The sequence below is a fragment of the Balaenoptera acutorostrata genome, chromosome 16 (assembly GCF_949987535.1).
Source record: "Balaenoptera acutorostrata chromosome 16, mBalAcu1.1, whole genome shotgun sequence".
In the NCBI taxonomy this organism is placed as follows: Eukaryota; Metazoa; Chordata; class Mammalia; order Artiodactyla; family Balaenopteridae; genus Balaenoptera; species Balaenoptera acutorostrata.
The window spans coordinates 65,344,620-65,588,412 of NC_080079.1; the positions used below are offsets into that span (position 1 = coordinate 65,344,620).

General features: G+C 41.0%; 5 protein-coding genes across 7 annotated transcripts; all 5 read right to left on the reverse strand.

The window, feature by feature from the left end:
• Positions 1-83,839: 83,839 nt before the first annotated feature.
• KIFBP (kinesin family binding protein) lies at positions 83,840-121,899 on the reverse strand. 2 transcript variants are annotated; one of them, XM_007167774.2, is made up of 7 exons: positions 121,403-121,899; positions 114,502-114,600; positions 102,508-102,587; positions 102,006-102,189; positions 98,946-99,030; positions 89,081-89,196; positions 83,840-85,293 (listed from the first exon to the last, which is right to left on the reverse strand). In XM_007167774.2, exons 1-7 carry the CDS (start codon positions 121,826-121,828, stop codon positions 84,418-84,420), a joined length of 1,866 nt encoding a protein of 621 aa, XP_007167836.1. In that variant the 5' UTR covers positions 121,829-121,899; the 3' UTR covers positions 83,840-84,417. The 2 variants fall into 2 exon arrangements, with proteins under 2 accessions (XP_007167836.1, XP_028018780.1); XM_028162979.2 differs by having other exon boundaries at positions 98,934-99,030.
• Positions 121,900-123,215: 1,316 nt separating this feature from the next.
• DDX21 (DExD-box helicase 21) lies at positions 123,216-147,030 on the reverse strand. The gene is made up of 15 exons (XM_007167775.3): positions 146,844-147,030; positions 144,489-144,938; positions 143,230-143,305; positions 141,951-142,129; positions 140,561-140,678; positions 138,079-138,264; positions 136,024-136,169; positions 135,154-135,303; positions 134,611-134,772; positions 132,608-132,727; positions 131,372-131,445; positions 129,496-129,655; positions 128,576-128,710; positions 126,331-126,375; positions 123,216-125,754 (listed from the first exon to the last, which is right to left on the reverse strand). The coding sequence occupies exons 1-15, from the start codon at positions 146,928-146,930 to the stop codon at positions 125,515-125,517; spliced, it is 2,328 nt and encodes a 775-aa protein (XP_007167837.2). The 5' UTR covers positions 146,931-147,030; the 3' UTR covers positions 123,216-125,514.
• Positions 147,031-154,493: 7,463 nt separating this feature from the next.
• On the reverse strand, positions 154,494-183,120 carry DDX50 (DExD-box helicase 50). The gene is made up of 15 exons (XM_007167776.2): positions 182,913-183,120; positions 179,142-179,438; positions 176,743-176,818; positions 175,902-176,080; positions 173,707-173,824; positions 173,417-173,602; positions 172,776-172,921; positions 169,031-169,180; positions 163,617-163,778; positions 162,071-162,190; positions 161,244-161,317; positions 160,861-161,020; positions 159,052-159,186; positions 157,910-157,954; positions 154,494-154,962 (listed from the first exon to the last, which is right to left on the reverse strand). Exons 1-15 carry the CDS (start codon positions 183,000-183,002, stop codon positions 154,702-154,704), a joined length of 2,199 nt encoding a protein of 732 aa, XP_007167838.2. The 5' UTR covers positions 183,003-183,120; the 3' UTR covers positions 154,494-154,701.
• A 6,365-nt stretch (positions 183,121-189,485) lies between these two features.
• STOX1 (storkhead box 1) lies at positions 189,486-243,226 on the reverse strand. 2 transcript variants are annotated; one of them, XM_057531549.1, is made up of 4 exons: positions 242,812-243,226; positions 196,673-196,825; positions 192,988-195,346; positions 189,486-190,074 (listed from the first exon to the last, which is right to left on the reverse strand). In XM_057531549.1, exons 1-4 carry the CDS (start codon positions 243,119-243,121, stop codon positions 189,927-189,929), a joined length of 2,970 nt encoding a protein of 989 aa, XP_057387532.1. In that variant the 5' UTR covers positions 243,122-243,226; the 3' UTR covers positions 189,486-189,926. The 2 variants fall into 2 exon arrangements, with proteins under 2 accessions (XP_057387532.1, XP_057387533.1); XM_057531550.1 differs by lacking the exon at positions 192,988-195,346.
• On the reverse strand, positions 221,295-221,648 carry LOC103003629 (60S ribosomal protein L39). The gene has a single exon (XM_057531551.1). It carries the CDS (start codon positions 221,603-221,605, stop codon positions 221,450-221,452), a length of 156 nt encoding a protein of 51 aa, XP_057387534.1. The 5' UTR covers positions 221,606-221,648; the 3' UTR covers positions 221,295-221,449.
• Positions 243,227-243,793: the final 567 nt, after the last annotated feature.

Here is a 243,793-nt window from a genome sequence, read left to right on the forward strand (position 1 = left end):
AGTTGCTGCTGTATAACAAAGTGAATCAGCTATACGTATACATATATCCCCATATCTCCTCCCTCTTGCGTCTCCCTCCCTTCCACCCTCCCTATCCCACCCTCTAGGTGGACACAAAGCACAGAGCTGATCTCCCTGTGCTATGCGGCTGCTTACGACATGCTTTTTTTGTTTGCTTTTGGGCTGCTGTCTCCCCAGTGCCTGTGACAGTGCTGGACCCACAGCAGGCCCCCAGTGAACGTGAAGGGAATGAGTGAGCAGCCCATGCGGCCCCTGGCCAGCCAGCCCTGCCTGGCCCAGTGCCCGCCCCGCTCTTCTCTCCCAGCCTGGCTCGGCCCCTCCTCCTTCCAGGATCCCCCATGTGTCCCCGCTGACTTTGGCTGAATTCAGTAAACAATGCTGGGACAGCTGGGTGAACACTAACATAAATTCTAAGCAGTCAAGACCTAACCACAGAACATGGAAGCATGAAAGTGCTAGAAGGAAATACTGGATGATTTCTGATAATCGCAGGAAGGCCTTCTTCACTGGGGGACTTTGCTAAGCAAGGAAGAAAATCCAGATGCTCAAAAGACAAAACCAACAAATTTGACATAATAAAAAAGAATTCTGTAGAAAAAAATACCACATACAAAGTTTAAAAAAAGTGGGAAAAACACAGATATAATAATAGATATAATAGATATGATGTAGGCTAATTTTCTTAATATAGCAAAAGGCCAACATGCATTACAATGATAGTTCTCTACTTTGTTAAAAGGCTCTTTTTTGTTTAATAATTAAGGATACCAACAATAAATAAATTAATAATGAAAGAATATGTAAATAAGTAAAAGATGAACAGCCAAATAGAAAAAAGTGACTAAAGGTATGAATAGAGAGTCTACAGGAAAATAAATATAAGTAATCTTTTAATGTAGAAAATTATATGCAGACTCATTCAATAAGAAAATTGCAAATGGAAAAAAAAAAAAGAAGAGGCCAGAGAACTAGCTTGCTCTCCTTCCACCCTGTGAGGACGCAGGAAGAAGATAGCCATCTGCAACCTGGAAGAAGATTCTCACCAGAACCCAACCATGCTGACACCCTGATCTCGGAATTCCAGTCTCCAGAAGTATGAGAAATAAATTTCTGTTGCTTGTAAGCCAACATGTCTATGGTACTTTGTTACAGCACGCTGAACGGACTAAGATATCATCTAAAACATACCTTTCCAATGACGTCTAGACTGGTTTGACCAAACAACTGGGCAGCGTAGCCTAGCCAAGCTGACACATAAAATGAACCATCTCAGGCACTTACTGGATTGTGACTTGGGCCTCAGTGATGACATCCACTTCATAAAAGTGTTGGGAAGGTCAGACAAGGTGCACTCATGAGCGCTTTGCACAGTGTCTGGCACATGGTGAGCGCGGTCAAGTCTGGGTGGGACCCCTGGGAGCGGAGTATGGTGGGGAGGGTGTGGGGGTGGATCCAGGCCTCTGATGCGAGTGGCAGTGGCAGCTGAGCCACCTTTCCAGCCAGGTACATGCATTCTGCCAGGTTAGAGAGCAGCTTGGGGCAGGGACGCATATTCATGACCCATTCCTTCTGGAAACACAGAAGCCATAGGTGTCAGCTGCCTCTCTCTAGATGGCCTGACTTGGCTGGGCTTGGCTAGGCTACAATGCCAGTTGTTTGGTCAAACTCCAGTCTAGATGTCTTGGGAAGGTATTTAGTCCATTCATGGTCACTTTTGAGCTCCATCCTGAGGGCAGTGATGCCAGTGCACTAGCTGAAGAAAGACCAGGTTTCATCCTGAGGCGGGCCAGCTCCAGTGACCTGTCTCTGTGTCCCTTCTCACCTTAGAGGAAGGATCAGGCCGTCAGATACATCCATCCAAGAAAGTATCCCCAGGAGGCCCTCAGCAAAGAGTTCATCTTGTATGACAAAGTTAAGCCAGAAAACACACAGCTTATAGCAAACGCACATGTAAAAGGGAAATATTTCCCTAAGAATTAAAATCCAGAATCCAGATAGGTTCCCAGATTTCCATTATCCAGTCATTTTCAGCCATTGACACTGCCCTAAGACGCCTGAAATAAAATTTAAACTTAAGAATGACTTTTTAAAAATCATAATGACCTTAAAAATGTCCATTCCAGGTTTGATGGAAAAATAACGGGGCACACATCGGCTGCCTCCAAGACGATGGCGTGCATGCATGTTCTGGAAAAGGAGATCATTGGGCCAAGCTGGGGGTGGAGATGGAGGGCCCCCATCCCCGTACCCCGCGGCATATCCGGGGCAGGAGCAGACACAGATGGAGAAGAGACATGGAAGTGTGTCCTGCACCTCCTCTTTATTCTTCTGGGAGGAGGATTCACAGAAACACTAGAGTGTCAATGATCTTCTACTTTAAATCCCAACTTCAAGAATCACATGAAAACACACCTTCCCTCCCTCCTGCAATATGAAGTAAGACAGCTCAGGGGCAAGGTAACCGAAGTAAATGAGCGACTAAGTGTGAAGGGACACCTGGAGGGCCAGAGCACAGCCAAGACCCCTCGCTGACCTCTGTTTGTCTGGATCTGGAGCCGAGTTCAATAGTCCCAATTTAAAACGTGAGTGTCTCAACCAAAGCTTCAGGAAGGATCCCCTTGTTGATTGAAAGGAAATGCTTCCAGAGGAGAATGGCATCCCTGTTCGTCTCCAACATCAGAGCTGTTCCTTCCTCTCCGTAGCCCCAGGATTGGTTGTCCTTCCCTTTCCCTGGTTCATTTCCACCTCCAGTCCCGAGCAGTGGATTTCCCCCCAGAGAGCATTCAGCCGTATCACCAAACACTGACTTAGAGCTGCTTGGTGTGCAGCACTACTTTCAGAGCAGGGGCCCCCCTACACTGTTCCTGCCCTCACAGACCTGGCATTCTTGGCCTTCACATCTTCCATTTCCTCATGGGAATCTACCACTCACAAATCTTGACCTCCAGCTGGGACCTGACCCCAGAGCTCAAGCCCAGCTAGTGCAGCTGAATGGCCCAACTCACTAGGACTTGATCAAAGTTTTCTTACCCCCCCTAATCCCCACCTTTACATCCTTATTCCTGCCAATGACACCACTACTTACCCAGTCACCCCAGCCCCAAACTTCAGTAACAACAGAAATGGGTCATCTACTGAGGGCTAAATATGTTCCAGGCACATATATTTTCTAATTTAACCCTCCCAGAAACCCATGAGGTGAGCTCCATCACAGATGAGAAAAGGGAAGCTCAGAAAGGTCAAATAATTTGCTCAAGGTCACACAGCTAGAAAGAAGCATAACCAGAACTCAAACCCAGGTCTCTTTCCAATGAGTAGCAGGTTTATTCAGTGTGTTCAAGGATCCTTGGGGATCACTGAGACCTTTTCAGGGGTCTGTGAAGTCAAAACTCTTTTTTCACAATAAGTTATGTGCCTTTTTCACTCTCATTCTCTTATAAGGGTACAGTGGAGTTTCAGAAGCTGTGATACTTGGTATCACAATAGATTGAATGCAGAAACAGATATGAGAATCCAGCAAGTTGTCTTTTCCATAAGCTGAACATCAAAGAGATCTGAAAAAATGTAAACAACGCCTCCCTTCTCACTAGTTTTTTTCATGTTGGAATATATAATTATTTTTGTTTTGAAGTATAGTTGATTTACAATATTGTGTTAGTTTCAGGTGTACAGCAAAGTGATTCAGTTATTGGAATATATAACTATTAATCAGAAAATATGTTAACTAAGTTAACACAAAATGGGTTTATTATTGTTATTTGGATTTTTCTTGGTTTTAATTTCTATTACGGTAAACATCAATGGATATAACCCAGAGCAACAAAATTCAGTAATTAAAAAAAAATGTAAAGTGGTCTTAAAACCAAAAAGATTGAGAACCATTGATTTAAAGCTTTTCTTACCGTCTTTCCTTTCCATTTCCTCAACATCTCACATCTAAATTTTTTAAGAACCTTCAGATGTTTTCTGGCCTACAGGCTGCCTGCCCTTGATCCACTCTCTCTGGCAGCTGCTATTTGTAGATTTCTCTTGCGTTTACTACCTTACATTCCCTGTTCTTCTCTTTTTTTAATTTTTAAAATTTTTAAATGATAGTTTTATTTTATTTTAAACAAGTTAAGGCAAATACTTTATTTTTTTTTTTAAGGCAAATACTTTAATATGACACATGTGTTCCCATGTGTATTGCATATCACTTTATGCAATAATTTGTTATCCCCTGAAAATCCACGGTTAAGTCTATTTGTTCAAAGTGAATCATGTTTGAAATGCTCAGGAGAACAACAAAACAAAGAACCCTTAGAGACAGTGGTTCTCAAATCTGAGCTTGCAGCAGAGTCACCTGGAGGGCTAGTGAGCACCTCGGCAGCCTCACCCCAGAGTTCCTGATTCAGCAGCTCTGGGGTGGGTGGGGCCTGAGAGTTTGCATGTCCAACAGGTTTCCAGTTGATGCCGCTGCTGCTGCAGGGACCACACTTTGAGAACCACTATTTTAAGGAAATAACTCCCCTGTACATTTTCTATTAAAGTGAATCACTATACAGGGAATTTGCTTCGCGTGAGCTTCATTACGTAACAATATCACATCTTTTCATTCAAAATGGGCCCTGTGAACGGATAAGCTTAGAGAGAACACACAGGTAACTCCAATAAGGTGGGTGATTTTTTGACAGTTGCTATCTTCTTCCACCAGCAGGGCATGAGGAATTTTGTTGTGTTGTGTTGTGTTTCTTTAAGTCTGCACTCTTAACTACCAGTGACAGAGACTCAAACTGGGTCGATGTAAGCATAAGAGGTAATTCATTGTGCATGTCAGGGCTTCAGGCACGCCTGGGTCCAGGTGCCACCATCATCATCAGGAATCTGTTTCCACCTTCGGGCTCTGCTCTCAGCCAAGGTTCTGTCCCCACATGGTGGCAAGGTGGCCCCAGCAGTTTCAAACTAGGCTCACATCGCCTAGCGATCTCTGGAAAAACAAAGATCCTCTTTTCTAACAGGTCTAGCAAAACTCCAAAATTTGTGTGTGTGTGTGGTAAAATATACATGACATAAAATTTACCGTTGAAATCTTTTATTTTTTTCTTGGCTGGCCACGCGGCTTATAGGATCTTAGTTCCCCGACCAGGGAGCAAACCCCGGGCCCTTGGCAGTGAGAGCACGGAGTCCTAACCACTGGACCACCAGGGAATACCCTGTAAACCTTTTTTTTTTTAATTTTAATAATTTTTATTGGGGTATGGTTGATTTACAATGTTGTGTTAGTTTTAGGTGTACAGTAAAGTGAATCAGTTATACATATACATATATCCACTCATTTTTTAGATTCTTTTCCCATATAAGCCATTACAGAGTATTGAGTAGAGGTCCCTGTGCTATACAGTAGGTTCTTATCAGTTATCCATCTTATATATAGTAGTGTGTATATTGTCAATCCCAATCTTCTGATTTATCCCTCCCCCTTTACCTCCCGGTTACCATAAGTTTACTTTCTAAATCTGTAACTCTATTGTGTTTTGAAGATAGGTTCATTTGTAGCCTTTTTTTAGATTCCACATACAATGTCATATGTTTGTCTTTCTCTGTCTGACTTACTTCACTCAGTATGACAATCTCTAGGTCCATCCATGTTGCTGCAAATGGCATTATTTTGTTCTTTTTTATGGCTAAGTAACTTATATATCATTTTTAAGTACAGTTTCATGGCATGAAGTGCAACTCATATTGTGCAATTATGACCACTATTGCGCTTTTTGGGTAGCAGTCTACCAGTTTTCCTTTAAGGAACCACCCACCCCCAAGTCTCTGTCCATGGGGTTTGGTGGGGCTTCCCCTCTTTCAGCTCCAAGGGTGCATATGAAACTCATGCCTGGCCAATGAAAGTTGTCTCCCAGGCCAGAGTAGTTGGTCCAGGGACAGTCTTGGACGGAAGTTGGGTGAATCAGAGTCAATACTCATCATCCTGGGTTATGCTAAAGTACTGGGAGAAGGGACTGCCATGCTGCTAAGCTGGCAGGATGTAAGCCTGGTGATTCGGGGTCCTGCTCATAGAAGGAGATGCCTGAAAACCAAGAGAGGAAAGTAGATCCAAGAAGTGAAGAAAGACACTGAGGCCTCAGTTATTTAAGCCCATATATTTCTTTTCTTCTCCTTCTCCTCCTTCTCCCTCTGCTTCTCCTTTTTTGTTTTTGCTTTTGTTTTTTTTTGTTCTTGTTGTTTGCTTGCAAGGAGTTCCAACTAACTAACCCAGTATGGCAGGCAGAATAATGGCCCGCCAAAGATGTCTCTGTCCTAATCATCCTAATCCTTGGAACCTGTTACCTTACATGGCAAAGGGAAATTAAGGTTGCAGATGGAAGTAATGCTGCCAATCAGGTGATCTTAAAAGAGGGAGTGGCCTGGATTATCCAGGTGGGACCACTGTAATCACAAGCGTCTTTAAAAATGGAAGCCAGAGGCAGAAGGAAAGTTCATAGTGATGTGGTGTGAGAAGGGTTTGGTTTGCCTTTGCTAGCTTTGAAGATGGACTAAAGGGCCACAAGCCGAGGAATGCAGAAGCTGGAAAAGGTAAGGAAGCAGATTCTCCTCTGGAGTCTCCAGAAAGAAAGGCAGCCCTGCCAACCCCTTAGTTTGAGCCCAGTGAGACCCATGTCAGACTTTTAGCCTGTAGAACTATAAGGGGACACATTTGGGTCATTTTAAGCCACCAAGTTTTGGGTAGTTCATTACAGCAGCCACCAACTGTGTGGTAATTTGTTACAGTTAAGCTTAGAAAATTAGACACCGTGCGTTCTACCCGTTGCCTCCTAACACTGCCCTGTGAAAGCACAGCCGTTGGCTCCACACACGCCCTCAGGCCAAGCCCACACTCCTCACCGGGAATTGAGGGCTTTCGTGGGCCTCCTGGCCGGCCTCAGCCTATTTTTCCAGCCTCATGTCTCCATCAGTGCTTCTTTCAGTAGTTTCTTCAGCTGGGGTTACTCTTCTCACTTTCCTTTCCAGGCCCTTGGTGTTCAGGCTGACCCGCCCCTCCTTTCCAGCTCTCCCCCAACAGATGATGTCTTGCTCTCCTTTCTGCCATTGCAGCACCCTGACCCACCCCGTCCCTTCCTTCAGGGCTCAGCTCTCGTCGCACCTGCCCGCACAAAGCCTCATTTGGGCGTGGACACTCCTGCCTAAAGCTGTGACAGTTTCAGATGTGCGAGGACAATGGTTTGTCCACTTGGTGCTGTGTTGCTGGTCCTAGAGGGCTGCCTCCTGCCCAGGCTGGGCATCTGGTGCTCTCAGCACCTCCAAGCCCTTCTTCTTGGGAGAAAACGGGCTCTGAGAGGGCAAGTGATGCCCCCCAAAGCCTCCTAGCTTTCAGTCCACAGATCTTTCCTCTTTTCCCTGCGGCCTTCAGGCCCTCAGTAGAGATGTTGCACGTGTGATTGCTTGATTGTTTCCTCAACCCGGCTGGATGACTCACTCACCAACCTCCACAGACCAGCCATCCCTGCCTGCACTCAGCGGGGCTCCCTCCCTCAATGCCCCCAAGCTGAAACTGCAGAAATGCGTCTGGGGTTGGGGGAGCCTCCAAGAACCTCCAGTTTTTTATGTCTCAGGGCAGAAAGAATTCATCGAGAGGCAAAGTGATGGATAAGAAGTGATTTATTAGAATAGGACACTTGTGAGGCTTACAAGCAGGCGGGCAAGGGAGTGCAGTACCCTGAGAATTTACTGGGCTACAGTTTTACAATCAAAGGAAAATTGGGGAGGGGGAGAAGACCACCTTCTTCCTCATTCTTGAGTAGACTTCAGGCTTCCATCATCAGGTCCCCCTCCAGGTTGGGCGGGGGAGTTTTCTTGTCCCTACATGATCAAATGGGGACTGACATGGAGCAATGGAAATGAGCAAAAAGGCGGTAACACATACTAAAAACAGTAATCATCTCAGGTTTCAGTATCATGTCACCTTTTCCTTATGTTTTTGTCCTTAGTGTGCACAGAGGAGCACGTCCTAGGAATCATTAACTTACCAAGCTCCCTGGGCAGGATGTGGGTCTCATTCCACCGTTTGCTTATTGTTTGGGGGCATGTCTCATGTCTCTGTTGCATGGCTTTGTGGTTAAGCAAACCTGCTTTCCTGAGTGATCATTAACTTACAGGGGTCTCCCATACCTTTTTCTTTACTTACAATCCTCTAGTGGGATTAACTGTTTAATCCCCTACTTTGTCACTTTACTCCATCCCTATCAAAACCAGTCTTTGAGCCAAGTCTACAAGATCACAGAGGCTTTGTATGAGCAGAAGAGTGTTTGTCTCCCAGTCCTGCAGAGCAAAATGGGATGTGCGTGTGTCCTTCTTCTCCCCGCTTTCCTTGAGAGTTTGAATGAGGTGCGCTCAGGGAGCTTTACTAATGGGGGAGGGATCTGTGATTGCTTGCTGAGTCCCACAACGCTGCGCTAAGCACAGAAACAAAGCAGGTGTTAAGCTGACCTGGGCGACGTCAGTGCTCTGCTCTGAGCCTTGGTTTTCTCATCTGTAAGTGAAGGAATGTTTGCCATAGTGCTCACGGGCACCGGTCAGTCAGGAAACATGCAAAGTAGAACAACAGTGAGATACTAGTTTCACCCATCAGGTAAGCAAGGAGTTGTAAAAAGTGATATGTAATGTTACAGGGGAAACTGATACCTTTGCGCGTTACTTGTGGGAATGTGAATTCCTACAGCCATTGGGGAGAAGGGTGTGGCAATATCTTTACATGAAAAATGCGCACGCCGTCAGCGGTCAGGAGAGAGGGTACCCTTGGGAGTGGAGTATTGACTCACAGGCGTATGCGGTGGGCTCCTCAGGTGCTGGCGGTATTCTGTCTCTTGATCTGGGTACTGGTCACACTGCGTGTTGTATTTGTGAGAATTCATTTATGAACAACTGTACATTTATGATGCACTTTTTGGTACATATGTTATATTCTGATAGCTAAAATATTATATGCTTGTCCTTTGACCCAGTAATTTTGATTTTTCGAAATCTATCCTCCAAAAATAAAAGCACCAATATGTATCAATATGTCAGGATTCACAAGCATGTTTGTTGATTTGCAGTGACAGAAAAACAGAAAATAAACTGTTCATCATAGGAAATAGATGAATAAATAAGGTACATCCACACTGTGGAACCAGAAGCAGATTATTTAAAAACTTATTTCAATCTGTATTGAGCTGGAGAAAGGTTTATGATGAATCATTAAGTCTGGGGTGGCAGAAGCAAGTTGCACAGTAAGATGTAAAACATGATTCCATTTTTTAAAAGAACAGAAGGAACCCATATATGTGTTTATATGCTCGAGGATGTGTATTCGAGCATAGATGAAGGTGTAGAAGGGGACCCACCACACCTTTAACTTAGATTCCCTCAGAGGTGCAAAGTTGGAGGAGAATGAGGAGAGATTTTTCTATCTATATACTTGTTATAACAAGCATGTTATACTTTTTAAATTAGAAATCTTAATAAACCAAGAAAAAGGAAGACACAGGCTCCAGGAAAGAGTAGCTACACACTGGGAGAGCAGAGAAGCGGAGTCCCAGCCTGGTAGTGGAGCATCTGATCTGCAGAGCAAGCAGTGCAGATCGGAGCAGGAGGGAGGGCTCCTGGAGGGGGAGGTCTTTGAGGGGAGAAAGGACAAATAGATGACTACGATGGTGGATTTGACAGCCAGAATATAAGGGTAAATACTGAGGGGGGGGGCAGTTAGAAGCTCTAAGAATATAAATCTGTACAGGAAAGGAATATAATCATAATATATTCTTAATTCTGCAGTGGGTGATATTTATATGATCATTGTAATGTAAATACAGCTTATTCGTCATCAACTTTTAGAATCCCTCTACAAAGATACAGAAATTTGATTATGACAGCGTAAAATGTATACATAATAGAATGTGTATTTATCAACACTGCCAATGTATAAATGAAAACAGATGATTTGTGAGGTTGAGGAAAGTTAAAGGCAAGGGTTTGGACACTAATATCCTTATCTTAGTGGATGGTCAACAAATGGAACAATAGAAAAAAATAGAACAATATACACATGTATAAAATATATATATAATTTACATAAGTATACTTACATATTTATATATAAATTCATTACATACTATTATGTATATAACATATTTTTTAACCAAAACCAATTTTAATATTGGAGCTATATTGAAAGAAATGAGGAGGGGAGTAGGGTGTCGTGAGCTATATCCTTTACTATCACTGGAAAAAGTCAATAGATAATGTTTTAAATGGATAAATCAAGAAGTAGTGACGTGAGCATGTCGTTACCACATAACCAGGTAACCAGCAAAATGCAGGTCTGAACAGGTTCCCTCCTGGGAGTGGTTGCGAGGGTCGGGGGGAGATGTAGGGAAAGACAGTACTCGAAACTGCTACTTTTTATTTTATTTTTATTTTTATTTTTATTTTTATTTTTTTTTTGACCACAACAAAAGCAACAATGATTGCAATTACCAAACATGAAACACAGTTATACTATGTCATAATATTGACATTCAGTCCAGTAATCCTCCACTGTAACAGCTCCTTTACTTTGCAGTGAAAATTGATTTGTATATTCTTTTCCTCTGAGTCCTTGTGGGATTTTTTTTTTTTTAAATTCAGACAGAAAGTCACAAAAATTATACTCATCCTCATCAGTTCACTCAGTCCCATGTAATTAATTTCTTTTTTTTTTTCATCTTGATCTTTTGTTAGCACTACTTTTCATTTTAAACTCCTTGAAGCTATTTTTCTTTAATCAAGGGTATTTCTTAAAATTTTTTTAATATTTAAAATAAAAACTTTTTTTAAAGGAAATGAAGGCAATAATTGTGAGTGTAAGTAACAGTCAACAAATTCTACTAATTTGGGGGTAAGTGAACTGAAAGGATCAAGAACTACATATCAGTGGTTACCTACATCTTAAGAGTGGATGACATTGCCCCAGGGAGCCTGGAGAGACTAAGACACTAGGTCAGAATGCTAAGGATCACATATTTAAGTGATTTTAAAAGCCCTTAAAGGAAACACAAGAAGTTGCTGTCAAGGTAGAGTGGGAGAAGGCAGTGCTGTGGAAGGATGAGGGAAGAGGCGTTTCAAGGAGGGAGGCTCGGTCTGTCAAATGCCATGCTATCAAGAGGTCAGGAATGAATGAATGAATGAATGAGGACTGAAAAGTTTCCATTGGGCTGAGCAGCATGGAAGTCTGGACTTCTGGCCAGTGGTTAAGTCCACTATATGCCATGTGCACATACATTGGTATATCAGATTATATGCATTGTGTGCACAGTGTTGGTGTCTTGGACTGCCTAGCTACAGAACTATGAGGGGAGGGTTGCGTTTCTCTCATGCAGAGTTCCAAGCTCTCATCCACCTGGCACGTGACTCTCATCCCCTCCAAAGGAAGCGGGTTTTTTTGTTTTGTTTTGTTTTGTTTGGCTCTGTTGGGTCTTCGTTGCTGCACACGGGCTTTCTCTAGTTGCGGCGAGTGGGGGCTACTCGTCATTGTGGTGCACAGGCTTCTCATCAGGGTGGTCTCTCGTTGTGGAGCACGGGCTCTAGGCCTGTGGGCTCTAGAGCGCAGGCTCAGTAGTTGTGGCACATGGGTTTAGTTGCTCCGCGGCATGTGGTATCTTCCCAGCCCAGGGCTCGAACCCGTATGCCCTTCATTGGCAGGCAGATTCTTAACCACTGCGCCACCAGGGAAGTCCCAAGGAAGAGTAGCAATGGCAGGTCCAAGTTACAAACATGTCTCCGTTGTGCAATTTGGGGATTTCCCTAGGGAAGAGATGCTCTACTACAGGAGAAACGATTGCATCCCCTCAAGCAGGCACTCAATTTTCATTTTAACCAGATGTCACCAAAACACAGCCTTTCTTGGAATGTGAGAGTGGGGGAATCTGAGTATTTGCTCTACCCCAAATTTGTCCAGTTCCTGAGAGATGGTCCTGGCTCTCTACGCAGAGTAGTTAACACCACGCCACTGGGACAACAATTTGAGTATTTCCATTCAAATTCCCCAAGAATTGCTGCTTACCTAGTCTGTGTTCCTTGCAGAACAACCTCTTTCTTTTTCCTCACCTCCCTTGAGGTATTCTAGAACATTCTTCAGGGGTCACTAGGGACTCCTTAGCTTTCATCTAGGAGGGTTCCCCTTGGGCCCCGAAAGACCTAGTGTTGTGGTTACCAGTCTCAGGCCTCTTACTTGCGTGCATCCAGCAGAATTCTCCTCCTCGCACAGGAGGAGGTGCTTGGAGAACTAGGAGAGAGTTGTAGCTCCTTGGCTGCCTAAAGCTGCTGGGAATGCCCTGTCTCCAGCCTTGGTTCTCCCTGGGAACCAAAGGCACAGAGTAGCTTTGTGGTTCAGGACTCTTCTCCCTACAGAAGCTGCTCTAGCTTCCTTCTCTTCATTCTTACAGCAAAGCTTCTTTCACTTAATGTACATAAGAATCGCATGGGGTTCTACTCAAATGTAGATCCCTGGTTCCCACCCCGAGTTTCTGATTAGTTCTGGGCTGGAGGCTGGGAATCTGCATTTTAAGTGCCTTGTAATGATTCTGATGCAGGTGGGCCCTGGGACTCGACTCTAGGAAACAATGCCCTACAGCTTATGCTAACACAACTTATTAAAAACATGATCTTAAGTATAAGTATCCAAATTATTCAACAGTCATTGAGTATCATTAACTAATTTTATAAACCAATTCCTGCTGCTGATCCTGGAACAACAGAGTTGCCCCACATGAGAAGCAGCTTAATTGGCAGTCAGTACTTGAATCTGGAGTTCATTTTTTTTTTTTTTTTTTTTAAATGTGGAATCTTCCCGGACCAGGGCTCGAACCCGTGTCCCCTGCATTAGCAGGTGGATTCTTAACCACTGCGCCACCAGGGAAGCCCTGGAGTTCATATTTGAAAGCCCTTTGTATTCTGTCTGTGGCAGCTTAGTGCCACCTCTGCTGAACGTCACCAAAGCCTCTAATATCAGCTGCTCTGGAGGGTGCCTACCAAGTTCTGTAAGCACACCAAGCAATCTCAAAGTGACTTTCATTTCTAATGTGTAATCATACATCAAGTCCGATCATTGCAAACATACCCTCTGTATTAGTATACATGCTCTATTAAGTTTGTGTGATAAGATATATATTCCAATTAGAAAGGTAAAAGCAGGCCCATGGAATTGAATTAAATTACAGCTTGAGATACTCTGGCACCTCCTCAATAAGTGAAACTTAAGGTATTCTTCCAGAGGAGCTTGGGAATCATTTCTCCTTATTTTTAAGTGCAATGTAATTAGATTTTCTGGGCTCCAGGCGAGAAAAACAAATGAAAGTTTAAATATTCGGAAGCAAAGTTCAAAACCCCAGTCTAAAAGGACAATACATTTTTAACAGAAAGCCATTCTATAGTTTTGCATAATCAGCAGATTGGCAATTACTCTGCTTTCATTTTTTATAATTTCTTACATGATTGTACCATTTTCTTAGTGTCCAAGCAATAGCTTTGGGGTGAAAATTAAAAGCATAAACGTCATCTAAAGGAGATCACAGATGACTTTGGAGGGTGATGTGTCTCTTGATAACAAAACCTGACTTAGGGTGATAACAGGAAAGGCAAAGTGATTAAGATAACCGGCGGAAGAAAAGCGAGTGAGAGAATTCAGAAGGAAGAGGGGGTAAAGAGCTCTGTACTGACAGCCGGTGCACGACTGCTGCCGAGCATGTCAGATTCAGAAACACATTATCATCCAGCAGGTTTTCTGGTTGGTTTTTCTTAACTCTATTTTTGAACCCAATTTCATACAACGCATGTATAAGGCTTTCCTGGCACTTCCTATAGATGAAAAGTTAATACTGGGTTGTGACCTCCCTGAGAAGTTACTGGCTTCAAGAGTCTCTGATTGGGCTGTATGGGTGAGATTTTTTATGGGAGCTGTACTTTCTCTGGGATTTCTCCTTGACACATACTTCCTGCTTGCTTTCTTGAATTTTTTTCCTCTTTTAGGTTTTTTCCAAGTCCCAAAATAAGTAATGATGAAAACAACTTGAATGGATACTATGACCCCCACCTGATTTTTTTCCCCCAAAAAATATCACATCTCTCAAGTGCAAAATGACTAAAGGCCCAGTTGTGTACTGACACTTACCCTATAAAAATGCATCTGGGCCATTTAAAAAATGTGTTCTCCTAACATCTTTGAGCTTTCTCCCTTCATATCTCATGATTAGTAACTGACTGATTGTGATAATCAAGAACAGACCTGCAATGCAGGTAGCTATGAAAAGTTTAGAAATACTGCAACAGCTACTTAGCTACAAAATGGGTAATTTTTAACATCTATGTCTATATACATAGATATACCTACAATCATGATTTGGACCACATAATCTTAGGTACATCTTCCCTTATTATAGGAAGGGAATGGTTCAACGGCCTGGTTCAATGGCTTGTCAGCAATTTTACTTCAGGTGTAGTTGTCCCTTTAAAAAAATATTTTTATTGACATATAGCTGATATACAATATTAGTTTCAGGTGTAAAACATGATTTGACATTTATATACATTATGAAATGGTCACCCCAATAGGTCTAGTAACTCTCTGCCAACATACAAAGTTACTGTATGATAATACTATGTCTAGAATATTATTGACTATATTCCCTATGCCGTATGTTACATCCCTGTGACTTATTTTATAACTAAGTGTGTACCTCTTAATCTCCTTCACCTATTTTGCCCAACGCCTCACCCCCTCCTCCCCTCTGGCGACCACCAGTTTGTTCTCTGTATCCATGAGTCTGTTTGTTTTGTTTATTCGTGTTTTTGTTTTTTAGATTCCATATGTAAGTGAAATCATATGGTATTGTCTTTCTCTGTCTGACTTCACTTAGCCTAATGCCCTCTGGGTCCATCCATGTTGTTGCAAGTGGCAAGATTTTATCCTTTTCTTTTTTTGTTGTTGTTGTTTTTAACATCTTTATTGGAGTATAATTTCTTTCCAATGGTGTGTTAGTTTCTGCTTTATAACAAAGTGAATCAGCTATACATATGCATACATCCCCATATCTCTTCCCTCTTGCATCTCCCTCCCTCCCACCCTCCTATCCTTTTCTTATGGCTGAGTAATATTCTGTGTGTGTGTGTGTGTGTATGTATATATATATATATTTCACATCTTCTTTATTCATCTATCAATGGATGGTTGTCTTTTCTTATAGTCCATTTAAACTAAAATTAATAGAACCAGCAGCTTGTTAACTTTGTAAAAGATACTCATATTGACCTTGGTTCAAACAATAGCTCTGGGGAATTCCCTGGCGGTCTGGTGGTTAGGACTTGGAGCTTTCACTGCCTTGGGCCCAGGTTATTCTCTGGTAGGGGAGCTAAGATCCCATGAGCTGTGTGGTGTAGCCAAAAAAAAAAACCCCAAAACAAATAATAGCTCTGCCACTTCCTAGCTGCATGACCTTGAGCGAGTCACTGGAGCTCTCTAAGCCTCAGTTGCACATTCTGTACAAAAGAGGATGATAGTATCCATGTTAAAGTTTTCAAGACAATTATATGCAATAATGCACATAAAGTGCTTAGCAGAGTACCTGGAATAGACTAGGTAGTGCTCAATAACATTAGTTTTTATAAGTACATTTTATATATAAGGTAGAAAGAAATTCCAACAGTAAACCAGTAAGAGCAAGAGTTGGTAAACCAGTAAAAGCAGGAGTTGGCAAACCATGCCCCCAGGCCAAATCTGGCCTGCCACCTGTTGTCAAGAGTAAAGTTTTATTGTAACAGAGCCACATTCATTCATTTATATATTGTCTGCAGGTGCTTTCACAGCAGCATTGAATAGCTGCGATAGACTGCATGGCCCGAAAAGTCTAAAATATTTACCATCTGGCCCTTTACAGAGAGTTTGCCAACCCCCGAGTACAAGGAGAAGAAACTTAATTGGCCAAAACAAAAATAGCATTTGAAATGTGGATGTGGCTATTTTCTAGTCAAAAACAAAAACGAAAAAAGGAAAATACAAAATCTATCAAGCCCTCCCTCTCACGTGATTTGGGGAGAAACTAACAGCACTGGCTAAAACTGATCTGAGGAGCAGAGATGAACAAGGTGTAAATAACCCAGAAAACTCCACTGAATTATAGGCAGCTGCAAAAACTTTCCCCCAAGGCAATTGCAAGGGAAGAAGTCTCACCTGCACCCAGTGTAGGCCCCTGAGAATAACAGCCAAGAATTGAGAATGGCATTTAAATAAACCTATCCTTAATAACCAGGTTTTCCCCCCAAAGATAGCCTACACCATCTGAAAGACCCTAAAATTCATAGACAAATTTCAATGTTTTTCTCACATAACTGCTCAGAATTGACAGGTAAAATTCAGTCTTCTGATAGTAGGCATTCACTTGTTGAATAAGTGAATGAGTGAAGGAATGATGCCTTTAGCCTGTTAGTTGTCTAAATCTAGCAAGATTTCTTTTTTTGAGATTTTTTTTCTTCTAGTTTTATTGAGCTATAATCGACATACAGCACTATATAAATTTAAAGTGTACAGGGGACTTCCCTGGTGGTCCAGTGGTTAGGACTCCGTGCTTCTACTGCTGGGGGACCCGGGTTTGATCCCTGGTCAGGATCGAAGGTGGCCTGGTCTCAGCATGGCCAAAAAAACCCCAAAACATTGTTTGTAAAAAAAAAAAAAAAAAAAAAAAAAAAAAAAAAATTATAAGGTGTACAGCATAATGATTTGCTTTATGTACATCATGAAATGATAAGCACAATAAGTTTAGTGAACGTCCACCATCTCATAGAGACACAAAATAAAAGGAAACAATATTTTTTCCCTGTGATGAGAACTCTTAGGATGTCCTCTCTTAACAACTTTCATATTCGACGTGCAGCAGTGTTATTAATGCCATTGCTTTCTGATGCCTATTCAGGTCCCACTAGCCAAAAGTTATGCATAGATTGTCATTTGCCTAGCAGTTAAAGCATTCAATACCCTGGGATATTTCTTACTCTTTTCCCTGAACAGTTGTTTAAATTATATACTTATTTAATATATAATTATTTAAATTATATACTTTAATTTTCACAGACTTTTGCCTGGTCTCTACCTAAATGGTTAGTTCTTTGTTTTTTTTTAATTTTTATTTTATATTGGAGTATAGTTGATTTACAATGTTCTATTAGTTTCAGGTGTTCAGCAAAGTGAATCAGTTATACATATACATATATCCACTCTTTTTTAGATTCTTTTCCCATATAGGCCGTTACAGAGTATTGAGTAGAGTTCCCTGTGCTATACAGTAGGTCCTTGTTGATTATTTTATATATAGTAGTGTATATATGTTAATCCCAAACTCCTAATTTATCCCCCCCTCCCACCTTTCCCCTTTGGTAACCATAATTTTGTTCTCAAAGTCTGTGAGTCTGTTTCTGTTTTGTAAATAAGTTCATTTGTATCATTTTTTCAGATTCCACATACAAGTGATAATACATGATATTTGTCTGACTTACTCCGCTTAGTATGGTAATCTCTAGGACGATCCATGTTGCTACAAATGGCATTATTTCATTCTTTTTAATGGCTGTGTGATTGTCCATTGTATATATGTAAATCTAGCAAGACTGAAAGAAAATGGCAAAGGACTCTTGTATCAAAAAACCCCACTTTTTATTAGCTCAGTATATACTCTTTGCCTCAATAATTAGTTTTAGGAGTGAGCAAAAGAACAAAAGTCTATTTAACATAACCCTATGGCTCTAGCCCAAATTCTATCATGCTGCCAACACTTCTAAGGGTTCTGGGCATATGTATTTCATGTAAGTTTTTGCAAAACTATCCCAGAATAAAGAACCAACTGTCTAGGTAAGGGAGAACTTCTATTACCTTTCAGTGACTCTACAGTAATAGGGATGAAAACAACAATGAAACAGCTTTGACAGAGTTCAAGCAGATGAAACAGTATTAAAGAACCCAGCATTGCCTGTTCATTGCAGCGCTATTTACAATAGCCAGGACATGGAAGCAACCTAAGGGTCCATCGACAGATGAATGGATAAAGAAGAGGTGGCACATATATACAATGGAGTATTACTCAGCCATAATAAGAAACGAAATTGAGTTATTTGTAGAGAGGTGGATGGATCTAGAGTCTGTCATACAGAGTGAAGTAAGGCAGAAAGAGGAAAACAAATACCGTATGCTAACACACATATATGGAATCTAAGGAGAAAAAAAAAAGGGTTCTGAAGAACCTAGGGGCAGGACAGGAATAAAGACACGGACGTAGAGAATGGACTTGAGGACACGGGGAGGGGGAAGGGTAAGCTGGGACGAGTGAGAGAGTGGCATGGACATATATGCAGTACCAAATGTAAAACAGCTAGTGGGGGAAGCAGCCACGTAGCACAGGGAGATCAGCTCAGTGCTTTGTGACCACCTAGAGGGGTGGGATAGGGAGGGTGGGAGGAAGGGGAGACGCAAGAGGGAAGAGATATGGGAACATATGTATATGTATAACTGATTCACTTTGTTATAAAGCAGAAACTAACAAACCACTGTAAAGCAATTAAACTCCAATAAAGATGTTTAAAAAAAAAAAAAAAAGAACCTTCAGATGTTTTCTGGCCTACAGGCTGCCTGCCCTTGATCCACCCTCTCTGGCAGCTGCTATTTGTAGATTTCTCTTGCGTTTACTACCCTACATTCCCTGTTCTTCTTCTCTTTTTTTAATTTTTAAAATTTTGAAATGATAGTTTTATTTTAAACAAGTTAAGGCAAATACTTTAATATGACACATGTGTTCCCATGTGTATTGCATATCACTTTATGCAATAATTTGTTATCCCCTGAAAATCCACGGTTAAGTCTATTTGTTCAAAGTGAATCATGTTTGAAATGCTCAGGAGAACAACAAAACAAAGAACCCTTGGAGACAGTGGTTCTCAAACCTGAGCTTGCAGCAGAGTCACCTGGAGGGCTAGTGAGCACCTCGGCAGCCTCACCCCAGAGTTCCTGATTCAGCAGCTCTGGGGTGGGTGGGGCCTGAGAGTTTGCATGTCCAACAGGTTTCCAGTTGATGCCGCTGCTGCTGCAGGGACCACACTTTGAGAACCACTATTTTAAGGAAATAACTCCCCTGTACATTTTCTATTAAAGTGAATCACTATACAGGGAGTTTGCTTTGCGTGCGCTTCATTACGTAACAATATCACATCTTTTCATTCAAAATGGGCCCTGTGAACGGATAAGCTTAGAGAGAACACACAGGTAACTCCAATAAGGTGGGTGATTTTTTGACAGTTGCTATCTTCTTCCACCAGCAGGGCATGAGGAATTTTGTTGTGTTGTGTTGTGTTTTCTTAAGTCTGTACTCTTAACTACCAGTGACAGAGACTCAAACTGGGTCGATGTAAGCATAAGAGGTAATTCATTGTGCATGTCAGGGCTTCAGGCACGCCTGGGTCCAGGTGCCACCATCATCATCAGGAATCTGTTTCCACCTTCGGGCTCTGCTCTCAGCCAAGGTTCTGTCCCCACATGGTGGCAAGGTGGCCCCAGCAGTTTCAAACTAGGCTCACATCGCCTAGCGATCTCTGGAAAAACAAAGATCCTCTTTTCTAACAGGTCTAGCAAAACTCCAAAATTTGTGTGTGTGTGGTAAAATATACATGACATAAAATTTACCGTTGTAAATCTTTTTTTTTTTTCTTGGCTGGCCACGCGGTTTATAGGATCTTAGTTCCCCGACCAGGGAGCAAACCCCGGGCCCTTGGCAGTGAGAGCACGGAGTCCTAACCACTGGACCACCAGGGAATACCCTGTAAACCTTTTTTTTTTTAATTTTAATAATTTTTATTGGGGTATGGTTGATTTACAATGTTGTGTTAGTTTTAGGTGTACAGTAAAGTGAATCAGTTATACATATACATATATCCACTCATTTTTTAGATTCTTTTCCCATATAAGCCATTACAGAGTATTGAGTAGAGGTCCCTGTGCTATACAGTAGGTTCTTATCAGTTATCCATCTTATATATAGTAGTGTGTATATTGTCAATCCCAATCTTCTGATTTATCCCTCCCCCTTTACCTCCCGGTTACCATAAGTTTACTTTCTAAATCTGTAACTCTATTGTGTTTTGAAGATAGGTTCATTTGTAGCCTTTTTTTAGATTCCACATACAATGTCATATGTTTGTCTTTCTCTGTCTGACTTACTTCACTCAGTATGACAATCTCTAGGTCCATCCATGTTGCTGCAAATGGCATTATTTTGTTCTTTTTTATGGCTAAGTAACTTATATATCATTTTTAAGTACAGTTTCATGGCATGAAGTGCAACTCATATTGTGCAATTATGACCACTATTGCGCTTTTTGGGTAGCAGTCTACCAGTTTTCCTTTAAGGAACCACCCACCCCCAAGTCTCTGTCCATGGGGTTTGGTGGGGCTTCCCCTCTTTCAGCTCCAAGGGTGCATATGAAACTCATGCCTGGCCAATGAAAGTTGTCTCCCAGGCCAGAGTAGTTGGTCCAGGGACAGTCTTGGACGGAAGTTGGGTGAATCAGAGTCAATACTCATCATCCTGGGTTATGCTAAAGTACTGGGAGAAGGGACTGCCATGCTGCTAAGCTGGCAGGATGTAAGCCTGGTGATTCGGGGTCCTGCTCATAGAAGGAGATGCCTGAAAACCAAGAGAGGAAAGTAGATCCAAGAAGTGAAGAAAGACACTGAGGCCTCAGTTATTTAAGCCCATATATTTCTTTTCTTCTCCTTCTCCTCCTCCTCCCTCTGCTTCTCCTTTTTTGTTTTTGCTTTTGTTTTTTTTTGTTCTTGTTGTTTGCTTGCAAGGAGTTCCAACTAACTAACCCAGTATGGCAGGCAGAATAATGGCCCGCCAAAGATGTCTCTGTCCTAATCATCCTAATCCTTGGAACCTGTTACCTTACATGGCAAAGGGAAATTAAGGTTGCAGATGGAAGTAATGCTGCCAATCAGGTGATCTTAAAAGAGGGAGTGGCCTGGATTATCCAGGTGGGACCACTGTAATCACAAGCGTCTTTAAAAATGGAAGCCAGAGGCAGAAGGAAAGTTCATAGTGATGTGGTGTGAGAAGGGTTTGGTTTGCCTTTGCTAGCTTTGAAGATGGACTAAAGGGCCACAAGCCGAGGAATGCAGAAGCTGGAAAAGGTAAGGAAGCAGATTCTCCTCTGGAGTCTCCAGAAAGAAAGGCAGCCCTGCCAACCCCTTAGTTTGAGCCCAGTGAGACCCATGTCAGACTTTTAGCCTGTAGAACTATAAGGGGACACATTTGGGTCATTTTAAGCCACCAAGTTTTGGGTAGTTCATTACAGCAGCCACCAACTGTGTGGTAATTTGTTACAGTTAAGCTTAGAAAATTAGACACCGTGCGTTCTACCCGTTGCCTCCTAACACTGCCCTGTGAAAGCACAGCCGTTGGCTCCACACACGCCCTCAGGCCAAGCCCACACTCCTCACCGGGAATTGAGGGCTTTCGTGGGCCTCCTGGCCGGCCTCAGCCTATTTTTCCAGCCTCATGTCTCCATCAGTGCTTCTTTCAGTAGTTTCTTCAGCTGGGGTTACTCTTCTCACTTTCCTTTCCAGGCCCTTGGTGTTCAGGCTGACCCGCCCCTCCTTTCCAGCTCTCCCCCAACAGATGATGTCTTGCTCTCCTTTCTGCCATTGCAGCACCCTGGCCCACCCCGTCCCTTCCTTCAGGGCTCAGCTCTCGTCGCACCTGCCCGCACAAAGCCTCATTTGGGCGTGGACACTCCTGCCTAAAGCTGTGACAGTTTCAGATGTGCGAGGACAATGGTTTGTCCACTTGGTGCTGTGTTGCTGGTCCTAGAGGGCTGCCTCCTGCCCAGGCTGAGCATCTGGTGCTCTCAGCACCTCCAAGCCCTTCTTCTTGGGAGAAAACGGGCTCTGAGAGGGCAAGTGATGCCCCCCAAAGCCTCCTAGCTTTCAGTCCACAGATCTTTCCTCTTTTCCCTGCGGCCTTCAGGCCCTCAGTAGAGATGTTGCACGTGTGATTGCTTGATTGTTTCCTCAACCCGGCTGGATGACTCACTCACCAACCTCCACAGACCAGCCATCCCTGCCTGCACTCAGCGGGGCTCCCTCCCTCAATGCCCCCAAGCTGAAACTGCAGAAATGCGTCTGGGGTTGGGGGAGCCTCCAAGAACCTCCAGTTTTTTATGTCTCAGGGCAGAAAGAATTCATCGAGAGGCAAAGTGATGGATAAGAAGTGATTTATTAGAATAGGACACTTGTGAGGCTTACAAGCAGGCGGGCAAGGGAGTGCAGTACCCTGAGAACTTACTGGGCTACAGTTTTACAATCAAAGGAAAATTGGGGAGGGGGAGAAGACCACCTTCTTCCTCATTCTTGAGTAGACTTCAGGCTTCCATCATCAGGTCCCCCTCCAGGTGGGGCGGGGGAGTTTTCTTGTCCCTACATGATCAAATGGGGACTGACATGGAGCAATGGAAATGAGCAAAAAGGCAGTAACGCATACTAAAAACAGTAATCATCTCAGGTTTCAGTATAATGTCACCTTTTCCTTATGTTTTTGTCCTTAGTGTGCACAGAGGAGCACGTCCTAGGAATCATTAACTTACCGAGCTCCCTGGGCAGGATGTGGGTCTCATTCCACCATTTGCTTATTGTTTGGGGGCATGTCTCATGTCTCTGTTGCATGGCTTTGTGGTTAAGCAAACCTGCTTTCCTGAGTGATCATTAACTTACAGGGGTCTCCCATACCTTTTTCTTTACTTGCAATCCTCTAGTGGGATTAACTGTTTAATCACCTACTTTGTCACTTTACTCCATCCCTATCAAAACCAGTCTTTGAGCCAAGTCTACAAGATCACAGAGGCTTTGTATGAGCAGAAGAGTGTTTGTCTCCCAGTCCTACAGAGTAAAATGGGATGTGCGTGTGTCCTTCTTCTCCCCGCTTTCCTTGAGAGTTTGAATGAGGTGCGCTCAGGGAGCTTTACTAATGGGGGAGGGATCTGTGATTGCTTGCTGAGTCCCACAACGCTGTGCTAAGCACAGAAACAAAGCAGGTGTTAAGCTGACCTGGGCGACGTCAGTGCTCTGCTCTGAGCCTTGGTTTTCTCATCTGTAAGTGAAGGAATGTGTGTCATAGTGCTCACCGTCACCGGTCAGTCAGGAAACATGCAATTTAGAATAACAGTGAGATACTATTTTCACCCATCAGGTAAGCAAGAAGTTGTAAAAAGTGATATGTAATGTTACAGGGGAAACTGATACCTTTGCGCGTTACTTGTGGGAATGTGAATTCCTACAGCCATTGGGGAGAAGGGTGTGGCAATATCTTCACATGAAAAATGCGCACGCCTTCAGCGGTCAGGAGAGAGGGTACCCTGGGGAGGGGAGTATTGACTCACAGGCGTATGGGGTGGGCTCCTCAGGTGCTGGCGGTATTCTGTCTCTTGATCTGGGTACTGGTCACATTGCGTGTTGTATTTGTGAGAATTCATTTATGAACAACTACATTTATGATGCACTTTTTGGTACATATGTTACATTCTGAGTTAAAATATTATATGCTTGTCCTTTGACCCAGTAATTTTGATTTTTCGAAATCTATCCTACAGAAATAAAAGCACCAATATGTATCAATATGTCAGGATTCACTCACAAGCATGTTTATTGATTTGCAGTGACATAAAAACAGAAAATAAACTGTTCATTATAGGAAGTAGATGAATAAATAAGGTACATCCACACTGTGGAACCAGAAGCAGATTATTTAAAAACTTATGTCAATCGGTATTGAGCTGGAGAAAGGTTTATGATAAATCATTAAATCAGGGGTGGCAGAAGCAAGTTGCAGAGTAAGATGTATAACATGATTCCACTTTTTAAAAGAACAGAAGGAACCCATATATATGTTTATATGTTTGAGGATGTGTATTCGAGCATAGATGAAGGTGTAGAAGGGGACCCACCACACCTTTAACTTAGATTCCCTCAGAGGTGCAAAGTTGGAGGAGAATGAGGAGAGATTTTTCTATCTATATACTTGTTATAACAAGCATGTTATACTTTTTAAATTAGAAATCTTAATAAACCAAGAAAAAGGAAGACACAGGCTCCAGGAAAGAGTAGCTACACACTGGGAGAGCAGAGAAGCGGAGTCCCAGCCTGGTAGTGGAGCATCTGATCTGCAGAGCAAGCAGTGCAGATCGGAGCAGGAGGGAGGGCTCCTGGAGGGGGAGGTCTTTGAGGGGGGAAAGGACAAATAGATGACTATGATAGTGGATTTGACAGCCAGAATATAAGGGTAAATACTGAGGGCGGTGGGGGGGCAGTTAGAAGCTCTAAGAATATAAATCTGTACAGGAAAGGAATATAATCATAATATATTCTTAATTCTGCAGTGGGTGATATTTATATCATCATTGTAATGTAAATACAGCTTATTCGTCATCAACTTTTAGAATCCCTCTACAAAGATACAGAAATTTGATTATGACAGTGTAAAATGTATACATAATAGAATGTGTATTTATCAACACTGTTAATGTATAAATGAAAATTATAGATGATTTGTGAGGTTGAGGAGAGTTAAAGGCAAGGGTTTGGACACTAATATCCTTATCTTAGTGGATGGTCAAGATATGGAACAATAGAAAAAAATAGAACAATATACACATGTATAAAATATATGTTATTTACATAAGTGTACCTACATATTTATATATAAATTCATTACATACTATTATGTATATAACACATATTTTTTAACCAAAAACAATTTTAATATTGGAGGTATATTGAAAGAAATGAGGAGGGGAGTAGGGTGTCGTGAGCTATATCCTTTACTGTCACTGGAAAAAGTCAATAGATAATGTTTTTTGTTTGTTTGTTTTTAATTTATTTATTTTATTTTTGGCTGCATTGGGTCTTTATTGCAGTGCGCGGGCTTCTCACTGCGGTGGCCTCTCTTGTTGCGGAGCACGGGCTCTAGAGCGCAGGCTCAGCAGTTGTGGCGCACGGGCCCAGCTGCTCCGCGGCATGTGGGATCTTCCCGGACCAGGGCTCGAACCCGCGTCCCCTGCGTTGGCAGGCGGACTCTTAACCACTGCGCCACCAGGGAAGCCCCAGATAATGTTTTAAATTGATAAATCAAGAAGTAGTGACGTGAGCATGTCGTTACCACATAACCAGGTAACCAGCAAAACGCAGGTCTGAACAGGTTCCCTCCTGGGAGTGGTTGTGAGGGTCGGGGGAGGTGTAGGGAAAGACAGTACTCGAATCTGCTACTTTTCATTTTAAACTCCTTGAACCTATTTTTCTTTAATCAAGGATATTTCTTAATTTTTTTTTAATATTTAAAATGAAAACTCTTTTAAAGGAAATGAAGGCAATAATTGTGAGTGTAAGTAAGAGTCAACAAATTCTACTAATTTGGGGGTAAGTGAACTAAAAGGATCAAGAACTACATACCAGTGGTAACCTATATCTTAAGAGTGGATGACATTGCCCCAGGGAGCCTGGAGAGACTAAGACACTAGGTCAGAATGCTAAGGATCACATATTTAAGTGATTTTAAAAGCCCTTAAAGGAAACACAAGAAGTTGCTGGCAAGGTAGAGTGGGAGAAGGCAGTGCTGTGGAAGGATGAGGGAAGAGGCGTTTCAAGGAGGGAGCCTCGGTCTGTCAAATGCCATGCTATCAAGAGGTCAGGAATGAATGAATGAATGAGGACTGAAAAGTTTCCATTGGGCTGAGCAGCATGGAAGTCCCTGGACTTCTGGCCAGTGGTTAAGTCCACCATATGCCATGTGCACATACATTGGTATATCAGACTATGTGCATTGTATGCACAGTGTTGGTGTCTTGGGCTGCCTAGCTACAGAACTATGAGGGGAGGGTTGCGTTTCTCTCATGCAGAGTTCCAAGCTCCCATCCACCTGGCACGTGACTCTCATCCCCTCCAAAGGAAGAGTTGTTTTTTTTTTTTGGGGGGGGGGGGCTCTGTTGGGTCTTCGTTGCTGCAGTCAGGCTTTCTCTAGTTGCGGCAAGTGGGGGCTACTCTTCGTTGCGGTGCGCGGGTTTCTCACTGGGGTGGTCTCTCGTTGTGGAGCACGGGCTCTAGGCCTGTGGGCTCTAGAGCGCAGGCTCAGTAGTTGTGGCACATGAGTTTTGTTGCTCCACGGCATGTGGGATCTTCCCAGCCCAGGGCTCGAACCCGTGTCCCCTGCATTGGCAGGCGGATTCTTAACCACTGCGCCACCAGGGAAGTCCCAAGGAAGAGTAGCAATGGCAGGTCCAAGTTACAAACATGTCTCCGTTCTTCAATTTGGGGATTTCCCTAGGGAAGAGATGCTCTACTATAGGAGAAACGATTGCATCCCCTCAAGCAGGCACTCAATTTTCATTTTAACCAGATGTCACCAGAACACAGCCTTTCTTGGAATGTGAGAGTGGGGGAATCTGAGTATTTGCTCTACCCCAAATTTGTCCAGTTCCTGGGAGATGGTCCTGGCTCTCTACGCAGAGTACTTAACACCACGCCACTGGGACAACAATTTGAGTGTTTCCATTCAAATCCCCCAAGAATTGCTGCTTGCCTAGTCTGTGTTCCTTGCAGAGCAACCTCTTTCTTTTTCCTCACCTCCCTTGAGGTATTCTAGAACATTCTTCAGGGGTCACTAGGGACTCCTTAGCTTTCATCTAGGAGGGTTCCCCTTGGGCCCTGAAAGACCTAGTGTTGTGGTTACCAGTCTCAGGCCCCCTACTTGCGTGCACCCAGCAGAATTCTCCTCCTCGCACAGGAGGAGGTGCTTGGAGAACTAGGAGGAGAGAGTTGTAGCTCCTTGGCTGCCTAAAGCTGCTGGGAATGCCCTGTCCCCAGCCTTGGTTCTCCCTGGGAACCAAAGGCACAGAGTAGCTTTGTGGTTCAGGACTCTTCTCCCTACAGAAGCTGCTCTAGCTTCCTTCTCTTCATTCTTACAGCAGAGCTTCTTTCACTTAATGTACATAAGAATCACATGGGGTTCTACTCAAATGTAGATCCCTGGTTCCCACCCCAAGTTTCTGATTAGTTCTGGGCTGGAACCTGGGAATCTGCATTTTAAGTGCCTTGAAATGATTCTGATGCAGGTGGGCCCTGGGACTCGACTCTAGGAAACAATGCCCTACAGCTTATGCTAACACAACTTATTAAAAACATGATCTTAAGTATAAGTATCCAAATTATTCAACAGTCATTGAGTATCATTAACTAATTTTATAAACCAATTCCTGCTGCTGATCCTGGAACAACAGAGTTGCCCCACATGAGAAGCAGCTTAATTGGCAGTCAGTACTTGAATCTGGAGTTCATTTTTTTTTTTTTTTTTTTTAATGTGGAATCTTCCCGGACCAGGGCTCGAACCCGTGTCCCCTGCATTAGCAGGTGGATTCTTAACCACTGCGCCACCAGGGAAGCCCTGGAGTTCATATTTGAAAGCCCTTTGTATTCTGTCTGTGGCAGCTTAGTGCCACCTCTGCTGAACGTCACCAAAGCCTCTAATATCAGCTGCTCTGGAGGGTGCCTACCAAGTTCTGTAAGCACACCAAGCAATCTCAAAGTGACTTTCATTTCTAATGTGTAATCATACATCAAGTCCGATCATTGCAAACATACCCTCTGTATTAGTATACATGCTCTATTAAGTTTGTGTGATAAGATATATATTCCAATTAGAAAGGTAAAAGCAGGCCCATGGAATTGAATTAAATTACAGCTTGAGATACTCTGGCACCTCCTCAATAAGTGAAACTTAAGGTATTCTTCCAGAGGAGCTTGGGAATCATTTCTCCTTATTTTTAAGTGCAATGTAATTAGATTTTCTGGGCTCCAGGCGAGAAAAACAAATGAAAGTTTAAATATTCGGAAGCAAAGTTCAAAACCCCAGTCTAAAAGGACAATATATTTTTAACAGAAAGCCATTCTATAGTTTTGCATAATCAGCAGATTGGCAATTACTCTGCTTTCATTTTTTATAATTTCTTACATGATTGTACCATTTTCTTAGTGTCCAAGCAATAGCTTTGGGGTGAAAATTAAAAGCATAAACGTCATCTAAAGGAGATCACAGATGACTTTGGAGGGTGATGTGTCTCTTGATAACAAAACCTGACTTAGGGTGATAACAGGAAAGGCAAAGTGATTAAGATAACCGGCGGAAGAAAAGCGAGTGAGAGAATTCAGAAGGAAGAGGGGTTAAAGAGCTCTGTACTGACAGCCGGTGCACGACTGCTGCCGAGCATGTCAGATTCAGAAACACATTATCATCCAGCAGGTTTTCTGGTTGGTTTTTCTTAACTCTATTTTTGAACCCAATTTCATACAACGCATGTATAAGGCTTTCCTGGCACTTCCTATAGATGAAAAGTTAATACTGGGTTGTGACCTCCCTGAGAAGTTACTGGCTTCAAGAGTCTCTGATTGGGCTGTATGGGTGAGATTTTTTTATGGGAGCTGTACTTTCTCTGGGATTTCTCCTTGACACATACTTCCTGCTTGCTTTCTTGAATTTTTTTCCTCTTTTAGGTTTTTTCCAAGTCCCAAAATAAGTAATGATGAAAACAACTTGAATGGATACTATGACCCCCACCTGATTTTTTTCCCCCAAAAAATATCACATCTCTCAAGTGCAAAATGACTAAAGGCCCAGTTGTGTACTGACACTTACCCTATAAAAATGCATCTGGGGGGCTTCCCTGGTGGCGCAGTGGTTGAGAATCTGCCTGCTAATGCAGGAGACACGGGTTCGAGCCCTGGTCTGGGAAGATCCCACATGCCACGGAGCAGCTGGGCCCGTGAGCCACAGCTGCTGAGCCTGCGCGTCTGGAGCCTGTGCCCCGCAACGGGAGGGGCCGTGATAGTGAAAGGCCCGCGCACCGCGATGAAGAGCGGTCCCCGCACCGCGATGAAGAGTGGCCCCCACTTGCCGCAACTAGAGAAAGCCCTCGCACGAACCGAAGACCCAGCACAGCCAAAAATAAATAAATAAATAAATAAATAAATAAATAAAATTAAAAAAAAAAATGCATCTGGGCCATTTAAAAAATGTGTTCTCCTAACATCTTTGAGCTTTCTCCCTTCATATCTCATGGTTAGTAACTGACTGATTGTGATAATCAAGAACAGACCTGCAATGCAGGTAGCTATGAAAAGTTTAGAAATACTGCAACAGCTACTTAGCTACAAAATGGGTAATTTTTAACATCTATGTCTATATACATAGATATACCTACAATCATGATTTGGACCACATAATCTTAGGTACATCTTCCCTTATTATAGGAAGGGAATGGTTCAACGGCCTGGTTCAATGGCTTGTCAGCAATTTTACTTCAGGTGTAGTTGTCCCTTTAAAAAAATATTTTTATTGACATATAGCTGATATACAATATTAGTTTCAGGTGTAAAACATGATTTGACATTTATATACATTATGAAATGGTCACCCCAATAGGTCTAGTAACTCTCTGCCAACATACAAAGTTACTGTATGATAATACTATGTCTAGAATATTATTGACTATATTCCCTATGCCGTATGTTACATCCCTGTGACTTATTTTATAACTAAGTGTGTACCTCTTAATCTCCTTCACCTATTTTGCCCAACGCCTCACCCCCTCCTCCCCTCTGGCGACCACCAGTTTGTTCTCTGTATCCATGAGTCTGTTTGTTTTGTTTATTCGTGTTTTTGTTTTTTAGATTCCATATGTAAGTGAAATCGTATGGTATTGTCTTTCTCTGTCTGACTTCACTTAGCCTAATGCCCTCTGGGTCCATCCATGTTGTTGCAAGTGGCAAGATTTTATCCTTTTCTTTTTTTGTTGTTGTTGTTTTTAACATCTTTATTGGAGTATAATTTCTTTCCAATGGTGTGTTAGTTTCTGCTTTATAACAAAGTGAATCAGCTATACATATGCATACATCCCCATATCTCTTCCCTCTTGCATCTCCCTCCCTCCCACCCTCCTATCCTTTTCTTATGGCTGAGTAATATTCTGTGTGTGTGTGTGTGTGTATGTATATATATATATATTTCACATCTTCTTTATTCATCTATCAATGGATGGTTGTCTTTTCTTATAGTCCATTTAAACTAAAATTAATAGAACCAGCAGCTTGTTAACTTTGTAAAAGATACTCATATTGACCTTGGTTCAAACAATAGCTCTGGGGAATTCCCTGGCGGTCTGGTGGTTAGGACTTGGAGCTTTCACTGCCTTGGGCCCAGGTTATTCTCTGGTAGGGGAGCTAAGATCCCATGAGCTGTGTGGTGTAGCCAAAAAAAAAAACCCCAAAACAAATAATAGCTCTGCCACTTCCTAGCTGCATGACCTTGAGCGAGTCACTGGAGCTCTCTAAGCCTCAGTTGCACATTCTGTACAAAAGAGGATGATAGTATCCATGTTAAAGTTTTCAAGACAATTATATGCAATAATGCACATAAAGTGCTTAGCAGAGTACCTGGAATAGACTAGGTAGTGCTCAATAACATTAGTTTTTATAAGTACATTTTATATATAAGGTAGAAAGAAATTCCAACAGTAAACCAGTAAGAGCAAGAGTTGGTAAACCAGTAAAAGCAGGAGTTGGCAAACCATGCCCCCAGGCCAAATCTGGCCTGCCACCTGTTGTCAAGAGTAAAGTTTTATTGTAACAGAGCCACATTCATTCATTTATATATTGTCTGCAGGTGCTTTCACAGCAGCATTGAATAGCTGCGATAGACTGCATGGCACGAAAAGTCTAAAATATTTACCATCTGGCCCTTTACAGAGAGTTTGCCAACCCCCGAGTACAAGGAGAAGAAACTTAATTGGCCAAAACAAAAATAGCATTTGAAATGTGGATGTGGCTATTTTCTAGTCAAAAACAAAAACGAAAAAAGGAAAATACAAAATCTATCAAGCCCTCCCTCTCACGTGATTTGGGGAGAAACTAACAGCACTGGCTAAAACTGATCTGAGGAGCAGAGATGAACAAGGTGTAAATAACCCAGAAAACTCCACTGAATTATAGGCAGCTGCAAAAACTTTCCCCCAAGGCAATTGCAAGGGAAGAAGTCTCACCTGCACCCAGTGTAGGCCCCTGAGAATAACAGCCAAGAATTGAGAATGGCATTTAAATAAACCTATCCTTAATAACCAGGTTTTCCCCCCAAAGATAGCCTACACCATCTGAAAGACCCTAAAATTCATAGACAAATTTCAATGTTTTTCTCACATAACTGCTCAGAATTGACAGGTAAAATTCAGTCTTCTGATAGTAGGCATTCACTTGTTGAATAAGTGAATGAGTGAAGGAATGATGCCTTTAGCCTGTTAGTTGTCTAAATCTAGCAAGATTTCTTTTTTTGAGATTTTTTTTCTTCTAGTTTTATTGAGCTATAATCGACATACAGCACTATATAAATTTAAAGTGTACAGGGGACTTCCCTGGTGGTCCAGTGGTTAGGACTCCGTGCTTCTACTGCTGGGGGACCCGGGTTTGATCCCTGGTCAGGATCGAAGGTGGCCTGGTCTCAGCATGGCCAAAAAAACCCCAAAACATTGTTTGTAAAAAAAAAAAAAAAAAAAAAAAAAAAAAAAAAAAATTATAAGGTGTACAGCATAATGATTTGCTTTATGTACATCATGAAATGATAAGCACAATAAGTTTAGTGAACGTCCACCATCTCATAGAGACACAAAATAAAAGGAAACAATATTTTTTCCCTGTGATGAGAACTCTTAGGATGTCCTCTCTTAACAACTTTCATATTCGACGTGCAGCAGTGTTATTAATGCCATTGCTTTCTGATGCCTATTCAGGTCCCACTAGCCAAAAGTTATGCATAGATTGTCATTTGCCTAGCAGTTAAAGCATTCAATACCCTGGGATATTTCTTACTCTTTTCCCTGAACAGTTGTTTAAATTATATACTTATTTAATATATAATTATTTAAATTATATACTTTAATTTTCACAGACTTTTGCCTGGTCTCTACCTAAATGGTTAGTTCTTTGTTTTTTTTTAATTTTTATTTTATATTGGAGTATAGTTGATTTACAATGTTCTATTAGTTTCAGGTGTTCAGCAAAGTGAATCAGTTATACATATACATATATCCACTCTTTTTTAGATTCTTTTCCCATATAGGCCGTTACAGAGTATTGAGTAGAGTTCCCTGTGCTATACAGTAGGTCCTTGTTGATTATTTTATATATAGTAGTGTATATATGTTAATCCCAAACTCCTAATTTATCCCCCCCTCCCACCTTTCCCCTTTGGTAACCATAATTTTGTTCTCAAAGTCTGTGAGTCTGTTTCTGTTTTGTAAATAAGTTCATTTGTATCATTTTTTCAGATTCCACATACAAGTGATAATACATGATATTTGTCTGACTTACTCCGCTTAGTATGGTAATCTCTAGGACGATCCATGTTGCTACAAATGGCATTATTTCATTCTTTTTAATGGCTGTGTGATTGTCCATTGTATATATGTAAATCTAGCAAGACTGAAAGAAAATGGCAAAGGACTCTTGTATCAAAAAACCCCACTTTTTATTAGCTCAGTATATACTCTTTGCCTCAATAATTAGTTTTAGGAGTGAGCAAAAGAACAAAAGTCTATTTAACATAACCCTATGGCTCTAGCCCAAATTCTATCATGCTGCCAACACTTCTAAGGGTTCTGGGCATATGTATTTCATGTAAGTTTTTGCAAAACTATCCCAGAATAAAGAACCAACTGTCTAGGTAAGGGAGAACTTCTATTACCTTTCAGTGACTCTACAGTAATAGGGATGAAAACAACAATGAAACAGCTTTGACAGAGTTCAAGCAGATGAAACAGTATTAAAGAACCCAGCATTGCCTGTTCATTGCAGCGCTATTTACAATAGCCAGGACATGGAAGCAACCTAAGGGTCCATCGACAGATGAATGGATAAAGAAGAGGTGGCACATATATACAATGGAGTATTACTCAGCCATAATAAGAAACGAAATTGAGTTATTTGTAGAGAGGTGGATGGATCTAGAGTCTGTCATACAGAGTGAAGTAAGGCAGAAAGAGGAAAACAAATACCGTATGCTAACACACATATATGGAATCTAAGGAGAAAAAAAAAAGGGTTCTGAAGAACCTAGGGGCAGGACAGGAATAAAGACACGGACGTAGAGAATGGACTTGAGGACACGGGGAGGGGGAAGGGTAAGCTGGGACGAGTGAGAGAGTGGCATGGACATATATGCAGTACCAAATGTAAAACAGCTAGTGGGGGAAGCAGCCACGTAGCACAGGGAGATCAGCTCAGTGCTTTGTGACCACCTAGAGGGGTGGGATAGGGAGGGTGGGAGGAAGGGGAGACGCAAGAGGGAAGAGATATGGGAACATATGTATATGTATAACTGATTCACTTTGTTATAAAGCAGAAACTAACAAACCACTGTAAAGCAATTAAACTCCAATAAAGATGTTTAAAAAAAAAAAAAAAAGAACCTTCAGATGTTTTCTGGCCTACAGGCTGCCTGCCCTTGATCCACCCTCTCTGGCAGCTGCTATTTGTAGATTTCTCTTGCGTTTACTACCCTACATTCCCTGTTCTTCTTCTCTTTTTTTAATTTTTAAAATTTTGAAATGATAGTTTTATTTTAAACAAGTTAAGGCAAATACTTTAATATGACACATGTGTTCCCATGTGTATTGCATATCACTTTATGCAATAATTTGTTATCCCCTGAAAATCCACGGTTAAGTCTATTTGTTCAAAGTGAATCATGTTTGAAATGCTCAGGAGAACAACAAAACAAAGAACCCTTGGAGACAGTGGTTCTCAAACCTGAGCTTGCAGCAGAGTCACCTGGAGGGCTAGTGAGCACCTCGGCAGCCTCACCCCAGAGTTCCTGATTCAGCAGCTCTGGGGTGGGTGGGGCCTGAGAGTTTGCATGTCCAACAGGTTTCCAGTTGATGCCGCTGCTGCTGCAGGGACCACACTTTGAGAACCACTATTTTAAGGAAATAACTCCCCTGTACATTTTCTATTAAAGTGAATCACTATACAGGGAGTTTGCTTTGCGTGCGCTTCATTACGTAACAATATCACATCTTTTCATTCAAAATGGGCCCTGTGAACGGATAAGCTTAGAGAGAACACACAGGTAACTCCAATAAGGTGGGTGATTTTTTGACAGTTGCTATCTTCTTCCACCAGCAGGGCATGAGGAATTTTGTTGTGTTGTGTTGTGTTTTCTTAAGTCTGTACTCTTAACTACCAGTGACAGAGACTCAAACTGGGTCGATGTAAGCATAAGAGGTAATTCATTGTGCATGTCAGGGCTTCAGGCACGCCTGGGTCCAGGTGCCACCATCATCATCAGGAATCTGTTTCCACCTTCGGGCTCTGCTCTCAGCCAAGGTTCTGTCCCCACATGGTGGCAAGGTGGCCCCAGCAGTTTCAAACTAGGCTCACATCGCCTAGCGATCTCTGGAAAAACAAAGATCCTCTTTTCTAACAGGTCTAGCAAAACTCCAAAATTTGTGTGTGTGTGGTAAAATATACATGACATAAAATTTACCGTTGTAAATCTTTTTTTTTTTTCTTGGCTGGCCACGCGGTTTATAGGATCTTAGTTCCCCGACCAGGGAGCAAACCCCGGGCCCTTGGCAGTGAGAGCACGGAGTCCTAACCACTGGACCACCAGGGAATACCCTGTAAACCTTTTTTTTTTTAATTTTAATAATTTTTATTGGGGTATGGTTGATTTACAATGTTGTGTTAGTTTTAGGTGTACAGTAAAGTGAATCAGTTATACATATACATATATCCACTCTTTTTTTTAGCTTCTTTTCCCATATAAGCCATTACAGAGTATTGAGTAGAGGTCCCTGTGCTATACAGTAGGTTCTTATCAGTTATCCATCTTATATATAGTAGTGTGTATATTGTCAATCCCAATCTTCTGATTTATCCCTCCCCCTTTACCTCCCGGTTACCATAAGTTTACTTTCTAAATCTGTAACTCTATTGTGTTTTGAAGATAGGTTCATTTGTAGCCTTTTTTTAGATTCCACATACAATGTCATATGTTTGTCTTTCTCTGTCTGACTTACTTCACTCAGTATGACAATCTCTAGGTCCATCCATGTTGCTGCAAATGGCATTATTTTGTTCTTTTTTATGGCTAAGTAACTTATATATCATTTTTAAGTACAGTTTCATGGCATGAAGTGCAACTCATATTGTGCAATTATGACCACTATTGCGCTTTTTGGGTAGCAGTCTACCAGTTTTCCTTTAAGGAACCACCCACCCCCAAGTCTCTGTCCATGGGGTTTGGTGGGGCTTCCCCTCTTTCAGCTCCAAGGGTGCATATGAAACTCATGCCTGGCCAATGAAAGTTGTCTCCCAGGCCAGAGTAGTTGGTCCAGGGACAGTCTTGGACGGAAGTTGGGTGAATCAGAGTCAATACTCATCATCCTGGGTTATGCTAAAGTACTGGGAGAAGGGACTGCCATGCTGCTAAGCTGGCAGGATGTAAGCCTGGTGATTCGGGGTCCTGCTCATAGAAGGAGATGCCTGAAAACCAAGAGAGGAAAGTAGATCCAAGAAGTGAAGAAAGACACTGAGGCCTCAGTTATTTAAGCCCATATATTTCTTTTCTTCTCCTTCTCCTCCTTCTCCCTCTGCTTCTCCTTTTTTGTTTTTGCTTTTGTTTTTTTTTGTTCTTGTTGTTTGCTTGCAAGGAGTTCCAACTAACTAACCCAGTATGGCAGGCAGAATAATGGCCCGCCAAAGATGTCTCTGTCCTAATCATCCTAATCCTTGGAACCTGTTACCTTACATGGCAAAGGGAAATTAAGGTTGCAGATGGAAGTAATGCTGCCAATCAGGTGATCTTAAAAGAGGGAGTGGCCTGGATTATCCAGGTGGGACCACTGTAATCACAAGCGTCTTTAAAAATGGAAGCCAGAGGCAGAAGGAAAGTTCAGAGTGATGTGGTGTGAGAAGGGTTTGGTTTGCCTTTGCTAGCTTTGAAGATGGACTAAAGGGCCACAAGCCGAGGAATGCAGAAGCTGGAAAAGGTAAGGAAGCAGATTCTCCTCTGGAGTCTCCAGAAAGAAAGGCAGCCCTGCCAACCCCTTAGTTTGAGCCCAGTGAGACCCATGTCAGACTTTTAGCCTGTAGAACTATAAGGGGACACATTTGGGTCATTTTAAGCCACCAAGTTTTGGGTAGTTCATTACAGCAGCCACCAACTGTGTGGTAATTTGTTACAGTTAAGCTTAGAAAATTAGACACCGTGCGTTCTACCCGTTGCCTCCTAACACTGCCCTGTGAAAGCACAGCCGTTGGCTCCACACACGCCCTCAGGCCAAGCCCACACTCCTCACCGGGAATTGAGGGCTTTCGTGGGCCTCCTGGCCGGCCTCAGCCTATTTTTCCAGCCTCATGTCTCCATCAGTGCTTCTTTCAGTAGTTTCTTCAGCTGGGGTTACTCTTCTCACTTTCCTTTCCAGGCCCTTGGTGTTCAGGCTGACCCGCCCCTCCTTTCCAGCTCTCCCCCAACAGATGATGTCTTGCTCTCCTTTCTGCCATTGCAGCACCCTGGCCCACCCCGTCCCTTCCTTCAGGGCTCAGCTCTCGTCGCACCTGCCCGCACAAAGCCTCATTTGGGCGTGGACACTCCTGCCTAAAGCTGTGACAGTTTCAGATGTGCGAGGACAATGGTTTGTCCACTTGGTGCTGTGTTGCTGGTCCTAGAGGGCTGCCTCCTGCCCAGGCTGGGCATCTGGTGCTCTCAGCACCTCCAAGCCCTTCTTCTTGGGAGAAAACGGGCTCTGAGAGGGCAAGTGATGCCCCCCAAAGCCTCCTAGCTTTCAGTCCACAGATCTTTCCTCTTTTCCCTGCGGCCTTCAGGCCCTCAGTAGAGATGTTGCACGTGTGATTGCTTGATTGTTTCCTCAACCCGGCTGGATGACTCACTCACCAACCTCCACAGACCAGCCATCCCTGCCTGCACTCAGCGGGGCTCCCTCCCTCAATGCCCCCAAGCTGAAACTGCAGAAATGCGTCTGGGGTTGGGGGAGCCTCCAAGAACCTCCAGTTTTTTATGTCTCAGGGCAGAAAGAATTCATCGAGAGGCAAAGTGATGGATAAGAAGTGATTTATTAGAATAGGACACTTGTGAGGCTTACAAGCAGGCGGGCAAGGGAGTGCAGTACCCTGAGAACTTACTGGGCTACAGTTTTACAATCAAAGGAAAATTGGGGAGGGGGAGAAGACCACCTTCTTCCTCATTCTTGAGTAGACTTCAGGCTTCCATCATCAGGTCCCCCTCCAGGTGGGGCGGGGGAGTTTTCTTGTCCCTACATGATCAAATGGGGACTGACATGGAGCAATGGAAATGAGCAAAAAGGCAGTAACGCATACTAAAAACAGTAATCATCTCAGGTTTCAGTATAATGTCACCTTTTCCTTATGTTTTTGTCCTTAGTGTGCACAGAGGAGCACGTCCTAGGAATCATTAACTTACCGAGCTCCCTGGGCAGGATGTGGGTCTCATTCCACCATTTGCTTATTGTTTGGGGGCATGTCTCATGTCTCTGTTGCATGGCTTTGTGGTTAAGCAAACCTGCTTTCCTGAGTGATCATTAACTTACAGGGGTCTCCCATACCTTTTTCTTTACTTGCAATCCTCTAGTGGGATTAACTGTTTAATCACCTACTTTGTCACTTTACTCCATCCCTATCAAAACCAGTCTTTGAGCCAAGTCTACAAGATCACAGAGGCTTTGTATGAGCAGAAGAGTGTTTGTCTCCCAGTCCTACAGAGTAAAATGGGATGTGCGTGTGTCCTTCTTCTCCCCGCTTTCCTTGAGAGTTTGAATGAGGTGCGCTCAGGGAGCTTTACTAATGGGGGAGGGATCTGTGATTGCTTGCTGAGTCCCACAACGCTGTGCTAAGCACAGAAACAAAGCAGGTGTTAAGCTGACCTGGGCGACGTCAGTGCTCTGCTCTGAGCCTTGGTTTTCTCATCTGTAAGTGAAGGAATGTGTGTCATAGTGCTCACCGTCACCGGTCAGTCAGGAAACATGCAATTTAGAATAACAGTGAGATACTATTTTCACCCATCAGGTAAGCAAGAAGTTGTAAAAAGTGATATGTAATGTTACAGGGGAAACTGATACCTTTGCGCGTTACTTGTGGGAATGTGAATTCCTACAGCCATTGGGGAGAAGGGTGTGGCAATATCTTCACATGAAAAATGCGCACGCCTTCAGCGGTCAGGAGAGAGGGTACCCTGGGGAGGGGAGTATTGACTCACAGGCGTATGGGGTGGGCTCCTCAGGTGCTGGCGGTATTCTGTCTCTTGATCTGGGTACTGGTCACATTGCGTGTTGTATTTGTGAGAATTCATTTATGAACAACTACATTTATGATGCACTTTTTGGTACATATGTTACATTCTGAGTTAAAATATTATATGCTTGTCCTTTGACCCAGTAATTTTGATTTTTCGAAATCTATCCTACAGAAATAAAAGCACCAATATGTATCAATATGTCAGGATTCACTCACAAGCATGTTTATTGATTTGCAGTGACATAAAAACAGAAAATAAACTGTTCATTATAGGAAGTAGATGAATAAATAAGGTACATCCACACTGTGGAACCAGAAGCAGATTATTTAAAAACTTATGTCAATCGGTATTGAGCTGGAGAAAGGTTTATGATAAATCATTAAATCAGGGGTGGCAGAAGCAAGTTGCAGAGTAAGATGTATAACATGATTCCACTTTTTAAAAGAACAGAAGGAACCCATATATATGTTTATATGTTTGAGGATGTGTATTCGAGCATAGATGAAGGTGTAGAAGGGGACCCACCACACCTTTAACTTAGATTCCCTCAGAGGTGCAAAGTTGGAGGAGAATGAGGAGAGATTTTTCTATCTATATACTTGTTATAACAAGCATGTTATACTTTTTAAATTAGAAATCTTAATAAACCAAGAAAAAGGAAGACACAGGCTCCAGGAAAGAGTAGCTACACACTGGGAGAGCAGAGAAGCGGAGTCCCAGCCTGGTAGTGGAGCATCTGATCTGCAGAGCAAGCAGTGCAGATCGGAGCAGGAGGGAGGGCTCCTGGAGGGGGAGGTCTTTGAGGGGGGAAAGGACAAATAGATGACTATGATAGTGGATTTGACAGCCAGAATATAAGGGTAAATACTGAGGGCGGTGGGGGGGCAGTTAGAAGCTCTAAGAATATAAATCTGTACAGGAAAGGAATATAATCATAATATATTCTTAATTCTGCAGTGGGTGATATTTATATCATCATTGTAATGTAAATACAGCTTATTCGTCATCAACTTTTAGAATCCCTCTACAAAGATACAGAAATTTGATTATGACAGTGTAAAATGTATACATAATAGAATGTGTATTTATCAACACTGTTAATGTATAAATGAAAATTATAGATGATTTGTGAGGTTGAGGAGAGTTAAAGGCAAGGGTTTGGACACTAATATCCTTATCTTAGTGGATGGTCAAGATATGGAACAATAGAAAAAAATAGAACAATATACACATGTATAAAATATATGTTATTTACATAAGTGTACCTACATATTTATATATAAATTCATTACATACTATTATGTATATAACACATATTTTTTAACCAAAAACAATTTTAATATTGGAGGTATATTGAAAGAAATGAGGAGGGGAGTAGGGTGTCGTGAGCTATATCCTTTACTGTCACTGGAAAAAGTCAATAGATAATGTTTTTTGTTTGTTTGTTTTTAATTTATTTATTTTATTTTTGGCTGCATTGGGTCTTTATTGCAGTGCGCGGGCTTCTCACTGCGGTGGCCTCTCTTGTTGCGGAGCACGGGCTCTAGAGCGCAGGCTCAGCAGTTGTGGCGCACGGGCCCAGCTGCTCCGCGGCATGTGGGATCTTCCCGGACCAGGGCTCGAACCCGCGTCCCCTGCGTTGGCAGGCGGACTCTTAACCACTGCGCCACCAGGGAAGCCCCAGATAATGTTTTAAATTGATAAATCAAGAAGTAGTGACGTGAGCATGTCGTTACCACATAACCAGGTAACCAGCAAAACGCAGGTCTGAACAGGTTCCCTCCTGGGAGTGGTTGTGAGGGTCGGGGGAGGTGTAGGGAAAGACAGTACTCGAATCTGCTACTTTTCATTTTAAACTCCTTGAACCTATTTTTCTTTAATCAAGGATATTTCTTAATTTTTTTTAATATTTAAAATGAAAACTCTTTTAAAGGAAATGAAGGCAATAATTGTGAGTGTAAGTAAGAGTCAACAAATTCTACTAATTTGGGGGTAAGTGAACTAAAAGGATCAAGAACTACATACCAGTGGTAACCTATATCTTAAGAGTGGATGACATTGCCCCAGGGAGCCTGGAGAGACTAAGACACTAGGTCAGAATGCTAAGGATCACATATTTAAGTGATTTTAAAAGCCCTTAAAGGAAACACAAGAAGTTGCTGGCAAGGTAGAGTGGGAGAAGGCAGTGCTGTGGAAGGATGAGGGAAGAGGCGTTTCAAGGAGGGAGCCTCGGTCTGTCAAATGCCATGCTATCAAGAGGTCAGGAATGAATGAATGAATGAGGACTGAAAAGTTTCCATTGGGCTGAGCAGCATGGAAGTCCCTGGACTTCTGGCCAGTGGTTAAGTCCACCATATGCCATGTGCACATACATTGGTATATCAGACTATGTGCATTGTATGCACAGTGTTGGTGTCTTGGGCTGCCTAGCTACAGAACTATGAGGGGAGGGTTGCGTTTCTCTCATGCAGAGTTCCAAGCTCCCATCCACCTGGCACGTGACTCTCATCCCCTCCAAAGGAAGAGTTGTTTTTTTTTTTTTGGGGGGGGGGGCTCTGTTGGGTCTTCGTTGCTGCAGTCAGGCTTTCTCTAGTTGCGGCAAGTGGGGGCTACTCTTCGTTGCGGTGCGCGGGTTTCTCACTGGGGTGGTCTCTCGTTGTGGAGCACGGGCTCTAGGCCTGTGGGCTCTAGAGCGCAGGCTCAGTAGTTGTGGCACATGAGTTTTGTTGCTCCACGGCATGTGGGATCTTCCCAGCCCAGGGCTCGAACCCGTGTCCCCTGCATTGGCAGGCGGATTCTTAACCACTGCGCCACCAGGGAAGTCCCAAGGAAGAGTAGCAATGGCAGGTCCAAGTTACAAACATGTCTCCGTTCTTCAATTTGGGGATTTCCCTAGGGAAGAGATGCTCTACTATAGGAGAAACGATTGCATCCCCTCAAGCAGGCACTCAATTTTCATTTTAACCAGATGTCACCAGAACACAGCCTTTCTTGGAATGTGAGAGTGGGGGAATCTGAGTATTTGCTCTACCCCAAATTTGTCCAGTTCCTGGGAGATGGTCCTGGCTCTCTACGCAGAGTACTTAACACCACGCCACTGGGACAACAATTTGAGTGTTTCCATTCAAATCCCCCAAGAATTGCTGCTTGCCTAGTCTGTGTTCCTTGCAGAGCAACCTCTTTCTTTTTCCTCACCTCCCTTGAGGTATTCTAGAACATTCTTCAGGGGTCACTAGGGACTCCTTAGCTTTCATCTAGGAGGGTTCCCCTTGGGCCCTGAAAGACCTAGTGTTGTGGTTACCAGTCTCAGGCCCCCTACTTGCGTGCACCCAGCAGAATTCTCCTCCTCGCACAGGAGGAGGTGCTTGGAGAACTAGGAGGAGAGAGTTGTAGCTCCTTGGCTGCCTAAAGCTGCTGGGAATGCCCTGTCCCCAGCCTTGGTTCTCCCTGGGAACCAAAGGCACAGAGTAGCTTTGTGGTTCAGGACTCTTCTCCCTACAGAAGCTGCTCTAGCTTCCTTCTCTTCATTCTTACAGCAGAGCTTCTTTCACTTAATGTACATAAGAATCACATGGGGTTCTACTCAAATGTAGATCCCTGGTTCCCACCCCAAGTTTCTGATTAGTTCTGGGCTGGAACCTGGGAATCTGCATTTTAAGTGCCTTGAAATGATTCTGATGCAGGTGGGCCCTGGGACTCGACTCTAGGAAACAATGCCCTACAGCTTATGCTAACACAACTTATTAAAAACATGATCTTAAGTATAAGTATCCAAATTATTCAACAGTCATTGAGTATCATTAACTAATTTTATAAACCAATTCCTGCTGCTGATCCTGGAACAACAGAGTTGCCCCACATGAGAAGCAGCTTAATTGGCAGTCAGTACTTGAATCTGGAGTTCATTTTTTTTTTTTTTTTTTTTAATGTGGAATCTTCCCGGACCAGGGCTCGAACCCGTGTCCCCTGCATTAGCAGGTGGATTCTTAACCACTGCGCCACCAGGGAAGCCCTGGAGTTCATATTTGAAAGCCCTTTGTATTCTGTCTGTGGCAGCTTAGTGCCACCTCTGCTGAACGTCACCAAAGCCTCTAATATCAGCTGCTCTGGAGGGTGCCTACCAAGTTCTGTAAGCACACCAAGCAATCTCAAAGTGACTTTCATTTCTAATGTGTAATCATACATCAAGTCCGATCATTGCAAACATACCCTCTGTATTAGTATACATGCTCTATTAAGTTTGTGTGATAAGATATATATTCCAATTAGAAAGGTAAAAGCAGGCCCATGGAATTGAATTAAATTACAGCTTGAGATACTCTGGCACCTCCTCAATAAGTGAAACTTAAGGTATTCTTCCAGAGGAGCTTGGGAATCATTTCTCCTTATTTTTAAGTGCAATGTAATTAGATTTTCTGGGCTCCAGGCGAGAAAAACAAATGAAAGTTTAAATATTCGGAAGCAAAGTTCAAAACCCCAGTCTAAAAGGACAATACATTTTTAACAGAAAGCCATTCTATAGTTTTGCATAATCAGCAGATTGGCAATTACTCTGCTTTCATTTTTTATAATTTCTTACATGATTGTACCATTTTCTTAGTGTCCAAGCAATAGCTTTGGGGTGAAAATTAAAAGCATAAACGTCATCTAAAGGAGATCACAGATGACTTTGGAGGGTGATGTGTCTCTTGATAACAAAACCTGACTTAGGGTGATAACAGGAAAGGCAAAGTGATTAAGATAACCGGCGGTGGAAAAGCGAGTGAGAGAATTCAGAAGGAAGAGGGGGTAAAGAGCTCTGTACTGACAGCCGGTGCACGACTGCTGCCGAGCATGTCAGATTCAGAAACACATTATCATCCAGCAGGTTTTCTGGTTGGTTTTTCTTAACTCTATTTTTGAACCCAATTTCATACAACGCATGTATAAGGCTTTCCTGGCACTTCCTATAGATGAAAAGTTAATACTGGGTTGTGACCTCCCTGAGAAGTTACTGGCTTCAAGAGTCTCTGATTGGGCTGTATGGGTGAGATTTTTTATGGGAGCTGTACTTTCTCTGGGATTTCTCCTTGACACATACTTCCTGCTTGCTTTCTTGAATTTTTTCCTCTTTTAGGTTTTTTCCAAGTCCCAAAATAAGTAAGGATGAAAACAACTTGAATGGATACTATGACCCCCACCTGATTTTTTTCCCCCAAAAAATATCACATCTCTCAAGTGCAAAATGACTAAAGGCCCAGTTGTGTACTGACAGTTACCCTATAAAAATGCATCTGGGCCATTTAAAAAATGTGTTCTCCTAACATCTTTGAGCTTTCTCCCTTCATATCTCATGATTAGTAACTGACTGATTGTGATAATCAAGAACAGACCTGCAATGCAGGTAGCTATGAAAAGTTTAGAAATACTGCAACAGCTACTTAGCTACAAAATGGGTAATTTTTAACATCTATGTCTATATACATAGATATACCTACAATCATGATTTGGACCACATAATCTTAGGTACATCTTCCCTTATTATAGGAAGGGAATGGTTCAACGGCCTGGTTCAATGGCTTGTCAGCAATTTTACTTCAGGTGTAGTTGTCCCTTTAAAAAAATATTTTTATTGACATATAGCTGATATACAATATTAGTTTCAGGTGTAAAACATGATTTGACATTTATATACATTATGAAATGGTCACCCCAATAGGTCTAGTAACTCTCTGCCAACATACAAAGTTACTGTATGATAATACTATGTCTAGAATATTATTGACTATATTCCCTATGCCGTATGTTACATCCCTGTGACTTATTTTATAACTAAGTGTGTACCTCTTAATCTCCTTCACCTATTTTGCCCAACGCCTCACCCCCTCCTCCCCTCTGGCGACCACCAGTTTGTTCTCTGTATCCATGAGTCTGTTTGTTTTGTTTATTCGTGTTTTTGTTTTTTAGATTCCATATGTAAGTGAAATCGTATGGTATTGTCTTTCTCTGTCTGACTTCACTTAGCCTAATGCCCTCTGGGTCCATCCATGTTGTTGCAAGTGGCAAGATTTTATCCTTTTCTTTTTTTGTTGTTGTTGTTTTTAACATCTTTATTGGAGTATAATTTCTTTCCAATGGTGTGTTAGTTTCTGCTTTATAACAAAGTGAATCAGCTATACATATGCATACATCCCCATATCTCTTCCCTCTTGCATCTCCCTCCCTCCCACCCTCCTATCCTTTTCTTATGGCTGAGTAATATTCTGTGTGTGTGTGTGTGTGTATGTATATATATATATATTTCACATCTTCTTTATTCATCTATCAATGGATGGTTGTCTTTTCTTATAGTCCATTTAAACTAAAATTAATAGAACCAGCAGCTTGTTAACTTTGTAAAAGATACTCATATTGACCTTGGTTCAAACAATAGCTCTGGGGAATTCCCTGGCGGTCTGGTGGTTAGGACTTGGAGCTTTCACTGCCTTGGGCCCAGGTTATTCTCTGGTAGGGGAGCTAAGATCCCATGAGCTGTGTGGTGTAGCCAAAAAAAAAAACCCCAAAACAAATAATAGCTCTGCCACTTCCTAGCTGCATGACCTTGAGCGAGTCACTGGAGCTCTCTAAGCCTCAGTTGCACATTCTGTACAAAAGAGGATGATAGTATCCATGTTAAAGTTTTCAAGACAATTATATGCAATAATGCACATAAAGTGCTTAGCAGAGTACCTGGAATAGACTAGGTAGTGCTCAATAACATTAGTTTTTATAAGTACATTTTATATATAAGGTAGAAAGAAATTCCAACAGTAAACCAGTAAGAGCAAGAGTTGGTAAACCAGTAAAAGCAAGAGTTGGCAAACCATGCCCCCAGGCCAAATCTGGCCTGCCACCTGTTGTCAAGAGTAAAGTTTTATTGTAACAGAGCCACATTCATTCATTTATATATTGTCTGCAGGTGCTTTCACAGCAGCATTGAATAGCTGCGATAGACTGCATGGCACGAAAAGTCTAAAATATTTACCATCTGGCCCTTTACAGAGAGTTTGCCAACCCCCGAGTACAAGGAGAAGAAACTTAATTGGCCAAAACAAAAATAGCATTTGAAATGTGGATGTGGCTATTTTCTAGTCAAAAACAAAAACGAAAAAAGGAAAATACAAAATCTATCAAGCCCTCCCTCTCACGTGATTTGGGGAGAAACTAACAGCACTGGCTAAAACTGATCTGAGGAGCAGAGATGAACAAGGTGTAAATAACCCAGAAAACTCCACTGAATTATAGGCAGCTGCAAAAACTTTCCCCCAAGGCAATTGCAAGGGAAGAAGTCTCACCTGCACCCAGTGTAGGCCCCTGAGAATAACAGCCAAGAATTGAGAATGGCATTTAAATAAACCTATCCTTAATAACCAGGTTTTCCCCCCAAAGATAGCCTACACCATCTGAAAGACCCTAAAATTCATAGACAAATTTCAATGTTTTTCTCACATAACTGCTCAGAATTGACAGGTAAAATTCAGTCTTCTGATAGTAGGCATTCACTTGTTGAATAAGTGAATGAGTGAAGGAATGATGCCTTTAGCCTGTTAGTTGTCTAAATCTAGCAAGATTTCTTTTTTTGAGATTTTTTTTCTTCTAGTTTTATTGAGCTATAATCGACATACAGCACTATATAAATTTAAAGTGTACAGGGGACTTCCCTGGTGGTCCAGTGGTTAGGACTCCGTGCTTCTACTGCTGGGGGACCCGGGTTTGATCCCTGGTCAGGATCGAAGGTGGCCTGGTCTCAGCATGGCCAAAAAAACCCCAAAACATTGTTTGTAAAAAAAAAAAAAAAAAAAAAAAAAAAAAAAAAAAATTATAAGGTGTACAGCATAATGATTTGCTTTATGTACATCATGAAATGATAAGCACAATAAGTTTAGTGAACGTCCACCATCTCATAGAGACACAAAATAAAAGGAAACAATATTTTTTCCCTGTGATGAGAACTCTTAGGATGTCCTCTCTTAACAACTTTCATATTCGACGTGCAGCAGTGTTATTAATGCCATTGCTTTCTGATGCCTATTCAGGTCCCACTAGCCAAAAGTTATGCATAGATTGTCATTTGCCTAGCAGTTAAAGCATTCAATACCCTGGGATATTTCTTACTCTTTTCCCTGAACAGTTGTTTAAATTATATACTTATTTAATATATAATTATTTAAATTATATACTTTAATTTTCACAGACTTTTGCCTGGTCTCTACCTAAATGGTTAGTTCTTTGTTTTTTTTTAATTTTTATTTTATATTGGAGTATAGTTGATTTACAATGTTGTATTAGTTTCAGGTGTTCAGCAAAGTGAATCAGTTATACATATACATATATCCACTCTTTTTTAGATTCTTTTCCCATATAGGCCGTTACAGAGTATTGAGTAGAGTTCCCTGTGCTATACAGTAGGTCCTTGTTGATTATTTTATATATAGTAGTGTATATATGTTAATCCCAAACTCCTAATTTATCCCCCCCTCCCACCTTTCCCCTTTGGTAACCATAATTTTGTTCTCAAAGTCTGTGAGTCTGTTTCTGTTTTGTAAATAAGTTCATTTGTATCATTTTTTCAGATTCCACATACAAGTGATAATACATGATATTTGTCTGACTTACTCCGCTTAGTATGGTAATCTCTAGGACGATCCATGTTGCTACAAATGGCATTATTTCATTCTTTTTAATGGCTGTGTGATTGTCCATTGTATATATGTAAATCTAGCAAGACTGAAAGAAAATGGCAAAGGACTCTTGTATCAAAAAACCCCACTTTTTATTAGCTCAGTATATACTCTTTGCCTCAATAATTAGTTTTAGGAGTGAGCAAAAGAACAAAAGTCTATTTAACATAACCCTATGGCTCTAGCCCAAATTCTATCATGCTGCCAACACTTCTAAGGGTTCTGGGCATATGTATTTCATGTAAGTTTTTGCAAAACTATCCCAGAATAAAGAACCAACTGTCTAGGTAAGGGAGAACTTCTATTACCTTTCAGTGACTCTACAGTAATAGGGATGAAAACAACAATGAAACAGCTTTGACAGAGTTCAAGCAGATGAAACAGTATTAAAGAACCCAGCATTGCCTGTTCATTGCAGCGCTATTTACAATAGCCAGGACATGGAAGCAACCTAAGGGTCCATCGACAGATGAATGGATAAAGAAGAGGTGGCACATATATACAATGGAGTATTACTCAGCCATAATAAGAAACGAAATTGAGTTATTTGTAGAGAGGTGGATGGATCTAGAGTCTGTCATACAGAGTGAAGTAAGGCAGAAAGAGGAAAACAAATACCGTATGCTAACACACATATATGGAATCTAAGGAGAAAAAAAAAAGGGTTCTGAAGAACCTAGGGGCAGGACAGGAATAAAGACACGGACGTAGAGAATGGACTTGAGGACACGGGGAGGGGGAAGGGTAAGCTGGGACGAGTGAGAGAGTGGCATGGACATATATGCAGTACCAAATGTAAAACAGCTAGTGGGGGAAGCAGCCACGTAGCACAGGGAGATCAGCTCAGTGCTTTGTGACCACCTAGAGGGGTGGGATAGGGAGAGTGGGAGGAAGGGGAGACGCAAGAGGGAAGAGATATGGGAACATATGTATATGTATAACTGATTCACTTTGTTATAAAGCAGAAACTAACAAACCACTGTAAAGCAATTAAACTCCAATAAAGATGTTTAAAAAAAAAAAAAAAAGAACCTTCAGATGTTTTCTGGCCTACAGGCTGCCTGCCCTTGATCCACCCTCTCTGGCAGCTGCTATTTGTAGATTTCTCTTGCGTTTACTACCCTACATTCCCTGTTCTTCTTCTCTTTTTTTAATTTTTAAAATTTTGAAATGATAGTTTTATTTTAAACAAGTTAAGGCAAATACTTTAATATGACACATGTGTTCCCATGTGTATTGCATATCACTTTATGCAATAATTTGTTATCCCCTGAAAATCCACGGTTAAGTCTATTTGTTCAAAGTGAATCATGTTTGAAATGCTCAGGAGAACAACAAAACAAAGAACCCTTGGAGACAGTGGTTCTCAAACCTGAGCTTGCAGCAGAGTCACCTGGAGGGCTAGTGAGCACCTCGGCAGCCTCACCCCAGAGTTCCTGATTCAGCAGCTCTGGGGTGGGTGGGGCCTGAGAGTTTGCATGTCCAACAGGTTTCCAGTTGATGCCGCTGCTGCTGCAGGGACCACACTTTGAGAACCACTATTTTAAGGAAATAACTCCCCTGTACATTTTCTATTAAAGTGAATCACTATACAGGGAGTTTGCTTTGCGTGCGCTTCATTACGTAACAATATCACATCTTTTCATTCAAAATGGGCCCTGTGAACGGATAAGCTTAGAGAGAACACACAGGTAACTCCAATAAGGTGGGTGATTTTTTGACAGTTGCTATCTTCTTCCACCAGCAGGGCATGAGGAATTTTGTTGTGTTGTGTTGTGTTTTCTTAAGTCTGTACTCTTAACTACCAGTGACAGAGACTCAAACTGGGTCGATGTAAGCATAAGAGGTAATTCATTGTGCATGTCAGGGCTTCAGGCACGCCTGGGTCCAGGTGCCACCATCATCATCAGGAATCTGTTTCCACCTTCGGGCTCTGCTCTCAGCCAAGGTTCTGTCCCCACATGGTGGCAAGGTGGCCCCAGCAGTTTCAAACTAGGCTCACATCGCCTAGCGATCTCTGGAAAAACAAAGATCCTCTTTTCTAACAGGTCTAGCAAAACTCCAAAATTTGTGTGTGTGTGGTAAAATATACATGACATAAAATTTACCGTTGTAAATCTTTTTTTTTTTTCTTGGCTGGCCACGCGGTTTATAGGATCTTAGTTCCCCGACCAGGGAGCAAACCCCGGGCCCTTGGCAGTGAGAGCACGGAGTCCTAACCACTGGACCACCAGGGAATACCCTGTAAACCTTTTTTTTTTTAATTTTAATAATTTTTATTGGGGTATGGTTGATTTACAATGTTGTGTTAGTTTTAGGTGTACAGTAAAGTGAATCAGTTATACATATACATATATCCACTCATTTTTTAGATTCTTTTCCCATATAAGCCATTACAGAGTATTGAGTAGAGGTCCCTGTGCTATACAGTAGGTTCTTATCAGTTATCCATCTTATATATAGTAGTGTGTATATTGTCAATCCCAATCTTCTGATTTATCCCTCCCCCTTTACCTCCCGGTTACCATAAGTTTACTTTCTAAATCTGTAACTCTATTGTGTTTTGAAGATAGGTTCATTTGTAGCCTTTTTTTAGATTCCACATACAATGTCATATGTTTGTCTTTCTCTGTCTGACTTACTTCACTCAGTATGACAATCTCTAGGTCCATCCATGTTGCTGCAAATGGCATTATTTTGTTCTTTTTTATGGCTAAGTAACTTATATATCATTTTTAAGTACAGTTTCATGGCATGAAGTGCAACTCATATTGTGCAATTATGACCACTATTGCGCTTTTTGGGTAGCAGTCTACCAGTTTTCCTTTAAGGAACCACCCACCCCCAAGTCTCTGTCCATGGGGTTTGGTGGGGCTTCCCCTCTTTCAGCTCCAAGGGTGCATATGAAACTCATGCCTGGCCAATGAAAGTTGTCTCCCAGGCCAGAGTAGTTGGTCCAGGGACAGTCTTGGACGGAAGTTGGGTGAATCAGAGTCAATACTCATCATCCTGGGTTATGCTAAAGTACTGGGAGAAGGGACTGCCATGCTGCTAAGCTGGCAGGATGTAAGCCTGGTGATTCGGGGTCCTGCTCATAGAAGGAGATGCCTGAAAACCAAGAGAGGAAAGTAGATCCAAGAAGTGAAGAAAGACACTGAGGCCTCAGTTATTTAAGCCCATATATTTCTTTTCTTCTCCTTCTCCTCCTCCTCCCTCTGCTTCTCCTTTTTTGTTTTTGCTTTTGTTTTTTTTTGTTCTTGTTGTTTGCTTGCAAGGAGTTCCAACTAACTAACCCAGTATGGCAGGCAGAATAATGGCCCGCCAAAGATGTCTCTGTCCTAATCATCCTAATCCTTGGAACCTGTTACCTTACATGGCAAAGGGAAATTAAGGTTGCAGATGGAAGTAATGCTGCCAATCAGGTGATCTTAAAAGAGGGAGTGGCCTGGATTATCCAGGTGGGACCACTGTAATCACAAGCGTCTTTAAAAATGGAAGCCAGAGGCAGAAGGAAAGTTCATAGTGATGTGGTGTGAGAAGGGTTTGGTTTGCCTTTGCTAGCTTTGAAGATGGACTAAAGGGCCACAAGCCGAGGAATGCAGAAGCTGGAAAAGGTAAGGAAGCAGATTCTCCTCTGGAGTCTCCAGAAAGAAAGGCAGCCCTGCCAACCCCTTAGTTTGAGCCCAGTGAGACCCATGTCAGACTTTTAGCCTGTAGAACTATAAGGGGACACATTTGGGTCATTTTAAGCCACCAAGTTTTGGGTAGTTCATTACAGCAGCCACCAACTGTGTGGTAATTTGTTACAGTTAAGCTTAGAAAATTAGACACCGTGCGTTCTACCCGTTGCCTCCTAACACTGCCCTGTGAAAGCACAGCCGTTGGCTCCACACACGCCCTCAGGCCAAGCCCACACTCCTCACCGGGAATTGAGGGCTTTCGTGGGCCTCCTGGCCGGCCTCAGCCTATTTTTCCAGCCTCATGTCTCCATCAGTGCTTCTTTCAGTAGTTTCTTCAGCTGGGGTTACTCTTCTCACTTTCCTTTCCAGGCCCTTGGTGTTCAGGCTGACCCGCCCCTCCTTTCCAGCTCTCCCCCAACAGATGATGTCTTGCTCTCCTTTCTGCCATTGCAGCACCCTGGCCCACCCCGTCCCTTCCTTCAGGGCTCAGCTCTCGTCGCACCTGCCCGCACAAAGCCTCATTTGGGCGTGGACACTCCTGCCTAAAGCTGTGACAGTTTCAGATGTGCGAGGACAATGGTTTGTCCACTTGGTGCTGTGTTGCTGGTCCTAGAGGGCTGCCTCCTGCCCAGGCTGGGCATCTGGTGCTCTCAGCACCTCCAAGCCCTTCTTCTTGGGAGAAAACGGGCTCTGAGAGGGCAAGTGATGCCCCCCAAAGCCTCCTAGCTTTCAGTCCACAGATCTTTCCTCTTTTCCCTGCGGCCTTCAGGCCCTCAGTAGAGATGTTGCACGTGTGATTGCTTGATTGTTTCCTCAACCCGGCTGGATGACTCACTCACCAACCTCCACAGACCAGCCATCCCTGCCTGCACTCAGCGGGGCTCCCTCCCTCAATGCCCCCAAGCTGAAACTGCAGAAATGCGTCTGGGGTTGGGGGAGCCTCCAAGAACCTCCAGTTTTTTATGTCTCAGGGCAGAAAGAATTCATCGAGAGGCAAAGTGATGGATAAGAAGTGATTTATTAGAATAGGACACTTGTGAGGCTTACAAGCAGGCGGGCAAGGGAGTGCAGTACCCTGAGAACTTACTGGGCTACAGTTTTACAATCAAAGGAAAATTGGGGAGGGGGAGAAGACCACCTTCTTCCTCATTCTTGAGTAGACTTCAGGCTTCCATCATCAGGTCCCCCTCCAGGTGGGGCGGGGGAGTTTTCTTGTCCCTACATGATCAAATGGGGACTGACATGGAGCAATGGAAATGAGCAAAAAGGCAGTAACGCATACTAAAAACAGTAATCATCTCAGGTTTCAGTATAATGTCACCTTTTCCTTATGTTTTTGTCCTTAGTGTGCACAGAGGAGCACGTCCTAGGAATCATTAACTTACCGAGCTCCCTGGGCAGGATGTGGGTCTCATTCCACCATTTGCTTATTGTTTGGGGGCATGTCTCATGTCTCTGTTGCATGGCTTTGTGGTTAAGCAAACCTGCTTTCCTGAGTGATCATTAACTTACAGGGGTCTCCCATACCTTTTTCTTTACTTGCAATCCTCTAGTGGGATTAACTGTTTAATCACCTACTTTGTCACTTTACTCCATCCCTATCAAAACCAGTCTTTGAGCCAAGTCTACAAGATCACAGAGGCTTTGTATGAGCAGAAGAGTGTTTGTCTCCCAGTCCTACAGAGTAAAATGGGATGTGCGTGTGTCCTTCTTCTCCCCGCTTTCCTTGAGAGTTTGAATGAGGTGCGCTCAGGGAGCTTTACTAATGGGGGAGGGATCTGTGATTGCTTGCTGAGTCCCACAACGCTGTGCTAAGCACAGAAACAAAGCAGGTGTTAAGCTGACCTGGGCGACGTCAGTGCTCTGCTCTGAGCCTTGGTTTTCTCATCTGTAAGTGAAGGAATGTGTGTCATAGTGCTCACCGTCACCGGTCAGTCAGGAAACATGCAATTTAGAATAACAGTGAGATACTATTTTCACCCATCAGGTAAGCAAGAAGTTGTAAAAAGTGATATGTAATGTTACAGGGGAAACTGATACCTTTGCGCGTTACTTGTGGGAATGTGAATTCCTACAGCCATTGGGGAGAAGGGTGTGGCAATATCTTCACATGAAAAATGCGCACGCCTTCAGCGGTCAGGAGAGAGGGTACCCTGGGGAGGGGAGTATTGACTCACAGGCGTATGGGGTGGGCTCCTCAGGTGCTGGCGGTATTCTGTCTCTTGATCTGGGTACTGGTCACATTGCGTGTTGTATTTGTGAGAATTCATTTATGAACAACTACATTTATGATGCACTTTTTGGTACATATGTTACATTCTGAGTTAAAATATTATATGCTTGTCCTTTGACCCAGTAATTTTGATTTTTCGAAATCTATCCTACAGAAATAAAAGCACCAATATGTATCAATATGTCAGGATTCACTCACAAGCATGTTTATTGATTTGCAGTGACATAAAAACAGAAAATAAACTGTTCATTATAGGAAGTAGATGAATAAATAAGGTACATCCACACTGTGGAACCAGAAGCAGATTATTTAAAAACTTATGTCAATCGGTATTGAGCTGGAGAAAGGTTTATGATAAATCATTAAATCAGGGGTGGCAGAAGCAAGTTGCAGAGTAAGATGTATAACATGATTCCACTTTTTAAAAGAACAGAAGGAACCCATATATATGTTTATATGTTTGAGGATGTGTATTCGAGCATAGATGAAGGTGTAGAAGGGGACCCACCACACCTTTAACTTAGATTCCCTCAGAGGTGCAAAGTTGGAGGAGAATGAGGAGAGATTTTTATATCTATATACTTGTTATAACAAGCATGTTATACTTTTTAAATTAGAAATCTTAATAAACCAAGAAAAAGGAAGACACAGGCTCCAGGAAAGAGTAGCTACACACTGGGAGAGCAGAGAAGCGGAGTCCCAGCCTGGTAGTGGAGCATCTGATCTGCAGAGCAAGCAGTGCAGATCGGAGCAGGAGGGAGGGCTCCTGGAGGGGGAGGTCTTTGAGGGGGGAAAGGACAAATAGATGACTATGATAGTGGATTTGACAGCCAGAATATAAGGGTAAATACTGAGGGCGGTGGGGGGGCAGTTAGAAGCTCTAAGAATATAAATCTGTACAGGAAAGGAATATAATCATAATATATTCTTAATTCTGCAGTGGGTGATATTTATATCATCATTGTAATGTAAATACAGCTTATTCGTCATCAACTTTTAGAATCCCTCTACAAAGATACAGAAATTTGATTATGACAGTGTAAAATGTATACATAATAGAATGTGTATTTATCAACACTGTTAATGTATAAATGAAAATTATAGATGATTTGTGAGGTTGAGGAGAGTTAAAGGCAAGGGTTTGGACACTAATATCCTTATCTTAGTGGATGGTCAAGATATGGAACAATAGAAAAAAATAGAACAATATACACATGTATAAAATATGTTATTTACATAAGTGTACCTACATATTTATATATAAATTCATTACATACTATTATGTATATAACACATATTTTTTAACCAAAAACAATTTTAATATTGGAGGTATATTGAAAGAAATGAGGAGGGGAGTAGGGTGTCGTGAGCTATATCCTTTACTGTCACTGGAAAAAGTCAATAGATAATGTTTTTTGTTTGTTTGTTTTTAATTTATTTATTTTATTTTTGGCTGCATTGGGTCTTTATTGCAGTGCGCGGGCTTCTCACTGCGGTGGCCTCTCTTGTTGCGGAGCACGGGCTCTAGAGCGCAGGCTCAGCAGTTGTGGCGCACGGGCCCAGCTGCTCCGCGGCATGTGGGATCTTCCCGGACCAGGGCTCGAACCCGCGTCCCCTGCGTTGGCAGGCGGACTCTTAACCACTGCGCCACCAGGGAAGCCCCAGATAATGTTTTAAATTGATAAATCAAGAAGTAGTGACGTGAGCATGTCGTTACCACATAACCAGGTAACCAGCAAAACGCAGGTCTGAACAGGTTCCCTCCTGGGAGTGGTTGTGAGGGTCGGGGGAGGTGTAGGGAAAGACAGTACTCGAATCTGCTACTTTTCATTTTAAACTCCTTGAACCTATTTTTCTTTAATCAAGGATATTTCTTAATTTTTTTTTAATATTTAAAATGAAAACTCTTTTAAAGGAAATGAAGGCAATAATTGTGAGTGTAAGTAAGAGTCAACAAATTCTACTAATTTGGGGGTAAGTGAACTAAAAGGATCAAGAACTACATACCAGTGGTAACCTATATCTTAAGAGTGGATGACATTGCCCCAGGGAGCCTGGAGAGACTAAGACACTAGGTCAGAATGCTAAGGATCACATATTTAAGTGATTTTAAAAGCCCTTAAAGGAAACACAAGAAGTTGCTGGCAAGGTAGAGTGGGAGAAGGCAGTGCTGTGGAAGGATGAGGGAAGAGGCGTTTCAAGGAGGGAGCCTCGGTCTGTCAAATGCCATGCTATCAAGAGGTCAGGAATGAATGAATGAATGAGGACTGAAAAGTTTCCATTGGGCTGAGCAGCATGGAAGTCCCTGGACTTCTGGCCAGTGGTTAAGTCCACCATATGCCATGTGCACATACATTGGTATATCAGACTATGTGCATTGTATGCACAGTGTTGGTGTCTTGGGCTGCCTAGCTACAGAACTATGAGGGGAGGGTTGCGTTTCTCTCATGCAGAGTTCCAAGCTCCCATCCACCTGGCACGTGACTCTCATCCCCTCCAAAGGAAGAGTTGTTTTTTTTTTTTTGGGGGGGGGGGCTCTGTTGGGTCTTCGTTGCTGCAGTCAGGCTTTCTCTAGTTGCGGCAAGTGGGGGCTACTCTTCGTTGCGGTGCGCGGGTTTCTCACTGGGGTGGTCTCTCGTTGTGGAGCACGGGCTCTAGGCCTGTGGGCTCTAGAGCGCAGGCTCAGTAGTTGTGGCACATGAGTTTTGTTGCTCCACGGCATGTGGGATCTTCCCAGCCCAGGGCTCGAACCCGTGTCCCCTGCATTGGCAGGCGGATTCTTAACCACTGCGCCACCAGGGAAGTCCCAAGGAAGAGTAGCAATGGCAGGTCCAAGTTACAAACATGTCTCCGTTCTTCAATTTGGGGATTTCCCTAGGGAAGAGATGCTCTACTATAGGAGAAACGATTGCATCCCCTCAAGCAGGCACTCAATTTTCATTTTAACCAGATGTCACCAGAACACAGCCTTTCTTGGAATGTGAGAGTGGGGGAATCTGAGTATTTGCTCTACCCCAAATTTGTCCAGTTCCTGGGAGATGGTCCTGGCTCTCTACGCAGAGTACTTAACACCACGCCACTGGGACAACAATTTGAGTGTTTCCATTCAAATCCCCCAAGAATTGCTGCTTGCCTAGTCTGTGTTCCTTGCAGAGCAACCTCTTTCTTTTTCCTCACCTCCCTTGAGGTATTCTAGAACATTCTTCAGGGGTCACTAGGGACTCCTTAGCTTTCATCTAGGAGGGTTCCCCTTGGGCCCTGAAAGACCTAGTGTTGTGGTTACCAGTCTCAGGCCCCCTACTTGCGTGCACCCAGCAGAATTCTCCTCCTCGCACAGGAGGAGGTGCTTGGAGAACTAGGAGGAGAGAGTTGTAGCTCCTTGGCTGCCTAAAGCTGCTGGGAATGCCCTGTCCCCAGCCTTGGTTCTCCCTGGGAACCAAAGGCACAGAGTAGCTTTGTGGTTCAGGACTCTTCTCCCTACAGAAGCTGCTCTAGCTTCCTTCTCTTCATTCTTACAGCAGAGCTTCTTTCACTTAATGTACATAAGAATCACATGGGGTTCTACTCAAATGTAGATCCCTGGTTCCCACCCCAAGTTTCTGATTAGTTCTGGGCTGGAACCTGGGAATCTGCATTTTAAGTGCCTTGAAATGATTCTGATGCAGGTGGGCCCTGGGACTCGACTCTAGGAAACAATGCCCTACAGCTTATGCTAACACAACTTATTAAAAACATGATCTTAAGTATAAGTATCCAAATTATTCAACAGTCATTGAGTATCATTAACTAATTTTATAAACCAATTCCTGCTGCTGATCCTGGAACAACAGAGTTGCCCCACATGAGAAGCAGCTTAATTGGCAGTCAGTACTTGAATCTGGAGTTCATTTTTTTTTTTTTTTTTTTTAATGTGGAATCTTCCCGGACCAGGGCTCGAACCCGTGTCCCCTGCATTAGCAGGTGGATTCTTAACCACTGCGCCACCAGGGAAGCCCTGGAGTTCATATTTGAAAGCCCTTTGTATTCTGTCTGTGGCAGCTTAGTGCCACCTCTGCTGAACGTCACCAAAGCCTCTAATATCAGCTGCTCTGGAGGGTGCCTACCAAGTTCTGTAAGCACACCAAGCAATCTCAAAGTGACTTTCATTTCTAATGTGTAATCATACATCAAGTCCGATCATTGCAAACATACCCTCTGTATTAGTATACATGCTCTATTAAGTTTGTGTGATAAGATATATATTCCAATTAGAAAGGTAAAAGCAGGCCCATGGAATTGAATTAAATTACAGCTTGAGATACTCTGGCACCTCCTCAATAAGTGAAACTTAAGGTATTCTTCCAGAGGAGCTTGGGAATCATTTCTCCTTATTTTTAAGTGCAATGTAATTAGATTTTCTGGGCTCCAGGCGAGAAAAACAAATGAAAGTTTAAATATTCGGAAGCAAAGTTCAAAACCCCAGTCTAAAAGGACAATATATTTTTAACAGAAAGCCATTCTATAGTTTTGCATAATCAGCAGATTGGCAATTACTCTGCTTTCATTTTTTATAATTTCTTACATGATTGTACCATTTTCTTAGTGTCCAAGCAATAGCTTTGGGGTGAAAATTAAAAGCATAAACGTCATCTAAAGGAGATCACAGATGACTTTGGAGGGTGATGTGTCTCTTGATAACAAAACCTGACTTAGGGTGATAACAGGAAAGGCAAAGTGATTAAGATAACCGGCGGAAGAAAAGCGAGTGAGAGAATTCAGAAGGAAGAGGGGTTAAAGAGCTCTGTACTGACAGCCGGTGCACGACTGCTGCCGAGCATGTCAGATTCAGAAACACATTATCATCCAGCAGGTTTTCTGGTTGGTTTTTCTTAACTCTATTTTTGAACCCAATTTCATACAACGCATGTATAAGGCTTTCCTGGCACTTCCTATAGATGAAAAGTTAATACTGGGTTGTGACCTCCCTGAGAAGTTACTGGCTTCAAGAGTCTCTGATTGGGCTGTATGGGTGAGATTTTTTTATGGGAGCTGTACTTTCTCTGGGATTTCTCCTTGACACATACTTCCTGCTTGCTTTCTTGAATTTTTTTCCTCTTTTAGGTTTTTTCCAAGTCCCAAAATAAGTAATGATGAAAACAACTTGAATGGATACTATGACCCCCACCTGATTTTTTTCCCCCAAAAAATATCACATCTCTCAAGTGCAAAATGACTAAAGGCCCAGTTGTGTACTGACACTTACCCTATAAAAATGCATCTGGGGGGCTTCCCTGGTGGCGCAGTGGTTGAGAATCTGCCTGCTAATGCAGGAGACACGGGTTCGAGCCCTGGTCTGGGAAGATCCCACATGCCACGGAGCAGCTGGGCCCGTGAGCCACAGCTGCTGAGCCTGCGCGTCTGGAGCCTGTGCCCCGCAACGGGAGGGGCCGTGATAGTGAAAGGCCCGCGCACCGCGATGAAGAGCGGTCCCCGCACCGCGATGAAGAGTGGCCCCCACTTGCCGCAACTAGAGAAAGCCCTCGCACGAACCGAAGACCCAGCACAGCCAAAAATAAATAAATAAATAAATAAATAAATAAAATTAAAAAAAAAAAATGCATCTGGGCCATTTAAAAAATGTGTTCTCCTAACATCTTTGAGCTTTCTCCCTTCATATCTCATGGTTAGTAACTGACTGATTGTGATAATCAAGAACAGACCTGCAATGCAGGTAGCTATGAAAAGTTTAGAAATACTGCAACAGCTACTTAGCTACAAAATGGGTAATTTTTAACATCTATGTCTATATACATAGATATACCTACAATCATGATTTGGACCACATAATCTTAGGTACATCTTCCCTTATTATAGGAAGGGAATGGTTCAACGGCCTGGTTCAATGGCTTGTCAGCAATTTTACTTCAGGTGTAGTTGTCCCTTTAAAAAAATATTTTTATTGACATATAGCTGATATACAATATTAGTTTCAGGTGTAAAACATGATTTGACATTTATATACATTATGAAATGGTCACCCCAATAGGTCTAGTAACTCTCTGCCAACATACAAAGTTACTGTATGATAATACTATGTCTAGAATATTATTGACTATATTCCCTATGCCGTATGTTACATCCCTGTGACTTATTTTATAACTAAGTGTGTACCTCTTAATCTCCTTCACCTATTTTGCCCAACGCCTCACCCCCTCCTCCCCTCTGGCGACCACCAGTTTGTTCTCTGTATCCATGAGTCTGTTTGTTTTGTTTATTCGTGTTTTTGTTTTTTAGATTCCATATGTAAGTGAAATCGTATGGTATTGTCTTTCTCTGTCTGACTTCACTTAGCCTAATGCCCTCTGGGTCCATCCATGTTGTTGCAAGTGGCAAGATTTTATCCTTTTCTTTTTTTGTTGTTGTTGTTTTTAACATCTTTATTGGAGTATAATTTCTTTCCAATGGTGTGTTAGTTTCTGCTTTATAACAAAGTGAATCAGCTATACATATGCATACATCCCCATATCTCTTCCCTCTTGCATCTCCCTCCCTCCCACCCTCCTATCCTTTTCTTATGGCTGAGTAATATTCTGTGTGTGTGTGTGTGTGTATGTATATATATATATATTTCACATCTTCTTTATTCATCTATCAATGGATGGTTGTCTTTTCTTATAGTCCATTTAAACTAAAATTAATAGAACCAGCAGCTTGTTAACTTTGTAAAAGATACTCATATTGACCTTGGTTCAAACAATAGCTCTGGGGAATTCCCTGGCGGTCTGGTGGTTAGGACTTGGAGCTTTCACTGCCTTGGGCCCAGGTTATTCTCTGGTAGGGGAGCTAAGATCCCATGAGCTGTGTGGTGTAGCCAAAAAAAAAAACCCCAAAACAAATAATAGCTCTGCCACTTCCTAGCTGCATGACCTTGAGCGAGTCACTGGAGCTCTCTAAGCCTCAGTTGCACATTCTGTACAAAAGAGGATGATAGTATCCATGTTAAAGTTTTCAAGACAATTATATGCAATAATGCACATAAAGTGCTTAGCAGAGTACCTGGAATAGACTAGGTAGTGCTCAATAACATTAGTTTTTATAAGTACATTTTATATATAAGGTAGAAAGAAATTCCAACAGTAAACCAGTAAGAGCAAGAGTTGGTAAACCAGTAAAAGCAAGAGTTGGCAAACCATGCCCCCAGGCCAAATCTGGCCTGCCACCTGTTGTCAAGAGTAAAGTTTTATTGTAACAGAGCCACATTCATTCATTTATATATTGTCTGCAGGTGCTTTCACAGCAGCATTGAATAGCTGCGATAGACTGCATGGCACGAAAAGTCTAAAATATTTACCATCTGGCCCTTTACAGAGAGTTTGCCAACCCCCGAGTACAAGGAGAAGAAACTTAATTGGCCAAAACAAAAATAGCATTTGAAATGTGGATGTGGCTATTTTCTAGTCAAAAACAAAAACGAAAAAAGGAAAATACAAAATCTATCAAGCCCTCCCTCTCACGTGATTTGGGGAGAAACTAACAGCACTGGCTAAAACTGATCTGAGGAGCAGAGATGAACAAGGTGTAAATAACCCAGAAAACTCCACTGAATTATAGGCAGCTGCAAAAACTTTCCCCCAAGGCAATTGCAAGGGAAGAAGTCTCACCTGCACCCAGTGTAGGCCCCTGAGAATAACAGCCAAGAATTGAGAATGGCATTTAAATAAACCTATCCTTAATAACCAGGTTTTCCCCCCAAAGATAGCCTACACCATCTGAAAGACCCTAAAATTCATAGACAAATTTCAATGTTTTTCTCACATAACTGCTCAGAATTGACAGGTAAAATTCAGTCTTCTGATAGTAGGCATTCACTTGTTGAATAAGTGAATGAGTGAAGGAATGATGCCTTTAGCCTGTTAGTTGTCTAAATCTAGCAAGATTTCTTTTTTTGAGATTTTTTTTCTTCTAGTTTTATTGAGCTATAATCGACATACAGCACTATATAAATTTAAAGTGTACAGGGGACTTCCCTGGTGGTCCAGTGGTTAGGACTCCGTGCTTCTACTGCTGGGGGACCCGGGTTTGATCCCTGGTCAGGATCGAAGGTGGCCTGGTCTCAGCATGGCCAAAAAAACCCCAAAACATTGTTTGTAAAAAAAAAAAAAAAAAAAAAAAAAAAAAAAAAAAATTATAAGGTGTACAGCATAATGATTTGCTTTATGTACATCATGAAATGATAAGCACAATAAGTTTAGTGAACGTCCACCATCTCATAGAGACACAAAATAAAAGGAAACAATATTTTTTCCCTGTGATGAGAACTCTTAGGATGTCCTCTCTTAACAACTTTCATATTCGACGTGCAGCAGTGTTATTAATGCCATTGCTTTCTGATGCCTATTCAGGTCCCACTAGCCAAAAGTTATGCATAGATTGTCATTTGCCTAGCAGTTAAAGCATTCAATACCCTGGGATATTTCTTACTCTTTTCCCTGAACAGTTGTTTAAATTATATACTTATTTAATATATAATTATTTAAATTATATACTTTAATTTTCACAGACTTTTGCCTGGTCTCTACCTAAATGGTTAGTTCTTTGTTTTTTTTTAATTTTTATTTTATATTGGAGTATAGTTGATTTACAATGTTCTATTAGTTTCAGGTGTTCAGCAAAGTGAATCAGTTATACATATACATATATCCACTCTTTTTTAGATTCTTTTCCCATATAGGCCGTTACAGAGTATTGAGTAGAGTTCCCTGTGCTATACAGTAGGTCCTTGTTGATTATTTTATATATAGTAGTGTATATATGTTAATCCCAAACTCCTAATTTATCCCCCCCTCCCACCTTTCCCCTTTGGTAACCATAATTTTGTTCTCAAAGTCTGTGAGTCTGTTTCTGTTTTGTAAATAAGTTCATTTGTATCATTTTTTCAGATTCCACATACAAGTGATAATACATGATATTTGTCTGACTTACTCCGCTTAGTATGGTAATCTCTAGGACGATCCATGTTGCTACAAATGGCATTATTTCATTCTTTTTAATGGCTGTGTGATTGTCCATTGTATATATGTAAATCTAGCAAGACTGAAAGAAAATGGCAAAGGACTCTTGTATCAAAAAACCCCACTTTTTATTAGCTCAGTATATACTCTTTGCCTCAATAATTAGTTTTAGGAGTGAGCAAAAGAACAAAAGTCTATTTAACATAACCCTATGGCTCTAGCCCAAATTCTATCATGCTGCCAACACTTCTAAGGGTTCTGGGCATATGTATTTCATGTAAGTTTTTGCAAAACTATCCCAGAATAAAGAACCAACTGTCTAGGTAAGGGAGAACTTCTATTACCTTTCAGTGACTCTACAGTAATAGGGATGAAAACAACAATGAAACAGCTTTGACAGAGTTCAAGCAGATGAAACAGTATTAAAGAACCCAGCATTGCCTGTTCATTGCAGCGCTATTTACAATAGCCAGGACATGGAAGCAACCTAAGGGTCCATCGACAGATGAATGGATAAAGAAGAGGTGGCACATATATACAATGGAGTATTACTCAGCCATAATAAGAAACGAAATTGAGTTATTTGTAGAGAGGTGGATGGATCTAGAGTCTGTCATACAGAGTGAAGTAAGGCAGAAAGAGGAAAACAAATACCGTATGCTAACACACATATATGGAATCTAAGGAGAAAAAAAAAAGGGTTCTGAAGAACCTAGGGGCAGGACAGGAATAAAGACACGGACGTAGAGAATGGACTTGAGGACACGGGGAGGGGGAAGGGTAAGCTGGGACGAGTGAGAGAGTGGCATGGACATATATGCAGTACCAAATGTAAAACAGCTAGTGGGGGAAGCAGCCACGTAGCACAGGGAGATCAGCTCAGTGCTTTGTGACCACCTAGAGGGGTGGGATAGGGAGGGTGGGAGGAAGGGGAGACGCAAGAGGGAAGAGATATGGGAACATATGTATATGTATAACTGATTCACTTTGTTATAAAGCAGAAACTAACAAACCACTGTAAAGCAATTAAACTCCAATAAAGATGTTTAAAAAAAAAAAAAAAAGAACCTTCAGATGTTTTCTGGCCTACAGGCTGCCTGCCCTTGATCCACCCTCTCTGGCAGCTGCTATTTGTAGATTTCTCTTGCGTTTACTACCCTACATTCCCTGTTCTTCTTCTCTTTTTTTAATTTTTAAAATTTTGAAATGATAGTTTTATTTTAAACAAGTTAAGGCAAATACTTTAATATGACACATGTGTTCCCATGTGTATTGCATATCACTTTATGCAATAATTTGTTATCCCCTGAAAATCCACGGTTAAGTCTATTTGTTCAAAGTGAATCATGTTTGAAATGCTCAGGAGAACAACAAAACAAAGAACCCTTGGAGACAGTGGTTCTCAAACCTGAGCTTGCAGCAGAGTCACCTGGAGGGCTAGTGAGCACCTCGGCAGCCTCACCCCAGAGTTCCTGATTCAGCAGCTCTGGGGTGGGTGGGGCCTGAGAGTTTGCATGTCCAACAGGTTTCCAGTTGATGCCGCTGCTGCTGCAGGGACCACACTTTGAGAACCACTATTTTAAGGAAATAACTCCCCTGTACATTTTCTATTAAAGTGAATCACTATACAGGGAGTTTGCTTTGCGTGCGCTTCATTACGTAACAATATCACATCTTTTCATTCAAAATGGGCCCTGTGAACGGATAAGCTTAGAGAGAACACACAGGTAACTCCAATAAGGTGGGTGATTTTTTGACAGTTGCTATCTTCTTCCACCAGCAGGGCATGAGGAATTTTGTTGTGTTGTGTTGTGTTTTCTTAAGTCTGTACTCTTAACTACCAGTGACAGAGACTCAAACTGGGTCGATGTAAGCATAAGAGGTAATTCATTGTGCATGTCAGGGCTTCAGGCACGCCTGGGTCCAGGTGCCACCATCATCATCAGGAATCTGTTTCCACCTTCGGGCTCTGCTCTCAGCCAAGGTTCTGTCCCCACATGGTGGCAAGGTGGCCCCAGCAGTTTCAAACTAGGCTCACATCGCCTAGCGATCTCTGGAAAAACAAAGATCCTCTTTTCTAACAGGTCTAGCAAAACTCCAAAATTTGTGTGTGTGTGGTAAAATATACATGACATAAAATTTACCGTTGTAAATCTTTTTTTTTTTTCTTGGCTGGCCACGCGGTTTATAGGATCTTAGTTCCCCGACCAGGGAGCAAACCCCGGGCCCTTGGCAGTGAGAGCACGGAGTCCTAACCACTGGACCACCAGGGAATACCCTGTAAACCTTTTTTTTTTTAATTTTAATAATTTTTATTGGGGTATGGTTGATTTACAATGTTGTGTTAGTTTTAGGTGTACAGTAAAGTGAATCAGTTATACATATACATATATCCACTCTTTTTTTTAGCTTCTTTTCCCATATAAGCCATTACAGAGTATTGAGTAGAGGTCCCTGTGCTATACAGTAGGTTCTTATCAGTTATCCATCTTATATATAGTAGTGTGTATATTGTCAATCCCAATCTTCTGATTTATCCCTCCCCCTTTACCTCCCGGTTACCATAAGTTTACTTTCTAAATCTGTAACTCTATTGTGTTTTGAAGATAGGTTCATTTGTAGCCTTTTTTTAGATTCCACATACAATGTCATATGTTTGTCTTTCTCTGTCTGACTTACTTCACTCAGTATGACAATCTCTAGGTCCATCCATGTTGCTGCAAATGGCATTATTTTGTTCTTTTTTATGGCTAAGTAACTTATATATCATTTTTAAGTACAGTTTCATGGCATGAAGTGCAACTCATATTGTGCAATTATGACCACTATTGCGCTTTTTGGGTAGCAGTCTACCAGTTTTCCTTTAAGGAACCACCCACCCCCAAGTCTCTGTCCATGGGGTTTGGTGGGGCTTCCCCTCTTTCAGCTCCAAGGGTGCATATGAAACTCATGCCTGGCCAATGAAAGTTGTCTCCCAGGCCAGAGTAGTTGGTCCAGGGACAGTCTTGGACGGAAGTTGGGTGAATCAGAGTCAATACTCATCATCCTGGGTTATGCTAAAGTACTGGGAGAAGGGACTGCCATGCTGCTAAGCTGGCAGGATGTAAGCCTGGTGATTCGGGGTCCTGCTCATAGAAGGAGATGCCTGAAAACCAAGAGAGGAAAGTAGATCCAAGAAGTGAAGAAAGACACTGAGGCCTCAGTTATTTAAGCCCATATATTTCTTTTCTTCTCCTTCTCCTCCTTCTCCCTCTGCTTCTCCTTTTTTGTTTTTGCTTTTGTTTTTTTTTGTTCTTGTTGTTTGCTTGCAAGGAGTTCCAACTAACTAACCCAGTATGGCAGGCAGAATAATGGCCCGCCAAAGATGTCTCTGTCCTAATCATCCTAATCCTTGGAACCTGTTACCTTACATGGCAAAGGGAAATTAAGGTTGCAGATGGAAGTAATGCTGCCAATCAGGTGATCTTAAAAGAGGGAGTGGCCTGGATTATCCAGGTGGGACCACTGTAATCACAAGCGTCTTTAAAAATGGAAGCCAGAGGCAGAAGGAAAGTTCAGAGTGATGTGGTGTGAGAAGGGTTTGGTTTGCCTTTGCTAGCTTTGAAGATGGACTAAAGGGCCACAAGCCGAGGAATGCAGAAGCTGGAAAAGGTAAGGAAGCAGATTCTCCTCTGGAGTCTCCAGAAAGAAAGGCAGCCCTGCCAACCCCTTAGTTTGAGCCCAGTGAGACCCATGTCAGACTTTTAGCCTGTAGAACTATAAGGGGACACATTTGGGTCATTTTAAGCCACCAAGTTTTGGGTAGTTCATTACAGCAGCCACCAACTGTGTGGTAATTTGTTACAGTTAAGCTTAGAAAATTAGACACCGTGCGTTCTACCCGTTGCCTCCTAACACTGCCCTGTGAAAGCACAGCCGTTGGCTCCACACACGCCCTCAGGCCAAGCCCACACTCCTCACCGGGAATTGAGGGCTTTCGTGGGCCTCCTGGCCGGCCTCAGCCTATTTTTCCAGCCTCATGTCTCCATCAGTGCTTCTTTCAGTAGTTTCTTCAGCTGGGGTTACTCTTCTCACTTTCCTTTCCAGGCCCTTGGTGTTCAGGCTGACCCGCCCCTCCTTTCCAGCTCTCCCCCAACAGATGATGTCTTGCTCTCCTTTCTGCCATTGCAGCACCCTGGCCCACCCCGTCCCTTCCTTCAGGGCTCAGCTCTCGTCGCACCTGCCCGCACAAAGCCTCATTTGGGCGTGGACACTCCTGCCTAAAGCTGTGACAGTTTCAGATGTGCGAGGACAATGGTTTGTCCACTTGGTGCTGTGTTGCTGGTCCTAGAGGGCTGCCTCCTGCCCAGGCTGGGCATCTGGTGCTCTCAGCACCTCCAAGCCCTTCTTCTTGGGAGAAAACGGGCTCTGAGAGGGCAAGTGATGCCCCCCAAAGCCTCCTAGCTTTCAGTCCACAGATCTTTCCTCTTTTCCCTGCGGCCTTCAGGCCCTCAGTAGAGATGTTGCACGTGTGATTGCTTGATTGTTTCCTCAACCCGGCTGGATGACTCACTCACCAACCTCCACAGACCAGCCATCCCTGCCTGCACTCAGCGGGGCTCCCTCCCTCAATGCCCCCAAGCTGAAACTGCAGAAATGCGTCTGGGGTTGGGGGAGCCTCCAAGAACCTCCAGTTTTTTATGTCTCAGGGCAGAAAGAATTCATCGAGAGGCAAAGTGATGGATAAGAAGTGATTTATTAGAATAGGACACTTGTGAGGCTTACAAGCAGGCGGGCAAGGGAGTGCAGTACCCTGAGAACTTACTGGGCTACAGTTTTACAATCAAAGGAAAATTGGGGAGGGGGAGAAGACCACCTTCTTCCTCATTCTTGAGTAGACTTCAGGCTTCCATCATCAGGTCCCCCTCCAGGTGGGGCGGGGGAGTTTTCTTGTCCCTACATGATCAAATGGGGACTGACATGGAGCAATGGAAATGAGCAAAAAGGCAGTAACGCATACTAAAAACAGTAATCATCTCAGGTTTCAGTATAATGTCACCTTTTCCTTATGTTTTTGTCCTTAGTGTGCACAGAGGAGCACGTCCTAGGAATCATTAACTTACCGAGCTCCCTGGGCAGGATGTGGGTCTCATTCCACCATTTGCTTATTGTTTGGGGGCATGTCTCATGTCTCTGTTGCATGGCTTTGTGGTTAAGCAAACCTGCTTTCCTGAGTGATCATTAACTTACAGGGGTCTCCCATACCTTTTTCTTTACTTGCAATCCTCTAGTGGGATTAACTGTTTAATCACCTACTTTGTCACTTTACTCCATCCCTATCAAAACCAGTCTTTGAGCCAAGTCTACAAGATCACAGAGGCTTTGTATGAGCAGAAGAGTGTTTGTCTCCCAGTCCTACAGAGTAAAATGGGATGTGCGTGTGTCCTTCTTCTCCCCGCTTTCCTTGAGAGTTTGAATGAGGTGCGCTCAGGGAGCTTTACTAATGGGGGAGGGATCTGTGATTGCTTGCTGAGTCCCACAACGCTGTGCTAAGCACAGAAACAAAGCAGGTGTTAAGCTGACCTGGGCGACGTCAGTGCTCTGCTCTGAGCCTTGGTTTTCTCATCTGTAAGTGAAGGAATGTGTGTCATAGTGCTCACCGTCACCGGTCAGTCAGGAAACATGCAATTTAGAATAACAGTGAGATACTATTTTCACCCATCAGGTAAGCAAGAAGTTGTAAAAAGTGATATGTAATGTTACAGGGGAAACTGATACCTTTGCGCGTTACTTGTGGGAATGTGAATTCCTACAGCCATTGGGGAGAAGGGTGTGGCAATATCTTCACATGAAAAATGCGCACGCCTTCAGCGGTCAGGAGAGAGGGTACCCTGGGGAGGGGAGTATTGACTCACAGGCGTATGGGGTGGGCTCCTCAGGTGCTGGCGGTATTCTGTCTCTTGATCTGGGTACTGGTCACATTGCGTGTTGTATTTGTGAGAATTCATTTATGAACAACTACATTTATGATGCACTTTTTGGTACATATGTTACATTCTGAGTTAAAATATTATATGCTTGTCCTTTGACCCAGTAATTTTGATTTTTCGAAATCTATCCTACAGAAATAAAAGCACCAATATGTATCAATATGTCAGGATTCACTCACAAGCATGTTTATTGATTTGCAGTGACATAAAAACAGAAAATAAACTGTTCATTATAGGAAGTAGATGAATAAATAAGGTACATCCACACTGTGGAACCAGAAGCAGATTATTTAAAAACTTATGTCAATCGGTATTGAGCTGGAGAAAGGTTTATGATAAATCATTAAATCAGGGGTGGCAGAAGCAAGTTGCAGAGTAAGATGTATAACATGATTCCACTTTTTAAAAGAACAGAAGGAACCCATATATATGTTTATATGTTTGAGGATGTGTATTCGAGCATAGATGAAGGTGTAGAAGGGGACCCACCACACCTTTAACTTAGATTCCCTCAGAGGTGCAAAGTTGGAGGAGAATGAGGAGAGATTTTTATATCTATATACTTGTTATAACAAGCATGTTATACTTTTTAAATTAGAAATCTTAATAAACCAAGAAAAAGGAAGACACAGGCTCCAGGAAAGAGTAGCTACACACTGGGAGAGCAGAGAAGCGGAGTCCCAGCCTGGTAGTGGAGCATCTGATCTGCAGAGCAAGCAGTGCAGATCGGAGCAGGAGGGAGGGCTCCTGGAGGGGGAGGTCTTTGAGGGGGGAAAGGACAAATAGATGACTATGATAGTGGATTTGACAGCCAGAATATAAGGGTAAATACTGAGGGCGGTGGGGGGGCAGTTAGAAGCTCTAAGAATATAAATCTGTACAGGAAAGGAATATAATCATAATATATTCTTAATTCTGCAGTGGGTGATATTTATATCATCATTGTAATGTAAATACAGCTTATTCGTCATCAACTTTTAGAATCCCTCTACAAAGATACAGAAATTTGATTATGACAGTGTAAAATGTATACATAATAGAATGTGTATTTATCAACACTGTTAATGTATAAATGAAAATTATAGATGATTTGTGAGGTTGAGGAGAGTTAAAGGCAAGGGTTTGGACACTAATATCCTTATCTTAGTGGATGGTCAAGATATGGAACAATAGAAAAAAATAGAACAATATACACATGTATAAAATATATGTTATTTACATAAGTGTACCTACATATTTATATATAAATTCATTACATACTATTATGTATATAACACATATTTTTTAACCAAAAACAATTTTAATATTGGAGGTATATTGAAAGAAATGAGGAGGGGAGTAGGGTGTCGTGAGCTATATCCTTTACTGTCACTGGAAAAAGTCAATAGATAATGTTTTTTGTTTGTTTGTTTTTAATTTATTTATTTTATTTTTGGCTGCATTGGGTCTTTATTGCAGTGCGCGGGCTTCTCACTGCGGTGGCCTCTCTTGTTGCGGAGCACGGGCTCTAGAGCGCAGGCTCAGCAGTTGTGGCGCACGGGCCCAGCTGCTCCGCGGCATGTGGGATCTTCCCGGACCAGGGCTCGAACCCGCGTCCCCTGCGTTGGCAGGCGGACTCTTAACCACTGCGCCACCAGGGAAGCCCCAGATAATGTTTTAAATTGATAAATCAAGAAGTAGTGACGTGAGCATGTCGTTACCACATAACCAGGTAACCAGCAAAACGCAGGTCTGAACAGGTTCCCTCCTGGGAGTGGTTGTGAGGGTCGGGGGAGGTGTAGGGAAAGACAGTACTCGAATCTGCTACTTTTCATTTTAAACTCCTTGAACCTATTTTTCTTTAATCAAGGATATTTCTTAATTTTTTTTTAATATTTAAAATGAAAACTCTTTTAAAGGAAATGAAGGCAATAATTGTGAGTGTAAGTAAGAGTCAACAAATTCTACTAATTTGGGGGTAAGTGAACTAAAAGGATCAAGAACTACATACCAGTGGTAACCTATATCTTAAGAGTGGATGACATTGCCCCAGGGAGCCTGGAGAGACTAAGACACTAGGTCAGAATGCTAAGGATCACATATTTAAGTGATTTTAAAAGCCCTTAAAGGAAACACAAGAAGTTGCTGGCAAGGTAGAGTGGGAGAAGGCAGTGCTGTGGAAGGATGAGGGAAGAGGCGTTTCAAGGAGGGAGCCTCGGTCTGTCAAATGCCATGCTATCAAGAGGTCAGGAATGAATGAATGAATGAGGACTGAAAAGTTTCCATTGGGCTGAGCAGCATGGAAGTCCCTGGACTTCTGGCCAGTGGTTAAGTCCACCATATGCCATGTGCACATACATTGGTATATCAGACTATGTGCATTGTATGCACAGTGTTGGTGTCTTGGGCTGCCTAGCTACAGAACTATGAGGGGAGGGTTGCGTTTCTCTCATGCAGAGTTCCAAGCTCCCATCCACCTGGCACGTGACTCTCATCCCCTCCAAAGGAAGAGTTGTTTTTTTTTTTTTGGGGGGGGGGGCTCTGTTGGGTCTTCGTTGCTGCAGTCAGGCTTTCTCTAGTTGCGGCAAGTGGGGGCTACTCTTCGTTGCGGTGCGCGGGTTTCTCACTGGGGTGGTCTCTCGTTGTGGAGCACGGGCTCTAGGCCTGTGGGCTCTAGAGCGCAGGCTCAGTAGTTGTGGCACATGAGTTTTGTTGCTCCACGGCATGTGGGATCTTCCCAGCCCAGGGCTCGAACCCGTGTCCCCTGCATTGGCAGGCGGATTCTTAACCACTGCGCCACCAGGGAAGTCCCAAGGAAGAGTAGCAATGGCAGGTCCAAGTTACAAACATGTCTCCGTTCTTCAATTTGGGGATTTCCCTAGGGAAGAGATGCTCTACTATAGGAGAAACGATTGCATCCCCTCAAGCAGGCACTCAATTTTCATTTTAACCAGATGTCACCAGAACACAGCCTTTCTTGGAATGTGAGAGTGGGGGAATCTGAGTATTTGCTCTACCCCAAATTTGTCCAGTTCCTGGGAGATGGTCCTGGCTCTCTACGCAGAGTACTTAACACCACGCCACTGGGACAACAATTTGAGTGTTTCCATTCAAATCCCCCAAGAATTGCTGCTTGCCTAGTCTGTGTTCCTTGCAGAGCAACCTCTTTCTTTTTCCTCACCTCCCTTGAGGTATTCTAGAACATTCTTCAGGGGTCACTAGGGACTCCTTAGCTTTCATCTAGGAGGGTTCCCCTTGGGCCCTGAAAGACCTAGTGTTGTGGTTACCAGTCTCAGGCCCCCTACTTGCGTGCACCCAGCAGAATTCTCCTCCTCGCACAGGAGGAGGTGCTTGGAGAACTAGGAGGAGAGAGTTGTAGCTCCTTGGCTGCCTAAAGCTGCTGGGAATGCCCTGTCCCCAGCCTTGGTTCTCCCTGGGAACCAAAGGCACAGAGTAGCTTTGTGGTTCAGGACTCTTCTCCCTACAGAAGCTGCTCTAGCTTCCTTCTCTTCATTCTTACAGCAGAGCTTCTTTCACTTAATGTACATAAGAATCACATGGGGTTCTACTCAAATGTAGATCCCTGGTTCCCACCCCAAGTTTCTGATTAGTTCTGGGCTGGAACCTGGGAATCTGCATTTTAAGTGCCTTGAAATGATTCTGATGCAGGTGGGCCCTGGGACTCGACTCTAGGAAACAATGCCCTACAGCTTATGCTAACACAACTTATTAAAAACATGATCTTAAGTATAAGTATCCAAATTATTCAACAGTCATTGAGTATCATTAACTAATTTTATAAACCAATTCCTGCTGCTGATCCTGGAACAACAGAGTTGCCCCACATGAGAAGCAGCTTAATTGGCAGTCAGTACTTGAATCTGGAGTTCATTTTTTTTTTTTTTTTTTTTAATGTGGAATCTTCCCGGACCAGGGCTCGAACCCGTGTCCCCTGCATTAGCAGGTGGATTCTTAACCACTGCGCCACCAGGGAAGCCCTGGAGTTCATATTTGAAAGCCCTTTGTATTCTGTCTGTGGCAGCTTAGTGCCACCTCTGCTGAACGTCACCAAAGCCTCTAATATCAGCTGCTCTGGAGGGTGCCTACCAAGTTCTGTAAGCACACCAAGCAATCTCAAAGTGACTTTCATTTCTAATGTGTAATCATACATCAAGTCCGATCATTGCAAACATACCCTCTGTATTAGTATACATGCTCTATTAAGTTTGTGTGATAAGATATATATTCCAATTAGAAAGGTAAAAGCAGGCCCATGGAATTGAATTAAATTACAGCTTGAGATACTCTGGCACCTCCTCAATAAGTGAAACTTAAGGTATTCTTCCAGAGGAGCTTGGGAATCATTTCTCCTTATTTTTAAGTGCAATGTAATTAGATTTTCTGGGCTCCAGGCGAGAAAAACAAATGAAAGTTTAAATATTCGGAAGCAAAGTTCAAAACCCCAGTCTAAAAGGACAATATATTTTTAACAGAAAGCCATTCTATAGTTTTGCATAATCAGCAGATTGGCAATTACTCTGCTTTCATTTTTTATAATTTCTTACATGATTGTACCATTTTCTTAGTGTCCAAGCAATAGCTTTGGGGTGAAAATTAAAAGCATAAACGTCATCTAAAGGAGATCACAGATGACTTTGGAGGGTGATGTGTCTCTTGATAACAAAACCTGACTTAGGGTGATAACAGGAAAGGCAAAGTGATTAAGATAACCGGCGGAAGAAAAGCGAGTGAGAGAATTCAGAAGGAAGAGGGGTTAAAGAGCTCTGTACTGACAGCCGGTGCACGACTGCTGCCGAGCATGTCAGATTCAGAAACACATTATCATCCAGCAGGTTTTCTGGTTGGTTTTTCTTAACTCTATTTTTGAACCCAATTTCATACAACGCATGTATAAGGCTTTCCTGGCACTTCCTATAGATGAAAAGTTAATACTGGGTTGTGACCTCCCTGAGAAGTTACTGGCTTCAAGAGTCTCTGATTGGGCTGTATGGGTGAGATTTTTTTATGGGAGCTGTACTTTCTCTGGGATTTCTCCTTGACACATACTTCCTGCTTGCTTTCTTGAATTTTTTTCCTCTTTTAGGTTTTTTCCAAGTCCCAAAATAAGTAATGATGAAAACAACTTGAATGGATACTATGACCCCCACCTGATTTTTTTCCCCCAAAAAATATCACATCTCTCAAGTGCAAAATGACTAAAGGCCCAGTTGTGTACTGACACTTACCCTATAAAAATGCATCTGGGGGGCTTCCCTGGTGGCGCAGTGGTTGAGAATCTGCCTGCTAATGCAGGAGACACGGGTTCGAGCCCTGGTCTGGGAAGATCCCACATGCCACGGAGCAGCTGGGCCCGTGAGCCACAGCTGCTGAGCCTGCGCGTCTGGAGCCTGTGCCCCGCAACGGGAGGGGCCGTGATAGTGAAAGGCCCGCGCACCGCGATGAAGAGCGGTCCCCGCACCGCGATGAAGAGTGGCCCCCACTTGCCGCAACTAGAGAAAGCCCTCGCACGAACCGAAGACCCAGCACAGCCAAAAATAAATAAATAAATAAATAAATAAATAAAATTAAAAAAAAAAAATGCATCTGGGCCATTTAAAAAATGTGTTCTCCTAACATCTTTGAGCTTTCTCCCTTCATATCTCATGGTTAGTAACTGACTGATTGTGATAATCAAGAACAGACCTGCAATGCAGGTAGCTATGAAAAGTTTAGAAATACTGCAACAGCTACTTAGCTACAAAATGGGTAATTTTTAACATCTATGTCTATATACATAGATATACCTACAATCATGATTTGGACCACATAATCTTAGGTACATCTTCCCTTATTATAGGAAGGGAATGGTTCAACGGCCTGGTTCAATGGCTTGTCAGCAATTTTACTTCAGGTGTAGTTGTCCCTTTAAAAAAATATTTTTATTGACATATAGCTGATATACAATATTAGTTTCAGGTGTAAAACATGATTTGACATTTATATACATTATGAAATGGTCACCCCAATAGGTCTAGTAACTCTCTGCCAACATACAAAGTTACTGTATGATAATACTATGTCTAGAATATTATTGACTATATTCCCTATGCCGTATGTTACATCCCTGTGACTTATTTTATAACTAAGTGTGTACCTCTTAATCTCCTTCACCTATTTTGCCCAACGCCTCACCCCCTCCTCCCCTCTGGCGACCACCAGTTTGTTCTCTGTATCCATGAGTCTGTTTGTTTTGTTTATTCGTGTTTTTGTTTTTTAGATTCCATATGTAAGTGAAATCGTATGGTATTGTCTTTCTCTGTCTGACTTCACTTAGCCTAATGCCCTCTGGGTCCATCCATGTTGTTGCAAGTGGCAAGATTTTATCCTTTTCTTTTTTTGTTGTTGTTGTTTTTAACATCTTTATTGGAGTATAATTTCTTTCCAATGGTGTGTTAGTTTCTGCTTTATAACAAAGTGAATCAGCTATACATATGCATACATCCCCATATCTCTTCCCTCTTGCATCTCCCTCCCTCCCACCCTCCTATCCTTTTCTTATGGCTGAGTAATATTCTGTGTGTGTGTGTGTGTGTATGTATATATATATATATTTCACATCTTCTTTATTCATCTATCAATGGATGGTTGTCTTTTCTTATAGTCCATTTAAACTAAAATTAATAGAACCAGCAGCTTGTTAACTTTGTAAAAGATACTCATATTGACCTTGGTTCAAACAATAGCTCTGGGGAATTCCCTGGCGGTCTGGTGGTTAGGACTTGGAGCTTTCACTGCCTTGGGCCCAGGTTATTCTCTGGTAGGGGAGCTAAGATCCCATGAGCTGTGTGGTGTAGCCAAAAAAAAAAACCCCAAAACAAATAATAGCTCTGCCACTTCCTAGCTGCATGACCTTGAGCGAGTCACTGGAGCTCTCTAAGCCTCAGTTGCACATTCTGTACAAAAGAGGATGATAGTATCCATGTTAAAGTTTTCAAGACAATTATATGCAATAATGCACATAAAGTGCTTAGCAGAGTACCTGGAATAGACTAGGTAGTGCTCAATAACATTAGTTTTTATAAGTACATTTTATATATAAGGTAGAAAGAAATTCCAACAGTAAACCAGTAAGAGCAAGAGTTGGTAAACCAGTAAAAGCAAGAGTTGGCAAACCATGCCCCCAGGCCAAATCTGGCCTGCCACCTGTTGTCAAGAGTAAAGTTTTATTGTAACAGAGCCACATTCATTCATTTATATATTGTCTGCAGGTGCTTTCACAGCAGCATTGAATAGCTGCGATAGACTGCATGGCACGAAAAGTCTAAAATATTTACCATCTGGCCCTTTACAGAGAGTTTGCCAACCCCCGAGTACAAGGAGAAGAAACTTAATTGGCCAAAACAAAAATAGCATTTGAAATGTGGATGTGGCTATTTTCTAGTCAAAAACAAAAACGAAAAAAGGAAAATACAAAATCTATCAAGCCCTCCCTCTCACGTGATTTGGGGAGAAACTAACAGCACTGGCTAAAACTGATCTGAGGAGCAGAGATGAACAAGGTGTAAATAACCCAGAAAACTCCACTGAATTATAGGCAGCTGCAAAAACTTTCCCCCAAGGCAATTGCAAGGGAAGAAGTCTCACCTGCACCCAGTGTAGGCCCCTGAGAATAACAGCCAAGAATTGAGAATGGCATTTAAATAAACCTATCCTTAATAACCAGGTTTTCCCCCCAAAGATAGCCTACACCATCTGAAAGACCCTAAAATTCATAGACAAATTTCAATGTTTTTCTCACATAACTGCTCAGAATTGACAGGTAAAATTCAGTCTTCTGATAGTAGGCATTCACTTGTTGAATAAGTGAATGAGTGAAGGAATGATGCCTTTAGCCTGTTAGTTGTCTAAATCTAGCAAGATTTCTTTTTTTGAGATTTTTTTTCTTCTAGTTTTATTGAGCTATAATCGACATACAGCACTATATAAATTTAAAGTGTACAGGGGACTTCCCTGGTGGTCCAGTGGTTAGGACTCCGTGCTTCTACTGCTGGGGGACCCGGGTTTGATCCCTGGTCAGGATCGAAGGTGGTCTGGTCTCAGCGTGGCCAAAAAAACCCCAAAACATTGTTTGTAAAAAAAAAAAAAAAAAAAAAAAAAAAAAAAATTTTATGGTGTACAGCATAATGATTTGCTTTACGTACATCATGAAATGATAAGCACAATAAGTTTAGTGAACGTCCACCATCTCATACAGACACAAAAGGAAACAAGATTTTTTCCTTGTGATGAGAACTCTTAGGATGTACTCTCTTAACAACTTTCATATTCGACATGCAACAGTGTTATTAATGCCATTGCTTTCTGATGCCTATTCAGGTCCCACTAGCCAAAAGTTATGCATAGATTGTCATTTGCCTAGCAGTTAAAGCATTCAATACCCTGGGATATTTCTTACTCTTTTCCCTGAACAGTTGTTTAAATTATATACTTATTTAATATATAATTATTTAAATTATATACTTTAATTTTCACAGACTTTTGCCTGGTCTCTACCTAAATGGTTAGTTCTTTGTTTTTTTTTAATTTTTATTTTATATTGGAGTATAGTTGATTTACAATGTTGTATTAGTTTCAGGTGTTCAGCAAAGTGAATCAGTTATACATATACATATATCCACTCTTTTTTAGATTCTTTTCCCATATAGGCCGTTACAGAGTATTGAGTAGAGTTCCCTGTGCTATACAGTAGGTCCTTGTTGATTATTTTATATATAGTAGTGTATATATGTTAATCCCAAACTCCTAATTTATCCCCCCCTCCCACCTTTCCCCTTTGGTAACCATAATTTTGTTCTCAAAGTCTGTGAGTCTGTTTCTGTTTTGTAAATAAGTTCATTTGTATCATTTTTTCAGATTCCACATACAAGTGATAATACATGATATTTGTCTGACTTACTCCGCTTAGTATGGTAATCTCTAGGACGATCCATGTTGCTACAAATGGCATTATTTCATTCTTTTTAATGGCTGTGTGATTGTCCATTGTATATATGTAAATCTAGCAAGACTGAAAGAAAATGGCAAAGGACTCTTGTATCAAAAAACCCCACTTTTTATTAGCTCAGTATATACTCTTTGCCTCAATAATTAGTTTTAGGAGTGAGCAAAAGAACAAAAGTCTATTTAACATAACCCTATGGCTCTAGCCCAAATTCTATCATGCTGCCAACACTTCTAAGGGTTCTGGGCATATGTATTTCATGTAAGTTTTTGCAAAACTATCCCAGAATAAAGAACCAATTGTCTAGGTAAGGGAGAACTTCCATTACCTTTCAGTGACTCTACAGTAATAGGGATGAAAACAACAATGAAACAGCTTTGACAGAGTTCAAGCAGATGAAACAGTATTAAAGAACCCAGCATTGCCTGTTCATTGCAGCGCTATTTACAATAGCCAGGACATGGAAGCAACCTAAGGGTCCATCGACAGATGAATGGATAAAGAAGAGGTGGCACATATATACAATGGAGTATTACTCAGCCATAATAAGAAACGAAATTGAGTTATTTGTAGAGAGGTGGATGGATCTAGAGTCTGTCATACAGAGTGAAGTAAGGCAGAAAGAGGAAAACAAATACCGTATGCTAACACACATATATGGAATCTAAGGAGAAAAAAAAAAGGGTTCTGAAGAACCTAGGGGAAGCACAGGAATAAAGACACGGACGTAGAGAATGGACTTGAGGACACGGGGAGGGGGAAGGGTAAGCTGGGACGAAGTGAGAGAGTGGCATGGACATAGATACACTGCCAAATGTAAAACAGATAGCTAGTGGGAAGCAGCCACATAGCACAGGGAGATCAGCTCTGTGCTTGGTGACCACCTAGAGGGGTGGGATAGGGAGGGTGGGAGGGAGGGAGACGCAAGAGGGAGGGGATATGGGGATATATGTATACGTATAGCTGATTCGGTTTGTTATACAGTAGCAACTAACACAACAATGTAAAGCAATTATACTCCAATAAAGATGTTAAAAACAAAAAAAACCCCAGCATTGCCAAGACACCCAGTACGTTCCATGATAAGATAATAAAGACATGACATTGCCATGACTCTAGACTCACTCACCCAAAACCAATGTGCACTAAATAATAGAGAAGTCTATTTTTTCTTTGGATGGGAGACCTAGGCCAGCCACTGCAGCCACATTACTTTCCTAAAGTAACCTTCAGCATCCACTCTGCACCTTGCCCAACACAGAGCAGGCTATAGGGCAGCAGGTTTTTTTTTTTTTTTTAATTGGAATATAGTTGATTTACAATGTTATGTCTGCTGTACAGCAAAGTGACTCAATTAGACACATGTATACATTCTTTTTTATATTCTTTTCCATTATGGTTTATCCCTGGAGATTGGATACTGTTCCCTGTGCTATACATAAGGACCCTGTTGTTTAACCATTCTATTTTTTTTTTTAAGTCTTTATTGAATTTGTTACAATACTGCTTCTGTTTTATGTTTTGGTTGTTTTGGCCGCGAGGCATGTGGGATCTTGGCTCCCTGACCAGGGATCGAACACGCACCCCCTGCATTAGAAGGCGAACTCTAAACCACTGGACCACCAGGGAAGTCTCTAATCCATTCTAAATGTAATAGTTTGCATCTACTAACCCCAAACTCCCAGTCCTTCCCCCCTACCTGCCCTCCCTTGGCAACCACCACTCTGTTCTCTGTGAGTCTGTTTGTTTTGTAGATAGGTTCATTTGTGCCATATTTTCAATTCCAGATATAAGTGATATCATATGGTATTTGTCTTTCTCTTGCTGACTTACTGCACTTAGTGTAATAATCTCTGGTTGTATCCATGTTGCTGCAAATGGCATTATATCATTCTTTTTTATGGCTGAGTAGTATTCCATTGTATATATATATACACCACAACTTCTTTATCCATTCCTCTGTTGACAGACACTTAGGTTGCTTCCATGTCCTGGCTATTGTAAATACTGCTGCAATGGACATTAGGGTGTATGTATCTTTTCTTTCTTTTTTTTTTTTCATACACACACACTGTATTTTATTTTTACAAGAGATAAACTGACACCAAGCATTGTAAATGGATAACCACAACAAAAGCAACAATGATTGCAGTTACCAAACACGAAACACACTCATACTATGTCATAATATTGACATTCAGTCCAGTAATCCTCCACTGTAACAGCTCCTTTACTTTGCAGTGAAAACTGATTTGTATATTTTTTGCCTCTGAGTCCTTGTGGGATTTTTTTCTTTTTTATTCAAACAGAAAGTAACAAATTATAATCATCCTCATCAGTTCACTCAGTCCCATGTAATTTTTTTTTTATCTTGATCTTTTGTTAGCACTTTTATGACTTCATCAGTTTTACATTAGAGTTCTGAAAATGCTTATTCATTCAGTTCAGCAGTGTAGTCAGTTACCAGAAACCTGTACTTGTCAGAGTCTTTTCCATGAATTCCTTGAAGATGAAACCCTTTTATTTTTATAGGAACATTTTTGCAAAAGCATCAGAGTATACCCAGAACTGTCTGTAAATGACAAAAGACTTAAAAATGACCACAGTTAAAGATTTGATGAAAGTTCATAATAATGCAATTGACAAGGAAATTAGTTATTTCTGAGATATACATTTTAAAGTAATAACTAGAATTATGACTTATAACATTATACCAGAACATAAGATTTTTAGAAATTTCATGTAATGTCTGAAACATTTATATTAACATATTTCCATACAAATAACCCAAAGAAAGTTTAGTATTAGTTGTTTTGTTTGTTTTATACTGCAGGTTCTCATTAGCCATCAATTTTATACACATCAGTGTACACGTCAATCCCAATCGCCCAATTCAGCACACCACCATCCCCACCCTGCCACGGTTTTCCCCCCTTGGTGTCCATATGTTTGTTCTCTACATCTGTGTCTCAACTTCTGCCCTGCAAACTGGTTCATCTGTACCATTTTTCTAGGTTCCACATACATGCGTTAATATACGATATTTGTGTTTTTTTTTTTTTAAAGATTTTTTTGATGTGGACCATTTTTAAATTTATTTATTTATTTATTTATGGCTGTGTTGGGTCTTCGTTTCTGTGCGAGGGCTTTCTCTAGTTGTGGCAAGTGGGGGCCACTCTTCATCGCGGTGCACGGGCCTCTCACTGTCGCGGCCTCTCTTGTTGCAGAGCACAGGCTCCAGACGCGCAGGCTCAGTAATTGTGGCTCACGGGCTCAGTTGCTCCGCGGCATGTGGGATCTTCCCAGACCAGGGCTCGAACCCGTGTCCCCTGCATTGGCAGGCAGATTCTCAACCACTGCGCCACCAGGGAAGCCCACGATATTTGTTTTTCTCTTTGACTTACTTCACTCTGTATGACAGTCTCTAGGTCCATCCACATCTCAACAAATGACTCAATTTTGTTCCTTTTTATGGCTGAGTAATATTCCATTGTATATATGTACCACATCTTCTTTATCCATTCGTCTGTCGATGGGCATTTAGGTTGCTTCCATGGCCTGGCTATTATAAATACTGCTGCAATGAACATTGGGGTGCATGTGTCTTTTTGAATTACGGTTTTCTCTGGATGTATGCCCAGGAGTAGGATTGCTGGATCATATGGTAATTCGATTTTTAGTTTTCTGAGGAACCACCATACTGTTTTCTACAGTGGCTGCACCAACTTACATTCCCAACAACAGTGTAGGAGGGTTCCCTTTTCTCCACACCCTCTCCAGCATGTTATTTGTAGACTTTTTTTTTTTTTTGTAGACTTTTTAATGATGGCCATTCTGACTGGTGTGAGATAGTACCTGACTGTAGTTTTGATCTGCATTTCTCTAATAATTGGTGATGTCAAGCATCTTTTCATGTGCCTATTCGCCATCTGTAGTCTGTTTGGAGAAATGTCCATTTAGGCCTTCTGCCCATTTTTTGATTGGGACTTTTTTTTTGGTGGTGTTGTTGAGTTGTATGAGCTGTTTGTATATTTTGGAGATTAAGTAGGGCAGCAGTTCTTAAGGTGGGGGTCCAGGGGACCTCAGACTGGGGCAGGAAATCCCATGAAACTAGTTTCATAATAAGAAGACATTATTTTTTTCACTCACACTCTCATAAATGTACAGTGGAGTTTTCCAAAGGCTACATGACATGTTATATCACACCAGTTATGAGAATCAACCTGTTTCCTATTAAGCCAGACATTAAAGATGTTTGCAAAAATGTAAAATATGCCACTTCTTCTGGAAAATGTTTTTCGTAAAATTGTTTAAATCCAATGGATTTGTCATTAACATAAATTGTTAAAATTTCCTTAAATCCAATTTCAGATAGGATAAACATCGAGAGATATAACCTACATAAACAAAAGCTCTCTGGCATCCTCAATTTTAAGTGCAAAGGGGCCATGAAACCAAAAAGTTTGAGAACTACTAATCCAGAGAAGCAACAAAGTCTCGGAGGGCAGATGTCTCTAGGAAGCCGTGCTCAGGGAAAGCAGTTTGTGGAACAGGCTACATGAATATAGTGCAGGACGCAAAGCAGCCAGTGAGATTTTCTGCTGATAACTAAAGACAAAGTTTAAAAATATGAAAAGTCACTATAGATAGCAAATGGCAAATAGCAAATTATGTTGATGGTTATTAGGATAAAGACTGGTTTTAAGACTAATGCCTGTTACAGTTGAATTTTCTCTTGAACTCAAGTTGAATAACACAGTTGGGAAGAGGAAAAGCTATCAGCATTTAAGAGGCTGTGCCTTATAGACCATATTCTAGAGCTTAGCACAGTGACCAGCACAGAGAAAGAGATCAGTATTTGTTAAGCAAGCTAATGAACAACTTTAAAATGAAGTTATGGGGCTTCCCTGGTGGCGCAGTGGTTGAGAGCCTGCCTGCTAATGCAGGGGACACGGGTTCGAGCCGTGGTCTGGGAAGATCCCACATGCCGCGGAGTGGCTGGGCCCGTGAGCCACAATTACTGAGCCTGCGCGTCTGGAGCCTGTGCTCCGCAACGAGAGGCCGTGATAGTGAGAGGCCCGCGCACCGCGATGAAGAGTGGCCCCCGCTTGTCACAACTAGAGAAAGCCCTCGCACAGAAACGAAGACCCAACACAGCCATAAATAAATAAATAAATTAAAAAAAAAAAAATGAAGTTATGAGGTTGAATAAGGTTGAGAGCAAAATGGCTATATCAGGAAAGGCTCATAACAGGGGGACCTGTGCTAGAATCAGTTTTCAAGAGAGATGAAGAAATTGAGAGTAGCTGCAATGCAGAGCCGTCTCACTACCCCCAAGAAACTTCCCTCCCCTCTTTGCCTCCTCTTGATCCTCTTCACTTTCCTTTTAAAGTCTGATTAAAGGGGGGTGTTAGCAATCATCCCATCTCAAGCATCTTAATATCCTAAACTCAATATGACCTGAATAGAACTCTTAATTCTAACCCCACATCTCCCTCATAGAAATGTGCTTCTCCTGCATACTTCAACTTCATATGGTTCTTGATTCTTCTTTCCCCTTCATGCCTTCCACGTAATCCTCTGGCATGTCCTGTGATTCTACTCCCAAAGCACATACTGAACTTATCCACTTCTCTCCATCCCTACTTGATGACCCTGGTCCAAACCATTTGGATTAATCCTAATAGAACGTAGCTTGTCTCCATGTTTCCCCTTTGGTGCCTCTCCCTTCTCCCTACAATCTCTTCTCTCCTGAGGAGCCATGGTAGTTTCCTAAAAATGCCAATCAGAACATGTCACTCCCTTTTTAAAAAATCTACAAAGTTTTCCCACTATACCTAGAATAAAATCCTAACTCCTTACCCTCATCTACAAAGCCCTCTCCATCTGGACTCCCTACTCCTGCCCCACCCCATTCTACTCCCACCTCATCTGCTCCAGCCACACTGGCCTTTCCTATCTTCTAAAATGCAAAACTCCTTCCTAAACTGGAGCCAGCCTGAGGGCCTAGCATTCTCTGGAACACTCTACCTAAGAATCTTTACTTTGCTGCCCCTTTTTGGCCGTTTAGTTCTCGGCTCACTGTCACTTTCCACCTTTTCAGCGGCCTTTCAGGTCACCGTCGCACCACTTCCCGTTAAACGTCAACCTAGAATTCTGGTTCCTTAATAGCATTCATGAGTTGAAATCTTCTTATCTATTTACTTGCTCCGTGAGAATAGGATCTTGCTGATCTTGTTCATTATTGTATCCCCTATGCCTAGAAAACCGAGAACAGTGCCCGATCCACAGGAGACATTTAATAAATATGAAATATTGAGTGAATTACACACTGCTGTTATACTCAAAGATCTCTTTTTCCTGGCAAACTGATCTCAAAGGAAAAGCAAGGTATTTACCACACATACATACATGTTACAGAATCTTAGACTTGGCTTCGGAAAGCTTAGGACTAGGTCAACAAACAGAGCTATTCTCTGTATCAAATTTTACAACTGATCTTGATTTTTGCACTGGATAGCGACTTCATTTCAATTCTGCAACCACTTAAAATGACTAACATATACTAACAATGTTATTATGTGCATATCTTTTTTCAACAGTGCTTAAAGCTTAATAGATATACTAGGATCCTCTGAGAAACTGCAGTCAATAAAACTTTTCTGGAACATAGTAGTATTTCAAAAAGTATATTCAATGAATAAGATTTTAATGTGTTCTCTCTATACAATGTTACCAAAGAAATATTCTTCTCTGGCTTCAAATAAGGTAATACCCTTTGAAGTATCAAAAATAAACCAACTCTTACAAGAAGACAAAAGAATAAATGGAAGCTTTTATTAGTGAAGCAAGTCAATTTATTATATTTCCAACATGGCCTTCTTCCTCTATAATGAAACAAACTACAATACTTTACAACATAACTTAGTTTTTTAATATTTCAGAAGGGAAAGATTTCTTTGGGAATTTAGGAAAGCAAATATTTTGGGAAGAATAACTACAAGAAGTTATTTTTTCAACTTTAATACAGTAACAGCTTGCCCACCAGGTATATTACCCAGCATTTTTCCTTTTAACGAATCCATCGAGTATTAGCCAACAAAGAACCTACTTTTAGAAAATGAGGCAGAAAAGGTTTATATTTAAATAGGAAACGAGCAATCTAAATACCAATCACATGTCACTTTAACAAGGCAATTTATTTACATAATTAGGTATAAATTATTAATTATGTTGATGAAGGTCCTAGCAAAGACTCAATTGGTCTATCTCAAGTTCAAACAGCACTCATCTGGCTATGAAGGTAGACATCATAATGGAATTGGGCCTGTTTGAATAAGGGGAAAAAATATCTCTTCATTACTGCACACTTTCTGTCATTAAAAACAAGGATTATTAAGTCAGGGACATCTTGGTTCTGAACCTCTCCATTTTTGTTGGAAGAAGACTGACCATCTCTTTGCTAAGTTCTAGTTCAACTTCTATTTCCTGGGCAGCTTCAGGGTGCTTCTCACAGTAATCAACAATAAATTTGTAATGTTCCAATGATGTTGCCAAATTTTCTAGCTCTTTCTTGGGATCTGCAGTGATGATTTTGCCATAGAGACGGGCAACTCGAAACTTAGCTAACATGGCAGGGCGAAGAACATCTTCCCCTATATGCTCAGGAAATACTTTATTTGGGTCTCTCAGGGAGTCTAAGAAGAGCTGGTAGTACTTCAGTGCTGACTTATTAAGACTATTTATTTTTTTCACGATGTGTGAATCAGGATCCCTCAGCTTGTCAGCTATGGCAATCTTCAAATCCATCATATCATAATAAGCATGTGCAACTTCAAACTGAATCTGTCTGTTGACCAACAAATAATACTGTGGATTCAGGTCCACAATTAGGGGCTCTAGCATAGCTATTCTGCGTTTATGCATCTTGCACCGTCTCTCCATGTCAGTTTCAAAGAACGCAAGCACCTTAAACAGAGCACTGTGGTCCTGGACAACTTCAATATGGTCAGTGACATAACCATCAATCTGAAAGAACTCTTTTGCCTCAAAAACATAGTGCTGACCCATTAAGAAAAGCTCTCTGGCTTCTTCAAAATCTGAAGGTCTCAAATAGCTCACTTTCTCTTCCACTGCAGAGATGGCATCACACAGTTCGCCGGTTCCGAACTGCACAGCTTTTTTCCTAACACTTTCTTCCTCATCTAGTTCTTTCTTCCTTAAAGCTCTAAGTTCAGATTGTTTATCAAGATCAAGCTCCCCTATGTTGTCCTGAAAGAAAAAAATAAATTATGGTTGAGGACAGACACTGGTCTCCTGCTGTCAATACTACAGCAAACTTAAGAGTAAAGATAAGAAAACCCTCTTCCCAGCCTGGTTTAGGGAGGTGATATAATCACATCTTTTAAAACTTCTTTCTAATTATATTCCACTTATATTAAAAATGAAAGAAACTAGGAAAAAGTAAAACTGCTTATTACTTTCCTCTTTGGGGGAACTAACTCATTTATAGTTACTCTTTCAGGTAAGATAAATGCATATGAAAACTGTAAGAGCCGTGAAACATTATATACATCTAATACATTATTAGTAGTATTTTAACATTAGAGTAAGATTGAAATCTACATCCTAAAAATATTGTACAGAAATGCAATTAAGATTAACAACATGATGTTTTATGCTAAGTTATTTACTGAAATATATTACAAAGAAATGCTCTAGGTCTCTTAAAGATACTAAAATAAAGACAGAGTTAAATTACTCATAGTTAAAGTTATCTCCCCTACCTCCTGGGGTCCAAAAAAAAACTAAGATGGTTAAAAAAAAAAAAAAAAGACTAAGCTCATTCTCTTCTTCCTAGACAAGAAAATTAAACATCAGATCCCTCTGGACAGCCCCAAGGCCTTCTCTTCTTTTCATTTGAAGTTGTCTCTCTAGATCTGCATTGTTGGAAACAGTAGCCATTTGCTGCGTGTGGATGGCTATTGAGCATCTGAAATGTCCAAACTGAGATGTGATCAGTGTAAAATAATACATACCCAATTTCCAAGACTTAGTACAAAATTTAAAATAGCTCAACTCTTTAGTATTGATGACAAATAGAAATGATTATATCTTTTTATATTCTAGGCTAAGAAATATAAATTTCACCTGCTTTTTTCCTTTTCTAATGTAGCCACTAGAAAACTTAGAATACCAGCCACGTATGTAATTTTATTTCTATTGGACAGCACTGCTCTACACAGGTGACTCCATCCATACCCACCGCTGCAACTACCATCCATGGGAGGAGGACTCACAAATCTACAGGTAAGACCTGGACCTCTTCTCAAGCTCCAGACCCATAACTACAGCTCCCCACACAACATCTCCTTCTCTCAGAAGACTCAGACACCTCATCCTCAACAGGTCCACAAGGGAACTCTTACTCTTCAGCAAACACGTTCCTATTCTAGTCGTAGTTTAGTGAAGGACACTCCATCGATCTGGACAGCCAGCAGTGGAGGAATCATCCTTGAGATGTTCCTCTCCTCTCCCCTTTACCCCACACTTCCAATCCATCACCAAGTCCTTTACATTTTGCCCCCTAAATACCTCCTGAATGCATTCTTTTCCACCATCTCTTTTGCCACCATCCTACACCAAGCTCCCTTCACATCTCACCTCCACTGTTCCAATGGTCTTCTAATCTCCCCCATCCACTCTTGCTTTCCCTCAATTCATTCTCCATTCTGCTACCTAAGTGATCAGCCCAAAAACTCCATTCATTGAAGGCCCTGCTTGTTCTATCCCATTCTTTCTTTCTTTTTTTTAAAATTAATTAATTTATTTAGTTTCGGCTGCGTTGGGTCTTCGTTGCAGTGTGCGGGCTTCTCATTGCGGTGACTTCTCTTGTTGCCGAGCACGGGCTCTAGAGCGCAGGCTCAGTAGTTGTGGCGCACAGGATTAGTTGCTCCGCGGCATGTGGGATCTTCCCGGACCAGGGCTCGCACCCGTGTCCCCTGCATTGGCAGGCGGATTCTCAACCACTGCGCCAGCAGGGAGGTCCCTGTTCTATCCCCTTCTAACTCTATCGTATATCACATGTGCTCCAGCCTCACAGGCCTTTGTTCCATCCCTTCTAACACCATGCTCCCTATGCCATAGAACTTTTAAACGTGCGGCTTCAGCTCCTTGGAATGCTAGGCCTTCTCATTCCCAGAGCTTCCTTCAGATGTTACTTCCTCCTACTATGACTTCTCGTATCATGTGTCTCTCCTTTGTGGAACTTACTAAAATTACACTTTCATACGAAGTAAAAAAAAACCAAGTCTATTTTTGTTCATCATAGTACAATGACTACCATAGAGCTGGCAGAAATAACTTAAATTTGTATATGTTATTAAACTTGAATTAAAGAAGGCTTTTCAGGTAAACAGATGATCAAAGGATAAAGTTAAAGTAACAAAGCCAGATTAAGGAAAATCTGAGTAATTTAGTATCATGGCAACTATTTGAGTTTAAAGTAACCAGATGATAAACTCTAGTGCCCAGTCTGGAAAACATCAACTAAAGGAAGGGTAAGAGTTAAATCACACAGGGTGTTTTGCTTGACACAATTACTTCAAATGCAGGCCATAAGTCTCTAAATCTTGTTTACTTAATGTGCTTCCTGGCTGCTTGTTTACATGCTTTCTAGGGTGCTTTCTGAGCAGAAGAAAGCTGACAGATTTTCCTGGCAACTTCTCTAGACATAAAGCTCCCTAGTTTTTCTCCCTACTTCCTTTCTTTTCCAAACATGCCTCATCTTTACCCTCTACCTCTAAAGTGCTCTCATCTTTGAAAGACCCATGCTTCTGGGAGTTTGTGGCTTGTTTGGTTTTATTTTGTTTAGTAGTTTCACAAGGTTCTATATTTACTAAGACTGATTATACTTCAATGCATGTAAATAGAAAAGCAGCATAATAACTCCTTCAGGAAAGTCTCCAATGTATCTACACTTAGTATGGTGCATCCAAATGATTTATTTTCCTCTGTAGTGGTTAGGAACTAGAATCCATTAGGTATGGATCAGTAATAACAATACCAATGATGACAGTTAACTTATTGAGGACTTGGTTATGTCTCAGGCACTTTTCTGAGCCCTTTATGTATATTTAACTCTCACAGCAACACTATTAAGTACTATTATTACCCCCATCTTACTTGTGAGGAAACTGAGGCAAAGAGAAGTTAATTGCCATGAATACACAGCTACAAACTAGCAGGGCTGTTTCCAGATACATTTATACTTATACTTTTATCAAATATATATTTACTCTATAAAGTATGTAAAGATTAGTAAGACTTCCTGCCATCAAGTTGCTTATAGTCTAAAAAGAGGTAAAGGAATAAGATAAGAATATGAATAGGGATAACAGGGATAATACAAAGTCAAGTGACTTAGGTAGGGTTCTATGGAATTTACAGGAGGGAGAAGATATCTGTAGGGGATGAAGAATTATACATTCAATAATTTTTGAGAGGGGCTTCCCTGGTGGCGCAGTGGTTAAGAATCCGCCTGCCAATGCAGGAGACATGGGTTCAAGCCCTGGTCCGGGAAGATCCCACATGCCACAGAGCAACTAAGCCCGTGCACCACAACTGCTGAGCCTGCGCTCGGCAACAAGAGAAGTCACCGCAATGAGAAGCCCGTGCTCCCCACAACTAGAGAAAGCCCGTGTGCAGCAACGAAGACCCAACACAGCCAAAAATAAATTTAAAAAAATAATTTTTGAGAACCTGTTGTGTCTGGAGATTAGTATATGATACGAATATGATGAAGCCTCCCTCTCATGGAGCTTATGCTCTATCCAAAGGGAAGTCTTGAAGGAAGAGGTGTTATCTGAGATGGCCTCAATTGATGAGTAAGATTTGAAAAGGGTGAGATGGGGAGAACAAGAAACAAACATATATGAGAGCATTCTGCACGCCTTGAATAATACACAGGCAGTAAGTCCAATGAGCATACTCCCCATTTTAAGTTTTTACTTAACATCCTGCTATTTAAGAAAGAAAAGACCACTTTTGACTGTATTACCTGCATGGAAAGTTGGGCATTCTGCATGAGAGTCAAACAGTATTTGATCCAGCATCTTGCTATTTCCCCTTTTCTTTGGTGATAAAGCTCTGGCACATCTCCTTCAGCTTCAGTAGCTAAAATGATACATGATTTGTGTAAGTTAATGGTCACAATTGTAATTTTCATTGTGTACTGCTTTCTTTTTTGTATCACTTCCCCCCCCCCCATTATATAAGTAACAAGTCTTCACTGAAGCAGTGGGGAAAAAAAAATTCCTACCACCCAGAGGTACTCACTATTATTTGTATATTTCTTTCTACTTTTTTCTTATGTATTACCTATAGGTAAAAACTAAGGTCACCATGTATATTAAATTTTGAATACAGGCATACCTCAGAGATACTGCAGGATTGATTCCAGACCACTGCGATAAAGCAAGTCACACGAATTTTTTGTTTTCCATAGCATATAGAAGTTACGTTTGCACTATACTGTAGTCTATTAAGTGTGCAATAGCATCATGTCTTAAAAATGTACACATCTTAATTAAAAAATACTTTATTGCTAAAAAATGCTAACCATCATCTGAGGCTTCAGAGAGTCATAAACTTTTTTGCTGGTGGACAGTCCCGCCTCAGTGCTGCTGGCTGCTGACCGATCAGGGTGGTGGTTGCTGAAGGGTGGGGGGGCCGTGGCAATCTCCTAAAACAAGACAGCAGTGACGTGCGCTGCGCTGATGGACTCCTCCTTTCACGAACAATTTCTCTGTAGCGTGCAATGCTGTTTGACAGCATTTCACCCAACGCAGAACTTCTTTCAAAATTGGAGTCCATCCTCTCAAACCCTGCCGCTATTTCATCAAGTAAGTTTATGTACTGTTCTAACTCCTTTGTTGTCATTTCAAGAATCTTCACAGCATCTTCACCAGGAGTAGATTCCATCTCAAGAAACCATTCTCTTTGCTCATCCGTAAGAAGCAACTCCTCATCTGTCAAAATTTTATGAGATTGCAGCATTTCAGTCACAATCTTCAGGCTCGACTTTTAGTTCTCACGCTATTTCTACCGCATCTGCAGTTACTCCCTCCACTGAAGTCTTAAACCCCTCAAAATCATCCCTGAGGGCTGGAGTCAGCTTCTTCCAAACTCCTGTTAATGTTGATATTTTGACCTCTTCCCATGAATCATGAATGTTCTTAATGGCATCTAGAATAGTGAATCCTTTCCAGAAGATTTTCAATTTACTTTGCTCAGATCCATCAGAGGAATCACATCTATGGCAGTGATAGCCTTATGATTTTTTTCTTCAAACAGTAAGACTTGAAAGTCGAAATTACTCCTTGATCCATGGGCTGCAGAATGGATGCTGTATTAGCAAACATGAAAACAACATTAATCGCATTGTGTATCTCCGTCAGAGCTCTTGGATGACACAGGTACATTGTCAATGAGCAGTAATCTTTTGAAAGGAATTTTTTTTTTTGAACAGTAGGTCTCAACAGTGGGCTTAAAATATTCAGTAAACCATGTTGTAAACAGATGTGCTGTCATCCAGGTTTTGTTGTTCCGTTTACAAGGCACAGGTAGCATAACTAGCATAAGGCATAATTAGCACAATTCTCACGGGCCCGAGGATTCTCAGAATGTTAAATGAGCATCAGCTTCAAGTTAAAGTCACCAGCTGCACTAGCCCCTAACAAAAGAGTCAGCCTGTCCTTTGAAGCTTTGAAGCCAGGCACTGACTTCTCTCTAGCTATGAAAGTCCTAGATGGCATCTTCCAATAGAAGGCTGTTTCATCCACATTGAAAATCAGTTTAGTGTAGCCACCTTCATTAATGATCTTAGCTAGGTCTTCTGGATAATTTGCTGCTTCACCTTGCATTTTTACGTTATGGAGACAGCTTCTTTCCTTAAATCTCATGAACCAACCTCTGCTAGCTTCAAACTTCTCTTCTGCAGCTTTCTCACCTCTCTCAGCCTCCACAGAAATGAAGAAAGGTAGGGCCTTTCTCTGGATTAGGTTTTGGTTTAAGGGAATGTTGTGACTTGTTTAATCTTCTATCCAGACCACTAAAACTTTCTCCATATCAGCAATAAGGCTGTTTTGCTTTCTTATCATTCATGTGTTCACTGGAGTAGCACTTTCAATTTCCTTCAAGAACTTTTCCTTTGCATTCATAACTTGGCTAACTTGTGCAAGAGGGAGTATCTTTTGGCCTATTTTGACATGCCTTCTTCACTAAGCTTCATCATTCCTAGGTTTTGATGTAAAATGAGAGATTTGCAACTCTTCCTTTCACTTAGAGATCACTGTAGGGTTATGAACTGACCTAATTTCAATAGTGTTGTGTTCTCAGGAAACGGAGGCCGGAGGAGAGGAAGACATGGGGCGACAGCCAGCCAGTAGAGTAGTCAGAACACACATTTACCAATTAAGTTCACCATCTTATATGGACACAGTTAGTGGCACCCAAAAACAATTTCTTAGACCTTAGAACAGGTACATGTGGGTGATTAATACCATTATTAATCGAATTAGATTAATAAAAGTATTGTTCATACAGGTTTTTAGAATACTTTAGGATAAGAATTCTATAATTCATGTCTACTTGGATTCTTTTTTTTTTCTTTTCCATTATCGTTTATTACAGGATGTTGAATACAGTTACAATAGGACCTTGCTGTTTATCCATTCTGTATATAATAGATTGCATCTGCTAGTCCCAAACTCCCAATCCAACCCTCCCCAACACCATCCCCCCGGCAACCCCAAATCTATACACGGATTCTTAAGAGGTAGGTTGTTGAAAGCAGTTTCCTCTAATTGTTTAAGCATCTGCTTTTACCACCTTGCCTATGCTATGGTCTCTATAAATGAAGAAATAGTGTTGAACAAGGTGAAGGTTAGCATAGCTCCTAATCAATATGTCAAATTCCAATTTAGCAGAATCCAAATTGAAATGGATTTTTCATAAATTAAAAGCAGTCCTGAGTGGAAAGCATCCCCCAAAACAATGTTTGGAATGGTGGGGGTGATTTAATGGTCAAATATTCCATTTTGTAATGAGTCCCACGTCCAGTTTTACCAAAATACTGTTACATCTGTGGAAGGAATTTATTTTTGCAAAGAACAATTTTTAAATTTTTCATGGTTTAAATTATTTTGGTTTTCACTAGTATTTTAAAAAAAATCCTTCGTAACATTTTCAGTCATCATGTTAGATTTAATGCAGTATTGCCATTAACCTGTGTACTTTTCTCTGCCTTTATAATCTTCCTTTTTCCATCAACATGGGTGTGACACAAATGCCAAGTACAGCAGGCACTGCCCAGCTCTACAGGGAGAGAATCAAGATGCTCACCTCCCAAGCAACATGGAAGCACAACACTGATGTAAGTCACCAGTCAGTTGGATCGTCTCCTTCAGCTGAACATTCAGTTCCGTAGAAAAAGTGGTTTTTAATCCCAACAGTAAAACTTGGATTCTCTTATAAGGAAACAATGTATAGCTGATTCTCATTGGTCCTGGTAGTTATGTTCTATACAGTTGCTGTGAACAGTGAATTAGGGAATGCTAAAACATCACTCCTAGGGCAAATACAGGGTTACGTTCTGATGAGCTTCTGGTCACAATATTTTCATCAACTGATCAATATATAACCTTATTTTAATGTGTTTCTGTTTAAAGACACCTTATTTAATATATAATTGACTCAATTGACTCATTAACATTGACATTAACATTGAACTCAGGGCCAATAGCACTGTAGCTTGTGCCTAAATGAAGCTTATCTAGCACTGTATTTTCCCCAGAAGGCACATCCCAGCCTTCATGTGCTTAGGGACACTAGAGACCACCTCAGCACTACACTTGGGGACCATTTTAAACAATGAAATCACCAACAAAATCCAAAAAAAATGTGAAAAATGTGGCACTGAGTAATTTAGACCACAAAAAGGATACCTGTTTATAGTATGAGAGCTGAAACAAGAAGGTGGATCATTGCCTTGTTCAACCTCAGCTGGTAATGTGCACCTCAGGTGCCTCAAATCCTTTGCTGTCTGCAAATGACCACATGAGTGCCTTGAGTACTGTTTTTGGGGGTTATGAGTAAATTGTGTCAAGTAGGCAAATTCAAAAATATGGAATCTACAAATAATGAGGATTGACTGTATTTTGGAACCTGCACTTATATATGAAGTCCTTGATCTTTCCTTTTCAGAAGTAGCTTATGGATCTGGGTAATTGACTTCCTTAAGGTTTGGAAGCAAAAGTTACTGGATTGTATACCTTACTAAAATGTGCTCAGAGGTCCTGGTGGGCATATTACTGATTTTATTTATTTTTTTGAATGTTTATTTTATATTGGAGTATAGTTAGTTAACAAGGTTGTGTTAGTTTCAGGTGCACAGCAGAGTGATTCAGTTATACATAGGATATATTTATCCTTTTTCAAATTCTTTTCCCATTTAGGTTATTACAGATTTTTTTTTTTAAAGTCCATCCTATGACAAAGGCTTTACTGACAACTTTCCATACAGTTAGTCAAAAAATAAAAAAATACAGGGCTTCCCTGGTGGCTCAGTGGTTAAGAATCCACCTGCCAATGCAGGGGACATGGGTTCAAGCCCTGGTCCAGGAAGATCCCACATGCCGCGGAGCAACTAAGCCCGTGTGCCACAACTACTGAGCCTGCGCTGTAGAGCCTGCGAGCCACAACTGCTGAGCCTGCATGCCACAACTACTGAAGCCTGCACGCCTAGAGCCCGTGCTCCACAACAAGAGAAGCCACCGCAATGTGAAGCCCCCACTCACCGCAACTAGAGAAAGCCCTGCGTGCAACAACGGAGACCCAACGCAGCCAGAAACAATAAATAAATAAAATAAAATAATAAAATAAATAAATTTTAAAAAAATAAATAAATAAATAAATAAAAAAATACAAAACACAGCAGACAGCATCTCACACACTAGAAACCAATATGACAGGAGTCCCTTCTCAACACTGTAAAAAAAAACAAAACAAAACCAAAAAACCCAAAACTGAGAATTTAGTTTTGGTGGGGGACAGAACTTTGGTCCCCTACCAAATGAACTGAAATATCCCAGCAGAGAATCAAACCAAAGTGGTAAGATGGGGGTGGGGGGTGGGTGTCAGATTTTTAAATAACTGCTTTTGTGACAAACGAGCTGGAAAAGACAGGTTTGGGCTAGGCTGAGTCCCTTACTATAACTATCAGGTTATTACAGACTATTGAGCAGAGTTCCCTGTGCTATAGAGTAGGTCCTTTTTAATTTTTTAAAAAATATTGATTTGGCTGCATTGGGTCTTAGTTGTGGCACGCGGGAGCTTCGTTGTGGCCTGCAGGATCTTTTGTTGTGGTGAGCAGGGCTGCTTTCTAGTTGTGCGGGCAGGCTCTAGAGCAAACAGGCTTAGCTGCCCCGTGGCATGTTGGATCTTAGTTCCCCAACAAGGGATTGAACCTGCACCCCCTGCATTAGAAGGCGGCTTCTTAACCACTGGACCACCAGGGAAGTCCCTGTAGGTAACCTATTTTAAATATAGCAGTGTGTACATGTCAATCCCAAACTCCCAATCTATCCCTCCCCAGCACCCTTCTCCCCAGTAACCATAAGCTCGATCTCTGTGAGTCTGTTTCTGTTTTGTAAAAAAAAGTTCATTTGTATCATCTTTTTTAGATTCTGCATATAAGTGATATATTTGTCTTTCTCCATCTGACTGACTTCACTTAGTATGATAATCTCCAGGTCAATCCATGTTGCTGCAAATGGCATTATTTCATTCTTTTTAATGGCTGGGTAATATTCCATTGTATATACGTACCACATCTTCTTTACCCATTCATCTGTTGATGAACATTTAGGGTGCTTCCATGTCTTCGCTACTGTAAACAGCGCTGCAGTGAACACTGGGGTGCATGTATCCTTTCGAACCATGATTTTCTCCAGAGATATGCCCAGGAGTGGGATTGCTGGGTGGGTCATATGGTAGCTCTATTTTTAGTTTCTTAAACTTCCATACTGTGCTCCCCAGTAGCTGCACCAATTTACATTCCCACCTACAGTGTAGGAGGTTTCCCTTTTCTCCACACCCTCTCCAGAATTTTTTATTTGTAGACTTTTTGATGATGGCCATTCTGACTGGTGTGAGGTGATACCTCATTGTAGTTTTGATTTGCATTTCTCTAATACTTAGCAATGTTGAGCATCTTTTCATGTGCCTGTTGGCCATCTGTATGTCTTCTTTGGAGAAACGTCTGTTTAGGTCTTCTGCCCATTTTGATTGGGTTGTTTTTTTCTGTTGTTGAGCCACATGAGCTGTTTGTAAATTTTGGAGATTAATCCCTTGTCTGTGGTGTCATCTGCAAACATTTTCTCTCATTCTGTGGGTTGTCTTTTTGTTTATGGTTTCATTTGCTGTGCAAAGCTTTTGAATTTAATTAGGTCCCATTTGTTTATTCTTTTTTTATTTCCATTACCCTAGGATTTGGATAGAAAAAGATCTTGCAGTGATTTATGTCAGAGTGTTCTGCCTGTATTTTCCTTTAAGAGTTTTACAGTATCCAGTCTTATTTAGGTCTTTAATCCATTTTCAGTTTTTAAAAAAAATTTTTTATTGGAATATGGTTGCTTTACAATGTTGTGTTAGTTTCTTGCTGTACAGCAAAGTGAATCAGTCATATGTATACATATATATCCACTCTTTTTTAGATTTCCTTCCCATTTAGGTCACCACAGAGCACTGAGTAGAGTTCCCTGTGCTATACAGTGGGTTCTCATTAGTTATCTACTTTAAGCATTTTAAAAGTCTTAGTATTGGACAGATGAATGGATAAAGAAGATGTGGTGCATATATACAATGGAATATTACCCAGCCATTAAAAAGAATGAAATAATGCTATTTGCAGCAACATGGATGGACCTGGAGTTTATCATACTAAGTGAAGGAAGTCAGATGGAGAAAGACAAATATCATATAATATCGCTTAAAAAAATGATAAAAATGAACTTATTTACAAAACAGACTCACAGGGAACGAACTTATCGTTACAGGGGGGGTGGGGGGGTGACAGATTGGGCTTGACATGTACACACTGCTATATTTAAAACAGGTTAACTACAAGGACAGGGAACTCTGCTCAACAGTCTGTAATAACCTAAATGGGAAAAGAATTTGAAAAAGAATAGTTACATGTATATGTATAACTGAATCACTTTGCTGTACACCTGAAACTAACATAATTTTTTTTTTTAAGTTTAACTTTTTTTAAAATTTATTTATTTATTTTTGGCTGTGTTGGGTCTTCGTTTCTGTGCGAGGGCTTTCTCTAGTTGTGGCAAGTGGGGGCCACTCTTCATCGCGGTGCGCGGGCCTCTCACTATCATGGCCTCTCTTGTTGCGGAGCACAGGCTCCAGACGCGCAGGCTCAGTAATTGTGGCTCACGGGCCCAGCTGCTCCGCGGTATGTGGGATCTTCCCAGACCAGGGCTCGAACCCGTGTGCCCTGCATTAGCAGGCAGATTCTCAACCACTGCATCACCAGGGAAGCCCTAACATAACATTGTTAATCAACTATATTCCAATATAAAATAAAAATTTTAAGGGACTTCCTGGCAGTCCAGTGGTTAAGACTCTGCACTTCCAACGCAAGGGGCATGGGTTTGATCCCTGGTTGGGGAACAAAGATCCCACTTGCTTTGCAGTGTGGCCAAAAAATTCTTTTAAAAAATAAATAAATAGGGCTTCCCTGGTGGCGCAGTGGTTGAGAATCTGCCTGCTAATGCAGGAAACACGGGTTCGAGCCCTGGTCTGGGAAGATCCCACATGCCGTGGAGCAACTAGGCCCGTGAGCCACAACTACTGAGCCTGCGCGTCTGGAGCCTGTGCTCCGCAACAAGAGAGGCCACAATAGTGAGAGGCCCGCGCACCGCGATGAAGAGTGGCCCCCACTTGCCACAACTGGAGAAAGCCCTAGCACAGAAACGAAGACCCAACATAGCAATCAATCAATCAATAAAGAAATCTTAAAAAAATAAATAAATAAATAATAATAATAATAATAATAAAAATTCCAGAAAGTTCCAAAAAGCAAAACTTGAATTTGCCATGTGCTGCCCATTATTTACATAGCATTTACACTGTATTTGGTATTATAAGTATATTCTAGAGATGATTTAATGTATACAAGAGGATGTGCATTGGTTATATGCAAATACTATGACATTTTATATAAGGAACTGTAGCATCCATAGATTTTTGGTATCCATGGTGGCCCTGGAACCAATCTCCCATGGATACCAAGGGATGACTGTACCAGTAGTAGAATTGCTGGATCATACATAGCTCTATTTTTAATTTCTTGAGGAACCTCCAAACAGTTTTTCATAGTGGCTACATCAATTTACAATCCTACCACAGTGCACATGGGTCCCCTTTCCTCCACATCTTCACCAACACTTATTTCTTGTCTTCTTGATAATAGTCAATCTAATAGGTGTGCGGTGATAGCTCATTGTGGTTCTGATTTGCTCAAATATACATGTTAACTGTGATTTATAAAACCAAATGAAACACTATAATTAAATTAGATATTTGGACATATCACATATTGTACTCCAACTAAAAATGTATAATCTGAATCCTAGTGTAAAGAAACAGCAAACACCAATTGGAAAAATCTATGAAATAACTGGCCTATATATTTTCAAAAATATCTGTGATGAAAGGCTGAGGAACTGTTCCAGATTAAAGATGACTAAAGAGATGTGACAACTACTGTGGAGAACAGTATGGAGGTTCCTTAAAAAACTAAATACAGAAACTACCATATGATCCTGCAATCCCACTCCTGGGCATATATCCAGAGAAAAACATAATTCGAAATGATATATGCACCTCAGCGTTCACTGCAGCACTACTTACAATAGCCAGGACATGGAAGCAACCTAAACGTCCATCAACAGAGGAATGGATAAAAAAGATGTACATATATACAACGCAGTATTACTCAGACATAAAAGAACGAAATAATGCCATTTGCAGCAACACCGGTGGACCTAGAGATCGTCATACTGAGTGCAGTAAGTCAGGCAAAGATAAATATCATGATATGGCTTAGATGTGGAATGTGGAATCTAAGAAAATGGTACAAATGAACTTATTTACAAAACAGAAATAGCGTTACAGATGTAGAAAATAAACTTACAGTTACTGGGGGGCAAGAAGGCAGAGGGATAAATTGGGAGATTGGGATTGACATATACACACTACTACATATAAAATAGATTAACTAATAAGGACCTACTGTATAGCACAGGGAACTCTTCTCAATACTCTGTAATGCCCTATATGGGAAAAAAAATCTAAAAAAGAGTGGATACATGTGTAACTGACTCACTTTGCTCTACAGCAGAAACTAACACAACACTGTATATCAACTATATTCCAATAAAAATTTAAAAAAGAGAGATGTGACAACTAAATGCAACCTTGAACTGGATACTCTGGTACTAGAGAAATTGCTATAAAGGACATTATGGGGACAGTTACTAAATATGAATTATAGATGAAAGAATGTATAACAGTTACATTTCCTGTTCTATGATAATATAAGAAAATACTCTTATTTTTAGGAAAAACACTGAAGTATTAGGGGGTAAAGGAACCTAATGTATGCAATCTTCTCTCAAATGGTTCAGAAAAAAAATGTGACTACAAATGAGGCAAATACTAAAAATTGGTAAATTTAGAAGGGCATATGGTAGTTCTTTGTTCTGTTCTTGAATTTTCTAAAGTTTAACATGATTTTAAAATAAAAATTTTAAAAAGCTATGTAATTAAACACGCACACCTAAACTTACTGTCTTCTGTGGTTCGGATCTTTCCAGTTTGACCAAAAATGACATTAGCAGCTGATAAACAGTGCCTGGCCTCCATAAAGCATTGCTGTTGAGGAAATAAACAAGAATAAATTATCACAAAACCTTATTTGCAATAGACACTTCCATTAAAGTCTTAACAAAATCAGGTAGAAACCACTACTAAGGAGACCCTATATAGTAACTAAACAAGAAGGTATATAAGATATATTTTAGTATTATCTGGTTAAAAAAAAATCCCTTAAAGATTAAAATAACAATACCCCCAAATTCTTAATAATCCAACCTGGCTAAAAAACAACTGCTGATTGACTACTGAAGGAGAGCTAACTTTTTTTTTTTTTTTTTTTAAAGATTACTTGAGTTCTTTTTTTTTTTTAAAGTTTTACTTGATTTTTTTTTTATTTATTTATTTATTTTATTTTTGGCTGTGTTGGGTCTTCGGTTCGTGCGAGGGCTTTCTCCAGTTGCGGCAAGCGGGGGCCACTCTTCATCGCGGTGCGGGGACCGCTCTTCATCGCGGTGCGCGGGCCTTTCTCTATCGCGGCCCCTCCCGTCGCGGGGCACAGGCTCCAGACGCGCAGGCTCAGCAATTGTGGCTCACGGGCCCAGCTGCTCCGTGGCATGTGGGATCTTCCCAGACCAGGGCTCGAACCCGTGTCCCCTGCATTAGCAGGCAGATTCTCAACCACTGCGCCACCAGGGAAGCCCGAGAGCTAACTTTTAATCAGCGTACAAGAATGGCTATCATCCTAGACTCAAAGTACCTCACGGTCCTTTTAGGTGCAGGCTAAATAGCCAAAGTTCCACGCATGATCAATTTTTAGACCATTTACATTCTGTCAGAGGACTTGAAGATTTAATCTTTCTTAGGCTTAGAGATCCCTTTTACATCCTACCATTCAAAGGCAAACAAGATAAATTTTGATAGAGATATCTGTCTTCTAAAATCTTTGGAATTTACAATACAATGAGGCTTCCCACCAAGTTTTGAAGTCAGCAGATTTCCACAGATAAACTCTATGGAACTGCTTTACAAACAAACACAGTTAAAGACTTCATAATTCAAACTGGGGTATGGTAAACTTCTCAAACACTTTGAGAACATCTCCTTGTTACTTAAACGCTTTACATTTGTCACGTAAGTCACAGGACTACTCAGCAGAACTACCAAGTCCAACTTTTAGTTGGAAGCCACCCTCATTAAGTATGTCTACTTCATATTAGTAACACTGATTTTTGCTAAGAGGATTTTTAATGGTTGACTATGACTTTAAAATCTCAGCATTAAATGTATCTCCCCATTATGGCAAATTCAGAAGCCATCTTGAGAACAGCTGGGTACCATGTGTAGTATTAGCCCAGCAGTATCTATAGATCAAAATGTTGGTGTTAAACCTCAAACCAAAAGAAAGTTACATAAAGAAGTTTTAATTGTTGCTCTATAATCCCTTACTCATCATTATCACTTCAGCTTTGTCCAGACTGGCTATCTGAAAGCAACCACTGTTAGAAAACAGTGAGTGCCCTGTGCCCTCTAGGTGGCTGGTAAATGTGGGACTTCACCTGCAAGGCAGGGACTCACTAAGTAGCAAAACCTCATGGAACCAGATGAAGATGATAGTGATATAAATGACAATTGCATTTTTAAAAAACATGGATCAAATCTCTTTTTGCAGTATAACTTACCTAGTTATAACAAAACTTGTAAAACATTTTGGTAAAAAAAAATAAAAGCACAGAGTGGGGAGGTACTCATGAAATTTACTGCATGCTCAGCATAAGCAGTGCTTAACAACTTAAAATTTTTAATTACACTTTAATATCTAGATATCTTAGTACTGTTAGAATCCATGGAGTTTTAAATGTTAATTAAAATTACAGCAAATATGTAATTTTAAAGTTGCTAAACAAAACAAAGGGCCTCTGGAAGCTATTTTTAAAAAAAACCATAAAACGGTGCCACAAGCAGAAGCACCAGGTAACACTTTTTGATGATGATCACAATGAAATGGATTCATGAGATTTAGATTTAACTGAATGCTCTGATATATGCAGTAGCGTTACTTACACGCTTGATCTTAGACCAAAGTCCTAGAAGCGATGCTGCAGTCACCACAGCCCTTTCTCTCCTGCTAATAGCTTTTCTGAATGAAATTCTGTGGGACAATACTTTAAACATAGGGCGCATTTATAGAACCAGCACTAACAAAAAAACTTAGAAAGGATAAAGGCCCAGTAAGGATACAGCAGCAGGTAAACAGAGATCTAAGAAGAAACTCTGATAAGCAAAGAATTACTAAAAGTTCAGAGAGGCTTGTGAATTAGAAATACAAATAAAAGTAATTTCTATCACTGAGATACCTTATTGAGAATTAATAGAAAATCTGGCTGGGAAAGGTGGCTTTAAAGTGTGTTAGCATTAAAAATTCTCTTAAGGGCTAAAAAATTTAAAAGGTCAATTAAGAATATACCAACATGATTCTGAATAATTCTGAAAGCAACTAAGAAGCTCAAATTTGTCCCTGTGTAATACTCCAGAAAAAATATAACAACCTGGAACTCTGAAACTGAGCAGAGATATTCCCAACACAGTAAAAGTACTATAAAGGAGTTAATTCTAAAGAATAACTGAAATGCATCACATGCTTTTATCAAAGCCCACATTTAACAGTCAACTTCCTCAGACAAATTCTCAGAGTTACCAGATTACCACTGCATAAAGATAGTTAAGCCTACAAGATAAAATCTGCAATTTAAAGTAACATCTCACTAAAATAGAGATAGCCTGTCTGCATCAAAAAAGAATTGGTCTTAGGCAACGTAGGACATGATAAAATTATTTTAAGATTCAAAAGGATTACTGCAACAAAAAGCTACAAACTACTACACTGGCAAACTGCGCTGCATTTTTTCTATCTAGTTTACATTATAAAATACAAGCTACCTGTTTTTAAAAGATGACATTTTCAAGGTACTTTTGGTTCTATTTTTATACACACTATTGGTAACTCTGTTAGATAACTACTTTGAGAAGCTTACCTTATTGATGTAAAATTGTGACAAGGTAGCAGCATTAATAGCCCACTCCATAGGATGGTAGGCATTGTGCTCAAGCTGGCGTTTTAGGGTACTATGGCAATAATGGGCAGCCTTCTCAAACATTTCCAGATGCTGGTAGACTTGAGCCAGGTAATATAGGTTATGAGTATAAACCTTCTCAAATCTATGAAGGAAAAAACATTTGTGTAACGGTTTACAATTTATAAGGAACTTTCAAATATATTTATCTTGATCCTCCCACCAACCCCTTCAGTTGGGTATGACTATTGTTATCTATTTGACAGATAAGGAAACTGAGCCCCAGATTTGAACAGGGTAACATATCTAGGAAGTGGCAAATGAAGGTTTTAATCCATGTCAGAATCCACATTCTATAACCTTTGAGTGCCTTGAAAGAGAAAGCACTGTGCTTTTTTTGAGCAATCATCTCAAATACACTATGTGGAAATACCTGTGAGGGCTGATTTCTAGACCTACTCACCTTTTTGATCTCTCTTGTTCAGCAAGTTTCTCTTCTTCAGGAAGAAAATGCTCAGTAGGATCAAGAGGAGGACTCCCAATCTGTAATTAAAGAAAAACAAAACTCTAAAATTTTACTGTAAACACCAAGCGCCCTCCTCTGGAGGAACAGGAGAAATCAAATTTTAAAAATTTTTTAATTTTTACTTCATTTTTTACTAGTTCACTTTCATATTATCCAAGAAGTAATTTTCTTACCATAAAATCTAAGAGTCAAACAAATAAAAGGAGACTGCCCTACAAGGTCACACCTGACAAAATTTTAACTGCTGTTGCAGGTGAACTTCAAATACACTAAAAAAAAAGTCTACCATTTTGCTTTAAGAAATGTATAATTCTTTAAGTATTTTAAGTCTTAATTTTGTCTGGTAAAGAAAAGCTCTTTTGAAAACCTACATAAGCATGACAAAAACCAAAAATGTATACATCCTCAGAGCAATATTGTTCTAAACTGACCACTTGAGTACACTGGCAAACTGGGCTGCATTTTTCTATCCAGTTTACGTCATAAAATACAAACTACTTGTTTTTAAAAGATGACACTTTCAGGATGACATTTGAAAATCAAATCAAAGTTTTTAATATTTATTCTAATATTCTCAAGGGAACAAGAAAAGATTATATACAGATTATACCCTTTCAATACAGGGACATTGAAACCAGTGATTCCATTGTTTATTGCCTTGGGCAAGTCACCCCATCTCTTGTGCTTATGTTTCCTCATGTATAAAATAAGGATGGGACTTCCCTGGTGGCACAGTGGTTAAGAATCTGCCTGCCGGGACTTCCCCGGTGGTCCAGCAGTAAAGAATCCGCCTTCCAATGCAGGGGACACGGGTTCGATCCCTGGCCTGGGAAGATAGCACATGCCGCGGAGCAACTAAGCCTGTGCGCCACAACTACAGAGTCTGTGCTCTAGAGCCCGCGAGCCACAACTACCTGAAACCCGCACGCCTAGAGCCCATGCTCCGCAACAAGAGAAGCCACCGCAATGAGAAGCCCACACACAGGAACGAAGAGTAGCCCCTGCTCGCCGCAAGTTAAGATGTGTAAATCACGTATAATCTCATCTGAGGTCTTCCAAAAAAGCAGAACTACTTAACCACCGCCTCATTCTACTTCTGTGAGGATGGGCTCCTCAACTTTAAACTGAATTCACTAAACTCCAAATGGCAGCCATGGTTTCCACTAAAAAAAAAAAAAATGTTATCTTACATTCTGGATGCAAACATTAAAACCATCACAACTTGGGGGACTTCCCTGGTGGTCCAGTGAGTAAGACTCCGAGCTCCCAATGCAGGGGACCTGGGTTTGATCCCTGGTCAGGGAACTAGATCCCGCATGCATGGTGCAACTAAGAGTCCACATGCTGCAACTAATAGGTCCGCATGCTGCAGTGAAGATTCCACCTGCTGCAACTAAGACCCAGCACAGACCAAAAAAAAGACACTACAACTTGGGTCCCTAGAATTCACAAAAAGTAAAAATGACTAAGCCAGGAAGCAAGGCACAAGGCAAACACAATAGATAAACTATTCTTCAAAGACCTCCTTAAGAAGTTTGAGTGCTGTTTTGTATGCTTAGCCCTATCTTGATGAGGGGAATTAATCAATGTATTTTTTATGTACATACTTCGCTGTTATGACCATCACACTTCCTACTGTAACACAGTCAAAATAGTCTCCTCTCTTAACTAAAATATAGGTATAATTAAGTACAAAGAGTTTTGCTATGTGTTTTATGTTTCCATAATAATACCAGGTTTTTTTGGGTTTTTTTGGCTGCATTGGGTCTTTGTTGCTGCACGCGGGCTTTCTCTAGTTGTGGTCAGCGGGGGCTACTCTGCGTTGCAGTGTGCGAGCTTCTCATTGCGGTGGCTTCTCTTGTTGCGGTGCACGGGCTCTAGGTGCGCAGGCTAAAGTAGTTGCAGCACACGGGCTCAGCAGTTGTGGCTCGCGGGCTCTAAAGCGCAGGCTCAGTAGTTGTGGCTCGTGGGCTCTAGAGCGCAGGCTCGGTACTTGTGGCACACGGGCTTCGTTGCTCCGCAGCATGTGGGATCTTCCCGGACCAGGGATTGAACCCGTGTCCCCCGCATTGGCAGGCAGATTCTTAAGCACTGCACCACCAGGGAAGTTCCTTTATACAAGTTTTTAATGAAATATTATAGGTGTTTGGTATCTTCACATTTTAAACTAACAATTTCATGAGTAAGAGTGTGAGCCTAAAGTCACGAAAGGCAACTAACATCTCAGTCTGGCTTTGTGGTGTTCTGCTCCTCTTAGCACTTTAGGAGGAAAGTTAAAACGCCACGGTAGAAGATCCATGACTTTTAAAATTCTCCAATTTGGGGATATATTCCTTAGAAAAAAAGTATTAAGGGCTATAAACACATATTCTAAATGTACATTCTAACCCAATCAAAAAATGGGCAGGAGACCTAAACAGATATTTCTCCAAAGAAGAAATACAAATGGCCAACAGGTACATGAAAAGATGCTCAACATCACTAATTATTAGAGAAATGCAAATCAAAATTACAATGAGGTATCACCTCACACTGGTTAGAATGGCCACCATCAAAAAAATCTACAAACAACAAATGCTGGAGAGGGTATGGAGAAAAGGAAACTCTCCTACCCTGTTGGTGGGAATGTAAATTGGTACAGCCACTATGGAGAACAGTATGGAGATTCCTTAAAAAACTAAAAATAGAGCTACCATATGATCCAGCAATCCCATTCCTGGGCATATATCTGGAGAAAACCATAATTCAAAAGGATACATGCACCCCAGTGTTCACTGCAGCACTATTTACAATAGCCAAGACATGGAAGCAACCTAAATGTCCATCGACAGATGAATGGATAAAGAAGATGTGGTACATATATACAATGGAATACTACTCAGCCATAAAAAAGAATGAAATAATGTCACTGCAGCAACATGGATGCAACTAGAGATTATCATACTAAGTGAAGTAAGTCAGAAAGAGAAAGACAAATACCATATGATACCACTTACATGTGGAATCTAAAACGGCACAAATTAACCTATCTACAAAACAGAAACAGACTCATAGACATAGAGAACAGACTTGTGGTTGCCAAGGTGGGGTGGGGAGGGAGAGGGATGGACTGGAAGTTTGGGATTGGTAGATGCAAACTATTACATTTAGAATGGATAAACAACAAGGTCCTAATGTATATAGCACAGGGAACTACATTCAATATCCTGTGATAAACCATAATGAAAAAATATTAAAAAAAACAATGTATATACGTGTATAACTGAGTCACTTTGCTGTACAGCAGATTGGCACAACCGTAAATTAACTATACTTCAATAAGAGAAAGGAAGGGAGGGAGGGAGGAAGAAAGGAAGGAAGGAAGGGAGGGAGGGAGGGAGGGAGGGAGGGAGGGAGGGAAAATAAAAGAAAGAAAAAAGGAAAGGAAAGAAAAAAATAAAATAGATAACCAACAAGGACCTACTGTATAGCACAGGGAACTCTGCTCAACATTCTGTAATAACCTAAATGGGAAAAGAATTTGAAAAAGAATAGATACTTGCATTTGCATAACTGAATCACTTTGCTGTACACCTGAAACTAATACAACATTGTTAATCAATGATACTCCAGTATAAAATAAAAATTAGGGACTTCCCTAGTGGTCCAGTGCTTAAGACTCTGTGCTCCCAATGCAGGGGGCCTGGGTTCAGTCCCTGGTCAGGGAACTAGATCCTGCATGCTGCAACTAAAGATCCCGCATGCTGCAACTAAAGATCCCACATGCCGCAACTAAGACCCGGCACAGCCAAATAAATAAATAAATGTTAAAAAATATATATTTTTTTAATAAATAAAAAATTAAAAAAAACAATGTACATTCTAAAATTTCTTGTGGGTGTAATTAACATGTTGATTTGCTCCAATCTTTTTCCTCCAGGGGAAGCTTGTCATGCATCAGGACCATATTTTATTCATATTTGATTCCCTTGCATTATGCATAGTACCTGGCACAAAGTAAAAACAATAAATGTCTAGTGAATTAAACTGACAAAGCAAACAGGAACGCTTAGTCTATGCACTCTGCTTACAGCACATTTCTTTTATCTGCCATCATTATTTTGGTACAGATATGGAGTCCTCGCTACACTACACAGTTCTTAAAGGAGCACTTCACACTTGTGTTTTAGACTAAGTCCAACTACTAAGGGAGGCAGTAGGGTATAGTGGTTAAAGGTGTGTGGTGTGGAGTCAGACCATGTAACAATAGGTTGTAATCCCAGCTTCGCCACTTACTGGTGTGTGGACTTGGGCAAGTCATGTAATCTCTTGTGCATCTGTTTCCTCATCTATAAAATAATAAAAATATCTACCTCTTAAGTTGTGAGAATTAAATGAGTTAAAATTTGTAAATCACCTATAACAGTGTCCGCAAGTGCTACTATAAATGTTTGTTAAATAAAGTATCAATCAGTGGGAATACATCAAACATTTAAAAAAAAACTTCTGCACAGCAAAGGAAACCATCAACAAAATGAAAAAGCAACCTATCAAATGGAAGAAAACATGTGCAAATCATATATCCAATAAGGGGTTAATATCCAAAATATATAAAGAACTCATTTAACTCAATAGCCAAAAAAAATCTGATTAAAACATGGGCAGAAGATCTGAATTTTTCCAAAGGAGACATACAGATGGCCAACAGACACATGCAAGCGTGCTCAACATCACTAATCATCAGGGAAATGCAAATCAAAACCACAATGAAATATTATCTCATACCTGTTAGAATGGCTATTATTAAAAACACAAGAAATAACAAGTGTTGACAAGGATGTGGAGAAAAGAGAACCCTGCTGCACTGTTGGTTGGAATGCAAATTGGTGCCACCACTTCAGAAAACAACTGGAGGTTCCTCAAAAAATTAAAAATAGAACTACCATGTGACCCAGCAATTCCGCTTCTGTTTATTTATCCAAGGGAAACAAAAACACTAACTTGAAAAGTTATCTGCACCCCATGTTCACTGCAACATTTACAACAGCCAAACATGGAAACAACTTAGTGTCTATCAATGGATGAATGGATAAAGAAAATGTGTATACACACACACACAATGGAGTATCATTCAGCCATTAAAGAAAAGAAGAAGGAAATCTTGCCATTTGCAACATGGATAGACCTTGAGGATGTTATGCAAAGTAAAACAAGTCAGACAAGGAAAGACAAATACTACCAGTGATCTCACGTGTGGGATCTTCAACCAACCAACCAACCTCATAGATACATAGAACAGATTAGATTTGTGGTTGCTAGAAGCAAAAGGTTGGGGAGTGGTCAGAAAGGGCAAATGAAGGCAGTCAAAAGATACAAACTTCCAGTTATAAAATAAATAAGGCCTGGGGATATAATGTATAGCATGGTGACTATAGTTAATAATTCTGTATGATCCAGCAATCCACTCCTGGGCATATATCCAGAGAAAACCATAACTGGAAAAGATACATGCACCCCAGTGTTCACTGCAGCACTATTTACAATAGCCAGGACATGGAACCAACCTAAATGTCCATCGACAGATGAATGGATAAAGATGTGGTACATATATACAATGGAATATTAGCCATAAAAAGGAGCGAAATAATGCCATTTGCATCAACATCAATGGACCTAGAGATTGTCATACTGAGTGAAGTAAGTCAGACAGAGAAAGACAAATATTATATGATATTGTTTATACGTGGAATCTAAGAAAAGGGTACAAGGACTTCTCTGGTGGTCCAGTGGTTAAGACTCTACCGTTTCCACTGCAGTGGGCACAGGTTCAATCCCTGGTCAAGGAACTAAGATCCTGCACGCCGTGGGGCACAGCCAAAAAAAAAAAAGGTACAAATGTACTTATCTACAAAACAGAAATAGAGTTGCAGGTGTAAAAAACAAACTTATGGTTACTAGGGGGGAAGTGGGGGGAAGGGATAAATTGGAAGATTGGGATTGACATATACACACTACTATATATAAAACAGATAACGAATATGGACCTACTGTACAGCACAGGGAACTCTACTCAATACTCTGCAATGGCCTTTATGGGAAAAGAATCTAAAAAAGAGTGGATATATGCCTATGTATAACTGATTCACTTTGCTGTACACCTGAAACTAACACAGCATTGTAAATCAACTATACTCCAATAAAAATTTTTTTTAAAATTCTGTATTGTATATCTGAAAGTTGCTAAGAGAGTGGTTTTTAAAAGTTCTCACAAGAAAAAATTGTAAATATGTGGTGATGAATATTAACAAGACTTACTGTGGTGATCATTTCATAATATATACATATATTTAATCATTATGTTGTACATCTTTAATATAATGTCATAGGCCAATTATAACTCAATTTTAAAAGATTTAACATAAAAGGGCAAACAAATTAGCAAGAAAACACAAACTTGAGTAAATAAATGTAAAAAAGCATGAACACTTTCAAAAGAGAAAATACAAACAGAAAATAATATTTTAAAATTAATCTCTTTAATCAAAGAAATTTGAGCTAAAATGAGACCATTTTGCCTATATTAGCAAAGATTTTGTTTTAAAGCTATATAAGGAAAAGTTGTGAAGGAGATGAGAATTCTCATACATCAGTGGAGTAAGGATACATTGGTAGTCTTTTTGGAAAGCAATTTTATAATGTGTGCCAAATGCTTTTAAAATGGTCATCTTCCAAATACTGTATGGTATCACTTGTACGTGGAATCTTAAAAAAAAAAAAAAAATGGTGAACTCCTAGAAACAGAGAGTAGAACAGTGGTTGCCAGGGGCTAAGGTGATGGGGGAAATGGGGATATGTTTGGCAAAGGGTACAAACTTCCAGTTATAAGATTAATAAGTTCTGGGGATCTAACTGTACACCATGTTAACTACAGTTAATACTACTGTATTGTAGGGACTTCACCAGTGGTCCAGTGGTAAAGAATCTGCCTTCCAATGCAGGGGACACGGGTTTGATCCCTGGTCAGAGAACTAAGATCCCACATGCCGCAGGACAACTAAGCCCACATACCACAACTACTGAGCTCGAGCGCCTCAACTAGAGAGCCTGTATGCCACAAACTACAGAGCCCACATGCCACAACTACAGAGCCCACACGCCCTGGAGCCCGCATGCCACAACTAGAGAAGAGAAAACCCGCACGCCACAACTAGAGAGAAGCCCGCGTGCTGCAATGAAAAATCCCGCATGTCTCAACAAAGATCCCGGGTGCCGCAACTAAGATCCGATGCAGCCAAAAATAAATAAATAAATAATAAATCTTAAAAAAAACCCACTGTACTGTGTACTCGAAAGTTGCTAAGATAGTAAATCTTAAATTTTCTCACCACAAAAACAAAAACCAAAAAAAAGGTAATTATGTGAGGTGATGGAGGTGTTAACTAACCCTATTATGGTAATCATTTGCAATGTATCTGTGAATCAAATCATCACACTGTACATCTTAAACGTACACAGTATTATATATATCAAGTATATCTCAAATCTGAAAATGAATGAATGAATGTTTAAAATCCCTCTGGCTTATAAGATTGTGTCTCTTTACCACCCCCCCACCCAAAACCTACTAATAAATAACTCTTCACAACTACAGAATACATTTTCTTTTTTATTATTCTATATTTGAGCAATTTTATGGAGAAAAAGAATCCCTTTAATACAGTAACTATTTAACTATAATATTACCTTGGAAGGTAGCATGGTAGAGTAGAAAGAACCAAAGTTTGGGGTCAGACAAACCATATTTAAATTCTGATTGTGTCACATAGTATATGCTAACCTCACTGAATCACAAACTCCTTACCTATAAATGGGAATAACAGTACCTCTTTCATAGTATTGTTTTGAGAATAAAATGTAGCCTGCTTAAGCACTCAATAAATACTAGTTTTTATTAGTTACATCTTCTAAAACTAAAATGTTAGTTTTATATCATCTAGTTCATCTTTGCAGGGCCTCACCAGGAAAAATGTTAATATAGTTGTAATCAAGGTGTACATATTATACACACTTTCCATGTATTGATGATCTAAATATTTATCATTTTAATGGTTATATCACATTCCCTTGCTGAGAGTATCGTAATTTATTTAACCATTCTGCAATTATTGGATAGCGTATTTTTAGTGACTCTGCATTAACTACTTTATTATCTGATCCCCGTAACACTTCTGTATTGTTGAGACAGGAGGGGTATCCCCATCTTACAAATGAGGAATAGGTGGCACAGAAAGTTTGAATTCTCCCAAGTCAGTTCGTTACAACCAAAGTCAAACTAGAAATCCCAGGTTTCCTATCTTCAAATTCAGTGATTCTCCACTCTGTTTAGATCTCTCCTTTATCTAGAACCACATTTTGTATCTATCGATTTTTTAAAATGACATTCTAACTTCTGCCACCATTAGGTCAATAATTTATGAAATATTTAAAATATTTTTATTCAGAATTATTAATTATTGACTGATACCAAACAAGTAGAAAACCATATAAGCAATTAAACTTCTCCAACTAAACACTATCTTACATATTTTTAAACTGAAACCCTCCATTAAATTCATTCAAGCATTCACACAGTATTAACACTGTTCTTTTTTTGGTTGATCTGGATGAACAAGGCAGAATATCATTCGTTATCAAGAAATAGATACTGTTCTAGATGCTGCAGTGAATATAATAGTAAAAATATCCTTGTCGTCCTGGAGCTTATATTTCCAGTACTGAAAATGGGTGATAAATAAATCATTAAAATGAATATGTTAGTGATAAGTGCAAAGCAAAAACAGCAGGGAAGGGGGATAGGATAGGAAGTGCTGGGGAGGGGTGGTTTACAGTGTCAGATGAGTGGCCAACGAGTCCTCACTAGATGGGAGATGTCTGAGTCAAGATCTGAAAGAAATGAAGGAGTGACCCAGGTAGATATCTAGGGGAAGAGTGGCATTAGCAGAGGAAACAGAGAAGGGCAAAGGCCCTGAGTTGGGAGCTTGTCTGCTATGTTTTAGAGCAACAAGATGGCCAGTATAGCAAGAACAGAACGAGACAGGGGAGAATAGTAGATGAAATTAGAGAAGTAATGGTAGCCAGATCAGATAATGAACTTGCCAAACTTGCCGGTCTTCAAGGGTCTTTGGAGTCTACTGAGTAAGATGGGAAAAATCATTGAAAATTTTGAGGAAAAGAGTGATGTGGTGTGATTTACCTTTGAACTGAAGGGGGTATGAGAGCAGGAAGACCAACCAGGAGACTACAGCAAGAGATGATGGTGACAGCAGTGGTCTGATTCTAGACAGAATTCAAAAGTAAAGCCAACAGAATTTGCTGACGTATTAGTTAGAGAGTGTGAGGAGAAGAGGTGTCTCCAAGGTTTTAGGCCTCAACAACTGAAGAAAGAAGCTGGTGTTTATAGCAAGCAAGGTAGGGAGGAGAAGGTTATCAGAAACTCAATGTTAGTAGTTTTAGAGATACCTACCCCATAAAAAGTACAAGTGCCAAATCAGCAGTTGGACAGACAAGTCTGGAATTAGAGAGGTACAGACTGGGGATATAATTTGGGAGTCATCAGCACAGAGATGGTATTTAGAACAAGGGAATGAATGTAGATGGAAAGAGGAGACATCCAAACACTTAACTCTGGGTACCCCACTGTTCAGAGGTTGGGGATATAAGGAGGATGCAACAAGGACTGAAAAGAAGGAAAAATAAACAAGCAGAAGCTAAATTTAAAAAGTACGTCAAGGAAGAGAGACTAATCAACTGAGCCAGAGGCTAGATTGATCAACTATGCCAAATGCTACCGATAGGTCAAATAAGATGAGGACTAAGAATTTACCACTAAATTTGGCAAAATATAAATCACTGGTGAACTTAAGACATTGATTCTTAACCCTGAGCTTGAAAAACCTCAAAATATCTGGTTATTTAAAGAAGTGCTTGGGACTTCCCTGGTGGCGCAGTGGTTAAGAATCTGCCTGCCAATGCAGGAGACACAGGTTCGAGCCCTGGTCTGGTAAGATCCCACATGCCACGGAGCAACTAAGCCCATGCGCCACAACTACTGAGCCTGCGCCCTAGAGCCCGTGAGCCACAACTACTGAAGCCTGTGTGCCACAACCACTGAAGCCTGCGTGCTTAGAGCCCATGCTCCACAACAAGGAAAGCCACTGCAATGAGAAGCCCGCGCACTGCAACAAAGAGTAGCCCCCGCTCGTCGCAACTAGAGAAAGCCCACATGCAGCAACGAAGACCCAAAGCGCCAAAAAATATATATATAAAAAAAAAAATTTATAAAAAAAAGAGAAAGAAGAAGTGCTACACATAGCCTCAAAACAAAATCAACTAAATCCATTTTAATTTTAGAAGACTGCCAAGTTTTTTTTTAATAGCCTTCATTTTTTAGAGCAGTGTTAGGTTCACAGCAGAGCTGAGAGGAAAGTACAGATATTTCCTATCTACCTCCTTGCCCCCAAACATGTATAGCCTCCTCCAGATTGCCAAGTGGTAGGTAAAATTTACTAAGGAAATGAACGGTAACACAGTGGTGTTACAAAATTCACCTTTGTAGGATGGTGACCCTCTAAAGTAAAAGTTTTCAATCTAGGCTCTCCAGAGCCCTAGAAGTTCTACAGCATCTCTTTTGTACTATACCACAATGGGGAGGGAAGAAGGTTATCTGTAGTGGATTGGGCTCAGGGTTCTTCTGACCTGTTTAACCAGAGTAGCTCAATCAGTTTTTACATACTGTATTTCAAAAGGGTTTTACAGGGGCTTCCCTGGTGGCGCAGTGGTTGAGAATCTGCCTGCCAATGCAGGGGACACGGGTTCGAGCCCTAGTCTGGGAAGATCCCACATGCCACGGAGCAACGGGGCCCGTGAGCCACAATTACTGAGCCTGCGCGTCTGGAGCCTGTGCTCCGCAACGAGAGACGCCGCGATGGTGAGAGGCCCGCGCACCGCGATGAAGAGTGGTCCCCACTTGCCGCAACTAGAGAAAGCCCTCGCACAGAAACGAAGACTCAACACAGTCATAAATAAATAAATAAATAAATTAATTAATTAATTAATTAATTAATTAATTTAAAAAAAGGGTTTTACAGTTAAAAAAAAAAAGTTATTGAAAATCACCGCCCTGAAGCAGTAGTTCTCAAAGTGCAGTACTCAAACCAGCAGCAGCACCTGGCACCTTGTTAAAAATGCAAATTCTCAAGTCCCAACCCAGACCTACTGAATCAGAGTCTGGGGATGAGCACTGTGTGTTAACAAGTCCTCCAGGTGATCCTGATGCATGCTGAAATTTGAGAACCAGTGCCTCCAATATTTCAGATATTTTGCTTAGGTAGTTGTTTGCCTTCCTTTAAGCACTGCTATCCTCAGTGGAAATCAAAACAGAAATTTTAGATTATAGATGAAAATATGCAAATATCAGTATTTTAGGATATTAGAATAATATTTCTTACACAATTATATTTGGATTAAGGCTGCCATTAGACCTTATCCAAGGGTTATTTTTAAGAACCCTGAAGTCTTTAATACAAAACAATTTCAGCTATTAGATGACCACCTAGACAGCTCTACAGAGAGGTCCCAAAGTATACTGAAAAACCATATTCCAATATTATGAGTAAGCAATTCTTAATGTCAATTCTTGACTAGTTTCAATCAAAGATTAAAATTTAGGGACTTCCCTGGTGGTCCAGCAGTTAAGACTACAGGCTCCCAATGCAGGGGGCCCAGGTTCGATCCCTGGTCAGGGAACTAGATCCCACACGCCACAACCAGAAGTTCCCGCATACTGCAACGAAGATCCCACGTGCCGCAACCAAGACCCGGCGCAGCCAAACAAATAAATAAATAATTTTTTTCTTTTTAAAAAGATTAAAATTTATCTGACATGCAACATACCTCTTTCATATATTGATTATATAGAGCTTCTGATGATTCTAGATAAGCTTGTGCAGTTTCAATTTCTTCTCTTTCAGACCACAAGATACCCAGGTTATTCTGGAAAATAATGAGAAATAATGACAATATAAACCTTCCAATGAAGTAGTTTTCATAGTTTCAAAGTCAATACTTACCTATCAGATAGTATCAATACTACAACCTGATTAACCATGAATTAATTATTCATAATACTACTGTCCTTACGTCGTGGGAGGCAGCCACTAAGATGGGTTCCCTGGTGATTCCTGCCTCCTGGTGCTCATGCCCTGTATAATCTCTTCCCCTTAAGTCTGGGCTGGATTTAGTGACTTGCTTCTAACAAACAGAATATGGCAAAAGTGACAGAAGGTCTCTTCCAACATCAGGTTACAAAACACTGTGGTTCCGTTTTGGGTGCTCCCTCTTGCTTGTACTCTCTGAGGGAAGCCAAATGCCATATTCTGAGCCACCCGACGGAGAGACTCATGTGGTCAGGGAGGTCAACAGCCAGCAGGGAATCGAGGCCCCTCAGACCAACAACCTGTAAGAAACTGAATCCTGCCAACAACCAGGTGAGTGAGCTTGGAAGCAGATTCTCCCCAAGCTGAGCCTTCAAGTGCAGCCCCAAGCGGGCCAACAATCTGATGAGAGACCCTGAGCCAGAAGCAACTAGCTAAGCCATGCCTGGATTCCTAATAAAAGTTTGTTGTTTAAATCTGCTACATTTAGGGGTACAATGTTACATTTTAAAAACTAAGCCAGTTTTTCCCCTGCCACAGGACTCTTTTTATCAGACTCTGTATAGGGAAAATCAGGCCTGTTTACATGGTCAGAATTCAAGACTAGCTCCCCTTTAGACAATGGGGTTACTCTGCCTCCCAACCCTTGGGACAGCCTTTCAGGCACAGGGATACTTCTGAGGCTGGGCTTCCACCATCTTTTGCTTACCTCCCTAGGGAAGGGAACAGACTAAGGAAACAAAGTTTTTAAAGCAAATTCTTAACCTGGGCCCAAGGACCCACAAGTTACCCATGAAGAGAATTCAGAGTCTATGAATGTAGATGGAGAACTATTACAAACTTATTTTCACTATGTCCTACGAAACAGTATTACAGTACCTGGGATTTCTGTGGCTTATAGAAATGAAAATATCTTCATATTACAGCTTGCAGATATCTCAAAATACCATTTATATTCATTAGTACTTTAAAATTATGGAAGTTATTAGACACAGATGTTATTTAATGTGTTAATAAGGAAGCTCATATATCACTATATAATACATTTGTTTTAAAAAATATTTTGGGGGGGCTTCCTTGGTGGCGCAGTGGTTGAGAATCTGCCTGCTAATGCAGGGCACACGGGTTCGAGCCCTGGTCTGGGAAGATCCCACATGCCGCGGAGCAACTGGGCCCGTGAACCACAATTACTGAGGCTGCGCGTCTGGAGCCTGTGCTCCGCAACGAGAGAGGCCGCGATGGTGAGAGGCCCGCGCACCGCGATGAAGAGTGGCCCCCGCTTGCCGCAACTAGAGAAAGCCCTCGCACAGAAACGAAGACCCAAGAGAGCCAAAAATAAAATATAATAAATAAATAAATAAATAGATAAAATAAAAAATAAAAAATAAAATATTTTGGTAACTTCTATGTTATTGGTTTCTTTTATAACCCCTACATTTTATTTTATACATTTAAAATCATTATTCTGTTTCATGAAATACAGGTTTCAGTAGATTGCAAAAGGGGTACATGACACAAAAAAACATGTTTAGAAACCCTACAGTTTAAAGGTGACATGATCACTGCCCTGGAACACAGACCTCTGGTCTTATGGCTTCACGTAATATACCTATTCTATAATTTTTTTAAGTGACTTGATCAGTTCTCAGTGTCTAGGACTACAGGTAGGTCATAGTGATAAACTACTGAGATTGGGCAGTTCTCTCCTCTATATTACTTATGCAATCCTTTGTGGTACCCTGGGGAAGCTTAAAGGGCTCTGGCCCACTACTAATTTACCGATTATTCTGCCCACCTAGCCTCAGAGAATATAATCTCCCTTAATATTCATTTCTTGAATTTAGAAATGAATCCACAAGTCACCTTTTCTCACTCCCTAGGTCAACTTATTTTTCCTCTGACAACAGTCCCTGAGATACTCCATTTGGCCATGACACCAGCACAACCCCAGCAGACTGTACCTAGCCTAGACAGATTAGCGACACACCCACTACCAGGAACTGGTTAGCCACATTTACTCTATTTTGATGGGATGGTGATGCATTTAGGCTGCTAGATCCAGGGTAGGCTGTGCCACAGAAAGCAACAACTCTGGTGTGTGATAAATCTTAAATCAAGTAGAGACCCTAGAGTGTGTCTAGAAATGACTAAGGGTTTTTTTTAACCATAACCTATTGAGGTCCTGAAGTTAAGGACCATGCAAGGGATCTAGAACTGATTTGATTTTTCAAAATTAATAGTGTTAATGTTTTTTTCAGTGTTTACTCCACAGAGCTGACTGCTTTTGACATTCTACATAAATTATTTTTACAATATAAATCCCATAATACATCAGAAAGTACTGTATCATTCACAAAGCAACATCATGTTCTTGCCCTTGGGATAACAGAATAGGTAAGGAAAAAAAATAAATATAAAACAAAAACAGCTAAAAAAGTACTACTGGTGAATTCTACCAAAAATGTAAGGAAAAAATAATACCAACTCTACACAAATTCATCAAGAAAAGCAAAGAGGAAAGAACACTTCCCATCTCATACTAAACCAAAGACACAACAAGAAAACTACAGACTGATATCCTTCATGAATAAAGATACAAAAAATATTAACAAAATTTTAGCAAATCTAGTCCAACAATATATAAAAGGGTAATATTTTACTCGTTTGGCTTGGCAAAAACTCCAAGTGGAGTTTATCACAGGAAAGAAAGGTTAGTTTAACATTGGAAAATCAATCAATGTAATTCACCATATTAACAGACTAAAAAAGGAAGAAAAAAAATCATCTCAGATGCAGCAATGAAATAATGATGTGGAGTGAAAGAAGTCAGACCAAAAGAAGAGCATACACCATATGATTCCATTATGAAATTCTAGAAAATGTGGTGGAGGAGGGCAAGGAGAAGGGAGAGAGAATAAAGGAGTGAGAGAGGAATTACAAAGGAACACAAGGAAACTTTTAGTGGTGAAGGATATGTTCATTAGCTTGATTGCAGTAACTGTTTCATGAGAATATAAAGATGTCAAAGTTCATCAAATTGTATACTTTAGATATGTGCAGTTTACTGTACATCAATTGTACCTCAATAAAGCTATAAACACACAAAAAACATCCTCCTTATACATATATATCCTGGCAGTGGGGAGAATAATCTACTAATTTGTCAAGTTAAATTTCACTCAGGAAATGCAAGTGTATATTGCTGATAGCACAAATCAGAAGGAAAACCAGATAAAAACCATTCCTAAGGCCCCCTTCTTCTGGGGAAGGTAGAAGGGGACAGTCTCCCTTGATAATCTAATGTGGGTCCAGGTCCTGTATATCTATAGTTTCCCAGGAAGGAGACACCAGATTGAGACAAAAGAGTCAGAATATCACAAATTCCCATGGACTGATACTTTCAAATTTTTTCCTACACATACATACACACACACAGGTAGTCTTTCGCCAAAATGGAATCACTCTATGTAATTCCAAACATGCCTTTTAGTCTTCCCTCTCCTCTTAGTATTGATATTATGGTTAACAAGTATAAATCATTATTTCTAATGGCTGCATATTGTTCTTCTGTATGGATGTACCAGTATTTATTTAACTACAGATCTCACTAATGTTTATTCTCTTTTTTTTTGAAACTAACAATGCTGTGACAAACATCCATGTTAACATACCTTTGCATACCTGTCTCAATATTATTTTAGAATACTGATGTGGAATTTTTAAGTCAAAGTCTTTTTTTTTTTTTACTACTTATTTATTTATTTTTGGCTGCATTGGGTCTTCGTTGCTGTGCGCGGGCTTTTCTCTAGTTGCGGCGAGCGGGGGCTACTCTTTGTTGCGGTGCGTGGGCTTCTCATTGCGGTGGCTTCTCTCGTTGCAGAGCATGGGCTCTAGGCACACGGGCTTCAGTAGTTGCGGCTCGTGGGCTCAGTAGTTGTGGCTCACAGGCTCTAGAGCGCAGGCTCAGTAGTTGTGGCGCACGGGCTTAGCTGCTCCGTGGCATGTGGGATCTTCCCGGACCAGGGCTCAAACCCGTGTCCCCTGCATTGACAGGCGGATTCTTATCACTGCGCCACCAGGGAAGCCCTAAGTCAAAGTCTTGACTCAAGAGTTTTGATACCTACTGATCTCCAGAAAGTTCTATGAATTTATATTTCCACTAGCGATAATGCTAATGGACAGTATCCATCTCCTCATTGTTTCTCCAACAATAAACGTAACCAATATCTTTAATAATCTCTGCCAGTGTGATACAATTTTTCTATCTCATTCTTTCAGTTTGCTTTATTAGTAGTGAGGTCAAATCTCTCATCATATATAGCAAATATTAAACGTAATAAAATGCTATAGAGTGGTAATGCCATTGGAATAAACAGATCAACTAAAAAGTAGAGTTCAGAAACAGACTAGCATAAGCCCAATCTAATTAAAATACTATTGCTGTACCTCCCAGGCTAGTTCCAGTGCATTACTTTTCTTTTCATATTTTTATATTCACTTTTCTTTATTCTTTCAGATAAACATATTCATTTTGTCAAGTTCTAAGAAAAAAGAAAGCCTATTGTGATTTCAGCAGGAATTGCATCAGACCTATAAATGAACATCAGGAAAATGATGTTTAATCTTGCCACCTAGGAACATGGTATATCATTCCTTTTAAGATTATCAGTTCTATTACCCCAATACTGCTCTTTGTAAATGCAATTTCTAAAAATAATATTTTTAACAAGTTTTTGCTTATATACAGAGTATTATTGATATTATATATTTACCTTATATCCTCCTATTTTATCAAACTGATAGTTCTAAGACTTTTACAGTTGATGACTTTAGGTTTTTTAGGTATACAAAGATCACATATAAAAATGATGATTTTTATTTTTAGAGACTGATACTCTTATTTGCTTTCTATACTATTGCAACGGCCAGAACATCTAATCAAGGTTTTGTTCCTGGTTTTAGTAAAAATATCTCTAATAATTCACCCTTCAGAAAAGGCTGACTGTTCAAAATACTGTAATTCATTGAGCATACGATGTCACAAGTTTTAAGACACAATTATTTTATGTATCAACAAGAAAACATTGCCAAGAAAATTATGACACAAAATCAATCAGCTGTAAGATGGATCCTGATTTCAGAAATATTAATATATATAAGACCATGCATATTAAAATCAATAAAATACAGCAAATACTGGAGATCCTATATTACATTAAGGATGTAACATTACATTAATGTAATGTTCATTACATTTTTTTAATGTTCATTAAGATTTTAGGCAGCCAAATGGTTGAAGAAAATTTCAAATAACTGAGATTTTGTTTGAATTCAGTATCTTATGGACTTCATTAGATCATTCATCCACTCAACAAATATTCAGAATGGGCCTATTATGTGCCAGGGACTGAGACTACAAATAGTGAACAAAAAGAGATATAGTTCCTGTTATATGTAGCTTTTCATTTAATTGGGCCATGATAATAGAATATAACCTATACAATTTCCTTTTTAATTTTGAGGTTTTTCTTTGAGACCTACTCACCGTAAGATCAACTGTGATAAACGTTCACTGGATCACATATACTAGGAACTGGAACTACTGAATGTAAGGGTTTGTGAGCTTACTTAAGCAAAGGACCTGACACAAGAAGTTCATACAAGGGCTTCCCTGGTGGCACAGTGGTTAAGAATCCACATGCCAATGCAGGGGACACAGGTTCGAGCTCTGGTCCAGGAAGATCCCACATGCCGCGGAGCAACTAAGCCCGTGCGCCATAACTACTGAGCCTGCGCTCTAGAGCCCGTGAGCCACAACTACTGAGCCTGCGTACCACAATTACAGAGCCGGTGCTCCACAACAAGAGAAGCCACTGCAATGAGAAGCCCGTGCACCGCAGTGAAGAGTAGCCCCCGCTCGCCGCAACTGGAGAAAGCCCGCGCACAGCAACAAAGACCCAACGCAGCCAAAAAATAAATAAGTAAATAAATAAAATATAAATAAATAACTTTAAAAAAAGTTCATACATATTTGTATTCTGAACTGTTACGTTCCTGACGACAATGTCAGACTTATTTCTTAATAAACCAAGCACCATATAAATAGGAAACACGTATTTTAAGAATTCAAAGGTAGGAGGAAGAGGTCAGTTCAGAACAAAATGATCCAAAGAAAGTTACATATAAGTATGAGGTGAGTCTTGAGATCGGTTTTGAAGAACGGGCAGGAATTCCCTGGGAAGCAAACGAATGACTATAGCAAGAACAGAAACTTAAGATTTTAGATACTTTGTTTCAAATTAAGAACGTACTCTGGTCATTCTTTATAATTTCCTTGAGACCTTAAATTAAGAAGTAAATTACCTTGGATTTTTCTTAACAGAATGAACAGGATTTGGAATGGTGGAGAGTTGGAGGGTCTCGGGAAACCAACGCGTTGACCACGACTAAGCGAAGCAATAAGTGATGCTGGTGAAGTGTGCGAAGAGGGTGGAGAGGGAGTTTGGAAGCCGCTTATCACAAAGGTGCGAAAACGTGGGGACAAATCGTGCCTTATACGTTTGCCTTTGGTCTCGGCAAGAGTTGGGGCCCCTCGCCACCCCCTGGCCTCCAGCCAACAGCAGGGCCGAGCTCGCTCTCACCTGAGCCTGGATGTAGAGTGAGACGCAGTCGTGCGACAGTCGGTACTTGCGCAGTAGCCTCAGGCATTTCACCAGATGCTCCTCCCCCGCCGACAGCTCCTCCGTGTCGATGTGGTTCACCCCGAGATGGAACTCAATAACCGCCCGCCTCACTGCCCCCTGGGCGACGGGCCCCTCAGCCTCCACCAATTCAGCCGGCAGTCCCAAGGCGTGGTCCCCTGCGCCCAAGCTGTCATCGCCCTGAGGTCGCTCATCCTCGTCTTCAGGCGCAGGGCCCAACAGAGCCTTGACCTCTTCCAGCAGCGCCCGGGCGCTGTATTTGGACTTGTACGGCTCCTTTTCCGGGTTTTTATGCAATTCTACCCGAGACAAGGCTAGCGCAGCCTGGAATTTCTCACGAATCTCGGCCCACGGAGCATCCGCCATAGCGGCCTCCACAGCCTCGGTCTCCTCAGTGTTTGCTAACAGGACTCCCGCCTTCCTTCTGCTTTGCGACACTTCACTTACGGCCCCCGACAGCCCTGCGCCTGCGCACTGCAGAACGATATCCAATGACGTCCGCCAGGGGAAAGGCAATATGCTTGGCAGTGACCAATGGGAAGGCGCAGTAGTCACCATAGCAACCGTTGTCATGGAAAGGAACCTGTCCTGGCGATAGTCCCACCTCCAGCCCCGCCCACTGCGGTGGTGAGTCTATCTCTTGTTGACCCGGTGAAGTTGTAGCTACTTAAAAATATCGATTGAGGGGCTTCCCTAGTGGCGCAGTGGTTGAGAATCTGCCTGCCAATGCAGGGGACACAAGTTCGAGCCCTGGTCTGGGAAGATCCCACATGCCTCGGAGCAACTGGGCCCGTGAGCCACAACTGCTGAGCCTGAGTGTCTGGAGCCTGTGCTCCGCAACAAGAGAGGCCGCGATAGTGAGAGGCCCGTGCAGTATCTATAGGATGGTACCCTTCATGTTAATATCCTCGTTTTGATAATTGTACTATGATTATGGAAAACATTAACACTGGTGGAAACTGAGTGTAGAGTATACACAAACTTTCTGTTCTATTCTTGCAACATTTATGTAAGTCTAAAATTATTTCGAAATAAAATCTTTTCAAGAAATGCAAGTGACCAATAAATGTAAGATGTTAATCCTCGCTCAATTAAAAGACACAAATGAAAACGATGTATTAGTTTGCACCTAGCAAAGTGACAAAAGGAAGCCAACACCTAATGTTAGTGCTGTGGGGAAACAGGTTCTCTCCTAGGCTGTAGGGTAGAAACGTAAACTGGAACTGCTTTGGAGAGCAACTTGCATCAAAATTTAAAATACATTCACTTTGACCCTGCACTCCTACAGTGACAATCAGACAAGTACACAAAGATTACACAAAGACATTCATTTTAGGGTTGTTTATAATAATGAAAGATAAAATAACATGTTCGTACTATGAGATACTACGAGATGGCACAGTCATCAAAAATGGCACAGGGACTTCCCTGGTGGTCCAGTGGTTAAGCCTCTGCATTTCCACTGCAGGGGGCGCCGGTTGGATCCCTGGTCTGATCCCTGGTCGGGGAACTTAAAAAAAAAAAAAAGGGCACAGATCTGTAAAGGCTGCACATACGGAGGGAAAAGCAATTCACAAAATTGAAGGAATGATTCCAGTTTTGTAAACGAATTCCTGGAAGAGATGCTCACGAATATGTTGGATATGTGGTGACTTGCTTGTTTTTTCTATGTTTGGATTTTTATACCCATCACTTACTATGTTTAAAACAAAAATTTCAAGCTTCAATTTTAGGGAAAAAGTCACCAAAAACATAAATAGTAAATACTAACTTTATTATGGCATAAAGCTGTATTTTTATACATTAACTCAATTTTACAGTAAAACACTTTATGTATAACTGTAAAGAAACTGCTGCACAGATAGTTCCAACATAAAAATTGGTATTTTAAAAGTTCATTGAGTTGATACATAAATTGGAAAATATTTTCTCTGTAGAAAATAGTAAAAATGCTAACATTTCCCAGGCTAACACAACAAGCCCATTTAAACCGTACAGTAGCTGAATTATACATTTATAAATATGGTTTGAATTCTGGGATCCAGGAGAAACTTTAGCTTCATTTACTAAAACAGCCATGTTGTCCTAAGTTGTGTAAAGTGAAATTCCCATTAATCTTCCCCCTTACTCTTGATTTATGCCTGATTATTTCTTCCTAAAGGACAGGTATACTGTCCTTTTAATCTACTTGATAAAGTAACCCATTCTTACCCAAACTTAAATGTTTTGGTTGTTATTTAAGTATGCTCAGTATCTCAGCCAAACCAGAATCTAATAAAACATGATCCACAAGGCACGAGTTGTTGGTCCTCAAATACCTACCTCTCCTTGACTCCCTCTGGCTTGATGGGAAACCACAAGGAGGTCAAGTGATAAAATTGTCAAGTGGATCAAGGAATAAAAGCCAAGAGAATTTGAGAACAGAGAAACATCCAGTCAGGATGCAAGGACAGAAATGAAGTCCAAATAGAAAAAGGATGCTGCCTCAAGAATCAAGGAGGTGAGTTGGCTACCTAAGCCCCTTACTGCAAAGGTGACTCAGAAGCAGTTGGATATAAAGACCCAGCCAGAGAAACCAGTGCCTAGAAAGATTTCAGTTGTTCAAAATAATTCAATGAAAACAAGACAGGCCATGTATTTGAACTCCTCCTGTCACAGTTTATTTCCTGAGATTCCCAATACAGAATTTCTAGGGATTAAGGCAAGAAGACAATGTTACTCTAAGCTCCTGCACAAGGTTTCCCAGAGAAATAATACTCGAGACGTCAGAGCAATATCAGGCCAGGGGCTATATTAAGTTCTTCAGTTCCCTCAAAGCAACAACTTAAAAATAACCATATAGAGTTTGTCTTAAAAGGAAGTCTCTAGGTAGCTGCAATCTATCAACAGAGTAGCAGTCTAATAAAAAGAAAGAGATCCTATACGTGGCTATAGGAACTAGGCCTCGAGAAACTAAATTGGATCATTCTACCTAAAATTCCCAGCTTGCCCGTTAGAAGTTAAACTCTAGAAACATTAATGACCCATTAAGTTTTCACCATTAAAAGAATGCTTTATCCCACACCTCCACTTGTTCTTTTCTTTGCTCTCAATACATGTTTCCTTCTTGCATGTGGAATATATTTTCAGTGGGTTTTTTTTTGACTCTTCAGCCATGCAAATCTCTGCCCCCTACTCCTTTAGTTCCTCCTTGGTAAACAATGTTAATCTTCCAACAGGAAGTGGAGTATGTTATCATCAAGCACCATTTATCCCGTCTCCTCACTTATGAAGAAAGTTACTGGGCCATGCTATACACTTGGAATTCCTTAAGGATACTTGCTTTCTAGTAAAATACTTCTATATGTACATATATATTTTTTTAAAATCTGTGAAGAATTCACTGAAGCATGAATCACCTTATATTGAGAAGCTAATAATGTATCAAAATGCACATAACAATGGCTAATCTATATACTATCTCCTATCAAACGTATCACCACCTCCAAATCTAGAGCATATGCTGGCATAAACTGTGTTACATCCCAGCTGAGTTTGAATCTTGCTTCAAAACATTGCTCAGTGTTAATTCTCAGAAAATACATTATAGGACCATAGGAGTAAATGTTAGGCAAGTGGCTGAGGAATACCAATTACAGAACAAAGCCTTGAGTGCTCAAAGTGCTTCTCCAGAAACTGCTGTGTTCCCCATGGTATTTAGGAAGGACACTATTAAGAGACACCTCTAAGTATAAAGACAGGTCAACTTCACAAGTATCAGCAGATACATGCTTGATTTTATCTTATAATCTATAGACACTGCATTAGAATATGTAATGAATTCACACAACTTTTCCAAAGGAATACCCCATACAGAACTAGCAACAAAGTTATAAATGACAATGATCAGACGAAATAATTTAGATGAAGCTTGTCTCTCTGGAAGAGATGGGGACTGGGCAAGTGGTCAGGAAGGAAATACAATGTGCTTTTAACTTTGTATGAAAAATAATGTTCAGTTTCCTGTTGCCAAACACAGTTCTGTTTTTGCCACATAAATCCTCTACTTCAAATTACTGTCCGAATGCTTTACTAAAACTCCGCTTCTGGCCTTTGTTTTGGAATCTGTTACTTTTGTTGCCACCTCCTGATCGCTGTCCTCTGAAGCTTCTATTTCTTTCCCGCTGTCCCCTGAAGCTTCTGTTTCCTTCCCGCTGTCCCCTGAAGCTTCGATATCCTTCCCGCGGTCCTTCTAGCTCTGGTTGCTCTGTGGCCACAGAAAGCTGCCAGCGCCGTGAATCATGCCATTTTTCCTGTTTGAGAGATGGTTTCGTTTTTACCTGCTTTGATTTTTACTGAATTCAGTTTAAAAAGGCATGAGAAAGATAACATTTTTTCCTTTTTTCTAAAGAAAAACTTGACTGATAACCTAAGTGCTTAAAAGATCACTGGTCAAAAATAAAATAAGTTTCACTATGAGACATACCCTCATCATTTATTCAATTCAATTACTACAGGGTATCCACAGCTGTCAGGTAGTAAAACATATAAATATACCACTTGCAAACGCATTTCTCACAGCAGTACGGAATAAAGATATAGCAATTAAAAATGTCTATATAAACCCCATGTAACATACACGGGGTTTGTGAAAAAAGCTGGATATTGTTCACAATTCTGTAGAAAGGAAAAAAGGAAAACAGGCAGGCTGAATAAGAAAAATATTAGTATAAATAGGGTAGGAGAAAAAAAATACTAAAATATAATTCTTAATGATTTTTAGTAAAGGGACTAGAGCTATTGTTTCCCTTTCTATTATTCTACATTTTAAATAATAAATATTTTACCGTTTAGATATGTTAACTTCAAAATCTAAGAGAAAAGAATACCTGTACTTCTGTTACTGATGCAGTAGGGATATCAAAGCAAACACCCTAGAAATCAAAACAAATGCCAGTTAATCCACACTTTGACAAGAATTATAAAATGCACCTTAAATGATACTCCAAAAGACCAGGTATTATGTAAAAAAAAACAACCCAAACAAACCAGGTATCCATTTTAGATAAACTTTAGGCCAAGCCCCAACACATAATACCTCCCCAAAGCACAATAATGAAAAGCCAGGGATATTAAAAAAAAATGACTCAGAACTACTTAGAACTGACTAGAGATCATTCTTGGCTTTCACACTGTGCTAATCCTCATGGAGCTATTAGCTACATTTTATAGCTGAGGAAACAGAGGCTTGGAGAGGCTAACTCACTTGTCTAAGGCCCCACAGCTGGTAAGAGCAGCTTTTAAAAGTCTGGTCAGTATGGCTCTTAAATAAAACCTATGGTCTAAAAACATTAAAATACACTGCCTTCCATCAGAAAGACTGAACTAGTAAGGATGACCTAACTAAAAGCAGAAAAATAAATGATCTTATATTGTTTTCTATGTTTATAATTCAGCCTCCTATGAAAAGAGTTTAAAAATTAAATACTTTACAGGACACTAGCTTCGATAACAAGCAGTGCCATCATCTCCAATAAAGTCCTCAATATCTGGTCGGGGAACTAAGATCCTGCAAGTTGTGGGGTGCAGACAAAAAAAAAAAAAAAAAAAAAAAAATCCTCCTGTTTCTTGGCGTCCACAAAATAATCAAACTCCCCCGGCAAGTGACACAGGCACTCCTCTCCCCTGGCTGTCTTTAATTACAACATTTTGAGGAACATCCCTTCCACCCAACAATTTACCCAATTATAACCACAGGTAGCATCAGGTACTGATGCCATTCGTGGGAATCTTCATTCACATATTAAGTACTCAATACCAGGCACTCATTGCAGTACAGAGACGTCTAGAAAACAGTTTTGGCCCTTGGTTCAGCCACAGTGTTCCTGAGGCTGTCAGTCAGTAAGCAAGCACAGCAAGGCAAAACTTACATGAATAAAGCTATGCCTTAAGAACTGTGAAGTAGATGTAGAGGTGCCCCCAACTCTGCCATTCGGCCAGGGGAAGCTTCAAAAAGACTTAAGACCATATGTATAACTGATTCACTTTGTTATAAAGCAGAAACTAACACACCAATGTAAAGCAATAATACTCCAATAAAGATGTTAAAAAAGAAAAAAAAAGACTTAAGACCAATTCATAAAGGATACCATGGAGATAAGAAATACTATAGAAACAGTGGATTGAGCATAAGGATGAAAGAAAGCAAGATGTACTCGGGCATTGTTGGGAGTGAGGGCACTGGTGGTGAGGAGACAGAGATGAAGTTGGTCAGGAGGACAGAAGCCAGCTCCATGTGAAAGTTGGGACTTTATCCCATAGATTATGTGGAGTTGCTTAAGGAGGTGAACAACATGGTCAGACAAGCAATGAGCTGAAGATAAACCTGATACGGTTCACAAGCCAGTAGTTCTCCAAGTATAGTCCATGCACCCCTGGAACCATGAGATTTTTTTTGGGAGGGAGGGTTCCACAAAGTCAAAAATATTTTTATAATACTAAAATGTTCTGTCCTTTTCACTCTCTTTAAGGGTAGAGAGGAGTTTAACAGACACTACATTACACGTGATATTGCTCTGATGACTAACAGAAAATGATATTCTTATGCTTTATTAGAATTTCAGTCTTAATTTCTAATACTCTAAATATCAATAGATATAACCCATCTAAACAAAAGCTTTTTGGTGTCCCCAACATTTGCTAAGAATGTAAAGAGGTCCTAAGACCAAAATGTTTGAGAATTTCTGTGCTAGTCTATGCCATTAACTGAGAGCAGGAGTCAGAAGAAAGAACACCAGGTTTGGAAGGCAAGATTTTAAATTTTGAATTCAATTTTGAATAAGTTTGTATTAAGGTGCTTAATAATCCCGATCTGGGTGGAGATGTCAGGGAAGCAGCTGGATCTTCATGTCTGGCACTTCACGCAGATGGTTCAGGTTAGAGCTACACAGAGGGTAGCGGTCAATGACTAAGCGGCAACTGAGGGTCATGGATGACAATGCCCAGAGAAGACTATATAGAGAGTGAAAACGTGCAGCATCCCCATAGAACAGGGAGAAGCTACCATACAGTGTTTTATTGCCAGCATGAAGCTAATGAACCAAGGCGAGGTCACAAAAGAAGCCCCAGCCTTACCTGCTTTCCTTTGAGAAAGACCATTCCCTTCACTTTGGAATCAATACCCTCACCCAGTTGCTCTTTAAGTTCTTTCCAAGCATAACTAATATTTGGCATTTCAATTGAGCACTGCAAGATCATGGTCACAAAGCCCTATGGAAGAAAGGGGAACAAAATTAAAGTCTCAGAAACAAACATAAGTGATAAGCACTTCTCCTCATGTTTCTGAAATATTTATGGGAAAGCTCTTCCTAAAAGCATACCCCTCCCACCCCACCATTTTAGTACAAGTAAAACTGGGGAACTCTGAGTAAGATTGGTGGACTGTGCTAGTGTTGGTATCCAGACTGTGATAGTACACGTCTGCAAAATGTCACCACTGGGGGAAACCGGCAAAGTGTACAAGGAATCTCTCTGTATTAACTCTTAAAACTGCATATGAACCTACAATTATCTCAAAAATTTCAACTTAAAAAAGAAAAGCAACACCTTCTTAAGTTTCTAGGTATGCTGGCTAAATGTATCATATGAACTTATGTGTCCACGTGATTGGGTTTTTTTAAGATGAAAAAACTTGACATATAATTCACATACCATAAAATTTGCCATTTTAATGTATACGATTCAGGGGTTTTTAGTATATTCACAAGATTTGCAATCATCACCACTATTTTAAATTCCAGAACATGTCACTATCCACACCCCCCTAAACACAAAAACCCACATCCCCTTTAGCAGTCACTGCCATTCCCTCCTCTAAGGAGACACTGCAACTGCAACCACTAATCTACTTTCTGTCCCTACGGATTTGTGTTTTTATATATATATCTCAACCTTCATGAAAAAGTTAAAACAACTGGGAAGTTTCAACGGAACACTTTTGAATCCTGCTCAAACTCTACATTATAAAGTGTCAGGAATTTGACAGGGACCCTTACCACATCTGAGTTGATCAAGGAGCGCTGGTCGACTGACGTGGCACCTGAAATATGGGCCAGGGCTGCTGCCAGGGCTTCCACGGCTCCCTTCTCCTCGATCAGCTTCTCAGCTGACTGCTTGAAGTGACCAATCGCAGTGGGAGGCACAGAATCCAAAAGCCTGTGGTTTGAGAATATATTTATTAGGAGAAACGACAGAAGTGGACAGATTTCATTTTCAAGACATCATCTCAAGATAAATCAGTATCTTTGAAACCAAATCTTGCATATGTCTAACATCATTTTGATGCAGTGTATAATACCTAGCATTTCTTTTGATCATGAACCCTCCCTGTCTATTTTTTAAATAAGCATCTCACATATTTATAATAGTAATTGTGGAAAGCACTCTAAAAATGTTGCTCAGACTCTGGTTCTGAAGCAGGGGATGTAGCTCACCACCTGGAAACATTTGGAAAACAGTCGGAAACTTTTTGGTTTTCATAATACCAACGTCACTCACCTCCCAGGAATACACTGCACAACCAGGGATGCTAAACAGCTAAATATCCTTGCAAATCAAAAAAATGGGCAGAAGACCTAAATAGACACTTCTCCACAGAAGGCATATGCATGGCCAACAGGCACATGAACAAATGCTCAACACTGCCAATTACTAGAGAAATGCAAATCAAAACTACAATGAGGTATCACCTCACAGTGGCCAGAAGGGCCATAATCAAAAAGTCTATAAACAATAAATGCTGGAGAGGGTGTGGAGAAAAGGGAACCCTCCTACACTGTTCGTGGGAATGTAAATTGGTACAGCCACTGTGGAAAACAGTACAAAGGTTCCTTAAAAAACTAAAAATATAAGTACCATATGATAGTTCCCACTGCTGGGCATATATCTGGAGAAAACTCTAATTCAAAAAGATACATGCACCCTAATGTTCATAGCAGCACTATTCACAATAGCCAAGACATGGAAACAAGCTAAGTGTCCAGCAACAGATGACTGGATAAAGATGTGGTACATACATAAATGGAATTTCACTCAGCCATAAAAAAAGAATGAAATATTGCCATTTGCAGCAACGTGAACAGACCCAGAGATTATCATACAAATTAAGCCACACAAAGACAAATATCATATATCACTTATATGTGGAATCTAAAAAGTAACGCAAATGAACCTATTTACAAAACAGAAATAGACTCACAGACATAGAAAACAAACATGGTTACCAAAGGTGAAGGCTGGGGGTGGGGAGTGAGGGGTAGAAAGAATAAACTAGGAGTATGGAATTAACAGATACATACTACTATAAATAAAGTAAACAACAAAGATTTGCTATAATGGCACGGGGCACTATGTTCAATGTCTTGTAATAACCTGTAATGGAAAAGAAATCTGCAAAATTATACACACACACACAAAAAACTGAATCACTTTGCTATATACCTGAAACTAATACAATATTGTAAATCAACTATAGTTCAATAAAAAATAAATAATTACAGATTCTTCAACTTGTAGGACAACTGCACAAAATAATTTTCTTGCCCCCATGCCAGTAGCACCTCCAATGACACTCTTAATCTAATCCTCACCATCTAGACATTTACCATAACTTTTTCCTACACGATATGTAAGGTACAGTTACTTAAAATGCCCAAGACAAACCAAACTATTAATAGTGGTTTCCTCTGGTGAACAGGATTGGGTAGGAATGAGTAGAAACAAGAGCTTTTGTTTTCTAAGCACAGCCTATTTTTTTAACAAGCAGGTTATCAATTTTTAAAACAATGAATAAATAAAACAAATTATTGCACAAAAACATGTAATAAATAGAGCAAGCACTAAAACAGACCATAGCAGTGGTAGGGAACATACCTGATGGCATCTTTGCTAGAAGCTTTTATTATCTCTGTTGCAGAAGGAACACCTATTCGCTTAAATTTAATTCCCTATAAGAAAATGAACCATAACTTAATGTACAATGAGGCCATCAATTGTTTCCACTGAGATTAGTATTCCCCCAATTTTTTAATATTTACCAAACATTTGTTACATACTTAAAAGATAAACTTTTTATCTTAGAAAGGTTTTAAGTTTATAGAAAAGTTGCAAAGATAGCACAGAGTTCTTGTCTACCTGCACCTATTACTTTGTTATTACTTTGGTACATTTGTCATAGCTAAGAAACCAACATTGCTACATTACTATTAACTGAACTCCAGAGTTCATTAGAATTTCACTAGTTTTTCCACTAATATCCTTTTCCTATTGATATTTGACCCAGGACACCACATTACATTTAGTCAACATGTCTTCTTAGTCTAATCTGTGGTAATTTGTCTTTCCTTGGTTTTCAAGACCTTGATGGTTTTAAGGTGTGCTGGTCAGGTATTCTGTAGAATGCCCCTCAATTTGTGAACATCAGTTTTTTACATCCTTAGACCGCGGTTATGGATTTGGGGGGAAGATGACTGGTTTCATTACATCATATCAGGGGCACCTGCTTATCCCTGATGTTGACCATGATCACCTGGCCAGGTAGTGTTCACCTGCTTTCTGCCCTGGAAAGTCCTCCCCCATGACCCTACTCCGCTCTTTGTAAGCAAGTCACTAAGCACCGTCCACTGACGGTGAAGCGGGGAGATTAAGCTCCACCTCCCAGAGGAAGTACCAGCATAAGAATTCCCTTACAAAATTCTTCTGTAAAGAAAATCAATGTCTTCTTTCCCATTTAAAAATTTATCCTTTTAACATATTCTCATCTTCTTGGTTTTCAAGCAATTCCTATAACCCCCTAAATCTACACTTAAGTATTTCTGGTGCGTTCACAGTGTATCTGAAAACTGTCTGAAAACCGCCTCTCAAACATAAAAAAGACCTCTTGTCATTATAAATATGAAGACAAAACCACTGCTTTCAAATGCAAAGTATTTAAAATGGGCTGTATATCATAGGACAATATATAAAACACATATCTAACAACAAGCTTTCAGTCATGGCCATGTGCTAGAAATAAAAATAATTTCAAGTTAATAAAAACTGAATAAAGAGACCAAACACGGACTTTAAAACTCAACGTTTGCTGAATGAAGGCTTAGAAAACAGTTTTACCGCTTTCTGCTCCACTTGGGCTAACTGATACTCTTCCTTGTGCTGATAAAAGCAGATGCAAATCCCAGTCCTTCCGGCTCTGCCTGTTCGCCCAGAACGATGAATGTAGGACTCCACATCCTATTGAAGTGAAATACGTCAGTGACAGTGAACAACAAAGAGAGACATAGACCTGAGCAGCCTAGGCAGAGGCAAGTGTGGTGGTTATAGACCAGGGCTGGGTGAGGCTCCCAAGCACTTCAATTTAAATTAAAGAACTGTAGGGACTTCCCTGGTGGTGCAGTGGTTAAGAATCCGCCTGCCAATGCAGGGGACATGGGTTCGAGCCCTGGTCCGGGAAGATCCCACATGCCGCGGAGCAACTAAGCCCATGTGCCACAACTACTGAGCCTGAACTCTAGAGCCCACGAGCCACAACTACTGAGCCCACATGCCACAACTACTGAAGCCCAGGCGCCTAGAGCCCGTGCTCCGCAACAAGAGAAGCCACCGCAAGGAAGAGTAGCCCCCGCTCGCCACAACTAGAGAAAAGCCTGCGTGCAGCAACGAAGACCCAACGCAGCCAAAAATAAAAATTAATTAAAGAACTATAAAAAAATTTTAAAAACCTCTAGAAGAGTGGCCCCTATCCTGTGGGTAAATCTGCAAAAAGCATTATCTAAATAGTGCTGTCCAACAGAACCATATATGTAATTTTAATAGTCAACTTTCTAATAATCACACTAAAAAGTTTTAAAATTTTTATTATTATTTAACCCAATATATCCAAAAGTTTATCATTTCAGTATGCTACCTCTACAAAACAAGTTATCAATGAAATATTACACGTTCTTTTTCCGTAAGTCTTCAAAATCCACTGTGCATAATAAAGTTTGAAATTTTTAAACTCCACCGTATATCTTATACTTACAGCACACACGTCAATTCAGACGAGCTGCCTTTCAAGTGCTGAACAGCCCCATGTGGCTGTGGCCACCATACTGGACAGCACAGGTATACAGGCTATTTAAACAAGCTGATGGCACACACGTACGGGACTTCCTTTACAAGAAACAGTGGCTTCGCAGTAATGTATTTTTCCATCACTGTGAACAACGTTAATCCTGAGGGATTTGCCAAATTTGGGGGTAATGGGGTATTCACGCTTGAAGTGACGGGAACAAGTTCCCTCAGACTAACTTATATGTAAGTGAAGCATTGTCCACACCATATAAACTATGCTTCAGGGCCCTCTTTGGGCAGTTCCCATCATATACAGACCCAAGCAGTCTTAACTACAGAGGCTGTTAACTACAGGCCTTTTCTCCCTTCTCTGTCCTCTAGCTCACAAGTTTATCTACCCTACCACCACCCTGTCTAAGTCTTACCTATCTTCAAAGTCCAGTTCAAAATTGCACTACCCCCACCCATGCAGCCTTTCAGGACTCCCCCTGACCAGAAACTATCTTGCCAACCTCCGGCCACTCACCGCACTTCCCCTCAACTGTCAGTTCTGAGGAGGTTCATTTTATTTATTTATTTTATTTTATTTTATTTTATTTATTTATTCATTCATTTAATTTTTGGCTGCGATTGGTCTTCTTTGCTGCATGGGCTTTTCTCTAGTTGCGGCGAGCGGGGGCTACTCTTCACTGTGGTGTGCAGGCTTACTGCTGTGGCTTCTCTTGTTGCACAGCATGGGCTCCAGGCGTACAGGCTTCAGCAGTTATGGCTCACGGGCTCCAGAGCACAGGCTCAGCAGTTGTGGCGCACGGGCCCAGTTGCTCCTGGCACATGGGATCCTCCCGGACCAGGGCTCGAACCCGTCTCCTGCATTAGCAGGCGGACTTTCAACCACTGTGCCACCAGGAAAGCCCCAGGAGGTTCATTTTAAAATCACCCTTAGCAACATAACACCCAAGAGAAAGCTATTACTAATCACGGGAAAGGAAGAGATATAACTTCCAATTTGTTTTAGCACCCAAAAGAAACAACAAAGTAAAATCTAAGTGTAAAACACTTACCTTTGGTGGAGAACTCTGTACAACCAGATCAACCTCGGGGATGTCTAACCCACGTGCAGCAACATTGGTTGCAACCAAAACTCCAAAATCACCATTTCTAAAACCCTTCAGGGTGATTTCCCTTTGCTTCTGTGGAATGTCTCCGTGTAATGACTGGGCATCCTGCCAAAGAAATAAGCTCATTTAAGAATACCAGATCCTACAATACAGGTACTTTTAAAATCACCAATTAGGCCTATAAAGACATTCATATTTTGGTGACACTTCTGCTAAAAATAGTACAAAGGGGAAAAGGTGCCTTACATGGACAAGGCTTAAATTTCCAACCCTTGGTCATGAAATCAACTGTATCCAACTATACTTACAAGATAAAGAACACCAAATATGAGTGATCAAACCTACTTTGTCAGGGTAACGCTGGGTTTAAGCTACCCTTTCTTCATCTGTGAGATGAGATGGGCAGATCGGATGAGCGCTAAGAGGTATACTCTATTAATTGAAAGATGCTTTCTCCCTAAAAGGGAAGAGAGGGGAAGGACCAACCTGCCTTATGGACACATTCTGTGACAACTCCTGGGCTTCTTTCTTGGTTTCACAGAAGATGATAGTGCGCCCTTGGTAACCACTGTACACTCGGATCACATCCCCAATAACTGCTGCCCTTTGAGTCCAGTGGCACTTGACAGCCAGATGCTTAGGAAAGAAGGAAAAAAAGATTATTTAGTAAAGCCTAGCTGGAATCTAAACTCACCTGCTCAACCCTAATGATACTAGAAGCAATTGTTTAAGCCTGACTAGAGCAAAGTTCTGCCACCACTGTTTAGAGGAAAAAACTAAACCACTAAAGAAGAGAGCCCTTCCCCTTTCTCCAAAGAGTATCTGGCTTCTTTATCCATTTTCTGACCTAATACAGGTAATGTAGGAAAAGAAATACCATTCCCTAGATTGCTACAGGAAACCAAATAACTGACAGGAGAAAAGCCTCTGTGTTTTGTCCTTTCATCCACTTAAAAATACAGTCAGTAGTCAGTTTCCGTACAGGTCTATTCCTTGGGTGCAACGAATTCATCTAGGTACCAGACCCTAAGATAAAAACAGCTTTAACATAAACACTAGGATTCTCTGCTGCCCTCTAGTGTATAAACTCTAGATGTAATGTCGTCACTCTGCTTACTAATTCAGACAGATTTAGGTTTCAAAAGATTCTGCAATCAGGCTACCAGCTGATGAAATTTAGAAAACACAGACACCATATATAACTCAAACAGAAATATAACTTCACATGGCTTTTCACATGGATTTAGTATTTATTTGGAAAAGAAGTTTGTTCTTGCCAGTCTTAATACTATCTGACAGGTAAAAAAAATTATATACAATTTATTACTAATGCCAGCAACTGAATGAATCATTTACCTCTACAGTTATTGCCGTTTTCTGGGTCTTTTTACCAATCAGGTCCACTTGTTCATATGTAGATTTCATGTATTTCTTAGCAACATTATAAACCCAATGAGGGCAAGTTGCAGAAAAAAGCAATGTTTGGGGATTGTCTTCTGAATCTTTGCAGGAAAAAAAAAGTCAGTATGAATAAGTCAAACAAGCCTACACAGTATTTCACCTCACCCAATTCTTCCAGGGTCCATCAGCATTCTACAGAAAACACTTGAGGCCAAGCGAAGCATCGAGGACACAAAAATGCAAGACACGGGCTTCCCTGGTGGCGCAGTGGTTAAGAATCCGCCTGCCAATGCAGGGGACATGGGTCAGATCCCTGGTCCGGGAAGATCCCACATGCCGCGGAGCAACTAAGCCCGTGCGCCACAACTACTGAGCCTGTGCTCTAGAGCCCACGAGCCACAACTACTGAGCCCGCATGTCATGACTACTGAAGCCTGCGTGCCTAGAGCCCGTGCTCTACACGAGAAGCCACTGCAATGAGAAGCCGCGCACCACAATGAAGAGTAGCCCCCACTCGCCATAACTAGAGAAAGCCCACACACAGCAACAAAGACCCAACACAGCCAAAAATAAATAAATAAATTAAAAAAAAAAAAAAAGCAAGACACGGAGGTACCCAATGGGCAAAGAAATGCTGCCTAAATAATTTATGTAAAGGATCCTTGAAATACCCAGAGTACTTTCTCAAGTTGTTTTGCTCTCTAACCATTGGCCTATATGAACCATGAGGGAAATCTGTCCTTTATGAGACCTACTAAGTGGAAAACAATTAATCAAGCCCAGTAACCACTTTAAATCACTAAATAAATAATCTATAATAAACACCAGAACAGATTTTATACTCATCTATATTCCCTAGCATTTCCTCAACACTTGAAGGTTAGAATTCTAGTCTATTCATCCTTTGAGGTCAGGTACTAAAAATAGCTCCCCAACCCCAATATTTTTTTAGTTTGCTCTTAGAATACCATTGCATTTTCATATATTTCAAATGGCAGCATAACTGACAGAACCCTTCTGGAGAGCAAGCTGACAAAGTATATTGAAGAACATGAACTATTTATACCTTTCAATTCAGTAATTTCAATTCTGGAAATCTATCCTTAAGAACTGATGCCAAATACTGATTTTTTTTTTGTTTTTTTATAAATTTATTTTTTATTTTTATTTTTGGCTGCTTTGGGTCTTCGTTGCTATGTGTGGGCTTCCTCTGGTTGCAGCGAGCAGGGGCTACTCTTCTCTGCTGCGCGGCTTCTCATTGCAGTGGCTTCCCTTGTTGCGGAACATAGGCTCTAGGTGCGTGGGCTTCAGAAGTTGTGGCACATGGGCTCAGTAGTTGTGGCACGTGAGCTCTAGAGCGCAGGATCAGTAGTTGTGGCGCACGGGCTTAGTTGCTCCACAGCATATGGGCTCTTCCCGAGCCAGGGCTCGAATCCGTGTCCCCTGCTGCATTGGCAGGTGGATTCTTAACAACTGCACTACCAGGGAAGCCCCCAAATACTGATGTTTGAAGAAAGCTGTCTACATAAAAATGTCTGCAAGCAGATTTATATTATGTAAAACTTAAAATATGTAGATGGATTAATTCATGGCACAAACAGTTCAGAGTTTTATATGCACAGTAAGATTACAGTTAACACACACACATGACACAATAGCACAAATCAGGAAGAAATAAACCAAAAGCAAAGTATACTAACCTGGTTTCTTTTATTTTCCCTATTGTAATTATATGCAGTTGATGGGAAAAATAATTTTTTTTTGGCTGTGCTGAGCGGCATATGGGATCGTAGTTCCCCGACCAGGGATCAAACCCATGTCCCCTGCATTGGAAGCGCAGTCTTAACCACTGGACCACCAGGGAAGTTCCGGTAATTTTTTTTAATTTAAGTTTTCCTGAATAAAATAAGCCACCTGCCAACTTCCTAAGGCTTCATTTAACTTTCAGGAGATAGTTAATCACCACCCTTCCTCCAATCCCTTATACCAGTTCTTGAATGTGGAGTTTACCTTTCTTGTATGCCACACATAAAATCTCTTCCACTTGATCAGCAAAGCCCATGTCCAACATCTGGTCAACTTCATCCAGGACAACATGCTTAAGTTTGGTGAGATCTAGCTTGCCGTTCTGCAGGTGGTCTTTGATACGACCTGGTGTCCCAACCAGGATATCAATCCCATTCCGCATGCGTTCAACTATAAAGAACACCAATGATAAAATATGTTGGATTTTTAATTCCTTTTATTAATCTGGGATACCAAATTAGATATATTTTTATTCTAAAATATTTATTAACTACAAGTACAAGGTAATATGTTAACTACTGAAGATAAAGACGCTCGAGGCACTCCTTGACCTACTGGGGAAACATGTAAGAAGTGACAGTCCAGTGTATTACATGACAAAACAGAAAAATGCACCAGTGGGGGATGGTAGCACCAGGAAAGAATTGATTTCCTTTGCTGGAGGAAGGTATCAAGATTCCAAAAAGTGAAAATAAGAATCTTAAAAGAAATGGGAACTTTCTATAAGGTAAGCAGGTATAGGGAGAATGACAAGATAGAAGGGCAAAAATTCCAAGAAGGTACAGAGATGTTCAGAAAAATGGAGTTCAATATAACTAGGATGAGATGGTAATGATACAACTTTCTATTGGGTTGCTACTGCAGTCAAGAAATCTACTGCTAGGGAGGATTACTGGACTGAATGTCAATATTATGACATAGTATGAGTGTGTTTCGTGTTTGGTAATTGCAATCATTGTTGCTTTTGTTGTGGTCATCCATTTACAATGCTTGGTGTCAGTTTATTTATCTCTTGTAAAAATAATATACTGTGTGTGTGTGTGTGTGAGTTGTGAGCAAAAAAAAAAAAAAAGTTTGTATAAGGATTACAATTTAAGTATAAATTAGAACCATTTAAATCAGGGAACCTAATTACCGCTCCTTACCATAAAAAGAAATGAAATCGTTTAAAAGTTAAAAAGAAATTATTATTTCCAGACCTATGTATTATATAGAGCAGAAAGAACAAATGGAATAGTAACTTTACATATTATTATAAAACCTAAGAATAAAAAGGAAATAGCCCATTCACCACATACTGGATTTAATAAGAAAAGGCAAGAATAAAGCAAGTAATACTTTGACACACCATGAGCTAAATTTTTAAATAATATACACTTTTTATAATAAAAGTTTTTTATAATAATAATAAAAAAAGAGATCTACTGCTAGGCACTCTACTTACCCAGTTTCATCCTCACAACACCACTGCAGGGTGAGTTTAGCAAGCCTATTTTATACATGAACAAACTAAAGTGCAAAAAAATCAAGCAACTTGAACTGAAAAATCAGTTACTCTGTGAGCAGAGTTTAGATTCACACCCAGGCCGTTCTGATGCCAAAGCCTATGTTAGTTCCACCAAAGCTGAAAAGAGATAATCACAAGCCTTGTGTGCCAATATTAAGACTTCTATTTTTATCTTTTCATATTATTTTTTAATTTTTATTTTATACTGGAGTATAGTTGATTTACAATGTTGTTTTAGTATCAGGTGTATAGCAAAGTGATTCAGTTATACATATACATATATCTATTCTTTTTCAGATTCTTTTTCCATATAGGTTATTATAGAGTATTGAGTAGAGTTCCCTGTGCTATATAGTAGGTTCTTATTGATTATCTATTTTATATATAGTAGTGTGTACATGTTAATCCCAACCTCCTGATTTATTCACCCCCCTACCTTTCCCCTTTGGAAACCATAAGTTTGTTTTCTGTCTGGGAGTCTGTTTCTGTTTTGTAAATAAGTTCATTTGTATCATTTTTTAAGATTCCATATATAAGTGATATCATGTGATATTTTGTCTTTGTCTGTCTTACTTCACTTAGTATGATAATCTTTAGTTGCATCCATGTTGCTGCAAACGGCATTCATTCTTTTTTATGGCTGAGTAGTATTCCATTGTATATATCCACATCTTCTTTACCCATTTATCTGTCCAATGCTAAGGCTTTTAAAATGCTTAAATCCCTTCCCAAATTACATATCTAATCTACAAAATAAAGCTTCAAGGTCTTGAACTGGGAAGTAATGGAATAGTACAGCAGGTGCTACAAGATTTGGCCCTCAGGACCAGAGAAAAGAAAGCCTGTCTACAGTAAAAAGAGGCAGAGACCCAAGGTCCTTGACAGAGAAAAGAATTTTCTAGTTCCTGGACTCTGTCCTCTTGGGCTCAGTAAAGTACCATTGCAGCCTTTAGATAAACGCAGATAAATAATACAAAAGTCCTAAGAACCGCATACAGGATTTGATACATCATCATGTAGGACCATGTACTTGACCATCTTTAAACAATAATGACAAAAGAAAACCACCATAAATGACTAGATCAGGTAGGTAAAGCCAGATGTCAAGGTCAGAAGAAATCCAATCAGGGCATCCAACAGTAGATGGCATTTTCCTTCCCTCACAGTGGATTTACTTACTTTGTCCTCCATAGGGAGTTCCACCATAAAAACAAGCCACTGCCAGCTTTTTTGTGACGTCACTGAAGTCTCTGCTTACTTGACTTGCCAACTCCCTTGTGGGTGTAAGAACCAGTACCTGAAAAGGAAAAACTAATAATGGAATCCTAAGTATTATGCAGTATTTGTTTCTTAACAAATCCTGGAATGCACCAGGAGGTTCAACTCATCCTAATAATTATTTTCAAAACATCTATTATGTGCGTTGCAATATACTGTGGTGTGGGAGAATAGTAAATATAATATGGTTTCTGACAAATCTACCCACTAGAAAAGCTTGTGATCTTACCAATCAAAAGAGAAATTGGTACTCAAATTTATGGTGCTCTAGGATGGTTGCACACAGCAAGCTGGAGGAACTGGGATAAGTTTCATGGAGCTGCTAGTACTTAAGGAACAGCGTTCCAAGAAGAGAACAACTTGAGCGAGGAGTAATACTGCTGATGATAATATCAGCTAATATTTGAGCTTTTACTATGTGTCAGGAGCTACTAAATGCTTAATATGCATTATTTTTATTTAATTCTCACAACAAGTTACCTACAACTGCACTGTACAATTGTATTATAATACCTACAATAACATACAACAGCTCTCTTAAAACCAAAAGGCAAGCCTGGATTTAAATTCGGGTAGCCAGGCTACAAAACCTAGAGTCTGAACCTCTGCACTACAGTGAATCTGAAGTAGAATGGAAGTCAGAAGAGTAAGGCAGGGCCAACATGGTGAGGGGCTTTGAATCCTACAGCAGTTAACAGGACACACAACACACAACCACTACAGATCCTCAAATAGTCTAACAACATGAAACAAATATGATTTAAGAACAACTTAGTATATCCATCCAACAGATATTTACTGAAGTGAACATCCACTATGTGCCAGGCACTATTCCAGGTGCTAGAAAAATTCGTTTGTTTACTGCTGTTGTAACTGTAAATAAATACAACAGTAAACAAATCTATTAATTAGGACAACATGGCCTCGTCACCTCTGATACCCCTCCTATTCAGACATCTCTATTAAAAATGCTTTCTCCATTTTAGGCAAAACCTGACCAAACCTGTGAGCCTCAGGGACATCTAAGAGTCTGAAAGAAACATGCGAGCATTAATAATACAGGTGATCACAACCATGGGGGCAGATTACAATATTTAAATATATAAGGTTTGTGGTCAACAGTCTTAAAAGAATTATCCTGGTTTACCTTCAGATAAAGATCTCCAGTAAATACCAGAAAGAGGCCTTAAGGAAAACCCAATAAAAAACAATAGGGTATGTAAACGATGCTCAAACAATGACTCTTCCTGTGCAGATTTGGAACCCCTAAGGACTGCTTAAAGATATTTACCTGAGGGGCACGGCCTCTCTTCCGGTCTTGCAGCTCTCCCTGAAGTCTCTCAACCAAAGGGATAGCAAAGGAGAATGTCTTCCCAGTTCCTGTCCGTGCCTGTGCGATCAAGTCCTTCCCACTATAGACGTGGTGAAACGTCTTTGCTTGTATAGGAAACAGGAAGGTCACCCCACGGGCTGTGAACAAATGAAGCATGTTATCTGACACTGCAATTCTTAAAGTCCCAGCCATACTGGAGAATGAAAGCATAGCCGCCCTTCTGGTCCTGCAGAATTATGGAATTCTACATTCTGGTCACATCTACAAAGTCAAGTTCAAATATATTCTGGCAAGAATCTGCTTGAAGAAAAGATATCAATAAACTGTAAAGCACCAAATTATAGTAAATACTTATTATCTTAAGAGATTAAGCCTCTTGTCACAAAATCTCATCCAAAGGCCAGTATAAGCCTGAAAATCAGGTGCTTTGTTGTCTGACTGCCACACCTGATTCAGAAAACACCTAAGTTGAGCATCTGTGACTTCCTACCTGGTTCACAGGCACTATGCTAAGATGAGTTCTGAGTCAGGCTGGTATCATTAACCTAGAGATGCCTCAAGAAGTGGAAGAAGGTAAAAAAGAAAATACCGGGCTTCCCTGGTGGCACAGTGGTTAAGAATCCGCCTGCCAATGCAGGAGACACGGGTTCGAGCCCTGGCCTGGGAAGATCCCACATGCCACGGAGCAACTAGGCCCGAGAGCCACAACTACTGAGCCTGCACTCTAGAGCCCGCAAGCCACAACTACTGAACCCATGTGCCACAACTAGTGAAGCCTGTGCGCCTAGAGCCCGTGCTCCGCAGCAAGAGAAGCCACGACAATGAGAAGCCCGCGCACCGCAATGAAGAGTAGCCCCCGCTCGCCACAACTAGAGAAAGCCCGGGCGCAGCAACGAAGACCCAACACAGCCAAAAAAAATCTTAAAAAACAAATTAAAAAAAAAAGAATTAAAAAAAAAAAAAAATACCAACATGGTATCAATTGTTTAATTTCACCAGCACTATGAGTCATTACACTTCTGAATATACATATTGTACTGAATAAATTTTAATCACTCTAAGAGGCAGCAAAGGCCATCACTAGTTTAGTCCTATACCAAATATACAGATCTACTTCATTATATGGTTGCATATATCATCCTCCAATAAGAACATGTCCCAGTTCATTTCAACAAAAACAGTGGAGTGCTTCCAAGTAATATGTTCTAACATTATACAGTATTTCCAAGAACATTACCTTTGAGAAGTTTAATAGTTTCTTCAGATATGGGAAAATTAGAGAAAGCTCCTTCTTTTTGCTCCACAGTTATCTCCTGTCAAGTAAAGGGCCACAGAAAGAAATTAATAACTTTACCCCTACAAGCTAAATACAGAAAGCCTTTTGAGAAAAACTACTCTAAAATATCTCTTCTAAATCAATTCTAAAACATCTCTTCTAAATCAACCAAAAAGACACAAAAACTTTGGTAGGTAAATCAAGATCTGAAAAGGAAACAGATCATAGTAATATGTAAAACCCTAACCAAAAAAAAGTTTGTAGCAAATACATAGAGCACATATATACCATGTGTAGCTAGTGAAAGCAGATTCAGTCTCGACTAAGAACTTTTCCACAATCATTCCAAACGAACAATACACTGTTGAACAGGTTATTAACCCCTTCCCATAGCAACATCTTTCATATATACATCCACAGAAAATAAGGAACAAATATTTATGACAAAATGATCACATTGGCACTATTTGATTGTAAACAATCTGAATGCTCAACAGAGGAATAATTAAGTGAATTTCTAAACATTTATATGATGTATTATGTAACCATTTAAAATATTTAATATTTAAAAGTGGGAAAAATGCCTATATAAAAATATAGGCAAGATAGGAAAAGGCAAACTACAATATTGCATATAGTACAATGATAATCTGATTTTTTAAAAAGCTGTATATATTTTTTATAATCAGGAAAAATTTTTAAATGCTGATCATGACCTACAGCAAAGAGAAAATTATTTATTAGATTTAGGATCTTTCTTTGATGACTGAGTTTCTGAAAGACAGCAGTAATAGCTTCCAAAGGGACATTTAAGTATCTTATTCAACTCAAGTTAGTTTATGGCCTATACAAAAAGACTTATGCAATCAAGCAAGCACTTTTTCAGTGGTTCCACTTAATCATGATTTATTAGGTGAAACCCCTCAGACGGAAACTGGAGCATATTTGCATAACCATATCCCTCCTGTTGATTTCTGACCTGCAAATAAGCAGACCATGTGTGGAGAGAAGACTTTCTCAAAACTTAAACAGATCTGCTCAGTTGCAAAGGAGGCATTCTAACACTGCAGTTTTTAAGATGAAGTCTCACCCTGCAGCTCAATGCAGTGCTGACACATCAAATTTCCTCCCATTATTAAATAATTCGTTTAATAATTACGTACTTATTTACCTGAAACAACATCGAAAGATACATTCTACATATTAAAATGCCACTTTACCTGCTCTAACTCACTGTTACTTTCTTCACTGGCAGCTTCCTTGGAGTCGGAGTCAGGTCCAGAATGAGGGAATCCATTCTTCAGGTTGGGGCTTTTCTCTCCAATTTCTCCATTCATTTCTTTTTCTTTCTTCATCTTCTTGGACTTAGGCGCACTCAAGTCGTCCTCAGAAGGCTCCTCATTTTTTATTAGTTTTTTGGTTTTAGGAGAAACAACTGTCTTTTCACAGGGCTCCTTTGATTTTTTCGCCCTTTTGGTTTTAGGAGATATAATGTCATCTTGAGATGGCTCCTCTTTCTTTTTTGCCTTTTTGGATTTAGGAGAACTCATGTCAGCCTCAGAAGGCCCTGCTTTCTTTTTAACCTTTTTAGCTTTGGGGGAAATCGTTTCTTCCTTTTCTTCTGCTGCCTCTTCAGTCTTATTAGATTTTGGCTTCTCTTTCTTACCTTTCTAAAAAATTAATAAAGACAATACAAACAATGAACAAAACATTGATACACTTGTATAATATATCGATTCTGCATTAATTCAAGATCACATAATTATGAAGAATACAATTTGGGGGCATTTTTCAACATGTGTACTTTCATCTTGCAGTAAGGCAAAAATCAAACGGTATGTTTTTTAATACCATTTCTTGGCTATATGGAAAGAAGAATATATCAATAACTTCATTAGCTTGGAAAAGAACGCGCTTCTTGGTAACTATTCAATTCATGGTGGTCGAACAAGTTGTAAAGTCAATTTTTCACATGGGACTTGGAGTGGCTCAAGGGATGCTCCAACATATTGTAAACTACACACACTATAGGAAGTGATCAAGAACAATTTAACTTAATTCTGGTAGAGTAATAAGACCATGTATACCCACAGACAGATGGTGTTAAGCAGATTTCTTTCTCTGCTAGAATTCCTCTACAAGTAAGACAGGAATTCATAATATCTGCCTTGTTAATCTCACAAACGCAAATAAATTTACATAAAGACATGTTATGAACCAAAAAGTTATAAAAACCCACAGTCTATCACCCCATGTGTAAAAATGGTGTACCTAATTTAAAGGGAAAAACAAAGAGCACAAGTTACAAGAAAACGGAATGGGTGAAACCTCAAAACCAAACCAGATTACGGCTCCTACTTGAAATGTCTGACCCTCTCCAATTTTTCATATTTCTGAAAACTTAATATTACTGAAAACGTGTTTTACCCTCTGTTAAGACCTCTGTGGCAGAGCCTCAGGCCAATTCCTGAAGTATGGGGACTATTACATTGAGCTACTATTACAGTCTGCCTCCATGAAACTTCAGGCCTGGCCTCTGCTCTTAAAATCATGGATGAACGATAATCTCTCCCATATGACCCATCCTTCAGACATCTGAAAAACAATCTGGTCCACCCCATCCCACGACTTCAATTCTTTCATCCCTTGGTTCCACCAATGAGTGGATTTCCAATCCCGGTGGTCTCCTTTGGAATACAATGGAGTATGTTGGGCATGTCCCTTCTAATTTCAGCATCTCACAACCGAACACGTTGACTAATGCAAGGCAGGTAAAACCAAGACCGCTTCCTCCCCACCTGTGGGGACAAGTCTGTGCTACCTCGGCTTCCTACAACAGCAAAATATTCCTTCGAGAAACAGCAAGGAAAGAAAATTCTAAGTCCCGTATAACACAAGTTCAGGGACAATCTTTGTTCTCACTGACCTTATCTCAGAACACACACTCAGTCACAAGTTAAGTCTCTATCTACGGAAGTAACAGCAAGGAGGCAGACAGCTATAGAGGTAACTTAAGACTACCGCACACTGGCGGCCTATATAAAAAATATGGTGTGCAGTTATCACCACAACCTGTCTACATTTCCACGGGAAATACGACCAATAAACCTTAAGAGGAATTGAACTACTTTATCGTCTAAGGGCCGCTTCCCAGAAAACTGTACTCCCACTACTAGGGTAAAAAAAATGTCACCGCGGACGCCGCCCACGTGTGCGGATGGCTTTATGGTCTCGCCAGTTTAGTCGAAAGCCAGTAGGTCTGAGTCTGGGCCAAAACGTGGCGCCTAACCATGACGGTCCTACTCTGTGCACCGGGTGCGGGACGCCCAGATTCAGGGACCACGTGGGACACCCGGCCCGCTCTCCAGTTCCGATCCGCCCAGACCTCTGGGCAGCGCGCCCATCGGCCGCGGAGAGCACCGACCACCCCCGGGCGCCCCTTGGCCGAAACTCACGCGGGTCTCGGGACGAGCCGGGTCCGCGCGGCGCGCCACGCGCCCCCAGCCCGGGCCCCTCCTCTTAGCGGCCGGCCCCCCGTCCTGTCTTGCCCCAAGTCCCTCGGCCCCCGGCGGTACCTTCTCATTTTGCTTTCGCGGCATCTCCACTTTCGCCATGGCCGTGTCCGACTCCAAATCCGCCTCACTAAGAAGTTTCCCCGGCATCACTCAGGACAAGCAGAACAGGCCGACCGCTCTCTTCTACCGCGTGGAGAGGAAGAGAATGCCCAGCTTTCTCTTTAGCCGACCCAGCTGTCGTCACTTCCGGTAGCAAAGCGCATCCTGCGGAAGCGGAAACCGCCGAGAGGCGGGGGCGCACGTGGTAGCTCCACAGCCGCTGCTGCTCAAGGTGGCTGGACTCACTGAATTAGCTGAGTAAGTCGCCTGAACTAGAAGGCACCTACAGAAGGGTAGGAAACCCAGAGGCTGGCTTTATTCTCGTTCACACTCTGCCCAGATTACCGCCGGCCCCGGCCTGATAAATGAAGATTTGTAGTTGCTTTTGAGTAGCGCCTCTTCAGTGCTTTATATTAGATTGCTCTCGTTTGTAAGGTCCTTTCACGCGCAGACTCGCGAGATGTGTATTCTTGATCATCTTGGGGAGACGTCGACACTTGAAAGGAGACACCCAGACTCACAAGCCTGGGTGAGAGCTAGAGGTCGGGCGGGTCTGGTCATTCATTCATGCGTGCACTCAACACACATCTCCTGAGCATTCACCGTGTCAGGTGTGAGAAACAAGGTTAGGATTCAGCACAGAAGCCTGTCTTCAATAAGCTTTATGGGCTGGTGGGAGACGGACGAGTGTCAGTTGTTTTAAAGGCACGGAGAGGCACCTAAGCCGGCCTTGGGACCTGTAGAAAGGATCCCCAAACCACGTAGACCTCTGTTAGAAAATACAGGGGCTCTTAGTCCTGCAGAATTTGGACATATACTCATTCAAGCGGTTGAGGGAAAGTGGTTCGTTGAATGATGTGTGACAATATCGCTAAACTTTCTGTGAAGAACAAGTGAGGCAAAGAATTGGGAGCCAGTGCATTATAAAATCGTTTTTAAAAATGGGTTGAAATCTTGCCTGGCTTTGAAAACCTGCACCATTTGCTCTGTGATTTTGGACACATCACAAATGTATTTCTTAACCTGAACCTGAGTTTCTCATGCATAATGGGGATAAGAAAACCTACTTCATCAGTTGACAGAATTAAGTAAGATAATGAATGAAAAAGGTTTAGCATTGCCTGGCACACAGAGCACAATAAATAAGAGCTATTAAAACTCATAGGGAGAACTATACTCAACACTTTGTAATAACCTATAAGAGAAAAGAATCTGAAAAAAAAATACATATAGATGTATAACTGAATCACTAACCTAAACACAACATTGTAAATCAACTATACTTCAATAAAAAAATAAAATAAAACCATGGGGAAAAAAAAACCTCATAGGTACGTCAAGGTTTTTAGAAAGACAATTCAAAATGTCATCATTTTATGACAAAGGAAAATGCTGGAAGTTCTATTTCTGTATTTCATAAGATTAGTTTTTACTGCACATTTTTTTTTATTGGATTAAACATGCTGTTTCTCATTTTATTTATTTATTTATTTATTTTTGGCTGTGTTGGGTCTTCGGTTCGTGCGAGGGCTTTCTCCAGTTGCGGCAAGCGGGGGCCACTCTTCATCGCGGTGCGCGGGCCTTTCTCTATCGCGGCCCCTCCCGTTGCGGGGCACAGGCTCCAGACGCGCAGGCTCAGCAATTGTGGCTCACGGGCCCAGCCGGTCCGCGGCATGTGGGATCTTCCCAGACCAGGGCTCGAACCCATGTCCCCTGAATTGGCAGGCAGATTCTCAACCACTGCGCCACCAGGGAAGCCCTACTGCACATTTTTTAATCTGACAGTTTAAGGGAAATTTTTCGTGTTTCACAGTGTCAATTTTTTAGAAGATAAATTTATGTAAATATACAACGATGCTTTCACTTACACTGTGATATCCTTGAGCCAGGAGCTTTGATTTCTTTATCTTTGTATCCTTAAGATTTTGGACAATGCCTGGCACACAGTAGCCTACCACTAGTAGTGGGATAAGGAAGAAACCCTTTGAAATAAATTTTAGTTGTATGCCCAGGCAGGAAAGCAGTTAGGAACCTGCAGTCTGGTTAATAAACCACAAAATTATGTGATACTGCAGTATATGATACGGCTGTACACAGTGCACGGACATTTTTATTACCAACAGATGTTCAGCAACAGAGTAAGCCCAAAATGCTACTAAATGGAAAATTTTTGTCAAGGCTTATAAAGTATATAAATTCCTTTGTAACATACCTGCACATAGGCACAAGGCCAAAATTCTAAGAGGAAACATGCAAAAGGCCCTTTCTGGCTCAAAGGTGGCCAAATTACTGTATTTAATCTAATCATCAGTACAAAATTCAGTAACAAGTAGAATATATGGGACTTATATCCATTTGATAGGAAACGGGAAGTACTTCTTGAATATTGATTCTGCCAGACCAGTTTCCTCTGATGTAGATGATGTAAAATGTTTTCATAAAATTGGGAGAATTTCTAATTCAGTTTGTATACACACACGCACACACACAGTGAATTCAAAAGTCTATACCACAAAATGTTAGCAGTAATTATCTCTGAGAGAGGTATTATAGGTGGTTTTAATTTTCTTCCATTTGCTTCTCTATATTTTCAAATTTTCAGCAATGGACATAGATTACTATTATAATATTTTTTAAAAGGTATAATAGTTTTGGGACTTCCCCGGTGGCACAGTGGTTAAGAATCCACCTGCCAATGCAGGGCACATGGGTTCGATCCCTGGTCCCGGAAGATCTGACATGCCGTGGAGCAACTAAGCCCATGCACCACAACTACTGAGCCTGCACTCTAGAGCCCGTGAGCCACAACTACTGAGCCTGTGCTCTAGAGCCCGTGAGCCACAACTACTGAGCCCGCGTGCCACAACTACTGAAGCCCACATGCCTAGAGCCTGTGCTCCGCAACAAGAGAAGCCACCTCAATGAGAAGCCCACGCATCACAACGAAGAGTAGCCCCTGCTCGCCATAACTACAGAAAGCCCACGTGCAGCAACAAAGACCCAATGCAGCCAAAAATAAATAAATAAAAATTTAAAAAATTTAAAAAAAAAAGGAATATAGGTTTTTTTAAATGACTATTAAGCACTACTCCCAAATTATACAAAACAAAAATAATGTGAGAGAAGGCTCTCAGACATTCACACCTAAATGTGAATTTATTTTTCAAATTTATAATGCTGAAGGGAATAAAACATATTATTTACAAATTCAAAAGCTGAAGATCAGGGTAATAGATTCAAGTTCAAGTAGATATTAAGGGACCACAACATTAGAGTACAGAGTACCAAACAGAAGGCTCTGAATAGCCAAAAGGTGGAGCCATGAAGTTGCTGGGCTCTGTGAAGAAGGAGCAGAGTAAAGATAAGTGGCTGAATGCAGCCCAAAGCTGAGAATTTGGTGAGGAATTTGCCCTGCCCCCTCCTTCTTTCAGAAGACATGGAAAGGTATTTTATCTTCTTAGGATCTGTCCCCCTTTCCTTGCTAATAGGGAAGCCAGCCTTTAGCAAGAGGACCCCTTAAATCCATCCTCCCCCTTGCTGGCATTTACCTACATGCTTATCTTTTTCACTGTCCTCCCTGAAACCCTTCAGTGGCTGTCCAAAACAAGGCCTATGAAGCCTTCCAAGATATGACACTTAAAAAAAAAAAAAACACAACAACAAGATATGACACTTGTCGTGTTCTCACCACTGCTTTCCTCATAGTTAAGATCCTGGCAACAAGAGCTACTTACAGTTCGCCATACATAGGCTGTGTTTTATTAGCTATTCTGTGCCTTTGCCTGGATGCACATTCCCACTTCCGTTTCTTTTACCTCACTTAATTCACATTCAGTCATCATGGCCCAAAAGCTTTCTCTGAACTCCCACCCCCATTCCTGGGCTGAGCTAGGCTTCCTTGTTCAGAGCTCTCAAATCATCACACTTAGTCACTGCCATGGACCTAGGTTTATGTGTCCATCTATTTCACTAGATTGTGAGCTCTCAAGGGCAGAGACTGAGCACTCCTTATTCACTTTTATATCCCAAACATAGTGCCTGGGACCTCGCAGGTACACAGCACCTGCAGTAGGTGCTGAAGAACCAAGCACCTCAGTAGGAATGGAGCCCCTATTCCATCTTGGGTATAAATACAGAGCTCACACTTACTCAGATGCAGAGGCAACTGAGATCCCCTCCTCCCAGTTGTAGCTATCTGGAATCCCATTGGCTATAATCAAAACTTCCCCCTTTCTCAATCCAGCACTGAGAGTCCTTCTTCCCTCCTTGGTTTAACTGAAATCTGGCTCTTACTGGAAAATACTCCCATATAGCTTTCTCATACATATGTTGCTTATTCCCTCACATTCAGTGTACACTGGTGTCCTCCTCTCTTCCTCAAAGTTTCCTGATTATTAGTCCTTGACTTTCACATAAACGCCCTGGTCCCTTTGAAAATCTGTGGTAATCTCACCTTTTCCCCCTGCTAATTCAGGTAATTTACCAACCTCCACCACTTACTGGTATTTTGGCACCTGGATTAGTCTTCCTCTCCCTCCTCAGTCCTTGTTTGTCTTCATTCGAGAGGACTTCACTGTCCATGAAAACCACCCACATAACACTGGCTTCTCAGTTCTTTGACCACCTCAACTGAAATAACCTTTGCCCCCAACAGGCCTACTACCATACTCTGCCTTCTCCTCAACTGCTTGTCTTCTCCTCAACTGCTCCACTCTTGAAATCTCAAATTCAGTCAGCCCTCACTGACCTTCACTCCCGTGCCCCTTCTACGTCCTCCCTGCTATCAACCCCATCTCCACTTCAATCCCTCAGCAGTCTAGACTCCTTGGACCATTACTCTAATCACTTTTGCTGAGTCCTTAACATCTTCACCTTGTCATCCTTTCATCTTACAGAGCAAAACCCCAATCCTCAATCAACTGTCTCCCACCTCCACTCCTACAACTCGATGCTGAGTGTTGTCATAGGAAATCACATAATCACTCTGACTAATGCCACTACAAATTCAGTCTCTCATCTCAGCTGGACCCTCAAAGCTGCCTGTGACCCCCAGTTTGCCTGAGGAGTTCTTCATCATGCTCTGTAGTCAGTACCTGAGCATTTCTCCACTTTCCTCAAATCTCCTAGCCTACTACTCCCCTCTTCACCTTCAGTGGATGACCATGCAAAAATACCACAGGGAAAAAAAAAAACAGCAGACATCAGGCAGGCACTCCCTCAACTTTTTACCTTAATACCTGCAAACACACCTACATGATAATCATACTTTCCTCTGACAAAATGTTAGAGATGTGCTTCTACCATCTAAGGCTAAAATCTCCAGTGTGCTTGAGCTCATCCGTCTGGGTCCTCATAGGGATTTTGCTCCATCATACATTCATTCTGTCTCCTCCTCCCTCCTTTCTGGCTCCCTCCCATATTAGTATTTCAACATGCTCAAATTTCCCTCATCTCTCCACCCCAACAACACAAAATTCTCACTACAATCTCATGTCCTTTCTTCTACGCCCAGCTTTAGCTTATTCTTCCCTTGAATTCACAGCCAAATTTCTGGAAGACGTGTTCATGTTTGTTGTCCCTACTGCTTTATCTCCCATTTCCTGCTTAAGCCACAGTTAAATAGCTTCTACTCTCAATACTCTTATTAATATGGTTGCTCCCCATGTCAATGTCTTTTTGCCAAATCCAAGGGCCATTTCAGACTTGTCTTCTGGTTCCTTTGAAAGCCTTGTATTTCTGGGCTTTATGCCCTCTTCTTGTCATCCCTTCTCAGTGGGATCCCCTTTCCTCTGCTATGCAGTTGAAAGTACGTTGGTGTGCCTCTGGGTTCTTTTCAGCCCTCTTTCCTTACTATACTTTCCCTGGATCATCTCATCTACTAACTTAACTACAATTACCATTTTTTGTTTATTATTCCCAAATCTTTAGAACAGATCTCTCTCCTGCTTCAGACCTATAAATCCAACTGCCTACTGTTTATCTCCTCTGCCATATCTCATGGACTACTCAATATTAAAATACATCTAATCCTGAACTAATCATATTCCTACTCTCTCCCCACATAACTTTTCTTGCTTTGTTCTAGTACCTATCTCAGTGACAAAGCCTAGGTTTTATTCTTCTGCCTCTCTTATCTTCCAATTCAAAGCACTAAGTCCTAACAATTCCATTTCCTAAAAACCTCTGAAATCTATCCATGTTCCTCAGAGTCCACTGACACTGTCTAGCACAGTGGTTAAGAGCACTGGTTCAGAAGCTAGACTTCGTTCAAATCCTCACTCCACTATATATTATCCAGCTGTGTGATTCTACACAAGCAACAACTTCTCAAGTGCCTCAGTTCTCATTACTCAAAATATGTTACCTATCATTAGTGCAGACCACCATCACCTCTACCTTGGATTACCCTGACAGCATCTTAAGAGGGCTACTAGTCTCCAGTCTGGCCCTTCTGCAATCCAATCTCCTCAGTGTAGTCAGTAATCTTTCTAAAACACAAATCTCATCATGTTACTCCTTACTGTAAACTCTTTAATGATTCCCCATTGCGTTCAAGAAAACATTTCAACCCCTTAAAAATGCACACAGGACCTTTAAAATCTGGTGCCTAATTCCTTCCCTTATTCCTGTCCTCTATCACATGCAAGCCATACTGAACTATTTGGCGATCCTCAGACTTACGGTGCTATTCTTTGCCTCTGGGCCTCCGCATATACAGGCATCCCTTGGAAATATTGCGGGTTCAGTTCCAGACCACCACAATAAAGCAAATACTGCAATAAAGTGAGTCACACAAATTTTCTGGCTTCCCAGTGCATATAAAAGTTATGATTACACAATACTAGAGTCTATTAAGTGTATAATAGCATTATCTCTAAAAGAACAATGTACATACCTTAATTAAAAAAATAATGCTGTCAGAAAAATGGGACCAATAGACTTGTTCAACGCAGGATTGCCACAAATCTTCCATTTGTAAAATATACGGTATCTGCGAAATGCAATAAAACAAGGTGTGCCTGTACTGTTCTGACTGCAAACCCTCTCTCCCTACTAAACTGGCTAGGTTAACTTATACTTCTGCTTCACATCTCCTTTTGGGTATCACTTCTTCTAAAAGCCCGACTCCTAAGGCTGGTGAGGTGCACCCCAACTTGATCCTTAGCATTCCATACCTACTTTCATCCTAAATATTAGGTGTTAATCTCAACCATAATTGCTTCTTTAGACTGTAAGTTCCTTGAAGATGGTGACCATGCCTTATTCACTACTACGTCCCTAGGGACTAGGATAGTGATGGGCACATAGTAGACATTCAACCAATACCTGTTGAATAGATTATTGAGTATGCACTGCTTGCACACCTTTTAATTAACTTTATCTAAAATTTAAAATGTTACATCTAACCAATCATGTCACCAGCCTATACAGCCCTTTAATGTAGAAGGGATTTCTTATTTTCTACCATATATCCTATGGAAGGAGTGATCTGAATACAGACACACCACATTTTGTAAAATGCAAGTAACCTTAAGATTGACTTAACTGCCACATTTTAGAAGAAATTTTAAAAGATTACATTGAGAAAATTCTTAACGCACAGTGAAAAGAGACAATAAGAGGAAGTTTTTTTATTCAAAGGTATAACTGGATAAGTAGATTTGTTTACAACCATTCTTGTGAAATACTTTTTAAAAAAATACAACCAACTTCTTTGCCAAAAGCAGACACAGACCTCAACTATGATGACCTAATTTTTGGTGGATAATGTACATGATTAGGCAGAAACAGGCAAGCTCACACTGGAAGATTAACTATCTCAGTCAAAACTCCGTTTGTGGCCCCCGCTTCTTGATCGATTTCTGTTCCCACTTCGTCTTCTACCATCTTGTCGACTTCCTGACCGACTCCCCTGTCGACTCTGTCTACCTGACCGGCCACCAGGTCGACCACCTGACCGGCCACTTGACCAGCCACTCCTCTGTCTGGAATTAGAAGATGTGTTTCCATCATAATATTCTTCAATTTCAGGCAACTTGGCTGGCACTGAAAGTACCCAGTCTGAATCATGCCACTCTGCCTGTTGGGATAATTTACAGGATTAATATAAATGCAAAATAGAAACCATAAGCAAACACGTGAATACAGGAGACTCTTTTCATATCCATTAGCTAAAGGCCATCTAGCCATTAAGTTCAAAGTATCTAGAACAAAACTGAAGACCAGAAAACAAAAACATATTCAAAGCTTATTCACTAAAGTTTCTAAGTTTTATGAACAAACAAAACAGAAACAGACTCAGATACAGAGAACAAACAGGTGGCTGCCAGAGGAGAGGGAGGTGGGGGGATGAGTGAAACACGTAAGAGAGATCAAGAAGTACAAACTTCCAGTTACAAAATAAATGAATCACAAGGATGAAATGTACAGCATGGGGAACATAGTCAATTATATTGTAGTATCTTTGAACAGCGACAGTAACTAGACTTATCACAGCGATCGTTTTGTAATATATAGAAATACTGAATCACTCTATTGTGTACCTGGAACTAACACAGTTTTGTAGGTCAATTATACTTCAATTTTTTAAAAAATGCAGACAATGGGAGGAAATGCTTCAAAATGCTAATAGTGGTTATCTCTGGGGGGTGAGGATTATGAGTGCTTGTTATTTTTTACTTTATGCTTTCATGTGTTTCTAGTTGTCTGCGATAAATGTGTACTGCTTGTAAAATTAGAAAGAAAATAAATGTCATTAAAAATGAAAAAAATCGATCCTGGTAAAATTTAAATCTCAAATTTAACATAACAATACAAAGCTTGGTTCCCCTCCCCAATGCCCCCACCCTCCCAAAAAAAAAAAGTTTCTAAAAGCTAAGTTTTAGTCTCAGGAGAAATTTTCAGGCTGATTTTGGGACTCTAAATTCCTACTCAGTTTATACATTTTAAAAGAGAGCACCGGTTTCTCAGCACAAAACGAGTAAGTCACTAATAAGTAGTACATTGTTTTCAGCAGATGTATTGACAGAAGCAAGCAGTGTGAGCTGAGATTAAAAATCTGTCAACACCAGCCAGGGACTAAAAAATGTAGCCATTGGAAACAATTTGGTATCGGGGTAAACAACTCAAGATATAAAAATCATTGCAGCTCATAAAAACATCGGTATGTCATATCCTGCTACATTAACTGTTTTTCATTGTGATCATAAGTTGCCAAGGCAAGTTAATATTAAAATACCTTACAGGTAAGGGTGAGCAGAGACAAACAGCCACACACACCACCGGTGGCAATATATGACCAAAGCCTTAAAAATACACACACCTTTTGGCCAGGCAGACATCTTAAGAAGTTCATCTTAAAGAGACAAACATGGCAATGTATAAAGAGTTAGCTATGCCAACATTTAAGGCTGACCTTAAATGCCAACATTTAAGGCTTACCTGTTTATAACAGAATATTAGTATTATAAATAATCTAAATGTCAGAAAATAGGACATTGATTCAGTCGGCCACCCAGGTGGCCAAATGCCAGGGAGCCAATAAAAACAAGTAACTGTACAGTTGACAAAGAAATGTGTTTACAATATATTCTGAATTTGTAAAAAGACTTTAAAAACCAAATAATCCCATTTTTGTTTCAAAATATGTATATAAATATGCACAGGGATGTAATAGACAAATTCCACAGTGTAGGAATCTAGTGGACAATCTCTTTCTTCAACAGATAAAATACAAGGGGAATTTTTTTAAAGAAAGAGAGAAAGGAAGGAGAACCTATAAAGAAAACGAGACAAACATCAAATTACAATGTATGAACCTTATGGACCTTCTTATATTTAAAAATATGTAGGAGACAGAGGGAAAATTTAAATAGAAAATTGGATAATATTGAGGAACTATTATTTTGGGGGGTTTAGTTATGGTATTATGATTGTGTTTTTTGAAAGTGTTTTTAGTATTTTAGGTATATAGAGATATTTATGGTTGAAATGATAGACTTCCTAGAATTTGTTTCAAAAGAATACAGGAGAGAGTGGGGAAGTGGATGGAAGTAGACATGAAACACAATTGGCCATGAGTTGATAACTGCGGAAGCTGGGTGATGGGTACATGAGGATTCAGTATGCAATTCTATTTTTTCACATTTGAAATTATTCATAATTTTTAAATGTTTTAAGTTATGATACAGACTGGATATTTATTATTTATTATTATTTTATTAAGGAATTGTTAACTGATTTAGGTATTTAGCCTAAATCAATATCATAATGATATTATGACTATGTTATTTTTTTTTTTTTTTTGACTATGTTATTTTTAACCCCTATCTTTTAGAGAAACATACTCAACTATTAAGCAGATTAAAGTTTTTAAATACCAGGCTTCCCTGGTGGCACACCGGTTAAGAATCCACCTGCCAATGCAAGGGACACGGTTTGAGCCCTGGTCCGGGAAGATCCCACATGCCGTGGAGCAACTAAGCCCGTGCGCCACAACTACTGAAGCCCGCGCGCCTTCGAGCCCGTGCTCTGCAACAAGAGAAGCCACTGCAATGAGAAGCCCACGTACTGCTACAAAGTGCAGCCTCCACTCGCCGCAACTAGAGAAAGCCCGTGTGCAGCAACGAAGACCCAATGCAGGGACTTCCCTGGTGGCACAGTGGTTAAGCATCCGCCTGCCAATGCAGGGGACACGGGTTCGAGCCCTGGTCCGGGAAGATCCCACATGCCGCGGAGCAATTAGGCCGTGCGCCACAACTACCGAGACTGCGCTCTAGAGCCCTCGAGCCACAACTACTGAGGCCCGCGCACCTAGAGCCCGTGCTCCGCAACAAGAGAAGCCACCGCAGTGAGAAGCCCGCGCACAGCAACAAAGAGTAGCCCCCGCTCGCCGCTACTAGAGAAAGCCCGCGTGCAGCAACGAGGACCCAACACAGCCAAAAATAAATTAAAAAAAAAAAAAAAGACCCAATGCAGCCAAAAATAAAATAAATAATTTATTAAAAAAAAATTTTTTTTTTAAATACCTGTAAGCTTTCTGACTCAGTTGTGGGAACATCAAAGCAAACACCCTAAAAGCAAAATGAAAACATTTTTATTTAGATGCATATGAGTTGATTTTTTAAAATATCTGCTTGTAATCTTACATTAGCTAAGAAAAGATTAAGTTTGTCCCATGATTGCCTATAGGATTAAACCAGCTAATATATAATAATGCATGACACAGAATGGCTGCTAATCGTACTTCCTAAATCTAAAAGTAGACCAGTATCTAATAAGAACTGACTACTACTGAGAATCTACAGTATTCTCTAGAAAAGTTTTTGTAGACACTATAATGTTCCATGTCCCTTGTAAAATGACCCGTCTAATAAATTCCTTTAAAAATTTAGTGCCAGAAACTTTCTCTCGTAAAGAGCTGAAATGTTTATCAGATACCGAGAATGAAGTAACCTAAGATGCTTCCTCTTTGGTTTTGGTTGCTGATAAGTTGGAAGTTAATTTAATATTCAAGTATAGCTTTGCACTAAGGACCTTGGTATATTTTCCTTCCCCTCCACATTTTTTCTGAATGTACATATTTGTCTCATACTTGCCACAGATCTTTTTTGAAGGTAAGTAATATTAAATTTGAGAAAGATAACTATTTCCAATAAATGAGCTAATAAATTATAGACTAGAATGAACCTATGTTGCCAAGTGAGATGAATAAATATGACATCTTTTCTCAAAACCATTAGAAGAAATCAGTCACTTATATTACAGATGGTCTTAACTTTGCTATTTCATAATTGTATGAAAATACTTAATTCACTTTATTATCCTCATTAACAATCAATAGCAGGCCACTTAAAAACCAGTATTGTGTATTCTCCAAAAAATAGAGCTGTTTAGCTGTTGCAATTATAAGTTACTTAATCTTAGAAAATAAACACACATAACCACATGTAATATGTATACAAAGGCAGAAACTTAGAAAACTCGGATATTAGTCAAATTAAGCAGAATGACTTTACAGCTTTCTAGAGGAATGGGTTACTTAAATAACTCCCCAAATTTACAAGTGGAAACATACTAACACATGGAGAACATCCCATTAGGCTTCAAAAAAAAGAAAGAATCTGCTAGTGTTTATAATCGTGTACGGCAGTTGTCTAGAAAAGCCTACCATATTTCCTTTTAGGAGGCACATTCTGGTAATTTGGGACACGGCATTACTACTCAGCTTTCTGTTAAGTTCTTTCCAAGCACAGCTAACATCCTGTATTTCTTCTGGGCTTTCCAGAGTCATGGTCACAAACCCCTTAAGGAATAAAAGTCACATTATGTTTGGGAAAAAAGCAGCAGCAGCAGGACAATGACATTCTAACTTGACAGCCCTTTTTGACTTAACCATGCACTTCTTATGAGCCAACAGTATAACATGACTGCTAAAAAAAAACTTCTTTGAAACTATATTAATAGAAGACTAATGTTTATAGATAACTGAAAGTACCATTCTTCTATACATTGCTGTAAAGACTACATTTAATTCTAACCATCATGCTTTAAGAGGAAATTAAACAAACTAGAGCATCAGAGAAAAGATAAGGTAGTGGAGAATTAAGGAAATGCTGAAGGAATCAAAGTTGGCTTTGAGTGGAAAAACAAGAGGACATAAACCTCTTTAAACTTCTGAAGGATTATTACATAAGCAAAAATTACTTGTTCTGTAGAACTTCACTGGACAACAAAAGGATCAACATGAAGAAGATACAGGGAGGCAGTCATCTAACAAATATTTGAGCGCCCCCTATGTATGTGCCAGAGATGCTCTAGGTGCTAGAGATTCAGCAGTAAATAGTGCTTTGTCTCATGGAGGTTACATTCTAGTGTGTGTGTGGCAGGGGGTTGGCTTGGCGGCAGTGGATAATGGTGGGAGAGGAGACAGTAAACAAATAAGGAAATAAATATAATGTCAGATAGCAATAGGAATCATGAAAAAAAAAATAAAGCAGGGGAAGAAAATGAAAATAGAGAGTAAAGGGAGGGGTAAGCTATCTTAGACAGTATGATGAGGAAAGACTTCTCTGATACGGTGGTATCTGAGTAGAAACCTGAATGAAATGAAGGAGAGAGCCAAGGTTATTAAAAGGAAAGAACGTTCAAAACAGCACAAATAAGTGTAAAGGCCTTTTGTAGGATTAAGTTTATGTTTGAGTATCAGCAAGTAGGTTAGGGTAGCTGAAAACAAGCAAGGGGAGAGTGATAGGAGATGAGGCCAAAGAGGTAGCAAGGGAAGACCCTACAGGACATTCATGGTAAAGACTGTGGATTTTGGTTTAACCCATAAAAGAAATATCAAACCACTAACACCCTGTTGCTAAGGTATTTAGTCAGAGGATAGATCACCCATCTGCCAAAGAGGGATTCTTTTATTAGATAAAAGTTGGGATTAAATTACCTCTCACATACTTCTTAGCTTTAAAAGTCTATCTTCATATTTGCTTAAGAAGTATGGTTTAAATGTTTTCTTGAGAAGTACCTGGTGGGTTATTAGGGATAGGGTGTTTGCTCAGTGCTAAAGTATCACCCCACAGATTACTTACTAATTACAGAGAGCAAAATATACCTTTATAATGGGAATATATGGCTCTGGGTATGGTTTGTTTTGACATCTGATACTGACCCGGCAGGGGGGACAGGTCAGATGGTGTTTTTTACACAAACACACACACACACACACACACAGAGACACCCTCCACATATACAAGCAATCCTTACTTTGCATGGTGTTGTGTTAGCTGCACAGAGTCTACTTCTCGATTTGCATGGCTTCATGGCAAACAAAATGAGAAACAGGTTCTGGTATGCAAGTTTCAGTTGACAAAGTACTGTGCAAAGTGAAGATATCCTGTATTTCCCTCCAGATAGAGAGATATCTATGGTTCAATTTTAATCCTTCTCAACCACATGCAATTTTCTCACAGATTTCTACCTTATCAGAGGTGATCAAAGAACGTGGTTCAAAACTTGATGCACCAGAGATGTGGGCTAATGCTGCAGCCAGTGCGTCCACTGCCCCTTTCTCTTCTATCAGTCTCTGAGCTGATGGTCGGAAGAAATCAACAGCAGCGTAAGAAACGGAAGCCAGAGACCTATGGTTTAAAAATAGTAAATTTTCTTGGTCAAGACAAAGGGGAAAAATTAAAGATAAGAGAATGAATGGGAAAAGAGAGAAACGTTTTCATATTTTAATATAATTAAATGTCTGCTGGTAAAACTGGTGATTAAATTTTCTGATATGTGAACTAGGAGAGCTTAAAGATGTATAGCCTAATACAAAAGAAAAAAATCATTCAGCAAGGTCAGAAAGCATACCTGATGGCATCCATGCTTTTAGATTTAACTAAATCCATTGTAGAAGGAACACCTACACGTTTAAAAGTAATTCCCTGAAAATGAAAGAATTACATTAAAGAAAAATGGAAGTCTTTACACTTAATTCCTAAATTAATCTAGTTTGCTGAATTTCCATTTCTTGGACTTAAAGATTTCCAAGCCCTAGCAGACCAAAAGATTTTCTAATAAATCATCAATTACAAATTCTAGAAAGAGAAAAAAAATGTTTTTGAATTGTCTCTTAGTTACAATCATGGAATTTCAGTTGCAAAATAAAGCTGATTTAAAGAAAAGAAAAGGATGCTGTTTATATCAATCAACTTTTTTCTTATTATCCTCATTTTACAAAGTATATGAAATAGTGTATGAAAACACACATCATAAAAATAGGAAAAATGTGAAATACCACAAAAACTCCAGACCACAAAAAATGTGTAATTTCTTATAGAAACTGGTTAGTGTACCATTACTCGATATAATCTTAACTATTACACGAAGACAATGTCACAATCATCCATTTACAATACGGGACTAAGAGGTACTGAAATCACAATGCACTTCTGATTTTAGTATCAAGGGAGAAGTTCAAGGGAAAAATGAGAAAGTCAGCTCTTCTGTCTTCACAATAAAAGCTGTATTAAAACAAAGTCTTGCAGCTAATATAAATTTAGCTCTCCACATGCTTCACATCCAAATGCAGCTTAAACTGAGAAAAGTTATAAAGATCTAATTGTGAGAATACAAAAAGATCTCTTTTCTAAGGCACCATTCAGATAATAAGCCTGAAATAATTTAACTCTACTTACTGCTTTTTGTTCCACATATCTTAGTTGACCTCTTTCTCTTGGTTGATAAAAACATATGCAAATCCCTGTCCGGCCAGCTCTACCTGTGCGTCCAGAGCGATGAATATAGGACTCAACATCCTAGAAATAAAAGAGGTAACTCTTCTTAAAAATCTGGCAAATTAAACAGTCATTCCAGCATCCAAATAATAATAAGAAAAATAACAAAACTACTACTATCAATAATAACATTTTAATTTCAATCCTGTTGCTCTCTTCAACATCCCAAAGAATTTTTATGCTTGAATTCTGCAATAAAGGGGATAGGATTTAAAACCTTTTTATCCACTCCATCCCAGGGTTCTTTACATGGCAACTTTTTATAATTCCCTTGCATGATTCCATGCCTCAAATCCAAATAAAGAGGTTAATCATTTGCAAAGGCACCAGATTCTGATCAATTTAACATCACACTAACAAAAAATGGCTAAGAGCAAGAAAAGATAACATATTTTTCATATATAAGCAACGTCTTAAAAATAAAACAGCAATTTATATAGCTGCTCTTATTTTCTCAAAATCAAATCTCATTTCCTTGAAAATTAAAAACACAATGAGGTATCACAGTATTCCTGTTAGAATGGTCATCATCAAGAAGACAAAAGATAACAAATGCTGCTGTGGAAGTGGAGAAAAGATAACTTTGGGCACTGTTGGTGGGATTGTAAATTGGTACAGTCACTATGGAAAACAGTATGGAGGATCCTCAAAAAATTAAAAATAGAACTACCACATGATCCAGCAATTCCACTTCTGCGTATATATCCAAAGGAAACAAAAACACTAATTCAAAAAGATATCTGTACCCCCATGTTCACAGCAACATTATTTACAATAGTCAAGACACGGAAACAACCTACGTGTCCATCAACAGATGAATGAATAAAAAAGTTACGGTATATATATGTATATATATACCATATACATATGGAATATTATTCAGCCATAAAAAAGAGGAAATCCTACCATTTGTGACAACATGGCTAGACCTTGAAGGCATTATGCTAAGTGAAATAAATCAGAGAAAGACAAATACTGTATGATCTCACTTATATATGGAATCTAAAAAAAAACCAACAACAACAAACAAAAAACTAAACTCATAGAAACAGAGATCAGACTTGTGGTTACCAGAAGCAGAGGGTGGGGGGAGGGAGAAATTAAGGAAGGTGGTCAAAAGATACAAACGTCCAGTTAAACAATAAGTACTATGGGTGTAATGTACAACATGATGACTATAGCTAACACTGCTATATGATATAGTATAGCAAAGTTGTGAAGAGAGTAAAGCGCAAGAGTTCTCCTCACAAAGAGAGAACACTTTTTTTCTTTTTTTCTTTTCTTCTTTTATACCTACATGACGAGAGGGATATTAGCTGAAGCTACTGTGGCAATCAATTCACAACATATGTAAATCAAACCATCATGCTGTATGGCTTAAACTTATACAGGGATGTATGTCAATTATTTTTCAATAAAACTGGGGGGAAATAATCTCATTTCCTACCTGTGGAGGTGAACTCTGAATCACCAGGTCAACCTCAGGAATGTCCAAACCACGGGCGGCCACATTGGTTGCCACCAAAACTTTAAAACTACCCTCTCTGAAGCCTTTCAGTGTAATTTCTCTTTGTGACTGCGCGATATCGCCATGTAAACACTGGGCATTCTATTTGAAAAAAAAAAAAAGGAAAAGTAAGTGTATAGCACATACTTGCAATTCATAGCACCAAACACCATACAGTCTGTGCTCTTTTTTGTTGCTGTTGTTTTTAAATCTTACGTTCTGATAATTATAAAGATACATGCTTATTGTTTTTAAAAAATCAAACATTACAGAAAAACATTTAACATAAAATGCAAAAGCTTCCCTTAATATCAGCCTCCTAATAATTAACTGTTAACAGTCTGGTGAATATTCCTCCGCATATTATTTTTTAAATACATACACACACACAGACCCCTCACAAATCCTAGCATATAATTTTATGTATTCACCTATAAAAATGGGATTTTACTATATATGTACTGTTTTACAACCTGTTTTATAAATTTTTTATATCTTAGCCATTTTTCTACATCTATAGATATACATCTACTTAATTTTTTAAAACTATACATGATTTCTTCATATGGCTGCAGTATCTTTTTTTTGGCCATGCCACACAGCTTGCAGGATCTTAGTTCCCCGACCAGGGATTGAACCTGGGCCCTGGCAGTGAAAGCACCAAGTCCTAACCATTGGACCACCAGGGAGTTCCCAGTATCATTTATTTTAGCAGTACCCTACTGATTTGGGTAGGATCCAAACTTTCATCTTCAGAAACAATGCTACAACAAATAACCTTGTACTTACAACTGCAGACCCCTTAGTATATTTCAGTAGGTTACATATCTAGAAGTTGAATTTCTGGGTCAAAAATTATAAACATTTAACATTTTAATAGCTATTGCTATTAAATTAAGACTGTGTTATAAAAAGAAGTTGTAAACAAACAAACAGAAACCAGACTCACAGACATAAAGAACAGACTTGTGGTTGCCAAGGGGAATGGGAGGTGGGGGAGGGATAGATTGGGAGGTTGGGGTTAGTAGATGCAAACTATTTCATACAGAATGGATGGACAAAAAGGTCCTACTGTATAGTACAGGGAACTATATTCAATGTCCCGGGATGAACCAAAATGGAAAAGAATATAAAAAAGAACGTATATACATGTATAACTGAGTCACTTTGCTGTACAGCAGAAATTAACACAATATTGTAAATCAACTATACTTCAATTTAAAAAGAAATTGTGCCCATTTACTCTTCAACATTCTATGAGTGTTTATTTCATCTTACCCCATATATATATATGTATATATATATATACATATATATACATATATATATATATAAAATATATATATACCGCCCACCTGTATACTATGAATCATTATAATCCTTGTAAATCTAATAGGCAAAAATGATTTCCCAATGTTGTTCTAATTTACATTTCTGTAATTTTCAGTGAAGGTGAACCATTTATACTGGGTTGATCTTCCATGTATGCTGCAAATAATTTCCTAGTATTACAAATAAACTTCCTAGTATTCTTAGCCACTATGAAAAGTTAAAAGTTCATAACAATGATTTAACCCCAACAGTATCTAAACTGCAGCACCTAAGCATAACGCATTCATGAGTGAATTCACTGAGCACTTGCTATGCTCCAGGTACTATGCCAGGTTCTGGAACAATCATAAAGAAACGACCCTGGGACAGACAAGTTGACAAGTATTTTCAATACAGTATGATATGTGCTATAAGAAGGTGCAGGGTGCTATAGAAATACCTAAGAGGGGAACCTAACTCACTCTAGTTTGAAGGGAAGGCAGCACTGAAGCTGAGACCTGACAGATAACAAGGAACTAGTAGTCAGGTTAAAAAAAAAAAAAAAGAAAAAAGAAAAAAAAAAGGAGGAGGTTAGGGAGTTCCAGGAAGAAGAAATATCACATATAATTAATGTTTCTGGGGAACTACAAATATTTGAGTATTGCTGAAGCACAGAGTTAAAAGGAGAAGTGGTGAGAGATGAGACTGAAAAGGAATATGAATTTTATCCTGAGGACAATATGGAACAATTAAATGATTGTAAGCAGAAAATTTTCATGAACATACTTGTATTCTAGAAGGAATATTCTGGCTACAATGTATAGAATATATTAGACAAGGGCAAGGCAAAAGCTAGGGAGACTCAGATAGCAGACTGTTGTAGAAATTCAGGAGAGATATCAGTGGCCTCATTGAGGCAGTGGCAACGACCATTTATTCATTTAACAAATATGTGGTAATCTACACATCAGGTACTAGGGATAAAATGGCAAACAAAAATTAAAACTTTCTCTATCCTCATCGTCTTGATACTCCGGTCGAGGAAATGGGCATTAATCAAGTAATTAGGCACACAAATAAATTTAGCCAACAAGTGTAACTCAAGATGCATGGGTCTAAGAGGCAAAGGACGTTTAGAAGAGGACAACCTGACCTAGTTTGGGGCAAGGAAGAATTTACAGAAAAGTACCCTGGACTGATATCTGAAGGATGGGAGCTGCTAGGCAAGACAGACTACAAGTACAAGAGCCCTGTGGTGACAGGAAACATAGCAGGTATGGTGAGAGTGCAAAAATAAGGGAAAAGTGTGATAAGATGAGGCTGGAAAGGTAAGTGGGGGCTAGGCAGTAAATGAATTCAAGAACTATTAGCAGGGACTTCCCTGGTGGCACAGTGGTTAAGAATCCACCTGCCAATGCAGGGGACACAGGTTCGATCCCTGGTCCAGGAAGATCCCACATGCTGCAGAGCAACTAAGCCCGTGCACCACAACTACTGAAGCCCACGCGCCCTAGAGCCCATGCGCCACAACTACTGAGCCCACGTGCCGCAACTACTGAAGCCTGCGTGCCTAGAACCCATGCTCCACAACAAGAGAAGCCACCACAATGAGAAGCCCGCACACCACCACAAAGAGTAGCCCCTGCTCGCCGCAACTAGAGAAAGCCTGTGCACAGCAACAAAGACCCAACACAGCCAAAAAAAAAGAAAAAAGAAAAAAATAAATATTAGTATATGAAATTGGGAGGACTTGGTGAAGGGAGTGGAAATGAGGTATAAGGGAAAGAACCATATATATGACTCCCAGATTTTGAGCTCCTGCAACAGAAGTAGGGAAGAAATGGACCATTTTAAACTATAGGAAATAGAATCTAAAATACTTTGTAGTTACCTGGATGGCAAAAGGAAGGAAAAGAAGTCAAGGGTGATATGTAGATTTCTGGCTCGAACTATGGGTATCATTCAACAACAGGGAATGCTGGAGACAGAGTGGGTATAAGTGTATAAAAGAGAATGAACTCAATTTTAGGTACACAGTGGGTTGGGGTGTCTGTGGCCAGTATGATAAACACAAGTCTAGATTCTGGAGACAGAGCTAACCTGGAAAAAGATTTGGACATCATCAGCATATACACAATGACTGGAACCACAGGAGTGATTAGATATATTTATCTATACACATCTCTATACTTCTATATTTCTACACTTATTGACTGCTTATTATAAAAGCACTATACTAAATACTTTAAATGATTTAAGTCTTAAAAGTATAAAAAAAATTTTAATACCACTTTTTAAAAAAGATTTATTATTTATTTATTTATTTATTTATGGCTGCGTCGGGTCTTAGTTACAGCAGGCAGGATCTCCGTTGAAGCATGCGGGATCTTTCGTTGCGGCACACGGGCCTCTCTCTAGTTGTGGCATGCAGGTTTTTCTCTTCTCTAGTTGTGGCACGTGAGTTCCAGGGCACGTGGGTTCCAGAGCGCGTGGGCTCTGTAGTTTGCGGTGTGCAGGCTCTCTAGTTGAGGCATGCGAGCTCAGTAACTGAGGCGCGCGGGCTTAGCTGCCCTGCAGCATGTGTGATCTTAGTTCCCTGACCAGGGATGGAACCTGTGTCCCCTGCACTGGAAGGCGAATTCTTTACCACTGGACCACCAGGGAAGTCCCTAATACCACTTTTTAAAGAGGAAACATGGGCACTGAAATAGGAAGTTATTTGCCCAAGGTTATACAGCTAGTAAGTAACACAACTGGGATTTAAATCCAGATCTGGGAACTTCCCCGGTGGTCCAGCAGCTAAGACTCCGCGCTCCCAATGCAGGGGGCTCAGGTTCGATCCCTGGTCGGGGAACTAGATCCCGCACGCCGCAACTAAGAGTTCACATGCTACAACTAAAAAAGATCCTGCGTGCCACAAGTAAGACCCGGTGCAGCCAAATAAGTAGATAAATATTAAAAAAAAAAGAGTTAAAAGAAAAAAAAATCTTGATCTGTCAGACTCCAAAGTGCAACTAATCACTATGCTCAGAAAGAATATGTTAAGTGAGAAGAAACAATTACAGAGGTTAGAACTCTGAGGAACGCCAATATTTAAAGTACAAGTAAGGGACTTCCCTGGTGGTGCAGTGGTTAAGAATCCACCTGCCAGTGCAAGGGACAGAGGTTTGAGCCCTGGTCCAGGAAGATCCCACATGCTGCGGAGCAACTAAGCCTGTGCGCCACAACTACTGAGCCTGCGCTCTAGAGCCTGTGAGCCACAACTACTGAGCCTGCGTGCTGCAACTACTGAAACCTGCGTGCCTAGAGCTGGTGCTCCACAACAACAGAAGCCACCGCAATGAGAAGCCTGTGCACCACAACGAACAGTAGCCCCCACTTGACGCAACTAGAGAAAGCCTGTGCGCAGCAACGAAGATCCAGTGCAGCTAAAAATAAAAATAAATAAATAAATTTATTTAAAAAAAAAAACAATAATAATCCTTTTCCTTTAGAGATACGTACCCAAATATTTATGGGCATAACAACATGTTATCTAGGGTTTGCATCAGGATAATTCAGGAGCAAGAAGTGAGTGGGCATTTGGATGAAATAAAATAATTGTTGCAGCTGGAAAATGAACACATCATTACACTGTCAACTTCTGTGTATGTCTTGTATAAGTTTGAAATTTTCTACTATAAAAAGTTAACAGAAAAAAAAACATGGATTTAGTGTTCTGATCCATTCATTCAATAAATATTTGCGATTCTTCTTATACACAACTCTAAAATATTACCACTCTTACCCACAGAAACTCATTTTGTTTCACTCTTTGTATTTTCAAGATCACATCTGCAAAGTTTTGAGAAAACTTCTGATGAAAACGGATAGAATTCTATCCTGACTTAACAGATCATGAGAGGCTGGCTATAAATTCTTTCTGAATGAGACTCAATTCCAAGAATGACTATCAAACCTAGTCCACAAAGGACATGATTTTTTTTTTGCTCAGTGATTCATACCTATAATCTCAATTAGAGAAAGCATGAAAAAAGACGTACCTGTTTTATGTGTGGATTCATGGCCATTTCAGTTACATTCTTTTTTGTCTCACAGAAGATAATAGCCCTTCCTTCAGACCCACTGTAGACTTGAAGGACATCTCCAATAACTGCTGGCCTCTGAGACCAATGGCACTGGATGGCCAGATGCTTTGAAGAAAGAAAATATCAAATATCTGCTTCATTAAAATTATTGAAAAAGATTTCTCTTGGACATTTTTTTTTCTATTTGTTCAAGAATTGGCCTTCCTGGAAGACAATAAGACAACGATTCTCCCCAACCCCATTTGAAAACAGCCATCAGTAGGTGAAAGGATAAGCAAATTGTAGTATACTTATACAGTGGAATACTGTTCAGTGATTAAAAGGAACCAACTACTGATCTATGCAACAATATGGATGAATCTCAAAACATATGCTAGGTGAATGAAGCCTTACAGAAAAAGAGTATACACAATATGATTCCATTTGTCTGAAGCTCTAAAACAGGCAAAACTAATCTATAATCTATGATGGAAAAAAAGCAGAACAGTAGTCGCCTCTCAACGGGGACTGAGCAGGGGCACAGGTGAACTTTCTGTGATCATGGTAATATTCTTTGTTTTGATAGGGGTTTGGGTTACACACATGTATGAATTTGTCAAAATGAAGCAAATGCACACTTAAAATTTTGCATTCTGTTGTATGTAAATCTTATCTCAAAAATTGTAAATATTAGGTGGATGAACCTTGCAAACATTATGCTACATGAAAGAAGCCCGACACAAAAAAAGCCACATGTTGTAATGATTACATTTATATGAAATAACCAGAAGAGGTAAATCCATCGAGACAGAAAGCAGATTGATGGTTGCCAGGGGCTAGGAGAAGGGGGGAATAGGGAGTAAATGCTTAATAATTACAAGATTTCCTTTTCGGGTAATGAAGCGTTTTGGAAGTAGATAGACGCAATGGTTGTATAACACTGTGAATGAACTAAATGACACTGAATTGTACACTTCAAAGTGGTTAATTTTAGTTATGTGAACTTTACTTCAATAAGAAAATTGTAAATATTGAACTCTAGCTAAAGATATGCACACTAAAATACTTATGGGGAATTATACTGATTTCTGCAATTTGAAATAAATAAAAAAATAAGATGGATATAGGGATGAGTAGATATGCAATAAAGCAAATATAGCAAAATATTAATGGCAGAATCTAGCTGGTGGGTATATGCGTGTTCACTGTAAAATTCTCTCAACTTTTCAGCGAGTTTGAAATCTTTATGATAAAATGTTGGGGAAAAAGTATACTGTAACATTTTAAATCTGTGCATTTTAACATATTATATCTCAATAACATTGTTTAAAACAATTAATTACATAACACATGGAAAACAGAGATAAGCACAAAGAAGAAAACTAAGAATCATTTGTACCAGCTATGTCAAAGTCTTGCTTCTTCCTCCCCACCTCTCAAAAATAAAAATAAAAAAGATCCTGAATCTGATCGAACCTCACAATCTACCATCAACTCACAGGAAAATGAAAACAGAGGAACATGTTAACTAACACCACAGCGTTGCAAATCAGCAAAATTGAGACTATGGGAAACTTGTAAGACAAATGATCAGTTCTTTTCAATAAAAAATTGCAAAGAAAAAAAGGGACAGAGGAACCTGTATTTTAAAGGATTTAACAGATGAATGGATAAAGAAGATGTGGGGTATACATACAATGGAATATTACTCAGCCATCAATAAGAAAATGAAACCTTGCCATTTTTGACTACATGGATGAATCTAGAAAGTAAGCCAGACAGAGAAAGACAAATACTGTATGATCTCACTTATATGTGGAATCCTAAAAAACAAAACAAAACAAAATGAAAACAGACACACAGATACAGAGTACAAAATGGTGGTTGCCAAAGTGCAGGCGGGGGAGGCGGGGACCTGAAACAGGTAAAGGAGATTGACAGGTACAAACTTCTAGTTATAAAATACGCCACAGGGATGCAATATACAGCATAAGGAATATGGTCAAAAATATTGCAACAACTTTGTATGGGAACAGATGGTTATTAGACTTATTGTGGTGATCATTTCACAATATATGCAAATATCAAATCACTATGCAGTACACCTGAAACTAACAAAATAGTGTACGTCAACTATATTTCAATTAAAAAAAAAGATGGTGAATAAACGTTCAACACATGGATAAAAAAAGACTTAAGACATATAAATTAGTAGCAATATAAGGATCTTATTTGAATCCATATTCAAACAACCTATTTACAAAAAAAAGACAACTAGGGTAATGTGAACACTAGATATTTAAAGATATTAAAAAATTGTTTTTTTTTTACTATGATGGTAACTTTGTGGTTTTTTCTTTGTTTTTAAAGAGCGCTTGTTCTTTTAAAAATATATATAATTATACGAAAATGAAATGATGACTGGACTGCTTCAAATGTAGGGATTAAAGAATGTATGGGGGTATAGAAAAGATCAGTGTTAAAGCCTGGTGATGGGCACATCAGATCCTTTGTACTATTCAACTTTTGTACGTGTTTGAAAGTGTCCTTAATAAACTTTTCTCTTTCTTTTCTTTTCTTTTTTTAATTTATTTTGGCTGCACTAGGTCTTAGTTGCGGCATGCGGGATCTTCATTGCAACATGCGGGCTCTTAGTTGCTGCATGCATGCGGGATCTAGTTCCCCGACCAGGGATCGAACCCAAGCCCCCTGCATTGGGAGTGCACAATCTTACCCACCGGACTACCAGTGAAGTCCCATTAATAAACTTTTCTTCACTGATACATTTTATGTTCTTAATGTAAAACTTGCAGCCATTATAAAATATACAAAAGCTTACTTCGACCATCCATACTATAAAAGTCCTCTTTCCCAGAAGTAATCATTATTATTAGTTTGATGTTTATCCTTCCCACCTATCTTTGTACATAAATACCTAAAGAAGCCATTTAGGATTATTTGTGTATTTTTTAAAATAGTATGATTCGGTACTTATCATTTTATAATCTGGTTTTTATCAGTCAAATACATTCTTTTTAACCATTACATTGTATTTATAGATCATACTCTTGTTCATCTGGACTATTTTTATTTACATACACATATATGTACATCTGTCAAATGTAAAAGTGACATATATGGTACATACCTGTCAAAATAATGCAAATACTACCTTTCTTTTTTTAAAAAAAATACTATATGTTTAAATTTTCATGGAGTCAAAATTATAAACCTTTTCCTTTATGGTGCCTTCTTCTGTCTTTATGTTTAGAAAAGCCTTCCCTTTCCTCAAATCAAATAACTGTTGACCTACAATCTGCTGTAAATTATTTTATGGCTTAATTTTTTTTAATCTTTGGGAGTATTTTTGGTATACGGTATGAAATGAGGATCTTTCCTCCACCTAAGCTTTAACAAATTATCCCAACACCAGCAAATTGAGATGAATTACTTCGTTTTTCACATTCTACATACTTTAAGTCTGTCTCTATGGATGCCTGTGTATCTCCTGTTAGGACTTGCTTGTTCACAAACTTTCTTCCCCCTATTTATTTTATTCTGCTCCTGAGTCTCAGACTATAGAAATACATAGGTATCTCACTGAGTAAGGGCAAAAAAGAGATATTTGGCCTGAACTGGTACCCAAAACATAAGTTTAGCTTCAACAAATTTCAAAATATCAACTAAAAGCTAAAATCTATCACACTGGAAAGCTACTTACTTCCACAGTAGTTGCAGCCTTTTGAGTCATTTTCCCAACAAGGTCAACCTGTTCATATCTGGATTTCATGTATTTTTTTGCAACTTTGTATACCCACTGTGGGCAAGTTGCAGAAAAAAGTAAAGTCTGAGGATTGTCTTCAGAATCTTAAATAAACAAAAAGAATTCAAATGCTTTCTTAATTTCTTAATATCCCACAATGTAGTCAGCTCTTAAAAATCCCCCCAAACTTCAAAGAAATAATGAAAAATTCAAAACTTGGGGTGAATTTTGAACATATAAACTTTACTGCAATTATCAAAACTTTCAACTTTCAAAACTGAGGGAAAGTATCAATATGAAGAAAACTGAACCTAGAAGGAAGATGAGAATTTAAGAAGTAACAATGAGCAAAGAAATGAGTAAAATGAGTTAGTAAAACTACTTACTATAAAATAATACATAGAAGAAAGCACAGAAAGCTAAGAAAATGGTTAAAGTATGCTATTGTACTTTCTTGTTCAGGAAGAAAACAGATACCAAATACCTTTAGTTTTGTTAGAACACTGGGGACAATGTATTAAAAATCATAAAATAAAAAATTCATAAGCTTTTAGATAAGAAAACAATTGCTAATGTGCTTATTCTAAATTAGGATATACCAGTTTTGTAGGATTCGTGGATAATATCTTCAACTTGTTCAGCAAAACCTAAATCTAACATTTGATCCACTTCATCCAGCACAACGTGGCGCAGTTTAGAAAGATCTAATCGGCCGCTCTGCAGATGATCTTTGATACGGCCAGGGGTCCCAACCAAGATGTCAATACCATTTCGAATATGATTAACTGTGGGAGGAGAGAAATATCAATAATACGTAAAAATTCAAACGTAGATTTTAGATTTGAGTAGCAAATAGATCTTTGTGCTGCCATCATACATATTTACTCACTTTGGCTTTGATATGATGTTCCACCATAAAAACACGCCACACTGAGCTTCCTAGTTATATCTTTGAAGTCTTTGGCTACTTGGTTTGCCAGTTCCCTTGTAGGAGCCAAAACAAGTACCTGAGCAAAAGTTTTAAAAAGCAAAAAGATAAGTTTCTGTAGATCTCTAAGTTCAAACTGAGAAGACTATTTTTTAAGGTGCATTTAAAACTAGGAATCTCAGCATTAATGTCATAGTATTTAAAGACAGAGCACAAATAACAACAACAAGAACAGCTTATGTTTATTATATCCTCCCTTACTTCCTTAAGGTCTCTTTTCAAAAGTCACTTTCTCAATGAAGTCCCTACCCCTCTTTTCATATCCTCCCAACCGTGCTTAACTGTTTCTCCTTAGCACTTATACCATATAAAATATTTATATTCTACTGATTTGCTCATTGTCTGCCTCACCCACTAAAATGTAAGCTCCATGAAGACAGGGATTTATGCCTGTTTGAGTTACTATTCAATATATTCCCTGAACTTCAAACAGTGCCTGGCACAGAACAGATACTCAAAAAATATTTGTTGAATAAGTGAATGAATGAATGAATGCCCAATATGTGCCATTCTTTAAAAAGAAATAGTTCAATTTATTTGTTAAGTAGAATATGAAACCGAATTTGTAGCTAGTATCAGAGAATGGACTTAACTGTTTGGTGTTTAATGAGAGCAGCTTCTTCTACACAGGATCCCAAGAGACTTACCAAAAAGGGGCAAAGCCCCTTATTAAGCAAATAAAACTCATGTTTCAAACAGGTTATACAAAAATTGATTTACCTCTATTTCTCTTTTTTTGATATTTAGAAAGTGCAGATTTAACAAAAGGTAGCCATAAACTTTCTATGTACCATGCCGATTATAACTCTGCAAACAACAATAGTGCTTTACACAAATATTTAATTTGATCCTCACAAAAACCCAATGAGGTGGCATTATTTTCCCAATTTTACAAATGAGGAACATGAGTCTTAAAGAAGTTGAGTCTTGCCCAAGATCAAGTAGCTAGAAGTGGTGGAGCTGGAATCTCCAGTAATGTCCTTCTAGCATAAAAGCTTTTTAAAGGCAGTGTTGGGACTGTGTCCTATTTCTATTACTTTCAGAATTCCTAATTTCACCTAAGAAACAGAACTCTCTAAAAAAGATTTGTCCTATTCCAAGACCACTATCATTTAATTACATTCATACAGGTGAATTTACTTTCACACTGTAATAATATTTAGGAGTCTCAAAGAACAAATTACTTTTAGCCACATATCTGTTCAAATTTTGATACTGATTCTTTCTTGTTTTTGGCCGCACTGCACAGCATGCGGGATCTTAGTTCCACAACCAGGGATGGAACCCGTGCCCCCTGCAGTGGAAGTGTGGAGTCTTAACCACTGGACCACCAGGGAAGTCCCAATACTGATTTTTTTCTTCTTCACGTTTATGAACCTGAAAGTGAACATAGGTTCTAAAAGGGTCAAATTTTAGGCTAAAATTTCACTAGGTCCTCTCTGTTCTTTACTATTGATAAATTAAGACAGATCTCCAGTACTCCAACAACACAGGGAGTAGCAGTATCATTTCTATAATACTCTTAAAGTCAATCAGTAAAATAAATATTATTTACTGAATGACCAAATAAATAAATACCTCTTCAGCAAAATCACTGTTTAAAAGCAAAGGTCAGAACTGAAAAAAGAGAAGAAAAAGGTCACTAAATATACTAACCGTAAATACTCCTAAAATTAGATATGCTGGCTTCATAATGTACAGTTATCAAAGACATCTATGGATCCATACACATTACATTCATATGCAATAACTCACTTTAGCTTTACCTGAGATTTATCTTAAAAATCAAATTTTTGCTTTAGGACCCAAATTTTTACTTTATGCCCCAGGACTGACTAACTTTTCTATCTTTGGGGTACTTGAACTTAAGACCAGTATATTGTGGTTTGTTTTTTTATTTTTTTGGTCACACTGTGCAGCTTGCAGGATCTTAGTTCCCAGATTCAATCCCTGCTTGGAGATTGAACCCGGGCCACGGCAGTGAAAGCGCCGAGTCCTAACCACTGGACCACCAGGGCATTCCCAAGACCAGTATACTCTTTCTTTCTCTTTCCATTAGAGTAATGTTTAAACCTTTTACTCCCTATAATGGTTACCTTTGGTGAGCGGCTTTTTTTAATTGTCTCTTGATTTCTTTGGAGTCTTTCAATCAAGGGGATGGCAAAAGAGAATGTCTTTCCTGTTCCTGTCCGTGCTTGAGCAATTAAATCTTTTCCTTCATATACAGGACCAAAAGTCTTAACTTGAATAGGAAAGAGATATGTTACCCCTCGACCTGTAAAATGAGATTTCATTGAAATATTTACCTAAGATCAGCATTAGGAAGAAATACATTTATTTGAAAATAACATTCCTGATTCATCAACGTGTGCCTAAAGATACATCACCTAACAACATTTATAGTTATTCCTACCCCAAAGAGGAATTATTTAAAAATTGGTCTGAGGGACTTCCCTGGTGGCGCAGTGGTTAAGAATCCGCCTGCCAATGCAGGGGACACGGATTCAAGCCCTGGTCCGGGAAGATCCCACATGCCGCGGAGCAACTAAGCCTGTGCGCCACAACTACTGAGCCTGCGGTCTAGGGCCCACGAGCCACAACCACTGAAGCCCACGCGCCTAGAGCCCGTGCTCTGCAACAAGAGAAGCCACCACAATGAGAAGCCGGCACACCCGCATGCATCAACAAAGACCCAACACAGCCAAAAATAAATAAATTTATTAAAAAAAAAATTGGCCTGAACTTTTGAAAAATACATATAATTCTTTAAAGTTAAAAACCGAACTGAATACCAAAAAAATGATGTAGAAATAACTGCAATTATAAAAGCTATTTCCCTAGGCTTTGTATATTCTCCTTGTGGTCAGAAAAGGCACAAGAGTTTTCTAAAATCTAGTTTTAGATTTTCAATTGCATATCCATTAAAATTCATTGTACCTTTCAGAAGCTTTATAGTCTCTTCAGAAATAGGGAAATTGGAGAAGGCTCCTTCTTTCTGTTCACGTGTTAGGGTCTGTCAAAATGAAGTCAAAGATCTAACTGATATAGTTCATATCTGACCAGGTATTTAGAATCTTTCACTCATTTACTGCTTTTAGTTCTACTAAATGAGCTAACAAATCAACTTTAGTTAGTATTTGCAAAAACTGTATAGATTAACTTACAAGATAAATTAGTGGTAAATTCTTTTAATTTCAAAAGTACCTCTTTAAATAACAAGCTTACTTAATACACTTTCCCATAATACATTTAAAAATGATTAATTCACACATAAAACTCTTTAGAAATACATTTACTACATAGATCAAAATATAATTCCACTTGACTGAAGGTATTACAAAAGAGGTATTCAAAAATCTAAATCATATTCACAGATATAGATAATATTAATTACGAAGATTAACACAAGCCTATAAACCCGCCCCAAAAGAAGCTAAGCAATGAGGAAAGTAAATTGTTTCTAAAACTAAAAGTTAAATAAGTTGTTCTATGAATCTAAAAAGCATTTTTTAGGTCACTAATACAAGGAAAAGTTCCTGTAAGCTTGAAAATTTCTCAAACATATATAGAGGTTAGCATGACATTGTCATTTAACATCTATTGAAAACTTTGTGTACTCGTCAATGCATATATAGAACAAAGACAATATATCTACTTAAAAACTTTATTATTGGTTGTTTAAAGAAGGTAGTTCCAAAACCACACACCATAACAAGTTTCAAACTAAGAACCAGATAAAAGACATAACATCAAATTCATATTTAATCCATTTAAGCAAACCTCAATGTTATCTTTTTAAGATTAAAAGAAAAAAATTTTATTAGAAAAGTACACATTTTCATTGCAGAAATTTTAGAAACCACATATTAAAAGGAAGAAATTGTAAAATTATCTACAATCCAATCAGCTAAAGACACATTTGAAACACACACTGATCTAGGCACATATACATTTTTAAATGAAATAAAATCATATGTATATACTATTTTGTAATCTTTTTTTTTCATTGAATAAGATAGACTGAATACCTTTCTAACATATCTATGTCCTTTAAGATCAATGCATTCTATTACATAGGTATAGCATATTTTATCAAACCAATTGCCTACTATCAGACATTTAGGATGTTTGAATTTTTCGCTATTACCAACATCACTGTGATAAGATACTGATTCATACACCTCTGCACACCTCGTGATAATCTCCTGAGGAGGATAAATTCCTAGAAGTAGAACTCCTGAACCCTAACATAATCTAAACAAAATAATAAACAGTTAAGCTTATTACAATACGGAGCACTATAGCAGGCAAAATCCCAACAGAGCAAGTACACTCTGCTGCTGAGCAATACAGATTTGTAGGGCCTTATTTAGAACAACTCTCTAACATATGTGCTTCCTGACAAATAGCAAACTCACAAATAAAAAAACACCATATTGTAAAGCAAGGATTCAACATTTTTTCTCAAAGTTCCCCAAAGATTACACATTAAATTAAGCTCAAATGTATTTAACAGCAACTATCAGATTTTTTAAATGTAAAGAATTATTAAATACCAAGAGTTATTAAGAATATCAAAGTTGTTTTTTGCTTAAGAGCTGAGTAATTTAATGACAATTTGTAATGCCCAGATAAACCTATGAACTCTGCTAGAGGAAAAGTGCAAGAACAAATTGAGTAAATTCTGTGCAAAAATATACCTACTCTAACAGATACTGGCAAAAGTAATGAGTCCAGGAATGAAGATTCTATACTAAGCATGTTTTCTATACCTCCCAAAAAATTAATACCCAGGAGAACAAATTTCTTCAGATCATTTTTATATGTTTCATTTCTGTTTTAAAAAAGCAAACAGCTTTAAGATTGAGTTACAGTAAGACCTAAAAATTATTGAAAGTTGCTATTGTTACAGAAGTACAAGAAACAGAAGGCAAAATATACAAAGTCAAGAGGCCTTTATGTACCCTGTTTCAGAAAGTCAGAATTTAATTCATGAGTAATGATGAGGACTGAAATAACCATAAGAAAGGCAAGTAGGTGACCATCAATAAGCAATTTGGAAAATCTATTTAGGAACCCAAATGTACACGAAAGGTTTAAACTTGACCAAGTCCCCCCCGCACCAACCTCTGCACCAAGGAAAAGGCAATATAATGAAAGAAACAAAAGACAAAGGGGAAAAGGCTCAGGTTTCAGCTGTACAGACTCCCCAGTCCAACTGAGAGTATTGGACACCAAGCAGGAAATATTATAGAATCAATTCTAATTAGTCTAAAAAATCAAATTATCCTGTATTTCAAGGATAATGTCAAATGCAAAACAAAAAGTATCCATACCTCTTCTAGTTTATTCTCACTTGATTTATGAGTAGAACTATCTAAGGATGACACTCGCTTTGATTTTTTTTCATATTCATCAATATCTCCATTTGACAGATCTTTTCTTCTTGACTTACGAGATTTAGAAAATTCATCTGAAAGTCTATTACATCCTTCCTCGGTGTCACCATTTAGCTTCTCTTTCGTTTTAGCTTTTTTGGGTTTGGGAGCATCCAGGTCATCTGCAACACCATTTTCTCTTGTTTCTGATTTCTCATCTGAGTCATAATGGTGCCTTGACTTCCTTCTATCACTCTGTGGAAAAACAAAGAAGCAGTGACAAGAGGGTGACAAGAGGGTCACAAGGTTTGCTTTGCTTTTAAGACTCTAGAGAAGTTAGAGTATGACTCCCTCAACCAGCAAAGCTCAATCTACCGTAATCTTGAAAAGGTACCTGGTAGAAATCCAGACTGGTTGCAAATGCCAAGCCTAAGCTTTACCTATTGCTTTCTTTCTCAACCCAAATCTTGCACTCTTAAGACCTGGCCTCTAGTCCCTCTCTAATCCCATTATAACATTTAAGGGAAACTGAAATAGCTTCTTTTCAGTAAAAGAATGAGAACTCAAGATTTATAAATTAAAAAACAAGCAAAAACTTCTAATATCTCCAAGAAAAAAATTAATATTTTATTGAGTACCTACCCAGCATTGTGTAATATGTTTTTGGCTTATCTTGTTTAAATCTTCATAACAACCCTATAAGGGAAGTACAGGTCCATAATCCCTTATCCAAAATTCCAATATCCATAAAGCTCTGAAAACCGAAAGTTTTTTTGTAACTTATTTGGAGACAAAACCTTACCTGACCTGAACTCATTTCGTGGCAAAATTTGACTTCAACTAATGTGAGACTACTGTAATCTTTATTTATTCCACTTAGTATGAATATTCACATTTAACGTTAAGGTGTTTGATTATAGGTTCGGGGCCCCAAACCCTACAAGGGTGTTACCCTTTTAAAAATCCCCAGAATTTTGAATTCGACAACATATCTAGCCCCAAGGATTTTGGATAAGGGATAGCGAACCTGTATCACCTTTGCCATTTTACAGACGAGGAAACAAGTTCTTAGAGATAAGTAACTTGCCAAAGACCCACATATGGGACTTCTTGCAAGTGAAAGTGCTAGAAATCAAGCCCTGTTTGACTTGAAAACCCATGCTCTTTTCACATCATGCTTCCTCCCTGAACTTTGATAAACAGGTTAAAGAAAAGCCCAATTGTTATACTCCTATGGAAGGACAACTATATTAGTAATCCCAGAAAATTCTTTAAAGTTTTAAAAATTTAGTTAATAGAACTTAAAAAAGGGGGGAGGGGGTGGCTTTCTGCAACTTTAGTTTTGAAATGCCAACTTTTGTTTTAATATTTGCAGACAGCAAGAAATGATTTGGAAATTTAGCACTTCAAAATTACTTGGTCAAATGTTCAAAATAAGTTAGATGGAAGTGTTCAAAATAAATTAGATGGTAGTGACTAGTCTTGGTAAGAACTACCAGCACCAAAATTTTCACCATGATTTACACAGTTTCTACAGAATACTTTCACATACAATTTTCTCATCCATGAAATAAGAGTTGCTATGAAAACTGAATAACATATTTGAAAATGCTTTGTAAACATTAGAGTTTTACATAAGTTATAGTTATAAGTTATATAAGTTATAGTTATATGTTACACCATTTGATCTTTAGTTAACTGAACTATCCCACATCTCCCCAAACCAATAGATTCTTCTATAGAAAAACAAGATTATTTATACAGCAAGCCTCAGGGTTTGAATTGCTCCTGGGCCCTGCACTTCAGGGAGATGAAGCAAGGTAAAATGAGACCTCTAGGTTCAAGCCCAGCAATAACCCAAGGTGATGAAATACATTGTTGCATATCAGATCCACAGTGCTGGACACTCTCTACCTTCTTGGCTTCCACAGCACACTATATTCCCTCCTTACCCTCTTACCTCTGTCTTCTTCGATGTCTCCTCTCCCTTCTCCTTCTGTGGATGCTCCTTAAGTCTCTGTTCTCTATGTACACTTTGATACCATTTTCATGGCTTCAACATACACTTCCAGGCTTCCTTCCTAACCTGCACTCCAGTTCTGAGAACCTAAGGCCCAGCTTCATATCTTAACACATCCAAAACCAGTTACCTTCATCTGGATGCCAGACCACTATTTGAATGCTCTATTTCTATTAGTTGGTACTCCAATCTGTTTCCAAATCTTTAGTTATCTTTCATAATGAAAGGAAAATCAACAAGTACCTCTGGAGAAACTAACGTGAAAGCCACTAATTCACAAGGATATAGTGAAATGCAAGCATGGACAAAGATATGGTCATTTCCCTCAAGGATCTTTGGGAAATACTTGGGAAAGACACACTCAGGAAGAATGAGCTAACTTTACAAGGAAGGGCATAATAAATGCCAATCAAATGATAAAGATAGCACTCGAACAAGACTTCAAGGGGGAATGAGATTACTGTATGTGTACACTGGAGTGGTTATAAAAGACATAAACTAAACCTTGACAGATGTATATAGGATATGGATGCAGGAGGAACAAGTATTTTAGAAGGAGCAAAAATTAACATAACTGCTTGGTGATTCCACTTACATGAGTTATCTACAGCAGTCAAATTCATAGAGACAGAAAGGAGAATGGTAGTTGCCAGGGGCTGGGGAGAGAGGGCAACCGAGGAGTTGGTGTTTAATGGGCACAGAGCTTCAGTCTGGGAGAATGAAAAGTTCTGAAGATGAATGAATATGATGTCTGCAGACCAATGTGAGTGTACTTAATGCTACAAAAATGTATACTTTAAAATGGTTAAAATGGTAAATTTTATGGTATGTGTATTTTACCACAATAAAAAATAATAACTGCTTGGCTAGAATGGCAAGTTTACCTTGGTGATAAGGTCAGAAGGGTAGGTTCTGCTCTCTGGGACTACAGAGAATATTTTCATTCTTTTGTCAAATGTCAGCCTTCAAACACTGCTTCCTTACTCTCCAAGCTCTGTTTTCTTTTCTCTAAGTCTCTTTCTTCTTTTGAGGGATGGGGCAGAAAGTCTCTACAACTCTTCTAACAGGCTCCTTGAGGGCAAGGACCTTCTTGGTGCCCAGCAAAGAGTCTGGCATAAATTAGGCTCCACAAACATTTGTGAATTGAATGAAAATACTAACAGAAAAGGCTATTACTAATACAACCCACGCGATCTCCATCACAGCCAAATCCTGGCAATTTTGGCTGTGACATTTTTCCTCAATCCTCTACTGACCCGTTATCGAGGTTTGTAAATCTAAGATCGCTTTCCCCAAGATTCTCGCATACAGGACAGAATGACGGAGAAGTTACACATATTCAAGGCAATCTTTTTTCTTAATCATCTTCTAAGACGGCCAACGAGAACCAAATGACAGGCCTCGCTGCTTAAGAAGAGGACAGAAAGAACAGATTCCGCGATGAGAACTTGAGTCTGCCCATCTCGTAGGCGCCGACGGGAAGGACGGGGACCACGGGAGGCCGGGCCCAAGCCCAGTGCTGCCCTTCTCCAGGTTAGGGGTGTGGAGGTAGTAATGGTCCCGGAGCGACCTCGCGGGGACGAGGGTGGCGCGAGGAGAGGCCCTCGGATGCTCCGGCCGGGTTGTGACAGGCCATCAGGTAGACAAGACTCCCCTCCCCGCCCAAGCCGGCGCAGCCCAAAAGGAGGCGCGGCCCATCCTCAGCGCACCTTTTGCCTCTCCTTCCTCTGGCTCTCGGTCTCCTCCAAAGGTGCCTCCAGCTCCATAATGTCCCCCCAGAGGAGTTTCCCAGGCATCATTCGCCGCCACCGCTGCCGCCGCCTCCCTCTGGGAACGGCGGCCACAACCACCTATGGGTAGCGACAGGGTGAAAGGAAGCGGGGGCAGGGCGGCCTCCCGGCCAAGGCCGTGCGTCACTTCCGGGACACGCACCGCACGGCGGGGGAAAATAATCCCGGATACTCTCCGTTTAAACTCTTTCCTTGCGACTCAGTCTCCCAGCCAATGAATGCGAGGAGTCTCGATTGGCTCACTCTTCTTCTGAAGTGATTGGCTTCTAGAGTAAAACCCTGACCAATCTCCATAAAGGAGGCGCGAACTGATTAGCATAAAATGTTCGGATTTTTTTTCTCCCTCTCCCTCTCCCCCTCCCCCACTCCGAACATTTCTCTTTGCCACAGCGGAGATGTTTCGGGGCTTCCCAGCATTCACTGCTGGGGCTAGGAAGCCTCTCAACAGCGGCGGACAGCGGCCGCGCGCGCGGCGGACTGGCAGGAGAACCTGCCCGTTGGCGGGGGGCGGGGGTCGATCGGAGCGTCACACGCCGCGTCGCCTTTCGACGCCGGAAGCTGCGGGCCTCGACCCCGCCCGTTGCGGGGTGAGGCGTTAACGTCTAACAGCTTCGCCCGAGGCCAGCGGCCCTGAGTTGGTGGGAAGGGGCGTCTTGGGGTCTGGAGTGGGCTAGATGGGCTTGAGGTGAAGACTAGGGCCGGACAGTCTTCCCTCAAGTCTTAGGTTTTAGTCATGAAGTTGGTCCTTAGTTTAGTTTAGGTCCTTCCCACCCTCCCCATTTGACATTAGAGGAAACTAACCCCCTAAAAGAGGGATTTACTTGTCTGAAGTCACACAGTTCGTGGCACACAGTCAGGACTAGAAAACTCAACTCCTGAATCCGAGATCAGTGCTTTCTCTGCCACACCAACCTTAAAGCTTTGAGCTTACCAAAGCGTTTGGGGGGAAGATGCTCCTATGAAACATAGAATGAAGAATGTTAGGAAAATCTGGAGAAACCTAGAGAAAAAACAAGCCTAAATGTCTTTGACAGATTATGTATTTGCAGTGGATAAAAGGATATTAGTTATGGGGATTAACTGGCCCTGAATTACAGCCTTGAACAAAACTGGAAACCTTTTGATAATACAGAGGACTAACTCCTGAGCATGTACCTTTCTTTTCTTACATCACTGGTGCTAGCTGATTGGCTTTCTTTTCAGAGCCATTTCCTTCTAACTCTTCATGATCTCTTCAACCTACTCTTGAGAACAAGAAACCAAACTGCTATGTAGAAGCAGGGGCACTTCACAAACCACTTGACAATGTCTAGCACACCAGCCTTGTAACCTGAGCATCAAACTTATGTCTTACCAAAATTTCAGATTGCTACAAGTCCTGGAGTTTGGGGATTGGTCCTGAATAGCTGAAACCACAAATGATAAATCTGTGATTGCTACAGGCCTCCTGCATAAGTGTGGATTGGCCCAAAGTCAGGGGCTATATGTTTATCTAAATGTTACCTTATGGATTCAATACTGTGAACAAATGGAGTGTTCAGGCGTTGATGGTGAAAAAATGCATCCCTCTCCCTAGATTATGGGACTAGCTATGCATCGCTAGATTGGTCTTTTCTAAAACCTTTTTGTCCCACTCTCTCACACCCACTCCCAATTCTACCACTGTGAAGTCTTTGTAGCCCTACAACAGGGTATGATGTGCATGGAAGCAGGAGTGGGTGTGGCTAAGAATGTCACAAGTATAAAATTGGGATAATAGGAATAGATGTTAGTATGTTGTGGTTGAAAATCAAACACAGATGAAGTTTTAGCTCCTCAAGACTATTTTTGGCATTCATTTTTATGTCGGAGGTCATACAGCAGGTCTGAAAAAGGAAAGGACTAGACTGTTGGAGACGCAAGGGACTAATAAGTATATTAGTGTTTTTTAAATGACCTTCTGTGATTTGGGACACTCTATAAACCCTACTTTTCTGAGCACCAAACTCATGTAATCAAAACTCTGGCTGCTGTCTATGTCAGGTGGAAAGGGCAACTGTGTGTAAATTAAACCAAGTCATAAGTAACTTGACCAAACTGTGGCTTAGCTGAAAAAATTGGGGTACCACTACAAATGTGTTCTCAGTGGGCATCAACTAGAAAACTTGGGAATGGGGATGAGGGAATAATTCTTTTTTTCATATTTGGTCCCTATAAGTCTCAAGAGATTTATACTGATGATGAAATTTATTGGGGGGGGGCCTTCCCTGGTGGCGCAGTGGTTAAGAATCCACCTGCTAATGCAGGGGACATGGGCTTGAGCCCTGGTCCGGGGAGATCCCACATGCCTCGGAGCAACTAAGCCCGTGAGCCACAACTACTAAGCCTGCACTCTAGAGCCTGCGAGCCACAACTACTGAAGCCCGTGTGCCTAAAGGCCGTGCTCCGCAATGAGAAGCCCGCGCACCGCAATGAAGAGTAGCCCCTGCTCGCTGCAACTAGAGAAAGCCCGTGCGCAGCAACGAAGGCCCAACACAGCCAAAAATAATAAATAAATAAAAATAAATTTATTAAAAAAAATTTATTGGGGGGAACATGAAGGGGTAGCATGAATAATTAAAATGTACAAGTAACTCAAAATGTAATCTTATTAGAACATCTTTGTTTTCCAAATATCTTGCCAGAGCCACTGATATAATTTCTTTCTCAAAATTTGACAGTTGGGGTGCCTCATCTGATGGTCTGTTGCAACATTCTATAAAGATTTCCCTTGCCTTTCACTTTGGCTCATTAAACTCTGTAAAAACAAGATGACTTTTTATAAACTTGCCTCTCTCTGGTCATTCTCAAACCTAGAGGGCTAGATTTTAATTTTTATTCCATAGAGAGTAGAAGGTAAAAAGAACCATCATTTTGCATCTGCATGTCAATCTTATATGACAAGAGGAATTGAACTATCATTTTTAAATGTTATGAGATGGAAATAGTTTAAGGGTCAGCTATAAATCGATCAAGAGATACTGGAGGCAGAGAGTGAGGAAAGTACTAAGAAGTAAGAAGAAAATGAAAGAGGGACCAGGAAGGATGTTTCTGCCATTGCTAGCCACATGACCTTGGCCAACTAAACTCGAAAACCTGTTTTTTTGTTAGTAAAGTGGGGGGGGGGGGCAAAAATGCCTTCCCTGCTGATAGTTCAGGGAAATTGGGGGGATCCCCTGACATAACAGTACAGCAGAGATGATGTACAGAGGTACTTATATTTCTACTTTTAGCTCCAGGTTTTGACAGTGTTGGTGAGGAGACAGCTTTGAACATATTTAGCATATGTATACTGATGTATGTATCTAGCTCCTAATTCAAATTATTTGGGAAAGCTTTTTAAATGGAGGGAGGAGGTCTGTTTCTCTAATCAATTACTTTGTAGATGCTTTCAATCAAGTGGTGGAAGGGAATAGTCACATCAGTTACTCCAGAAGAGGGCACCATTCCCCAAGAAATAGAATCTGCTCAACTGCTAAAAATGGAACATGTGTCTAAGATTTCAAGTGAGAGAAAGAGCTGTAGAGGCCAGAAAGATAGTCATGAGTTTGTTTTTGATTTATCCCCTCGCCATTCTTGTTTCATGACTCTCATGTCTCTCTTCCACACTCCCTTTAGGCACTAGTCTGTCTTCCCCATTCCTTAAAAGCCTTCTCAGGTAGCTGTAGGATGGGTACTCAAAATACAGTTGATCCCAAATTTTTTCACTGCTACGGCTCTTTCTTCTGTTTTTTCCTCATGGCTCTGACACTTTGAAACATTCTGTCTGCCAAATTGCATTTAATAATAATTGATTCATGATCATTCTTCTAATATATGAATAAGATACAAATGAAGCTTAACAATGTCACACCAGCATGTGATAGTGTTGCATTACTGAGCAGGTGTAATTTCAGTCATTGGCAAAGAAACTGATGTTTTAGTAGCAAGGAGTTAAGCAAAGGGAATGTACAATTTCTATTAGGATTTTTGAAATATTGAAAATAGTTTGCAGAAGCCAGCTATTCTGAGGATTCCTAGGGGTCTGAGATCCCAGACGAAAGAGGATGAACATGATCTCACATGATATGAGTAGCCACAATAAGCCCATGCTTTGCATACTTTATCCTATTTATAGCATGAGGTATTAACTGAAAACTTGTTAGCCAAAAGCATAATACCTCCCCCAGGCATATCTGGATTTTGATTAATGATACTTTTCTATAATCTTAACCTAAAGGACTCTCTAAATGGAGGAATTCCAGACAACCTGGCAAAAACAGGGTACCTGTATAGTAGGCCATGTATTAGACAAGTTTTGTGAATCAATATATAAAAATATACACACATATGTTTGTAACAATATTAGGTGCCTCCTCCATTGGGCACTTTCAATAGATTATCCTCAAATCTTACAACAATCCTATAAAGTAGATATCCTTTACAGATGAAAAAAATGAATTAGATAAGTTTGGTAAAACTTTCTCCATCACACAGCTACCAAGGATTGGAATTGGGATTTAAACTTATCTGACTCCAAAGCTCAGGTCACCATGCTGTTTCAAGAGAACAGTTTTCTCTTAGCGAACAGACTGCAATGGGAAAGAGAATAAGTAAAATTTCCACACACAAAAATTAATAGTGGGAAAAAATTCAAGTCACCCATTGTAGAGAATAATCTCCCAAAACAACAATTTAATAACACGCACACTCATCTTTAATACCTGTGGTCATATGTTGTGTTTTGTAGAAGGGAGGTTTATTGGTTTCATAATAGGCTTCATTTAATACATTTAGAGAGTGTCATAATGCACCTGGTGGCAAAATTAGATGGATTTCATTGGTCCCTAGAGGTGGATAGAGTCACAAAAGACTTTGGATTCCTTACTCTATTAGGAAAATTGTCCAGGTCCAAGATCAAAGATAGAAGAGTTGCTGGTACTCCTTTTTCCAAGGATTGGTAGGGATAGGCGCAGAAATGAAGAAATGGAAGCAACTTGGGAATCTTGAGTGAGTTCAGTATTTCACAGGATCCTCAATGAATCTTTTTTTTCCTTTTTTTTTAATTGGATATATTTGACATATAACCTTCACTGAGTTTTATAAGCACAGAACCTTACAGTTGGAAGGAATCTTCAAAATCATCTAGTTCAGTTATCCTTTTAAGAAAAGTACTGGAAATACCTCTGCAACATACCCGTCAAGGGATCACCAAGCCTCTGCTTGAATGTCCTAAATAGCGGGAAGTTCATTTGTTTACAAAGCCGCCTATTTCATCTTCAGATAGTTTTGTCTAATGGGAAGTTCTTCATATTGAGCTGAAATTTCTTTCTCCTAACTTCCATTCACTGATGCTGATTCCAAGCTGTAAGGCCCCCTAAACCAATGCCTCCCCCACAAGGCTGTTCTATCCAGATTACTCTTCTTGGTACTTTGCCCCCTGCAACCACAGATAATCTTGGAATGCCACGGTAGGTTGGTCAGAGCCACTGAAAACCAACAGTCAGAAGTGAGTGGTGCAACCACAATGAAACAGAGCAGCGCATCTATCTCCCCTCCTCTGCACTCCCACAGGGCCTGGAGTCAGCTCTCCACACTGCTGAGCTTCATTCTGGCCTTCACTGTTATCTGGATGGTGAGAGCTGGAAAGAGGCACTCTCTATTCAATCATCCTTGAGCTCTAAGGCTTTGATAATCCTTAGAAACCTCTTAGTAGAAACATCCCCTCAACCAGAAATCAGCATTAGCATCTATCCAACATGCTGAAACCACTCTTGACTGCTCCATGTTCCCCAAGCCCAAGAGAACTGACCATTCCACTACTTGGTCTGAAAAGTCCTGCCAGAAAAAATTCTGGCAAGGCTACGGAGGTCTTATCATGAACAGAAGTGGATCAAATGTAGAAAAATTGTCTATCAGCCATCTTCCATCTTTCCTCTAAATCTCTAATTCAGAACCTCCCTTTCACTCACAGCCATCCTGCAACCATTCTGCTTCCCTTCTATCTCCACCATCTGAGAACATCCTGACTTCTCAAAGCCATTTTATAGAGAGAGCCTCAAACGTGGGGAGGAACCAAACAGTTGAGCCATATGTCTACTGCCATGGGTATTTTGGACATTGTCAGTCAATCATAGCGTGGAGCCATTTGTTCATGTTCCAGCCGGTCACAAACGATATCCTTGGCAGCAATGACTGGATAGAAGGAATGCTTGTTGCAAAGTACCCAACACATCTATATAAATTCTTTCTGATGATAGAAGACTTAAGTTGCAAACAACGTATCTATGCAACCCTAAAACACTATTTTCTGGGGTTCTGTGTTGAAATCTGGTGAGATCCACTTACCATAAGAACTTGGTATTGATGTGGGTACAAAAATTCACTACTGGGTAGTAAATTAGTTTCCTACGTATTTGAGAAACTAATGAATGTCCGTCCGATGATTCAAGTTAAATTACATTTAATTGGAAGAAGACCAATGATTCCATGTTTTTTATTGTAAACAATCTATATATTCCCAATAAATTTATAGTAAAATAAGCTTTAAAAAAGCCAATGTCAAAAAAGGAAAAAAACCAGTAACTACAACAAAATATGTAATGAGGTTAGTAACATATATGCTTGGCCTTAGAGAATTCTTACAAACTCAGTTGATTAAAACATTCTATATTAATGCTGTACATTTTTACAAAAAAGTTTCCAAAAGAAAAATAAGAATTAAACATTTTGGGACTTGCCTGGAGGTCCAGTGGTTAAGACTTCACCTTACAAGGCAGGGGGCATGGGTTAGATCCCTGTTCAGTGAGCTAAGATCCCACATGCCTCAAAGCCAAAAAACCAAAAACATGCAACAGAAGCAATGTTGTAACAAATTCAATAAAACACTTTAAAAATGGTCCACATCGAAAAAAAAATCTTAAAAAAAAGAAAGAATTAAACATTTATGACTGGAGTTAGTTGTAGTAAGGAATTGGACGTGAGAGTTTGACTGCTTTTTGTGCCTTCAAAATTCTGCAGAAAATTCTGTCTTCTTTTTAGTCCATCCAAAATGACTGAATTATTAGATGCCAGACTCTGTGTCCTAAAGATATTAAAAATAACAAAATTATTGCCTTCAAAAAGGGCCTAGATTTCTAACCAAGGCATAATACCTTCATTTGTTACTTTGAAGCGTACATTTACTAACAGGAACTAACTTATCAAATAAGTTAACCTTTAAAAATCTAAAGTGCTCTTTACATTTTAAAGGATTCCCAATAGCAACTCAATTATTTGACAGCTGCTTTCTAAGAAGTTCATATTCTCTGAACATCTGTTCTCAGATCCAATATCAAGTACATTCTAGGCAGAAACAATAAGCTCCATGAAAAACTCTTCTATACAACTAAAATGACCAATATCTTCTTGTATAATTTGTTTCTTTTTTGAGTAAACACAGGGAAAGGAAAAGCCAACTATAAGATTTTTCATATTGACAGCGTTCCTTTCCTAGGAGCTGTAAGCGATGTTAGTCCCTTATCCAACACATCTGCCTTGCTTCAGCCAACTCACATTACTGGTTGGGCATTTTGTTTTTGACATTCCCCTTCTCCCACCTTGCCTCCTCTCCCTCACCTGTCCATTACATCAAGAGATGTCTCAAAAAGAATCTGCCTGCTAATGCAGGAGACACGGGTTCGAGCCCTGGTCTGGGAAGATCCCACATGCCACGGAGCAGCTGGGCCCGTGAGCCACAGCTGCTGAGCCTGCGCGTCTGGAGCCTGTGCCCCGCAACGGGAGGGGCCGCGATAGTGAAAGGCCCGCGCACCGCGATGAAGAGCGGTCCCCGCACCGCGATGAAGAGTGGCCCCCACTTGCCGCAACTAGAGAAAGCCCTCGCACGAACCGAAGACCCAGCACAGCCAAAAATAAATAAATAAATAAATAAATAAATAAAATTAAAAAAAAAAAAAAAAAAAAAAAAAAAAAAAAAAAAAAAAAAAAAAAAAAAAGAGATGTCTCAAAAATGTGTCCTCCATAAATCTTTCCCACACAGCCCATCACTCTTCATAACTGCCAAAGAGATGTGAAATTAAGAGTTTATGCTTTGTTGTTGAGTTCAATTTGTTTATTGTTTGTTGGTCTCCTCAACTAAACTAAGCTAAATTGTAAGCTTCCTATAGGTAGCAACAACATCTTGTTCATCTGTCTCCCTAATCCTAATCCAATTATGGCACGTAGCTGATGTCCAAATGTTATCTCCCCTCCCTTCTCCTATAAATGCCTTTAATGATTATAGTTATAAATCTTTCAAGAAAACCATATTATAAGCGATTTTTAAAAATTAAATTTCTCAAGATTTCTCAAATTTAAATTCTCAATTCATGTCAATTTCTCTTATATGTTTTGGGTTTGTTTTTGGTTTTGCTTTTGTTTTTGCCAGAGAGGGAAAAAAAGGGAGCCCGTGGCTTATTGGTTTACACTGTTGTTTACCTCAAAGACAACATGTTTTGATACTTCAGTGACTTAATATGAATTAAACTATTGTTTCAGGCAAAAAAATCTTGTTCCCCAATAAAGTAGATGTGTTTAAAAAATGCAGACTTCCAGGAATTTAGCCTAAGTTATAAATAATTAGGAATGTCTACAAACATTTATGTAATAACAATTCACTGCAGATTGATTTAGTATAGCAAAAAAACTGGGAATAATCTAAATGTCAAAGGAAGGAAAATAATGGTTATGTAAGTAACAGGGTCCACATAATGGAATACGAAGCAGCCATTTTAAAAAATGAGGGACTTCCCTGGCGGTCCAGTGGTTAAGACGCCACGCTTCCACTGCAGGGGGCATGGGTTCGATCCCTGGTCAGGGAACTAAGATCCCACGTGCATGCTGCATGGCCCAGCAGAAAAAAAAAAAAAAAAAAGCTGGAGGGAATTCCCTGGTGGTCCAGTGGTTAGGACTCTTGAGCTTTCACTGCTGAGGACCCAGGTTCAATTCCTGGTCGGGGAACAAAGATCCTGCAAGCTGCACAGCACAGTGCCCCCCAAAAAAGCAGGATATATATGTACTGATTGCAGGATATCCATGATAAGTTAGGTGAAAAAGAAAGCCACAGCTCTGTATGCTCTGTTGTCAGAAAATAATTATACTTATAAATGCAAGGGAAAAAGCCTGAAAGAATATATGCCAAACTGTTAACAATACTTAGGTCACCTCTACGGAATAGGAATGGAAAAGGCTAGGGAATGGAGACTACCAGTTTTACTTTTTACATTTCTATATTACTGTTTAAAAAAGAGGTACACAATAATTTTATATAATAAAAAAAACTAATGAAGATATATGCCGAATTTTAAGATGACTTTTTAGAAAACTATTTAATAACATGGGGGAATGTTCATTATATTCTATTGAAAAAAGCAACATGCAAAAGAGTAACTACAGTATGAGTTCAACAGACAAAATATATAGATTCAATATGTTCAGACCAAAGTATTAGAAATACACCAAATATAAAAGGATTTTTAAAAATATCTAGATCTAGGGTGATTAGATGTTTTTAAAAAACTACTTTTCAGTACTTCTTAAATGTTCTATTATGACCAAATTACTTTTATATTCTGAACAATGTTATTTAAACAAATGGAAAATATTAGTGGAAAGTAGCCACATCTCTATCTCAACCTGTGTAGAACCAGGAATATAAGTGAAAACTTTCCAACCTTCAGTTCAGGAAGTGCTTGGTTTATGGTAGTCCCTTCCTATTTTTAGAAATAATTCAAGATTTAGTAGTAGTGGAACAGTCAAATCTTGGTTCACATTAAAAATGAACTCTATCCTATTATATAAGAGATTTCATTGTAACTTCATACAATTTATGCAGTAAAGGCTGGTAGACTTGTATCATTATAAAAAATTTATTCAGCAGTCTCCCACAAGGTAACTCAATATGCCCTTGATTTTAATAATTCCTGTGGGATAGTGGCCAATCACTTTTATGTGCACTTACCGTGGAGAATCTATTCCACTATCTCCTGCCATGCTCTGATTTTCTGTTCCTTCCAAGTGACTATGTTCAGGTTGGACGTCCTGAGCCAACGCTGGCATATGCAAAGTGTTGAACAGTTCTAACTTGTGTGTGAACTGTTTTCTCATTTCCTGATTCTGAGCACTCTGACTCCAGGTGGCTGGTTTCTTTCCTGTGTCACCAACAGGGTCTTGTAGGGTTTCAGCCTCCGAAGCAGCTTTCCTTGTGCTGTAGTAATCAAATATACTTCCATCAGCAGGTGCTGAGGCCTGTACACATTTAGCTACACTGGGCTCCTTTTCATAGTCAAAACCAGACTGGATCCCTAAATTGAGGACACAGTTTTCAGCAGAGAGATTAGGTTCTTGGCCTTCACCGGGGTTAGTAAGCAACCCAGTGGGCTTGTAATGTTCATTTCCTTTAAGCACCAGAGGCTCAAACCTCTGTATGTTGCTATTGTACTCAGTCAGAGACCTCTCGGTCACCTTTTGTTTTCCTAAATGATTCCACTTGTTTCCCCCTGGAAAGGAAAACTGAATGTGGCCAGGCAGCATTTGAATTAAGTCGTCATTCTCAGAAAAGTCATCCTCATCTAGATACAATGAACTGCAGGCCCCATCCTCATCATCGGCTTCATTCTGATACAAGGCCTGGTCATCATCAGAAAGTCCTTCATTTTCTAGACTCACAGTCTCTGCTTCCTGGATAAATGCCTTTCTCATCAGAGTTTCCTCTGAGTCTCTGTCTTGTCTCTCAGGTTGTCTCAAATGGTTTGCACCAACTGGGTAATCCAAAAGACCAAGATTTTGGAACTGGTGTATTGTTTCATCAACTAATCTACAAGCAGAGGACGCCTGGTCTAAAGAAGAGGAACCTCGTGATGGCAGGACATGCTGTGTTTCTTTTGTCTCTTCTAATGTGTCAAAATTAGAGTAACTTTTCCTCGAGACTTCAGGGATTGCCTCATTTTCTCCACCATACACATCACATCTCAACGTGCTTTCCCTGAAGGAACAGCATTTACTATCATTTTGCAAAACACCACACTGAGAGTAATTGAAGAGGTAATCTCTAAAGTCATCACCGATAGGTTTGACAGTAGAGTGATTCACATAAATGGATTCTGCTCTCAGTTTATCATTACATTGTTCACTGTATGACTGTTTGGCTTCACTCTCAAAGATTCTTGAGGAATCCAAAGACCCTGACCTTTGGAAAGGCTTTCCCTTTGGTCCAATCTGACTGGTTTTCAGATCACTGGTCTTCTGGACGTTGTGCTCTTTGGTTATTGGGCTCCTTCGGTGAGAGAAACCCTGGAAAGGATTACTGATTCGCTTTTTGTAAATCAAATGGGAACCTAGCACTGATGGATTCTCACCAAGTGGTTTCTGAAGTTCTACTTCATTTGGGCTTTTAATTCCGGGGGTGGGCTGTGTAGCAGGGAGCTTGGGGTGTTTCTCCAGCCTAATGCTTCCTGGCTGAGGCCCACTTCCCTGACTCCTGGCTTTGTCTCTATCTCTATGTGAATGGCCCCGCCTTCGAGGCTTTACAGACCGGCCCTGACTTTTCTTAACTCCCACTTTTGAAGGATACTTATGCCTGAGTGTCAGCATATAAGTGGAAGTGCCCTGGCTATTACATTTTTTCTGTTCTTCGTATTTTTGCATTATGACAGTATGTTTGATTAAGTTGTCAACAGTCAAAATGGGATTAATTCGTTTGATTATCTCATGTTCAATGTCTCGAGGGATATTGTCCAAGTTATCTTCATCTCGGACGGGCCATTCTTCTGGTGGGAACTGAGCAGAGAAACTGCTGTGCTCTGTTCTGGACTTCTCCTTTCTGGATATACTGCGCCAGAAAAGGCTAAAGCCAAATTTCTTGGCTTTTTCTCTGTCTTTTGTGAATGGTAAAGGTTTGGCGCTGTCACAGACGTGATTCTCCTCAGACACTGAAACTGTTCGATTCTGTACCAAAGGTTTGGATTCCCCAAGACCTTTCTGGCATTTTCTAGTCACTTCTCCAGCAGCTGGTGGTTTCTGTATATCCTGAGTGCACACATCATGGAAACACTGGCAAGAATGACAATGGGATATGGGGGTCGCATTTTCTTTGGTTAAGTCTGCACAGCTTTCCACATTCACCAGGTAGGTAATGGAAGTTGGCATCCAGGGACTTTCATCTGATAGGATTCTCTTATTTTCTTGGGGGGTTGTATTTGTAATGAAGTAAGTCTGAGGAGTAACTATGAAGTATCCTTCTCCAGTGTGATAAATCTTCCTTTCTTTAATGAGAGTTCCCAGAGTGGTATAGAGAATATCTTGAGATGGAATTGCAATGCCTAAAACAAATAAGCACTTTACACTGATACGTTCTGAATAAGAAACATTTTAATGAGTGAAATCAGTAACTCAGAAATGACCACACATTTGCTTGATGAACCCAGAGCTAATTGTAACACAATTAATATATATAATTAAAATGTCAAAGAAGCATTAACAATAATCATAATTCAATTGAATAATAGGAATATAATTTCGTCTACACAAAGACATATGGCTAGGTTACCGGTTAAGCAGAGAAAATAATCTGTTCACTCAAACACAAACACCAAGTTATACAACCTCATTATAAATTTAAATTTTGACCAAGGAAAGCCTTCTTGAGAGCAAACATGGAAGTTTTCAAAAACCACAGTCTCATGGCTTAAACCTTAGTAAGAATCTAAAGAGAAAATGAAAAACAGTCTGTGCTTGGGTGAGGGCAAACTGCCTAACATCTGGATTATGGTGGTTTTTCAAACTGAGAAGGTAACAATTTCAAAAGAAATTCCCTTTCTGAATAGCAGGGTTCAAAATTATATTCATATTATGAAAACAATGTTAAAAATGTGTAACACTGAAAGAAAATACATCAATATGTTAATACTGGTTTCCTTTGAGTAGTGGTACTATAAGTGATTACTTTTCTATATTTTCTGGATTTTTCTACAATAAGCATATCTTATAATGGGAAAAATAAAAAATACTCTTCTACATTCATGCACTGGGATATCATGCAGCTATGAAAAGAATGAGATAGATCGATATATGCTTATACGGAAAGATCTCAAAAACATGTCTTTAAGTTAAAAAAAGGAAAGGTGCAGAGAGAATGTATAGAATGGTCCAACTTATTTTAAAAGGATACATATATTCAAATACAACTTATGAAAGTGTCCATGAGAAACTATAAACGAGAGAAGATGTCACCTCTGGGAAGTGGCAATTTAAGAATAGGAGGCAGGGACTTCCCTGGTGGTCCAGTGGTTAAGACTCGAACACTTCCACTGCAGGGGGGCTTCCACTGCAGGGGGCACGGGTTTAATCCCTGGTTGGAGAGCTAAGATGGCGGGGGAGAAACTGAATCTTCATTTTTTCCTTTGCACTCCTTTCTACAGAGTCTGACTTAATTATTACCATAAACATTATTTTTGAAAAAGTTCATCTGGAAAATAAAAGAAATACTCATAAACTTGCTGATGCAGACCTTTTTCCACCGGGGCTCTAATACAAGGTTCTATAATAGAAAAAAAATTAGATATTGCCCAGTTTATGTGTTTAAGATGATTTATAAATAGAAACCAAACACATACAATGAACTAATAGAGAAAAACTTGTTACTCTACCTGGGTAATGTTTCACCAAATGTTCCAATAGTGATTCCTGTGTTACTACAATCTGAGCGGCATTCATATCAGATACAGCACAGCAAAGAACTTCAGCCAAAGGTATAAACTGAGATTGAGCTATTGGATTCATTTGCACTGGAAAGACATCACCTAAATTGGAGATTTGGAAAAAAAAAAAAAAAAGGGTGATAAATTTGATACAGTACAAAATATTTGGAATTAGTGAATCAAAAAGTTATAAAGACTGAATATCAGGTGGAACTGCTTTTCTTTCATCAGTCTTTACTCAATCTGTTAACATTACATGCACAATGATAGAAACTACAGAAGAAAAAGGCTTAGTTTATGATCTCTACTTTTAAGAAGTCTAATATTTGTCACTACTTTATAAGCAAGAGATAATAAGTTTCTATATGAAAGGCTCAAAGTGCTATTGGACTTCAAGTCAGACAATGCTTATATGGCAATTCCCATCTTTCAAAGCATTTTTTCATATTCGCTACCTGAGATAGGCACAGATAGGATTATTATTTCTTTATTTAAAATATATATAGCCATAGAAAGTTAAAGTAATTGTCCCAATCCTAAAAGAAAGTAAAGTGACAGAAATAGGTCTTCTGACTCCTAACCCAGTATTTCTGTCATTCCACACTTTCCTTATTGAAATGGTTAGGAAGATTTGAAGAAGGAAAAGGCAGAAGTGATTTCCAGTTTTCAAGAATACATGGAACAAAATCATGGAAGGAGGGAATCACAAGATATATAAGAGCATGGAGAGAGTTATCCTGGTTGGGTAGAGTTTAAGGGTTATATCAGACCAAAATAGGAGACTGGAAATGGAAGCTAGACTGTATTATCTTTCCTCTTTGCCAACATATAAAATTGTTCTTAACCTGCCATTAATCAGGTTGAGTTTTAGATTCTGCTGGGTATCCAAGGGAACCCCTCAATTAATTGGAAATGAAGGACTAGGAGTCAGGAAAGTGATTTGGGAATCAACCAATAAAGATGAGAGCTGAAGATAAGGAGTGAAATTAGGTAATTCCCTGGTAGTCCAGTGGTTAGGACTCCATGCTCTCACTGCCGAGGGCCCAGGTTCAATCCCTGGTCGGAGAACTAAGATCACAAGCTGCACAGCACAGCCAAAAAATAAAAAAAGATAAGCAGTGAAATTAATTCTTTTATTAGGAGAGTAAAGAAGAGAGCCAAGGAACACTTAACTGAGAGACTACCTACGTTTAAGATGTAGTAGAAATAGGAACCCACAAAAGAGAGATGGCACGGTGATGAGGGTAGGAGGGAGAGAAGCAAGATTATGAGGAAAAAAGACTTCAAAATGAATAGCAGGGATTTCCCTGGTGGTCCAGTGGTTAAGACTCTGTGGTCCCAATGCAGGGGGCCCGGGTTCGATCACTGGTCAGGGAACTAGATCCCACATGCATGCCGCAACTAAGAGTTTGCATGCTACAACTAAAGACCCTACACGCTGCAACGAAGGTCCCACGTGCCACAACTAGGAGTCAGCGCAGCCAAATAAATAATAAAAAATATTTTTAAAAATGAAGAGCAAATTAACAGTGTCAAATGATTGAAAGAGATCAAAAAGGTTGAGGGGAGAAGAGGCAATTGGATTACTTGACTGGAACAAGGTGACCATTGGTGACTTTCAAGAAAACTGTTTTCATGGGAAGGAACAGGAATTAAATATCAGATTGGGGAATTCCCTGGTGGTCCAGTGGTTAGGACTCTGTGCTTTCACTGCCGAGGGTGCGGGTTCAATCCCTGGTTGGGGGACTAAGATCCCACAAGCCACGCGGTGTGCAGTCAAAAAAAAAAAAAAAGTCAGATTGAAGGGAAGGGAGTTGGTGAGAAAAAAGTGAAGTTAATGGGTCTTCCTTCTAGAGCAGGGTTTGTCCTCTTTGGTACTTGTGACGTTTGGGGCCAGATATAGGGTGACCAACCGTCCCAGTATACCCAGGAATGAGGGGTTTCCTGGGACACAGGATTTTCAGTGCTATAACCAGAAAGTTGAAGGCAAACCGGGCTGGTTGGTCCCCATAGCCAGAGAATTATTTGTTGTGAGGGCTGTCTTGTGCACTGCACGATGTTCAGTAGCATCCTTGGCCTCCAGATGCCAGGAACATCTCCCACAGTTGCAGCAACCAAAAATGTCTCCAGATACTGCCAAATGTCCCTGAAAGGAAGGGGTTGGGGGTCAAAAGTGCCCCAATTGTAAACCATGGTTCTAGACCATTTGTTGGAAAAATCTGATTGTGAAAGAGGAGAAACAGAACACAAACTAGAAAAAAGTAGGATCAAGTGAATGTGAATGTGTATGCTGTGATTTTCTTAAAAGAACATGTTTGCAAATTTGGATACAAAAAGGAAGGGTTTAGTGGAGATGATGGAAATGATTCTGTGAGAAGGAAGACCAGTAAGACAGCAAGATCCTAAAGGAAGGGAAAAGGAAAGTGTATAAAAGGAACAGGTAGGGACTTCCCTGGTGGCACAGTGGTTAAGAATCCACCTGCCGATGCAGGGGGACATGGGTTCGAGCCCTGGACCAGGAAGATCCCACGTGCCGCGGAGCAACTAAGCCCGTGCGCCACAACTACTGAGCCCGCGTGCCTAGAGCCCGTGCTCCGCAACAAGAGAAGCCACCGCAACGAGGAGCCCGTGCACTGCAACGAAGAGTAGCCCCTGCTCCGCTCGCCGCAACTAGAGAAAGCCCGAGTGCAGCAACGAAGACCCAACTCAGCCAAAAGTTAATTAATTAATTAATTAAAAAATAAATAAAAGGCACTGGTAAAAGAACTATCGTTAGAAATGAGAAGGATATAACTTCATCTGAAACTTGAGAAAATAGAGGGTGGCAGAAGACCAGAAATATATTGAGGCATAGAAGGAAAAAAATATTAGTACAGCAAAGTCATCTGATCTCTGTAAAGTTAGACAGGGAGAAAGAAAATAGCTATGGGAGGAGGAAAAAATGGGAATGAGGAGGTGAAGAGTAGAAAGGGAGTTTGAGGGGTCATTCTCAGGGAACCCTAGGAAATTTTAAAATGAACACAAAGATTATGAAGGAGCCCTGAGTCTCAAGGTCACTTAAGTGTGGTTTCTGGCAGATGAAGCAATCTGGAATTGAAAAGATGGGCGTCAGGGAGGCCAGCAGGGCTAAAACTTTAATGTGCATGTGAGAATCACCGGGCGATTGTGGTAGTGTGCAGATTCTGACTCAGAAGATCTGAAAATGAGCCTATGATTCTGCATTTCTAACAACCTCCCAGGTGATGTTCATGCTGCAGGTCTGAGGACCGCTCTTTGGAGACGTTAGGGTGTTAATGACAGCAGTGTTAAAGTAGCTAACCATTGAACAAATAAATATGGTCCTGGGGCTGCATGGGAGTCAACTGTAGCCAGAGGCAAGCCAAAGAATTTAGAAAACTTGGCTATACCCTGCATTTGACTTTCCTGTGGCAGTGAGGAAACCAATACATTGCACTGGCTGTTAAGGAGGAAGGAAGGTGATGAGGACTGGCCAGGGGTAAAGGGTTGTAGCCAAAGCTGGTAAGTGGCTCACAGTACTTCTTGTATCTGCATGAAGGATAAAGGACTGCCATCAGGAAACTGATCAGCAGTTTGCTGTCAAAGATCATATTGGTCTGTTCCCTTGTTTACTTAAGCTTCTCTATTTGGCAGGCTGGGGCATTTTTGACCTTGGACGGTCACAACACAGGGCAGAACTGCTGTCTGCTTTGTCAGCCAAGGGAAAGATCTCCTCTTGGCCTGCTGGCTGCTGTCCCATTGGGTGATGCTAAGATACCTACAGCATTCTGAGAAACTAGCATGAATGACTAATCAATTAGCATTTCAAAGGGCGGTGATAAGGGATGATGCTATGAAACTTAATGTCCAAGAGGAACATTAACTGACCTAAAACTCAAAATCCTCCTGGAAACTCCACCTCTGAGCTAAGGGTAATAAGCCTTTCTCCCTATCTTCATTCCCTCTTTGCTTTTCTTTTTACCCTCCGCATCTGAGATTTACTTTCTTCTCTTTCATCTCCCTCCTCAACCTGACAAAATATAGAATTAAAGTACAATTTCACGTATTTTTATGCTTCTTAAACATAACTCTATGTGTTTAATTTATAACAAACTTATATAACTCTCTTCCCCATCTTCCAAGACAGTCTAAGTGACTTTATTCTTGTATGTGATCTTAAATTGATTACCTGCCCCACTTCATATGGACTTAGAAGTCCTTAATTCAAAAAGGAGGGAAAAGTTCTTCTCTCCTAGAAAGATAAGGGCTAGAGTATTGGAGAAGTAGAGAGCAAAACCTAAAAAGGATTTGCTCAACCACACAATACACACTCAAGCCTCACCGCATACCTGGCCTAATAAACCCAGTCACTTTGAACTTTGAACTTTGAGATTGGCGTGCAGTCCGGGGTTCGGGGAGGGGAGGTGGCCGGGGGTGTGTATGGAACAGAGACATTAAAATAAAGAGATGAGTGGCTAGAAAGTCAGTACATGTCTGATGTCCCTGCTGTGCCCCCTGCCAGTGGCTGCCCATTTCTGTGCAAATGAAACAAGTAAGCTGTACTAGGGTCCAGTAAGGGGTCTAGACCCACTCTGCCTTTGGGTCAGACCTAAAACAGCCCATTTTCTAGTTCAATCCTTAAGCTTAGTAGCAGGCTCAGTAGCTGTGGCGCACGGGCTTAGTTGCTCCGCGGCATGTGGGATCTTCTTGGACCGGGGCTCAAACCCGTGTCCCTTGCATTGGCAGGCGGATTCTTAACCACTGCGCCACCAGGGAAGTCCCTGCCTTTTTCTTTTTAAAACTAATACAATTATATGTCAACTGCCTTTTAGAGAACAGGTTAAATCGCATGTAACCTCTGCTTTGGAGCTCCCTCTAGACAAAGGCTAGAGAAAGTTTCCCAGTACATTTCCTTCACAGCTGTTGCTAAGATACGTCTTCAGGTGCATAAATCATCAAGAGTTTTTTGTGCAGGAAAGCAGAGTGAACCCTGACACGGGAACATTTGTGACAGATGCAGGAATCATTTTCCAGCTGCAGCCACAGTTTGCTTCACTTACTCTTGCACTTGGGTTTCTGGAATGCAATGACTCTTACAGAGTTTTCCATCAAAAAGTAACTTCCTGTGTAGAAGACCCCTCTTATAAATGTAATTAGATTTCACAAGAAGAGAAGGCCAGCCCTTTGGCTTTACCCTCAGCTACCTCAGAGTAACTGAAGGCACCCTTAAGTCCAGGCCTGCTGTGGACCTCTGACCCCTGAGCTGGAGCAGGGATCAGAAGGCTAGGAGAGCCTGTGGGCCAGAGTAAACAGTTCACAACAATGTTCTCTCTGTTTACACAGCCTTGTACTCTTGGGTGCTGCGGAAGTGGGAGAAGTGTTTAGTCGAAAGGCTGGTTTCACAAAAAATAACCAACAAAGTACAACCATACAGATTAGCACCTGCTACATTTAATGCTACCTTTTCTGCAAAGGACATTTTTATTGCCACCTTGTTGTATTCCCAAAGGATTTAGTTGGTATATAAAAAAAAAATTTCCGAGTTATAATAATGAGGCAAATTATGAGTTTTAAAACAATTATTCTTTAAAAGTCCACTTTTTTAGGGAAGAAAAAAATGCAAGGCAAATTAAATGTATGTAGCATGTAGATAAAATGAAAATATGGAGCTCTCAACTATCAGAAGCAGATGACAGGGCTTCCCTGGTGGCGCAGTGGTTGAGAATCTGCCTGCCAATGCAGGAGACATGGGTTCGAGCCCTGGTCTGGGAAGATCCCACATGCCGCGGAGCAACTGGGCCCGTGAGCCACAACTACTGAGCCTGCGCGTCTGGAGCCTGTGCTCCGCAACAAGAGAGGCCGCGACAGTGAGAGGCCCGCGCACCGCAATGAAGAGTGGCCCCTGCTCGCCGCAACTTGAGAAAGTCCTCGCACAGAAACGAAGACCCAACACAGCCATAAATAAATAAATAAATAAATAAATAAATAAATAAAAGCAGATGACATCCAGTAAAGTCTGGAGCAGGCTCCTTATGGCTTGGGATCCTAAAACTGTGACTAGAATCAGCTTCCTGTGTGATGGACATAAATTCATATAACCCCAGGCAATCAATTCCTGCTCCCTGGTGCCTAATGACAGTGGTCTAGAAAGCCCCTGGCCATTAGGAGCAGAACCCTGGGAGTGTGGCTTGTTCCCGGAGCTGGTGACAATAGCTCAGCAATAAAATCCACTGCAATCAAAAACCTCATCAAAATTCTGACAAGGAGGTGGTTTCTTAATGTCAGGACACAAAGGCCTCCACCATAGGCCTCAGGTTGAAGGCCTCTAGAATACCCTCTCCTGGCTGTTTTCTAACAGCAAAGTGGCTGAAAGAGCTATTTCCTGGACAATTCACGAGGCATGAATACTCATGCCCCAGTGTAAAAATAGCAAGAGGTACATTCATGACAAATATGGACACAGCAAGATTGCCTTTCACCAGACCCAGATAAGGCAGCTGGAGTAGAACAAGCAAACCCTCCCCAGGAGCTACAGTACTGGAGAAGTCTTCAACCAGGGACACAGGACTCCTAAATCTGCCAGTTACAGATAATCAGTTGGAAGTTTTAATAAACTTAAAACAAGCCTAAACTTTGCACTTTCCAAGTGAAAAAGGCAGAACCAAAATCAAGATACAAGCTACTGGTCCCAAACCTGCATTTGCTTTGTTCACTGAAAAAAATCTCTGAAGTAAAAGCATCTGTATCAAAATCGAATGTATTTATTTTGATATCTGAATGCTCTAGTTAAATTTTAGGGACAAAATTAGTTTTTCATAAACACTTTATCTTTAGGGGAAAAAAATTAACTACCGTGCAGTATTTACATTTATCTTATGCTTTTAATTAAGGCACCTAAACAAATTCCAAGAGGGCCTCCTCATGGAATCTAAACTCTGACATTTTAATTTGGGGTGCTTGAATTTGATTTTAAGGTCCATAAGAAACTGTGCTACCAAATATGCAAAAGAGAGGAAATATTTCTTTGGAAATTTGGACAGGATTCACATCAGAACTTTCCTGTGTCACACTAAAACATGAATCTGACATAAAATTAAATTCTAGGCAAAACTAATCCTAACATTATTTCATATTTAAAACACAAAATAAACATGTTTAGTCCCTACACAAGTGTGTTTATGGACTCTTCTAGGCAGTCTGCCAGAAATTCATGCATTATTGACCTTCAAATGGTTTAACTGAGCCGTTCAAACTCAGCTAATTACCCAGACACATGAAATCTGAGAGCATCTTTTTGGGCGCCTGTATTGAATCACACTGTGGGAAAAGCATCTTCTACGTGCTTTAGAGATGACAATAGAGCATGAATAAAACAGCCTGCAGATACAGTCAAGTTTAATAGAAAAGGATGTTTTGTCCTAAGTAATCCAAGAAGCTTCCCTGATTTTAAACTGCACTTTTATCCAGTACAGAATTTCCAAATTTCTTTAACATTAAAATTAATCCTGAGCTTTTAAAAAATGAAAAGTACTCTGTAACAATGTGTCTCATCCGAGATTAGATGCTGTGCAAAAATTTCCATGACTTTAAATAATTAGATCTATTGTGTTAAAACCTTAAATAGGTTCAGAAAATCAAACAAAATGGGAACAAAAAGAAGAAAGGTTTCAGGCCAGCAAAGCCAAGCCCCTCTCCATGTCTCCCTTTTATTTTAGTAAAATAAAAGAATGCAAACACTTTCCTCCACATTTAGAAACAAAAGAGTACCAAGCCTCAAAAGCTGGCTGTAGATCTAAGGGTAGTCGGGTTATCTACCATGGAAGCTGAAATTCCTTCTCCAGCATGGTGATGTTTATTTTGGAGCCCCAGACAAATGGCTCCCCTTCTGGGAAATGCCCTCTGTTGAAAAGCTACAGGCTTCCCAGAGAAGGCTGGGCTGTTCACCAGCAGGAGCCCTTAGTGCTATCTTTAATAACAGCACTTCAACCTGTCAGGATTAGTAAATGAGAGGCCCCTTTATTTCAAGTGATATATCCACTAATATTGGCCAGCAGTTGAGTTGCAAAGGTCTTGGGCCATTTATGAAGGAGACCTCAGAATCTGGTTGTCACAGCACATAGATAAGCTTGAAAAGACACGTAGTTGGCCCTATCAGAGAGCCCTTTGAGCCTCCAGCAGCCTCTTCCCAGAGAGATACAGGGATGCCTGGCTGGGAGGGGAGGATGTGAATGACTCAAATCAACTGATCTTTTTTAAAATGCTAAAAACTAATTCACACACAGCCCCAAAGCCCTCAGCCCAGTGGTGCCCCTTCCTAACCTCTATTCCCTTCACAGCTTCCACTTTGGATATGTTAATGACTTTACTCAGGTGTGTTAGTTTTCTAAGGCTGTCAAAATAAACAAGCGGCTTAAAACAACATAAATTTATTATCTCACAGCCTAGAGGTCAGAAGTCTGATGGGCTCCACAGGTTCCTCTGCTCCGGGACTCAGGGCCTAGGCTCTGATTGGAGGGGAGAATCTGCTTCCATGCTTATTCAGGTTTTTCGCAGAATTCAGTTCCTTGTGGTTGTAGGACTGAGGACTGGGGTCCCTGTTCCTTTGATGGCGCCTCTCTCAGCAACTTAAAGCCACCGGCATTTCTTGTCATGTTGCCCCCTTCATCCTCAAGACAGCATGGAGTCTTTTTCATACTTCATTTCTCTCTGACTTGCCCTTCTGTTGCTTTGCTTCTGCTTCCAGCCAGAGAAAGTTCTCTGCTTTTAAGGGCTCATGTGATTAGATTGGGCCTACCCATATAATCCAGGATAATCTCCCTAAAGTCCATAATCTAATTACATGTGCAAAGTCCCTTTTGCCATATTAGGTAACATATTAGGTTCCAGGGATTCGGATGTGGACATCTTTGGGGGCCCATTCTGCCTACCACAGCAGGCTGGGGACAAGAAAAAGCTGAGGAGAGAAGCACAGGTTGTAAACTTCTGCAGTCCCTGTATCCCCTTAAAAATGGCTGTACAGAAAAAGCATCATTTCTTTGCCCTCCAGGCAAACATGGGGCTGATTTAAGACGAACCTTCTTCCCAAGATTCTGGAGGCTGCACAGGCAATGACAGCAGCTCTCATCTCTGCTCAGCATCATGGTGATGAATATAAAATACCACTGTACAAAACTGGGGGGGTGGGCTTCCCTGGTGGCGCAGTGGTTAAGAATCTGCCTGCCAATGCAGGGGACACGGGTTCGAGCCCTGGTCTGGGAAGATCCCATATGCTGCAGAGCAACTAAGCCCGTGAGCCACAACTACTGAGCTTGCGCGTCTGGAGCCTGTGCTCCGCAACAAGAGAGGCCGCGACAGTGAGAGGCCCGCGCACCGCGATGAAGAGTGGCCCCCACTTGCCGCAACTGGAGAAAGCCCTAGCACAGAAACGAAGACCCAACACAGCCATAAATAAATAAATAAATAAATTTATTAAAAAAAAAAAAAAAACTGGGGGAAATTTTAGCACCAAGGTTGTTGTTTGAATAACAGATAAATAAAAGTTCCCTGTAAGGAAGAAGCTGTCCTTTATATACACATAGTCTTCACATTACAAATGAGCATTATACTGGAGGTCAAGTGATCTGATCCAGGTTCTAATCCAAGTTCTGCTATGTGGCTCTGAATAAGCCACCTCTCTTCTCCGGGTCTTAGTTTCCTTGTCTATAAATGTGGAGCTGAACTAGATCAACATTTCCTAAAATGCGTTCTGTGGAAAATTCATTCCATGAAATGCTCTGCAAGAAAAGGGCCCCAAAGGCCAAATGTTTGAGAAATGAGGCTTGGAGTCACAGGGGCATTGTTAAAGGCTCTGAGAATTTTAACAGAAAACCTAGCTTATTTAACCCAATGTTTCCCAGTCATATTTGGCAACAATCCTTTTTCTCCGATACCTATTATTACCCTTCAGCTGTGACTTCTCTCCATTCAGACTGGCCTCTCCCTGAATAGTCTGTACTTTCCCATCTCTACGACCTTGTCCCCACTTCGTCCACCTAAAGCACTCTTCCCCGCACCTCAGTGTTTCAAACTCCTGTCACGAAGACAGGCTCAATGCTGACTGACTCTCCCATGAATTGTTCTCTAATCCCGTCAGTTGGAGATACAGTCTCCTTCCTACATGGACCACTTAAGGAAAATTTAACGAGTGGCTACCACAGCGTAGCATCAGGCACTCATAATACAGATACTGTAATGGCACAGTCCTTCAATCATTCCTTATCCAGCAAATATTTATTGAGCACCTACTCTAGGCCAGTTAGTGGGGATACGGCAGTGAACATGACACAGTCCTCCCCCTCAGGGGGGCTCCCGTTCTAGAGGAAGAGCAGTGGTTGGAGGCAATCGTAACCCAGTATGAGGGCTATAATTGGTAGGACTGGGACTCAGTATTCCTGGTCCCACTCAGAAGTTCGTGGATGCCTGGGCACAACCATCATAAGGAAGATGAACCAGACTTGTCCCTGTGGGGCCTCGGGGTACCTAAAGCCACATGGGATAAGAAAGAGAGTCCTGGAATTGGTCGGGCAGACCTGGGCTCAAACCCTCCACTTCCACTTACTGACTGTGTACCCTCTTCGAGTATTCATTAGTGACTGTTCAACATGAACAACAGCATTTGGTTCAAATGTTATTGTGGGAAAACATCCATAAGTACCTGGAATAAGATTTGACACACATCAGTCCTACCGATATTGGCACTCTTTAACATCTCTTCCCAAATTAGGGATATTAAAGTTGATCGTCCCTCGTTCCATGTCATTATTAGTACTTGGAGAGCTTCTTGTAGGGTGCTAGTTCTGCACATGGATGGATTTCTTAGCCAATCCTGACTCTTTCTTTTCCCAACTTCCATAGCCTATTTGATCAGACACCAGTCCTGACCATGACCTTCTCCCCACCTGGGAGAAAACAATTTATGTAGGTAAGGCCTACAGCTAGCCCTGTTTTCTTCCATTCAGTAGTACTTTACTGTGACCCCTTGTGGCAGAAACTGTAGGTTGGCACATTCAACCCACATTCCCAGTCATCTTTTTCTTTGCCTTCCTCTAGTGCGGAGGCAGGAAAGCATACTACTTAATTTCTCAGCCTCACTTAAAACTAGTGGGCATGTGACATCATCATGGTGGTCAACGAGATACAGGCAGCCAGCTACCAGTGCCAGAAGAAGAGGCCTCATGAAGAAAAGGCCCTTCCCTCGTATTTTACCTTTTCATTCTTGACTCTTTCTTCCAGCCTGGATTCTGAAGAGATTGCAGCCACCTTGTGACCATGAGGTGACAAGCATGATGTCAAAAGACCACCCACTAAGGAAGTCAAAGCAGAAAGAAAGAAAGAGCCCTGGTGTCTGACAGCCTTGCTGAGCGACTGTGCTGGCCCCCAGGGGCTGCCTACCTCCAAACTTCTTGTGATGACGCAAATCTACCCCTTATTTGTTCATGCTATTTCTAGAGGGTTTTCTATAATCTGCAACACATGTCTAACCAATATACTTAGTCAAGTATTGAGAGAGACATTCATCTCCTCCTCATATTTTCTGCTGTGTGCAAAATGTTTGTCTTGCCGAGGGCCTGATTAAGCTTCTGGATTTTATACCAGACGGATGCTTTTATTTCAACAGCTTAACTGCTGTGAAGCTAGAATGTCACACTGATGGATATTTACAGAAAAAGGTGTCAGGGCCCCTGCTGCTTTTCCCTTATCACGTCAGGTCAGGGGCATGCCATGAGAAGAAAGAGAAGCAGAAGCTTTAGCTAGTTTTGCTAATTTTTAACTGGGGAAATCTGTACTAAAAAGGTTACAGTGGCACTCTCCTCTAGATGAGAAAGGATATCCTTTTTGCATGTAGAAATCACAGAGAGGAAGATAAGAACTGTCACAGCTGTTACAGCTCGATCTCAAAATGGGTATCTACAGTTATAGCCCTAAGAATGGGATGCCTTTCAATCTCTCCTGAAAGGAAGTCTTGTGAAATAGATCCAGTAAGTCAATATCACCGTTAGGACTTCCCCGGTGGTGCAGTGGTTAAGAATCTGCCTGACAGTCCAGGGGGACATGGGTTCGAGCCCTGGTCCAGGAAGATCCCACATGCAGTGGAGCAACTAAGCCCATGCACCACAACTACTGAGCCTGTGCTTTAGAGCCCGCGAGCCACAACTATTGAGCCCACGTGCCACAACTACTGAAGCCCGTGCGCCTAGAGCCCGTGCTCCACAAGAGAAGCCACTGCAACGAGAAGCCCACGCACCGCAACGAAGACCCAATGCAGCCAAAAATAAATAAATAAATTCATTTAAAAAAAAATCACCGTTAACATCAATGTAAGATTAACTCAAGATTTAAAGAGGCAAATAATGAATAACCCCCACTTGTATTTGAGGGGTGAGTAATCCCTGTCATTTGTTGAAGAAAAGTTGTCTTCGCTCCTGAAAGTGCCTGGACCCACCCAGGCCCCAAGTCTCTGCATCTGGGTCCGCGTGGTGGTGGATTAAGCCCAGCAGAGGCCTCCCGCTCCAAAGAGGACTGGATTCTGTGGTGTGAAGGGAGCTGGGACAGGGCTCTACTTTGCAACATGAGGTAAATACACACCATGCTACCTTCTACCCCCCCACACACACGTTACAAAAAAGCATCACAAACACCGCAGCCTTACCTGCTCCTCTCCTACTGAAGGAGGTGAGGGTTGGGTGACTCAGAAAAATGAAAAGGATCTGCCCAGAATCCAGGGAGGCTTATCAGGGTCCACAGGTGCTTCGCCAGGCCCCCCAGCAGGCTGCTCTGCCTGGGTCAGCCACCTCTCTCCCACCAAATCTGGAAAGCATCATTGAGTTTCTGCATCAACACTCTCTTTCACTTCTCCCAGACTGTCTGCTATGCTCCACCTGCTTTCAAGCTGACTACAGGCTATCTTTTGGCCCCCTGAAATATTAACTTTTAAAAGATAAAAGCCACTCCGGGGATACAACTCACATAAATGTATTCTACTAAGAAGCATTTCTAGGCTATTAGAAACTTTAAAAGACATAAACTTTTTGATTTTAAGATTGTGAATTTCCTTTTCTTCAGCACAGGAAAGCTTCATCTTACATCTGGGCAGATGGGACTGTACTTCAGCAGGACTTTAGCATATTTCTACAAGGTCATTGCCTTAGGAATGAAATGTAAAGGCCATCACCCTGAGAAATCTTAAAAGAGGCCGTAGGTCTTGCTCACTATGATCTTTACATGTGAGGGTCATCTGGTCACTGCTTCTAGGAGCTGACCACCTACTTCTCACTAAGCCATCCATTACTGCACCTTTGACCCAAGGCAGCCAGACGGTTTCTCAGATTACGTTCTGGGAGAAAGAGTGTGGCCTCGTGCACATTGTGTGGTGAGGCTGTCCAGGCAGAAGCCGCTAGGGTCCATCTGCAGAGGTCACCCGACCCCCCCTTTGCCTTCCATACAGACATGGCCCCCTAACCCCAAGCAGAACAAATGCACATGCTCCCTCTTCCTCGCTCTCTTGGGTTTCAGCCCAGAAAAGGGGCTCCAACATACCTTTTATTTTTGATTTTATTTATTTATTTTTGTGTGTGTGTGCCCGGCTCCCAGCCCCGGAAGCCCCACCCCTCCGCAACCCATCGGCCAGGGATCCAGGACCTCACTCCAGCAAAGACCCCAATCAGGAGGCTCCTGGCAACTTTCAGGACCTCTGGACCCTTCGGGCTTTCTGATCAGAGGGGAAGGAGACTGAGGGTGGGAGGGGGACAGGAGGGAGCCAGAGCTCAGCCAGTTACCAGCAGTAGCACATGCCACCTCGAGCCCGGGTCCTCCTGGGTCCCCCTGGGCCCCTGGGAGAGGGAGGCGTCCTGGGGGATGGTATTTGTAGCTCCTGGCATCAGGCCGGCCCCTCCCTCCCCAGCCTCTGGAAGGAACAGATTCTTCCTCCCTCTTCTCTCCAGAGGAAGTGGCTTTTATCAACATACCTTTTAAATACACTTGCTTCCTAGCTTATTGCTTCCCTAGCCCCCTCATCTTCCTTTTTAGGAATCTAACACTGACGTTCTCTATTTACGCAAGACATATCCTCTCCCCCGAGCGCTGCACACAAAGTACTCCCACTACCCACATGCAGAAGGTTTCCTCAACGCCTGCTCATTCACCGACCCTCTTGCCCAAGCTGCCTCCTCCCTTTCTCGCTGCCGCCTCACGCTTTAGCCTGGCAGCCCAATGCATGGTGCTGAAGCTCACATGGCAGGAGAGCAAAGCCAGTTCTTGTGGAATTGCCTGGAGCGGCACAAACCGCTGGGTCTTGGGAGTGGTGCATCCTTCTTGCTCCCAACGTGGTCCAGTGGAGCAAAGTGTTAGCAAGAGAAGCTGAATCTCTGACTTTGAAGAGTTGGGGCTTTCTGGATAAACGATGCTGAAAACTTGGGATCCTCAGCAAGGTTAACTTACAACTGTATAGTGAGATGACTCTAGAGAGATTTACCTAACTCTGATGGTGTGTTTACATTTCAAGGGAAAATGAGGCCCAAGACCTTGGAGTCAGCTCTAAGTCATAAAAACTGGAGTCACCAGGGTTGTTCTGGCTCCTGCAGAGATGTATTTATATTCCAGAAGGTTAGAGGAAGAACCCAGGATCCTTCCATCCTGTCTCCATGCAACGAAGGTTTTTCTCCCTCTTTCTGGGAGAGAAGGAAGCGGGTGCCTCTTTCTCCTGCACATAAGCAAAGAAAATTCACTTTTCTCCACCCCTCACCCATGTAGTGTCTGACACCCCTGCTGGAGATTTTTCCATCTGGCTTTCATCGCATCGCCCAGATAAGCACTGGGGCAAGGGGTACTGATGCAGTTATAATTACTTACATAATATTATTATTTTTAAATTATTGCATAAATAATATCTAACCTGTCTGATCTAGAATATCTATGTGCATTGAGAATGAAATTAATAAAAATGAATAGTAAAGGCCCAACAATTCTGGTAGCAAGGATGATGGGATCCTGTGTGTCTCATGGTTTACTGGGAGAGATAGATGAGAGCCCTGAGGCTGGTTAGCAGGATTTGAAGAAGATCCATGGGAACCAGAAGCAGGCCTGTTGAAAGGATTAGGAAGTTTGTTAGCCGGGTGTTAGGAGATAGGCTTGAAAAACGGCAGCCTAATGGCACTTTGGGATTTTGCTCTCTCCTCTGACTGGACCCTGAAATTCTTAAAGGTGGGCTCTAGGTGGGACAAGAGAAGCTTAGGCTGCTCTCTCCCACAGGGGAGAGGAGGGAGGTAATTAGCTCCACAGCCAGAGCAAGTCTAGGAGGACCACACAGCTAAGCTGCCCAGTACCGCAGGGACGGGGTCTGGATTGCTATCTTGAAGACACTTCTCTGCTCCCCTCTGATCCTTAGCTCCTTTTCTACCCCAGCTGATCTTCCTGTTTCAGAAGACACTACACGAGTCCCTTTACACAGGGGGAGATGGGAGTGGATGGGAGACTGGAATATTGAGAGCTCTATTGGATACCAGCACCACGGAGCCATGTGGGGAGGGGACACGGGACATGGGGTGAATGGAGATACTGAGGAATACAGAGCAAAACCTCGGTGAGTGACCAGAAAAGTCCTGGAGCCTTCTCACGTAGGCCAAAGGGGCAAAAGGAGAGCACTGTTCTAAAATGCCACCCTGGGACTTCCCTGGTGGTCCAGTGGTTAAGAATCTGCCTTCCAATGCAGGGGATGAGGGTTCGAGCCCTGGTCGGGGAACTAAGATCCCACATGCCGCGGAGCAACTAAGCCCGTGCGCCACAACTAGAGAGCCCATGCGCTAGAGAGAAGCCCACGCACCGCAACGAAGAGCCTGCGTGCCACAACTAAGACCCAATGCAGCCAAATAAATAAATAAATAAAATGCCACCCTGCAGCCTGCAGTTTGCCTCCCTTCTGCATTCCCCACTAGCTGTGAGGAAACAGCTTCTCCCTGCAGCTGTGACTTTTATCCCTGTAAATGCTGACTTTAACGTTTAGGAGTTTGTGCAAAACTTTGCAGTAGGGAAAAAAGAGTTTAAAAATGGCTTTGCATTGGTTTCTTTGCTGTACCCTCTAACTGTATGGCAGAAATTGATCTGGATGTTATATGCTTGTCATAAGTGCTTGAGAGGGATCATCTCCTCTTAACCCAGAGGTTCTGGCAGTGAGGAGAAAGCTGCTGGCTTCTTACCATCAAATTGGAGGTCTGAAATCTTAATGGACTCTAGGTGTGGCAGACAGAACAAGTCCCTGTACTGGATTTTGGCTACGATGTTTGCTTTAGGAAAGGTAGTACGCCAAGAGAGTAGGAGAAGGGAGACAGTTTCCAGATTAAGGTACACTTAATGGTTCCTAGATACATGCCTGTTTGAAAAGTGGCTTTTAAGCTTGCTCGTGAGCTCTTGCGGAAATCAGATCACCCATTTGTGTATCGTGAAGTTGTGGGTTAACTCTGTGACTGACAGGTGAAAGGAGCTTTAAAAAAAAGTCCTTGCAAGAAAAGCCCTGCTAGCCAAGCAGCGTTTTAGCTGTGCACAAGAAAGGGGCAGCTATCCCCTCTGCTGCCCCAAGCAAGGAAAAGCTGCTGGTTTGGGGAGGGGTCAGAGGGAATCATGGATTCACAAGGTTTCCCTCAATTGCCTGGGCCAGGCTCACTGAATGAAGCCTGTTGTGGTTTCACGCTCTGCTAAGCTGAAAAGAAGTGTGGTCTCCCTGCTCCATGAGCTGAACTCGGACTCTGAAACTGTTGAAAGAAAGACACCCTCTTGTGGGGCTGTGAGCTGTGGAAATGGACCATGAATGCTTGTGGACCTGTCTGCACAGCACACAGAAGCCTATGGAAAGGCCTGTCCTCTGAAGAGGTCACTGCCGATCAGGAAAGCCTGACTCTTTCCTGGTGGGACTCCTAGGGAAGCTGCAAGACGAGGAAGGTCAAACCACAAGAAGCGTGGCCCATCCACCCCCTTGGGAAGATCTCACTGCTGTTGGCTTTTTGGGTTCGGTCTTTCTGATTTTTGCTGTCGGGGTGATTTGTGCCTTTTCTGGTTCGGGCAGTGGTCACTACCAATCAGCTGCTGGTCTGACTCACCTTTCACCTTACACCTCAGTACGGCAGCTTGACTCTTCAATGCAGCCTTCACCAGGGAGGGCTGATCCTCCCTCTAAGGGCAGGGGCCGTATAGATCTATTTCAAAAATTTTTTTAATTCAAAATTCTGCCCCGACCATTCTTCTGGACATAATGTATCTTCTTCCCTGTCCCCTAACAATAACCCCAGATCAGCTTGCCTGAAAAGGGTCTTAGGAGATTTAGATTTAATAATTAAGTCTGTTTAAATTGTGTGAAAACGTTCTGTGGGGAGGCTTTCTGCCTCTCTTGCACCCACCCTCCTGGAGGAAAGGTCTGGGTGAGAGAGGAGGAGGATGGAAGAAACCTGTGAAATTACAGTAATGAGACACACAGATTTTGTAACAATGGAAGGGAAAAAAAAAAAAAAGCAAGGGAAGGGAAAGCTTCAGACCCGGGGAGATGCAGGGTGGGGGCAGGGATTACCAATCTCTTGTTTTTCAGAATCTGCTCCTGGAGCCCTCCTCCCGGAAGGAGGCCGCCCCTCGCTGCTCTCCCGACCAGCTGCCCTGCGCCCCCCTTCCTACCCACCCTCCTTGCTGCTATGAACACTCCCAAATTCCAGCTGACCGCTGCCTGACACTGACCAGACAGGAGGGGACGGGCCCGGCTCCTGTGCTTACGTGAAGAACACCTCCAGATGTCACCTGCACCGCAGGAACAGATGCACTGGTGGCATGAGCAAGCAGGACTGCTTGAAACTGCACTGAAAACTGAACTGAGCTGAATTATTTGGGCTGAAGTGCAGAGTGCCCAAACTTATCAACTGGTGGGAGGTCGGAGGCCCCAGTAGGCATCCTGCCCACTTGTGCTGCCTAACTGATGTATAGTCTCACTTGGGGGCCCTAATAATTGTAAACTCTTTGTTTCCAGGGGTGCCATGTGTGCCCTCTGGGGCTGTATGCATGAAATGCAGGCATTAACTTATCTCTGGTAAAAACACTGACTTAGGGGCTTCCCTGGTGGCGCAGTGGTTAAGAATCCGCCTGCCAATGCAGGGGACATGGGTTCGAGTCCCCTGGTCCGGGAAGATCCCATATGCCGTGGAGCAACTAGGCCCACGCGCCACAATTACTGAGCCTGTGCTCTAGAGCCCACGAGCCACAACTACTGAAGCCCGCGGGCCTAGAGCCCGTGCTCCGCAACAAGAGAAGCCACTGCAGTGAGAAGCCTGAGCACTGCAAGGAAGAGTAGCCCCCGCTCACCGCAGCTACAGAAAGCCTGAGCGCAGCAACGAAGACCCAACAGAGCCAAAAATAAATAAATAAAATAAATAAATTTATTAAAAAAAAAACACTGACTTACATTTGGAGATGGTTATCAGAAACTTTCAAGGGTTTAAGGAAATACCCCAGGGACTTCCCTGGAGGTCCAGTGGTTAAGACTCCTCCTTTCCAATGCAGAGGGCGTGCGTTTGATCTCTGTTCGAGGAACTAAGTTCCCACATGCCACGTGGCCAAAAAAAAAACCACAAAAGATGCTCTTTAAGGAAATACCCCAGGTAGACCAAGTAGCCCTCAGATATGTACTCTGTGGGAAGCTTACCTCCAATGTGAGTTGTTCCGTTAGAAAAATGGTATGAAATTTATCCTCACTTTAGCTGATGTGATTCATGACCCTGCCTCAGCCTCAAAGGCATTCAGGGCAGCTGCAACTCACGGGGGCCAGTTATATGGATGACAGAATTTGCCACAGATTTCTTTCTTGCAGGTCATGGCAAAGTCTGTGCTAAGTATTAATATATCCTGCTCTACCTGGGTGTGTGCCTCGGGCCAGGTAGGCAACGTTAGTACAGAAACCTGAGGAAGCCACCACACATTCTAAGGTAGACCTTTATGGTAAATGAGATGCATTCAACTGACTAAAACCAGGAGGAGCCTTGGAGGCTGAAACTAAGACCAATACAATGGGACTGACCTCATTCTGCCCTTGGGAGTCCTGCTGGGTAAGTGCTGTTTAAGACAAACCCAGGGACTTCCCCGGTGGTGCAGTGGACGCCACCGCAATGAGAAGCCTGCGCACCGCAACGAAGAGTAGCCCCCGCTCGCCACAACTAGAGAAAGGCCGCGCACAGCAACGAAGACCCAACACAGCCAAAAATAAAGTTATATAAGACAAACCCAATGGATTTAGTCCTAGCTCCCACTGGTCAGATTAAAACAAAATGACCAATGGAGTGGCATGGTATGGGACAATTTACCAGTAGCCGACTCTGGAGAAACACCAGAGGTGGAAACATGGGGTAGAGAGAAAATAGTTTTGTGTTTCTGCAGAGTTGGGGTTTTTAAAATAAATTTTCTGAAAACTTGGGATCCTGGGCTAAGAGCAAGTCTTAGAAAATTAATTTGCAACTATATAGACAGTGAACTCCACGGACTCACCCAACTCTGGAGGTATGTTTATATTTCAAGGGAAAATGAGGCCCAGGACCTTGGAGACATCTCTAGGTCAAAAAACTGGAGCTTATCTGACTCCTGGAAAGATGTGTTTACATTGCAAAAAGTTAGAGAACCCAGAGTGCTTTCCATCCTGTCTCCAAATAGCAAAGGTTTTTCTCCTTTCAGGAAGGGAAGGAGGGGCAATTAACTTCTGTGTATAAGCAGGGAAAATCAATTTTTCTCACTCCCACACCTATGGAATGTGCAGCCACTTGTGTGGGAGGTTTTTCCAACTGCTTCTCATGGAGCTGCCCCAGGACTGATGTAGTTGTTATGTAAGTAATAATTAACCTGGTTCCACTTCGGGATGTCAGTGTGAAGAACTCCATGGACCACTTCCTAGCAAAACAAAGCTGGTGGAAACCATAAAACACTATTCAAAGTCTCTGGAAATTCTTCTAAGGACATGCACCAAACAAGGAAACATTCATTCAAGAAAATCTAATAAAACTTGGTAAGAGAATTGAGAGTCTGTGGCAATTGGACCACCACCTTCTCCCTCCCCCATGTGTCCCTCCACTTCAGCTCAGTTTGATGAAAGTCCCACTTCAGGCAAATATGGCCAAGAAGTCAGGGCTCCCTCTCCTCAGCTCCCAATCAAGGTTTACCATATCTCGCTGGAAGGGGTAAGCTGCCAGCATTTTCCATCCCCTCCAACTCCAAGCCGAAGAGGCTAAATTTAAATTCCTGGTGAGTGTGGCTGAGAGATTTGGGGTTCCCTTCCTCTACCCAGTCTCTACCCACCCCGTCCTAACTCCATCCCAGGAACAGCAGCCCAAGAATTCTGGGACTCCAACCACGCTCACCCCAGCTCACTCACAGGGCATAGGTTCCACCCTGGGAAAGCAAGCTGGTCTTCTCCTTGTGCCCAGCACCCAGAGCGGTGGCTCATTTTGCCCAGGAGGGAGAGGCAGTCCATAAGAAAAAGTTTCAAAGCACTTCCCAAAGGAACGGACCTTATTTGAAAAGTGTGTAGGAAAGTTCAAGCCTAAAGGCACTCCTAAAGACAGCTCCTCTTAAGAATAATGAGCTAGGGGTCTTCTCTGGTGGCGCAGTGGTTAAGAATCTGCCTGCCAATGCAGGGGACACGGGTTCGAGCCCTGGTCCGGGAAGATCCCACATGCCATGGAGCAACTAAGCCCACGCGCCACAACTACTGAGCCTGCGCTCTAGAGCCCGTGCTCCGTGACAAGAGAAGCCACCGCAATGAGAAACCTGCACACCGCAACGAAGAGTAACCCCCACTCGCCGCAACTAGAGAAAGCCCGCGCGCAGCAATGAAGACCCAACACAGCCAAAAATAAATAAATAACATTAAAAAAAAAAAAAAGACTCCACAGTGCCACTGCAGGGGGTATCGGTTCGATCCCTGGTTGGGGAACTAAGATCCCACATGCCACGTGGCACAGCCAAAAAAAAAGAGTGGTGTAATACCAAATGAAGCAGACAACTAAGAGATCAGGACAAAAGACAAACAGAGCCCTGCTAAAACCACTGTCATCCCAGGGGGACTATGTGCATGACCAAGGCTGCACTCTCTGAGAAGCAATATCAAAGGCTTCATGCTGCAGGGGAAATAGACATCACTAATATAGCCTAGTCAAGTCACAAAAGCAAACAAGTCCAGGAGAGGGGAAAGAGGAATCTGTATCCTGAGTTGCTATATTACCTAAAAGGTCCAGTTTTCAACATCACAAGACGTGCCAAGAACCAGGAACCCATGACCCATATGCAAGCAAAAAGTAGAAACAGAAACTGCCTATGAAAGCAACCAGATGTCAAGTTAAAGATGTCAAAGTAGCCATTATATGTTCTAAGAACTAAAGGAAACCATGCTTAAAGAAATAAAGTATGAAGACAATGTCTTGCTGAATAGAGACTATTGATAAAGAGAAACTAAAAACTAAATGAAAATCCTGGAGTTAAAAAGTACAATAATTGGGACTTCCCTGGTGGCACAGTGGTTAAGAATCCACCTGCCAATGCAGGGGACACGAGTTCGAGCCCTGGTCAGGGAAGATCCCACATGCTGCAGAGGAACTAAGCCATGCGCCACAACTACTGAGCCTGCGCTCTAGAGCCCGTGAGCCACAACTACTGAGCCTGCGTGCCGCAACTACCGAAGCCTACGCGCCTAGAGCCCGTGCTCCGCAGCAAGAGAAGCCACCGCAATAAGCCCGCGCACCGCAACGAAGAGTAACCCCCGCTCGCCACAACTAGAGAAAGCCCACACTCAGCAACAAAGACCCAACGCAGCCCAAAAATAATTAATTAATTTTAAAAGTACAATAATCAAAATTTTAAATTCATTAGATGAGCTCAATAGTAGATTTGAAGTGGCAGAAGAATCAGTGAACCTGAGGTTAGATCAAAAGAGATTACATAAACATTCCTAAAACAGAAAACAAAATGAAGAAGAATGAACAGAGCCTCAGAGAAATGTAAGACCCCTTTAAAGGCATCAGACTATGTGTAAGGAGGAATACCAGAAGGATAGGAGAAAAAGAAAGGGGCAGAAAAAAAATATTTGAAGAGTAGTAAAATCTTCCCAAATTTGTTGAGAAATAATCTATACATCCAAGAAGTTCAAAGAACTTCAAGTAGGATAATTCTACACATAGACACATCAGAAAGAAAACACTGAAAGCCAAAGACAAAAACAAAATCATGAAAGCAACGAGAAAAAAAAAAAATCCATCACATACAAGGGAGCCCCAAACAGATTAACAGTTGACTTCTCACCAGAAACAATATAGGCCAGAAAGCAGTGTGATAACATATTTAAAGTGATGAAAGAATAATCTGTCTTAGACCCAGAATACCACATGTGTGCATTCTAGATAAAATTAATAAAGATGGATATTAAAAAACCAACAATGCTCTAATCAAAAGATTTTAAAATTTAATGACTTTTTACTGCCACAGCTGGAGGACAATTATATTAGAAAGTGAGTCAAGACCCACATGATTAAGTTTACTAATGGCGCGGTCAAAGGTCCTAGAATGTTGAGGCTCTCTCTTCCATCCTTTTTGCAAGGATGAGGATGGAGTTGCGTTTGACTTCGTGTGGAAACCTGTTCCCCCTTATCATATCCCAGAAAGATATTTGGTCTTTGTCCCCAGTTCCTGGCACAGAGCTCCTAAAACCTGTGGAAATTCCTGAGTGATAAAGGTAATTGGCAGGCCCCTAGATAGCCTCAGGATGGAGGCTGGCTGCCAGGAAGACCATGCCCTGATTAGAAGCCTGGAACTTTCAGTCCCCCTCCCCAACCTCTGGGGGTGGGTAAAGAGCTGGAGACTGCGTTGATCACCAATGGCCAATAATTTAACAAATCATATCTATGTAATGAAACCTCCATAAAAACTCCTACACAACAGAGTTAAGAGAGCTTCTGGGTTGGTGCTCTAGAGGGCATGAAGCTCTGAACCCCTCTCCTATACCTCCTATGCAACTCTTCCATTTGGTTGTTCCTGAGTTGTGTCTTTTATAATAAACTGGTAACAGTAAGTAAAGCACTTTCCTGAGTTCTAAGTTGTTCTAGCAAATGATTGAGCCTGGGGAGGGTGGTGGTAGGAACTCTTGACTTTGTAGCCAAGTTGGACAGAAGTGCTGGTAACCTGGGAACCTAATACTTTCAACTGGCGTCTGAAGTGGGGACAGTCTTGTGGGACTGAACACTGAAACCTGTGGAATCTGACGGTAACTACCCAGAGCTAATTGCACAACACCCAGTTGGCATCTGCAGAGAACCCGAGAATTAGTAGGTGTCAGAAGGAAAAAACACCTCTCACCCTTCCTGCTTTCCCCTCATTCTCTATGCCTCCAACCTATGTAACTGGAAAAACAACATAAAAGTCTAAGTATAAATAAACAAGATGTCATGGAATCTCAGCTACTGATAAAGTGTCAACTTTAAAATGAGTGTGTAACACAGAATTGAACTCCAAAGGAACTTGTGCAACACAAAACACATGAGGGGTTTCCCTACAGTTTAGTGAAGCTGAAAAGTTAGTGTCGGGACCTCCCTGGTGGTGCAGTGGTTAAGAATCCGCCTGCCAATGCAGGGGACACAGGGTCGATCCCTGGTCCGGGAGGATCCCACATGCCGCGGAGCAACTAAGTCCGTGCGCCACAACTACTGAGCCCACGTGCCACAACTACTGAAGCCCGCACACCTAGAGCCCATGCTCTGCAACAAGAGAAGCCACCACACGGCAATGAAGAGTGGCCCCCACTCGCCGCAGCTAGAGAAAGCCCACGCGCAGCAATGAAGACCCAACACAGCTAAAAATTAATTAATTAATTAATTTTAAAAAAGAAAAGTTAAGTGTCTTAGAAACCCTAGTGTCCATTGTTTCCTAGAGATAAATCATTTGGGTCCCCTTTGAGATTTGGGACCTATCCACATATATAATATTTATCTCCAAATCAACTGTATTACTATAATTACTGGGGAAACTTTCTGTTCCTACTTTAAGTAGAAAATCGGTGCCATTTGTTAAGTAGAAGGTATGCCTTAGTTTATTAAAAAAATGTTTAATGCTTAAATGTCTATCTATATCAAATTCTGTTACCACGACCAATGCTATACATGCCACACTTTGGAAAACAATGCCCTAAAATAATGGCCTAATCCACTGTGTGGGATGAAAGGGTTAGACCAGAAACAGAAGGCACCATCTGTGAAGTGCCCTGGGTTCGAGAACCAGGCTTCCTTTTGAAAAGACTGTCTTCAACTTTCTTTATAAAGGCACAAGTAACCACTAATCTCTACAGCGCTTTGATTCAGTTATAACAGAATACTAAAAAAAATGTTATTTTTATTACCAGGGCTTTCAACCAGTTAATGTAACTATGGGCAACTGCAGGTCTAGACAATTAAGCTCAGTTTTAAGGACAAAACACAGCCCTGGGATTTCTGAAAAGCACCATCACCAAATGCTATTGCTCTCCAGAGATGGACCATTTTTTTTTTTTTTTAAAGGTTCACATGGTTTATTACTGAGCTACACAGTGAGCAGTGGTGAGGAAAGATCAAGAAAAGAGGAGAGAGCATCAAACACAGGCAGCTGTTCCAGACACTAGTGATGTTCTGATTATGTGTGCCACTTCATATGTGAGGCTCCTTATAGACCCAGCTTGGTTCTTCTCCAATGTCTTCTCTTAGAGTTGTACCTGATTTTATTACCAGTTTTCATTCGAATCCACTGGGGAATGGGACGATTCTGCTTTTGTTTCTTGGCCAGGAATCGTTTGATCCTGAAAGTCTTGTGAGAAGACATGACGAGGAGCAAATCCAACCGCACATAGGATGGCGGACAAGAGAAAAAGAAGAGCGAGATGGACCATTTTATGTGACACACAATTACCACTGAAAGGGCACACCATTTCTTTATTCTCTTTTCTTAGCATTGTGGAGAGTCAGATGACGGGAAGTTTAAGAGAAACAGATTCTGGCGAAGGCTGTGACAAATAAAAAAACAAACATACAAAATAAAGCAAACATCAAAACTGCTCCTTGCTGGTAATTTTTCAACCTGTATTCCAGTAGGAATCAAAATCTGGAGAACAGGGATGAAAAAACAATCATGAAACAAATTCTAGGGACAAACATACCTACCTCATCCTGCTAAGCTTCCACCCTAATTAGCTTTCTGTTTCTGAGTACAGCCCAATCAGATGGGACAGGCCACACACACCCAAAAACAAGGTGGGGACATGCCTTGAGTGCCCTGGTTCTCTTCAGTCTGATCCTTTTACTTGGTCTTAGGTGAAAGGGGCAGTAAAGCTGGGTTGCGCCTGACCTGGCTGAAGTCTGGCTGGAATTAGCACCTTTCAGTTATGGTCGATTAGTAGGGAATAGGGGCGGGCTCCTTGCCTCTGCCCTGCAGGAGATATGAGTAGAAAAATGACAGACGGGACTTCCCTGGTGGTCCAGTGGTTAAGACTCTGCGCTTCAAATGCAGGGGGTGCAGGTTTCATCACTGGTCAGGGAACTCAGATCCTGCATGCTGTGTGGCCAAAAATTTTGTTTTTAAACTTTTTTTTTTTTTTTAATTTGGTTGCACTGGGTCTTTAGTTGCGGCAGACGGGCTCCTTAGTTGCAGCTCAAGGGCTCCTTAGTTGCGGCTTGCGGGCTCCTTAGTTGTGGCATGCAAAATCTTAGTTGCGGCATGCATGTGGGATCTATTTCCCTGACCAGGGATCGAACCCGGGGCCCCTGCATTGGGAGCATTAAGTCTTAACCACTGTGCCACCAGGGAATAAATAAAACAAAATAAAATTCTCAAAAAAAAAAAAAAAAAAGAAAGAAAGAAAAAAGAAAAATGACAGATATCTTTTCCAGTGCAGGAAATGCTGCTCAGCCTATGCTCCTGGGGCAAGGAGACTCATCACCCTTCACTGTGCCCTGCCTGACACCCAGGTCAGAGCTGGCCTAGCATGGTCCTTGATAAACAACTAAAGGAAAGGTCTTGATCAATTCCAGGGAGGATACAGGCAGAGGAAAAGAAGACTTGAGAATATGTCTACCCTACAATCCCCAAACCCACCCCAGACCTGACACAACAAATTCCCCAACAACCCAAGCCACCACAACAAACATGTATCTGCTAATGCTCTTAAATGTTAAACTGGGGTCATCCTTTGTTGCCTTTCAAAATATTTTTCCTTTCAGTTGATATGAATTTTCTAATTCTTCCCAAGGGATTTGTCCCTTTTTGATCCTCAGTGCCTCTGTGCCCCTCGAGAATTTAAATGGGTCTTCTGGGGTTTCCAGAACCTCATGTACCTGCACTGCTTACTCCTCGGTATCTAGAAGCCATTTGGTTTCACAGAAGGCTTTCAAAGACTCCATAAGTCAAAGGTCAAAATTGACATTTGTAACAGTCAGGCACAAAGAAGATTTAATAAAGAGATATACTGTGTCCATACAGCAGAAGACCCAATATTGTTAAGATGTGGATTCTCCTCAAATTGATCCATAGATTTAACACGATCCTAATAAAAATCCTAGCAGGATTTTTTTTTTGGTAGAAATTGACAAGATGAGTCTAAAATTTATATGGAAAAGGGGAAGAACCTAAAATAGCCAAAACAAAAAGAAACAAAGTTGGAAGTCTGACAATACCGGATTTCAAGTTTTACTACATAGCTACAGTAATCCAGACAGTGTAGCATTAGTGAAAGGATAAGCATATAGATCAAAAGAACAGAATACAGTCCAGAAATAGACCAACACACGTGGTCAACTGATATGTGACAAAGGGCCAAGGTTATTCAATGGAGAAAGGACAGTCTTTTCAATAAATGATTCTTGAAAAATTGGACATACATATGCAAAAAAAAAAGATAAGCCTTGACCCATAACTCACACTGTATACAAAAAAAATTTACATGAAATGCAACCATAGATCTAAACATAAACCTAAAAGTATAAAATTTCTAAAAGAAAACATAGGACAATAATATTTGTGATTTCAGTTAGGCGAAGATTTCTTAGGTCACAACAAACACACAATTTTTAAAAATTGATAAATAGGATTTTATTAAAAATTTCTGTTCTTCCCAAGACTCTGGTAAAAATAAATAATAATAAGACAAGCCACAGACTGGGAGAAAACATTTGTGAAACACGTATCTGATAAAAGACATATCCAAAATGTATGAAGAACTCCTACAATTCAATAAGGGAAAAAAACAAACTTTTTTTTGCTAAGTGGGCAAAAGATTTTAACACACACTTCATCGAAGATACAAATGGCAAATAAGCACATGAAAAGATGCATTAGGGAAATACAAAGTAAAAACACAATGAAATACCACTATCCAAGAATAGCCAAAAATAATCAAACCAAATCAAATACAATATCAAAGCTGAAACGGAATACTCATACGTTGCTGTTGAGAATACAAAATGGTACAGTCACTTTGGAAAACAGCCCTCTAATCCCATGCCTAGGTACTTACCCAAGAAAAATGAAAACATACAGCCACACCAAGACCTGTCAGCAAATGTTTATTGCAGCTTTATTCATAATCACTAAAATCTGTAAGCAAACCTAAATGTCCATCATCTAGGACATGTTGTGGAACATCTATGTGATGGAATACTACTCAGCAACAAAAAGGGATGAATTAACGATACACACATTGATGAACCTCAAAAGCATTATCCAAAGTGCAAGAAGCCAGACACAAAGGCTACACACTGTATGATTCATTTATGACATTCCAGAAAAGGCAAAACTACAGAGACAGAAATTAGATCAGCAGATGCCAACAGTCAGGGGTAGAAGGATGGGATTGATTACAAAGGGTCATCAGGGAATTTGGGTGGTGATGGAAATATTCTATATCTTAATTGTGGTGGTGATTACAAACTGTTTATATTTGTCAAAACTCAGACCTGTACACCTAAAAAGGTTCATTTTTCTGTATGTAAATTATACCTCACTGAACCCCCAGAAAAGAAGGCAAATATTTCATTTTTTAAATATAATTTATAGGGCTTCCCTGGTGGCGCAGTGGTTAAGAATCTGCCTGCCAATGCAGGGGACACGGGTTCGAGCCCTGTACCTGGAAGATCCCACATGCCGCGGAGCAACTAGGCCCGTGCGCCACGACTACTGAGCCTGTGCTCTAGAGCCCGCGAGCCACAACTACTGAGCCCGTGTGCTGCAACTACTGAAGCCCAAGTACCTAGAGCCCGTGCTCCGCAACAAGAGAAGCCACCGCAATGAACAGCCTGCGCACCACAACTAAGAGTAGCCCCCGCTCGCCTCAACTAGAGAAAGCCCACGTGCAGCAACGAAGACTCAACACAGCCAATAAATAAATAAATAAATAATTTTAAATAAATAAATATAATTTATAAGTAACTGCACTTATGCAAGACTAATCAGCCATGGAAAATTCTGTATAGCTAGACCCTTCCATCAAATGAATAGTTAAAACTGATGGTCTTAGACTTGGAGGGGACAAGAGCTGTTGTAATTTTTAAAGAATCTCACAAGGGAATTCCTATCCTTTGTTAACTGTTAAAGAAATGGTGCAGAGCCTTAGAGAGGTAGGTACCTTATATCAACAAGAAGGGGATCATTTTGCACATTTTTTCCCCAACAGATAAATTTTTGAAGTCAATTATCATGTAACAAGCTTAATACTGCAAATGATCTTGGGCAAGCAGTTTCTGTTTCCTCATCTGTAAAAACTTAGCTGATCTAAAGAGTTCTCTGCACTGTAAAAGCTTAAAGTCTGACTTTCCTACCAGCATAATTTAGCTGAACCTCCAGGGGGCCACTGAACGCCCTCTGATCCAGGAAACCTGTGAACTCAAGAAAGGCAAACTCTACCCCTTCTAGAAACCTCCATCGTGTGGGGGGGGGGGCGGGGGGGCATTGGAAGGGTATAACATCTCCTGGATAGGGCATTTCCACATCCAAATCCCACAACAACTTTGGAGCAAGGCAAGCATGGTGACTGACATTTATAAGGAAAGGACTGCAGGATCAGAGTGCTGGGAAAACTCTGCCCCAGGTCACATGATTAATATTCTTCAAATGGCTCCCCATGGCCCGGCCCCATCCTCCATCCTCAATACTCATACCTGCCTAGGGGAGGGATGCTTTGGCAGTTTTTACTTTGTCTCTCTCTATCCCCCCATCACTGCTGCTCACACACAGTGGCCCTCTGTAGGACAGGCCTCTGGACCTACTCAATAAGCTGATCAACTACTTCCACAGGGAGATGCTTCATAGGAACCCAGAGTCTCCCAAGAATGCCTCAAACATCTCCACCAGAAGGAAATAGGCAAAAGAAGTTTCCATGGTAGAATAAACTTGGAGCACTTAGACTTTTCTCCTGCCTCCTGGATGTAGACAGTCAGCATACCAACGTCTCCCAGAAGTCTTTGCAGTAATGAAACCTGTTTAAATGTGGTTTCCAAACTAACTTGGCTGGGAAACTCTCTTTCACATAATACTTATTTACAAGTCACAGAGTTAGTGTTTCTGCACACACTTAGACCAACGTTATTAACATCTTTGCATTTACACTTTCACTTTTTATAATGACCTTTTTAGAAATCTTTTCTTTCCAAGAAAAAAAGATACATGTAATATGCTAACATTTATGTAAAAATCAGGAAGGATATATCTATATGTAGTGCTTACCTAAGCAACCCATTAAGTTAAAATCAAATTAAAATAACAGGTACTTTAAAAAAAAGTAATACTTTAAAAATATAAAAACATTCACAAGTGCATGTGTGCACACACACACACAAACACCCCAGCCACGATCAACACCAAAGATAACAAGGCAACTGTTAATATTTGGTGTTTGTGCTTTAGTCCGACTTGTCTATTTTTGCTTTTGCTGCCTGTGCTTTTGGAGTCATATTCAAGAAATCATTACAAGGCCTCTGTCATGAAGGTTTTTCTCTATTTTTTTAGGAGTTTTACACTTTCAGGTCTTATATTTAAGCCTTTAATCCATTTTGAGTTGATTTCTGTGCATGGTGTAAGGAAAGAGTCCAACTTCATTCTTTCCCACGTGGATATCCAGTTTTCCCAACACCATTTGTTGACGAGACTATCCTTTCCCCATTTTGTATTCTTAGAACACCTGTCAAAAATCAGCTGACTATATATGTGTGGGTTTATTTCTGGGCTTTCTATTCTGTTCCAGGTATTTATGTCTGCCATCATGCTAGTTCCATACTGTTTTAATTACTGTAGTTTCATAACATTAAAATCAGAAAGTGTGATGCCTCCAGGTTTGTTTTTCCCATTCAAGGCTGTTTTGGCTATTCAGAGTCCTTTGTGATTCCATACAAATTTTAGAATTTTTGTTTGTTCATTTCTTTAAAAAAATGCCATTGAGTTTTTTAAAGTTTTTAAAATTTATTTATTTATTTAAAAAAATTTTTTTTCATTTTTTGGCCGTGCCACATGGCATGTGGGATCTTAGTTCCCCAACCAGGGATCAAATCTGCACCCCCTTCAGTAGAAGCACCAGGGGAGTCCCAATTTATTTATATTTTTATTGAAGTATAATTGACCTACAACACTGTGTTAGTTCCAGGTGCACAACACAGTGATTCAATATTTCTGTACATTACAGAATGATCAGCACCAAAGTCTAGTTACCATCTGTCATGAAAGTTATTACAATATTAGGGCTTCCCTGGTGGCACAGTGGTTAAGAATCCGCCTGCCAATGCAGGGGACACGGGTTCGAGCCCTCGTCCGGGAAAATCCCACATGCCACAGAGGAACTAAGCCCGTGTGCCACAACTACTGAGCCTGCGCTCTACAGCCCGTGAGCCACAACTACTGAGCCCTCCTCGTGCCACAACTACTGAAGCCCGTGTGCCTAGAGCCCGTGCTCCGCAACAAGAGAATCCACGGCAATGAGAATCCCACGCACTGCAATGAAGAGTAGCCCCTGCTTGCTGCAACTAAAGAAAGCCCGTATAGCAACGAAGACCCAACGCAGCCATAAATAAATAATAAAGTTCCCTTAAAAAAAAAAAGTTGGGCTTCCCTGGTGGCGCAGTGGTTGAGAATCTGCCTGCTAATGCAGGGGACACGGGTTCGAGCCCTGGTCTGGGAAGATCCCACATGCCACGGAGCAGCTGGGCCCGTGAGCCACAATTGCTGAGCCTGCGCGTCTGGAGCCTGTGCCCCGCGACGGGAGGGGCCGCGATAGAGAAAGGCCCGCGCACCGCGATGAAGAGCGGTCCCCGCACCGCGATGAAGAGTGGCCCCCGCTTGCCGCAACTGGAGAAAGCCCTCGCACGAACCGAAGACCCAACACAGCCAAAAATAAATAAATAAATAAATAAATAAATAAATAAATAAGGGAAAAAAAAAAAAAAAAAAGTTATTACAATATTATTGACTATGTTCCTTATGCTGTACATTTCATCCCTGTGACTCATTTATTTTGTAACTGGAAATTTGTACCTCAATCTCCCTCACTTATTTCATTCATTCCCCCAAACCCCCTGCCCTCTGGCAACAATCTGTTTTCTGTATCTATGAGTCTACTTCTGTTTTGTGACGCTTGTTAATTTTTTGTTTTGTTTTGTTTTGTTTTGCCATGCAGCACGGTTTGTGGGATGTTAGTTCCCCGACCAGGGATTGAACTCATGCCCTTGGCAGTGACAGCACAGAGTACTAACCACTGGACCACCAGGGAATTCCCAATTTTTTTGTTTTTTAGATTCCACATGTAAGTGAAATCATACAGTATTTGTCTTTCTCTGTCTGACTTATTTCACTTAGCATAATATCTCCTAGGTCCACCCATGTTGTCACAAATGGCAAGATTTCATTCTTTTTTATGGCTGAGTAGAATTCCATTGTGTATATATGTGTGTGTGTGTGTGTGTGTGTGTATATATATATATATATATATACACACATCTTCTTTATTCATTCATTTATTCATTTATTAATGGACACTTAGTTTGCTTCCATATCTTGGCTATTGTAAATGCTGCTGCAATGAACATTAGTGTTTTTTTGTGTTTTTTTTGTTTTGTTTTTTTTTAAAGATTTATTTACTGATTGATTGATTGCTATGTTGGGTCTTCGTTTCTGTGCTAGGGCTTTCTCTAGTTGCGGCAAGCGGGGGCCACTCTTCATCGCGGTGCGCGGGCCTCTCACTATCGTGGCCTCTCTTGTTGCGGAGCACAGGCTCCAGGTGCGCAGGCTCAGTAGTTGTGGCTCACGGGCCCAGTTGCTCCGCGGCATGTGGGATCCTCCCAGACCAGGGCGCGAACCCGTATCCCCTGCATTAGCAGGCAGACTCCCAACCACTGCGCCACCAGGGAAGCCCTAGTGTTTTTTAATTAGTGCTTTTGTTTTCTTTGAATAAATACCCATAAGTGGAATTGCTGGAGGGTATGGCTGTTCTGTTTTTAATTTTTTGAGGAACCTCCCTATTGTTTTTCATAGTAGCTGTATCAATTTACGTTCTCAGCAACAGTGCACAAGGTTCCCTTTTCTCCATATCTTCATCAACACTTGTTTTTTGTTTTCTGGTTTTTTTTAATTTGGCCGCACCACGTGGCATGTGCGATCTTAGTTCCCCAACCAGAGATCGAACCCAGGCCCCAGCAGTGAAAGCACTGAGTCCCAACCACCAGACCGCCAGGGAATTCCCATTGTTGTCTTTTTGATAATAGCCATTCTGACAGGTGTGAGGTGATATCTCACTGTGGTTTTGGTTGCATTTCCCTGATGATTAGTGATGTTGAACATCTTTGAATGTGTCTGTTGGCCATCTGTATGTCTTCTTTAGAAAAATGTCTATTCAGGCCCTCTGTCCATTTTTTAATTGAGTTTTTTTTTTTGATGTTGAGTTGTATGAGTTCTTTGTATATTTTGGATATTACCCCTCATCAGATATATCATTTGCAAGTATATTCTCCCATTCAATAGGCTGCCTCTTTATTTTGTTGATAGTTTCCTTTGCTGTGCAAAAGCTTAGTAGTTTGATGTAGTTTGTTTCCCTTGCCTAAGGAGACATATTCAAAAAAATAATGCTCTTTGACTGATATCAAAGAGTGTACTACCTATGTTTTCTTCTAGGAGTTTTATGGTTTCAGGTCTTACATTTAAGTCTTCAACCCATTTTGAGTTTATTTTTGTCATTTCTTTTTCTTTCTTTCTTTCTTTTTTTTTTTTTAGCTGTACCACACGTCATGTGGGAGCTTAGTTCCTTGACCAGGGATCAAACCCGTGCCCCCTGCAGTGAAAGCGCAGAGTCTTAACCACTGGACCACCAGGGAAATCCCTCGAGTTTATTTTTGTAAATGGTGTGAGAAAGTAGTCTAGTTTGATTCTTGTGCCTGTAGCTGTTCAGTTTTCTCAACACCATTTATTGAAAAGACTGTCTTTTCTCCATTGTATATTCTTGCCTCCTTTGTCAGAGATTAAATGATCATATAAGCGTATTTCTGGGCTCTCTATTCTGCTCCATTGATCTATGTGTCTGTTTTTGTGCCAGTACTATACCATTTTGATTACTGTAACTTTGTAATATAGTTTGAAATTGGGGAGTGTGATACCTCCAGTTTGTTCTTCTTTCTCAAGATTGTCTTGGCTATTCAGGGTTGTCACTGAGACCTTGATAGGGAATGCACTGAATCTGTAGATCACTTTGGGTGGCACAGACATTTAAAAAATATTAAGTTCTCCATTCCATGAACATTACCTTAAATTAACCTTAATTAAATTAACATAATAAAGGCCATACAAGAAAAGCCCACAGCTCATATCATAATCAATGGGAAAAAACTGAAAGCTTTTCCTCTAAGATCAGAAACAAGACAAGGATGCCCACTCTCACCACTTCTATTCAACATAGTCCTGGAACTCCTAGCCAGAGCAATTAGGCAAGAAAAAGAAATAAAAGTCAGCCAAATTGGAAAGGAAGAAGTATAATTATCTATTTGCAGATGACATGATCAAATATGAAGAAAACCCTAAAAACCCCACAAAAAAACTGTTAAAATGAATCAACAAATTTAGTAAAGTTGCAGGATATAAAATCGACATGCAAAAATTAGTTGCCTTTCTATTTACTAACAAGGAACTATCTGAGAAGGAAATTAAGAAAATAATTCCATTTGCAATAGTACCAAAAGAATATAATTCTTAGGAATAAATTTAACTAAGGATGTGAGAGACTTGTACACTGAAAACATTGATGAAAGATCAGAAATAAATGGAAACATAGCTTGGTGCTTGTACTTTGTACTTTACAAAGTGTTTTCACAATAGTATCTCATTTGAGCCTGACGCCAATGCTGTGAAGTAGAAAGGGCAGGTAGAAGGCTTGCCAACAGACAAGGCAACCGAGGCCCCAAGAGGACTGGATGAGAAGCTGGTTATTCATCAGATTAGTGACAGAGGGTTAGATCTTGGGTGTCCTGCATGGCCTCTGGGCTCTTTCTACGGCCTTACTCAGATGACAGAGTAACCACTTAATGAGCACCAACGGCATAAACTGCAGTGGACCACAGGGGTTATGTAACCCCGTCAAAGGCACCGCCAGTGCAGGCAACAATCTCTATGGAAGATAAACACACATAAGGCTGGGAAACATCTACACTGTATCATTTTAAATAGGATTATGAAAGTAATCACACACATACATGTACTCTACTGCTTGATACTCTTCAGTGGCCTCAGGCTTAAATCCACATTCCTATTCCTCAGTATAGCAGTCAAGGCCTGTCACAGGCCAGCCCCTCTCCAGGCCCTTCATGTAACTGCCTACCTCCCATTCCATGCTCTGGCTGTGCTCGGCTGCTTGTGGTTCCTCATGTGGGCCATGCCCAGGGACAAATGCCCTCTCCCCACCTCTTCTTAAAATGTGCTTCTCATCAAGCTAACATCTACTTATTCTTTCCATCTTAGTTCAGGCATCACTTTCTCCTGGAAACACATGCACGCGTGCACACATGCATGGGACTCTTGGTCAGCTGTCCTTCTATTGCTCCATACGATTCTGTATCACTTACTTGTCCATCTGACCCCTAGTCTATGAGCTCCTTGAGGTCAGGGCATGAGCCTTTTGTCCCTCTGAATCGTGTGTGCACAGGGCCAGGCACACAGTAAAGGCTCAACGCATACCTAACAAATGACTGTGCGAGCACGGAGGCCCAGCATGGAGCGCTCCAACAGCCTTGCGACTTCAGACGCTTCACAAAGCGGGATGCTATTAAAGAATGAGGATGTCTGGGAAGGAATAAGGGGAAGGTGCAACTTCCCTGATGGTGGAAAATATCTTAAGCAACTTCAATGTGAGCTTCTGTCTGTTCTTCCCTGGGCCTCCTGACACAGGTGACTGGCAGGCTGATCTAGCCACAGGTTAGTGCCAAGCCAGGGGTCGGGAAACCTGAGCCAGTCAACAAAGCCAAACTGAGCAGTGGACTGCTGAAGACCCAGCGGCCCAGAGAAATGAGGTGACTGACCTGAAGGCTCCCTGCAACTTAGCAGTAGGGTTAGTTCCAAACTCAGGCATCGGAATCCCAGTTCAGGGCTCTCTCTACAGCACCAGGCACCCTTTGGATCTGAGGTAAGGCTCAAAGGGCTGTGGACCTGACCGGCACCAAGGGTCTTACAAAGGACAGGAAGCACACGACAAAAGGACAGACAGAGATCTTGAACATAAACATGTGCCAGACCAGCAATAATCAGCACAGGTCCCAGCAGAGATAGGCTATCGAGAGAATGAGAATCCAGACACACATTTTCTTCCCGTGCTAAAGATTCCCGTGTGTTTGTTGCTTTCCTGACTTTGACTCTGGACAAGGCACAGGCTGAGTGCCTCAGGTACCTTATCTTCAAAATAACCTGCAAAGCAGCTATTAGATCCTCATTTGTACCCATGAAGACAACAGAGCTGAGAGGGGTAAGTATTTAGCTCAAGGTCACAGAGCTAGTAAGTGGCAGGGCAGGAATTTGAACCTGAGTTTTCTCTACTAAGCAAAGTGGCTTTGGGTGATCAGGAAACTTTAAACCACAGCTTTCAGTGACTCTTCAAGTCTCAGTTTTGCTGTCTGCAATTGAAGATAATTTTGTGCTGGTGTTCTTCAGTAGTAATTCATGTGAGATCCACAGGGGTATTTAAGAGGCTCAATGCATGGTACAATGAAAGAAGGAAGATGACCATGTTTTAAAACAAACAGTCTGGAGCTGACCACCAAACTTTCTGGGACATTCATCCCTCAGCCAGCAGCAGAGGTAAGAATGGAAGTGTCTGAAACTCAAGGATGACTCAATAGTTTGCTTTTCCTTGGAGAGCAACAGACATGTAAATATACCCAGTGCTGGAGACTCTACTCGTGGCAGACATGGGAGAAACCGAAGAGCACCCATCTCAGGCACCCAGTAGAGGGAACAGCATACAAAGACAGCCTCTGTGAGAGCCCAGTTTGTTCAGAACACAGCACCCAGGTCTGGCTGAAGGGAAGTGTGATGGTCAGTCTTATATGTCAGCCTGGCTAAGCTACAGCTCCCGTTATTCAATCAAATGCTAACCCAGGCTTTGCTGTAAAGCTATTTTATAGATGTGATTAAAGGCTATAATCAATTAACTTAAATAAGAGAGATTTAGTCTACACTTCCATCAGTTGAAAGGGCTTAAGAGCAGAACTGAGGCTCCCCAAAAGAAGAAACTCCACGTATGCCCAGCAGCCTTGGCTTGTGCCTGTGAGTTCCAGCCTGCCCCTCCTGATGGCCAGACCTACAGATTTAGGACTTGCCTTGCCAGCCCTCACAATCATGCAAAGCCAATTCCTTGTAATAAATCTCTCAATATATATCTCACACTGGTTCTGTTTCTCTCATTGATCCCTAACTGATATAGGAAGACAGGCAAGTCTCAGAAGGTGGGGGTAAAGGGGACGCTCAAGCTGGACCTGGATTAGAGAGCCCTGCAGTGCATGTTAAGGGCTCTGGACTTTTCCTGAGAAGATAAGGGGAGAAGCAGAAGGGATTCGAGCAGATGAAGAGCAGAATCAGATCTGCATTTTAGATGTTGTGAGTCTGTCTGCCTGTAGGATGGCGAATGAACTGGAGTATACGGGGCAAGACAGGAAGTAGAGGGAGGAAGCTGGAGCCATAATTCAGGTAGGAAATGGTGAGATCTTGGGTGGACAAAGGCCTAGCCGTGGAAATGGAGAGAAAGGGGTGGGTTTGAGAGAAACAGGAAAACTGAGGAGTTAAGCCTCGTAGAACTTGGTGACCTACTGGCTGGGGATGAGGGAGAGGGAAGAGGACTCCAAGCTGATTTTCAGGCTGATGGCGCTTTTCATCCCACTGGACCTCGACGCTACATGGCAGCAACTAGAGGTGTCGTCTCTCATGCACCAGCTGCCAAATCAAAACATGAAGCCAACGACACTCATTAACTACCCAGATGCTACATACAGATCATCCAGCTTGATAACAAGAATATGCCTGCAAGACACCCTGTTGTGAGCCCTGTGGCTATTTTAGACTGAATCCTTCAGCTGCCCCTGTGCAGAATAAGGTAAAAGGCAACATCTGGCAGAACAAAGCCAGAAAAACATGTCTGGAAAGATCCTGGGTAGGAAGGAGGGAGGTGAGAGCAGGGGCATGGTCAGAGCAGCTGTTTCTGCCATTTCCCAGACCTTGGAGTAGACCAAAGGCCTGGTGGGAATCTGATAGCCTCAGGGGGAGAGTGAGTGCTGTGGCTCTGGCTGGTGAAAAATATCAGAGCTTCGACAGGAACCCTGGGAGAACTGGTGGTGAACAGAGAGGAAGACAAGAAACCCAAGCAACACCACCCACATCACAGCTTTGATTCCATTTCCTGTCTGCAAAATGGGCAGAGTTATTCCACTTACCACCAAACAGGAGAAAAGGGATAATCAAGCTAGAAAAGACTTGGAAAAATACCAAGGTCTGTCTGGGAGAAGGAACAGATGGAGGCATTTGTTTTAGTGACTGGCTAAATGATCTTGTCATGACCATTAGTTTCTTCATGGTCATGACATTTTTTTTTTAATTATTTTTTATTATTTATTTTTGGCTGCATTGGGTCTTCACTGCTCTGCACAGGTTTTCTCTAGTTGCAGTGAGCAGGGGCTACTCTTCGTTATGGTGCGTGGGCTTCTCATTGCGGTGGCTTCTCTTGTTGCGGAGCACGGGCTCTAGGCGCGCGGGCTTCAGTAGTTGTGGCATGCGGGCTCAGTAGTTGTGGCTCGCGGGCTCTAGAGCACAGGCTCAGTAGTGGTGGTGCATGGGCTTAGCTGCTCCGCAGCATGTGGGATCTTCCTGGACCAGGGATTGAACCCGTGTCCCCTGCATTGGCAGGCAGATTCTTAACCACTGCACCAACAGGGAAGTCCCATGGTCATGACATTTTAAAAGAGGAAAAGACAGGACCTAAAAACATTCATTAATAAGGTTTTGTTTCTAATAACAGTGGACAAGATGTTACTAGACCAACCCTCTTGAAAATAACAACCATAACCTTTGGACAAAATATAAAAGCTTTTATCTGAAGGTACTGAAAAGCAAACAAAATCAGGTAGAAACTGGAGGGGTGGTCCTCTTGGAAGGAAATGGCAATGGATAAGTTTCCCATTTCTTTTTATAGCTCTTCACCTAAAGGCAGGCTCCATTAGGAGCCAGGCCAGGAGGCTAAAACTTTGGTAGAAACCCAAAAGCCAGTCTTACTGGCTTAAAGAATCTAAGGCCACTTTGGAGCAGCTACAACAGCAAGAAAGTGATGCTGGGAAGGACTGAGCCAAGGAGGTGGAACCCCAAAGTCTGCATATAAACTCAGTCTGACTCTATGGCTGAACTATGAACTATGCATGCAGAGGGCACAACCAGCCTACTTTAAGAGATTTTAGCTGCCATTTACTACAGGGGAAATAGAGTTCAGAGATTTGAGTCCAGCCACATTAACTGCCTGATAAAGAAAAAAATCAAACTCTACAGAGGAACATTAACAATCCAGAGTCTCTACAACACATCACTCATAATGTCAGAGATACAATCCACAGTACTAAGCAACACAGAAACAGGAATATGCAACCCATTCAAAAGAAAAGGCAACCAATGAGACTGACCCTGAGATGACTGAGATGTTAGAATGACAAGGATTTTTGTAGAAGCTGGTATAACTATGCTGAAAGATTTTAAAAAGAAAACATACTTGTAATGAACAAATTGGAAATCTCATCAGAGAAACAAATTATTAAAAAAAAAACCAAATGGCACCTACCCAAGAATAAAAATATATGTCCACACACAGACTTGCAGCATATGTTCATAGCAGCATTATTCATAGTGGCCAAAAAGTGGAACCAACCCAAATAACCATCCACTGATGAACAGATAAGCAAAACGTGCTATATCCATACAATGGAATATTATTCAGCCATAAAACTGCATGAAGTACATATGATACAACATAAATGAACCTTGAAAACATTATGCTAAGTGAAATATACCAGATACAAAAGACCACATTTACATGCATGTGACTCCATTTACATGAAATGTCCAGAATAGGCAAACTCATAAAGACAGAAGGTAGATTCGTGGTTGGCAGGGGCTCAGGGGAGGGGAGAATGGGGAGAAATTGCTAGTGGGTACAGTGTTTCTTTTGGGGGTAATGAAAATGTTCTGGAATTAGATAATGGGGATGATTGCACAACATTCTGAATATACTAAAACCCAATGAATTGTATACCTTAAAACGGTTAATTTTATATGTGAATTGAAAGGTAAGGTAAAAAACATTATGGGAAACTGGGTGATGAATATAAAACTCTGTACTATCTTTGCAATTTTTCTGTAAATATAAAATTATTCCAGGGACTTCCCTCGCGGTCCAGTGGCTAAGACTCTGTGCTCCCAATGCAGGGGGCACAGGTTGGATCCCTGGTCAGGAAACTAAGATCCCACATGCCTTGTGGCATGGGTAGGGTAGGGTAGGGTAGGGTAGGGTAGGGTAGGATAGGATAGGATAGGATAGAATAGAATAGAATAGAATAGAATAGAATAGAATAGAATAGAATAATTCCAAAATAAAAAGTTTATTTTAAAGTAATTCTATATATAATAGCATCCAAAAACATTCTTAGGAACATACATTTTAAAATATATTCAAGGGACTTCTCTGGTGGCGCAGTGGTTAAGAATCCTCCTGCCAGTGCAGGGGACGTGGGTTCGAGCCCTGGTCCGGGAAGATCCCACATGCCATGGAGCAACTAAGTCCGTGTGCCACAACTACTGAGCCCACGTGCCACAACTACTGAAGCCCATGTGCCTAGAGCCCGTGCTCCGCAACAAGAGAAGCCACTGCAATGAGAAGACCGTGCACCACAATGAAGAGTAGCCCCCACTCGCCGCAACTAGAGAAAGCCCACACGCAGCAAAGGAGACCCAATGCAGCCATAAATAAATAAATAAATAAATAAATAAAATATATATATTCAAGACCTGTACACTTAGAAGTACAAACCATTGCCAAGAGAAATTAAGAACACTCAAGCAGAGTTATACCATGTTCATGAATTGTTAAGATGTCAATTCTCCCCAAATAAGGGTGACCAATCATCCCAGTCTGCCTGGGATTGAGGGGGTTCCCAAGATGCAAGAATATCATTTCTAAAACCAGGGCAGTTTGGGGAAAACCAGGATGAATTTCTCATCTAACTTCAAATTGACCTATTGTTTCAATATAATCCCAATTAAAATCTCAGCTGTATTTTTTTTTTTTAGAAATTGACAAGCTGATTCCAAAATTTATGTGGAAAAACAAAGAACCTAGAGTAGCCAAAACAATTTTGAGGAAGAACAAAGTTGGAGGACTCACAATATCTGATTTCAAGTCTTACTAAAAAGTACAGTAAGTACAGTATTGGGTGAAAGGATAGACTCAAGATGAATGGAAATAGACCCTCACATATATAGTAAATTGATTTTCAACAAAATTACAAAGGGAATTCAATGGGAAAGGCTAGTCTTTTCAACAAATTGTCATGAACAATTGGACACCCATATGACAAAAAAAAACCCAAAAACTTCAAACTACAATTGATACCATTCACACAAATAACTCGAATGGATCATAGACCTAAATGTAAAACCATAAAACTATAAAACTTCTAGAAGAAAACACAGGAGAAAATCTTTGGGGCGTGCAAATTAAAACTATAAGATACCACTATAAACCCCCAGAATAGCCAAAATTAGAAAGACTGACAACATCAAGTGTTGACAAAGATGTGGAGCAACCAAAATGTCTCATTTCATGGGTAGGAGTGTAAAATGGTACAACCACTTTGGAAAGAGGTGTCATAAAACTAAACATAACCTACTCAATGAGTCAGCAATTCTTCTCCTAAGTAAGGACCCAAAAGAAATAAAAGCTTAAAAAATGTGTACACAAATATTCATAAAAGCTTTTTCATAACAGCCATACTGGAAACATCCCAGGAGTTCATCTAAGGGTAAATGAATAAATGGTGGTATATTAATAGAATGGAATTCTACTCAGCAATAAAAAGGAACAAATTAGTAATGCAACAGAGATGAATCTCAGAAACATGAAGCTGAGTGAAAGAATCCTCACACAAAAGAGTACATAGTATATGATTCCATTTACTTGAAGCTCTTGAACAAGCAAAATTAATTTATGGTTTAAAAAATCAGAATAGTGGTTACTTCTGAGGGTGGGGGAAGAGCTGACTGGGAAGGGGCAAGAGGGAACTTTCTAGGGTAATGGTAATGTTCTAAATCCTGCTGGAAACTTGGGCTACACTCATGTATATTACTTGAAAAATGCATAAAATGCTACACTTATGATTTGTGCATTTCACTAAACGCAAATTTCACTTTAAAAATTCCATTAGCTACTAAACCCAACAGAATGCTCTACTGCCAATTCATGATAGGACTTCAGAAACAAGGAAGAATAGGAGTTGGACCATTCCCTCTCCTCAGCATCTCTACACACTCCCCCTGGACACTCCGCAAATCAGATAAGGATAAGTCCTTTGCCCAACTCTTGTACCATCAGGCACCAGGTACCCTTGGGCTGTTCTTCTCCCAAACAAGATCCCAGAATAGATTCTGAAATTTATACCTAGTATAAAAGAGTGATTGGCCTCTACTCTTCCTGGGCACTTGTTTTTGTTTTTGTTTTTGTTTTTGCAGCACCGTGTGGCATGTGGGATCTTAGTTCCCTGACCAGGGATCAAACCCGTGCCCCATGCAGTGAGAGCACGGACTCTTAACCACTGGATGGCGAGGGAAGCCCCTCAACTATCCCCTCTTGAACTGAATATGAAATAAACAGGCTGACTCCGTTTTCTCCGAGAACACATGCAACTCTAATTGAAAGATACATTAAAACATAGAAAAAAACTAGAACAGTACCTAGCATATGAACACATTCATGAAGCAAGTATTTTGAAAAAGCCACAGGCTTTTTTCTTTTTTTCGGCCCTGCTGTATGGCTTGCAGGATCTCCGTTCCTCGACCCGGGACTGAACCCAGGCCACGGCAGTGAAAGCCCAGAATCCTAACCACTAGGCCACCAGGGAACTCCCCACAGGCATTTTTATTTTTATTTTCTTTCAATGAAAAAAGATGAAAGGCCACACAGGGCCTTTCATCTAAAAGAGTAGGGATACCTCAGCTATAAATTTTGAGGAACAAACTACTTTGGCCAAGTAGCCATCCCTCCCTTACCCCAGGAGGCCATCGTTAACCTTTCAACTCCCCAGTGGGTGTGGTCCTCTAGCAAGAACTGATTCACCCAAACAAACACAGGTGTCCCCCACCTGTACCACCTGCAGTGGCTCAGCGTGGGAAGCAGAGGACTCCCTCCAGCTTCCAGAGCTCAACCCTTTCATTTGTTAAGGTCATTTGCTAATTAAAAAAAAAAAAAGAGAAACAGAAAACACTTGAGGACTAGAGCACAAAAGAAGAGTTAGCTCCTGGTTATCCTGCTAAAGATCCTTTGTCCCCTTTTTAGGGGAATGCTGTCAGCCTGGAAACTATTTTTCTCATCAGAGTAAAGTTGAGGTAGGGAAAGTGAAGAGGGAAAGAAGAGGCACAAAACATGGAGAAAACATAAAGTCCTGCAGACCTTAAATTCAGGTCTGTCCCTGGGGCTCAGGATGCTCCTGTCTGCTTGGTCATGGCGCTCCTTCCTCATATCTTATGAGGCCTCCATGAGCCCCAGGTCCAGAAGCCCAGGAGAAGGACCCGTGGAGCACAGTGGGTTTATAAAGCTGATGACCACCCCACCTCCCCTCCCTGCATTCTCTCTGAGCTGATAAGCAACATTCCCTACACCCAAATGCTCTTATGTAGGAGTATGTGAGTCTTAAAAAACAAAACAAAACAAAAATCTATAGCAAAGAGACCAAATTGATCTGACCAAATTGATTCTTTTGTCTTTTTCTAGAATTTCGCTCTTTCCCACAAAGTAACAGCAAGAGTGGAATGAGAACCTGCAATAGTTCTCAGCTGCTCTTCCTTGCCTTCCTGGAAGCCCATTTTAGCCTCTGGAAGCCAGTGATGCCAGATTTGGGAAAGCAAGCAGACTTAAACTTCCAGTTTCTTTGGGAGAAGTCAGCTCCTCCTGCCTTCACCACCTTCTGGGACTCTTAAGATGGCCCAAGAGCTGCATTGATGCCTCCTCTTCTTTGATCTGACCCAAGGACCCCCCAAGTTAGAGTAGTAATTAGCAACTCTATTCAAAACAAACCTCCCTCCCCATGTGCATCCACTGACGAGCATCAAATAAGATCTTTCCCCATTTTGCTCCTCAAAATGTCCTAATGGCTGGTTTTGTACAAATTACAGCTCAATGTCCAAATTCTTATCAGGACTCTGTTAAAAACCTCAAAATCATTCCTGCCAAGAGCCCCCCCACATCAGGGGAGATGACCCAGTGTAAAGACCACTGTATTGCACACTCCACAGACTACAGTGTTCATCACATCCTGAATTGTGCAATGAGGCAGCACTACCTAGTGGGTGGAGAATCAGAGTACTTGTTAATACGTTCACTTTGTCCACTGCATCTTTCAGATGGCAGAACACAGGGCCAACCCAGGAACCAGCATTCACCACTGCTGGCTGGACCCCAGGTAGCAGCATCACGGCTGCCTCTGGCTTAGCACAGGCCCTCTCTATTTCACCCTCAGATCCAGACCCCAACTCCATCCACTCCCTCTCTGCAATGTACTCTATGCTCACCCTTTGAAAGGGGGTGGGGGAACCAGAGAATGCAACCACTAATTCAAACCAGAAAAACCCGAGGACACAGAACTGAAAAGAGTTTTTCATCCAGTCTGTCTGAAAGACCCCTTCCCCTTTAAGAATTTTGGCTTGGCTACTTGGCTCACTGCTGTCAACGCCAGAAACCTATTTTCTTCACTCACTCCTGCAAATAAAAGGAAATGAAATGTGTGTATGTGGCTTTGCAACTGAGCTCTTTTTTGCGCTTAAGGGAAGAAAAGTGGGGGTCGGGGGCAGAGGTACCACACAGAACTGGATGCATGGAGGTGAGAAGCCAAGGTTTAATTAACCTCACTGGCCTGGGATGTGGAGACATCATCTCTGACTAGATGATACACAGCATCAAGTGCCTCATGTGACCCTGCTGCTTTACACCTGGGGACTAAAACAAATGTTTTCTATTTGCTGTTCCTTCTCCTCCTCCTCCTAGGATGATTTATGGACTGAGACAGAGTGGGGTTGCTTGGTAGGAGTCAAAATTTTGGGCTGGAACAACTGGTGACTTGTCAACAGCACACCATCAAATGGTCCTCACAACCCCACTAAATGCACAGAACCAGCCTGTGACAAGGAGCTGACACCCACCTGAGTTTAGTAGGTAACAGAGACCACTCGGCGGTGCAGTGGTTTAAGTTCTCAAATGAGAAGCTATTTTATACAAGCAAAAAGCTGCTGTCTGTCTCCTAACAAACGGGCTCTCTGAAAAGACTGCAAAGGAGGAATTCTCTCTATTTAGGTAATGGGATGGGATGTGTCCACAGCGCCATTTGTTATTACTTCTTCCCTAGCAGTTAACAACCCCAAACCTTCCGCTAGGCCCTGATCCAAGACCACCACAGCATCCAGTACAGCAGGGCATGAAAACCACAGCCTGTAGTCCGCTCCCAGTCTGTAATTTGAAACAAACAAACAAATGGACTTCCCGGGTGGCGCAGTGGTTGAGAACTGCCTGCCAATGCAGGGGACATGGGTTCGGGCTGGTCTGGGAAGATCCCACATGCTGCTGAGGAACTAAGCCCGTGTGCCACAACTACCGAAGGCTGCGCGCCTAGAGCCTGTGCTCCGCAACGCGAAGCCACCGCAATGAGAAGCCCGCGCAACCACAACGAAGAGTAGGCCCCGCTCGCCACGACTACAGAAAGCCTGCACGCAGCAATGAAGACCCAACGCAGCCAAAAATTAATTAATTAATTATTTATTTATTTTAAAAAGCCAGTTCACAATCGGTAGAATCTGGCCAGCCCCTGGTGCACTCTTCCTAAGCACCCCCCGTGGAGCCGAGACAGAGCCCCTGTCTCCTGACCACAACTCTGGCTCCCCGGGCCCAAAACCTCTCTCCCTAGAGCATAACTTTTGCAAGTAGAAAGTTCCTTCGACCAGGACCCTGTGCACTCCACGGGCTGCAAGAGTTGAGGAATGGAGTCACACTGGAGTCGGCTCAGGGCAGCGCCCAGGCATATCTCAGAGGCCGAAGCTCCTGTGTGCCAGCAAGAGGGAAAGTCTGAGGAGGACGGCCCTCCTCCAGCCACTCAGTCTGTCCTCCCAACCCCTCGGCCCCCACCGCCACCTCCCGCTCCTCAGCGTTGAGCCTCGGGCGCACGCAACCCGGTGGCCTGGGCTCGGTCCCGCAGCTCGCGCGGAGCGCCCTCCCCTCTGGGCCCCGCACTCACCCACCGCCCGGATGCGGAAGCCGCGCGGCGGGCGCAGCGCCCGACGGCACCAAGCGTCGCGCAGCACCTGCAGGCTGGCCGGAGGCGCGTGCACCAGCAGCACCCCGCGCCGCAACCAGCCCTGGAAGGCCAGCCGCGAGGCGGCGCGCGCCAGCCGCGAGTTCCAGAAGCAGCGTGCGTTGGCGCGGCAGAAGGCGCGAAACACCGCACGCCCACCCGGCTCCTCAGCGCCCCCCGCCGCCTCCTGCGCCTCCAGCCTGCAGAGCACGAGCGCCAAGGAGCCCGGCGCCAGTTGCACGGGCCGGGCCATGCTGCCTCGGCGGCCAAGGCCCGCAGCCTAACGCATCGCCGGGCTCGGCAACCGCGCTGCACCGGTGGCTGCCGCCGGCGGGAGGGATCAGCTTACTGCGCTCGGCGCCGGCTGCCGGGAGAACGGGACTCCAGGGGGCGGGGCCGATGTACGCGCCAGGTCGGGGGAGGGGCGGGACTCGCAGGCTGGGACGGCCACCGCTTCCCCCCCCCGCAGGCGCCCAACAAGGGTTTCCAGGCGCTAAGTTCCCAGGTCATTCTCCACACCCCAGCCAGGTCTCTGCACACCCAGTCCCCAAACTCCCACCCCGGGCGACTCCCTTCACTTCTCTGCTCCCCGGCAGTCCGGAGCTCCTCTTCCCCCGATGGGCGCTTGCTGGGGCTTTTCCAAGCCTTAGGGTAGCCCCGCAGTCCCCGGGGAGCCGAGCCGCCTCCAACTGCGGCGCGAACGGTACGGCCAGGGTTCCTCAGAGCTGGGAGGACCAGGATGGCCGCCGTCGCCCTGGCCTTGGGATCGCCCCCAGGGAGAGAGGCCACGAGGGGCAGACTCGCTCGGGTCGAGAGCAGGAGACCCAGGTTTGAGTCTCCGTCTGCTAATCAGTTTGCATAAGTTTCTTTCCCTCTCTGGCCTCAGTTTACTGTCTTGTAAAATCAGGAGTTGGGACTCAATTCT

What these genes read in the sequence shown, in the direction of transcription:
- KIFBP (XM_028162979.2), bottom strand. Translation starts at nt 121,828, where the DNA reads ATGGCGGATGCTCCGTGGGCCGAGATTCGTGAGAAATTCCAGGCTGCG. An exon ending in CACTCTACATCCAGGCTCAG is followed by an intron (nt 114,601 to 121,402) that starts GTGAGAGCGAGC and finishes ATTATTTTCCAG; the next exon opens with AATAACCTGGGTATCTTGTG. An exon ending in GAACAAGAGAGATCAAAAAG is followed by an intron (nt 102,190 to 102,507) that starts GTGAGTAGGTCT and finishes TTTCCTTCATAG; the next exon opens with ATTTGAGAAGGTTTATACTC.
- DDX21 (XM_007167775.3), bottom strand. Translation starts at nt 146,930, where the DNA reads ATGCCGGGGAAACTTCTTAGTGAGGCGGATTTGGAGTCGGACACGGCC. An exon ending in AGAATGTGTCCATAAGGCAG is followed by an intron (nt 134,773 to 135,153) that starts GTTGGTCCTTCC and finishes TTTCTTTGGCAG; the next exon opens with GATGCCCAGTCATTACACGG. An exon ending in TACAGAGTTCTCCACCAAAG is followed by an intron (nt 132,728 to 134,610) that starts GTAAGTGTTTTA and finishes TCACTTCAATAG; the next exon opens with GATGTGGAGTCCTACATTCA.
- DDX50 (XM_007167776.2), bottom strand. Translation starts at nt 183,002, where the DNA reads ATGATGCCTGGGAAACTCCTCTGGGGGGACATTATGGAGCTGGAGGCA. An exon ending in GACTATAAAGCTTCTGAAAG is followed by an intron (nt 176,081 to 176,742) that starts GTACAATGAATT and finishes CTCATTTTACAG; the next exon opens with GTCGAGGGGTAACATATCTC. An exon ending in TTCAGAGTTCACCTCCACAG is followed by an intron (nt 162,191 to 163,616) that starts GTAGGAAATGAG and finishes TTTTATTTCTAG; the next exon opens with GATGTTGAGTCCTATATTCA.
- LOC103003629 (XM_057531551.1), bottom strand. Translation starts at nt 221,605, where the DNA reads ATGTCTTCTCACAAGACTTTCAGGATCAAACGATTCCTGGCCAAGAAA.
- STOX1 (XM_057531549.1), bottom strand. Translation starts at nt 243,121, where the DNA reads ATGGCCCGGCCCGTGCAACTGGCGCCGGGCTCCTTGGCGCTCGTGCTC. An exon ending in TTTGGTGAAACATTACCCAG is followed by an intron (nt 195,347 to 196,672) that starts GTAGAGTAACAA and finishes TATTTGTTTTAG; the next exon opens with GCATTGCAATTCCATCTCAA. An exon ending in AGTGGAATAGATTCTCCACG is followed by an intron (nt 190,075 to 192,987) that starts GTAAGTGCACAT and finishes TAATATCTTTAG; the next exon opens with GACACAGAGTCTGGCATCTA.